General features: G+C 34.8%; 3 protein-coding genes across 6 annotated transcripts; all 3 read right to left on the bottom strand.

Moving 5' to 3' along the window:
* Window positions 1–9382: 9382 nt before the first annotated feature.
* Window positions 9383–81290, bottom strand: DNAAF4 (dynein axonemal assembly factor 4). Of its 4 annotated transcripts, none has more exons than XM_074234626.1 (9): window positions 81068–81289; window positions 80200–80347; window positions 73797–73930; window positions 52732–52972; window positions 28743–28888; window positions 27914–28023; window positions 16927–17080; window positions 13299–13404; window positions 9389–9911 (listed from the first exon to the last, which is right to left on the bottom strand). In XM_074234626.1, exons 1-9 carry the CDS (start codon window positions 81191–81193, stop codon window positions 9802–9804), a joined length of 1275 nt encoding a protein of 424 aa, XP_074090727.1. In that variant the 5' UTR covers window positions 81194–81289; the 3' UTR covers window positions 9389–9801. The 4 variants fall into 4 exon arrangements, with proteins under 4 accessions (XP_074090730.1, XP_074090727.1, XP_074090729.1 ...); XM_074234628.1 differs by lacking the exon at window positions 9389–9911 and adding an exon at window positions 11662–11719; XM_074234627.1 differs by lacking the exon at window positions 9389–9911 and adding an exon at window positions 11664–11722.
* A 14388-nt stretch (window positions 81291–95678) lies between these two features.
* Window positions 95679–119868, bottom strand: PYGO1 (pygopus family PHD finger 1). The gene is made up of 3 exons (XM_074234617.1): window positions 119725–119868; window positions 98203–98288; window positions 95679–97061 (listed from the first exon to the last, which is right to left on the bottom strand). The coding sequence occupies exons 1-3, from the start codon at window positions 119771–119773 to the stop codon at window positions 95937–95939; spliced, it is 1260 nt and encodes a 419-aa protein (XP_074090718.1). The 5' UTR covers window positions 119774–119868; the 3' UTR covers window positions 95679–95936.
* A 32231-nt stretch (window positions 119869–152099) lies between these two features.
* On the bottom strand, window positions 152100–286866 carry PRTG (protogenin). Its single transcript, XM_074234616.1, has 20 exons — window positions 286779–286866; window positions 284386–284688; window positions 226189–226333; window positions 225047–225180; window positions 224487–224624; window positions 224078–224236; window positions 223004–223163; window positions 219055–219302; window positions 216757–216921; window positions 211800–212105; window positions 209451–209639; window positions 178115–178210; window positions 177379–177565; window positions 174882–175009; window positions 172920–173090; window positions 165740–165922; window positions 163164–163284; window positions 160994–161159; window positions 158599–158703; window positions 152100–157965 (listed from the first exon to the last, which is right to left on the bottom strand). The coding sequence occupies exons 1-20, from the start codon at window positions 286864–286866 to the stop codon at window positions 157561–157563; spliced, it is 3597 nt and encodes a 1198-aa protein (XP_074090717.1). The 3' UTR covers window positions 152100–157560.
* Window positions 286867–288358: the final 1492 nt, after the last annotated feature.

Raw genomic sequence — 288358 nt, 5'->3', positions numbered from 1 at the left:
ATAGAAGAATATGAATAAACAGTTTTCAGAGGAAGAAATTAAAGCTATTAATAGCAATATGAAAAATGCTCCAAATCACTAATAATTAGAGAAATGAATATCAAAGTAATGGGCAGCTGGGTTGCACAATGGTTAGCAAGACTCACCATCTTCCCAAGTTCAAATTTGTCCTCAAACACTTAATATCTGTGTGACCCTGAGCAAGTCACCTAATCCTATTTGCCTCCATTTTCTTATCTAGAAAATGGACCCCAATATTTTGCCAAAAAACCCAAAACCCCAGTAACTCCAAATGGGGTCACAAAGAATCAAACATAACTGAAACAACAAAAATTAACACTTGTTTTGGCAAAGTTGAATAAAAAAAGGTAAAATGACAAATATTGGAAAAGCTGTGGAAAAACAAGCACTTTAATGTACTATTGGTAGAGCTGTGAATTGGTGCAGCCATTCTAAAAAGCAATTTGAATAGGATGGAGCAAAAGCAACTGGAAAAAATATTTAAGAAGTTTCTCCGATATACTTATAATAAAGAATGTTCTCCATCCCAAAGACAGAGCTAATGGTGTCTAAATACAGACTGAAGCAAGCTTTTTTTTTTTTCATTTTAAGTTTCTCTTTGTGTGTATGTGTGTGGAGGGGGGGGGATATGTTTACTTTTACAACGTGTCTATTGTAATAACTTTAAAAAATAAGAAGCAATTTGGAACTATGCCCCAAGAGTCATTAAACTCTACATGTATGCCCTTTTAACCCAATGCTAAGTACTACTGAACCTATAGCTCCCCAAGAGATCAAAGAAACAGAAAAGGACCCATACATATTCTGATAATATTTAAAGAAGTTCTTTTCATGTAGTAAAAAGCAGAAAACTAAGGGGGTATTGAGTAGTTGGAGAATGAATGAGCAAATTATAATTATATGAATAGAATAGATTATTATTGTGATCTAAGAAATGGTGAAGAGTTTCAGTGAAATCTGGGAAATTTATATGAGCTGATGCAGAATAAATTGATTAGAAGAGAGAGAATAATTTGTACAATAACAGCAATACTGTAAAAGCAAATAACTTTTTAAGCCTTAAGAATTCTTATCAAGCAGTGACCAGTTGTGAGTCTAGAGGACCACAGTGATGAAACATTCTTCCCACCTCTTGACAAAGGAGATGGACTCAAGAGTGAAGGGTGATAGATATACATACACACATAAACCCTCAGCCAATGCAATAACTAATAACTAATTTTACTTGATTATGCATATTTATCAACTTGTATTTTTATTGACAAAAATAAAATTTAAAAATCTAGTCAGTTGTCAAATCCCATCAAAACCTCCACAATATTTTTTCTCTCTCCTTGCATGCCTATCACTCTACTTCTGTATTTTATCAGTTCTCACCTGGACTAACTCCCCCCCACCTTCATATATGTGTCCAATTCCCTAATGCACAGTAAGTTAGCTTACTCTCTTGCTGTAAAACCCTCAGTGGCTCCCTGTTGCTTCACAGATAAAAATACAGGTCCTCAACAACCTGTCTTCAAACTACCATTCTGTTCCTGTTTCATATTACTCCCCAAAATCATGTACATCCCTATATTCCAGCCAAACAAGATTAGCTATTTTTTAATTTAATATATCTTCCACCTATGTCCATACATACATATTGTGCTCCAAGCCTAAAAATTAACTTTATCTTCCCCTTTCAGAATCCTTAATCTTCGTTTAAAATTTAGCTCAGGTGATCCTTGTAGATTGTAGCAGTCCCTAATCATCCCTCCCTGCACTCTTAGTGCTCTTTCTTTACCCCCTAAAATATTCCAGAAACACTCGATTCCCTCTTCCTTTTCAATCCTATCCTATGTTGATGTGTTCATGTTACATTACTTAATTAGGACATAATCTCTTTGGGAGCAGGAACTATTTTCATATTCTCCACTCAAAGTGCCTTAAATAAGGTAGAGACTTAATACTTATTGAGTAGAGTAGTCCTTTTTATCAGACTTTCTAGGAATAATATGATGTATTTATCTTTTAGAAAAAGAAAAGTATTTCTACTAAGAAGAAATTGCCTCCAGTGAAAGAACCAAAGCCTATCAGTCTTCCTCCCTGTATAAATCCAGGCAATCCTGTATTTTCCTGTATGTTGGATCCACCTGCCCTCCAAACGTCTACTACACTGTCAAAACCTCAGATGATCATATTTAAAACAACTTCAAAGGATTATGGTGAAATGACACCTGTAGCACCATTTCTTCCCTGTAACTTTTTCCCAAAGAATGATACATTTACAAATCACCTTAGACTGACAGGAATGTTTCAGAATCATTATCTGAACACTGTTCTTGACAGAGGCAAAGTCATTGACTTTCCAAATTTACAACACACCTTATGAAAGTGCTATTTGCATTTGTGGGGAAATTTTTGTTTTGGAAAAATGTTCACTTAGAATAAGAATTAAAAGTCATTCATGTAACAAAACTATTTGGAGCAAGTTGAAGATACTTAAAATGAGTAATCCAAGTGACTAAGGTAATGGCCTTCTTACCTGAATGACAGCTCTTTTAATGTATCTAACCCCATCCTGGTGGAAAATTATAAATAGCAGTTACCTCTTAAGGTAAACTATTCAGAATAGGTGAAGTAAATAAATATAATAAAAGAAATGAAATAGAATATATCCTCTAAGCTATTTCTTTTTACTTTGAATTTTACCTTCAAAAGAACTTCAAAGTGTTTTTGTTATCTCATTTGTATACAAAATATCCTTGGATAAGTTTCTCAAGTTAAAAAATGAAGTGGAAAAAGAATTTGCATGTATTCATTTTTTAACCTTTATTTAAAAAAGGAAAAATAGCAAACCAAACAAAAACTATAAGGTATTTGTATGTCAGTACTTGCATTTCTAAAAATACTTATGTTATTGTCTTTAATACCTAAAGAAAGAATTTTACATTAACATGTAATTATATAATTCTCAAGTAGTAACTTATGGGTAGATGAAAAAAAGTTACTAGGATGATAAACTTTTGAATGACCATAGGAAGAAATTCAGGGTAAGGGAGGAAGTATTCAGAATAGATGAGCACCTTTCAGGCAAAGTTTTAAAAGTTAAAGTACATAAGTACATAAGCCAAGAATAGAATTGTTGCAGAAAGAAAAATGAAAGCAAAATAGTTGAATTTGACGACCAGTTATATATAACTCACCAAACCAAATAGCATCCAAAAAGTATCTGGCTGAAATGTGTAAACTGTCATTATACACAGTCATTGTACCACATACCAAAACAACCTTGGATTGCCACTATGGTTTCCATTCTTAAAGATCTCACACAGTAACTATAAATTGGTAAGTCTCATTTCTAAGTGGTAGTAGATTTCTAGGTAGATAGTAGAAACTAAACTAATGCTACTATCCTGGTATAATAATATCTTCAAAATATTTGTATTTGATCCTCATAACTCTGTGAGGTAGGTAGAAGAAATGCTTTCATTTAGCAAATAGAAAAACTAAAGTATAAAGAGGTTATCCAAGGCAAATGTAGAAAGTGGAAGAACCAGGATTTAGGTAGGCTCTAAAAGGTCTATAAGATTATCAAGAAAAACCCCAAAGAAGATCTTCAATGTAAAGACAGACTGAAAAAGTAAGATTCTTTGCTTGTAAAGATGAAAGCCAAAAATTTAGCATTATAATCAAAGTCTCAAAATTATTTCTTCTATATAAGTAATATAGAAGAAATAAGTTCATATATACCTTAACTGTTGAAAATTTCGAACAATGATTTAACCCTTGAAGCTTTAGAGCTAGTTTTTAGATAAAAGTGCTTTAATACTTATAGCAAATATATCCCAAAAGGTAGAAATTGTTGTATTTAGATAATTTGGACAAATTACTGATGCATTTCCAGCATTTTGACACTGACAATATGGGAGGCCACCATCTCCTCCCACAAAATTACCACAATGGACAGACTGGGACATATACTTGCTAGCCTCCCTAATCTCTTTACCCGTCATAATATTGGATAGAATTCATGACTCATCTGACCTGAAAGATGGCATTTTCAGTAACTATCTTCCAAAACCTAGTTAGGTGTCACAGTGGACAAAACACTGGACCTGGAGTCAGGAGTCAGGAATATTGGAGTTCAGACTTTCTGGCTGTGTGACCCTGTCCACTTGACAATAGTACCTGCTTCCAAGGTGATTGAGGCTCAACTGAATTATTTTTGTAAAGCACCTTGTTTTTTTTCCCATAGTGTGTTACTTTTTGGGAGACAGAATAGGAAGAAGGTGGTCACCTAAAGGCTGGGAAGAATGAGAGATAAATTTGGATTTTTTTTTTAGACTTTTTTTCCAAGGCAAGGGGGTTAAGTGTCTTGCCCAAGGCCACACAGCTAGGTAATTATTAAGTGTCTGAGGTTGGATTTGAACCCAGGTACTCCTGACTCCAAAGCCGGTGCTCTATCCACTGCACCACCTAGCCATCCCTGAGAGATAAATTTGGGAGAGGGAGCTGGAGCTGTGTGAAATGTGTTAATGAAATAGATATAACTCTCCCTCTTCTCTTCCATCACATATCTATAAACTGTTTTCCGAAGTCTAAAGGCAAAAGATATAGCAAGATCTTATCCAAATTCAGAGTGATGAGGGCAGCTTCTTCCCAATGTTTCCATATTGAGGTTGTCTCTAGCAATAAAGTCACCAGTCTTGAACACTTGCCCATCTTTCTTTAATCTCAGTATTGGTTCCTTTAAACTAGCATCAGTCTCTATATCTTTCTAAAGGAAACTTCTACCACAAACACTGAAAAACAATATTTCTGAGAAAGGGTTAACTGCTAACTCTTTGCTTTTGCCCAAATTAGTCTTGCTGGCAGATTGAAATTTATCCAGTTTATCTATCTGTTGTAGATTAAGAGATTTCCAAATCCTCTCATGGATGCATTTCTATTCTAAATAAGGAGCTTTCTCAGGATCTAAAGGTATTCATTCTTTCATCATCAAATGTTACTGCTGTTTTTTTCCACTTTTCTTTTAGCTTTCTAAAGCCTTACAACTTTTAGAATGGCTTTCTCACTATTAGATACAAAACAAAAGTGTATATTTAAGAAATGTAATTTTAGAAGAACAAAGAGTACATGTAATGTTAAGATTAAGAAAAAATTTGTTGATCTTGTTGAAATCAGTATTTACTTCAATCAGAAGCAAGGTTTATTTGAAGTATGATTATTTAATATACCCAAATAAGTTCCAGAAATGCCTTAAAAGAAGAAAGAACATTTTCTCCAAGACCATGGAAAGCTTCAATGAGGATACTAAGGATAGATTAATAAATTATTTAGGTGTTACTTTTAGAATACTAGTAAGAGTATACTTGGGTATTTTACTTAAGACTGTATTTACATGTCTAGAATGTTGACCAGAAGGGTTTTCTCAGGATAAATATTTAACTCTAGTTAGTATCAAAAGATATGTGATTTTGTCATTTTGTCAGCTTCAAGACCCCAGTTAGAGACAGGCTTCTGACAAAAGCCAGAAGTACTGAAAAAGTACTCTCTTCTCTAGGCATATTTTCCTCCCTTAAAGCAGTTGCTTCCTCCCAGCTGTATTCCCAATAAATAAAATCTTAACTAGAAATTACCAGTTATTACTATTGTTTATAAAAACAAAACATTTTAAACAAAAGTAAATTCTACTCTCCTCTTCCCTCACTTCTCTTTTTTTTTTTAGATTTTTTTGCAAGGCAAATGGGGTTAAGTGGCTTGCCCAAGGCCACACGGCTAGGTAATTAATTATTAAGTGTCTGAGACCTGATTGAACCCAGGTACTCCTGACTCCAGGGCCGGTGCTTTATCTACTGTGCCACCTAGCCACCCCATTGCCTCACTTCTTAAACAAACAACAACAAAAGTCTTAGATTCAGGCTACAGAGTCAAAAGGAAAGGAAATAAAGGTTACCATTTTTGTCAGTTCTTTATAGGGGGAAGGAGGGAGAGGCAATTTCCACACCACATTTCTGTCCTAAGACACCTTCGAGGTGTCTTCATATGCCCAAGCAGTCTCCCTCCAAATCCCTTTGTGGCTCTAGTTCCATGTCTTTTCCTAGTTTTCCTTTCTCCAGCTTTAAGCTTCTGCTCCTCCCTGAGGGAGCTGGCTCTCCTTGAATTTGTCACTCTCCTTGGATCTGTCTTCAAATTCACTATTAAAAAATCACCCTGGGGGTGTCTAGGTGGCGCAGTGGATAGAGCACCAGTCCTGGAGTCAGGAGTACCTGAGTTCAAATTCGGGCTCAGACACTTGATAATTACCTAGCCGTGTGGCCTTGGGCAAGCCACTTAATCCCATTGCCTTGCAAAAAAAAAAAAAACCTTTAAAAAAAATCACCCTGATGTTCAATTTTGATCATTGTATAGCATGGAAATGATGTAAAGACTATCAGACTGCCTCCTGAGTGGGGGAGAGTTTAGGGAAGCAAGACTGGGAGGAAAAATTGTAAAATTCAAAAAAAATACGCTGAGGCATAGTTTATTATTCTTAATCCTCTAATACTGATTCCTTTTTGATTCACTCAGGGCACTAACTACACCTCAGGAAGAGATAAGAGAGTTCCCATTTTACAGTCAGTTTAGCAACTCTTACTGGCTTTTTTTTTTCCTGTGATTTGGTGAAAATTTTCAGGGACCACTACGTTGTGGGAATAAAGCGCTAATATATTTGCATTTATTTAAAAGTAGTGCTCTCACTTTGGAAACCTGAACTCCCTTTTTTTATTAGGTTGAGAGAAAGCATGACAAAGTATAATATTGGATTGACCTTGGAATTAGGAAAATGATTCAAATTCTGCCTGTGACAGAATACTGGCTAAATGACTGCTGACAAACAGGGCCTCAAGAAAATTTCTAATACTATAAATTATAGATGAATTCTCAACCTACATGGGTAGAAGTCTCTATACTAGGATTTCTATGGACAAATGAAATCACAAGACATAGACTAGAAAAAAATTTTTAGCTTTAGGATGTCAATTTGGAATTTTTAAATTGGTGACATTCAATTGGTGCTTTAAAATATTCACAGGACAGCTACAAAAGGATTCTCTTCCCTTTAAATTAGATATTTAAAAGTTAGTAATAATTAGGGAATCAATGTTTTTCATACCATCAATGAAATGAATTTCTCCTTACTATTTAATTATCAATACTTCAAACCAGGTGCACACATTTCTTTTCCAAGCTACAACACATTTATGAAACATGACAAGTACTGTTTACTTGGTTAATACCAAGTGGTATTTGGAACAAAGTGAATAATATAGGTGGCCTTATAAAAGACACAAAAAGTGGAGTTATAAAGGCTTCATGAAAATTAAAGAAGCTGCTTACCAAAAAGGGATTTTCAAGCACTCACAGAATACAATTATGAAATGTTTCATTGTCTGAGGATGTATTATGAAGTTCCTGAAGCACAAGTTTTTTATTGTCTGTATTTAGAAATCTGAGCAGTTTCCTGCATTATGGTATTCAAGGTTTGGGATTTTTTCCCCCATATTCTTCTGAGAGATTTAGGATCATAAATTATTTCTGTGTATCCTGTCTTCAAGGTCAGTCATTTTGGAATTTATATATTCTTTTAATACTTTTGTTCTATTTTGCCAGATATTTTTCCACTTCAGTATTTTTGTGTTCCAAATCTGTTAATCTCTTTTATTTCTTTAGTGATAATCTCAATCATGGATTTAATTTTTTTCTGAGCTGCCAAGTGATTTTTAAAAATTCTACCTTGAACACTCAAGGTTAGAGCTTTGGATGTTCAATGTAGAATTTAAAACCTTTCTCTTAATGGATTCTTTTTTTTATAAATAAGCATTGTAGTTTCTTGTTCTAGTCTTGTCTATAGTATTCTATAATTTATCAAGCATTGATTCACTTTGTTTTATAATACTTGTTGAGAGTTTAGATTCTCTTTGAGAATTTAATACTCATCCTTTTTTTTTTCATTCAGCCTTTTAAAAAATTCCCATCACTCATTTCTTGTCTCCATTGCCTTTGCTGGTGGGCACAACTCCAGTGCTGGGCTACAAAGTTGTCTCGGCTTCCAGTAAAGAAACTATCATTTTCCAACCTGGATCTTTGCTATATTAGTATCTTCTGGGGTAAAAAGACTGGCTCTATGTGGGTTTTTTGGACCCTTTTTTTCAACCTGGATACAGTTGCTTATGCTTGTAGCCTGCCCCATTGCTTCATTGGGTTGCCTCCTTTCCTTCTTCAGATTGGGAGTATGTTACTTTTATGGAATTAGGGTGTTCCAGGCATTCTTTTCAGTCTTGGATTTGCTCACCTAGTATTGGATCCCAGGCAAAAGGCAACTTTATTTTAGCTCCTTTTATTACTTCCTTCTCTGATTCAGCTACAAATGGTTAGGAGCAAGGAGTGTCCAACACTACTTCAGGAGGCAAGTGTGGAGCATGTAGAATCTACAGCAAGAAAGTCAAGAATTCCAAGATGAGCCCTATGAATTAGTTTATCCTCCTCTGAGCTCTTTAAAGTCTAGATTTCTCCCATGTTAAACATTTAACACTGTAAATGTTCTTTCTTTGTCCTGTGGATCTGAAATATAATTGTAATAAATAAATATTGATTCTACATGTGGAACATAATTCCCTTTTTCTGAGGGTTCCAGAGTTGGAAGAGTTTTGGAGAAAGTGTTGGCCATGGGGGCAGCTAGGTGGCACAGTGGATAGAGCACCAGCCCTGGAGTCAGGAGTACCTGAGTTCAAATCCAGCCTCAGACACTTAATTACCTAGCTGTGTAACTTTGGGCAAGTCGCTTAAACCCACTGACTTATAAAAAGTAAAAAAAAAAAAAAATAGTTCTGGCTATATGACCTAGACTTCATCCTATGATCCCTTTGAATGTGTCAAGTGGTTTAATGATAAATTTTAATTTTAATACAAAAAAATCTTAAAAAACACTCATGAATTGTGACAGCTGTCATATTGAAAAGATAAGTTTTGATAAAAATTTGTACACCACACAGAGGCATAATACATATTGATGCAATTTGATAGACAACACAATATTCTGACATCTCTCATATAATATGAAATCTTATCATTTCAATTCTCTTGAGCATGCCAGGCAGATTTCAGTGTTTTTGATCATTTTATTTTTACTTTTTCAGTGATATGAAGTATGGTTAGTTTTCTTGCTACCCTTGTCTAAAACTAGATCTATAGGCAAGTTTTGTTCAATCAGTTGCTTCTCCAGGTTGAGCCAACATAATTTGTCACAGTGATGATAAGAGAATATTAGGAAAAAGCTAAGGGATATTCTATGTATTAAGATAAATAAATTAAATTATATATATTACATGCAAAAATAACTGCTATATCTGACTCAATAACTCAATTTTATTGGTAAAACACAATTTAAATGAAAATATAAACTTTTTTAAAACAGATATCTCATCAAAATTAAATCAATACCTTAATATTAAACACCAAACACATATTTAGTCACTTGGGGAACCTCATACAATAAGGAAAAATGGTAAACTTATAATTTTAAAGTAAAGGGTTAAAATGTATTATTTTTTTCTTTGATTTATTTACTCAAAACTTGTTCAACTTGGATAGCTTGTTTCCTACAACATTATACTATTTTTGCCTTCTACAGAAATTGTAGAAACAATAAACATGAAGTTCTTTGACAGTATGAACTAGAATACAGAAAAAGGATATGAATGCCTTCACCTCTTGTTATCAACATAAGACACAATATCTAGCTGCTTTTGGTATTTATTATTGTTCAAATTCAGTTCCTTGGATTATATTCCGAATCTTCTCAGCATCATTTTGAACAATTTTGTTGGATGGGTCAATCTTAAGTGCCATTTCATAATCTTGTAAACCTGTATTCAATCAGCAAAGGACAACAAAATGTATATCTTATAGAATACAGAATATTATTTACACATATACACAAACATATATAACTTAAGAGTTCTCCAAAGAGAAATGACTAGAATACTGAAATATAAGTCTTTGCAGGCATTAATTCTTACCAGTTTTCTGCCTCTCTCATCTATTATTGAAATCTCTAGGAATTCTTGTATTTCATAATATTTCACCGATCTAGCACTCTTATTTTTAGCCAATACCAGACAGTTTTGATGATTGATGCTTTATAATTTTAGATCTAACTGGTATATATTACTTGGTATCTAAATTGTTTCTTTCTGGCTGCTTGCAGAATTTTTCTTTTATTTGATAGTTATGTAATTTGGCCACAATATTCCTTGGTGTTTTCATTTTGAGATCCCTTTTCAGAGGGTATCAATGTATTCTTTCAAAAACTATTTTTCCCCTCTAGTTCCATGATATTAGGGCAATTTTCCATCACTAAATCCTATAATATTGAGTCCAGGCTTTTTTTCTCCACAATGTTTTCAAGAAGCCCAATGATTCTTTTTGTTGTTTTTTGTTTTGCAAGGCAGTGGGGTTAAGTGGCTTGCCCAAGGCCACACAGCTAGGTAATTATTAAGTGTGTGAGGCCGGATTTTAACTCAGGTCCTCCTGACTCCAGGGCTGGTGCTTTATCCACTGCACCGCCTAGCCACCCCCAAGCCCAACGATTCTTAAGTTGTCTCTTCTGGATCTGTGCTCAAGGTCAGTGGTTTTGCCAGTAAGGTATTTTTACATTTTCTTCTATTTTTTTTCGATTTTTTGGTTTTGTTTAACAGATACTTGTTGTCTCATGAAGTCATTAGTTTCCACAGATCCCGATTTTTTTTAAGAGAAGAATTTTCTTCATTTACCTTTTGCAACTCCTTTTCCAATTGCTTAGTTTTATTTTTGAAAGAGTTTTCCATTTGCCAATTGTGATTTTGAGAGAATTATTTTCTTGTTGTGAGATGTTAATTTTCTCTTGCAAAATGTTAATTTTCTCTTGAGTTTTCTTCCCAGTTTTTCCAATTGATTTTTAAACTCTTTCCTGATTTCTTCAAGGAAGTCTTTCTGGGCTTGAGACCAATTCATATTCTCTTCAGAAGTTCTAGAACTCTCTAGGATCTTTGCTTTCAAGGTAGTTTTCTATGGATCCCCCCTTTCACTGCTTTTATTCATTTTTCCTAAGATCTTGTGTTGGAGGGGGCTGGTTCACAGACTTTTGTGTTGAAATTTCTAGAGGCTTTGCTCAGTGAGTTTAGTAACTCCCAAGTGGGCCAGAGAGTAGGGGAGGGGGTGCTGGTTGCTTCTTATGTGAGGAAGTATCTGTGTTTTTCACCTAACTTCTTTTTCTGGGTTTAGTTGAATCTCTGTTAATAGGCAGGATTCATATGAGTTCTGAGGGAAAAACAGGAGACCTTAGCACAGTGCCTGGCTTCTCTCTGCCATTTTGGTCAGAATTCCCCATTACATCTTTTTTTAAATTTTCCTCTTTAGTTTAAGGCATTGGGGTTAAGTAACTTGCCCAAGGTCACACAGCTAGGCAATTATTAAGTGTCTGAGACCGGATCTGAACTCAGATACTCCTGACACCAGGGCTGGTACTCTATCCAATGCATCACCTAGTTGCCCCCACCCCATTACCTCTTAACAGGACTAATGTAATATTGTCTTTTAATTTATTTTTTTATCTTTAGCCTCTCCCCTCTCAAACTTACCTTCTTGATACATGTCAAATTTCTGCTTAAAAACCTTCGATGGCTCTCTACTTACCCTACTAGAGAAAATTGAAATTGTTTAGGCTGGAATTTAATACCTTTGACTAATTAATTTTATTCTTTTAGTTTTTATTCTTCCCCATCCTACTTCCATACTTTCATGCAGGCCATCTTACATCCCTGCAATATACTTCCTCTTCATCTCAATCTATTGAAATCCTTTTCCTGCAGAACCTAGATAAAATCTCACCTTCTTCATGAAGTCTCTCCAAGTATATCTGTTGAAAGTGATCTCTACCATCCCCTTATCATAGTCTGCCATTTATGATACCTACTTGCATGTTGGATTCATTCCCTCTTTGCAATAAGATTATAAATTCTTTGAAAGCAAGGGCCAACTCCATTTTAATCTTAGTATTCTCAGAAATTACCATTGTCCTGTATATATTATATGCTTAATCAGTCTTTATTGAACAGATAAATTTCAACTGGATAACATGAAAGTAGGAAACGGTATGAGAGTAGGATTTGAATGACAGCATACCTGAGTTGGTAACCTCCAGGGGAGTAAGAACATATTAATAGTAACTTTTTTTAAAAAATCACTTCATAGTTTATAAAGTGCTTCTTTTACAACATCACTCTGAGGGATGCACTACAAATATAAGTTGAATGACTAAAGGTCACAGTAGAACTCAGATCTAAGTACAATCAAGTACTTTTTCCACTGTGTCACATCCCAACTAGGAAAAGGGCTACTGGATACTAGGATTATAGCTCTAGAACCAGAAGAGATTTGAGACGAGACTAATCTTGAGAACTGGAGGATACTAGTTCCCTTATTTTGGATCTGTAGAAATTGAGGTCAAGTAATTTTATGACTTACCCAAGGTCATATTGTAAATCATGTCTTTCTGAGACCAAGTTTTGATCACATTTCACTGAACCACACCACATCAAGGACGAAGGACATTCTCAAAGAGAAACTTTGTTTCTTGCATAATTTTGTCTTGGTTTGGCTATACCTGAGGCTGCTGGCCTTGAAGTCACAAAAATTTGGTTTCAAATCATACCTCTGATGGTTGGCTTTGTGACCATTTGCAAATTTCTGATCCTCAATTTACTTTTTGATAAAATGGGATACTAATACCTGTAGTTTCTTCCCTTAAAGAATTTTTATGAGACTCTTATTAGTGGAGTATATAAAGCATTTGTAAATCATAAAGTGCTATATAAACTGGTGTTTACCAGTTGTTATTACCTGAGTTTCTGTGAATTTATAACTTAATTGCTTCACAATGATTATATGTAGGATTAAATTGTAGATGTGATTGTCTCAAATCAAGCATTCCAAAAGCAGGAACCATGTGACAAATCAAAAAAGTGAAATTTTTCCATTGTAGAAAAATGCTAAACAACTATGGGTTATAGTCTATATTTTTATTATCTATATTTCTCTATAATTATTTTTGCTCACTTGGATTTGTTAAAAACCTAAGTAGAACAGAAATGTATTTGACTAAAAGTTGACAACTACAAAAAAGCAATTGAATGATCATGATTCTAAAATCAATGTGTACATAATTCAAGATTTACTTTGAGAATAAGACCAGCTCTATTAAATCAAATGCCTACCTTCTACATATAATTCTAGTTGGCAGAATGCCGTTCCACGCCGTACATGAGCTTTCATTCTTGCATTAGCATTGTCTACAACATGTGGTGTAAGTAATTCCAGGGCCTTAAGGGGGAAAAAAAAGTATTTATATATGTACACACACACACACACACACACACACACACACACACACACACAAAGAATTTAAGGACCAAGGAATTCCTATCTAAAATTGAACAAAATCCTGGTTATTCAAAACTAACTTCAAATTCTTATGCTGTCTTTGACCATATCATCTCCATTTATTCTGCTGGCAAACAAAAAAAAATTAACTTTGTTAAATAAATTAACAACCTCATTCTATAGCTAGGTTAAAATTACCTTTTATAATCTTTTGTGTTATTCTGTGCTGCTCAATTGATAGAATAAGTTCCATCACAGGATCATAGGACTTATAGTTCGAAGAAGCTACAGAAATCTTTAGTCCAACCCTTTATTTTGTAAATAAGGAAACTAAAGCTTGCAAAGAGAAATAATTTGGCCAATGTTAACACAGCTAAAAAAATGGTGGAGTTTGGATTTTTAATTCTTGTCATTAAACTCCAAATCAATTGTTATTTGAATCTTCAGTAGACTATATTAAAATCTGTGGGCTCTTACGAAGTTGCTTGGATTTGTTGATTTTCTAGTTTTTAAAAACAAATCATATTCAAAATGAAATATAATATTCAACTTATTAATCTTTTTTATTTTGTTAATGGTTGTTTTTGGGAAAAGATATCAATATCAAACTCTTTTACACAGTTCCTGCTTCTACAATTATTTGTTTGTTTGTTGGTTTTTAGGTTTTTGCAAGGCAAATGGGGTTAAGTGGCTTGCCTGAGGCCACACAGCTAGGTAGGCTAGGTAATTATTAAGTGTCTGAGACTGGATTTGAACCTAAGTACTCCTGACTCTAAGGCCAGTGTTTTATCCACTACGCCACCTAGCTGCCCTTGCTTCAACAATGTATTCTTTGACCTCATTATTTAGAATGTCATTTAAGTTTTTATCTTTTGCTTTTGTTCTATATATTTATTAGTTTCTGCTTTTATACATTTAATTTTCTATACCCTAACATTTTAGAATAGTTTTATTACAGTAACAAGTGGGGTTGAAAAATATGCATTAAATTCTTTAGTGATCCCATTTGACAGTCACTATAATTATTTTTAGCTCTAAATTCTCCAATAGTTTAATTCTACACTTTTTCATTCTCTTAGTTTTGTTTAATTCTAGAGAGGAACATTAAAGTTTCTGAGTGTTATTTACTATGCAATTGAATTAAATTTTAATTTAAGAATTTAGATGCTATGCCATTTGATACACATATATTCAGTCTATACTGAACATATATACATATATGTGTATGTATGTATGTATATATATATATGTATATATATTATCTATGGTTCCCTAAAAAATAATGTTGTTTTCCCTGTTTATTTGTCTTGAAATCAATAATTTTTATTTTTTTTCTTTTCTTGGTAGTTTGAGTGCACCTCTCAACTCCTAGGAAAAGTGCTTTTTTTTCAGTACATTATACTGTAAGATTTTTATCACCTGCAGGAATTAAAGCTAGGGTTGCCACCAAGAAAAGTTCCTTGTTCCATTCCACAGAAGGTTGGTACTCTCACCATGTCACTTCCTATTCAATTTACTTCTCAAATGAGATAAATCATTGGGATGGAAATCACTGGTTCCCTCATGTGATGTGATTCAAGAAGAATGAAATGGCAACTGGTTGTTCACCAAATTTTGTTAACTCAAGATACATTCTGAATGTTTTCCTTGTCTAAGAGTTCTATAAATGTTACCTAAACTCTTGGAGCAGAGAATCCTGTCACAGAGCATGGAAAAATTACATATAGTTATATCATGTTTAAATATTTTTCTCCCCAAGTTAAAAGACATTAATGGATTAATGTTAAATTTGTTTACAGTATCAGTATAAATATTCAACAAGGGTATATTTTGTTGCAGACTCACATTTCCATTCTGTAAGGTTTTTATTCCAGTATCTCAACTGGTTAATTTAAGAAGTCTAACTAGCAATGAAATGGTTGCTCTGAACATAGTCCCTGACGGACAGTAAGATATCTGACAGACTGTAACCAGAGAAAAGGAAAACTAATAATTTATCCTAGCAGTTTCTATTCTGTATACATCCTGTTGAACTCAGGAAAAATAGGAAAAGTGAATCACATTATTTCTATATGTAATTGTAATTTTCCAACAACTGATGCATAGATTGAGATAAAAATAATAAAGTTATTTATAGCTTCACATATTATACAGATGCATAAATACTGTGGAACTTTTGTCACTAATACATATGGTAAAAACTTGATGTTATCCTATGGTTAGTTGTAATACAATAATTTTAAATTAATAGTAATAAAAATTTACGATGTTGAAAATATGACTAAATCCATAATTATAATTTTAATGCTACATATATTGCTTATATTGTCATGTTTGAGTATTGCAAGGAGTTAGCTCCTAACCAAATGACTATGAGCTACTGGGTCATTTTCAGGTAACTCAGAGATGGAACATGAACCAATTTCTTTTGGAATATAGGCTAGCTCTTCTAGAAGTGAAATGAATATGGCTAGTAGATTTTCTTGTAGCCTGTTAGGAAGTAGCATACCCTTCCCCTAACAAAGAACCACTTCTCCCAGATGTGCCCCCCACGACAAAGAATATTATTCCACATGAATTGTTTTTAGCTGCTTTCCAGTGGCCAGATTGGATTAGGTGAATCCTAATAGTGGTGCAAATAAAATAATTTCTATTTTACATTAATTTCTCTAAAACTTCTTGTTGTTGTTCAGTCATTTCAGGTGTGCCCAACACTTTGTGACTCCATTTGGAGTTATGTTCTACAATTCGGCATCCCAAATAAGTTTGTAAAATTTACAAAAAATATGTCTTTTTATAATGAATGTTAAGTATCTAAAGTGCTTAATCTCTCTCTCTCTCTCTCTCTCTCTCTCTCTCTCTCTCTCTCTCTCTCTCTCTCTCTCCTCTGCTCTCTCTTACACACACACACACACACACACACACACACACACACACACACACACAAATGAAAGTATGTATAACAAAAATACATACTTTCAGCATTGTAGCAGAGGGGTGGCCTTTTAGTCCAGAAAACCCAGGCTAAACCTGGATTCATATCCCAGCTCTGTGATTCACTACCTGTGTAATCATAGCAAATACTTTCTTCTGTAAAATAAAAACTATTTATCCTTAAAATCTCTAAAAAATTTTATATATACTAGCTATTTGATCATGAGCAAATCACTTAACCTTTTAAAGCCCCCCAAATTCCCAAAGGCCATAAGTTACAGACATCACAGATCAGTACCAAAAATACATGTTACTTTTATATTTATGGCTTTCAGAGATCATCAAATTTTTAACAAGTGTGATGCCTCCAAAACACATCAGTTTGTGCTCTGTTTTTTAAATTATATTAATGAGTTCTAGCAAAGAAAATATCCTTAAAATCTCAATTATCAAAATTATCATAAATATAATTATTAAAAACTACAAATAAATAGAAAATTAACAACATAAACTATTAAAGGAATCTACCTTGGAAGAATCTTCGATTGTCTTGTGTAGGTTTTTAAGTTTGAGATGACAAGCAGCACGATTCAGATACAAGGACGGAATCTTATTGTTTAATCGAATTGCCAAGTTATAAGCATTAATGGCTGCCAGGTAGTTTTCTGTTCCAAATAATTTGCTAATGAAATGACAATTAAAAAGAACAAATCATTTAGATTAATTAGGAATACAAAGATAGTCATAATAAATATTTAATTTTAAGATGATCAATGCTCCTAAAATTTTCTTTAAATTTATATATATATATATATATATATATATATATATATATATATATGCAGGGTATTCCAAAAGCCCTATACATAGCTAGGATAAAATATGAATTGTAACAATTTATTGTACTGTCTTTAAAAGTATTAGAATGAGATATTTGTGAATACAATTCAAAATGAACATATGAATGATTGATATATGTAAAGAATTTTGCTAGTTAATGAAGAAATGAAAAGGAAAATATTTTGCCAAAGGTAAAAGTGCTATCTGAATGTATACCGTTAATAGTATTGATCAATGAGAATTTATTACAGACCCCATCCCATGAAATATATTATGTGTGCAATGCACTGATATCTTTCCAATATGTTTCAATAATGGAATGTAGCAAATACTGACCTTTTGATTCTAAATTTCCTCATTTGAAGAATGTAGTACCTTTCTCACAAGGTTATTGCAAGAACTTCACTGAAGGAGTGATTTCACAAATTTTTATTATACAACAATCTATGTCTTTAAACCTGAGTCAGCCTCTTACAAACCATTACAAGCGATTTGGGGAGATAAATAATCATTTGTTCTTAGTCTCACAGATGCTGGGAATTAGCTATTGGATCCCCTACATAGTACGTTTAAATGGGAACATGGTACCTTGTCTTGCTGAGAAATGACATTCTAAAGTTTAGATGTATATAGCATAGTGAGTTATTTTAGCTTTGGTAAACAATATAAGAAACTGAAACCAATTATATTGAAATTTAGCTAATAAAAATAATCAAGTTCATAGATCCTAAATCAAGAACCCTGGTCTTAACAAGGAAATAAGAAAATTCCATTAAGTTCTGATTCTGTATCTATAGGAATATTTCTGTGGAAGCAGACAGGTCTTCATGTATTTTAAGCTTGAAAACCAAAATGATTGTGATCTTCTGAATATGATGATTTAAAGACTGGTTTTGAGGTTTTTAAGGTTTCAGATTAGTTGTAAAAGGTGACAAGGATTTTTAAAATATAGCTGAATAAGAACTTAAATATTTGAATAACGTCCCTCCATAAAACATATTTAAAGATATTTGAGTACTATTCCCATCCTCCAACACCAGCACATAATGTGGGGATGCTAATTATATAACTATTGAGGGTTGAATAGATTAACATCAATTCATTTATATCTTCTGGCCTCTAAGGTTTCTTCTAACTCTAAATTATTTATGATCCTATGATTCTAATAATTTTTTTGCTATAATAAGCAGACAGTGCCACCTTAGAGACAACCTAAACTAGAACACAGGAAAACAAAGAGTTTATCTTAAAAATAGTTAGGTTCATAAGAAATATAAATATTTGGAACACAATCAAAATGTGAAACATATTGTCTATAACAGGTTTTCTTAACCTTTTTTCTCTCTCTGTCCATCTAGTAAAGCTGTAAACACCTTTTAAGAATAATTTTTAAGGGGTGGCTAGGTGGCACAGTGGATAAAGCACTGGCCCTGGAGTCAGGAGTACCTGGGTTCAAATCCCCCCTCAGACACTTAATCATTACCTAGCTGTGTGGCCTTGGGAAAGCCACTTAACCCCGTTTGCCTTGCAAAAAAAAAAAAAAAACCCTAAAAAAAAGAATAATTTTTATTTCTAAGGTACAACCTATTGGATTGCCTAATAGGACAAAAGGAGAAAAATGGCAAATGTTGGAAGGGATGTAGGAAAATTGAGACATTGATGCACTATGAAATGATATAACAATTCTGTTGAGCAATTTGAAACCATGTCTACCCTTTGACCTAGAGGTGCCACTGCTAGGTCTACATTCCAGAGGAGATGAAATCCCAGAAGAAAAGAATCTATATGTATAGGGATATGTATAGCAGTTCTCTTCTGGTGGTGGGGAACTGGAGATTGAGGGGCTGCCCAGTGGTTGAGGAATGGCTGCACAAACTGTGGCATGTGATTGAGATGAAATGCTATTCTGTTATGGGAAAGGATGAACAGGATACTCAGTAAAAAACTTACATAAATGCAATAGCAATTGTACCTTATACAAAGTAATAGCAAAATTGCAGGATGATCAAATGTGAATGACCTATCTTTTCTCAGGTGTTGTGACCCAAGAGAATTCTGAAGGACTTATGATAAAGAAGGCAGAGTTGAAGCAAACTTTATTTCCACTTTATTTTTCTTGAGGTTTCTCTTGTGTGTGTGTGTGTGGGGGGGGATGGTTATGTTTGCTTTTACAACATGACTTTTAGTGATGTTTAAAAAAAGAATAATTTTAAATATAAATAAAAATGCATAGGAACACAATTTCATTTTTAAAAAGTTCAAAGACCATAAATTAAGAGCCCTGGTCTCTATAAAGTATTTAAATGATTAATTTTGTGATATCCAGTGTCGTTTCTGTAATTGTTCATCTTGATAACTGATAAATTAGTTTGGAATGTATAACAAAAGGTATCTGGTATGGGATATCTAAATGAATGAGATCTGGACAATTAGAAAGATAAGAGAACAGATGAAGTTTAATTGATATAAAAGGTGAATATATTGAATCAATATCATATATAATAACTATAAACAATACGAATACCTGCTAATATTGATATAACCTAAAGATGACTTTATCCAGCTTTTATTGTAACTATTGGAATTTGCTGTATTAAAAAAAAACTATCCTCAGTCAGTAAATTTGGCTTGTTTATTGCTATGACCCTCTTTTAATCCTGGAAAAAATGTTTATGTTGACATTTTCCCCACGTAAGGGGGAAATGCCAAAAGACTTCCAACTAGAAGTTCTAAGTATATTCATATTTTTAAACAAGTTTCAGATGAATACAGATTGCTAAAAAGTTTGAGGGGACAGCCCTAATAGATTCTTGGCAAAAACTCCCTATTTCTTCATTTTAAATAAGAAAGCTTCCACTCCAGTTTCACCCAGTCCTTGGCTTTTGCAACCTTTGAAAATTTTGAGGTTATAATGCACAAATTGACTCTTCCAAAAGTCAATTTTACCCAGATCAAACAATATGCCAATGAAAATTCAGTCTATAACTCTGATTTAGACCTGAAAGAATAATTCAATATTACAATAATCCTTTGAGTATCACAAGAAACAATGGAATACCTTATGAGAATTTAATATCACTATGCATCTCTGAAGCCACTAGGATAAGGGTATAGAGGTTGTGTGAAGTCAGGTTTCTAGTCTTATTTTGCACTGCTAGCACTTAGTTATAACTGTACAGGATTATATATAGATAAAACACTGAAGAACTATGGGAAACTGTCTTTCCCTAGAAAACCTTCCCATCTATGTTATAATAATGGAAAGTTCCTACTCATAACCATATCCTATTAATATATTACTTATTCCCTACTATTCCCATAGTACTCTATTCTGTTCTACCCTTATTTATTTCTTCTTCTTTTCAAACCAGTGTGAAAGAGCATAAAATTAGGACTTCTACTTAACCCAGAGAAAAGATGGCTATGGCAGTCATTAGCATATTTATGGTATGGTTATTTCTTTTGTAGCTGCAAGATTAAAAAATATCTTACTAAATCAGGAAAATAAAAGATTATGCTATTAGAAATTAGAAAAGCATAAGATCAGATACTTCACAACTAAAACTAGTGAGAGAATGTTTAACTATATGATCAATCAGTCAATCAACCAACAAGCATTTATTATCTACTAAATGGCAGTCACTTAATATATACATAAGAATAATATATACATAAACATAAACAAATATACCCTACTCTCAAGCAATTAATGTATATAAGAAATCACAAAAGGTAAAACAAAATTTTGATAACTTGACTTTTAAAAGTTTCTGCATTAGCAAAATCAATGCATGGATAAGAAAAGAAGCTACTCAATGGAAAAATATCTTAGTAATAAATGTCTCTGATAAGGGCTTGAAAACCAAAATCTATAGGGATCAGATATAAACATATATTAAAACCAAAAGTCATTCTTCAACTGATAAGTTGCGACAGGATATGAAATACAAAAAAAAATACAACCAAGTACAACCAAATGAAAAATAATTGTGATGGGATCAACATCTACTCGGTTTGCTTCCACATCATGGGGTAGCCAAGAAGTTCCTTAAAAGGCAACAAAGCTTGAGTTCATTTAGCCAAGGGTATGGCAAGACTGGAGCTGTGCTTACTTGGTTTCCTGGTCACTAAGGCACCTAAGGTCCACCCACTCACATTGTACTGGTGCTTATCAGAGTAGGTGAATGACCATCACCATATCTTGCCCTGCTGAACAGACACATCTCTATGTGAAGATGAGAGGGACTTGCTATGGAAGCCAAGTGCAACTATGTCTTTATTGCATACTCTTGTTCTGTTATAGTTAAATAAGCTTCCTTTTGGTATCTGTTCAGTGCTCTATGAATTTCTTATTTCATCACAAAATTTAACATACTCACAGAATGATAGTGTCAAGTCTACCCCTAAGAATAAAAAGAAAATTACAAAGCAAAACAACCCTGAGCTTCTACCTCACATTAGCAAATTGCCAAAGATGATAAAAGGGTTAGAAATAGTAGAAATATTAGTAAAATAGTAGAAAGACACATACTCTAATGAAGTATTGGTAGAGCAATCTGGAAAGCAATTCAGAATTATGCTAGAAAAATTTAAAATATCCATACATTTTGACTCAAGAGGTCCATCTCTTGGCATATCCATCAAGGAGGGTAATAATGGAAAGAAAGATCCAATATATACCAAAATCATTACAGCAACACATTTTCTAGTATCAAAAAATTGAATGCAACAGTAGATGTTCATTATCTGAGGAATGGTTATTCAAATTATGGTTCATAATTGTAATAACATTGTCATGTCATAAAAAGTGATTAATATGAAGAATGCAGGGAGTCATGGGAAGACTTACTCCCAAGTGAAGCAAGCAGAACCAGGAAAACAATATAAATGAAAAGAACAATAACAAATAACATCATTGACCTTGTATAATTATAATGATCATGTGTAGTACTAAATAAAAGATATAAGAATAAACCATATTTCTTTTCAGAATGGAAGGCCTATGGATGTTGAAACTGAATATGCCCTCAGATTTAATTGGTGTGTTAGTTAATTTTCTAAACTGCTTTTTTTCATTCCTTTTTTGTTCTTTTTTTTATAATTAATGGTTCTCTGGGTAGGGATGGGATATAGGAAAAGGAATGATAAAGAAACAAAAATATAAATTTTAAAATATAATAAAATACCATGAACTCAATTAATTCTTCAACACTTATAGAAAGTGGTCATTTTCTAACTAGTGTAGGTACAAAGTTTTAAGTAACTCGTATGCTCAAGAATGGTGATATGTTATAAAGTCCATTAAAGGGAGATAGCAGATGAACATTTTGTTCATGAACTAACTCAGAGGATCCTGTAGTGATTCCAGAAACAATTTCACGCAGATTAAAACATCTAGAAAGATGTTTGCTTTAAACTTCTTTCTATGGCTCAAGATGAGTACTTCTATTTGCCAACCTTATAAAGTGAGAAAGTCTATTAAGGTTACAGAATACTTTAAACCCTTCATGGGGACATTTTGCAAATATAAAGTCTAATTTTAAGATGTCAAAATGTTCTTTTGAATGTTTACTAGTTGTATATATTCAGACTGGGTGGAAAATTTCTCACTATTAAAAAAATTGAATATTCTCAGTTATTAATAAGACTCTTGAAATAATTCATTCTTAGATTTGTTATTAGAAATCTTTGAAGCATTGTAGATGTAGAAAAATTTCATTGCACTGAATCTACTGTCTACTGGGTCAGTAGAATGATAGACATAGGCATGCATATATGTACATACATATATATAAGTATAATGTTTCTTAAAAATAAAATACTTGAAATTTGTGCTGAAATTAAATTCAAATAGCTAGTTATTATGCTTTTAGAATAAAAAAGTAAGAGGTTTAAAATCAATTTAAAAACTTCACTTAATGTACATGAAGTTTTAATGGACAAGCCCATTAGACTTCTCACATCAGTTCTATTCATTGTTCAGTCAACGGTTATGTCTGACTCTTCCTGACCCCATTTAGGATTTTCTTGACAAAGATACTTAAGGGGTTTGCCATTTTCTTTTCTATCTCCTGTTGATGAAGAACTAAGGCAAACAGGGTTAAGTGACTTGCTCAGAGTCACATAACTAGTGTCTGAAGCTGGATTTGAACTCAAGTCTTCCTGATTCCTGAGTGCCTGCACTCTATCCACTCTTGACATCACTTCTATGTTCACCTAATTTTCTGACCTGCAATTTGTTGATGATGTTGCTTTGAGTATTAAAAGGCACAACTGAAATGTGTCAAAGCTTTTGATACACAGATATAGGTTTCCTTGTCTAGAGACCAGAAGGAATCTTAATATCCCATGCAATTTAGTGAATGGATGCATACACCAAATGGAAATCCTCTCTGGACCTTCCCTGCCAGGGCCTACAAGTTCTACCCATCATTAATACTATTGTAAATTATCTAGGGTTTACAAATTACAAGAAGACATTAGCTCAAGTGGCAGCTAGGTGGCACAGAGGATAGAGCACTGGTCCTAGAGTCAAGAGAACCTGAGTTCAAAGCCAGCCTCAAAATAGTTGACATCTACTGTGTGGCTTTGGGCAAGTCACTTAACCCTGAATGCTTCAGGCAAAAAAAGAAGAAAAAAATAGAAAAAAAGACAACTTTAAAAAAGTAAAACAACCATCTCTGATTCACTGGAAAAAATTCAGCAAACTGATGATGATTCTAGTACTGACCAACAGCAAAAGTCCATCCGTTGGTGAGCCAACTACCCATTTTTGAGGAGTAATGACTCTCCAGAGTAAAGATGACATACCACAATTATTCTATTATGACATCAAGGCAACAAACAAGTTCTCTATCTGAACATAAATACAGTTGGTCATCTTTTGTTTATTTTTCATAGAACTGATTTTTGACTATCCTATTCTGGCTGAATGAATAATATAGAAAGGTTAGTATTTTCAGAATGTGACCCACATGCTACTTCAAGATATAAAATTATTATATCCTAATATGAGTATAATATCAAAAATTTAAATATCTCAAAATTCTGGGTTTGTTCTTAGGTTCCTTATAATTCACAAAGTAGTATCTCATAACAGCCACAGCCTTTACAAGTATAATGATTCACCACCAAGAGCCAGTATTGCTTATAATATTAGAAAAGACCTTCCTGGTCAAAAGCAGAGAATCTGATACTACCTTTTCTTTATGAACTGTCACTGCTGATGGCCTGCTGTTGTAAAAGGGGCTCTAAGAAAATTGACAAGGGCACTCCCAATGTGCCTTTATGTTATTACAAAAAAAATCAATCTTCTAGATTAAAATGAAGATAACCAAGGGGATTTACGATCTCAGTTTGGATCTTTGGGTCCACTATTATACATGGAGTCAATATTGATCATGCTATTCTTTGGAATTTGCATGCATATTACTATTAATTCAACATGTGGTATATGCAACTTATGATATACATATACAAGAGGATTTAACAGTTATATACACATATACACATATACACACATATACATAAATATATAGTTGGAAATAGAAAATATGAGGCATATGAAATCTCACATTAAAATTTAGACCTCATGATGCTGATTAGGCACACAGAAAGGAACTAGAGAATCAGTGAAATTAACTTCAAGTTAAATCCATGTCCCACTGTATGTTACATGATGATAATATTTGTCCTTTCTCAAAGAAAACCATGACATCAGGGAGGTAATACCATGACTTCTATAAGAGGGGTGCTGTTCCAAGTCACCAGCCTCACTTTCTCCTCCAGAGCCATCTGGATCCAGTGGTCAGATATGAATCAGGATGATTAGAGATGGCCCTCAATATGAGGCAGAGTTAAGTGACCTGCCAAAGATCACACAGCTAGTAAAGTGTCAAGTGTCTGAGGACGGATTAAAACTCTGGGCCTCCTGACTCCAAAACAAGTTCTCAATCCAAAGTACCACCTAGCTGCTATTATGTTACATACAGGGAAAGAGGGAGAAAGAGTGATAAACATGAATTAGAAGCCATTTGTTCTGAGAATGTAACAAGAAACTAAAGCTGTTTGCTTAGAAATCTGTAACTGTGAAGGTCAGTCTCAAATCCAGGGGTCCTTGAAACTACATGTTATGTCTGGTCTTGCTAAAAATACAAAAGGGTTGAGTATTACTTCCTTGGGGTAAAAAAATCCAAAAAACTCTTTAACTGCAACATTATATACCTAGACACTAAAACAGAAATTTCTCTTGAGAAGGTCTGGATCATGTCTATTACTCAGAGCTCTTTGACTACATGATTTAGAATAGTATCAAAATGTGTCATTGAAAAGAATCCACCAATCACCTCCTGAAAGAGATCCCAAAATGAAAACTTCCAGGAATATTGTAACCAAATTTTAGAACTCCCAAGGCAAGGAGAAAATATTACAAGGAGTCAGAAAGAAAATTCAAATATCATGGAGCTACAGTCAGGATACCACAAGATTTAGTAGCTTCTACATTAAGTGTTTGTAGGGCTTGGAATATGATATTCCTAAAGGCAAAAGCACTTGAACAACTGAGAATCAATTACACAGCAAAACTGAACATACTCTTTCAGGGGAAAAGATGGACATTCAATGAAAACAGGACTTTCAAATTATCCCGATAAAATGACGAGAGCTGAAGAGAAAGTTTGATTTTCAAGTACAGGACTCAGGAGAAACATAGAGGGGAAGGAGGGGAAGGACTAATTATGAAAGAGTTAATGAAGTTCTGGATTAAAATGAAGATAACTAAAGGGATTTAGTATCTCAGTTTGGATCTTTGGATCTTTTATAATGGAATCAATATTGATCATGCTATTCCTTGGAATTTTCATGCATATTAATATTAATTGAACATGTGGTCTATGCAACTTATGAAACAGGAATGGGAGGATGATACTGATAAATCATATGAACCTCATTAGGGAAGTTAGAAGGAGCATATAAAGACAAGATATAAGAGGGAGTTGAATTTGAAGTTATAGTTTATTTAAAAAGATGGAGTTAATGGAGAAGAAAGGAATGTATTGGAAGGAAAGGAAAGGGAGAGATATAATGGGGTAAGTTATTTCACATAAAGAGGCACGAAAAAACTTTTGCAATAGAGTGGAAGAGGGAAAAAGTGAGGGGGAGTGATGAACCTTACTCTCATTGGAAGTAGCTCAGAGAGGGAATAATATACACACTCAGCTGGATATAGAAATATATCTTATCCTAGAGGAAAACAGAAGAGGAAAGGGATAAGAAAAAGGGGACAGAGGAAGGGGGGGCAGAGTATAGGTGATAGAAGAGAGGGAAGATCATAGGAGAGGGTAGTTGGATGCAATTCACTTTTGTGGAGAACAGGGTAAAAGGAGAGAGAGAATAGAATAAATGGAAATGTGAGGGAATAAGATGGAGGAAAATACAATTAGCAATAGAAACTGAGAAAAAATACTAAAACAATTTCTCTGATAAAGACCTCATTTCTCAAACATAGAGAACTGAGTCAAATTTATAAAATTAAGAGCCATTCCCCAGTTGACAAATGATCATTTGATATAAACAGCTTTCAAATGAGATTATCAATGCAATCTTTATATATATATATATATATATAAATTTTTTATTTAAGGCAATGGGTTTCAGTGACTTACCCAAGGTCACACAGCTAGACAATTATCAAGTGTCTGAGGTCAAATTTGAACTATAGAGATAGAGCCGGTGCTCTATCCACTGCCACCTAGCTGCCCTAAATGTACATTTTTAAAAAATGTCCTACCTCACTACTGAAGGAGAAATGCATGAGAAACAATTCTGAGGTACTACCTTATACCCATTGTATTGGCTAATAGGACAGAAAAAGAAAAATGCTAAGTGTTGGAATGGATATAGGGAAATTGAGACATTGTTGCACTGATGGGGGAGTGGTGAAATGATTCAATGAACAATTTGGAACTCTGCCCCAAAGGCTATAAAACCATGCCTACCCTTTGACCTAGGTCTATATTCCAGAAGAGATGAATTACAGTATGAAAAGAATATATATGTGGGGAGCTGGAGACTGATGGGATGCCCAGCGATTGGGGAATGACTGAAAATTGGGATATGTGATTGAGGCAAAATACTGTTTTGTTATAGGAAATGATATACAGGATAGTCTCAGTTAAAAAAACTTACATAAGCAGATGCAATAGGAAATGTACCTTTTACAAAATAACAGCGAAATTGCAGGATGATCAGCTGTGAATGACTTACTTTTTCTCAACAATGCTGTGACCCAAGAGAACTCTGAAGGACTTATGATAAAGCATGCTATCCATCCCAAAGATAGAATTGATAATGTCTGAATACAGACTGAAGCATACTTTATTTTTTTCACTTTACTTTCTTGAGGTTTCTCTTTCTTTGTATGGGGGGGGTGGAACTTACCTTTACTTTTACAGCATGACTTTTGTAGTAAAGTTTCATGTGTATACATTTTTAACCTAGAGGAATAAGGGGGAGTGGGGTGGAGAAAGGGAGAAAATTTGGAACTCGAGGTTTTTGGAGGTAAATATTAAAACTTGTTTTTACATGTAGTCGAGGGAAAATATTTTAAAATAAACAAAAATTAAAATTACAGAGAGAGAGAGAGAGAGAGAGAGAGAGAGAGAGAGTTCAAACTTACTTTCCTTTGTCCTTCAACCATTCTGGATTCTTTTCCTCTTCTTTTAAGTCATGGAGTTCAGGAATATCTTCATTCATTACTCTGCGTGCCTCTGCCTGTTTATGTAACCACTGTAAGAAGAAATAAATCTTATGAGCAATACTCACATTTTAGCTTTGGTAGCAATTCCTTTCAGATTTTCCCTTGTCTTTCTGATAAATATTATCTGACAGTGATGATGTTAACATTTTATCCTTTTATCCTCCCAAAACTTTTTTACATATATTATTGAGACTTAGAAATGTTAACATAATTGAGTCTAGTTTTAAACTTTATTAAAAATCTAAAATTGTTCCTAATCAAATTACATAAATATCTACTTTAAAAACAAAATTTTTTTTAAATGTAAACCTTTCTGCTTGTATAATAACAGATCAGATATCTTAAATCAAGGGTTTTCTGAGAAAGTAAAATTATATTATTTCTGAGATGATAAAAAATTGAAATATTCATCATTAGCAACTTTAACCTACCTACCAAAAGTGATGACTACACAAAGGCTACACATAGTAAAATAAGTACTAAGCATAACCTAACCAATTTGCCTTTTCAAATAACATGAATTTAGTAGAGATAGAATATTATCTCACTAGCAATCTGTTGCCAAAAATCTACAAATTATATTTACTATAATTCTTAGCGATCATTAATAAATAGTAATTTCTTTGGGTTAGTGAAGACATAAGAAATTCAATACCAGTAGAGTTCTGATAAATTTTTGAAATAAGTTATTCATGAAACATTTTCTTTGATAGTAATGATCAACGCATATAATGACAGTTATCTCTACCTCTTCTTCTTCTGCTACTTGAGATTCTCTGAGAGCAGTTGGGAAAACTCGAGGTGTAAACTGGATTTTAATATTGCCAGTGGATCGAGGAGCAGGAACATAGTCATTTTTTAATGTTTCAGAAAATATAGCTTTTGTACTGTTTCCTTCAAGAAGAATATTAACAAATATGACATTTAAACTTTTTATTACATTTTATAATCAAACTGATAAACACAGTGTTTTGAAGATATTAAAGAGAAAGAATTCCCAATGTAACCAGCATAAATAAGTCCAGCATTCTTTATATTTTAGGAAATGTAATTGTGTATATCATACATATGTTTTCCAATCAAATCAACAACCATTTATTAAGCATCTATTCCAATTCAGAAACAGAGTTAATTACCTGGGATACTAAGACAAAAATGAGTCTTCTTATCTAATGCCTCGCTAATATCTTGTGTAATGTCTTCACATACTTGAAAACTTTTACTATGTCTCTTTTCTTTTTTTTGTTTTTGTAAGACAATGGGGTTAAATGATGCTAGATAATTATTTTGTGTCCTGAGCAGGATTTGAACTCAGGTCCTCCTAAATCCAGGGCTGGTACTCTATTGACTGGGCCACCTAGTTGCCCTGTCTCCTTTCATTTGGTTCTTAAGGCAAAATATCTGAATTCCTTTCCAGTGATCACCACATTGTACATATTTAAGCCATTCTTATTAAGGGCCTTCTTAAAATTTGGTACACAAAACTGAAAACACCACTTCAGATATAGTCTGACCAGGGCAGAGTCTGAGAGAAATTCCATTGTCCTCAACACCACAACTTCCTCAATGTAGCAAGAGAATAAATTAACTTTCTTGACTGCCAAAGCAAATAGGTCATTTTAAACTTGAAATAGATCTTTTGTTAAAATTATTTTTTTAGTCTGTACTTGAAAAACACAAACAGAATAGTATTATATATGAAATCTTGACTCTATAAAACGGCTTGCTTTTTTCAATTATTTAATAGTTTTAAAGCTCCTGTTCTGTTTCCCTCCAGTCTTCCTTATTTTCTATTTTTAAAAAATATTTTTTATAAATTCCTTAATGACCCTAGGTTGTTTTTTTTCTTCTGAATTACTATCAGGCCCAATCTCCTCCTCACACCCACTTCTTCAAAATTTAAAACAACAAAGAAAACATCCTTGTGACAAATAAGCAAATTTCTCCAGGTAAGTAGTGGAGCAGTCTAATAGAGCCTCTAGCTGGGAGTCAGAAGACCTGAACTTACATCTGGGCCCATTCAGTCACTGACTGTGTGACACTCTACCCTCAAGTAAGTCATGTAATCTTTGTCTCAATTTCTTCAAAGGTAAAATAAAAAAAAAAAATAGCACCTACCTCTCAGGGGTTGTAGCTGGTACCAAATGAGTTAAAGTTTGTAAAGCACTTAGCATAGAGCTTAGCATAAGACCAGCACTTAATAGATTGTTGTTTCCTTCTCTCCTTCAAGTAAAAATGTGATTTAACAGGTTTGATTTTTGTTGCTATTACTTCCATAGATGTGTTTGTATATAAATATAATCAAAAAGAGAGTTCCTGCTCTAAAGGGGTAAAAAGAGTCAGATAGGTGATGCTATGGAGAGAGGGCTGGGCTGGCCCTGGAGTCAAGAAAACCTGCCTCCAGTCTCAGGCTTCTCAAAGATACTCTTTAACATTTTCTATTTTCTTCTTCAGCTCATTTTCCTGAGGTTACATCACTTAAATTACAGCTAGGGGTATCTGAGACCAAATTTGAATTCAGGTCTTCTTGACTCCAGGTCCTGCACTCCCTCTTCTGTAGCACCTGGCTTCCCCTGGCACATTGTAGGTCCTTAATATTTGTTTCCTTTATTCTTTCCAGAGAGCCATGTCCAACAATACAGCTTCTACCTCTGTTTCCTTCTGTCTCTCAAGTCCATCATTTCTCTATCAGGAAGTGAAGACAGTCTTCTGGACATTTGGTTAGTCATTGTGATGCAGGGAGTTATGGAGATAGAAGTGATTAGAAACAAATTTTTATAGAAGAAAAAATATTGTCTGGGCCTGTCTGGCAACTTCCTGTTGTTCAAAGTGACTCCATTGTTAAATATGAATTTGTCAAGATGGGAGTGGCAGGGGCAGCTAGGTGATGTAGTGGATAAAGCACCGGCCCTGGAGTCAGGAGTACCTGGGTTCAAATCCAGTCTCAGACACTTAATAATTACCTAGCTGTGTGGCCTTGGGCAAGCCACTTAACCCCATTTGCCTTGCAAAAAAAAAAACTAAAATAAAAAGATGGGAGTGGCCTCAGCTCTTCCTCCTCCTCCAGCTTTTGGTCTCCAGTCTACCTGACTATACCCATTGATGGGTCAAGCTTGTGCTGACCTGACAATCATCTTCCACAGGAAATGATGTATCGGACTTAGAGGTCATGCAACTTGGGAAAGACCAGCATGTAGCTTGCCTATTGGAGAATGCCTGGAGACAGGTGGTAGACCTCTCCCCAAGTGCCACCCTTGTCCAACCCATTACAGAAGTGCATTTAAATCAAGAGAAGCCTCCTATATTCATCCTAACTTCACCCTGCAAGAATGGGGATCTCTCTCTCTTTCTCCCTAAGGAAGTGCCACATACTCCCAGATTAGGCCTGCTAGAGAATTATGGGTCTCTATACCATGTGGCCAGACTAAGCCAGTCTCTCCTTTCCCCCTCAATTAAGCTCAGCCAGGTCTCCTTTTTCCATTTCACTTTCTTTTCCCCTATACCAGGCCTGGTCCTTTACTATTTAATCTGTCCTCAAGCTATTAACTGATTCTCCAGAAGGAGAAAAGGTTTTAACATATCAATTTTGCAGGTATGTATAATAAATCCTGAGCAGTTTTAAAACTCCAGGGATATATGTGAATTCTTTCACCTTCAAGACCTTTTCATCTTAACTTGACGACACCAATCCCTGGAAAAATTTGTGTTTGATTAGACCTTAAATTAAATCTTAAATAAGATCTTAAAAGACCTTAAATCTTTTCAGTTTTTTTCTTTACAATGTTGAATTCATTATTTGAATTGTTCTCCTGGTTCTGTTCATTTCACTCAGCCTCCATTCATTCAAGTTTTTTCATATTTATCTGAATCCTTCCCTTTTGTCATTTTTTATTATGAAATACTATTCCATTATTTTCATATAACATATTTCTAGTCATTCCCAAATTGATGGGGCACTCTCTTATTTTCAAGTTTTCTGTAACAAATATGACAGGCATAAATCCTTTTGCACATAGATTATCTTTCCTCTCATTAAGGTTAAGCCTAGTAAAGATATCACTGGGTCAAAGGGTATATATACTTCTTAGTGACTTTGGGGACACAGTTTCAAGTTTAGTGACTTGGGGGATATAGAGTGTCTGGACTGTTTTATAGCTCCAACCACAATGTATTAGTAGATCTCTTCTTTTACATGCCCTTCATTTTTGTCATGTTTCTCAATCTAATGTTTATGACAGGGGACTCTAAGACTTTTATATACAATTCTTTTATTATATGTGATCTGGTGTATATTTTCATATTGTTGATAGTGAGCTTTCTTCTCCTGAGAACTATCTAGTCATATCCTTTGATCATTTATCTACTGGGGAATAGCTCTTGCTATTATTATATTTTAGAATTAGTTCCCTTTATATCTTTTAAAGTAGTCCTTTATCACAGAAATCTGCTGCAAAGATTTTTTCCCAGTTAACTGTTTCCCTTCTGATTTTACCTGCATTGATTTTGTTTGCGCAGAAATATTTAAATTAAGACAACTATTTTATGATCCCTCCTGAGTTTCCTGCTATATTTCATTTTCTCCTTCCACTTTCCTTTACTGGATCTTCATCCATACCCACTAACTCTGAGTTGAGTATCCTGTAGAGATCTGTCCTGGGTATTCTTTACTTTCTCTATACCAAGGGTTTGTAACCCAAATCTCATAGATCCCTTAGACATCTATGGATAGATTCCAGGTTATACATGAATTGTTTTATAAATTATTTTGATGAACTTAATTTTAATATGAATTTTCTTTGTAATTCTCTGTATTTTATATTATATACTTTAAAATATTATTCTGAGAATTGGTCCATAAGTTTCTCCAGACCCCTGAAGGAGTCGCTGATACAAGATTAAGAACTCATACTCAAAGGTGGAACCAAGATGGCAGATTAGTGACAATCACCCAACTGAAATCTCTTAATATTTCCCTCTAAACAACTTTAAAACAATGCCTCAAATGAAATTTTGGAGCAACAGAATCAAGAAAGTTGAGTTATTTTTTCTAGCCTAAGAAAATTTAAGAAGTAGACAAAAGAAGTGTAATATCAGGGTGAAGGTCAAGTGACAGTCTGTCTTAGTGTACAGAGGCTGTGGCTTTAGGAACTCTCAGATCAGAGAACCCTCAAAAGGAGTCAGACACTTCTTAGAAAGAGATTATACATGATCATTTCCTGTCCCTGGGTACAGCTGGTGCTGATTGGCAACTCTTGCCCATATGCAGTTTTGAGTGGCAGTTCCAGGATGCAGAGGAGTACTGGTGATTGGGTACAAGGAAGCAGGGAAGCTAGTTTGTAGTACCAAAGCATAAAAGAGCACTAGGGTCTGTAGCTGGAGGGGAGAAGGGAATCCCTCCTTGGTAAAGACCAGGGCATAGACCAGGAAAGTAGTGACCACATATCCCCCAAGATTACAACACTCTGTAGTACCAAAAATCTGTAGATTCCCAGAACTAGCTTTGAAAATAGCAGAATGAAGAAGTCTAAAGCTTTACCTAGTACCTCCCTATTCCCAGGTAAGTAAAGTCCAGCGTTAATATTAAATTCAAAGTCAAGAAACTGACTGGAAAAATGAACAAATAAGCAAAAGATGTTAATCATAAAAAGCTACTACAGTTGTAGGGAAGAAAATGTGAAAACAGCTATACTTCCCCCTCCCTCCCACCCCCCCAAAGGCTCAAAGAAAATGTTAATTGGATGCAAACCCACAAGAATTCCTGGAAGAGTTAAAGAGATGAGAGATGGAAGAAAAAGTGGAAAAGAATTGAGAGTGATACAAGAAAATTATATAGAGAAAATTAACAGCTTGCACAGCTATGTGATAAAGGGAATAGACTTCCAGGCCTGGAATCAGTAAGACTTCACTGAGTCGAAATCTTGTCACAGATAGCTTACTTTGTGACCCTAGGCAAATCACTTAATCCTGTTCACCTCAGTTCTTCATGTGTAAAATGAGCTGGATCAGCAACTGGCAAACCACTTGAGTATTTTTAAGAAGAAAATCCCAAATGGAATCACAAAGAGTCAGGCTGAATGTCTGAACAATAATAATGAAAGTACAAAAAATACTGAAGAAAATGGTTCCTTAAAAAACAGAGTTGGGAAGATGGCAACAAGAAGGGATCGAGTCTTAGGAGATCTCTGATAAAATTCATCAGCTAAGGACTCTAACTAAACTTTTGAGAGACAGAACCCACAAAGGGACCCAGGGAGGCAGTTCTCCTACTCAAGGTAACCTGGAAAAGAGCAGAAAGGCTCTGCTCCCCGGGGTAGGAGGGGGGGGGGGCGCCAGAACGAAAGAACTTCAGCCTCCCGGAGGCAGCCCCAGGATGCTGGGAGTCTCAGCTCACAGCAGCGGGGGAGTCTCCTGAGCTGCACCCCGAGGAGCACCGGGCAAAAAGTGGGGGAACAGCAGGGGACCTCTGCCAGAGCGAGCACGTGGAGCCCAGCCCTCAGAGCACACAGCAAGCAGCATGGTCTTTCCCCAACCCTGATCCAGGAAACAGAAGCAGGAGGAGAGAGTAAGCAGGAGCCCCCAGGGCATGAGCCCATTGAGCTGAGGGAGGGGAGTGAAGAGACACTGCAGAGCTCTGTCCTCTGCCCCTGAAAAGGACTCTGGGGCTCTGACCACATTCAGATCCTGATCGCAGTCTAGGCCCCCCCCAATAGAACAGCAGGGACCCCCCACCTCAGCCCTGTGGCAGAGGGAGGTGCTTATGGTCATTCACAGACCAGGAGGGAGGACAGAGCCTCACACACTGAGACCCTTGTGGGAGTGTCCCAAAAGCTCAGGAAGCACCCCCAAAACAGGCCCAGGCTGGGAAAATGAGCAAGCAAAGAAACAAAAGGAAGACTATTGAGAAATATTTTGCAAATGAGCCCAAGAAGGATCAAAATACTCAGTCTGAAGATGAGGAAGCACAAGCTCCTGCATCTAAAGACTCCAAGAAAAACAGAAATTGGGCTCAGGCTATGACAGAGCTCAAAAAAGACTTTGAAAATCAAATGAGGGAGTTAGAAGAAAAACTGGGAAAAGAAAGGAGAGAGATGCAGGAAAAACATGAAAATGAAGTCAGTAGCTTAGTCAAGGAAATCCAAAAAAATGCTGAAGAAAATAGCATGCTAAAAACCAGCTTAGGTCAAATGGATAAAACAGTTCAAAAAAAGTTATTGAGGAGAAGAATGCTTTAAAAAGCAAAATTGGCCAGATGGAAAAAGAGATAAGAAAACTCTCTGAGGAGAACAAATCCTTCAGACAAAGAATAGAATTCAGGGAGATTGATGAATTTAACAGAAATCAGGAATCAATACTTCAAAACAAAAAAAAATGAAAAATTAGAAGAAAATGTGAAATATCTCATTGAAAAAACAACTGATATGGAAAACAGACTTAGGAAAGATAATTTGAAAATTATTGGAATACCTCAAAGTCATGATCAGGAAAAGAGCCTTGACATCATTTTCAAAGAATTACTACAGGAAAATTGCCCTGATATTCTAGAAGCAGAGGGCAAAACAGAAATGGAGAGAATCCACTGATCCCCCAGAGAAAGAGATCCCAAAAAACCAACCCCTAGGAATATTATAGCCAAGTTCCAGAACTCCCAAGTCAAAGAGAAAGTATTACAAGCAGCCAGAAGGACACAGTTCAAATATCATGGAGCTGCAGTCAGGATCACACAGGACTTAGCAGCAGCTACATTGGAAGCTCGTAGGGCTTGGAATACAATATACTGGAAGGCAAAAGAGCTTAGAATACAGCCAAGGATGAATTACCCAGCAAGGCTGAATGTCCTCTTCCAGGGAAAAAGATGGACTTTCAATGAACCAGGGGAATTTCAAATGTTCCTTTTGGAATGGCCAGAGCTGAACAGAAGGTTTGATCTTCAGATACAGGACTCAGGTGAAGCATGGAGATTGGAGGAGAGGGGGGAAATATGAGGGACTTAATGAGGATGAACTGCATGTATTCCTGCCTAGAAAAATGACACTGATAATACTCATATGAACCTTCTCAGTTAATAGAGCAGGTAGAGAGAGCTTTTATAGTTGAAGCACAGGAGAAAGCTGAATTCGAAGATAAAATATGGTGTAAAAATGGAGTCAATAGGAAAAAAGGGAAGTGGAGTGGGAGAAAGAAAAAGGAGAGGGGGAATAGTTCAAGATATTTCACATAAGATTTTTTTTATTACAATGAGCTATTGCAATGATATGAAAGTGGGGAGGCAAGGGGGAATGAGGGAAGCTTTGCTCTCATCAGAGATGGCTAAGAGAGGAAACAGCATATATACTCAATGGGGTATAGACATCTGGAGTAAGGAGGAGCAGGGAGCAGGGGCAAGGGGTGGGGATGTGAATAAAGGAGGAGAGGATGGACTATGGGGAAGAGTGGCCAGATATAACACATTTTCTTTCTTACTTCTTGCAAAGGGCTGGGATTGGAAGGCCTGCCCAGGACCACAGGGCCAGGTGGATTCTGGGTCTAAGGGGTGGTATGGGGGCTCAGGGCCTCTTGGCCCCAGGACCAGGAATCTGTCTGCTGTGCCACTCAGCAACCCTACAGCAGAGTCAGAGTGAAAGGAGAGAGAAAATAAGAGTACATGGTAGCGGAGAAATAAGAAAGGAGGGAGTTGTGATCAGCAATGGCAATGGTGGAAAAATATGGAAATAACTTTTGTGATGGACTTATCATAAAGAATGAGATCCACCCATGACAGAGTTGTTGGTGTTGGAACAAAGACTCAAGCACATTTTTTGTTATTATTATTTGGGGGAGGGTGCAGGGCAAGTGGGGCTGGATGGCCTGCCTGGGGCCACATAACGGGGTGATCTTTGGGTGTCTGGGGCCAGATTTGGACCCAGGTGCTCCTGGCTCAAGGGCCAATGCTCTGTCTGCCACCCAGCCACCCCTACTATTATTACTATTTTATTTTATTTTGGGTCTTTTTTTTTCTTTCTTTTTTTTGGTTTTTGCAGGGCAGTGGGGATCGGGTGGCTTGCATGTCACACGGCTGGGTGATTGTTGGGTTTACGAGGCTGGATATAGACTCTGGTGCTCGTGGCTCCAGGGCTGGTGCCTCATCCATTGTGCCACCTGGCTATACCTATAATTATTACTATTACTATTATTTTTTTTATTTTAATTTTTTTCTCTCCCCTTTACTTTTTTCGCCCAAGCAAGTCTATCTATATTCATGGGGGAGGAGGGGTATTTTGTTTACTTGTAAACAAGAATATTTTATTAATGTAAAAAAATCTGTACAAAATTAGAAAAATAAATTTAAAAAAAGAGTTGGACTAATGATAAAAGAGGCACAGAAATTCACTGAAGCAAAGACCTTCTTTAAAAAGTAGAACTGGCTAAGAGGGGAAAAAAAGAGGTACAAAAAAGCTCACAAAGATAATTACTTAAAAATTAGAATTGATCAAATGGAAGCTAATGACTCTATGAGATACCAAGAAATAATAAAACAAAATAAAGAATTTAAAAAAAAAGAAAAAATGTGAAATAGCTCATTGGAAAAACAACTGATCTGGGGAATAAATCTGGAAGAGATAATTTAAATAGTATTGGACTACTTGAACTCAGGTCCTCCTGGACCCTCCTGGACCTGAGGGCTGGTGCTCTCCACTGTGCCACCTAGCTACCCCAGTTTGGGACTACTTGAAAAAAGATCCTAGACATAGTATTTCAAGAAATTATCAAGGAAAATTGCCCTGCTACCTTAGATCCAGAGATAAATAAATAAAAATTTAAAGAAAAATAAGGTAAAGTCACGATGGTGGTGAAAAAAGGCAGGAACTCGCCTGATCTCTCCCACGAATGCCTCCAAATATGTTTAAATAATAACTCAAAACAAATTTTAGAGCAACAGAACTTACAAGAAGATGGAATAAAACCATTTTCCAGCCTAACTTAGAAGATTGACAGGAAAGATCTGCACCAGGGGATATCTCCAAAACCTCAAAGAAAAGTATTAATTGGTCTCATGTTTTGGAAAAGTTCAAAAATATTTTAAAAATAAAATGAGAGAGGTAAAGGAAAAATTAGAAAGAAAACTAGAGTGATGCAAGAAAATTATGAAAAAAAATAAAGTTTCATAAAACTGGTAAGTCATATTGGTTGACTTCTATTAGAATTTTTCTATGAATTCAAAGTAACACCCATATTTCTACTTCTGTCATTCAAATATACTGTCTCTGATAAGCCATGAAAATATATGATGAAAATGTTTTCATGCTATTCTTCTAAGCCCAATTCATATGTTTAGCTTATCTAGTAGCAAACTTGGACAAAATGATTTAAGATTTCAAAAATCAAACTATTTTCTATTTCTGAATTTTGCCCTATAATTCTTTGTTAACAACATATGATGCAGGTCTTTAGCAATGACTCCAAAGACTTCATTAAATATACAATCAGATATGAATATGTAATCAGGTGGAGAGAAGAATTTTTTTCTTTCTTGGTCCCATTTCAGTACCTTGGCTTGTACAGAATCAGTGATGAGATGCTAGTTCATTTTAATATTCAACTTAAATTGAACCTAAGTCTCGTAATTCCTCCAGATCTGTGACTATATATATAATATCTTCCCCAAGGGTAGTTGGCATGACCCTACAGTGCATGCCATCTGAGCCACACTGCTAGAACCTTCTTGCTCTGTGATGTCCCACTTTTTTTCTTTTTTTAAAGAAATATTTTATTTTGAGTTTTACAATTTTCCCCCTGTTCTTGCTTCCCTCCCCCCCCCCCCACAGAAGGCAGTCTGCTAGTATTTACATTGTTTCCATGGTATACATTGATCTAAGTTGAATATGATGAGAGAGAAATTATATCCTTAAGGGAGAAACAAAGTATAAGAGATAACAAGATCAGACGATATCAGTTTTTTTTTCTAAATTAAAGGGAATAGTCCTTGAACTTTGTTCAAACTCCATGGTTCTTTATCTGGATACAGATGGTATTCTCCATTGCAGACAGCCTAAAATTGTCTCCCTGATTGTTGCACTGATAGAATGAGCAAGTCCATCAAGATTGATCATCACCCCCATGTTGCTGTTAGGGTTTACAGTGTTTTATGGTTCTGTTAATCTCTCTCAGCATCAGTTCATGCAAATCCCTCCAAGCTTCCCTGAATTCCCACCCCTCCTGGTTTCTAATAGAACAACAGTGTTCCATGACATACATATACCACAGTATGCTAAGCCATTCCCCAATTGAAGGATATTTACTTGATTTCCATTTCTTTGCCACCACAAACAGGGCTGCTATGAATATTTTTGTACAAATGATGTTTTTACCCCTTTTGATCATCTCTTCAGGGTATAGACCCTGAAATAGTATTGCTGGATCAAAGAGTATGCACATTTTTGTTGCCCTTTGGGCATAGTTCCAAATTACTCTCCAGAAATGTTGGATGAGTTCACAGCTCCACCAACAATGTAATTAATGTCCCAGATTTCCCACATCCCTTCCAACATTGATCATTGTCCTTTCTGGTCATATTGGTCAGTCTGAGAAGTGGGAGGTGGTACCTCAGAGATGATTTGATTTGCATTTCCCTAAGAAGTAATGATTTAGAGCAATTTTTCATATGACTATGGATCACTTTGATTTCCTCAACTGTAAATTGCTTTTGCATATCCTTTAACCATTTTTCAATTGGGGAATGACTTGTTATTTTGAAAATTTAACTCAGTTCTCTGTATATTTTAGAAATGAGTCCTTTGTCAGAAATAGCAGTTGTAAAAATTGTTTCCCAATTTAATACATTTCTTTTGATCTTACAGTGGTTTTGTCTGTGCAAAAGTTTTTTTTAATGTAATCAAAATTATCTAGTTTGTTTTTAATGATAACCATCTCTGCCTTGGTCATAAACTGCTTCTCTTTCCAGAGATCTGACAGGTAAACTATTCCTTGATCTTCTAGTTTGCTTATATTTTTTTTTACCCTAAATACTGTATCCATTTTGATCTTATCTTGGTATAGGGTGTGAGATATATAATCTAAGTTTCTTCCATAATAACTTCCAATTTTCCCAACAGTTTTTATTGAAGAGAGAGTTTTTATCCCAATAGCTTGACTCTTTGGGTTTATCAAACAGCAGACTACTATAATCATTTTGTGCAATAGCATTTTGTGCAATACCAGATAGTTTTGATGACTGATGCTTTATAATTTTAGATCTGGTAAGGCTAAACAATGTCCCATTTTTCTAGCAACTACAAAACTACATAGCACCTCCTCAAACATCCTTCATAGCTTCCCCTGCTATGGCTCTCCAGATGACCAGGCTGAGGCTGGACTCACACCCTACCAAAATTTGTACTTTTGAGAATGGATATGGCCAGGGGAATTAGGATGGAGGGAATGATTATACCATTACTGTAAAAAAAGATTTTTACAGCAAGTTTCTCTGATGAAAGACCTCATTTCTCAATTATATAGAAAATTGAATCAAATTTATAGAAATAAGAGCGATTCCTCAATTGACAAGTGGCCAGAACAAGCAATTATTGGACAAAATAATCAAAGCTAGCTGTAGTCATATAAAAATACTTTCAATAATTTATTGATTAGAGAAATGCAAATTAAATCAATTCTTCCCTACCACCACATAGTCATAAAATTGATTAATATGAAAGAAAAAGTAAATGATAAATGTTGGAAGGGATGTAGGAAAATTAAAACACTTATGCACTGTTGGTGAAGTTGTATACTGATTGAACCACATTTGAGAGAAATTTGGAACTAAACACAAAGGATTATAAAATTATACGTTCTCTTTGATCCAGCAATATCACATCACTACCAGGCTTATTTATTTCAAAGTGATAAAAATAAAGGGAAAAAGATCTAAATGTATAAAAATATTTATAGCAGCTCTTTTTAGTGGGGCAAAGAATTGGAAATTGAGAGGCTGTCCATCATTTGGGGAATGTTTGAACAAGTATAAGATTGTGATAAAACACTATTGTGCTTTAATAAATGAGCAAAGACTGATATGAACTGTTGCAAAGTGAAATGAGCAGAACCAGAACATTGTACACAATAGTAGCAATATTGTATGATAATCTACTATGAATAACAGCTATTCTCAGCAATACAATGATCTAAAACAATTCTGAAGAACTTATGATGAAAGGTGCTGTCCATCTCCAGAAAAAAAGAACTGATGGAACCTGAATAAAAATTAAAGATGCTTTTTTTCCTGGGGTCTTTTTCTGTGTTTTCTCTCACAGCATGACACATGGAAATGTGCTTTGCATGACTACACATGTATAACATGTCAATTGCTTGCCTTCTCAATGAGGAGGAGAGCGAAGGGAGGGAGAAAATTTGCAACTCAAAATGTTTAACAAGACTGTTTAAATTGTTTTTACATGTAATTGGGAAAAATAAAATATTAAATTAAAAATTATAAATAATGGTAATTTTAGGGGAAAAAGAAAAGAAATAACAATCACCTCCTAAAAGAGATCCTCAAATGAAAACTCTCAGGAATATTATAGTCAAACTTCAGAAGTCAAAAATCAGGTCAAAGAGAAAATATTGCAAGCAGCCAAAAGCAAACCATGCAAATGTCTTAGAGCTACAGTCAAGATCACATAGGAATTAGTGGCTTCCATGATAAAGGAGCTTGGAACATGATATTCCAGAAGACAAAGAAGCTAGGATAACAACCAAAAATCACCTACCCAAAAAAACCAAGCATAATCCTATGGTGCGGGAAGTGGAATGTATTTAATAAAACAAAGGACTTTCAAATATTTCTAATAAAGAACAGAGCTGAACAGAAAATCTGACATTCAAACAGAAGAGAACAGAGACATTCAAATATTCAAGAGAAACATAAGAAAGTAATCATGAAAGAATAATCATAAGAGATTCAATAAAACTAAACTGTTTAGATTCCTATATGGGAAGAAAAACTTTATCATTATTTGAGCAGTTAAAAGGAGTTTCTATAGGCAGGTGTTAGTAAACCATATTGGAATGATCTTCAAAAAAATTAAAGGTGTGAAAGAGGTGCGCTGGGGAAAAGGAGAAAGAGAATTTTCTGATATAAAAGAGGCACATAAGAGCTTTTACAATACAGAGGGGAATGGGAGTTGCCAGGCATGCTTGAACCTTGGAATTGATTTTTAAAAAGAAGAACATATACACATTCAGTTGGGTATAGAAATGTAACTAATCCAATAGGAAATAGGAGGAGAAGTGGATAAGAGAAAAAGGAGAGAATGAAAAGGGTAGAACAGATTAAGGGAGACAGCGGTTAGAAGCACAATAGATTTGAGGAATGACAGGATAAAAAGAAAGAGAAAGAAACAGAACAATGGAATGGAGAGAAATATAGTTGGTAATCATAACTGACTGTGAATGGGATGAGCTCACCCATAAAACAGAAGTAGATTTTAAAAAGGATTGAAATCAGAATCTAATAATAATTATTTACAACAGACACACTTGAAACAAAAAAATATACATAGAATTAAAATAAAGGACTGAGCAGACTTTGCTACCCTTGCATTGTTTTTTAAACTTTAGCTATCATGACCTTAGATAAAGTAAAAGCAAAAATAGACAAATAAAAGGGAAACTACATTTTGCTAAAAAGGTATCATAAACTATGAAGTAATATCAAAAAATTTCATAGCTCATTTCTCTGATAAAGATCTCATGTCTCAAATATATACTTGTTGAGTACATTACTTAGTTAAATTTATAAAAATAAAAGCCAAGTCCCATTCAATAAATTGTCAAGGGATATGAACAGGCAGTTTTCAAAAGAAAAAAATCAAAGCTTCAAAACTGGTATAAATCACCTCTGATTAGAAAACTATAAATTAAAGCAATTTTGAAGAACTATCTCACACTTATTAGAAATGACAGATGCTGAAGGAGAAAAATTGGTGTACTAATAAACTGTTGGTAAGAGTTGTGAAGTAATACAGTCATTCTGGAAAACAAAACATTCTACAAAACAGTCCAAAGGACTATGCATACTCCTTCACAAAGCAATATCATTGTTAGGACTGTATCCCAAAGAGATAAAAGGAAAAGGAAAAAAAAGGACTTAGGTGTGCAAAAATATTTGTAGCAGCTCTTTTGTGGTGGCAAAGAATTAGAAATTAAGGTGATACTCATCAATTGGGGAATTGCTGAATAAATTGTGGCTTACACAATAAAGGATGAAGGAGGTGGATCCAGAAAAACATGGCAAAACTAATATGAAATGATGCAAAGTGAAGTGAGAACTGGGAGATCATTGGGGATTAATAATAATAATATTGTAAAGATAATCAACTGGGAAAGACTTGGCTATTTTTTTAATATGTAAATTTATTAACAAGCAAAGATAGTTTTCTACATTTGTGTTTTGATAAGATTTTGATTTCCACAGTTTCCATCCCTCCCCTCCTGACAGCAAGCAATCTGATATAGACGGGGGGAAAAGGAAAGGAAAAACCCATGAAAGGGAAAATACCATTTAGCATAAAACAAAATTTTAAAATGGAAAATAGTAAGCTTTGGGCTGCATTCAGACTCCACAGTTCTTTCTATGATCATTGATGGGACTTTCCATTACCATTCCTTTAGAATTGTCTTTGATCATTGTACTGCTGAGGAGAGCTACTTCTCTCAAAGCTGATTATCACATAAGGTTGATGCTAATGTGTACAATGTACTCCTGGTTCTGCTCATTTCATTCAATGTCAGTTCATGTATATCTTTCCAGGCTTTTCTGAAATCCACCTGCTCAAGATTCTTCCAGAAAAATAATACTCCATCACATTCATGTATCACAAAATGTTCAATCATTCCCAGTTGATGGGTATCCCCTTAATTTCCGATTCTTTGCCACTAAAAAAAGAACTGCTATAAATATTTTTGTACATGTGGAAGATTTTGCTATTCTGATCAATACAATGATCCAACACAATTCCAAAGGACTCATGATGAAAAAATGCTTGTTACTTCTCCAGAAAGAGAAAAGGTTTTAATATGTTCACTTTGAAGGGTTCTATAATAAATCCTGAGCAGTTTTAAATCCCATGGCTTAATGTATGCGAATTCTTTCATTATTCAAAAGAAAACCTCTCAATCTTAAATTTGGTGACAGCCAACCCTGGCAACAAAATCTTTAGGATTCTCTACAAAAAGCAATAGTTTTACATTCTTTTTGTGTATCCCTTTAATATCTTTTCTTTTGTTAACAAATAATACTGGTAATAATGGCTATTTTTGCTTCATAATTGATCTTAATGAAAAGGCCTCTAGATTTTCTCCATTACATATAATGCTATCCTTTGGGGCGCTTTATATTTTTTTGGGGGGGAGGAATTTTAGCAAAGCATTTATTTGACAATAATAATATAATTATATTAACAAGCTTTCCTTATTATGCTAATAAACAAAAAGAAGAGGTTTGGGCTAGATGAAAATAGAATTAAGTGAATTAAGAATTGGTTGAATGACTAAAGCTAAAGAATAGCCATTAATGGATTAATGTTACTCTCTGGGTGGGGGAGTGGTCTCCAGTTAGCCCTTCATTTTAAATAGTATTTTCCATATTAAAAAGCAAAGATCAATTTTTGTTTTTAACAAAAATAGGTGCTATATTTTGTCAAAAGCCTTTTTTGTTTCCATTGATATAATCATATGATTTTTAAAATTCAATTTTGTCAAAATATTTTGGAGACCCTCTCTTTCCCAGAACTAAGGCCCAGCTAGCAAGCCATGGCCCTGAATTTGGCATAACAACAATTCTTTGCACTCTGGATGATCTCACCTCCTGGCAAAGTTTATTGCATTGACCAGCACCAGGTGTTCACTGAAGGATTTATGCCCACCGTTTCCCAAGGACCTGAAAGACAATGTGCTGAAGTCTAAAGTCATTCATGATTTCTTCTAACATGCTCACAATCCTTGTAACTGCTAAGGAAGCTGAACCAGGTACTGCATTCCTGTTCCCACTGGTTCTGTATCCCATGGTGAGACAATCAACTTGGAGGCTGTTCCCACAGAACCCAGTAACACCTGCATTGTCCATACATGAACGTGCCATGGGAACTGCAGCTCAAGACCTAAAAATGTCATGTTCTGACCTCTTTATGATTTGTATGTTTATAAACTCTGCCTTTCCCTCTTAGGAAGACTTCCACTTGCAAGCATTTTTTTCCTTGGTTTGAACTTGTTTGATCCCTGATTCTCTGTTATCTAGCCTGCTCTGTTCAGCTCCAGCTATTCACAGGTTAAAGGCCAGTTCTGTTCTGTTTGACATTATTTGTTTTTAATATGGTCAATTATGTTAAGTTTTCTTTATAGTGAAAGAACCCTGCATTCCATGCGAAAAGACACTCTGAGGGAGAAATAGAAGACAAGATGTAACAGGTCAGTCAATCAACATTTCAACTGTTACCTCTGGTGAACACGGGTTCCTTAGTGCTTGTACTAAGCAATTAAATATGCCAGAGTTCCCCTTCTTATAAGGAAATCAGGCAATGGAGTAGCACAGCTTGCTAATTAGGAGGACTTCTGATGCCCAGGGCTACATGACATACCAGTGATCCTTTTCAAAGTAAACTTTAGCTGAACTCCAATATGCCTGCAACTGCTGAAACCAGTCTTGACCAGCTCAGAGAAAAAAGCAAACATCTTTGTTTCTGATTTATCTAAAGAGCATATCTTCTCCAAGGACCCCCATTACTCCCTACTTCCTAATTTAGTGTGTTTCTCCCTTAAAGCTCAGGGACTTAGCCATTAAAACCTCAAATATATATCAATACCTCACCCTTTCCCACTCCTTTTTAAGTAGATGAGAATACCATCTCACTGTTCCAGCTTGCAAGCTGCTTCTTCTCAGAAAATAAATGAAGTTATAATCTTTGTAAACTGTGATCAGATTCTGGTTCATTCTGAAGAAGAGGAATTCTAGGCAGAGAGAGAAATATTGTAACTTTTTTCCCTTTTTGTATTAGAGATAAATATTGGAATCCAGACAAATATTAGAATATTTCTCTATATTGTTATAATTCTTTCTTTTCGTTATTGGCCTCATACTAACAAGATAAACCCCCATTAGCTAGGAATATACTTAACACTCCGCCCAATTTCCCTTCACCCCCCCCTGACTTCCATCCCTAAATGCCCGTCCTCCCTAATCCATCCTGGTTGCCATGGTAACCTCTTCTTTTCCTTTTTCCTTTGTTGCTTTCTTAAGGAACTCTAACCTTACATTGGAAATTTTATTCATGATACTTGTAATCATTTGCAGTAACATATGAAATCAAATTCATACTCTTATACTTCTCAGTCATAGAACTATATGAAATCATTCTGTTTTTAGGAATCTGTGGGGTCTTTTAAAAGCTCCCAGTCAACCTTCAGCTGGCTACAATTCCAGTACCCCTTTTTGGACCTGGGTTTCTTCCATGTTAGTAGTTCACAGTAGTTTTTATTTTCACACATCTCAAGAGACCATGTTGGAGACAACTAAGGACCTTCAACCCAAGAGCCCTAGAAATATCAGTGCCTTCCAGGCCCCATAGAAAATAAACCTTGTGAAGATGCTATCTGGCAACTGCTTGTAGGCTTTGCTTCCTCATATGCTACAGTGTTCAAAAACCTGAAAAAGATGCTTAGCAGCAAGTGGCATTATCAAATGGTTCACGCATCAGAAAGAGATATGATTTTATCAATGGAAATAAAGAAGACATATTTTACCAAATTCTCTATTATACCCTACATAAAATGAGTCTTTTCTATCTACTTGGTTGCTGAAACTTTGCATATGTGCCATATTCTTCACTGGAATGTGAGTTTCTTGAGAATAAAAACTGTTGAGGCAGCTAGGTGGCATAGTGGATAAAGCACTGGCCTTGGAGCCTGGGTTCAAATGCGGTCTCAGACACTTAATAATTACCTAGCTGTGTGGCCTTGGACAAGCCACTTAGCCCCATTTGCCTTGCAAAAAAAAAAAAACCTAAAAAAAAAAAAAGACATAAGGAGGGGCTAGAGAAGAGAAAGCAAGATAAAAGAACAGCCAAGCAGCCTTGGTTGGGCCAGTGTCAGAGAAAACTGAGATGGCCCTGAACTGGAAAATAAAAACTGTTGCCATTTTTTCCTTTTGTATGCCTGGTGCTTACGTCTATTCTTTGCACCTAGCAATAAATACTTTTGCCTTCATTTATTTATTCTTGGTAGAAATATAAACTGGCCTTAACATATATGCTTTTTAATATATTCTTGAAACCTCTTTCCTACTATTTTATTTAATATTTTTGCAGCAATATTCAGTAGGGATATTAGTTAAGAGTTTGCTTTCTCTCTCCCTGATGTTCAATATTTATTTTATAAAAGGAATTTGGCAAGATCCTCTTTTTTCCTATTTTTCAGTTTATATAAGAATTAATTTGTTTTTGAACATATGATAGAAATCACAAGTAAATCTATTTGGTCCTGAGCTATTTTTCTCTTTTGTGAATTTATTTATGTCAAAATATTTCTTTTTTTCAAGAACTAGCTTAAGTGATCAGTTTTCTATATTTCAATGTTTCTAACAGGAATCCACTAATAGTTTTTAATTATTCCCTCATTTCATCTAAGTATAGATGAACAATTTTTCTAAGATGCCTTGCCCAAGTGAGAAAAATATATAAATCCTTTCTGTTCCTTTTCAAAAGTTATCAGAGAGCTCTAAAATTTTATATAAATCCTTACTTTTTCTTGTTTATCTTTTTTCTTCGATTTGTTTAGATCTGAAAGGAATGCACTGAAGTTTACCAATATTATAGTTTAATTCTGTTTCTCTTTATAATTTGATTACTTTTCCCTTGAAGTATTTAGATGATATTCCATTAATATTGATATTAATTCATAGGCTATTAGGATCCTGGATTTGAAACTGATAGGAAGGGCAGCTAGGTGGTGCAGTGGATAGAGCACCAGCCCTGGAGTCAAGAGGACCTGAGTTCAAATCTGGCCCCAGACACTTAATAGTTACCTAGTTGTGTGACCTTGGGCAAGTCACTTACCCCCTTGCCTTACCCCCAAAAAAAGGCAAAAATAAAGTGATAGAGATAAAGACCAATCCAGTCCAACTCCATAATTTTACTTCTAAAGAAGCTGAGGTACAGAGCAAAGGATAAAAGTTGATCAGAGACACAATTGTTAGTAAGTTTGTGAGATCTAAACCTGATTCTTTCTGATTCCAAGTCCAATGATCTAGCCACAATATTTATACCTCTTAGCATCTATTTAACCATATACATAATTTAAGCATAATGTAACTTTCCTGTTTTATCCCTTTTAATCAAGTTTATTTTTACTGTCACCTTGATGAAGTCATAATTGCTTACTCCTTGGTTTTTTTTTTTTGAGTTCACTTAAAACATAAAAGATTTTGGTAGTACCTTTCAATATTCTTTTTTATTATGTGGATCTTGACTTCCCCATTACTATCAAAAGAAAAACTATTAACAAGTTTATTGAAACTTTTCCTATGCTCCCTCTTCTTAGGAAAATTCTTCTCTTCTTTTAAGGCTCAGCTCAGGTATCACACATCATTCAAGGAGCCTTCCTTTATCTCTTTAATCGAAGGCCTTCTATCTTTTTCCCATCTTGTACTTTGTCTAAATCTCTCCTTTGTTGTCATCATAACTCCCTATTTCATATTTACTTAGCTTTGTATATATCCATTCCTTCTAGTAGACCAAAAGCTTTTGGAACAAACTGTTCTTTTGTTTTTTAATTCCTAAAGTCTAATATACTTTGTGCATAGCAGATATACAATACATGCTCTTTATGTGAATAGAATTTAATAATTTATAGAAATTTCAAAGAAAAGTAATTAATATTTATCCAGGTCAGGTCAATTATTGTCAATAATACCTTCATATTCTTAAATTTTTTGATAGCTGTAAAAGTCAGAAGCAGTAAGGTAGCATAGTAGATAGAATTCTGAATCTGAAGACAAAGAAAATGAGTTCAAATGTGGCATAAAAATATTAATAAATAAAAAACAGGAGGATTTTGTGATCCTTTTTTCCATAGAAAAAGAAGGAACAACTTCTGGCATATATAGAAAGTGAAAGAAAAGGAAGTTTAAAAGACCTGTCTTCCTGTAACAGGGCACAAAAAACACAAAAATATCACCAGTCATGATGATAAATGTCTGAAAACTGAGATAATTTTGTTATGCTACTAATATATGATCACTTGTGGTAATACCCTTGAGGAAGAAATAACAATCTTTTAAAAAAAATCAGTGACCAAGATAGAACAGGGCATTGATTCAACAACAGAGCAGCAATGTATCAGAGAGGCTTTTTTAGTTGCAGAATTGAACTCTTATACTATAAGGTAATCAATCATCATTATGTAGTTCAGGCTACAGAAACATCTTTCACTGACAATGAATTCTCCAGTGTTTCTCTGAATAATCAATGTTACATTTTTATTTCTTCCCCCCCCAAAAAAAGCATTTGAACAGGCAATTAAAATATTTATTAATTACAGATTATATGTTTATTAATCACTATAAAAAAGTCTGTTTCAAGTGATATGAAAGGGAAGAAAGGTAAAATCAGCGCAGGGTCCCAGAGAATAGTCAAAGAGTTCTTTAAAATTCTAATGAGTTGGGTTATTATTTGTTATCATGGTACTAAGCCATATTCTGACTCTCAATTTGTGAAAGCAATAATAAAAACATGTGACATTTATGTAACACTTTTGACTAGGTAAAAAAGCTCATACTTTGCTTCATTTTTTTCTTACCTAGCCTAATGGCTGAATGGGTGTTGCCTCAAATTGAGACCTCTTAAAGACCTTGACTTAAAAAGGCCAAGATCTCCCACTACATTCTGGGCCATTTCCAGTTGTCTGGATCTGTCAGGACACTGAACCCAGAAGACTCCAAAGGAAAAAGTGAGGCTGGTGACTGCATGGCCTTCCCTCACTTAAATCTAATTTATTTGTATGTCATAGCATCGCATCCCTGATGTCGTGGTCCTCTTCAAGAATGAAGGACAAAATGAAGCCTCCTTCTAAGGGGCATTAGCAACTGAAGACGACCAGGAAAGGAGTCGTGTAGAAGGGAGCTATGGAGATGAGTGCAGAAGAAACCAGGGAGGTGAGAAGAAAGTGTATTCCAGGAAGGGGAAAAGTCAATACAAAAATACAGATATAGGAAACAAAGAAACAGCATGCAAGTCTGATTAGACCTTAAGAGTGTGGAAAGGAGAGTACTGTATAATAAGTTCTCAGTTATTATTATTAAAAGCCAGTACCACACTGTCCACAAAAACATACAAAATCTATGGGAAAGTAGGTTTAAGCTTAGAAAACACTTGCTGCAAGGGGTAACATACTTATATTAGGTATCTTATGGCTGGTTTTGGTTCCTTTTCTATTTGTGGGGTGCTTTAGAAGATGCCTTAAACATAGTTTATCTGCATCTGTCTGACCTTTATTCTCAATAAGATGCTGCTGATAACTAATAAGAAATTCTAGTAAGATATCAGTGGAAAATTAGGAAGTCCAAAATCTTTGCCATCATTTGAAGGTCACAGATACAACTCTAGTTAAAGTGGGTAGAGGAAAGAAATAGCCAAGACAGAACTTCTTACTCAGGTGTTCATTCTCACACTTGTTCTCACACATTCTGGGATGAATCTCTTCTCAATCTACTTGATAAATTTTTTTTTATTTGACCTCTGGGAGTGCCCAATTTTTCTTGGTTTTCCTATACTTCAAACTCAGCAATCTTCTTACCCAGGAAGAAGCCTCTGTCACTGTAGTCTTCTCCTGGAAGTTCATTCTCCATGTGGCATTGTAGAGTTCCTCTTGGGGCCTCTTATTGAGTAAATACCTAGGGCCAATCATTCTCACTTCATGCTCCTGATTCTTCGAGCATCTTCATCATGCCTTCCCCCCCCTTTCCTTTTCAGCTCCTTTTAAAATATAGTCTTCTTCCAGTAGAGACTTGTATCTTTCTTTTTGCCTATATTTGTGTCCTCAGTTATATATAGCACAAAGTCTGGTACAAAGCAAGTGATTAAATGCTGTTGATTATCTGAATAAAATTCTTTTGCAAGTACTCCAATGCAAAGGCTTTTTCCTACTTAGTGTAATGCCAATGAATTGATCAGGTATCTTATCACATGTTAAGAGGGGTGAGTTGAGCAAATCAATTCACCCTTACAACTGATGCTAAGGTACTGTTATTCTTGAGGCCTTTCAGTGCTCTCAATGGAGTGGTTTCCCATTTCCTTCTCTGGCTCATTTTACAGATGAGAAACTGAGGCAAACAGGGTTAAGTAACTTGCCCAGGTTCACACAGCTTATAAATGTCAGAGGTCAAATTAGAACTCAGATTCTTGACTCCAGGTCTGGTGTTCTATCCACTGTATCACCGAGCTGCCCTTTTATTCCAGGGTATTGTGTTTGAAAAACCACTTTTTCCACAACAAAATAATTAGGATGTATTCGTTCCTATATTTTAAAAGTTGATCTCATCATGTACTAAGGGAGTAGGGGGTGGAGAACAAACAGATTAGTGACCAGTTTTACATTGAAAAACATAAAACTATAGTATGCAAAAATTTAGCAGTGAAATTTCCTTAAAAGTAATGGTTAAACAACCATCTAGTCCTGCAGGTTTTGGGTCCCATGACTGCTTTCATCATAAAATAATATAAATGGAACTAAAACAAAGTTTAAAATTCCAAATTTGTGAAATTTAAACTCAATTGTTATGAAAAAATTTTTTCCAGCTATTGTTTAGATCCCAAACCTAAAGAAAAAAGAAATGTTAATGCCTAACACTTTAGCTTTACTTGTTTTCCTCTTAGTCTTGCATTTTTATGCAGAGTAATAAATTCTACATTTATAAACTTTATAGGATTAAATGTTTGCTAAGATCAACTTTATGTTTTGAAACCTAGTCAGGAAATATTTTTCATCTCTACTTGGAAAAGATTTCTATTTTTTAGGGAAAAAATACTCATGATTTTTTTCTGTAAATTTTCTGAGGCTTCATAGTATTATATGGAGTAAGGCTCTGATTAAGAAAAGAATGGGAAGGGGGGACACCTGGTTAATTCAAGTTAATAAACTGTTTCAACCCTGAATGAAAAAAAATTGCTTTGTTTTGTTTTAATATACATCTTCTTTAAGTACAATGAATTTTGAATAATCAAAGATTTTGTAGTACACCTAATGGTCACGGTTATAAAATTCACTTACAGACTATATAGGAAACCAGGCTGAATGTTCACCAGCCCCAGATCATATTTTATAATTTCTCCTAAAAATATACAAATGAATAAAAAACTGTGATCTATTTTGTAGTGTTTTGCTTTTTAAACTTCAAAATAGAATATACCCATGGGGGGACAATTTTTAGTTAAGTAAAGCTTCTGGATGGTTGCATCCAAGTTAATTTAAAATTTTATTCTATTAGGGAAGAATCTTAACATGGAAAGGAACAAAATCAAGTTTTAATTTTTTAATTAAAAAAAACAAAAAGAACTTTCAAAATATAAGATTCATAAAGAATATTGGCAAAAATAAATTTCCCCAAAAAAATCTATATTCTAATTTGATAATTATGAGAAACCCTCTCTTAATTCCACTAATTTTACCGAGAGAAACCACTTTTCCAGAAAATATTAAAAAGTAATCTACAGTACCTTTTGTAGCAGTCTTAGACTTCATATGTTTTATTTGGCTAATTGTCTTTTTATCTTTTGATTTCTCTCTCTCTTTTTCTATTTGTTCCTTTTGTTGACACATTTTTACTTCTCTTTGCAGCATTTCTTCTTCAGTAGTAGCATTTTTTTGCTGTTCCTTCCAAATTTCCAATTCCTTATTTGCTTTTTTCCTCTCATTTTCTTTTATATCTTCAATTTTTTTCCTCTCATTTTCTTCAATCTATAGGAATTGAAATTATAAGACTCTTAAAAACATATAAAGGACAACATTTCCTGGGAATGAAAGAAAAAAGAAAAGAAAGGATAAAAAAAGAAAGGATAGATATAGATATAGATATAATCATTCAGATCTCTCAAACTCTTGCCATCATAGATAAAGTATTTATAGGTTTCCAAAAAGCAAGCAATTCTTCCACCAACAATTATCCAAATCCTGGGCCTAAGACTTCAAGAACACTGGCCCAACTAGAAGGTAGATGTGTAAATTAATTTGGGGGAAAGAATTTCTTTTGTCTAACTGGAAAAGGTTTCAATTGGTGGGGTTCCAAAAATTTTTTCCTATAGAGTCAAATCTCAGGTATAAAATCAACACCTTGCACAATGGTTCATGTTCTCTGTGCCCCAAAATTTCCCCTCACTATACAGTTGTGCAAAATAGGTTGGAAAAGAACCATAGGTTTATAGAATCATAAAGTGGCAAAGGATTTTGGAGGCCTTCAAAATTGGTACAATTTAGTTCTTCCAATAGAGTGTACTCTTACTGATCAGTGGACATGTATCTCACATTTAGAATACTATTATAAATTGAGTAAATGTAATCTTGGTTAAATTATCTAAATACCATGTCATTCTTAGCACTCTGCCTCCTCCCAAGTCCAATTCTTGCCCCATCCCTTTTCTGCCCCATTGCCACTAAAGAAGCACAATGAAGTGAGGACTATTTTGTATTTTCCTTTATTTCATGAGTTACCATGACCTAAATTCCTTACTATTTGACTAGTCTATTAATAATGAATCACTACATACTTATTTAATTTGTTCCTCAGAAGAAGTCAGAACAATCCATTTTCCGGGACTATACTCAGTCTTTCCATCATTGTAGAATCTGCCAGAACTTGGGCTGTTATAGTTTTCAAGAAAACAAGGTTACCTCCATACAATAATTCATTAGAGTTGGACTTTGTAGAGGGAAAATAAAATCTCTATTAAGATAAAGTACAATAATTACTGGACTATAAAGAAGATAAATCAATTAAAAGTATGATAGAGAGGTAGAACATCTACATATTTTCGATGAGTTCAACTCTCTAGACCTAAATGAGCATGATATCCTAGGAAATTCAATGAACCGGCAGATGTTGTTTCTAAGTCAAATCAGTGACCTCTGAAATTTGGTAGAGAATAGAAAGGGTCCTATAGGACTAGAGAAAAGTAAATGTTATAATTTTTCAAATAAGGAAATTAAGAGAAGTTTGAAAATGATAAGTCAATGAACTTTACTTTTACTCATTTCATAATTGTAGAATTTAGGGATGGTAACTCCAAGAAAAGAAAGCAGTGTTCACAGAGAGCCAACACTGGACCCATTAAGAACAGGTCATATTAAACTGACTCTGTTCCCTTTTTTAACATGACTCTTTACTGATATAACAGAGGAATTGAGTAGCAAAGCATTTGACAGAATTTCTCATACTATTGTGATGGATAAGATGAAGTATTAGTTATATAGATACTGTATTCAAAACTGTTGAATAATCAACCCCCAAACTTTTTATTAAAGAAATGATGTCAACATGGTAGGAGGTATCTAATTTAGTATTCTAAAGGTTGTGCTTGACCTATATCTCTAGCTTATCCAATTTTCAAAAAATACAGAGCTAGGGAAGGAAACATGAATGACAGGTCCAAAATGATAGCTATATTGGATAAAATCCCCCAAAAAAGAAATTTAAGAAGGATTAATGAAGGGAAAATATTAAATATTAAATTTTTTAAAAAATTTAAACCAACACAAGATGAAAGACATGAGTTTAAATAGCAATTTTTATGAAAATAATCTAGGCTTTCAGGGATGACTTCAAGCTCAATATGAAAGATATCTGAAAGCCACAATCAGGAAAAGAGCCTAGACTTCATTTGTCAAGAAATAATGCAGCAAAATTGCCCTGAAATCCTAGAAGTAAGAGGTTAAAATAGAAATTGAGGGAATTCACCTCCTGAAAGAGATTCAAAAAGAAAAGCTTCCAGGAATATTATAGCCAAATTTCAAAACTCCCAAATCAAAGAGAAAATTCTAAAAGCTGCCAGAAACAAACATTTCAACTACAGAGGCTCCATAGTCAGGATTACACAGGGTCTGGCAGAATCTACATTAAGGGCTCATAGGGATTGGAATATGACATTCCAGAAAACAAAAGATCTTGGTTTACAACCAAGAAGCAACTATTCCCTTATTCAGGGGAAAAGATGGACTTTCAATGAAACAGGGGACTTTCAAACTTTCCTATTGAAACAACCAAAGCTGAACAAAAAGTCTGATCTCCCAAGTACAAGACTGTAGTGAACCATAGGGGTGTTGGATGACCTTACTAGCTGTATGACCTTGGGCAAGCCACTTAACGCTTATTGCCTCACATCCAGATCCATCTCTGGTTATTCTAATTCCTATCTGGACACTGGACTCAGAAGAGTCTGAAGGAGAAAATAAGCTGGTGACAGCACAGCAGACTTTCACTCAAATCCAATTCACGTGTTTGTATGGCATCACCGTCCTGACATCATGGTCTTCTTTGAAAATGGATAGAGCACCGGCCCTGGAGTCAGAAGGTCCTGAATTCAAATTTGACCTCAGACACTTAAAAATTACCTGTGTGACCTTGGACAAGTCATTTAACCCCACTGCTTTGCAAAACAAAACAAAACATGAAGAGACAAATATCATCACAGCAGAAAAGAAAGTTCTTGCCACCAAAGTCCTTGGTCTCATCAAATGATTGGACATCAGAAACTGATACTTTTATCAGTAGGTATGACATTAAAGAAGAAGCATTACTATCTGCTTTTCTACCTTTCCATCTCACTTTATTTCTTGTGTGTTACCTCACCCTCTCAAATGTTAGTTCCTTGAGAGCAGGATTGTCTGACTTGTCTGTTTATTCTTAGCATCTGTCCGCTGTTTTACACTTGGCTGAATAAGCCCGTAATAAAGGTCTTTTCATGTATTTGTTTATCAGAACAAAAATGTAAATGACATCACTGTCATGACATCACTGCCTTTGAGGGAGAAAGCCATTTGTAATAAAATTTTGACCAATCAAAAAAAAAAAGTCTAACAAGGTCATAGAAAATTTGAACAACTTTTAGGATTCATACTATTTTTTAGAATTTTATTTATTTAAGGCAGTGGAGTTAAGTGACTTGCCCAAGATCACATAACTAGGTAATTATCAAGTATCTGAGGTCATATTTGCACTCAGGTCCTCCTGACTCCAGGGAGTGCTCTATCCACTGCATCACCTAGCTGCCCTAGATTCATACCTTTTCTGCAAATCTCAGCAATCCTGAAAAGGTTTTCACGAAAGAGTACCTAGTTTAATACCATGTACAATTAACCATAGTTATCTAGTTACTGTGTTTCCAATTCTTTGATATCACAAGTGAAGTTATAATTATTTTAGTGTATGTGGGGGTCTTCCTTTTAGTCACTGACCTCTTTAAGTATGCTTAGCAATGGAATTTTGACTCAAAGGGTATAATCACTTTATTATGTGATTATTATGATTATGATTATGATGATTATGATGATCTAAATTGTTTTCCAGAATGGTTGTACCAATTTGCATGTTCATCAACAATGCATCTATGGAACATTTTTCTAAAAACCCTGACCTTTGCCAAGGTACCTCAAAGTTATTTTGATTTGCATTCTTCATTTTTAACTCAAGTCTTTCCATGTTTTTCTAAAATAAACTTGCTCTTCATTTCTTTTTTTTTTTTTTTGCAAGGAATTTGGGTTAAGTGGCTTGCTCAGGGCCACACAGCTAGGTAATTATTAAGTGTCTGAGTCTGGAATTGAACTCAGGTACTCCTGACTCCAGGGCCAGTGCTCTATCCACTGTGCCATCTAGCCGCCCCCTGCTCTTCATTTCTTAACAGAATGGTAGTAACCCATCACAATCATATACCATGACTTTTGGGGGCATTTCCCAACTGATAGGCAAATCCTCAATACCCAATATTTTGCCACCACAAATTGAGAGTCTATAAATATTTTTGAACATATAAGTTCTTTTCCTTTTTTCCATGATCATCATGGGAAACAGATCTAATGATGGTGTCACTGGGTCAAAGGATAAACAGTTTTTTAACTCTTTGGCATAATTCCAGATTATCCTCCAAAATGGTTGGTATTAATTCAGTTCTTCCAACAATGTATTAGTGGGTGTTGTGAGTGTGTTCAGGGAAGACTAGTATCGCTGATATGAGAGATGCCCCCCAACCAGGTGTCTGAGCACATTGCTCACCTCCTAGAAAAGATGCCCTAAAAACTGTCTGCTTACTCGACTCTGGCCTGATTATTGTGGTAGACAGGGATTCCAACCTACAGGTCAAAAACACAAAAAATTTACAAAAACTTCTGCTAAGATGATTCCACTCACCATCGATGCATGGAATATGCACACACTCATAAACACAAGATCCAATAGACCTGAAAGACAAATAGCTCTTGTTGCAAGAGAACTCAGTAGGTATCATATCCAAGCAGCAGCCTGAATGAAACAAGGCTGGCAAATGAAGGTCAGCTTACTGAAGTTGGAGCTGGACACACTGGAGTAGGCCTTGAAACTGGAATAGGTTTTGAAATCAAAACTAATCTAGTCAATAAGCTTGGATGCATACCAAAAATAGTGAATGACAGGCTTATGACAATGTGATTGTCCCTTGCAGGAAAATACCATACCATCATCAGTGCCTATGCTTCCATCTTGATGAACGCTGATGAAGTAAAAAAAAATTTTTTTATAAAGACCTGGAGACCCTCATCATAAATGTACCAAAAGAGGACAAATTTATAATTCTGTGTGACTTTAATGCCAGAGGAGGCTCAGACTACCAGATATAGCTGGGAGTCCTTGGGAGAAATGGAGTTGGAAACAACATCAACAATGGTCACCTACTACTGATGACTTGTGCATCTCTTGACTTTCTCAGCACAAACACTGTCTTCTGTTTACCTTAACACGATAAAACTTCCTGGATGCACTCTAACAACAAACATAGACATCTAATAAACTATGTGATTGTAAGAAGAAGAGGCATATCATCTGTGAGAGTGATGAAGGCAATATGTGTTGCAGAGTACAGGACTGTCCAAGCTGAATATTCACATTCAACAAAAGCTACAACTCCAAGACAAAATGACTACAGAAAGAATTAATATCAGCAACTGAACTACAGGGAAACAGAAAAGGAATGGGTCACAATCAGAGATTTGATGAATGGCACTGAATTTTCCCCTCTGGGTCAGAACACTCCCAAAAATCAATACTGGCTTTATGAAAATGATGGAGAAATAAAGAAATTGTTAAATGAAAAATTGAGAACTCCATAGAGTTTACCAGGAGGATAATTCATCCATCTAAGAGGGTAGCATTTAATACCTTCATAAGTAAAATACAAGTGAAGCTTAGAGAGATGCAGGATTATTGGTTCATTCTTCATTCATTCTTAAAGAATGAAGAAGAAATTCATATTTATGCTGATAGTAATAACCCAAAGTGCTTCTATGTTGCCCTGAAGGCTATCTATGGGCCAAAGACTTATGGTGCATCTCAAACTACTCATTGCTGATGGGGCCACATTATTAGTGATAAGGATGTGATCCTAGAGACCATCATTAATCAATGCTGAAATCATTGACTATTTATCTCAGTTTGAAGTTCCAACCGAAGAGGTGGTTTTGAATGCCATTACACTCCTCTCCTGTGGCAAAGGACCTGGTGTTAATTCTGTTCCAGTCGAGATTTACAATGTGAGGGATCCATTGCTCATATAAAACTTGACTGAAATTTTCTGGATTATATGACAAAAATATTATTCTTCTGAAGTTCAAAGACACCTCCATTGTCCATTTCTATAAAAGTAAAGGAAATTGTCCTGTGACAATCACAAGGAAATCTTTCATATTCATTGCTGACAGGATTCTTGCCAGAGCTGAAAGATGGTTATCCACCTGAGAGTCAGTTCAGAAAAGACTGACAAGATTTGATATAGTGTTTGCTGTCTGACAACTCCAGGAAAAATGCCAGGAGCAGAACAGAGGAACAGAAAAAAGATTTGTACACATTTATAGATCACCTTTGATATTGTCAGTCATAAGGGCTTATGGAAAATTATATCAAAATTTGGCTACCCAGAGAAGTTCATCAGCATTGTACATCAATTTCATGACAGCATGTTTGCCCAGATTCTGTAATGGATGATTCTCTAAATCTTTCCTGGTCACTAATGGAGTGAAACAAAGGTATTTCCTTGTTCTCATGCTTTTTAAGCATGATGCTTACAGCCATGTTATTTAATGCCTTCATTGAAGTTGAACATGGCATCAAGGTCAGTCACCAGCAATAATAGTAAATTCTTTAACTTGCCTAAGTTACAAGCCAAGACCAAAGTGGAAGGAGTGTTAGTGTATGATCTTCTGTTTACAGATGACTGTGAACTCAATGCAGCCTCTAAAGCCGAGATGCAACAAAGTATGAATTGGTTACCTGCTACTTGTGCTAATTTTGTCTTAACAATTAACACCAAGAAAACACAAGTGCTCCATCAACCAGCACCACACCATCCACATGTGGAACTGTAGATTACAACAAATGGAGAAATGTTGGATAATGTGGAAAAGTTCATTTATCTTGGCAGTGTACTTTCCAGGGAAGTATACATTGAAAATGAGGTTAATACTCACATTGTCAGAACTAGCTCAGGATTTGAGAAACTCCAACATAAAAATGTGGAGCAGAAGAGGTATTAGACTGACTAACAAACTGAAAGTCTACAAAACCATTATGCTCTGTAACAAGCACTTTGCTATATGCCTTTGAAAGCTGGATAGGCTACCAGTGCCATGCCAAGAAACTGAATTGCTTCCATTTGAATTGTCTTAGGAAGATTATGAAGATCAGCTGGCAGGAGAAGATACCAGCTACTGTGGTTTGCTGAACTAAATTGCCAAGCATTCAAACTACTGCTGAGAATGTAATTCATGTTGTTCTAAAGCCAAATGTATGCTTACCAAAAAGTCTGTTTTATGGAGAATTTACACAGGTGACCATGGTGATCATAAAAATGATACACGAACATTCTCAAGGTGTCTCTTAAGAACTTTGGAATTGATTGTGTGACAGGGTGACACTGGCACAGGACTGCTTAGAATAGCACAAACTCATTAGAGAAGGTGCTGTACTGTAGAAGAGAACTGAAGTAGCTCAACAGAAACACGAAAAGCACAAATTTAGAGAATCTATCCTAAATGTCCACATGTAATATTTGTGCCCAACCTATGGTCTGAGCTCATATTGGTCTGATCAGTCACAGTTGGACACACTGTAATTTGACTCTAACATAGAACAACCAACCATTGTCCCAATTTCCCATTTAACAGTTGTAATTTTTCCCTACAAGTGTGAGATGATATCTCACTAATTTCTAAATCTCACTAAATCTGTAATCAAGAGATTTAGAGCATTTTATATGAATATATATATATATATATATATATATATATATATTACTTTGATTTCTTCTTCCAAAAACTGCCTGTTCATATCCTTTGACCAGTTATCAATTGGAAAATGACTCATGTTCTTATAAATCTGATAGTTCTCAATATATTTCAGATATGTAACCTTTATCAGAGAAACTATTTAAAAAATTTTCCCCAATTTTCTGCTTTCTTTCTAATCTGGGCTGCATTGTTTTGTTTATACAGTCCTTTTTTAATTTAATAAAATCAAAAGTATTCATTTTCTTCTACTCTCACTCATTCTTTGCAAGATATCTTCCAAAGTTAGCAAGCTTCTCACAAATGCTAAATTTGATAGCTTCTTCTTAATCTTCATCCCTTTTTGCCCTCTGTAGCATTATATAGTACTAAACAACTTCTCCTCCTGGATATTCTTTATTTAGAATTCTGTGACATTTCTTTTGGTTCTTTTAATTGATACTCCTTTTCAATTTCATTTGATGAATCCATATTACCAATCTAATTGTAGATACACCTCAAGGCTGTTTTCTCTTCTATTTCTACAGCTCTCTTGCTTATAGATTAGTACCCAAGAATTTAATATTTCTATGCAGGTTAGTCCTAAATGTGTATATGATCACAATCTTTTTTCCCAATCCAATATCACCATTATCATTAATAATTTATTACATATTTTAAAATGAGTGTTCAACAGACACTTCAAATTCACTATGTCTAAAAGAGAAGTTATTATATTCTTCCCCCAAACCCATCCCCTTTCTGAACTTTCCTTTTTCTATAAGCACATCACCATACTTCTGTTAATACAAGTTTGCTCTCTCACTGACACTAGATAATCAACTGTTATCAATCTTGTTTCTACTTCTACAATGTTTCTCAGATCTGTCCCCTTCTCTACATACATATAACTTCGACTCAGTCCAGGGCCTCAACTCTTACCTGGAGTATTGCAATAGGCTCCTAAATGCTGCCCCTAACCACTGACCTTGTCATTCTCCACTCTAATCCTCCCAGATCTAATCTAAATCCCCCTCCTAATCTGATCTTCCATTCAGCAATCAAAGCAATTTTCCTAAAGCATAGGTATGGACATGCCACTCTCCTCAAAAAACTCTAATGGCTCCTCATCATCTCAAAAATTAATTATTTTGGGGCAGCTAAGTGGTACAATGGATAGAGTAGCTGGTCCTGGAGTCAGGAGGATATGAGTTCAAATCTGACCTCAGATGCACTAGCTGTGTGACCTTGGGCAAGTCACTTAACCCCATTGCCTTAAATAAATAAGAAATATTTTAAAAGAAAAAATCAATTATTTCTTGTGTTTGGGATTTAAAGTCCTTCACTAGGTCTAGTCTATGAAATCAGGTCTTGTTCATGATAATCATTTTTGGAAATAAAACAAAATTTCATGAAAATAATTGCATCTGAAATTTGTTTTAGAGAATGAGGGAGTAGAGAATTTCTGCTAAAAACTTAATTAGGCCAAGATGGGGGGAGAGAAGCTAAGAAACTCCCAGAGATTTTCCCAGTTTTCCTCTGGGAACAACTTTAAATGGAGTCTCTAAACAGACTCTAAAGCAAGAGAATCCCCTAATACACAGAGTAAAACAACTTTTCAGCTCAAGATCTCTTGGAAAGATGTGAGGTAAGGTCTGTCTTATTTGGGCAAAAGGGGAGTATAGCCCAACATAGGTGGGGAACAAGGAATCCAGTGGAAGGCTCAGTCACAGGGCAGATAAAAAACCAAGGCCCCTGGGTCCCTACTCAGCCTGCCAACATCCCTGGCATAGAAGGTATACTTTGAGCCCTGGAACATTGCTAGGTTAGATGACCCTAATGCAGGGAATAAGCCACCAGCACTTGAGGCCCCAGTGTGGAAAGCCAGTGACCAAATCCCTGGCCCCCACCCAGCACAAAGAGCTTGGGATTGTGCCCCCATTCCCCAGAAGCAGAGCTCAACTTTTAAAATGAGCAACAATATAAAAAAGAGCCCTAACCATAGAAAACCACTATGACAACTATCTCACCATCTCAGAAGAGGAAAGCATCAACAAAATGCCTACATGTTAAGCTTCCAAGGGGATTATGACTTGGTCTCAAATCCAAAAAAGTTCTCTTGGAAGAGCTCAAAAAGATTTTGAAAACCAAATAAGAGAGGAAGAAGAAAAATTGAGAGTCATGCAGGAGAATTATGAAAAAAAAGAAAAAGGAAGCACTAAAATTGACTGAAGCAAAAAATACTTTTAAAAGTCAAATTGGCCAAATGAAAAAGAAAACATTTCCTTTAGAAGGATATTTGGTTAAATGGAAAAGGTGATACAAAAGTTAACTTAAGAAAATAAGTCCTTAAAAATTAGAATTGGACAACTGGAAGTTAATAACTCTATAATACATCAATAATTCATCAAACAAAATAAAAAGACTAGAAAAATAAAAGAAAACAAAGTATCGCTTTGGAAAAATTACTGACTGAAAAATAGATCCAGGAGAGATAATTTACAAATTATTGCTTTCCTGAAAGTCATGATCAAAAAAAGTGCCTGAACAATATCTTTCAGGAAATGATCAAGGAAAAGTGCTCTAATATCCTAGAACAAGAGGAAAAAATAGTTCTTGAAAGAAATCACTGATTCACCTCCTGAAAGGGATCCCAAAATAAAAACACCAAAGAATATTGTGCCAAAATTTGAAAATTATCAGCTATAAGCAGCCAAAATTATCAGCTATAAGCAGCTAAAAAAGAAGTTCAAATAACAAGGATTCACAGCAAGGATTATACAGGCCTAAGCAACTTCAGTATTAAAGAGGGCCTGGAAAATGATATTTTTGGAGGGCAAAGGAGCTTGGATAATAACCAAGAATCAACTATCCTGCAAAATTCAGCCTATTCTTTAAGAGGGTGGCTTTTCAATGAAATAGAGGACTTTCAAATTTCCCTGATAAAAAGACCAGAACAGAACAGAAAATTTGTTCTTCAAATATAGGACTCAAGTGATGCATAAAAAGGTAAGTGAAAAGGAAAAAAAAAGTTAGTCAATAAGACTAAACTGTTTCTACATCACTACATAGGAAGATAATACTTGTAACTCTTGAGAACTGTATTTCTATCAGTACAGTTGAAAGGAGCACATTAAAAAAACAAGATATTTAAAAAAAGGATTATACTGGGAGAAAGGGGAGGCAAAGAAGGCAAATCACATCACATGAAGAAGTAAAAAGGACCTATTATAGTAGAACAAAATAAAAGAGGGTGTGAGCATTGAGTGAATCTTATGCTCAACAGATTTGGCTTAAAGAAGGAATAACATGGACTCCCTAATGGGTTTAGAAATTTACTCTGCCAAGATAGCAGAGTAAAGGCAGGAATTCCAACAAGCGCTCCTCCAGACCACTCCGAATACCTTTAAATAATGACACCAGCCAAATTCTAGAGAGGCAGAACTCACTAAAAGACAGTGAAACAATTTTCCATCCCAAGTCCACTTGGAAGATCCATGAGAAAAGTTGTTACACCCTGATTAGAAAGGGCCACACCAGATTGAACCAGCTCCAGTCATTCAAGGGCAGCCCCTTAGGATCTGAGTCCCTAGAGGGCGCCTGGGTCTGTGGAAGTGGTGGTGACTTCCAGACTTCTCAGTCCAGGGATTGTCAAGGACAATTGGGAAGGTCAGCAGGAAAACTTCATCATGTCAGGGTGAGAGTGGAGCCCAGGCAAGCACAGGCCTCATCACAGATCTTGTCCCCAGGGACCAAAAGCAAGCCTGGGGAGCCACCTGCAGCTGCATCCAGAGAGCTCAGATCACCCAAGCCCTTTGTTTAGGGTTGAGGAAGACTGTACCTCTCTACCTCTCCCTGAAGCAGGGAAATCCAGCTTGCAATCTGGGGTCACAGTCTCAGGAAAAGGAGCTTTCCTGCCACAACAAAGAAGGGACCCTCCTCATGGCTCCAGGGCTGAGGGGAGGGCTTGTGGTCATCCACAGACCAGAGTACAGGCCAGGAGAGCCATCGGAGCCTCTCATAAGACCTTGGAGGTCTCTGGGGGTATCCCTGAAAACAGCTGCAAAAGCCCTCAAAAGCTTGGGAGTGTGTCCTCCATCCTGGGAGCAGAGCCCACCTTAACATAGAGCTAAAATCAAGTAATAAGCTGAGGAAAGAGAAGAAAAAATATCAAATCATAGACAATTGCTTTGGTCCTATGGAAGATCAAAATGCACATTCAGAAGATAACAGGGTCAAAGCTTCTGTGTCCAAAGCCTCCAAGAAAAATATAAATTGATCTCAGATTATGGAAAAGATCAAAAAAAGATTTTAAACGTCAAATAAGTGAGATTGAGGAAAAATTTGGAAGAGAAATGAGAGCAATGTGGGAAAATTATGAAAACTAAGTCAGGAGTTTGGTGAAGGAATTACAAAAAATTACTGAAGACAATAACATTTTAAAAACCAGTTTGAGTCAAATGGAAAAAGCAGTGCAAAAAGCCAATGAGGAGAAGAAAGTCTTTAAAAAAAGCAGAATTGGCCAGATGGAAAAAGGAAATTCAAAAGTTCTCTATATTTCATAAAACATAGAATGGATCTAAGAGAAGCTTATGACTTTATGAGTAATCAAGAAACAATAAAACAAAACTAAAAAATGAAAAGCTAGAAGAAAATGTGAAATATCACATTGGAAAAACAAAATGACCTAGAAAACAGATGTAGAAGAAACAATTTAAAAATTATTGGGCTACCTGAAAGTCAAAAAAAAATCCTAGACTTCATTTTTTCAAAAAATCCTCCAGGAAAATTATCCTGATATCCTAGAAGCAGAAGGTAAAATAGAAATTGATCACTTCCTGAAAGAAATCACAAAATGAAAACTGCCATGAATATCATAGCCAAATTCCAAAACTCCCAAGTCAAAAGAGAAAATATTATAAGAACCAGAAACAAACAATTCTTTGGAGCTACTGTAAAGACAACACAAGATTTAGTAGCTTCTACATTAAGGGCTTGTAAGGCTTGGAATACGATATTCCTAAAGGCAAATGATCTTGGATTATAATTGAGAATCAGCTACTCAGAAAAACTGAACTTATTCTTTCAGAAGAAAAGAGGGACATTCAATGAAATAGGGGAATTTCAAACTTGCAATGGAGTGGAAGGGGGGGAAGATGAGGGGGAGTGAGTGAGCATTTACTCTCACTGGAAGTAGGTCAGAAAGGGAATAAAATACACATTCAATCTATCTTACCCTAGAGGAAAATAGGAGAGGAAAGGGATGGAAGAAAGGGGACAGGACTTCTGGAGCAAATGGGAAGTGCAGGTAACAGGAGAGAGGGAAGATCATGGGAGAGGATAGCCAAATACAAGTCACTTTTGAGAAGGGACAGGGCAAAAGAGAAAGAAAATAGAATAAATGGAGGTCTGTGGGGGGGAGGGTTATAGAATGGAAGAAAATACAGCAACTATGGGAAAAATATTGAAGTGATTTCTCTGATGACTTATGGTAAAGAAAGAGCTGATGAATATAGATTGAAACACACTTTTTTCTCACTTTACTTTTCTTGAGGCTTCACTTCCTTTGTGGGGGGAATTATGTCTACTTTTATAATATGACTATTATAGTAATGTGTTTCATGGCTATACATGGTTTAACCTACACCAAGTAACCTGATTTCTCAATGGGGGGAGTAGAGCGGGAGAGAGAGAATTTGAAACTCAAGGTTTTGGAAGTAAATATTGAAACTTGCTTTTGTATGTAACTGGAGTAAAAATTTAAAAATTAAAAATAAAGATATTTATCTTATCCTACAGCAGGAGAGGGGAACCTCCAGTCTGAGTAGACTATATTGGTCTGGTGTTACCAAGGCAACTGCAAGCAGGACTCAAAATTCAATAAATCTAGTACCTTTTTAGGGGTGGAATTAATCAAATATTTGACTAATTATCACCTTCAAATGATGTTATATTCAAATGGTTCTTGGAAGAAGAAAGTTTCCCCATGCCTGCCCTACAGGGAAGTAAAAGGGGAAAGGCAGAAAGGAGGGCAGATATAGAAGGGGAAAGAGGAAAGAAAATTGGGAGGAGTGATAGAAGGGAAGGCAGATTGAGGGAGTTGTTGGTCAAAAGCAAAATATTGGTGAGAAGAGATAAGGTGAATGGAAAGAAAAAATATAAATAGGGAAAAATAGGATGGAGGTGAAATACAGAGTTAGTAATCATAACTATGAATGAATGTGAAGGTGCTAAACTTTCCATAAAATGGAAGCAGACAGAAGAGTGGATAAAAAAAACAGAACTCTACAATATGTTGTTTACAAGAAGTACATTTGAAACACAGAGATACACACAGAGTAAAGGTAAAAGGCTTTAGCAAAATATATTAAGTTTTGACTGAAATAAAAAAAGCAGGAGAAGCAATCCTGATCAGACAAAGCAAAAGCACTACTGGCCTATATCCCAAAGAGATCACTGAAAAAAAGGAAAAAGATCCATATTTAAAAGAATATTCATAGCAGCTCTTTTTGTAGTGACAAAGAAATAGAAATTGAGGGGATGCCCTTCAATTGGGGAATGGCTGCGCTATTGTGGTATATGAATATAATGGAATATTACTACTGCTCTATAATAATGAGAAAACAGATTTCAGAAAAACCTGGACTTATATGTGCTGATCCTGCAGGAATTAAGCAGAACCAGAAGAACATTATATATCTTAAAAGCAAATTGTGTGATGATTAACCATGATGGATTTAGCTCTTCTCAGCCACACAATCAAAGACAATTCTAAAAGATCTGAGATAGAAAAATGCCATTCACATCCAGGGGGAAAAAATTGTGGAATCTGATCAAAACATCAAAACATACTATTTTCACCTTCTTAAATTTGTTTTTTACTTTTTTCCTTCTCATGGTTTTTAAGGGTTTCTTTCCTGATTATTCTTTCAGTGTGACTAATATGAAAATATGTGCAACATGATTATACATACATAATAGATTACTTACTATCCTAAGGAAGGAAGGCGAGGGAAAACTTCACAAAAATGAATGTTGAAAATAATCTTTACATATAATTGGAAAACAAATAATTTAAAAAAATAATAAAAACACTAAAAAGTACAAAAGAATTTAATTAGACCCTCCAAATAAATTCAACATATTCTGAGATAATCAGTCTCTCCAATGAATAAGTGAGCATAGGGTAATAGCATAAAATATGTTGGAAAACATGGTTCAGAAGAAATAATGAGAGAGATAAAAGACCAGTAAACCATATAAAAATTCAAGTCTATCTACCATTGATAGCTTTTTTCAAGAAGAATCAGGAGACAATAATGCAAGCCACTAAAAAGAAAACCACACACAAAAAATGAAATGGATTTACATTCTGACAAGAAATAAAAGATGGCTGATATAATGGTCATTTCCAAATCTACTCTCAGTGAACAATTCTACCATTGATTTATTAGAGGAAAAGACAAAATAAATAGCAAATTAGAGGAAACAATAAAAATGAGAAGACAAGATATACATATAAGATCACATCAATATGATCTAAAGAAACTACTGATGCCAAAAAAGTGGAGAAATAGATAACAGACATTACAAAAGGTATAATTTATGAGTAAGTTTAACCAAAATAAATTCTCATAACAAGGAAAACAAGAGGTTAAAAATTGTTGATATTGCTATATATATATATGTGTGTGTGTGTGTGTGTGTATGTATGTATATGCCATGTTTTCTCATTTTTATTGTTTATTTGCTATTGATTCTGTTCTTTGGTGTAAAAAGTCATAGACTGCTAAATCAAAAATGACTCCCATTTCAGTACATTTTTATCTTGTCAGAACATAATCCATTTCAGTTTTCATGATGTAACACTTAAAAGGGAGAGATAAGGCAGCCAAGGCAAATGCTAATGTAAAATACAACTCCTTGGTAAAATTTTACAAGGGAGGGGGTGGCTAGGTGGCGCAGTAGATAAAGCACTGGCCCTGGAGTCAGGAGTACCTGGGTTCAAATCCAGTCTCAGTCACCTAATAATTACCTAGCTGTGTGGCCTTGGGCAAGCCACTTAACCCCATTTGCCTTGCAAAAAGAAATCCTAAAAAAAAAATTTTACAAGGGAGATTATAGATATTAAGCAACAGCATCTCAAAATAGTAACAAGTGGAGAGACAAATTTACCAAAAAACTTAGTGAAAGACTCAAAACAATTATCCTGAGAATATTTAAGGATAAAATCAATAAAGTAAAAAGCAGAGTAAACACATAAAAAATCTGTAAAAATGACTATAAGAAATTATTTTCTTCATTATTAACTGTGAAACTATCATGTTTGAATTCAGTCTTCAATGAGAAAGAAAATAAAAGTGAATACCAGAAACTGAATACCAAGTATACACAGATTAGATCTATGTAGGAGGTGATAATGCATCAATAATGGTGATGATGCATCAATTTTTCAAGGTATCTGAAAAAATGAGCATATAAATTATTGAGGAAAAAGTTATTATTGAAAGAGAATATTAACTACAAGCTCTATGTCTACTTTCATATATATATATATATATATATATATATATATATATGATTATCTACAAATATGTTGAAAAGGAAAAAGCAAGCTTTTGCAGATGATACACTGCAAATTAGAATAACTATGGTGGGGGCGGCTAGGTGGCACAGCAGAAAGAGCACCGGCCCTGGAGTCAGGAGTACCTGAGTTCAAATATAGCCTCAGACACTTAATAATTACCTAGCTGTGTGGCCTTGGGCAAGCCACTTAACCCCATTTGCCTTGCAAAAAACCTATAAAAAATTTAAAAGATTTAAAAAAATTAAAAAAAAGAATAACTATGGTACAGATGGCATTGTCCCAAGATCTGTTTCCTTCACCCCTGCAGCTCCAGTACAGGTTAACTCCCTGCATCGTGGCTCTGTATCCTATCCCTCTCTTTTCCTCAGGTAAACCAATTCCTAATTATTGATTATTCCTAATTAGCAATCTTTTTAAAAGATGTAAAGAATATTCAATTCCACTGTGACCACTTTATTGATGGTTTTAAAAACTTTAATTCAGTATAGTGATACATAACATTTTTCTAAAAACTATCTCTAAAGTATTAAACTCATTTATAACTTCTGAAAAATTTAATAATAGATAACTTAGATTGATGAACTTCTGAGTATTAATATCAAGCAAGGCATACACTAAGGAGATGAATGCTCCTCAAATGTGTTTGCCATCATCATGGAGGTTGTACAGAACTGAGCCTGACTTGAAAAGGGGTTCTCTATAGACAGATTGTTTTATCAATTTGAAAATTTCAAATTTGAAAATTTTCAATTGAAATTTTATTTTATCTTATTTTTCCAATTATATGAATAGGGAGTTTTTAACATTCATCCATTTATAAATGTATGAATTCCACCACCCTCCCTTTCCTCTCCACTCCCCAAAGTAGTAAACAATTTGCTAAAAGTTATACATGTACAATTGTGTTTAACATATTTCCATGTTAGTCATGTTGTGAAAGAGGAATTGGAGCTAATTGGAAAGAAAAAAAACTATGAGAAGAAAGGAAAAACATAAGTTTTTAAAAAGTGAACATAGTATGCTTTGCTCTGTATTGAAACTCCATAGTTTTTTTTTCCTTTGGATATGGAGAGCACTGTCCGTAGCAGTTCTCTCAAAATTGTCCTTGATCTCTGAACTGTTGAGAGATGCTCTGTCCATCATAGTTAGAGATCCACTTTTTTGTAAATGAGATTATACAAACTATGTCTACCCAGAACACATTCAACTAAAAATATATCATGTATACATTTCCCCCCTAGAAAGCCAGTTGTTAAACTGCCTATTACTCAATTTCTTGGAATCTGGCTGAATGTCCTACAATTCCATTGAATCTGCTCGCTCAAAAGTTAACTAGAACACTTAGCTATAAATCTAATGAACTTTTTTTCCCCCTTCCTCTACTTGACCTCTCTGAAGCTTTTGACACCATCAACCATCCCTTCCTCCTGGATACTCTGTCTCCTTGGTTTTCATGACACTGCTCTCTTCTAGTTTTCTCATTAAATGTGCTTTTCTCAGTCTCATTTACTGGATTGTTTGGACTTTGCTAGATGTATAGTCTTCTAATTGTAAGTATCACCTAAGGCTCTCAGCTAGGTTCACTTCTCATCTTTCCCAGTCTATACTTTCTCTCAAGTATCAAATGTCTTTAGCAAAATAAAGTTCAGTTACTAAAAATGCTTAAAGGAACTGGATATTACACCTACATAGATCACTGTTGTCAAATCCTCTTTAAATCCTTGTGCAATTTTGCTGGTGTATAGGCTTGTGCCCTATATATAAATTTTAATTTGACATTAAATAATAAACCTAAGTAAAAAAAATTAGAATTCTCCTTGAAGTAGCATAGGATATTCCATAAATCATTTTCCTTTAGGGTTAAGTGTTTGATTATTTTTTAGAACAAAACTGAAGATGGATCTAATTACAGGCTAATTATTACATGGATAGTCAGGTCCCACAAACTTTTTTTTAATTTTTTTTTTTATTTTTTGCAAAGCAATGGGGTTAAGTGACTTGCCAAAAGTCATATGGCTAAATAATTATTAAGTGTCTGAAACCCAACTAGAACTCAGGTCCTCCTGACTCCAGGGTCAGTGCTATATCTACTGTGCCATCTAGCTGCCCCCGCCCACCAACTTTTACATTATAAGACTTTGAAAAAATTTTTAAAACTTTATCTTATAATGAATATTTAACAATAGACAGATGACAAAACCAAGCACAAAAACAAAACAATTGGTTGTTCAGAGTATAGAATCTTAGATTCAAAACAGCTGGAATTGCTAAAGTATTATAAACAACAATAATACAAAGGACTTGTTCTAGTTATAGAGATTTTGTTATGAGAAGGAAAAGTAGATTGGACCACTCTATCAACCTTTGGACTATTTCTAGCTTTTGTGTATCAACTTTTTAAGTGCAGTCTTAACTATGTCATTATTACAATATTTTTAGGCAAACTGCATTTTTATATCATATGACTTTTGTCAGATTCAACCTCAACGTGATAACTTCTGTCTTTATGTTTTTCCATCCTCTCTGAAAAGTAATTAAATGTTTCCAAGTCTACCCCAATATTGAAATATGTAGAAGCAGCCCTAATAGTATGCATAACTGTTTTAAAAATCTCTGATGATTACTCTTACAATTAACTGTGAATGAAAATGTAAAAAAATGCTGCTAAAAGCCTATTGTAAATTTAATTAAATGAAGATGGTTACTGACACTAACTGTCATCACTGCTCTATACACTGGTGGAAATGATTTAAAGGCCATCAAGACATTTCAATTAGGTCAGTAATGCTGTGTGACCTTGTTGTTGCTGACAGCATGGATCAATGCATTTTTCATTGAGGGCCCTGCAATAACTTAAAATCAAGCACATTTAATGTACTGTGTTAAAGGCTGAGGCTCAATTTTTCATATATATGCACACACATACATTCATATATATAGACACACATATACATAGGCAAACATGTGGGTACACACATATACATACATATAAATTACATGTGTTTGTATGCAAAAACTTCTGTTCCTTTTGAAAATTTTGGGGGGCAGCTAGGTAGTGCAGTGGATAGAGCTCCAGCCCTGGAGTAAGGAGACCCGAGTTTGAATCCAACCTCAGACACTCAATAATTGCCTGTGTGATCTTGGGCAAGGCACATTTAACCCCATTGCCTTAAATACATAAAAAAATTTAAAAGCCTCTAAGAAAATTTGGTGGTAGATTTACCACTCTGAGAAATTATGCTGTTATTGTCACATAGATAATGAAAGTGCTGCCAAATCATTTAAATATTTTCATGCTCTAAGAACCTGCCTAATCCAGAATGCCTAGAAGAGGAGTTTTCCAGAACACTAGATGACTGCAGTGGGAGATGTTCTCAGAAACCAGACAGCTACATGAGATATCTGAATTCTAAAATATAATGGAAGGATAAAATAGCCATGGGAGTGAGCTGTCTTTTCCTTTCACTTTTTCACCATGGTCCATTGTTCCATGTAGGGTCTGCTTTTGAAGGAGACCCCCCCCCAAACAACTGCTGTCAATAAGATGGTCACTTCAATGCTTCCCTTGGTCAGTGACTAATGTTGAATGAAACTTACCTTGCCTGGTCCCAGAGCTGGAAATGGTCTGAGGACAATAAAATCCAGAGCTTCCCATAACCTTCTCTGTGGACTTTCAAGTGTAATGCAAAACAACTTACATAGTAGCTTCTTCAAGCTCTGCCTTCCAGGAGACTCCCTCCCTATTACAATTAGCCCTGTCTTGCTCTGCCCTTCTTGGGCACTCCTGCCCCTAGGTGCTATATGGTGGGCCCAAATTGCAAGTCCCTTGCCTCAGCTGAAAGACTGTAGTTTGAACGGTTTGGCAGTTTTATTTCAGGTTGACAATATTCAAAAAATAGAATTCATCATCTTCCACTCTCAATCTACTCTTCTTCCAAATATCACCTTCCTCCCAAGTCACCTAGGTTCCTAACTGCAGTTATTCTTAAATAACTTTATTAAACTTTACTTCATTAAACTTTACACCTAATCACTTAACAAGTCCTATAGATCCTAACTATACATTTCTTAAAACCATTCCCTTCTCTCACATAAATTCAAGTCTTGTATCACTTCCCTCTCAGAGTATTTTAACAGTGTATCAAAATGGCTTTCCTACTTTCAGTATCTCCCCTTTCTTCAATCCCTTGTCCACATAGCTATCAAAATAGTATTCCTAAAGCACAGGTCAGACTAAGTTGTTCATGCTCAAAAACTTTTGGTGGCTCCAGATTTTATACTATTCATAGTATAAAATACAAACTCCTCAGGACAGCATTTGAGATTCTCTATCTGCCTCAAATCTATTTTTCTACATTTACTTTACATTCCAGTCAAACTGGTCTGCTATTCTTTGGTTCAAAAGTCTATCTCTTGCCATCCTCTATTATAATCTTCATTTCCACCCAATTTTTATCTTTAAGGCAAAATTCAGGTACCACTTCCTCTGTGAAGCTTTCCCTGATTATTTGTCACATTTTTAGTACTATTTCCTTCCTCAAATTACATTGTACTAATTTATTTGTATATTGTATATATGTGTTATTTAGTAAAGTGTTAAGTTCATTGTTGGGAAGAAGGATCTCATTTTTATATCTGTAGTCCCAGTGTCTTGCAGTTGCTTTTTATTAGGGATTCCTTCATTCATCTTTAACTTACCTCCATCATTATCCTCAAAGCATATCTTTCATCTTCTCGTTTTGTAACAGCTTTTGCTTCAGTCAGTTCTTTTGCTTTAGCTTGTGCTTGTAAAACAGATTCTTCTCTTATTCTTTGCATCATCTCTTTATCAACTGAAAGTTTAGAAATTTAATTAAAATAAAAACATGAATTTTACTTTTATTGTGAAAAATAGTATTCAATAATACAAATGTATTTTATTTATTATTTTGTAATTATACATAAACATATTTTGCATGTACATATATACTCATACATTTATATAAATAATAAACATTTATTAAATATACATTATGTGCCAGGTACAAATACAATTAAAAACAAAGTCCTAGCCTTCAAAGTGTTTATAATCAAATAAGGGAAGACAACACAAAAAAGGAAAGTGAAAAGGGATTGGGGGTAGGTGGGAAGGGAGCATGACAGAGCATTCTAGAGAAGTCTAAAATCAATGTGGGGCAGCTAGGTGGCACAGTGGATAGAGTACTAGCCTTGGAATCAGGAGGACTGGAGTTCAAATCTGCCCTTGGACACTTGACTCTCAATTGGCAGGTCACTTAATCCTGATTGCCAGGGCCATCTCCAGTCATGTCCGGCCATTGGACTCAGATGGCTCTGGACAAGAAAGTGAGGCAGGTGATTTAGCACAATATCTCCCTCACTCACAAACTCAGTTCATGTCATGACATCTTGTGGTCATGACATGTGCTTGTCATGACATCTATCGTGGTCTTCTTCGAAACAAAGGACAAACATTAAAATCACTGTTGCTTCTGGAAAAGGTTGAGAAAATTTGTGCTGAACCCCCTCCTTAAAATAATAATGAATATTGGAAACGTGTAGGAATGGTCCAAGATAGGAGGGAAAATAAGTAAATAGCAATCTGGAACCCAAAGGGATCAACAAAGAAAGATCTAACTTTTTCCTTAAGATCAATAGTATAACTTTTGGAAGCAAACATCAGAAAAATACAATTATAATTTATTCTATTCATTTGTCTTATTAGGAGGTTTTCTGAAAATTTCCTTTGGAATGTTACTTTGGAAATCCCACTGACCATGTAAATAACAAGAATAAGTTTGGGGGAAATATTATAATATATACAAAAATGTTTTAGAGAAAATTACAAAACCTCAGTTATTGACTTAAGAGATATAGCTCTCCAAAAATGTTTGGTTATATTGAGGTATGATTATGGTGCCTCCAGATTCACCCTTGGTGGCACCTGACACTAAAGTAAGTGGAGTGCCACTGTGCCTATGTTTACATGCACACAAATGTGTGTGTATATACATTATACACATATGTGTAGTTTCCTCATTCTCAGGAGTTTTTTAAATGTCATATTCTTCTTGGTTCCAGTTTTTGATGTAACAAGACCTAGATTTACATACAGAAGAAAGAGAGATTAGTATGGAAGACTCATGTGGAAGCAACAATCCAGTAAGGAAGAGCAGGATATGATGATGACTTGGCATTCAAATTTTGAGAACTAAGATTCTTTTTTACCTCTTCTCCTCCTCCTAGTTTTCTTGATTTCAAGTCACAGCTAAAACGTTCTGTAACCTGCAATAACTCTGCCTCCTTGATATTACCTCTAATTTATTCTTTATATAACAAGTTTGTGCATAGTTTTTTGGATATCTTTCTGATCCATTAAACTATGAGTTTCCTGAGAGAAAGGATTGTCTTTTGCTTTTCTTTGTATTCCCCAGTTCTTTGAAAAGTACCCAGCAGAGAAAAAGTATTCAATAAGTAATAAATTCTACTTGACTAAGACTAAGAAAACTTTTATCCTCCAAAGAGTAGAAGTCTGGTATAAAGGACAGAGGGTCAGCTTTGGAGTCAGGATGACCTGGTTTAAATCCTGTTTCTAACACAGCCAAAACCCTTAATTTCTTTCTACTTCAATTAACTCTCTAGGGCAGCAACAGTAACAATAGCAGTTAAAATTTATGTAGGGTTTTACAAATGTTATCTCATTTGAAAATGTATGTATGTATACATATAAACATGTCTGTGTATATATATATATATATATATATATATTCATATTTTGGAGTAATTTACAGGAGGTGTTGAGCTATTTGGGCATACTACTCATTAAGGTATAATTAGAGAAAAATAAAAAAATAGATGTTTCCCCAAAGATCTATTAAGGGGTCCTCTGAATTTGTTTCTTTGAGTTGCCATATTTTCCATAAACAACAGACTGGGAAGCCCTGAATGAGTCAAGGATTGTAAGGGACTATTGTGTGTGGGAGTACTATAAACTTTCATCACCTGGTGTCCTCGAGTACCAGAGCACTATTTTACTGGTTGATTGAAGAGTGCCACAGGAGTGGGAGTGGACCAGAGACTGGGAAGGATATTTAAGCATTTGTATTTGGTTTAATAAACGGAGATCTTGTAGTACTTTAAAGGCACTTAGTTTGTAATAAACTGGGAACTGTTTATGTAGCTGAGATCCTGTAGAAAATCAGACAATCCTATCCTTATAGTTTAGCAGTTACAAAGGGAAAAGAATTCCACTTTTGCCATTGCCTTTTGGGAGCTTTGTCCTTTTCCCAACCTTTCCCCCTCCCCTTTAGGTGGAGATTTTTGCTATCTCCTTCCTTTGTCTTGCTATTGTAAAAATAGAAATTCTATTTGGATTGTGGGTTCCACCTGCATATTCATTTCTCTTGTAATAAATCTACTCTTCACTAAATTTTGTGATTCTCTTAGTAATATTAATAATCCTACCAAAATATTGATAAGTGTGTGAAAGCAGCACAGGACCAACGCTAACCAAATTTTTGAGGCAAAAGTATGTATATTTAAGGAATACTCTTCCTTTTCTTTCTGGATCTCTTCCTTTCTTCCTCAACAGCATTCAGGAGTAAAAAGAGCACTGGAAAATATCTAGGTTTGAGTCTTAGTTGTGATTCTGGATAGAAGTTATTTCACCTCTAAGGAGACTTGACTTCCTAACTTTAAAACAGGGATGCTAATATCCTACTTATCACTGATTTTTATAAGAAAAAATTTTTAAATTTTGACATGATATATAAATGTTTATAACTATTATTATTGCTGGTATATTTCTCCAAGATTCTTCAGCAGTGCCCTCATATTTCCCATACTGGCACCAAATCAAAGTCTGTCCTCTCTTGGTAATGGCCCATATTTAAAAAAAAATGATTCTTTTTTTTTTTTTTTGCAAGGCAATGGGGTTAAGTGGTCTGCCCAAGGCCACACAGCTAGGTAATTATTAAGTGTCTGAGATTGGATTTGAATTCAGGTATTCCTGACTCCAGGGCCATTGCTCTATCCACTGTGCCACCTAGCCACCCCTTTTATTTTCTCTCCCTACAACCAAAACTCTCAATCCTTTAAGTGTTGTTCAGTTGTTTTCAGTCATGTTTGACTCTGCGACTCCATTTGGGATTTTCTTGGCAAAGATACTGGAATGGTTTGCCACTTCCTTCTTCAGTTCATTTTACAGATGAGGATTGTCTAGGTCATACAGCTAGTGTCTGAGGTCATATTTGAACTCAGGAAAATGAGTCTTCCTAACTCTAGGCCCAGTACTTTGCCACCTGGCTGCCCAATTCGTTTAGTACCCTGATCTTAATTATTAAGCTATTTGGACTACCACTGTAGTTCAATACAGAATCCTATTGTGACCTTCCTCAGCCTAACATATCTTGTTTTGGAAGCAAACATCAGAAAAACACTATTATAATTGTATTCTATTCATCTCTCTTATTAGGAGGTATTCTGTAATTTGATGTAATTTGCATTGGGGTTTCTTCTAATGATTTAAGAAGGTAAAATCATGCCCAGTTTTGATCTTATAGACAGAAGATATATCAATTTATACTCTAGAACTTTCCCCAAACACAAACAACCCCTTAGACTCTAAAACACAAACTAAAACATCTAAGAATTAATATCAACTTACATACAAGAATAAAGACATATCAAGAGCACCACTGGTATAGGAATTTTCTGGCTGGATCCTTGACTCCCAATTTTCTAAGCTTTAAATCTGCTGCTGAGGTAGGTTATACTTATTTGGTTCCCTCAAAACTAATCATTTGTACAGTCCCTTCTCTGAAAGTGACTTGAATAGCCATGTTCTTAATGAGTAGTGCTTGGAAATGGTGATCCTGAGTAGTGGAAGAGAATAGCTGTTCCCTCTGCACATATCCATACTAATTCTGCCCTCTCAGAAGCAGCTATTATAGAAATAGACCTCTTCTGCTTTTACCCATACAACCCTTACTCTTGCTCTCATTTTAGTAAACACTACTCCCTTGGTAACAATTCCCTCTACTCACTGCATTAAACAAGAGATTTCTTGACTATCTCCTGCTTGCTGCAGTTTTCTTCTCCTGGCTGTTTCCACAAGGATCAAAGAGAGCTGATAAATTCTTGCTAATAAACAAGTAATTTAATTTGTTTAACCATTCCCTCCCCTCCATTTACCCCCCATTAACACTTTCATTTCAAAAGAACATGTTTTATTAGTCTGAAGAACTGAAGCAAGGAGGATAGTATTTCATTTTGATAGACTAATAATATATTTTGAGGCAAGGGGGTCCCCCCAAAAAAGCCAAAATGATGAAAGACTGCCTATAGGTAAAGATAGCCCCAAAGAAAGACAAGTGGTTTTCTCAAGACTTTAAAAATTAGGACAGAATTTCTAAACCTCAATCTGTTAATCACTCATTCAACAAAGGGCCATGAGGTCTTTCCCTTAATTCAGGTCAGTTCCATTATAGGTGAAAAGATATATTTAGAAGTCTTTCTCAAGAGAGTCTTTTTAGGAAAGATATCTTAATCGATGATACAAACATCTTAGAAAATTCAAGTTGTGACAAAAACCACTGTCCATGTAGGTTCTTCATAAATGATACCGATTTTTTTTTTTAGCCTCTAGAGAAAGAAATAATCCTAATAGCATGAAAATTTGGACAATGGAGAAGACAGTTGGAAAATTATTCTTCTGATCTGAAAGATCATTATCACCTTTTAAATGACTTTGGATTAAGTCTGTAAATAACAAAATTTAAAAGGTAAACATTTTATAAGTTGACTTCTTAGAATTAAAAAATTTGAAAAACCACATAATATCATGCAGATAATCCTTTGTGGCAATTCTTACTTTGGACATACTGGTTACATGACATTAGTGGAAGTCACTTACCTCTTACTGCCCTAGGAAGCTATCTCTGCACCAAAAATTGCAGACAAGGCACTTAGTATTCTATTCTATGGGGGTGGGGAGGAAGTGCAGATATATGCTCATAGATAAAGAAATTCAAGATGTATACAAAATATAGTGAAACTAGAAGGAATGAAAAAAATTTTGGGGAAAAAACCTTTCATAGACAATCTCTCAGATAGGATGTGATTGAGTTGGGAATACTACTGTAGTGTAAGAAAAGATGAGCTGTTGGTTTAGAAAAACAGTACCACATTGAGAAAGACTTTATGAAAAAAAAGAATTTGTACTGTATTCTAAAGGCAATGGATCTAATCTAGTATCATGACTAAGAACCTAATGCTGATTCCAAGGAAAATTAGGTTTTTTTTGTTTGTTTGTTTTCTTAAATTTAAGGCAATGGGGTTAAGTGACTTGCCCAAGGTCACACAGCTAGGTAATTATTAAGAGTCTGAGACCAGATTTGAACTCAAGTCCTCCTGACTCCAGCTGCCCCAAAATTAGGTTTTTCTTTGCATTGTGCTGAACTAGGAAGATCTTTAAACACTTTACACCTTCAAAACACTATTGCTCTTCCCTGTACTGATTCCAGTCCTGAATCCTGGCTACTTTCCCAATGGGCCAGTTTTGAGTACAGTGATTATTTCTTCCCTCTGTTCAAGAAGGTGGCTTTTTAAAAAAATTCATAAAACTCTCTTGGTATTTCACTATGCTATCATACTTCCATCTCCATAAGTACTATTTTTAAGTCTTCCCTCTTCTTCTGATGCAAAGAAAAGGAAAAAAAACAAAACAGTCCCTGTTCTTAAAGAGCTCATAATCTAGTGAGAGAAATAGCAAACCCATGATTATGTACAAATAAGATCTATATTATATACAATAAATTGTTAGTACATGTATCTATATATGTGTGTGTGTGTATGAGAGAGATAGAATAGTCTCAGAATGCACTAATATTAAAGAGAAGTGATAAAAGTTTCTTTTTGAGGTCAGGATTTAGCTGAGATTTGAAGGAAGCATCTGGTGAAGTATTATAAGATTTAATACTTAATGGGAAACTAGGATTATACGCTTTCCTCCTCTATGGAAGTACTGTGGTTATTTCCTAGAGAAAGTAAGGAAATAAAATGGAAAAGAGTAAATGAGTGTCCATTCTTTTAATCAATGACTTACCATTTGCCAAAGAAAGGGCCTCCCACAATCCAATTTCTTTTTTAAACAATGTAAAAACAATGGCATCATTCCCAATTTTGGCTTTGCTGTTAATATCATCTATGGGAGCATATAGAAATGCTTCAAATAAAAATGGAGGATAGTGGACCTATCCAAAAGGGGGGAAAAAGAGATAAATTAATGTAAATATGTGGTTTAAAACTAATTTTTAAAAGGAAAAATTAACAAGGAAGGGGGGGATAAGGACTGTGATAAAAGATACCTAAAATGATCACAGGCTATAGATGTTTAAGAACAAAGGAGAGAGGGACACACAGCTAGGTAATGATTAATTTGAACCCAGTTCCTCCTGACTCCAGGGCCGGTGCTCTATCCACTGCACCACCCAGCCGCCCCTATATTAAGTATCTTAACCCGGGTCAGGTGGCCGGTTAGTGCCTGAGGCCGTTTGAATAGGGCTCCAGACTCTCTCTAGCCCTCTACCCACCGTGTGCCCCAGCACGACCCAAAGAGCCCTGGATTTCGTGTCAAGAAACTGAATTCAGATCTAGTTTTCCCACACGCGCCACCGGTGAGATCCCGAGCAGGTCACGTATCCTCTCTGGGCATCTGCAAAACGAAGGGAAGGGTTCTCTGGAGCTCTGGACCTGGGAACTTTGGGCAGGTTCTACTTATGCCTGCTTTTCTTTGAAAGCCTTTTAGTCGTGAATTCACTGCTATTTGGTTTCTGAGGTTGGAGGTTTGGGGCTTCTAAGGTATCTAAAAATAGGGACCTGAATCCCCACGTTGCGCGTGTGCGACCGAGGATGCCCGGCCGGCCAGGGAGGGCGAGCTGGCGCAGGAGCGGGCACCCGGGGCTCGAGCCCACCTTGAGGTAATTCTCCGTGCAGAAGATGTCGGCGTTCCGAGGCCGGACGCCTCGGAGTGGCAAAGAGAGGTACACGGCGGACTCGGTCTGTTGCCAGCTGTAGTCGCGCAGTGGCAGCGGCGGCATCTTCAGCTGCCGCCCTCCGGAGAAGGGCAGGGCACCGCGTTGCTAGCCGCGCTTCCCTCAGTTGCTAAGGAAGCCCGACCTTTCCCAAAGCTCTTCCGGAGCAAGTCGGGCCCGCCTCCTCCCCAGATCTCGCGTGAGTCCTGTCTGCCGCGTGAGGCTTAGCTAGCGCGGAGATCATTTTTTTTTTTTTAAGTTGAGAAGGCGCATTGCGCAGCCGCAATCTGTTTTAAATGGGGGTGGGGAGGACAGTCCACGTAATTGGCGAAAGTCTGGTCTGTGAGGCAACCTGCTCGCACTGCGGCTGCGCGGCTCTGGCCCACTGCGAGCCGCTACTTATTACTTGGAGCATCAGGGGGCTGAGGCGGAGCAGAAACCTCTGGGTCTGGCCAGACACGGAAGGTCTTAGGGACCAGCATTTTTCAGAATCATTGATAAATTCTCTAAAGCTCATTTTCCTCAAATGTAAAATGAAAAAAGCCTTAAGGTACTTTTTAGAGCTGTAGAACTGACCGGTTCTGAGGAGTCACGAGTCTAATGTTTCGAGCCTGGGAAATGTATCCCTGGAAGGTCTTCTGTTTACTGCAGTGGATAGCGCAGTAGCCCGGTGTCCCCAAGACCTGAACTCGAATACTAGCCGTGGGAGAAGCTGGGCAAGAAACTAAACTAATGTCTGCCCGGTTCCCATTCTGTAAAAAAATAAAATTCTGTAAAACAGATAAAGTAAGACGTGTGAAATACTGTGCAAACTGTGAAGCACTGTCAAAGATAGCTATTAATTGATGTCCGTGATCTCATTGTGGTCATCTCTTTCTTTGCAGGTGGCAGACCCTCATATTATCCTGTGCTACTCTATGTCCTTCCACAATTTTTCCATAGATGATCCAGGACTTCTAGATCTTTAAATATCCTCAGTATCAAACCCTGAATTCTTTTAAGAACTGTTTTCTTTATTCTTTCATAAAGCAAAAATTCTGCTTTATGTCTTCATGGCAACATGGAAGTGTGGCAGCAGAGCTTAGGAACTGGCTAGTTCTACCAACGCATCATTTTACCATCCCAGCAATAAATAGACTACCTGACAAGAGTACAGGGAGCCTGTGAAATTGAATTGGAAAAAAAAAATTACAACTCTTAACTACTATAAAACTGAAATTAAGCATTTTCTTCCAGTGTGGATGTAGGTAACAAATATTCTGAAAGGGGGTACATGACTTTCAGCAGACTGTCATAGGATCCATAACAAAAAAAATGTTAAGAATCCCTAATCTAGGTGATGAATTCTGTGGCTATGACAACCCATGTTCAATATACAATTTTAGTCCATTTACAAACATTAAGATATCTACTGCAAAGAAGACATCACCAAGGAAATATCAGCAATAGATAGAGAAGCAATGACACTGGAATTTCCAGCCAATCCTGGAGGATTTTGCATGAGGATCTGCTAATTGGTGAAAGAATGCTGACAGCGAACTGAAGGCCTGGCTTCATGGGGAATGGAGTAGATGTGACAGTCTAAGAGAGCAGAAAAAAATTTTTCTTTCTTCTTATCTGGGAGTAGTATCTTTAGGAAAATACCAAGGAGAAGAAAGAAGACATGAGGGGAAGCTAGCTCTTCAACATGTCTCTAATTTACACTTTGCATTTCTACAAATGGGGGAAATTCCCTTTGGATGAAATCAAGACCTCTTTCTGGGTTGAAAAGAGATATCTTGCTTCCAGAAGGAGAGTTTTATTTTTTTAGTATAAGCAAATCTGTAAAGCTTCTCTTTTTTGTTTTTTCTTAAATAACTTACTTGCTATTCACAATTTGTAATGATCATTTGTGTAATCGATATTTGACAGGAAAAAATCAAGCTGATAGATATAAGCTTGGGGTACTTGATGCCTCTTTCCCCTTAAGAGATAGGATCTAGAAAGCTAGAGATTTTCTATTCTTAACCAGTTGTGCCTATAAAACAGCAACATTTAGTGAGACATAGATATAATTCTACTCTGGTAACCATTCTTTCAAAGAACAGAGCAGCCAGCTTCATGGACCCTTCTACTGTACTCTTCAGGGTAAGAACTGCTGCCACTCTCAGAGATGTAGGCAAGATTCCAGGAATATCTTTTTATGCTTCTCAAATCATCTGGCTACATACTTAAGCTTCCAATAGGGACCTACATAACCTACATGAGGAGCACACACACCTTGCACTCTCTAGGTCATTAACATGAATACAAATTTGAGGAGATAAAAGGCAGAGATAGCCCAACAAAATACTAAAGAAAGCATGGTTGAGGAAAGACTATGTAAGGGATCAAGATAGAATTACAAAGCTGGAATAGATCTTAAAAGATCAACTGTCTCAATTGCCTAATCTCACCTATAGGAAACAGTATCAAAAGGTTTGACTTGCTCAAGTTCATGTAGGTTATAAATAGTGGAGCCAGGATTTCTTCACTACAGATTCAGCACTTTCCCCCCCTACCAGACATTGTTTCTCATATAGTGCACTACTATCTCTTCTCTGTAGTGATTCCCTGTAAGATTTTTTTTTTCCTTTAAAAACAGGTTGGTGGATTTCCACAGTAGACTCCAGTTCTTTTCAAATGTCTCCATCCTTACTCCAGATCAACAAGGCTTACAATTTCCCAATGTATTTTTAAAAAATTGTTAATAAATATTTCACTATTAAACTTTATCTTAAAAATAATTCTGGGAAGGCTAAATGGAAACAAAGGATTTTTAACAAGTGTAGATAATAATAGAGCCCATTCCAGACATGGAAGATGACTTGCATACTAAGAGGTGGGAGACAACAAGATGATATCATGAATAGTAGTCCAGTTTGGTAAGAACATAGAGGAACATATAAGGGGGAGTAATGTGAAAGAAGACTAGTAAGGAAGAGGGAAATTAAGTTGTGGAGAAGTTTAAAAGCTAGACTGCATTTTAAAATTTGTCTTACTGGCCAGATAATCTCTAAAATTTTTAGACCAGGTAAATAGACTATTCTTCCATTTGGTAATAAGAATGAAAGAATGGTGCCAAAGGACTAGGGCTAGATGAATAAGCCATTTTTTTTAAAGAAATAATGTAGCATCTTCATTGACTTAACAATTCTAGACAAAATTACAGATTGTGGGGGCAGCTAGGTGGTACAGTGGATAGAGGACTGGCCCTGGAGTCAGGAGAACCTGAATTCAAATTTGATCTCAGCTACTTAATAATTGCCTATCTGTATGACCTTGGGCAAGTCACTTAACCCCATTGCCTTAAATAAATAAAAAAAATTTAAAATTAAAGATTCATTATTAAAGAGATGATTTCTGGGGCAGCTAGGTGCGCAGTGGATAGAATACTGGCCTGGAAGTCAGGAGGACCTGAGTTCAAATCCAGCCTCATAGACTTAATAATTACCTAGCTGTATGGCCTTGGGCAAGCCACTTGACCCCATTGCCTTACAAAGACAAAATTAAAAAAAAAGATAATTTTTGAGAATTCACAAAGGAAAGTTGTGACTACAAAGAACAAGCATGATGTGATCAAGAACAAGTAAAGCAGACTAAGCTCATTTATGTTTTTGATAGAATTCCTTATCTAATATGTCAAGGACTTTGTGAAAAAAGAGTGTTCTCTCTCTCTCTCTCTCAGAGGCCCATAGTAGCTTGCTGGACACCAGGGAAGGAAAAAGGTCTTAAGTTTTCCCTAGGGAGTATTTTGTGTCCAGTGATGGGAATTCACACCACGGTTTGTGGATAACCGAGCCTGGTGAAGAGAGTAGCCCAGACCTGTTTGATCTAGCATAGCAGTAGAAATAAGGTTGCCAAGAAACTATACTGTATATAGAAATAATCTTGATTTGGAAAAATGTTTTGTATAAACCGCTTTAAGTTTATTCTCCCCAAGGAATGTGATAGTATAGGAGAGAGCATGTGGGGACACATTTGTATTTCTGTTCTTGCTACAACTTCTCAGTTAATTTTCCTTTGTCATGGCTAATTGATGTTAATTGGTTAATTGGTTAAATGATACTTAAGTACTAATATTTGGTAATTAGTATTGGGTAGTATAAACTAGAGTGGGGGAATTAAGCTGAGAGTATTAGGAGAGGCACACAACCCTTTAGGGTACCTAAAACTTTGACAGCATGATATAGTCAACTATGCTTTTAGACTCAACCTGTTAGTGTGCATATGGGTTGGGAAAATAAGTCATGTTAAAGATAATGAAGTGGTGAATCGATGACTTTATCCAAAATAGATCATAGCATACTAAGCTCATTTTCTTTTTTGATAGAGTTTCTACAATACTGGATATCAAGCAAATACCATAGACAACGTTTAGCTACATTTTTGCAAAACATTTGAAAAATATCTTATTCTATTCTTAAACCAAGAATAGAGAAATATAGGATAGGTAGTATAATTTGATAGTTTAAAAATGATTGACTGCTCAAACCCAGAGAGCAGGAGGGGATAATTTCAATTTGAAGATCACTTAATGAAATGCCCCAGTAATTTTATTTTTCCTAACATGCTTACCGATGACTTGGATAAAAGTATAAATAGTGTATTTATCACATTTTGCAGTTATCACAAAAAGTAGGAGGCACTGGCAATATACAAGTTGACAATCAGCTTATAAAAATATCTGAAACACAGAAGTGAGTCTAATAAAATGAAATTTAATAGGAATAAAAGTAAATTCTTACATTTTTGCCTAAAATATCAACTTCACTCTTACATTTGTGACTAAAATATGAGCTTCACAAGAAAAATATGAGGGCAGCATGCCTAGACGGCAATTCATCTGAACAAGAATCTAGGTTTTGGTTGACTGCAACCTCAGTGTGAGTGACATAGAACTCAATGTGTGACATAGCATCCAGTATGTTTAATGTAATGTTGGGCTGTATTGAGAGGAAGAGTATTCAGGACTGAAGAAAGCAATAATCCACAATACTGTACCTTGAACAAACCACATCTGAGTAATCTGGGAGCCCTGAACAGAAAGGTTAGAAGATTTGAAGTAAGTTAGGAAATCAGAGAGGAATTAAAAAGATTGTTATTACAACACTAAGGACTCAGTTAACTCATTTAGATAACAAATTATAGATAAATTACTCTTCTCTCTAGGCTTTTATGACACAATCCTCTCCTCATTCTATTTGACTAGTTCTTCTAAATCTTCTTTGCTGTACCATCTTCATCCAAGCCACATCTGTTAACAACGGGTATCTCTAAGAGCTCTGTTCCTATGGGACTTCTATTCTCCATCTGTACTATTTCATATGACGATCTAATCAGCTCCCATGGATTCTACTATCATCTCTATGCTGATCTCTCTCAAATCTACTTGTTCAGTCCTAATCTACTGATTTCCGATTTCATATTTTCACCGTTTTACTATTCATTTCAAACTGCATGTCCCATTGATATCTTAAACTCAATTTGCTCAAAATTGAATTATCTTCCCCCACCAACACTCTCCTATTTCTAACTTCCCTGTTACTACCTAGTGAACTACCACCTCCCAGTCCCCCAAGCTCCCAACTTAAAGCTTATCAGTTTTATGTGTATACCATCTCTTACATACAACTCTTCTCTCCTATGAAATTGCCATAATCCCTAGAGAAGGCTCTTAGTGACCTGTGATTTTATTACCAAGTATAAATTGCCACTAAGTTAATACTACCAATTATTTCATTTTATTCTGTACTGTAAATGTAGTGATGCCTTTCATATTTTCTTTTTCTCTTTACCGGATGCACATTGCTGTAAGCTCCCACAAAGCAAGGTCTAGTTCTCAACTGAACTTTGTTAACTTTCCCAGAGTAGTACTTTTTTTTTTAGGTTTTTGCAAGACAATGGGGTTAAGTGACTTGCCCAAGGCCACATAAGCTAGGTAATTATTGTCTGAGGCTGGATTTGAACTCAGGTACTTCTGACTCCAGAGCTGGTGCTCTATCCACTGCGCCACCTAGCTGCCCAGAGAGTATAGTCCACAGTGGCTTCTTTATACCAAATGATTATTAAATTTAATTTGAACCAAATTAAACTCAAATATTAACAGTTCTTGATCCAATCTAATTTAATAAATCTTTAATTAACATTGATCTCTTTTTATTGAATTTTTATAATTATTCAATTGTTCTGATTGTTGAAATATGTAAATCAGGTTTCCACAAATTATTATGAGATCATCAATTCTTGAGGTTACAGTAACACAGATCCCAGCTTTGTTTTGAATCAGACGCTTTCCTAAAAGTTTATTTCTAAGCCTGCTGTTTCAAATGAGAAATACGTTTTCCATTAAAATGTTATGTTAAGGGCAGCTAGGTAGCCTAGTGGATAAAGCACCGGCCTTGGGAGTCAGGAGTACCTGGGTTCAAATCCGGTCTCAGACACTTAATAATTACCTAGCTGTGTGGCCTTGGGCAAGCCACTTAACCCCATTTGCCTTGCTAAAAAAAAAATGTTATGTTATGTAAATAAATGGTCTCAGATAAATTCCTAGACTAGTGGGCATGCCATAACACATGTGGACTATGTTGCTAAAAACACTTTCAATGATTGATAACTTTATATTAAAACCTTTTCTATGAGAAAATATATCAGAAATTCCAATCAGAAATACATAGTGTCTGTACATGGAGTGTTATGCTGGTGTAGTTACTGCCATTTTCTTGGACACTTGTTAACTTAATACAAATTCAAGAGAAGGCACTTGGGGGAAACATTCTTTAGGGTACAATGAATTGAGGATTTTGACAACTATCTGCCTCTACCCATTCTTACCACAGTTGACTGTAAGCACTTTGCTTGTATCCTCAGCACTAAGCGTGGTTCATAATAAGTTCTTTAATAAATGCTTGTTGACTTGTCTTTAAATTGTCTGTGATACATGATGCACATGGTCTCTGATGTAGCTTCTTTCTGACTTTCTTCTAAGCAAAGTATTCTTAAATCAAACCTATTTTTTCCTCTTCACAGCACAGTCAAAACACATAGCAGACACTGAGATATTTATAGATTAACTGTTTTTTTCCTAGGTGTTTGTAGATCAATGATTCACCTCTTCCAACAACAAAAATGTGATGTGAGAGCCCAGGGTAATTTAATATCGAAATTACAGAAATTACCATGATAACCTGTCCCTAAAAACTTCCAATAGCTGTAGAAACTAAAACTTGAAGTATTTCAAACATGAACATTTTGCATGGATAATTTATATAGATGAAAAACATGTATAGCATAATTAGGCAATAATTTACCATTTAAGGTACCCTTAAAGAATGTTAGTTTGATGCCCTTGAACCATCATTGGGAATCCCTTGGATAGGAAAGATTGCCTTAGACATTGTTTCTCATCTATATTAATATAATTAAATATTATATAAGACATTGATATATTTTAAGATAAAACAAGTATAAATGTATTCTCAATTTCAATAGCCTCAGGTGAAGAATTCAGAGAAATATGAGAAGACTAGTACTGCTACAGAGTGAAGTAAGCAAAACTAGAAATCAATTTATATGGCATCTACAGAAATGTAAGGGAAAATAATATAGAAAGACTTCAAAACTTTAAGGTCTGATGGAGGTTTGCTCCAAGTCCAACATGAGGCATATGTTTCAGGCATGTTCAAAACATGCTTAGTTCAATTCTTCGTTGAGGATGAGGAATAGGGGGAGGGGAAGATTGGGAAGAAAAGTGATATTTTCCATAAAAAGATAATCAGAAAAACTTTTAAAGACATTTCTATTCATGTTTATATATCTGGGCTTTGAATTCCTTTAATCTTATTTTCCCATTTGTATTAATACTCTTGACATTCTCTCTGCACCTTTTAGCCCTGTCCAGATTTACCTGCAAAATTCCTTGTTTTATAAATTCTTTATACATTCAACAAACCATTCCTCAAAAACATTCCATAGCCTATGATCAAGGACATTTTTATAAACCCAATTTTCACATGAAGCTTCAATAACTCATAGTTCATAGCACTTCAAGGTTTACCAAGTGTTGTTTTCACAATATCTCTATGAGCTAAGTATAAGTAGTAAGTTTATCCTCAAAAGAACTATATTATTCTTTTTATCAAAGAGGCTCTCATGTTTTTTTTTTGGGGGGTTGTAAAGGAACCCTTATCCATTATGTTTCCTGCACCAGCAATAGAGTTCTATTTAATGTAGAAAATTCAAATTAAGCCATAATAAAGGAACTCAAAGGCTCAATCATAAAATCTGAAATCCACAGTTCTACAAAAGTTTCACAGATCCAGAAAAGGAAATGCCTGTTCCAAAGCACTGGTCTCCTTAACAAGATATGCTAATGAATTCTGGGGCCATAGTCCTATATACTGCTTACCTGTACCACTATACGAACAAAGATGCTTATTGTTTACTTGCCATAAGACAAGGTCTGATACTTAAATAAACAGGCATTTTCTCTTTAAAAATTAGCTTTATTTAAAAGAATTTACTGCAAAATAACAATATAGGAAAACTTACAATACATATTGGTCAAGAAAGCCTGCCATACATAGTTTCTACTAATAGTAGATGTATTTTTGATAAACAAACACTCCTCTTACTATGCACACATGACATCTGGCATAATCTTTGAAATGAAAGGCCAACAAAAACTCATATTATGAACTGTCTGGATGGCAGTAACTGTAACTTTTCTTACTACTTTTCTATTTGCCACTAAGGCCACAGTAATGTAAAAAAAGCAAAAAATAAGGTGGAAGACAATAAATTATATTCCTTCAGAAGGTCTTATATTTAAGAATGGTGTGTAAGGGGAGAAGAGAAAGGGATAAGACAATTTAAAATTAACTATACAGTGTAGAAAATTTTAAAGTTAAAATAAAATTGGCTTGTCATTATCTAATTAGTATAAGGAAATTGAGAATATTTAGCTTAACTGTCAGAAGCACTTAATATGAATACTTACCATTTAATCAGTGAGCCAATTATATTTCCTTGAAGACAGTATCCTATGTACTGTACAAATAAAAAAACCTAAACCATTCTGAGCAAACAATTCAAGTCATATCATTGTCTTTTCTCATTTTAATTTTTCTGTTTCTTGAGTTAGCAATTCATGAATCATTTAATAATAAACACTTCTTTAAACTCGTACAATCATAAAATTGAATGAAAAGTGAGAATCAGGTTCAAACACAAATATGCTAAAGTACCAGGCAAAAGCAAAGTGCTAAAATTTATCCTAAATATAAATTTTTACACAAAATCAGACCCATAAAGAACACTGTGCATTCAAATCTAAAGTCATGTGCCTAATCAACATAATCAGTCCAAAGTCTGCTAAGAGACTGATGGGTTATTTTTTTTTCCCATATCAAGAATTAAAATCAATTTCTCTTTAATCAATTTGATCATTAATACATGATCAGATGACTAAAAAGACCAGGTCACTGTGTAACTGATACATGTCTGCAGCATATAAATTGTGTCAAAATGAACACAGATTATTAACACAATAAAACACTACTAAGTCAGAAGTTGAAATAAAAAACATGAAAATTAAAACATTTTAAAGAAGTGCAATTTCTATTCTGTTCAAAAGATACATGTTCTTATTTGAATTAGATCAGGTATTGTATAGTAGAGGGACCGATCAAATGATAATGCTTTCTAATATCCTTCCTCATCTATATATTATTTATGTATAAAATAAATAATATGTTTTCAAAGAGCTTAAAAACAAACTTGCTCTTATGATTAACATTATTCTTATAATTTCACGTGAGTTTTCTCGAAAACACCTTCATTTAGAATACAAAAATCCAATTCAGTGCTTTTTTGTTCAAGTTAATGAAGTTTTTATATTATCCTAATGTTTTTTTATTTTAAAAGTTGGTTATTGGGGCGGCTAAGTGGCATAGTGGATAAAGCACAGGCCTTGGAGTCAGGAGTACCTGGGTTCAAATCTGGTCTCAGACACTTAATAATTACCTAGCTATGTGGTCTTGGGCAAGCCACTTAACCCCATCTGCCTTGCAAAAAACCTAAAAAAAAAAAAGTTGTAAAAAAATGTTGGTTATTATTACCTGGAGAGGGGGAAAGGGAAGGGGATGATGGTGGAAATTGGTATAAGAAAGGCATACTTAAAGTATAAATTTTGATGTATTTGAAAGAATACTATTTAATTTCATTTTTTAAAATATAAAGAATTTATTCTAATCCACAAAAGTCTTGTGAAATAATTAGATGACTAAGACTATGTCAAAAATATATTTTAGTCAATTGATGATCACACAGCATAGGATTAAAAACCTGAAGTGTCAATATGAAATTTAAAATAGCATATTAACATTAGTAACCACATTATATAATCTTGCTATATACCATATTTTCTAGCTAATCATTTATTATTAAATTATGCCTGTAAGATTTAATCAAATTTCCTTCCAAGAAGTATTTATTCCACTATGAATATCATGAATTGCTAACATTAAATTTATCCTTCTCTCCCAGTTCAAGGACACCAGGCCAGTCACCAATCCTTAAACAGTGATGTTTCACATACTTCATAGAGTAGCTTAAAACACACCATCATATGAAATAATTAGTATTACATAGTAATTTTCTTTGTCATAAGAATAAATGTTGGACAAAGTCTGGAAACTTTTTTTTTCCAATTTGAATTACAGTAATTTTGCCACAGACCACAGCACTAATGCATGTGTTAATTCAGACATGCTCTAATTTATAATCAGAACAAAACTCAAAAAAATTAGTTTCAAAAATACATGTCACCAATGTGGAACACACTCAGATTTGTATAAAAGTACTGAACTAATATCCCAAAAAGAGGTATATGTAAACAGTACATAAGGAAGGAATAGTTTTAATATGAAACAGTCATTTAAGTCACATACATCATGATAAGAAGCAGGACTTTCTTTTATAAAAGATAACATTTTGACTAGCAGGCAACATCATCTATATAACATGAAAAGTACTGGTAAGTGAAGATGAAGTCCTTTAAATATAACTACATATAGTGTTACTAACAAAAATGAGAAAAAAAAGAGATATACCATTTTTGTAAAACTTCAAAATTAGAGTCCTCAACTTTTGAAATCTTTATGAATGACCTTTACATCAAAAGAGCTTATTCAATCCCCTCCCCTCTACCTTTTGAGAAAGGATCCTCTGTCCAAAAAGTCCCCTCCACATCCAGTAGAAGGAACCATTTATCTATCACTGGACAATCAGATAAGTAAAGCATGCCATTCAGATGACCAGATAATATTGGGTAGGGTTGGAGTACAAGTATAATATAAAGTTGTGAAAAACCTTAGAAATGTAAAAGATCTGTGGGTTTAGAAGAGTGGAAAGAGAAGTTTTAAAAAGCAAGAATAGAGAGAAAAACTAAACCTAGGTTTATCTATTTCCAAACTATCTAACCACCTGCATAATTTTATTTTTCCATTTTAGTCTATAACAGTCTTTGAGATCTCACCAATTAGAAGAAATTCATTTGGATTAACATTCTATACTTTTAGGAGGGTCTTGTTAGCTATTAGCCATTGACACTTTGACACATTAATTAAATGAACCATAGTCATTGATGATCAATTTCTAAAACCAATATGTTGAGTAGGGGGAATGGGGGCAGGGAGAAGAGAGAAGAGGGAGGAAGAGGTCAGTGCTAAGACTGGGGGAAGAGCTCAACAGGTATGTATATGACCAAGATGTCAGCGTCTTGAAATAGTTTTGGGCTCAGCAACCAGTTTGTTTTCTTCCTAACATCTAGTTGAAACAGTTATACTACAGAAATAGGAGTTTTGAATAGATGAGAGATTAGTAATAGAGAATTTTGGGGGAGGGAAGGGCTGAGATATAATGCTATGGGTGAGTATTTAGGGCAGTATGAGGGAACCTGAGGATGCACAGAGAGGGGTAAATGGGTGTGATGGGAATGCAGAAATAAAAATATGAAGGCAGTAAAAGACAAAACTTTATTTACTTAAAATTTCTAACTGAGGCTGACTCTGTACTAGGAAAAAGGTAAGAAGAACCTTGTCTTCCTCTTTCTAATATCCTTCTTCTTCTATAGGCCATGGAGCTCAAACTTAAAGACTCAGAGCTCAGGTCGCACTGAAATTCAGCTAGGATATGAATTAATTAATTAGGCTTTTATGGGTTAACCTAAATATTGTTTCTATGATAAAATGTGTCTTGAATTCCAAACAACTTAGAATTTTTTAAAAACTATACCCCATTTGTAACTTGAGGGACTTTCCCTAGCCTTTAAATTAAAAAAAAAAAACAACTAAAGTTGTATAGATTTATTCATGCCTTTATACACTAGCAAAAAGAAATCCAAAGCCTCTTCAAGCTGCCTTCAAAAAAATCATTGCTTATATATTATTTCAATATTAATTATACAATAGCTAACATAGTGAAGGGTAAAATATATATCAGCCCCTTTAATGTATGCAAGCCAGACAAGTTTAAAATATTATTAGATTAAAACATTATTGATACTTCTTTCACAAGGTTAAAGGACACTGTAAGGAGGTCATTCTATTAGGCAGTACTGGAGGCCTTAAAAAAAATACTGGATTTCTTTATATACTATTTTGTTGTCTATGCAGAATAATCACTAGCCAAGAAAATGTTCAGTTTTATTTACACAGGTATTCTAATTTTGACAATAACTCTTTAGAAATGCTTTTAAATATCAAACAACTTAAGGTAAAAATCAGGACAGATCTAATTCTAAGCACTCTAACTGATAAGCACAATTTATTTTCCTGTACAAACTAAGCTAATTCTATACTAGTGAATCTGCAACATTTATATAACCAGCATAATAGGAACTCTCCAGTGATATATCAAGACAAAACACCTCATGAAAAGTTCTGATAGAGGAATTGCCACTTTGAAAATTTCCATTAAAAACACAGCCATTCTGAAAGGCCTCCTGACATTTTAGCCAGGTGGAACACTGACAAGACTTTCAAGCCTGGAAAAATTCTTAAAATTTTTTCTTGTGACAAAAGAAGCCTTTCAAGAATGCAAAGAGGACTGCAACCAAAGAAAGAACTGGGATGCTGGAGAATTAATATACCTTTGTGCAAGTCCTTTCATTACAAATTCAAATACTTCCAGGGCAGTCTACTACTGTCTTAATAAGATCATATCCATATGTTTAATTAATTCAACTTCCTTTTGGTCAAACTGTGTCAATCAGTATTTGGCAATAGCTTGTTTTCCCCAAGAACAGCTGACTGAGTATTAAGTATAGGAACACTCTTAAAGTACCACTAAACTAAACATACACTTTCAGCTATTAATATACAATTCAGATATAGTAAATATATTATTGGAATGAAGTACATGTGGTTTTCATTTCAATATTTACAAGATAATATTTACTAATGTTGCAAGCCTAAATATTTGAATGAAAACCCTCTTGATTGCAAGTTCCTAACTTCTATTTGAAAATGGAACATGAGAGAAGAATATTACAAACCAAATATCTTTAAATTTGCTTGGGAAAGGCAAATTTATTTCACTTTCATAGAAATAGCTGGCTGCATATTATAAAAAGTAGTATAATTCTTCTAAGTAGAGAGCTAAAGGAAATGCAGGATCAGTTTAAGCCCAGAATACAACTCAAGTACTATTGTGTAGAATGTTAAGAGGACTCCTGAGAACAAACACTGAAATGCTCTATTCACAGTATCTATCCAGCTCTGTACATTATACACAAAAACAGAAATTATGATCTCATTCTAAGAACAGGAATACAGCATTCAATGAAGCATTTTTTAAAATCTTCACACAAAATCAAAAGAAATTGTAGTTGACTAAAATGATTGCTTAAAAGTTTACAGCAATTACATATTTCCAACAAAAATATAATGTAGACAAGCTAGGAATTTTACACATTTACTGACTATCAAGTGGCAGGAAGAAAGAAAAAAACAGATTATATAGTGTAACCTGCTTTATTAGGTGCTAATTTTCACAAAATGCTATCTACCCAGGTTTGGGGTTCATCTATTTTTAAATTTCATAATAATGTGTAGATATAGTATTTACCACAGCTTTTGAAGATTTTTCAATATTTACCTCTAACTAAAGTGAAATAGAAAAAAATCTGACCAGAATTGAGTTCCTACTATGTATGTGTACAGCATCTTTCTACTTACAACATACATACATACATACATACATAGGAATTGACAAGGAATATTTGCAAATTGAAGGTAACTAAAATTGAGATAGATGGAAAAAAATCTGATATTGTTCTCTTAAAAAATTTATAAAACCTTAGTATTTGCCATTTATGTTTCACTTACACATAAAATATTCTTAAAACAAACTAAATGGACCCTTAGAAAAGGGGATACTAAGCTCAGTGTTTCATATGATGCTTTCAAAGTTCAGCACTTTGGTATAGTTTATTAATTAAAAATATACATTTGGATTTGTTAATTCTGGTTTGTTTTTTGTTGTTTTGGTTTTTTATTTTAGTTACAACCTATAAATGACCAATCTAAATTTTAGCTGATTGTTTTGAAGATTAAAGAGGCTTTTATATTTCTGATTAACACAAGAACAAATAAGCAAATACTGTACAAAATTTACAACAGTACTGAAACTAAATAGGGTAAAAACTAAAGGATAAATAACTAGTTTGGTTTTGTTTCTGCAAGGTGAAACTTTAAGATCCTATGTACTAAGGATAAAAAAAAACTACTGATTACCCATCAGAGCCTACTGCAGGTGGCCCAAAGGTTTCTCGAGTGCGCATTAACTGGACGTCTTTTTCAGCCATACAGGTATCACAGCCCCACACTGCGGAGGCTTCTGCAGTCAGGAGGCCATAAGCAGTCTCTGTCATCCCGGTACAGATACGGTGGAACCATTTCTGGCATGAGGCCTCACATAAGATGGCATCCTGATCATCATTCACTTCATTTGTACAAATGCCACAAGGATATACTGGGTCTGAAGATGAATGGCCATGACGACTTGGGAGGAGAGTGGCTTTGTTGCTCTTCTCAGAATTACACCCATCGGCTGTAACTCTGGATTGACGGGGCTTATTCTGAGTTCCATTTGCATGGCTGCTGTTTGCATTATCAGTGCTGTTGGAACGGTTGCTTTCTTGATTTACTGTATTGTTTCGACTAACATTTTTCAAGTCAATGTTACCCTGGTTTACAGTTTCATCCATATTGAGATGAGGAGGATGGGCAGCAGAATTCTGATTAGAGCTTTTAGCTGCTCCTTGACTAAAGTCCTGTTTTTGTGGAGGTGCTTTTGTTTGGCCAAAAGTGTTTGGTGGAGGGATAAATGAATGATTTGATTCTAATTGGGAGGTAAAATTTGGATTATTTCCAGGGACAAAATTAGATGCCAAGTCTGGATTGGATACTTGGCTGGCATTCTGTGGAGGAATCTGATTGAAGTTTTCAGCAGGATTTTGTCTAAAATGTTGATTAGACATATTAACATTCTGACTTAGTGGACTATTATATGCTGGATTTCCAAAACCTGAATTATCATGTGGCCCAAAGTTGAAAGCATGAGGTCGATTAAAACCAATGCCTAAAGGATTTTGAGGAAATGGGTGTGGCTGGTTCCTAAGTGAGTAAGGACCACAGTATGGGGATGACATTCTTGGGGGTACATGAGGTGGCATTCTGAATGAGCCGTAGCCTCCAAATCCAGGGTAACCAGGGCTAAGATATGGATTTGATGAAGGTAGAGGCTTGTAGGAAATGGTATTATAGTTGTCATCAAATGGATTAGCTGCTACTAGATGGTCAGCATTTGGATTCGGTGGTGGGGCATATTCAGACAGTGGAGGAAAAGAAGGCCCCTGAAATGAGAATGAAAAGTAAAATATATATTGTGAACAAAAGACTCTAAGGTAAATTATCCTTTTATCACAGCATCAAATGGCATCTCTTTCTAGTCAGTATTTTTATAATTATATTACAGGGATTAAAATCCCTTCCCTTTTAAAGTGTAATTTTGCATTTCATAACTGTATTTCATATCTATTTTTCCTTTTAAAATATCCAACAAGAAAAAGGTAATAAATTTAAATCAATCTTCATGTTAACTTTATAGCTGTATATATAATTTTCATAAGAGGTCATATAAATTACATTTACTGTTTTACTTAGAAATTTAGGAAATAGTTCACTTAAAATGCAAAATATTTTAAATACAAAAACCGGTTATGTGAATAACCAGAAAATGACAGGATTAGTAGTAGATACAAAATATTTTCTTAGTTTCATTTCAGAAAGGAGTTGCTTAAACAAGGCAATTCAGGGATAGAATCAGTGATTAAATCAGTCACACTGAAAGTTTCATAATTAATAGTGGTTTCAGGAAAAAAATGTATCTCTACGCATCCCGAATTATCACCAGACTTCTATTACAAAAGAATGCTTCAATCTAAAGGGAATAAAATGACATGGAAATCAAGTCTTCAATTATATATCTTCAACAGCATGTTATATAAGCAAAGGATGCCTATTCTATTACTTGGTACATTTTTTGTTTTTTCCCCCACAATACCCATTTATTATAATAGGATACTTGAAAATTACTCCTAATGAAACGTTCCCCATACACATTTTAAAGAATTATTTTAGCTGAACTATAGATATTATTAGGATCATGTTAGACATTTTCAAATTTGAAAAGATTTTCACTACTAAGCAAAGTCTTATTTAATATGTGACATGGGATTTTTCAATGATTTCCAAGGCTTCCTGTCCTCCTGTCTTTATTTCTTTTTATCTAAATTTATATCTGTAGGACACAAAAATAATCCTATGAAAAGTGAAAAATGTAGTCAAGAAAAAAATCATGATAGGATCTGAGAACTGCTGGAAATATTTAAGCACATCTCATTTTCTTTCTAATTGAAAATCCAATCGAACTTGATAAAAAAAAAAGAGTGGGGGCAGGGGATGAGAGTAAAATTTTTTAAAATTGAAATTTACCTGAGTATTTGTTTTCCGCTTTTTCTTATCTGGGCTTCCAAGTTGTACACCTGGTCCTCCTAACCCATCCAGTCCACTGTCACCACCTATAAAGTTTTAATACAAATAAATTTTCCATTTATAAGAGGATCTACTTATTCTAGTAATACCAAAGAAAATCTATTACAAGTATCACTAGCAAGAAAATCTATTACAAGTATCACTATTACAATTATTCTAGCAAGATGAAATCAGCATAGGAAGCAGAACTTAACTTTTGTTATCTTTATATAAAAAGTTCACTTGCTTTACATCAGAATATTCTCAAATTTGATCACATTAACATGAAAAAAACTAATTAAAGTTTCTATGCTTTTTTCCAAGTTTTTTTTTTAAAGAGAATTACTCTAGTTCTATCTACCACAAAATTGTTACCAAGATGAATTTGAATATTTATCAATTCTGGCTTCATCTGGTCTCACTACTCTATGTAAATTTCACTGTAAACTATACTCAAACCATAATCACAAAAACTGAAACTTCTGATTCAAAGTAAGCCTTATGCTTCAGTTCACATATTATGTACTCATTTTCTAAACCTTATCATTGTGATATTGCTATTTTCTCTTCCATCCCTGATTCTAATGGGCAGTTTTTCCTGGAACTCATTTTGGGGAGGATTCCAGACCAGCCATCTTTCATTATTTGTACTTTACCACTTGGCTGCCTTCCCCTTTCATTGTTGGGGCCTCATTTTGAGTTCTTCCCAGCTTTTCTACTTTGGACAAGGGCCCAAATCAGTCATTCCTCATTCTCTGAGCTATGTAGGTAATACTACTCCCTCTTTTCACATCCCTTTTTAATGTGTTGTCTTCTCCCATTAGATTATAAATTCTTTGTAGACAGAAACCATCTTTATTTTTACTTGTATTTGTATAACCAGCAGTTAGCACATAAGTACTTAACAAATATTTATTGACTCACTGAAGCCAGTGAATGTTCATATCTGTAAATAAAGAGTTCCACAGAGATATGGCAGGCTTCCCCTATGAACATAATCTGCATAGTAAGATGATACACTATTAATAAGACTGTTAATAGACACAAAGTGGAAAAACAGCTACAAGTTCTATTGCACAAAGGCAGCTCATTGCAGTACAGTGTCTAGGAGACTGAATGAAATCACCAAGCAGGAGTTCTTAATGTTTCTTGTATCCTAGACTCCTTTGTCTGCTGAGCCTTTCTCAGAATAATGCTTTTAAACAATTAAAGGGAATGCTAAATTTCAGTTAAATGCTGATAAAAACAAAGATGAACTTTTTTCCCATGCTAATTCTCATTTCGGACTACTTGAAATCTATCAAGCTCAGGTTAAGAATTCCCTGCATTAAAATTACAAAGAACAAGGTTGTTGTAAAAGGAGAGATATGAGAAAGACACTTTCACCTCACCCCTTTGCAGAGATATGAGGTCCACATGTGTTTGCATGGCCCATATTTTCAGACTTTTCCAATATTTTTCCCCCTTTTTATTTTTTAAGAATCATATTTGTCATATGAGGTGGCTCTCTGGGAGGGAGAAAGGTAAGGTTACTAGGGAAAGCTACAGTGATGTAAAAAAAGATATAAAAAATCATATTAAAATAAAAAAAAACACTTCCACCAATCCTGATGACTATTTTGCCAATAACATAATAAAGAGAAAACTTGGTCAAGTATGGGTTCTGCTAAATGATCTTTGGGGGTCCTTCACAGGACCCCCTTTGTCTTTTCTCCAGTCACAGAGTACATTAGGGAAAAACCTGAAGATGTACCTGATACTTTTTTACTCAGTTTCATCAGGTTATCCTAAGTAATCTAGACCACTGTATTTTTTATTCAGATATATCTTTTTTATTTACAAAGGGAATTTCACTTATGTTATTTAGCCCTATATAAAATCCTACTCTACTACATCATAGTATAGTGGGATCCTGGCTTCTCAAAGGTTATGTCAGAGGAACAGAAGTGTGGCAAGTTCCACCATGACGAAAAGACTTCAAATGAAGTCCTAGCAATAGACTATATCGACTTTCTAAGAAGTAGCCTAATTGATCAATCAATTCATCTACTGAAAAGCATTATTAAGTACCTACTATATTTTAGACACTGTGCTAACTGTGGAGAAACTCGGCATCAACTGATTGACTACTGAGTCTTGAATTTTTTCACCATGGCAACTCACAAAACAAAATTAAAAACGACCCTCATTCTACTCCAGTGAGAGAGAGAGAGAGAGTGGCAGAAAAAGGGATAGAGGATTCTACAAATGACACTTATTGACATAATTAAAGGAGGAACTAAGTCATATCAACCTGGACAAGCAAAGACTATATATAAAAAGACACCAGAAAACACAAAGAAGGGGCAGATGAATGGAAAGATTCTTCATGGAGAGGTTAGTGGTAGCATAATAGTAGTAGGAACAGTTAACATTTATATGTTACTTTAAATGCTTTTTTCATTAGTATTAATTTTTGTCAAATATAGAAAGAGTTCTCTTTTTTTGGTGAGACAATGGAATTAAGTGACTTGCCCAAGGTCATATAACTAGTAATTATCAAGTGTCTGAGGTCATATTTGAATTCAGGTTCTGTTGACTTCAGGGTTGGTATACCACCCAGCTGCTCCTTAGAAAGAGTTCTTAAATGTAAAAACACATGTATAAGTCAGTCTCTACTTTTCAGACTATCAGTTTGTTCAACCATACGGTGTATTCTTAAAATCACAGATAAATACACTTCAATATAAAATCATAAAAATATTTCATCCAATTTACACATATATATACATTATTGCTAACTGTAGCATCAGATGATACTCTATCAGATAACTGAAAAAAAAATGGAAAAAACCCAAACATGCACAAGGAAATTTTTTGAAAAATGTGTATGTTAATGTTATAATACTTTTCACATTGGGAAGTTGAAAAAAAGACAAATAAATGCTCTGGACAGGGAGATAATACATTATAAAGAGGGCTATATTTCAAGTTAGAGGACATGGGGTTTAATCCTGCCTTTGCTACTTATAAACTGTATGTCCTTAGGTAAGTTATATTACTTCTCCCATTTCTGTTTCCTCATATGTAAAATGAGGTGGGGAGTATTTGACTGGATCACTTCTAGTCATTTTCAGTTCTAAATTTGTAATCTTATGAAAACTCTTTTGTGGCTGCTTTTTTTTCCCCACCAAGAAAATTCTTCTTGCTAACTGTAAGGAACAAAAGGGAGAGGATAATATACTCCCTTAATGGCCACTGTTTAGCATCCTAAATTTAGTACTTAATTATTATAATTAGGCACATATTAAAACTTTGACATTTAGGATCTTTTCTTGTAACTTATAAATGACATAAGCTGGTTGTGAGCAAAATTATCTTAAATCCATTTGGGGAACAGTTACATGAATAACAAATCCTATTCAGTAGAGTCTACCAACTTTTTCTAAAGAATTAATCTCTGAGTCCTCAATTTAGAAAACATCTGGGATTCCTCTCCATGCTGAAACCAGTGAGGGATGTCTTAAGGGTTTCTGATCATTATGGCTTAGACACAGCAAAACCTTCCAGGCATTTCTTCCAGTTTCTGGAAATGAGATCCAGGTAGTTGTCTAGTTTTAATTCCTTCTACTACCCACCCCCACCATGTCAGAATGCAGGGGTAGGAAAGGTAGTTCAAACCAAAGCCAGAATGTATGATGTATGTACACCTTGACATGCGCCACAAACACGTTTCATTTGTTTCTAGAACTGAAATATTTATTAAGTATCTATCTACTAAGGCACTGTAGCAGGTGCTTAATCCTAGCAGGAGGTAGGAGTTTTGATATTAGGAGAGAATAAAAAAATAGGTTGCTAGGACAATGGTTGTTGCCTCCTTTTTTGTTTATAATGTAATCTCTGCTTATTTCCCAGGTTCCCCTTGCCTCCTAAAGTGAATCCTTTAAAGTAGAATATACTTAGGAATGGGAGAAAAACAGTGTCGGTACTACATAAGTGAGGCAGAACATTTCTCCATATAATTCTATTATAGTTAATCTGTTCAACCCTAACCCTAAAAAACATAATAACTACATTCATTTGAATTTCACTTTTCAACCTTCACCTACTAAGTGGAAATTCCCTGTTACTTATTCATTTATAAACACAATATAACAATTTAGTTACTAACCATCTAACTATAAACTAAGATGAAGTCAATTGCAAAAAAGATCTACCTACTGATTAATAACTGTCATTTGTTCTCAAAGAAGGCCATGACATCAGGGAAGTGATTTCATGGCATGAATGTGAATTGGATTTGAGTGAGGGGGTGTTGTGCTATGTGCTACCAGCTCACTTTGTCCTCCAGTCATCTGGTCCATGGCCAGGTATGGATCAGTATGATTGAAGATGGCCCTGGATGCAGTGGGAGACCTTGGTCTTTTAAAGACAGGTCCTTCCCAGGTCACAGTTTGACTGAGACACTGCCCATCCAGTGACTGAGGTTAGGTAATACAAGACATGAGGGAAAGAGGCCAAGAAGGACCACTTGTCCCCACCAAAAATAAATAAATAAATCAACCTGACAGTTAAGATCCTTAGGATTTCTGGTCAAAACAGAAACAATGGCTATTTACTAAACTCTGAACCAATCTGGGCCTAAACAATGACCAAGAGAGCTTAGCCTGAGACCCATTGTAGGTCAATCAAGGAGAACCAAGAAAGGTTACCAAAAGATGAAGCTTAAAGATGGAAAAGAACAGGTTTAAAATTTGTCAAAAGCAGCCTGTAACACTGCACTGTCATTTATTGCTGGGCAGACTGGTTGACCAATGAGAAGCTGGAGTACTCTCTACAACAACCTGCTACTGAAAACCTATTATTTACTGCTCTCTATTAAAACCTGCTGCTAAGGATAAGGAGGAGAGAAAATATACTCTATTCTCTAAGCTATATGATACTTTTCTATATCACCACTTGTTATTGCTGAGAGAAGAAGAATCCTACACTTCCTACAAAGGAACTTAGTTGGATCTGTTTTTGCCAGCTTTAGGCTAAAGATCAATGCCTTTTCTGAAAAGAGCAAAACACTACTTCAGCTGAAAGACATTAGTTTAAACCTAAAGCTGAAAATAGCCTGGAAGCAGAGGACAAGCTTAGCAGATAATAGTCCAGTTATGATGTCCTGCCCAGTGAGGAATTAGTGAAGGACATGAGCTCAGCAGTGTATAAATTTGTTCAATATAGAAGCTACATTCATCAAAGAACTTTTAAGGACAGTTCTTAAGACAGCACGTGGGCAAGGAAATCTAGTTCTAGAGCTGCAGGAGCCAGGCCACATAGGTTCCCTATGTGGGTCCTTTACTGCCTTTGGTCTCTAGTTGTGCCCTTCTGGCACACTATGTACTTTGTTGAAAGAGTATAAACAAGGTTGATGGGTGAAATATTATGTAAATAGTTTGTGTTTACTCTGCATTTCCTTTTTTTAAAAAAAACTTATTTATTTATTTATTTAAGGTAATGGGATTAAGTGACATGTCCAAGGGCACACAGCTAGGTAATTATTAAGTGTCTGAGGCCACATTTGAACTCAGGTCCCCTGACTCCAGGGCCAGTGCTCTATCCACTGTGCCAATTAGCTTCCCCTACTTTGCATTTCCAATAGTTTGGTTAAGATTATTTGTGGCTGATTTCTTGATGGGAAATATACTGGGGGGGAGGTTAATTTAGTTACATTATTGTTGAAATAGTTGCTCAAGAGAAAGAGTTAAGAGAGGTATTATGACTCCCGCTCAGGGTAACTACCCCAACCCAAAGAGCTTGGAGAGATTTAAGGCTAATTGATCTAGATGCCCAAGAAAACAAACAAAAATAGTCTCATCAATTGATAAATGGCCAAAGATAGGAAGAGATAGCTTTCAGTCAAAGAAATCAAAGGTATCTATAACCCCAAAATGTTCTAAATCACTATTGATTAGAGAAATGCAAATTAAAACAACTTTGAGGTGTCACTGAAATACCTAAATAGATTGTCTAATGACAGAAAAGGAAAATGATCAATGTTGGAGGGGACTTGGGAAAACCAGGTCACTAACGGACTGTTGAAGGAGTTGTGAAATGATCCAACCAATCTGGAGAGCAATTTGGAACTATGTCCAAAGGACCATAAAACAGTGCATAACTTTTAATCAGCAATATTATTGCTGGTTCTGTACTACAAAGACATCATAAAAAATAAAAAAGGATCTATATGTACAAAAATATTTATAGCAGTTCTTTTTATAGTGGCAAAGAATAGGAAATGGAGGGGATGCCCATCAAAGAGAGAATAGCTGAACAAGCTGTGGTATATGAATGTGTATATAAAGAGAATGTAACAATTTAGTTACTAACCATCAAACCACAAACTAAGATGAAGTCAGTTGTAGAAAAGATCTATCTACTGATTTATTTTTCTGTCCTTTGTTCTCAAAGAAGACCATGACATCAGGGAAGTGATCTCATGGCATTCCTGTGAATTGGATTTGAGTGAGTGGGGGTTGTGCTATATGCTATGTGCTACCAGCTCACTCTGTCCTCCAGTCATCTGGGTCCATGGTCAGGTATGGATCAGTATGATTGGAAATGGCCTTGGATGCAGTGGGAGACCTTGTGCTATAAGGAAAAAATGAGCAGAAAGATTTCAGGAAAACCTAGAAAGACTTGTAAGAACCAATGCAAAGTGAAGTGAGGAGAATCAGGAGAACTGTGAACCACACTGTATATACTAGCAGCAATATTGTGTGAGGTTAACTATGACTGATTTAGGTCTTTTTAGCAATACAATGATCCAAGACAATTTCCAAAATCTCATGATGGAAAATTTTATCCACATCCAGAGAAAAACTTATGTGCAAATTGAAGCATACTATTTTTATTTTTTTCTGTTTTTTCTTTTGTTTCGTTTATTCTCTCACAATATGAGTAATATGGAAATATGTTTTAATGATTGCACATATATAACCTATATAAAATTGCTTATCTTCTTGGGGGGGGGGGGAAGATAGGAAGGAATGGAGACAATTTGAAATCCAAAATTTTATTTTAAAAATGAAGGTTAAAAATTGTCTTAAATGTAATTAGAAAAAATAAAATACTAGAAATTTAAAATAAAGAAATAGATTTTTGTGGTAGCAAATGGGCTTGGGATCATTCAAAGCACAATGCAGTCCCAAAGGTCACCTAGCCCCAGTTCTTTTAATTCCAAATTAATCCAAAGATTCATCTGATATAATTATTCAAGAGGCTTATATGTTGAAGGATCAAGTAGATGGATTGTCCAACCTAGTTACGTCATAATTTCAATGATTTTTGTATTCACTTTGTTTTTTTCCAATTATATTATAGATGGAATAATCTCTTTCACAATATTGAGATTTCATTGAAAAGACTATGTTAAATGTTGCCATAAATACAATGTTGCTTGTGAATGAGCATTGGATAACTTTAGGCATTAAAACGAAATATTTTTTACAGAATCATTGGTTCCTGCAAGTATATATGCATGTATGTATGTATGACTGTAGAAGCTACAGAGTCCATCAAATTCCTCCTATTCCATTTAAGCTAACTAGCAAGCCACTATGCTTTGCTACCTTTATCAAGTGAGAACAAATCTCAGTTGAATCAATTAGAGGTGTAAACTATGTGTTAACAAGGCTAGGACATGCCCAATTCAATCCAGGCATTTCAACTAGGAGCAACAGGAAGTATGTTAAGAATTGGTTGAAGGACTTGGTCATGCCCTTTGGGGCTTGTATAAAACTGGAAACTAGTTTGGAACTGAGGATTCAAGAGTCTAGTAGCTTAATAGTAGCAATTTCAGATCCCAGAATCACTTGGTGGATAAAGAGAGAACATTTTGCTCTCCACTCCAGTTTTCTCTCCCAAACACTTTGGCCATTAGTACCAGGTACAACATAAAGAGGCAAAGACAGAGTAGGAAGACTGGGTAAAAAATGAGGAAAGGCTCTATAAGGAGTTCAACAGAAAAGTTATAGCATGCCTAAGGAGAGAAAAGGACTATCAACAAACAAACTATGGGTTAACTTTTGTCTCATATTCTGTCATATTTCTTTCCAGAATTGAGTCCACATTCCCCTGATTTCTGGTATATATTTTTAGAAGAGTGTGTCATAAATTTTTCGGGAGGGATTTTTAAAAAATCAAGTATTCTTAGTATACTACAATATGACCTTAGTATAAAATACCCACATTCTAAATTAAATCTGGCCTTAACATCCGTAAAATCAAGAGAGAGGAAAATAAACCAGTAAAGGCCAATGAGCTACATCAATAGTTTTGATTGGAGGACTCTTTTATAATCTTAAAAACTATGAAAGATTCCAAAGAGTTTTTGTTTATATGGATTTTATCTGCTGATAATTGCCAAATAAGCAATTAAACATAAAATTTAAAAAATTATAATTCAATTAAAATAGTAATGAAGATATTAAATGCTAACATAAATACTCCATTGTGTGAAAATAAAATGTTTTCCAAAACAAAAAAAAACATAGTGAGAACAATGGCATTGTTAACATATTTTGGCAAATTTCTTTAATATCCAATGTTATAGAATATTGGATTGTCATATCTGCTTTTATAGTCACTCTGTTAATATATTGTTTTATTTGAAGTAAATGAAGAAAAACCTAGCCATACATAGTAGCTAGAAAAAAGAATATTATTTTAATAGGCAAATAATGTTTTAATACTATTGTGAAAATTTTTTTAAACCTGTAGGGGTCCCATGGTCACACTTTGAAAACTGATGAGCTAAATTGCATTAGAAAACTACCACCAATTCCTGAATACTTCTAGAACTATGAGGTGGAATATATCAGCTATAGAGACAGAAACTCTATTGCTAGTGGGGATTGGAGAAATAATTCTCCGTCTCTGTCTCTGTCTCTGTCTCTGTGTCTCTCTCTCACACACACACACACACACACACACACACTTGACTCACTCAGATATTTGTGTTAATACACACACATTATATATATATATATATGTATATATACATATATACATATTTAACAGCTTACTTGATATTAATAATTTAGTAGCAGATCAATGAAAAAAGTTCTCTGCCATTTATGCCTGCTTGTCAGGGAACCTTACATAATTTATATCTACTCATGAGGAAATTCTCACCTCAGTAAGGTCTTTAAGGCTAAATTTTGTTCTACCTAGTCATATGTTTTCTTAAAATCAGCAACACAGAGTGGGGATCTTATTTTTGCTCTCTCAAATGTATGATTCTAAAAATGTGGTTGACTTTAGAAAAAAAGTCTACAAAATTCTTCCTGTGTCCTTTTCAGGTTTTCATTAAAGGTGCCCTCCATATGAATTCCCTTCATAAAGTTTTTTTTTAAGAGATAAGAAAGCAAATACATGGGTTTGGATGTTTCTAATTTTTCTGAAGCTTTTGTGGAGAGGACTCAATGAACCAGCATTTATGATTTTTTTTCAATGGGGTTAAGTGACTTGCCCAAAGTCACACAGCTAGACAATTATTACATGACTAAGACTGAATTTGAACTCAGGTCCACCTGACTCCTGGGCTGGTGCTCTATCCACTATGCCAACTAGATGCCCTATCCTTCACTCTTTTTTTTTTGTTAAGGAACTCAGGTCCTCCTGACTCCAGGGCTGGTGCTCTATCCACTTTGCCACCTACCTGCCACCCCCCCACCCCCCTGTCCTTCATTCTTGAAGAAGACCATGACATCAAGGAAGTGATGCCATGACAAAAACTTTAATTATATTTGAGTGAGGGGGTGCTGTATTAAGTCACCAGCCTCACTTTCCCCTCCAGAGATATCTGAGTCCAGTGCTGAGATAGGATTCAGAGGCAACCAGGGTTAAGTTCCTTGCCCAAGGTCATACAGCTAGTAAGTGTCAGAAACTGGATTCAAACTACTGTCCTCTTGATTCCAAGGCCAGTGCTTTATCTACTGCACCATCTAGCTGCCCTAATGATAAGAACAGATCACTATAAAAGTCAAGTTAACAAGCATTTATTAAGAGTGCCCACAGATTTCTTGCATTTCACATCTATTTGTAATTCTCATAATTTTATCCATAAATACTTTGGGGGGGAATATCTCACTTTCAAGCTAGTTCTCTAAAGGTCTGTTGTTTCCTTAACTCATTTTTACTGTTTTGTGAATACTTTTCTTAACCTTTTTTCATCTTTCTCAGTGGTGTTTTACAAATGAATTTGTATTCTAAATTTGTATTCCATTTGGTAAAGAGAAGCTAAAGTGGTCTCTAGACTTTTTTTGTCCTCTAGAGTGATTATTTGGTGCTAAACTTCTTTAAGAAACAACAATGGGTGGCAGCTAAGTGGCGATAGTGGATAGAACCCCAGCCCTGGAGTCAAGAGGACCTGAGCTCAAATGAGACCTTAAGCACTAGATACTTCCTAGCTATGTGATTTTGGGCAAGTCACCTAATCCCAGTTGCCTTGCCAAAAAAAAGAAAAGAAATAAAAAAACAACAACAATGGACAGTTAATGTCTTCATTTTTATCCATTTCTGATTTTCATATAGGAAACAAGAACCTTTTGAAATAAAGTTTGTTGGATTTTCTTTAATACCAAGTAGTCTTCTCAACTTTATTTTTTTCTACCTTAATGTTTATTTTGAACAAATTTAAAGTCAAAGTATATCCAATCTTTTTTTTAATGACAGGAGGGCCTTTAGTACATAGGAAGGATATGAAGGATTTATGGAAATACCTGTGAACTGCATGGCATGTAAAAGGAGGTAAGATTTATATAACTAACAGTTCAATTGAAGTATTTAACTATGACTTTAACCTTTGCTCTGAACAGCACATAAAATAGCTGACTACACAAAGACAGTTAATTTTGGAATTCCTGCTATCTCTGGTCTATTAAAAGACTGAGTTAAGATTCTCATCTTATTCATTGCCACTGCTTGAATTTTGGTATTTCTACTTGATTCCCTTGGCTTTGGATAAGTCACTTAATCTCTTCAATCTCTGTTTCTTCATTTATAAAAATAAGGTAGTTGAACCAGATGGTTCCTCTAGCTGGATCTTCCAGCTTCTTGGAAAATAAGTATAATAATCATGTGATACAAAATCTTAGCTCCAGCAATAACAAGTTTTGGGGAAGGGGGGGGGGGGAGCAATGGATCATCCAATTAACTTAGAGGCAGTTTTCTGTTGTTAACAGAAAAGAAATTTTATTTCCCTCGATCCAAATGTAGTATCCTAGGCTGTACCTCTCTCTCTCTGGTTCTCCCTGACAGGCACCTCAGTTATGATATGGCTTCTGTTCTCTCATTGAGAGAGTAGTGATTCAGTTATAGGTCTCCTCTTCTCTACTGCCCTCTCTCTCTGTCATTTGGCCAGACTCAGCAACCATTCCTTCCCTCCTCTTGTTTTTTACATTATGTCTTATTCCAAGAGAAGTCAAGGAAATCTATTGATTTTTAATTATTTTAATTTAACTAATTAAATAAAAATTCAATCATTTAGCCCATCATATGTTCATGACTATATGTCTGAAGTTTCAGAGTATTTGCTAACAATTACAGTTTCAATTTAAAGAAGTCATTTATGATAGATTTAAATATTTTATTGAGTTGGAAATGTCCTGAAACCCATTTACCTGCAAGTTTTTCTTAAGTGTCCCTTTCTGCATTAAGGAATTCTCAGAAGAAACTATTAAGTTCTACCTCTTTTAAAGGAGATGCAGTCAGGCTAAGCCTTGACTCAAGATCCCAAGAGTTGTTGACTAGGAAGGGGTATTATTTGAAGCCCCAAATCCCTTCCTAGAATATGTTCATAATAGATAGCTGAGAATGTGGTAATAGTATCCACAGCAATTACATTTCTTATTCTGTTGTTTGGTACTTGTCACTGGTAACTAAGGCTTTTGCCCCAGGTAGGAGACTGAGGGTTGGAGGGTAGAAGTAACTTTTTTTTTTCCTCTTCAGTGTCATACTGCTTTCCTCAGTGCTCTAGAGACTGACACTCCTGTAATTTTCAGTATTCTACTTTCTTATGCCACCCCCTAAATTTAAAAAAAAAAAAGATAGACACTGGAAGAAGGGAAAGGAGTAAGGGCAAGTACTATCAGTTACACTGCTTTCCCCAGGACCTACCCACATTTCCAAAATTGAATTTGTTCCCTGTTTTAGAATTCCTTGGTATTGCTTGACTTACCACATCCACCCCTTTGGGACTTTCTATTTAAGAGTTTCTGAAGAGACTAAAAGCCTCTCCTTCCTGAACTCTGAATAATATTTTCCAACTTTAGTTTTCACTATTGGGTCCCTATGTGCCTATTTACACTTAAGTTACAATTATCATATTTACAAAGTCACAAATAATTAAACTTAATTTGGAGGATCTTGCTAAATTCTTCATATACCTTCTCTACTGCTTCATCCTTCACAGTAGATATTGGTGCATAAACTTACTTTACCTTAATTTTGAGACTTCCAAGGCATGAAAAGGGCTAACCTTTAAGGTTTACAGTCTTTACATACTTTGTTGTACCTGGTCCTCACAATAATCCCCAGGAGAAGGTAGTTTAAAGTAATGTGACCCCTATTTTACAAATGAGAAAATTGAGGGCCTGTGGGTTTGAGAGATTTATCCAAACTCACTTGAGTAGCAAGAGTTGAAGTGCTGCATTCTGTTCACTGCACCATGCTGGCTCTACAACTATATATATATATATATATATATATCTATCTAACTTGAAGTATTTCTTTTTATCTTGGGCTGTAACAAGAAATCATTCTTACAGATTCCTGTATCTACCTCTTCTAGTAAGTCATTCTTTCATTTGACTGAGAGCTGTCCTTTTAGCTGCAAGTTCTTTAATTGTATGTTTTTATTTTATAGTAAGAATGTCTGTATTGACATATTCCTTCAGAGATATGTTACCTTGATGGTCACTCAACTGAGCTCACATATTCAAAATACCAACAGTTTTACTAAGTAGCTTATAACTTTTGGATTCCATATCCTTTCCTATTACCTGTCACTCTCCCATCATTGCAGTTTAAGTAGAAGGGGACTGTATGCAGTGTTATGTATTTCATGAATTGTCATGGCTAAAAGAAATTCATCATACGTTGGTCAACCTTCAGATTCTGGAAAGCAGACACATGGTTTGCTGTTTAGTCCATAGTGAAAATATTTCTACCTCTGCAGGATCTAACAGATTGTAATTACATTCCGTATTACTTTGTTGTATCCAGGGCCACTTAGGAATTGAATACTGTGCTCAGCTGGGTTAAAAATCAATATTTATTCAACATCCAAAGACTGTGTAGCATTGTACTTGATACTATAGAAGTGTAGAAGATAGGACATGGACAATATGGTAAGAACAATATACAATATAATATAATACATATAATTATATACTATATGTATAATGTTGTATATAGTATAATTATATCAATAATTAATAATATAGTTAATATAATTCAGTATTACACTTTAATGATTATTAATATATTGACAAATATATAATATATACAATCATATATTATATATATTACATGTAATATGTAAATGTCCATGAAAGTACTCCTGTATATTATATAGATTTTATAAACAAAGAAAAGAATGGGTTATCTCTCACTTGAGATCTTTAAGCAAAAGCTGTTATGTTAAATTATAATTCCAAATATAATAATAATTCCAAATATCCAATGTCTTGTTTAAGAATAGCACCAATCCTCCCAGTGTCTTGCACTTCCTACTCCCTCACTTCCCCACATCCAATCAGTGATATTAGTTGCCTAGTCCCATTGATTATTCCCCTACAAAAAGCTCTTATATTTGACCCTCTCCTTTACACACAATTCAGTCACTAGTTTTTTGTTTTCTGGCTCTTATTACTCTCTCCAATTATATTAGTCTCTTTACCAGTTTCTTTCCCTCTAAATAAATACTAAATAAATACTGGGCTTTTTTTTCATGATGAGCATAGGATGAGAATAGTAAAGAAATCTAGTTCCTTATCTCAGTTTATCCAATGATTCATTCAAATGAAACAAATCATTTGTTTTTTGTGTTCTCATACAAAACACAACTTAACAACAGAAAATTTTATCATGGGCTTGTTTTGTGAATTAACTTGTGAACATAACACATTATGGAAACTATTCTGCCTTAGCATTCGAAGCCCTCCACCATCTGATCCAGCTGTACTTTCAAGCTTTATATCATAATAATTCCTTTCATGCATTTTATGTGTCAGCCATACTGGACTAAGCCCCCATACATGATCCACACTTCCTACTCGATGTGCCTTCACAGAAATAGTTTTCTATCTCCATTTCTCCCTATCTTTGCCTTTTAATTTCTATGTATCCTTCAGAGTCCAACTCAAAAGCCAGTCTCTCCAGGAAACCTTCCTTGATCGCCCTATCTGGTTTGAACTTATCATTTAGGAACCTCACCATATCACTGTTACTGTTTTATGTACTTATCATGTGTTGCCTAGTAAGATGATTACTTAATAGACTATAAGCACCATGAAAGCAGGATTCTGTAAACTTTGTATTTCTCTCAATCCCTAGCAATGTGCTGTGCACATATATAATAATAAGTACCTAATAAATATGGAAATGAATTAAACTGAACTGAATACAAGAAAAGTATCTGGTAAAATGCCTTTATAATTTAGCAGCTGCCATTCTTTTTACAAAATATAAGTAAAAGACAGTGTCTTCCATTTTTAGTTCATTGTATACACTAAATGAATATTAAATAAAGAGGCACTCCCAGTTTCTGATTTCAGATTCTGAATATTTATGGCTCCTGCTGCCAATCCACCTCTTTCCCCAAGTAATGATTATTTTTATTGAGCCCCATGGGATATAAAACTACTTAAAAAGGTGAAGAAGGGGCATGGTGAGGGTGCACATCTGCAACACATAATAAATACTTCAATTAACAACATTCCCCAGGGAATGAAATTACTTTATAACAGTGGTTAAGAAAAAAAAATTTAAATCTTCATAATTCATGTAAAAACAGAGCTTCAGTGAGTCACAAAAATACTTCCAGACACAGCTTCTATTTATCCTCTCACATAGCCGAATGTACATAGAGCTGCTCATCAGAATTGTTAAATTTGACATCTTCTGTAACTATGGGGAAAAAGTTTATGCTAAGATGCAATATGGTATAATGGATAGAGAACCAGCCTTATAATCAGAAAGACTAGCCCCTACCACAAGTCAACTTTACAATCTTGGGCAAGTCACTTATTTCTCAGTGCTCTAGGAAACTATCTAAACACTATAAATTATAGATAAGTTGTCAGTTTGATTATGGATAAAACAAAAAAACTTCGATATCTCTAGCTGCCTCTTCCCTTTATCCCCTAAAGGTGATAAGCATCCCACCCATTATTAGCTACTCTATAATCTCTTGTTCTTACCGACTAGGAAAATCAGAAAGGTTGAGATATCAGTCATTCACATCTATTGTACTGAATTGAATTATCACTTAGTGTCCATGAATTTATTAAAGCACTACTTCAAAACCATTTCAGATTTTTGATTTCTAAATGTGAATTCAAAGGATTTATTTCCTACTAAAGAAACTTCAGGTATCATATCTTTGCTTTGGGGAGACAGTAGGGGCAGGGCAGCCCCCGAAACCACAGTTCTTATGCTTTCTCCCTCCTTCTTGCTTCCCTAGGATAACCAAAGGTAAAGGAGGGAAGGTTGAAGGCCTATGTCCAAGTACCTGCTGAGAGATTTTTATATTTAATTTCTTTATGTTATCACTTATCACTGAATTTCTCTAGGATCTGAAGCCTCCCTAGCTGTAGCATGAAAAAACCCTTCCTTCTATAGTTTTCTCAATGCCCTTTCCTTCTCTCTGTCCTTAAATCAATCCAAAACCCATTCCTCTTTCTCTCCCCCCCCCCCCCAATTGCAGATTTAATTGTCTGGCACATTGAATATTATTTTAATAAGCATTTAGGTGAATTTTTAAACCATAAAATATTTTAATCATTCTCAAAGGGCAGGTCTCTTCCTTGCCAAGGCTACTTCCTATTGTATCCTTGATTCTATACCTTCCTGTTTCAAAGGCAGTATGATATAGAGTTCAGGGAGCTTTTTGGCTCTAGGATAAAGGAATCCAAGTAAAACCACTTAATATATATGTGATTTTGGTCAAGACATTTAATCTGAGTCTCAGTTTTTTCACCAGTTACAACAATGAGGTTTGACTTGATTTCTATATCCATGACGTATATTTCAAAAGTCTGATTTCTTTGACCATTCTTTCTTTGATCTTCAAATTCTATTGATCTATGAGTTTCTTTCCACTCCTGAAATATTCTTAGAACCCACCATTCTTTACAAAAACAATTCTCCCCTTGAAGTTGTAGCCCCTCAAATTATATTTCTTCTCTTTTACTGCTAAACTCCTAAAAAGAAAGGTTTTCACTATCTACTTCTACTTCCTAACAATCCATTTATTTCTTGACCCCTTGCAATCTGACCTCCAATCTCGAACACTACTGAAATTGCAATCTTAAGATTGTTAGTGATCTCTTACGTACTGAATCCCATGACCTTTTCTCAGTCTGCTGACCATCTCCTTCTTCAACTTTTACAGATCTACTTTCTCCTGTTTTACTTTCTATCTATTCTTACTTTCTTAGCCAGATCAACATCCTCTTCCCACATCTGAAACATGGGTGCCCCATCCTAGATCACCTCCTCTTCTCTCATAATAATCCCATCTATATGCAGCTGATTGTCAAATTTATATACATATACATACACACACACATATATACATATATATATATATATAAAATCATCTATAATAATCTCTCTGCTGAAGTCTAGTCCCATATTTCAAGCTGTCTGCTGAATATCTCTAACTAAATGTCCTGTTGGCATCTCCGATTTAGCATGAATTGATCATCCCCCTCAAATTCACTTTTCCAAATATCCAATGTCTTGTTTAAGAATAGCACCAATCCCCCCAGTGTCTTGCACTTCCTACTCCCTCACTTCCCCACATGCAATCAGTGATATTAGTTGCCTAGTCCCATTGATTATTCCCCTACAAAAAGCTCTTATATTTGACCCTCTCCTTTACACACAATTCAATCACTAGTTTTTTTGTTTTCTGGCTCTTATTACTCTCTCCAATTATATTAGTCTCTTTACCGGTTTCTTTCCCTCTAAGCTCTGTTCCCCCCCCCCAACTATCTTACATACTGTTAGAACAAAATAATCTTCCTAAAGTATTGATTAGTCTGATCATGTTACTCCCAAGCTAAAAACCCTTAAATGGCTCCCAAGGGCAGACAGCACAAAATATAAATTCCTTAACATGACCCTGCATAATCTTGCTATGATATACCTTACCAGATTTATTTCACAATATCCTTTCATGCATTTAGATTTAGCCAAATTGAAATACTGATTGCCTGAAAGACATCCCTCTCTCTATATATATTCATATAAGCTTTCCTCCATCCTTGGTAGGCACTCCTTCCTTACTTTTTCCTTGTAGAATCCTTAGATTCCTTCAAAGCTCAGTTAAAGGATCAACTGAGGTTTTCTGTATATATCTTACAATTATTATCCTTCTTTCCCACAAAATTACTTTGTGTACATATTTATTTACTGATCTTGGTTCTTGTTATATCCCTGTAATTGAGCTTCTTGAAGGTATTTTTTACCTGTGCAGGTGCTTAATAAATATTTGTTGAATCTTCCTTTTAAGACTAAGCTCAGGGGCAGCTAGGTGGAGCAGTGGATAAAGTACCAGCCCTGGAGTCAGGAGTACCTGGGTTCAAATCCGGTCTCAGACACTTAATAATTACCTAGCTGTGTGGCCTTGGGTAAGCCACTTAACCCCATTTGCCTTGCATAAACCTAAAAAACAAAAACAAAAACAAAACTAAGCTCAGATGTCATCTCTTACCTAAAACTTTCCTGACTCATCCAACTTAAAATTTCTCTTTTAAAATTTCCTGGAGCAGCTGATCTGCAGCTCTCCTTTAGTCAAACTGTTTTCTACTCTGTACTGTACTTATCTATGTATATATTTTATTTCCAAGTCAGATATAACCTTTTTTGAGGAGAAGAGCTATGTCACTTTTGAAAAAATCTTTTTATTCTCAACACCTACCAGTTCCTGGCATATGACAGCTATTTAAATAAATGCCTGGTATTTCTACTTGTGATACTGAAAACTGAAGAAAAAAGATTTGAATGAAGAGTCAAGAGACCTGGGTCTTAATTCCAACTCTCTCCTGTTACCATCTAGTTAAATTTGTGTGGTTTTTGGCAAAGTGTTTTTTTCTTTAAGTCTCAGTTTTCTTGTATGGATTTGAAAGGATGGGATATGGGGCAACAAAGAGGGCTTCAAGAAAGAGTCTAAATAATGGATCTCACTGTGACCTAGGGCAAGCTACTAAACCTCTAAGTAGCCCCAGGCAACTCTTTTAAATTACCAAAAGATATAGATCAATTTGATATTGTTGAGGTAGAAGGTTCCCATGAAAAGTCACTGGAAGATCTTTTTAGTTGATAGAATTATTACTGTAGTTACTTCTTGAGAGACTAAGTGGAGTAGAAGTAAGGAATTCAGAGCAGGCAACTAGGCCCTTTATCAAAAATAGTTCCTACATCTATTCTACCAATTAGAAATTCAATTAGGTAAACAACTTTCTCTTTTCAAATGCAAGCTTTTCCTAGAGTTAAATCTCCTTCACAACTCTGTATAAATTACTGAGGAACTAGGCTCAACCTCAGGGTTGAGCCATAGAGAAATTCTCAAACTGAAAGGCAGACTTAAGTGGATGGGAAAGCAGGACAAACAGAAGGCTCAGAAACCAGACTGGGGGATCAGACACTGACATTCTTCAGTCTGTCCTAGTGTTCTGGCAATACTTAGGTGCTATTGCCAAAGAATTCATCCTGCAGTGATATCCACAGAATCACTGAAAATTGGGATGATTTATGAGACCAGTCTAGTTGTAAAAGCTTCTAAGCTCCCTCATTCATTCCCTAATTCATTCTGATAAACCCCTAATCAATCCCAGATCTTGCCATTTTGGGAGGATGTAAAGGTTGGGTAATGCCCTTCTGTCATTTACCTCTTTATTATCAATACAGTAGATTATTAAATATTCAAGAGATAACCCTATTTTGGAACCTCTAGAATGAATGCATCAACAGATGACAGTCAAATGTAAGATACTTTATAATGCTAAGTACCAAAATAGCAAAGTTCTGCAGAATTCTGTTACAAAATTTCCCCTAAAATATTTTCATGCCTTTAACAACTCTCATATCAGCAAACCAACTGATACAAAATTGTTAGAATTTCATACACTGACTTTAGAAAAATTCATTTTCTTTTATTCTCATTGAGCAAAGGGTATCCTTAAGCCCACACAAGAATGTATTACAAGGCACTGCCAACTAAAGATAAACAGCCTAAACAAAAATGTACATACAACCACATCCCTTAGGCAAGGTTAAAACACAGTTAATTTTACTCAGATTAATACTTAGTGACATAACTTCAATGATTGAGGTCAAATGAATAAAACTGATAGCCTGCTCCCACCCCCCATAGACCAATTTGTAATAGCAAATGTGGCAAAATATCAAGGGAATTATTGTACCTAAGAAAATCTCCTTAGGGGCTCTTGGCAAGTCATAAACACCAGCATAAAGAAAGACAAGATGGCAAATATCCACCAATGAATAACTGAACAACAATTAAATTTCTCAGATGACATTTAAAAAAGCATAGAATCAGCTTTGGTAAGTTCTCTCTGGGCCCTCAGTTTCCTCCTCTGTAAAATGAGGTAGTTGGTCTAGATCAGAGGTATCAAACCCCTTAAAGCCACATGCAGCCTGAACCTGATAAAAACATAATTGGGAAATGTTTAAGAAAGTCTGTTCTATACATTAGACTTTCCTTTCACAATACATTCTCAAATGTTAAATGAAATTTATTTTCTGCTTTATATTTTTCCTTTCTAATGATTTTTTATTTTGTTCTGATTCTTCTTTCACAATATAACTAATATGAAAATATGATTAATAGTTGTACATGTATAATCTATATCAGATTCCCAGTTATTATCAAAGGGGGAAGGGATGGAGGGAGAAAAATGTGGAACTTAATATCTTACAAAAAATTAATGTTGAAAGCTCTATTTGCATGTAGTTGGAAAAATAAATAAATTACAAAAATGTTTAATAAGCTATTTTCAACCTAGATGCTTCTGGGTACTCCTGGGTGGGTTTTTTCCTCTTGGGTATCCCATAGCCACTGTGTCACAGATCTCTACAAACATCACACAGACAAATAAAAGGATGTAAAGACTGACCTCTAGGTCGCTTTTTTCCCCCAAGCATTTACTACTTACTAATTCATAAAGAATTTTGAGACTGTTGGATGAATATCTTTTCCAGAACACTTTTTTCCCTGGAACTTTATGTGACAAAACCTTTAAGTCTGGCTAAAAGCTCCACATTCTGCAAGAAGCATTTCCAGGTACTTCTTAAACCTTAAAGCCTTCCCTCTCAGATTATCTCCAAGTTATCCTACATATGTCCTAAATATATCTATACATGTAAACAGAGGCATATAATCCATGTTAGTAGAACATTCCTTCTTGATTTTTGGAAGGAGAAAAAAACCAAACATCCTAAATACATCTGTTTGTATGTGTATTTCTCTATTTGTCTATCTACCCTGTGTGCCCCGATCTTCCTCATTTAGACTGTAAGCCCCTTGAAAGCAGGGTCTGATTTTTAGATTTCATTGTAGGCGCTCGCTGACTTGACTTGCTAATAAAGCCCCCAAACTAGAAAGAGATGTAACTACATCTCCCTACATACGAAGTGACTGTGGATCTTTGCTAATCCATTTTAGCAGAGTATTTGTTCCTTCTTGATTGTCTCAAATAGTGAGACAACAGGGGAGGAAAAAAAAAACCCAAACGCATCTTAAAGGGGCTTTCATTGTTTCCAAGTAAAAAACGAAGCAAAACTTGATGAATAAAAGGCACTGAATCGTACGGTGAACGCTGTAGGACAGCTGCCTGCTAAATTTTTAATAGGAACTCTAGCAGAGCGCTTTATGCTTTGCAAAGCTCGGTGCACAAGATCCCTCTCACTGGGTCTGTAAATCCTTCCCCGTGAAGAAAAAGAAGTTTCTGGTTCCTGGCGGTTAATGGTGAAGGGCCTGCAAGCCTGTGCCCGAAGGGAGCCGGGCGGGCAAACTAACTTTTGGGGCTGCCCCGGCGGGGAGCGGGCAGGGGGCGGGCCGGCGCGGCCGGGGGAGGGCTCCGCAGCGGCCCCGCGCCCCACGGGCCGGGCGCCGCAGGTAGGCCCCGCGCGGCGCCCCGGCACGCCTCCCCGGCCCGGCCCCGAGCCGCCGGCCCCCGCTGCCCCGCGCTGCCCTCCCCGAGTTACCTCGAACTCTCTTCAGCGCAATGGGGTCCTTCTCCTGTTCTGCTGACATTACAGACTGCAAAGCATGACTCGCCCCGAGGCAGCGGGAATCGCGTCTCTTTGATGCCGCCGCCGCCGCCGCCGGGCCCGGGAGCGGCCAAGGGCGCGGGGGACGCGGGCCTGACTTTGGAAAGTTTGGCAGGGGCGCGGGGCCTAGGCCCGGCCGGGCCCGCGGGGGGTCGGCGCGGAGGAGCGCGGCCTGGGGCCGCCGGCATGTGCGGGGGCCGAGCCCCCCGGAGCCGCGGGAGCCGCCGACAGCGGGAGGCGGCGGGGCCGGGGCCGGGGCGGCTCTCCCACACTCGCGCGCACACGCGCGCACACGCGCGCACGGCGCCCTCCGAGGGCCGCCCGCTCCCGCACACAAAAGCCGCCCGCTCCGGGCCCGGCCCCGCGGCTGCCCCGCGCCGGGAGGGGCTGCAGGGCCTGGGGGCCCCGCGCCCTCGTCCCTCGGCTCGCCGCCGCTCCCGCGCTCAGCGCCGCCCAGCCCCCGCCGCACCGCCGCCGCCGGGCGCGCGCTCCGCCGCCTCCTCGGCCCACTGCGCCGGGGGAGGCCGCACACGCGCTCGCACGCACGCTCCCCGGCGCCCTGCCCCCGCCCCCCGGGCCGGGCACGGTGCGGGCCGAGCGGCCGCCTCCGCCCGCGGGCCCGGGCCCGCCGCGTGCCGACCCGCCCTGGGGGGCCGCGGCCAACTTGGGAGGGCCCGGCCCTGGAGGGGCCTGGGTGAACGGCAGGGGGCTCGGGCTGCCGCCGCGTGTCCCCTCCCTGCACGCCCCCAGCCCCACCTCTGCGCCCCTGCACCTTCCGCGCACCTCGCGCTCACCGGAGCGGGGCTTCGTGAGTTGAAGATACTCCTCTCAGGAAAGCTTGCTTGTTGGTAATCATCACCAAAATCACTTTTTCAGCGCCCGGGTTTTTATCTACATAATCTCGCCAGTCTCTCACACACCCAGTGAAGGCCAAATAATTCCCTACTCTAGCCCCGACCTCCTTTTCCAGCCTCGTTTTGCACTATTCTTTTATATTACTAGCCAGTGCCTTCCCCTCCTTTGCTTAAGAAATTCTGCCTCCCGGATGCCTTCCCTTCCTTCAGCCCCACAAATCATCTCATCCTCAGAGGCACAGCTCAAATGCCTCTTTCCTTAGGACGCCTTCCCCGGCCCTTCCAGCTGGAAGAATCTGCGTGCGAGTCTCAGAAGCCCTGGAACCCTTTGTACCACTCTTGGAAGTACAGGATTAATATACTTGTGTCATAGAGTATTTGTTTCATCCTTTCAGGAATGACAAACTCAGGGCAAAGCACTTTTGTCTTTTTTTTCTGTATCTTTCTCAATGTCTTACATCCCATAGTAGGCAGTGAATTAATAAAGGTTGAAAATACAAATTTAATCGGTGATTAAAAAAAGATATTTTGATTATTTACAGATTGGTTTGACTTTTAGGTTCTGTTATCTTGATATTCTTTATGTGCTGGTCTGAATGAAGGACAGTTACCTAAGAAGCTATCAAGAGTTAGGAACCGACCGATTAAATTTGTAATATGATGGACATTCTGTTCTTTCAAAGGCCCAGGAAAAGTTGTCACTTTTTTTTTAAGGTTTTTGCAAAGCAAATGGGGTTAAGTGGCTTGTCCAAGGCCACACAGCTAAGTAATTATTAAGTGTCTGAAGCCTGATTTGAACTCAGGTACTCCTGACTCCAAGGCCAGTGCTCTATCCATTGTACCACCTAACCACCCCAAGTTGTCACTTCTTTAAAAATTTTGGTAAATCTAGGGGGAAGTGGGATTTTTCAGGAATAGTGAGATGCATTGGAAGTTAGATAGTTTTAAGAGCCAAATCACTGGAAATACTTTATATGATAACACATCTTAGGAGATGGATGGGACAATAGAATGATTGGATAGTGAGATGGAGAGGGGAGCAAAGTAGAAAATGAAGAAAGACGAAAAAATAAAGTAGGTCAGGGGAAGGTCTTAGAGGAATCAGGTAATGACCTTGAGTTTTTGATAATAGATGACAACAGGATTTGAAAAGTTAAATTACAAAACCACAAAATCATAATCAGAAGGGAACTCAGAGTCTACCTGGCCCAACTCCAGTACTAATTTATATTTAACAATATTCTCAGCATGGCATCATCTACTTGAAGACTTCCAGCTATAGAGAACTTACTGACTACTGAAGCAGCACATTGTGCTTCTGGACCACTTTAACTATTAGGAAGTTTTTCTTAATAGTCTGTCAAAATTTGCATCTATACCTTTAGCACTGCTACCAGTTTAAGCCAGCAGTATAAGTCTAATAATTCTTTTTCACATGATAGTCATTCACACATGTGAAGACAGCTAGTAATCATATCTTCTCTAAGTGTTCTCTTCAATTCTGAGGTCCCACACCATCTTGGTACCCCTTCTCTGAATGTATTTTAGGTGGCACAGTGGATAGAGCATGGGAGTTCAAATCCCATGGGATTTGGGAGAACAGGAGTTCAAATCCAGTCTCAGACACTGCAAATCACTTAATCCTGATTGCCTTGCACCCAGGGGCCATCTCCAGTCATCCTGATTCATATCTGGCCACTAAATCCAGATGGCTCTGGAGGTGATTTAGCAACCCTCACTTAAATCCACTTCATGTGCTTGTCATTACCTGATATCATGACCTTCTTTGAGAATGAAGGACCATCATCATCATCATCATCATCATCATCATCTTGTTAATGCCTCTCTAAAATGTGATGCCTAGAAATAGACACAATATTATGAGTATGTTCTGACTAAAGCTGAATACAAAACAATCATTTCTCGCCATCTAAACATTATGCTTTTATTAATGCCAACCATAGTTGTAATTATGTTATTTCAGTTGTTTCTGCCTCTTCCTGACCCCATTTGGGGTTTTCATGGCAAAGATACTGGAATTGTTTGCCATTTCCTTTTCCAGCTCCTTACACAAATGAAGAAACTGAGGCAAACAGCATTAAGTGACTTGTTCAGGGTCACACAGTAAGTGACTAAGTCTAGTTTTGAACTCAGGTCTTCTTGACTCCAAGGCCCAATGCCCTACCCTCTTAGTTCACTTAGTGACCCAGTTCACAGTTTCTTTTGACAACCACAGCTTACTAGCTAACATATTAAGATTTTCATTCACTAAAATCCTTTATACCTTCAATTAAGTTTTTTTTTCAGTTCCACAAAGATTTCTTACGTTCCAACCATGTAAAAGAAACTATCCTAAAAGAGAAAAATGAAATAGTCATTCCTTGCTTTAATGAGCTTATGTTATGGATAAAATAAATACACAAATCAAGTTGAAGAAAAATTTTTTGGCAGGGAGAAACAGTAACCTGGGGAGAAGTCAAGGAATGCTTTATAGAAAAGTTGTCAACTGAGTAAATCCTTGAAAGAAAAGGATTGTGAGACACGGAGATAAGGGGAAAAGTGCATTATAGGTAGGAGAATGGTTTGTGCAAATGCACAGAGGTGATAAATGGAGATAAAAGTATTGAGCACTGCTAGTAGAATAGTTTACCTAGAAAATAGATGGGTGTTAGCATGCAACAGGGCTAGGAAGCTAAATGGGAGTCATTGTGGAGAACTTTAAATGTCATGCCAAATTATACTCTTAGAAATAATGAAGGGGATAGTTTCAAAGAAACCTGGGAAGATTTATATGAACTTGGGCAGAATGAAGTGAACAGGACCAAGAGAGCAATTAATACAATAACAACATTGTAAAGACAAACAACTTTGAAAGTCTTAGAAATTCTGATCAACAATAACTGATCATAAGAGGAGGTGAAAGACTCAGGATATACAGATCAAGACATAATTTTTTTGAATATGGCTATGCAGCAATTCATTCTACTTGAATTATGCATATGGGTTATGAGTGCTTTCTTTTTTTCCCCAATGGTAAGGGAAAATGAAGGAAAGAAGAAAGATTTTAATTAATTTAAAAAAGGAAAAATTTTTTAAATTTCATGCCAAGGATTGAATATTAAATCCTATGAAAAAATAGGGAGACACTGGGGGAGGGGGTTAAGCAGAAGAGAGATATAGCTCTATGCCTAGAAAGAAATTTTGGTAGTTATGTAAAGCATAGATTGTATAGGAAGAGACTAAATACAGAGAAATCAATTAAAACCTTATTACCATAGTTCAGTTAGTCGATACTCTGAGTCCATTACCTTCGTTAGGTGACAGTCAACCATATTTCCAGAGGACCAATGATAAAGTATGCTACTTGATTACTGATAAAAAGGCTAAATATGCAGAATAAGACATAATTTTATTACATGGCACTATGAGAGTTTGTTTTGTTTAACTGTGGTTATTTGTTTAAAGTTTTGTTTTTCTTTTGTAATGAGGCAAAAAGTAAAGAAATGCTTGCAAATTTTTTAAACATTTATTAAATTGAATGTTTTCATTTTCTTCATTTTATATCTGTTCACATAAGTCTATTAATTCTCTGAATCATTCAGATTTCTTGTGGTAGAGTTATATACTATGCTGGAAACTTAAAATATGAAGATAAAGATGAAACAAGCAGTTTACATTCAGTTGAGGTGGGGGGATATAACATACGAAGAAGTAAATACAAAGTACATAAAAAGTATTTTTAAAAGAGAGAGCCTGTAACTGGGTAGATCAGGAAATGCCTCATATAAGGATATGGCATCTAAACTGTACTACATGGGATTCTAGGGATTCTCTGATGTGGGAGAAATGAGAGAATTCATTCCAGACATTGGGAACCCACTTGTACAAAGGCATAGAAAGATGAGCTAGCAGGCCATTTTGATTAGAATGGAGATGGCTGGAAAGGCAATAGTGTGAAATTAAGTTGGAAAGACAGATGGAAACCAGATTGTGAAGGAATTTAGATGGCAGACTAAAGACTCTGCCTTTTATCCTAGGGGCAGTGGTGGACCAATGAAGATTTGTAAGCAATAGGATAAAATGTCTGAGCTGTGTGGAGACTGGGTTGAAAAGCAGAGAAACCAATTAGAAAACTATTCTTCTTGTCATTTTTCAGTAGTACTGACTCTTTGTGATCCCATTTGGAGTTTTTTTGGCAAAGATACAGCAGTGGTTTGCCATTTCCTTCCCCAGCTCGTTTTATAGATTAGGAAACAGAGGCAAACAGAATTAAATGACTTACTCAGAATCACACAATTAGTTCAGATTTAAATTCAGTTTTACCTGACTCTAGGACCAGTGCTCTATCCACTGTGCCACTTAGGTGAACTATGATGGATGCTGTGGAAAGATTTGATGTTATAAAGACTTGGTAAATGATTGATTCTATCAGTAAGGGGGAGAAAGAGCCAAAGAAGACTCAAAGATTGTGAATCTATATGACTAGAAGAGTAATAAGATTCTCAATAACAATTCTATAGGGAAGTTTGGAGAAGGAATTGTTTTTCAGGATACATGAGTTCCATTTTAGATATGTTGAGTTTAAAAAGTCTATGACATAACCAGGTAGAAATGACCATTGGATAGGTAATAATTCATCTGAAAATGTACCTAGGATTAGATTGATAGATTGGAAGTCAATTACATAAGAAATTATAACTAAACCCAAGGAAGCTGATCAAATAATCAAGGATTAATATATATATATATATATATATATATATATATATATATATATATATATATGTAGAGAGATGAAAGTTCAATACTGAACCCCAAATGATAAAATGACAACACTTAGGTTTCCAAAGCACTTTTCTGGGGCGGCTAGGTGGCATAGTGGATAAAGCACCGGCCTTGGAGTCAGGAGTACCTGGGTTCAAATCCGGTCTCAGACACTTAATAATTACCTAGCTGTGTGGCCTTGGGCAAGCCACTTAACCCCATTTACCTTGCAAAAACCTAAAAATCAAAAAACAAAACAAAAACAAAGCACTTTGCAAATATTATCTCATTTGATTCTAGCAGCAACTTTGGAAAGTAGGTGCTTTTATTATCCCCATTTTAACAAATGAGGGAACTGAGCCAGACAGAGGTAAAGTTATTTGTCCAGGTTCTCAAAGCTGAGAATGAATTTGAACTCAGGTCTTGCTTCTTTCCATTGCATCACCAAGGTGCCCTACAGATTTGGTAGAAGGAGAATAAGAATGAATTGACAAGAAATTAGGAAAAAGGGGGAAAAAGAAATGTCACAGAAGACAAGAAAAGAGTTAGGATCCAAGAAGAAGGTGTGACTAATAGTATTTAAAACTTCAGAGAGATAAAAGAGAATAGGGAAAGAGAAAAAGCCTTTGACTTGTAGCAGATGAGAACTCTGACAACTCTGGAAATAAGCATTTCATTTAGTGGTAGTGTCACAGTCAGATTGCAAGGGATTGAGAAGTGAGTGAGAACTAAAGAAAAGATGTCAACAATATAAATGACTCTCCATAGGATTTTGAGTTCAAAAAGGAGAGCATATAGGATGTTATTTTGAGAGCATGGCAAGATTAAAGAAGATTTTTTTTTAAGGATTGGGTACACTTGAAATATGTTTGTAGGTGACAGGGAAAACAGTATTGGGAGAGGAGAGAGAAAGAGAAAGATTATCAAGGGAGCAAGCTTCTGAAGGCAGTGGAAGGAGGTAACATCCAGGTCATGACTGGAGGGTTAGATTTGGCAAAGAGGAATACACTACTGTGGAAAAATGTGGAGAAGTGGAAAAAAGGAGGTGAGTCATGATGAAGGGTTTTGAGATGTAGCAAGGAAAGAAGAGGGGGCTCATGGAAGATGGTCACTTTTTTCTCAATAAAAAAAAGTGAAGTTAGAGCTCTACTGAAAGGAGAGAGTATAAGTTGTCTGAGGAAAGAGAAGATTTGGAAATAGATATATGAGAAAATATGATTGTCACTTAGGGAAGAATAAAAGGACTACTATGCAGTAGTGAGAGCCTAGTTTAGATTAGGTAACAAGCTTGTAATGAACCTAGGCTGGGTTGCATTACTTTTTTCAGGAGCAGCATGTGAGTATAAATATAGAAAATGGACAGTGGAAGGAGGAAGTTAAGCTAGAGTTGGGGTCTAGCAAGACCTATCTGATGATGGGGCAAAGGGTTGTACTGTCAACTAAAATGAGAAAAATGCAACCAGAGAATGAGAAAAGGAGAAAACAGACATGGGTAAAGCAACTGGATGTATGATCCTGAATGAAAGGTTTGGGTTGTTAGGGGTGAGGCAGAAAGAATGATCTTCTGATAGGACAAATGAATTTTAGAGTTATGGAGCATGGAGTATTTATGGGTGTTGATCAGATCAAAGTTATGACCATTCTCAAATGTGGCTGAGGAGTTAAGATGGAGATCAAGTTGATAAACTGGTTTGAGATGTATTTGAATCCTGACTCTACTATCTATGATAGTCTATATTTGTCTCAGCTTCCTCACCTTTAAAATGGAGATGATCACCAGGAATCTAGTCTTCTACTGAGACAAGGGGAGTTCTTGGAATTCAGTAGTATCTTGGGAAGAAAAGAGTTAAACATATTGCTGCCCCCTCAAAAAAAAAATTCTGGAGGAACAGCAAGGGATTAAGACCATGAGAGCTAAACAAAAGACTTGGATCTGCCTAGCACTATGCTGAGCACTTTACAGATATGATCTTACTTGATCTATAACTGAGAGCTATTCAGACAGTGAAGTTTGATAAGGAAGGAGTTGCCAGTCTACCCACCCTAAGTATATTTCTTTTCCAGGAATTCCAAGACCTCAGGGCAGCACCATATTGAGTGATATCTTGCTTAAAGAATCTTTGAGGGGGGGCGGAGCCAAGATAGCCACAAGACAGCAACATTTCTTAGGCGCTCTCTCATAAAACTCATAAGCTAAGGACTCTAACTAAACTTTCGAGAGACAGAACCCACAAAGGGACCCAGTGAGGCAGTTCTCCTACTCAAGGTAAACTGGAAAAGAGCAGAAAGGCTCTGCTCCCCGGGGTTGGAGGGGTGCCCGCCAGAGGGGTGGCCCTCCCAAGCGAAAGAACTTCAGCCTCTGGAAGGCAGCCCCAGGGCACTGGGAGCCATGGCTCACAGCAGTGGGGGAGTTTCCTGAGCTATGCCCTGGGGAACACTGGGCTCAAATTGGGGGAACAGCGGGGAACCTCTGCCAGAGGAAGCATGTCAAGCCCAGCCCTCAGGGCACAAAGCAAGTGGTCCTTTGGCAGCCTAGATCCAGGAAAAGAAGCAGGCTGAGCTCATAAGCAGGGGCCCCCAGGGCATGAGCCTATTGAACCTAGGTAGGGGAGTGAAGAGAGAGAGACTGCAGAGCTCTGTCCTCTGCCTCTGAAACAGGACTCTGGGGTTCTGACCACATTCAGATCCTGATTGCAGTCTAGGGCCCCCAATAGAAGAGGAGGGCCCCCCCCCCACCTCGGCCCGTGGCAGAGGGAGGTGCTTATGGTCATTCACAGACCAGGAGGGAGGACAGAGCCTCACACACTGAGACCCTTGTGGGAGTGTCCCAAAAGCTCAGGAAGCACCACATAACCAGGCTCAGGCTGGGAAAATGAGCAAGCAGAGAAACAAGAGGAAGGCCATTGAGAAATATTTTGCATATGAGCCCAATAAGGATCAAAATACTCAGTCTGAAGATGAGGAAGCACAAGCTCCTGCATCTAAAGACACCAAGAAAAACAGAAATTGGGCTCAGGTTATGACAGCTCAAAAATGACTTTGAAAATCAAATGAGGGAGTTAGAAGAAAAACTGGGAAAAGAAAGGAGAGAGATGCAGGAAAAACATGAAAATGAAGTCAACAGCCTAGTCAAGGAAATCCAAAAAAATGCTGAAGAAAATAGCATGCTAAAAACCAGCTTAGGTCAAATGGATAAAACAGTTCAAAAAGTTATTGAGGAGAAGAATGCTTTAAAAAGCAAAATTGGCCAGATGGAAAAAGAGATAAGAAAACTCTCTGAGGAGAACAAATCCTTCAGACAAAGAATGGAACTCAGGGAGATTGATGAATTTACGAGAAACCAGGATTCATTACTTCAAAACCAAAAAAAAAAAATGAAAAATTAGAAGAAAATGTGAAATATCTCATTGAAAAAATAATTGATATGGAAAACAGACTTAGGAAAGATAATTTAAAAATTATTGGAATACCTCAAAGTCATGATCAGGAAAAGAGCCTTGGCATCATTTTCAAAAAATTACTACAGGAAAATTGCCCTGATATTCTAGAAGCAGAGGGCAAAATAGAAATGCAGAGAATCCACCGATCCCCCCGAGAAAGAGATCCCAAAAAACCAACCCCTAGGAATATTATAGCCAAGTTACAGAACTCCCAAGTCAAAGAGAAAATACTACAATCAGCCAGAAGGACACAGTTCAAATATCGTGTAGCTGCAGTCAGGATCACACAGGACTTAGCAGCAACTACATTGGAAACTCATAGGGCTTGGAATATAATATACCAGAAGGCAAAAGAGCTTAGAATGCAGCCAAGAATGAACTACCCAGCAAGGCTGAATGTCCTCTTCCAGGGGAAAAAAGATGGACTTTCAATGAAGCAGGGGAATTCCAAATGTTCCTTTTGGAATGGCCAGAACTGAACAGAAGGTTTAATCTTCAAATACAGGACTCAGATGAAGCATGGAGATTGGAAGAAGGGGGGAAAATATGAGGGACTTAATGATGAACTGCATGTATTCCTGCATAGAAAAATGATACTGATAATACTCATATGAACCTTCTCAGTTAATAGAGCAAGTAGAGGGAGCTTTTATAGTTGAAGCACAGGAGAAAGCTGAATTTGAAGATAAAATATGATGTAAAAATGGAGTCAATAGAAAAAAAGGGAAATGTGATGGGAGAAAGAAAAAGGAGAGGGGGAATAGGCCAAGGTATCTCACATAATAAGTTTTTTCTTTATTACAATGAGCTATTGCAATGATATGGAAGCAAGGAAGGCAAGGGGGAATAAGGGAATCTTCGCTCTCATCAGAGGTGGCTAGGAGAGGAAACAGCATATATACTCAATGGGGTATAGGCATCTGGAGTAAGAAGAAAAGGGGGGGACGGGGGAAAGGGAGAGATGTGACTGATGGAGGAGAGGATGGACCATGGTGGGAGAGTGGTCAGATATAACACATTTTCCTTTTTACTTCTAGCAAGGGGCTGGGATTGGATGGCCTGTCTGGGATTATAGGGCCAGGTGGATGCTGGGCCTAAGGGGTGGTGGGGGGCTCGGGGCCTCTTGACCCCAGGACCAGGGATCTGTCTGCTGTGTCACTCAGCGACCCTACAGCAGAGTCAGAGTGAAAGGAGAGAGAAAATATAGTACATGGTAGTGGAGAAATAAGAAAGGAGGGAGTTGCGATCAGCAATGGCAACAGTGGAAAAATATGGAAGTAACTTTTGCAATAGACTTACCATAAAGAATGTGATCCACCCGCGACAGAGTTGTTGGTCTTGGAACAAAGACTGAAGCACATTTTTTATTATTATTATTATTATTTGAGGGGGTTCAGGGCAAATGGGGCTGGGTGGCCTGCCTGGAGCCGCATAGCAGGGTGATCTTTGGGTGTCTGAGGCTGGTTTCGGACCCCTGTGCTCCTGGCTCAAGGGCCAATGATCTGTCCACCACCCAGCTACCCCTACTATTATTACTATTTTATTTTATTTTGGGTCTTTTTTTTTCCTTTTTTTGGTTTTTGCAGGGCATTGGGGTTGGGGTGGCTTGTATGTCACACGGCTGGGTGATTGTTGGGTGTATGGGGCCGGATATGGGCTTGGGTGCTCCTGGCTCCAGGGCTGGGGCTCCGTCCATTGCGCCTCCTGGCCATACCTAAATTATTACTATTATTTTTTTAATTTTAATTTTTTTCTCTCCCCATTACTTTATCGCTCAAGCAAGTCTATATTTTGTGGGGGGAGGGGGTATTCTGTTTACTCTTAAACAAGAATATTTTATTAATGTATAAAAAAACATCATTTGTACAAAAAGAGAATAATAAATATAAAAAAAATAAAGAATCTTTGAGATAAAAGTGGGACACCCTGGGATAGCCTATAGATCTAATAATTCTGAGTTTATTTTCCCTCCTGGAGAGGTTGTCTCTGGAAGCCTATATCACTCTTTTGGGGAAAATGCAAAGCTCACTGGAATGTTTGGAAACTGTTTCTCTAGTAAGACTAGTGATTTTCCCTTCTGAGTGAATTTCAAAACCACAGAGTAGTGCTATAATTCTGCATAGAATTTTGGAGCAAGGTGGGACTCATCACAGACAGAAGAAAATTGTATTATTTATGGATTACTGAGAGTCTTTTATATCTTCTCATTATTTTTTGTACAGTAAATTGAAGTTGTTCTATATCCAATATGTATTGTGTTCATGGGAGTTTTTAGGGGAGGTGAGACCATTTTACCTAGATCTATGAAGATTTAGATATAAACTAGAGTCAAACAATATTTGAAAGATTTTTTCAGAAGAAGATTTATAGGACTGACTCTAAGACTGAATTCAGTATTAGGAAGTCCAGAGACTGGGGTGCTAAAAGTAAGGGTTTTGGGATTAAAGAGCAGTTTGGGATCATTGAGAATACTGAGTTGTTTTCTTAATGCAATTCTGCCTCCTCTCTAGACAATTATAGATCAAGCTATTTGTCCACTATAGTCCTTATCTAAGATATGTGTGTATACAAATGTGTGTATTATATATTATATAATCATTATATTTATCACAATTATATATTATAATTATATAAGTGTCAATTATATATACTTTTATTACATGTGATTATCTAAACAATAGTCATTTTTTATTCATTAGGTTTTTTCTGTAGGGATTGTTAGATTGATATTTTTTGAATAGTTATGGATCTCATTGAGGAAGCCCTCTAGTATTCTGAGGCTTGCAACTATTAACATAATGTCATTGACAAATTAGGAAATCTGGAAGATCTCTTCAACTATAGGGAATCTCTCTTCCAGACATATTTTACAACTGTGGCAAACACCTTTGGTGAACATGTCTACCTCTTTTGTGCCCCATTTGAGAGAGACAATTATTTAAATGATTGTATTTATCAATGACCCTTGTATTATCTTAATATAAAAGTCAATCCATGACCACTTATTTAAGGAGATAAACATCTGTTTTTAAGAACAACTCTGGCCCATTTCCCAGAAATTTCTAGTTGGAAAAAATAAAGACAGATGATTTAAAATAAGCTATCAAGTGGGTTCTTTGAATTCTGTTAACATATTCAGGAAATTTCCAGGACAAGATGCTAATATGTTAGTACAATTCTTATGGATCTTTGTATTTCACAGGAATTAAAAATCTCTATTTTCTGTATTACTGTAAATACACAATGTGGCTAAAGAAATTAAACTATGATTTATTGTTAGGGGAAAGTGGGAGGAAAGATATCAGCCTTTATAATTTGCATTGAGCAGAAGAGGTTAAAAATAATTTCTACACCACCATTTTAGTTAGCTCCCTTTCTGTTAGAGAAAGTACGTATTTTCTCCAATTGGGGGCTGGGTATGAAAAAAAAGAATTAAGATGGATTTTTGGCAAATATTAGAGCTGAACTGAGAGGCCCAGAGGAGACAGTTTGGAAGAGTAAAGTTAAAAAAGGAGTTCAAAGAACATGTCATATTAAACTGAAAAATCTGCTTCCTTCTAGGAACAGCCTTTATGAAGGGAAGAACATTTTAGCCTGTGACTGGAAGAGCCTGTGGCTGATGGAGTTCCTAAGACACTGGCTGAAGGAGTGTGATGACATCATCCAAAGATAATGGTAGCTCAGCAGAACTGGAAGTATAACTTATCCCCTTCAGGTATGTACCCTGGCCACATGTGTTCTCCACATGTTTATGCCTCATATATGATACCTATATATGTTCACTCTTCTCATTAAAGATGTATATATTTGTGGGAGAATAAGTTCCGGGTTTATGGGGCAAATGTTCTGTTTGCTACTCTAATTAGTATGCTATTTTATTAAATGCCTTTGATTTTTTAACAGGGGGGACCTCTGGCTGAGTAGTAAAAATGAACATATTGGCCAGGGCTTGTAAACTAATTCTGATGCACAAAGTACCTGGAACCTGGGACAGCTTACAAGGAGGTGGGGGAGAGGGGGTGGGGGTGGGGTTCTGTGCCAATGCAATTAATATACCAAAAGAAGTCAAATTTCTTTTATGATAATTGAAAGAAATTTGATTTTTTTTCAGAATAAAATGTTGCCAGAATAAGCAGACTGTAGCACTGTGGGTGCTTGAGAAATCTTTCAGATACAGCAAGATGTATGTGTATTTGTGAATGAAACACAGTTGGATTGGGGCACCTAGGAAACAGTCAAAACATAGCTGTTAGAACAGCACAATGAAAACATGAAGCAATCAGCTTTTTAGGAAACCTTCCTAAAATAAAGCCTATGTTTCCATTTCAGTCCCTTTTAGGAAGGGCCAAGAAGTCTTTTTTTTCTGGTAACGTATGTGAGAGAGACAGAGACTGAGTAAGACAGAGAGATGGAGGAGGCGGAAACAGAGACAGACACAGAAACAGAACCGGGGGGAATGTGAGTTTGTGTGTGTGTGTGTGTGTGTGTGTGTGTGTGTGTGTGTGTGTGTGTGTGTGTGTGTGTTTAAATCAGGGACTTAAGAAAAAGCAAGGCAAGTGATTAAATATCTAGTTTTTAAACCTTATTGTATCTATAAATGTAAAGGAGCAGCTAGTTGATTCAATAGAGTCAGGAAGACACTAGCTGTTGACCTTGGGTAAGTCACTTAATACTCTGAGTCTCAGTTTCCTCATCTGTAAAATGAAGTGGAGAAAGAAATGGCAGACCACTCCAGAATTTTTATCAAGAAAATCTCAGAGCATCATGAAGAGTCAGACACAACTGAAATGACTGAACAGGAACAAATTATGCATGTACATACATATGTGCAATACAATTTGTGGGTTTAAGAGTAGGTGACCATTAGTGGTAAGACCCGAATAGGTATTAGGAATCTCTGCCTAAAAATTTTCAGCCCTACCACTTATCATAATTAAAGTTTCTTTCTTTTTTATATTAAAATCCCAAGGGGGGTCAGAAGAAGTGAGTCCATGACACCCTGAAGACCTCATTAAAGAACTTTAGATTTGACTGACACAGGACCACTGTCAGTGAGGATGCTGCACTCTATGAGGAAGGCAGAACTGAAGCAGCTCAAAGGAAACATGACTTACATAAGTTTAAACACCCCAGGTATTCCCCTGGACTATTTGTGCCCAACCTGAGATGGAGCATTCCGAGCTTGTATTGGTCCGATCAGCCCCAGTCAGACACACTGTAATTTTTCTCAAACATAGTGATGCCATTTTGTTCTTCTTTGATAATAAAGGACAAAAACCAATCAAAATCCCATTAGTCTTTAAGAATCAGTGACAATATAAATACCCTTGAAATAATCATAAACTAACACTTTAGCTGGGTCGAGTTGACAGGCATTTCAGTCATAATCTGTTTTTATTGTGTTTGATATTTTTTGGAATGTTGAAGCATAGGAAGAAAGGGAAGAGTACAGTTAAAAGAGAGAGAGCAGACAGATAAGGCTTGTGCAATGTATTTATTTATTTGCATAAAAACAATTGCAAAATTAGAAGAAAAAAGAAAGAGGAATGGGAGAGAGAGAAAAAACTATAATGTTGTACTGAACAAAGTACTGAACAAAGTGCTGATCTTTGAAATAGGAAGAATGTGATTCAAATCCAGTCTCAAATACAGTTCTGTGACCTTGGACAAATCCCTCTGCATGCCTCAGGCAGCACCCTAGTATGTAACTAGATAGTAGTAGGGGCAGAAGGGGGATTTGCATATTTGTAAATGTTTATATATATATATATATATATATATATATACATATATGTGTATATATGTGTATGTGTGTGTGTGTGTGTGTGTGTTATATGAGAGAGTTGGAATCCTGCCTCAAATCCTAGTTAGTTATGTCACCTAGACAAATCAACCCCTCTCAGTCTCCCATTTCTTTATCTATATAATCAATCAACAAGCATTTATTTTTTTAGTTTAAATATTTTATTTTATAGTTTTTACCAATTTTTTGCAAGGTTTTGAGTTTTACAATTTTTCTCCTTCCCTTCCCCTGATAGAAAGTGATCTGATATAAGCTCTATATTTATAACCATGCTAAACAGATTGATATGGAACATTTAGTAAGTATTTATTAAGCATCTCCTAAATGCTAGGCATACAAATGCAAAGGACAAACGAACCCTATTCTCAAGGGGATTTGTATTCTATCACGGATACATATATGTGTATGTGTATGTATGTATGCATGTATCACACAATAAAAATACACAATGTGGTTTTTGTCCTTGTCAAAGACCAAAGTGATATCATTATGTTTGAGAGAAATCAGACCAATATAATTCAGAATGCTCTGACAGAGATCCAGCACAAATAGTCCATGTGAACATTTGGGGTACTTACTCTAAATTTACATATGTCATGTTTCCTTTGAGCTGCTTCAATTCTGCCTTTCTCATAGAGCTCAGCACCCTCACTAATGAGGGCACACCATGCTGGGCAGTTCTGTGCCAGTGTCTCCCATGCTGTACAATTAATTCTAAAGTTCTTAGAGAGACCTATAGGGTGTCTAGGTATTGCTTCTTCTGACCCCTTGTGAGCATTTGCCCTGTGTGAGTTCTCCATAAAATAGTTTTTTTGGGCAAGCATATGCATTCTAATAATGTATCCAGCCCATCATAGTTGCACTCTCTGTAGTAATGTTAGAATGCTAGGCAATTTAGTTGGAGAAAGGACCTCAGTGTCAGGTATCTTTTTCTTCTAGGAGATCTTCAGAATCTTCCTAAGACAGTTTAAATGGAAGTGATTCAGTTTCCTGACATGGCACTGATAGACTGTCTAGGTTTCACAGGCATATAGCAATAATGTCAGCATAACGACTTTGTAGAGCTTCAGTTTGGTAGTCAGTCTAATACCTTTTCTCTCTTACACTTTCTTCTGGAGTCTCCCAAATACTGAGCTAGCTCTGGCAATGTGAGTGTCACCTTCAATGTCAATGTGTACCTCCCTGGAAAGGACACTGCTAAGGTAAGTGAACTTGTCCACAGTACTCAAAACTTCTCCATTTGCTGCAATTGATGGTTCCACATATGGATGGTGTATGCTGACTGATGGAGCACCTGTGTTTTCTTGGTATTAATTATTAGACCAAAATTAGCACAATCAATCCATACCTTGTTGCTTCTCAGCTTCAGAGGCTGCATTGAGTGCACAATCATCTGCAAACAGATCATTCCTCCAATGCTCCTCCCCTTTGATTTTGGCTTGTAACCTTTTTAAGTTGAATAATTTACCATCAGTGCAGTAGCTGATCTTGATGCCATGTTCATCCTTAGTGAAAGCATTTGATAACATGACTGAAAATGTCATGCTAAAAGGGACACATCCTTGTTTCACTTCATTGATGATTGGGAAATCTTGTGACCATTGTCCACTATCCAGAACCTGGGCAAACACACCATCATGGAATTGACTTATAATACTGATGAGGACAAACAAATTTTGACATAGTTTTCCATAAACCTTCACAACCAATGGTATCAAAGGTCTTGGTCAGAGCTACAAATCTTGTACATGGACCTCTGTTCTGCTCCTGGCATTTTTTTTCTGGAGCTGTTAGGCAGCAAACACCATATCAACTGTTCCTTGACCCTTTTTGAAGTCACACTGGCCCTCAGGAGGTGACCATCTTCCAGATGAAGGTGATCAGCCTATTGAGAAGGACTCTGGCAAGATTATTTCCAGCAATGCCTAAAAGAGAAACACCCATATGATTGTCACAGGACAATCTATTCCCTTTACCTTTATAGAGATAGATGATGAATTCTTGGGGAATAGCCTCTTCAATGTCATATAACTTAGAAAATTTCATTCAATTTTTGGATGAGCAAGTCTCAGCTGGAATAGAATCAGCTCCAGGTGCAATGTCACTTGAAAGGAGTCAAATGGAATTAAAGACTTCTTCTTTAGTTAGAACTTCAACTGGGGCCAAATTCACTTCAACTTGAGGTAAACAGTCAATGACTTCTGCATTGATCGATGATATTCTGTTAAGAACACTATAGATGTATTCAGTTCATCCCTCTAGAATTGTGTCCCTCTCTTTAATCAATGTTGCTCCATCAGCATTGGGTAGATGAGATGCACCATAGGTCTTTGACCCATAAATAGCCTTCAGGGCATCATAAAAGGACTTTAGATTTTTACGATTTGCATAGAACTGAATTTCATCTGCCTTCTTACTGAGCCAAAAGTCCTGTAGCTCTCTAGGCTTCATTGTACATTACTTTTAATGGAATTGATGCAGCTTTCTTAGAAATGGATGAACAATCCTGCTGGTAAAAACTTTGTGGTGCTCTCATTTTTCATTCAGCAGCTTTTATATTTCCCCCATTTTCATCAAACAAGTCTTGTTGTTTGCAAGTATTCTGACCCAAATGAGCAAATGCAGTGCTGTACATCAACTCACTGAAAGCTGCCCATTCTTTCTTCTACATTGTTACCAACTGTGTGTTGGCTCAGTTTTCCCTCTTAATTTAACACACTCTAATTAGACACACTCTAATCTCTTGACATTAATCCTTCTGGTATACATTTTACCTTGGGACCCCTGCTTTGTCTGAATGTGAATATTTGTCTTGGAGAGGATGAGTCTGTGATCAGTCCAGCACTCTGTACCACATATTACATTTGTCACTCTCACATCCTGTCTCTTCTCCTTACAATCACATAGTCTATTAGTCATCAATGTTTGCTGTGAGGGTGCATCCAGGAAATTTTATTTCATTTAGGTAAATGGAAGACAATGTTTGTGATGAGAAGGTCATGAGATGCACAAGTCTTCATAGTAGGTGACCACAGCCGTTACTGTTTCCAACTCCATTCCTTCCAAGGACTCCCTACTCTAGCCTACTCTAGCATTAAAGTCACCCATTTTTTGCTACATCTATGATAAGGTTCTCCAGGTCTTCATAAAATTTTTTTTGACTTCATTATAGTTCATTGATGTGGGAGCACAGAGCACTATGGTGATGTGGTGTGATGTGGTATTTTCCTGCAAATGGCGATCTCATCGTCATGAGTTTGTTGTTCACTCCTTTTGGTAGGCATTCAAGCTTGTTGATTAGATTAGTTTTTAATTGCCAAATCTACCCCAGCTTCATTGCGCTCCCCCTCAATGTGCTCACCCCAGAAAAACACATATCCAGCTTTGACTTCAGTAATCTGACCTTCATTTGCTAGCCTTGTTTCACTCAGACTATTTGGACATAATAACTGCTGAGTTCTCTTGAAACAAGAGCAGTCCATCTTTCATGACTATTGGCTCTTGGGTTGTCTGTGAGTGTGCACAGAATCCAGGCTCTGATGGTGAGTGGAATCTTCTCTGAGAAAGTTTTTGTACATTTTTGTGTGTGTTTAGACTGCAGGGTAGGATCCTTTCCTATCACAGTAATCAGGCCAGGGATGGGTAAGAAATTTTTGGGGTACCTTTAGTCCCTTCCTCACATCAGGAGATCACCCAGAAGGCTGCCAAATCCCATGAATGCTTTCAGTGAGGAAAAGAGCTTATGGCTTGGGTCACCTGTATTCAGGGTTGTGGCTACAGCTCCATGTTTATCTGCACCTGCTGCTTTATCATTTGTCTATTGTCACAGGAGTTGGAGATAGGAATGGTAAAGTGATATATTTTGATTCATTCGTAAATTGCATTTAAGTGAGGCAGAGTTGAACAAATGTCTCATTCTCTCTTCCAAAGTCTTCATGATCCAGTGGCAAGACAGAGACTTCAACTGGAAATGTATTAAGATGCAGTGGATAACCTTGGAATTTTTGATGTGCAACCAAGCTCTAAGTGTTCTACTGTTCATGGTTCAGCTGCCTTCATGGCCATTAGGAAAAAGTGTTCTCATCCATTAATTTCACCAGGGGAAGACTTCACATGAGATATCCTTACCAACTCAAAGATGAGTTTGAGACTATCTTGGTTACTCTAAGCCTGGTTTAGCCCACCTGCCTAAACAGTTTACCAGAATGTGGTCACTGGGCATGCTACAGCTTTTTGAAGACACAGATAACAGTTACGTGACTCAAGTAGACAGTAAAGGTGGAAAGCAGTCCTGAAAAGTCTCACACCAGAGTATTAGCCTTCCTTGAACACACCCTATTATAGATTAAATCTAAGATAGTTAAATACAAAGTTAGGGAGGGATGGCACTATTTCTTGTGGGGAGACCAGGAAATATTTCATGTCAGAGGTAATACTTAATCTGCGGAATAGCAGGATTCTATGAGGTGAGAGGTAAGAGAGTACATTCCAGGCATGGATATGGAAGATGGAATGCAATATTTGAAGATCAGCAAGAAGGTTGGTTTAGTTAAATCACAGATTGTAGAAAGAGGAATGAAACTGGAAAGATAGAGCAAGGTTATAAGGAATTCTAAAAACTAGAAGAATTATGTTTTTTTACCCTTGAGATAAGATGTAGCCACTGAAGTTTACTCAATCGAGGAGTAGGAAAGTCAGATTTATGCTTTAGGGGAATCTCTTTGGCAGTACTGTGTGGAGGATGGATCAGATTGCAGAAAGATGGTGAGGATGGAAGATCAACTGGAATACCATTGCAATAGTCTAGACAAAATATGAGGGCCCAAGCTAAGGTGTTGGCTATGTGAATAGAGAGATGGATTGGGTTGCTAGGGATGTTATGCAGTTAGAAATAACAAGATAGAGCAACTAATCTATATATGTGTTGAAGGAGAGTAGAATGTTGAGGTTGTATTCCTGGGATACTAGAAGAACAGTTGTGCTTTCAACAGGAACAAGGAAGTTTGAAAGAAGAGTCAGTTTGGGAGAAAAGATTGTGGCATGTTTGAGATGTTTACAGAATATCTAGTTTGAAATGTCCAACAGACATTGATGAAGCATGACTGAAACTCAAGAGAGAGAGACTGGGATTGAGTCAGCTGCATAAAGATGATAATTAAATGAGATGTTTAAAATGGAGATAATAATAGTAGGTCTCTCACAGTATTGTTGTGAGTATCATCTGTATATATGAAGTACTGCTTTACTGGTTTTATTGTTTGTTCTTTGTTGGGGGGGGGGTGATGCCATGACAAGTTTGAATTGGATTACAGTGAGGAAATATTGTGCTAAGTCACCAGCCTTACTTTCTCATCCAGAGGTTTCTGGGTCCAGTGACTAGATGTGGATCAGTACTACTACTACTACTACTACTACTACTACTACTACTACTACCAGTACCACTACTACCACCACCACCACTACTATTACCATTATTTTATACAACATTTATCTGGCAAGTTTAACAAATGGGTCTGAATAACCATTTTTATAAACAGAATAATTATATTTACTATGAATAAAGCAATATACATAATTTATTTGGCATCATTAGGAAAGGAAATATTTCGTTAAAGTGAATAAAATAATAGAAGCTTGCCCCCTTTAAAACTAAACTGTCTTATTTTAACTTTTCAATGAAAATTGTTCATATTCTTCTTCTGTTTTCTTAAACACAGCTTTCAGTTTGGAGTAACTCATATATACTCATATAACTCAGTTATATCAATTATATCAATTATTCTGATATTATTACTCAGAATTTTAAGATGTTTGCTTTTAGCAGGCACAGACTCATCCTCCTTTCATCTAGCTTTGCCATATATTGATATCAAGTGCTAATGCTGTCCTAGAGTTTCTTCCAGCTGTTTCTTATAACTCTATAACCCTTCCCCTTTCTGCTCTGCATAGTTTTCCACCCTAGTCTCTTAAAATGTATATGTTTGATTACAATATTACTACAATGTATATATATATATATACATATACATATATACACACAGATTTAAAGTTTATATGTGTATACATACTTTAGAAAAGATTTTGTTGGGAATACTTGGACAAGAGTCAAACTGGATGGGCAGGCAAGGATGGGTTGTGAGCAGCATCATTGAAGGGAATATATCCATCAATGAGATCACTATGGAGTATAAAAGTTAATAACAGCAACAATTACAGCATTTATATGATGCTTTAAGATTCACAAAGTACTTTACAAATATTTCATTTTATTCTCACAACAGGAAGGAAGAAAATACTATTATTATCTCCATTTTCCAGATGAGGACACAGACACAGAAGTTTAAGAGACTTGCCTGAGGTTACAGAGCTAGGAAATATCTGAAACTCAAGTCTTCTGACACTAGTGTCCAGTCCTATATAGCATAAAAAATGTAGTTGACAAAATATGGTGTTTATTACTATAATAAGCTAGAGATCCAGTGATCATAAATTTCATCTTTTATAATAACATCAGTTCTATGGGAAAATCATATTTTATAAACATAAGTGATATTCATGAGATAGTATCTTACAGAGGTATTATATGAGATCTTTTTTGAACCTCAATTCTGGATATATCCTAACTGTGGGCACACTCAGTGATAGAAGTACTTGTTAGGGTCAGTTCTGACTCAGACTAGCAAGGTGATGGTTCAGATTGAGAATGTGCAGATCATCCTATGGTTAACAAAAAGAGAGCTGTTTATCTCTAACCCAGAAAGGATATTCAATAAAGATACTCAAACACTTAGCTTGCATAGACAACCCTCTCCTCATTCTCCCCCTTCCAGCCCCAGCTCTCATGAAAACATGTTTGGTCAACAAGGCAGGGTGTTTGTTTTGAGGAAATTGCTAAGCCTAAAAGACTTTGATGTCATAAGGGTAGTTTATGCAACCAGGAAACCACTATTGTCCAAAGGCTACCAATAAGCTGCTAAATGAACTGACTTTTGAATTTGGGATAGCTTTATAGCCTTTAAAGGGGAAAAAACCCTACAAAACTAGACACAAGATAGGGAGAGAACTCTGAAAGTTATCCTTTCACAATATTATAGATATTGTGAAGAAATTGAGACTCCAAGAAATTAAATGATTTAGCTAGGGATGAAATTTGAACCCACATCTCCCCCCAACTTAAGTCAAAGGTTTTTCACTGCTACTCTGAATATAGAGTTTTTTCTCTACATGAGAGTTTTGATATAACATGGGTCAACATAAGAAGGTAAATGGGAATTTTTGAGTTTTATAGAAACTGTAGATTATAAACAAAGGTCAGCAGGCTACATGTAAAAAACTTAGAATATCAGAAATGCACAAAATGTATGTATAGTATTGTATAATAACATATTTTATCTTTTAATACCATAATAATTCAGCCTTCTTCTCTGGTACGAAGGGAGGGCCAAAATATTTTATTTGGATTTTCCAGATTAAGAGGATGTAGAAGGGATAACTACACTAAATTACTGCTTATAAATTCTACTCTGTTATGCATACATTTGATTATTGTTTGATTGTTATACATGCATTCAATTGCTGCCTAATTCCACTCTGTTATATTGATTGCTACTTATATGTTATACATAATTACTGCTTAATATATATATGCATTTATATATATGTACATATATACACACAGACCTTTGATTACTGTTTGGAAATATAAGCAGTAATCAAAGGTATGTATAACATAGAGTATATATTTCTGGAACTTATTTGTGATCTAGAGAACACAAAAAACAGGGTATCCTCTGAATTACTGAATGAGGAATGTGAACCAGGAACCCAATTCAGCCCTAACTGGAAGTAAATGATTGAAGGGGGGAGGCAATGCTTAGTGGAGGCTTGGATCCATACCAGTCAAATAGATTTTGACCAGTTCATAACTGTGATAGTTTCTTAGTATCTTTTAAAAATTTATTTCTAGTTTAATTCCTGTATTACAGATACCTGAAGTTGCAAGAAGAATATTAACATACTCATTTTAAACCAATTTCAACAATAAAAACATAATAAAATACACAGCATTAAATACCTCCACTGTTATACTCACATGCCTTGTCATGTTATAGAGATGACCCTGGGTTCTCAAAGATTATGTCAGCAGGCAGCTTCTGATAGACTGAAAAAGTTTCAAGTATTATCGTTGCAGCCTAGCTAAAAATGATTCATCATTAAATAATTGCTTACTTGATAATGAATTGTTTAACTATCATAACTGACAGAACACTCCTTATTACATATTCCTTGATTTTGTTCAATCTTCTCCCTCTTCTATAGTGACAATGGTAGAATATCAGTAAAGGAGGTAGATGATGCTAACATAGGCTTCAGATCATCTATATACTTTAATTTGATGGTTGCTTCTCTAAATCAGAGATTTCTAAAAATGGTTCTCTTGTTCCAGGAATGTGTAATCACCCAATTAAAAGGTAGCAATTGTGAGTTTTCTTCCATCCCTTTCAATACTCCCTTACTCTGCAGTCTCTCTAAGAAGAACTCTCCTGTGGTTCCCTCCCTACCCCTACCCCCCATATCCCTAGGGTAGTTGTAATTTAACCCGATACTAATGATACTAACACCTGGAGCAGCTGTGCTTACAAAATTCCCATTTCAGTCCTCTAAGGCATTGACTGTATGTTTAGCAACCCCCTCCCCCACCACCTCCCAAACTCCAACTCTCACTTTTCATTTGTTGGTAGAAAAGAGTAAATAGCATAGGATGAGCAAACATAGAGAAGGTATGATTACACTAATTTTTTTCTTCCCAAACCCTCAACTTTTCCAAACTTTTTAGAAAAATGATTATTAATAACAAATAATTTGAGGAAATGCAGAATTTCCCCCTTTTTTCTAAAATCTTGATATCAAAATCTGGCTCTTGAACATTCCTGATAATGAGATTGGACTAACCCATAACAGTTTTATTCAGACCCATGTGGGAAAACCATTGTACTCTATTCAGATTTGGGTGGAAATAAATTCTTTGAGTAGATTACCCAAAACTGGGAGTAACTTAAAAGTAAATGACTGGGTAGTTAGGTAGCACAGTGGATAGAGCACTAGCCCTGGAGTCAGGAGGAGTTCAAATCCAGACTCAGACATTTAATAATTACCTAGCTGTGTGGCCTTGGGCAAGCCACTTAACCCCACTCACTTGTAAAAACCTTAAAAAAAAAAAGTAAATGACTATAATCAAAATTTATTTGAATAGATTTAGCCCCTCCTAGTAATATTCATTCTCTCATTAAACATTAACCAATCAGAGTTTATATGCCCAATGGAAGAGGGGTGGTCCCAAGCCACCCCTCTTCCATTGGGCATATAAACTGTGAACCCACAACAATGACTATCTGTAGTCTAAGAAAGTAGAAAAAGCCTATGAAGAACTCAATAAGATTCTTATACTAAAGGCGACTTGCACAAAAAAGGTGGGGAAAAGGTGAAAAATGAGAAAGACCAAACCACATGGAAGCCTCAGGCTGTTACATCATGAAAACTTGCTTTGAGGAAAAAAAAATTATATTCTTTTCCTCCCTATTGCCAAAGAGAGAAATTCCCTTTTTTTGGTGACCAAAAAAAAAAAAAAAAAAGGTGAGCTACATTAGGTACTGGTGCTGAGATGCTGATAGAAATAAAATGAAAGGGGGGCGGCTAGGTGGCGCAGTGGATAGAGTACCAGCCCTGGAGTCAGGGGTTCCTGAGTTCAAATCCGGCCTCAGACATGTAATAATTACCTAGCTGTGTGGCCTTGGGCAAGCCACTTAACTCCAGTTGCCTTGAAAAAAAAGAGATAAAGTAAAGGAATCAATGTTAGACTATCATAATCAAGAAAGTAGCATCTTGGACAAAATATTGGCAGATATTTATGGAACTTCTATCTCTTTTGTAAGAGAGAAGTGACCATTTTTAATCTGAGAAGTCTGGGTGGTTTGTCATATTTCTAGGTTTCCCATGACACTTCAAAATAAGCTAGCCTCTGAAGGGAAGAAAAGGCACAGTGAAAATAATATGCTAGCTTAGTAATTGAGTGATGCTATCAGTACCTCAACTCACTCATGAGCTTTCACTGGTAGCTATAGTAAAAAGTCAGAAGTAATAACAATAAGAAAAATATATGGTATATAATTTTTTAAAATTTGAATATTTAAACAACTAACTGATAATAAAAATGGGGAATGAATGGATCATATAAATGATATCTACTCAGAGAATAATAATTTTATATCAATATAAATCAATTGCCATGTCAAAACTAAAAGAATTCAGACTGACTTTGCCAAGTTAGGAAGAACTGGTGGATAAAAATATAACTGGTATAAGATGTACATTTATTTGTAAAATCTTATGAAAAAAATGATAGATGATTTTTAGAAGTATTATTTTAAAATGCAAGAATCAGCAGAGATTAAAATAAGTTTAAAGGAAATTTGACAAAGGACTGACCAAGAAAAGCATTTAAATATGAGCAGAGAAGGGGGACAACAGAAAAGACTTATAAAGATTATTATTATAATTTTATTTTACAATCTCCTATTTTCTCCTTACTACTGCTATTTTAAAACTCAACTCTTCCCTTCTGGAGACTTTCTATGTCATCCCAGCTACTTGAATCTTTCCCTCTAAAGTTAAATTCATTCTACTCTGTATGTATTATGTGTCTACCCATTTATTTCTCTATTGTTTTCCCTATTAAAAAACTTTAAGAACAGGGATCATTAGTGTTTGTGTGTATGTGTATGTGTGTTTGTATGTGTGCGCAGGTGTCTGTGTGTGCATATCTGTGTTTTCCCTTTCTATATATCACTAACATTTAGCATAGGGTCAGCACAGAAGAAATACTTCTGAATGTTTCCTGATTGATTCAAGGACAGCAGAGCTACTTTACATGAATGAAAAATGTCAAGGACAGAACTTGTACATTAGTAAGTGTATCTGGGATAAATGGACAATGAGATGGGGTCAAATTTGAATCACAGATAGCTGAATTTCTCTTGGAAAATTGAAAATCATTAATGACGCACAAGATTATCACTAATAAAAGTCCATATTTTTATTGCCAAAGTTCCACTGGTGTTGCTGTGTAGCAGCAAGCTATGGATGACTACAATCTCTGAAGAACTGAAAAATAAATATTATGTGGAAAATAATTGATGAAAAAACTGCAAAATGTAATCAATGAGGATCTTTAGAAGCTGGTTAATAGGCATTTTATTAAGTACCAATATCTGTGCCAGGCACTTTGATAAGTGCTAGGGATGAAACAATGGGCAAATACAGTCCCTGCCCTCAAGGAGCTCACATTATAATGGGAATAACAAAATTCAAAATAACTGCATACAAATAGGATTTATACAGGATATATTGTAGTTAATATCAAAGAGAAGGCACTAAAATTTAGTGGACCAAGAGGGGCTTTTTATAGAAGGCAGAACTTTGAATGTGACTTGAAGGAAGTTAAGGAAACTAGGAGATGGAGATAAGAAGGGAAAGCATTCCAGGCTAGGGGACAGCCAGTAAAAATCCAGGCACAAGATAGTCTTGTTTGAAAAATAGTGAGGCCAAATATGATCAGAAAGGATAATGATCATTGTTGGAAGGGTTGTGGGAAATCTGGGACACTGTTACATTGTTGGTGGAGCTGTGAACTCATCAAAACCTTTCTGGAGAGAAATTTGAAACTACGCTCAAAGGGCAACAGAAATGTGCATACCCTTTGATCCAGCAATACCACTACTGGGTCTATATCCTGAAGAGATGATGAAAAAGTGTAAAAACATCACTTGTACAAAAATATTCACAGCAGCCCTGTTTGTGGTGGCAAAGAATTAGAAATTAAGTAAATGTCCTTCAATAGGGGGCTTAGCAAACTGTGGTATATGTATGTCATGGAACACTATTTTTCTATTAGAAACCAGGAAGGATGGGAATTCGGGGAAGCCTGGAGGGATTTGCATGAACTGATGCTGTGTGAGATGAGCAGAACAAGAAAAATACTGTACACCCTAGCAGCAACATGGGGGTGATGATCAACCTTGATGGACTTGCTCTCAGGGACAATTTGGGGCTGTCTGCAATGGAGAATAGCATTTGTATCCAGAGAAGCAACTGTGGAGTTTGAATAAAGATCAAGGACTATTACCTTAAATTTAGGGGGAAAAACCTGATATCTTATTGTCTGATCTTGCTATCTCTTATACTTTATGTTTCTTCCTTAAGGAAATGATTTCTCTCTCATCACATTCAATTTAGATCAATGTATACAATGGAAACAATGTAAAGACTGACAAATTGCCTTCTGTGGGGGGTGGGGGAGGGAAGTAAGATCAGGGGAAAATTGTAAAACTCAAAATAAATAAAATCTTTCATAAAGAAAAAAATAAAAATAGTGAATCCAGAATCACTGAATTGTAGAATATATGGGGGAAAAACCTTAAGAAGATTCACTAAATAGGCATGAGGAGGCAAGTTGTGAAGTTAAGAACTCTAGGATTTTTATGGCTGATGCTGGTGGCAACAGAAATTGTTGAAGTTTATCAAGTGGGAATGGGAGGGGGTAACTTGGAGAGACTTGTGCTTTAAGAAGATCATTTTGATAGCTGAGTGAAGGACAGATTGGAGTGGGAGAGATTTGGTGTAAATTTGGTGTAAGGAACAAGGCTATTTTAATTTAGGTATGAGATGATGGGGGCTTATATCAGGGAAACAAAATGGGGGGGATCTGCAAGAAATGTTACAAAGGTAGAATTGATAGGATTTGACAACTGTTTGGATATGGTGAGGTTAGACAGTGAAAAATTGAGAATAATACTATATTGCAAGTCTTGGTACCTGAAAGAATGCTGTGATCTCAATAGAAGAAGAAAATGGTTGCTTTATTGTTTTTGGAAGAGATAGATACTGAGTTGAGTTTTGGATGTGATTTTGGAGGTGTGAGATTGGAGGTCAAGAAGAGAGGCTAGGGCTGAATAAATAGATTTGAGAATCTCATTTGCATATATGCATTCATGGAAACTAATGAGATTACCAAATGAAAGATTATATATAAAGAAAAGGACTCAGAAAAAAAGCCTTGGGGAAAACTCTGATTAACAGGCCTAGTCTAGATGAAGATTCAATAAAGGAGACTGAGAAGCAGTGATTGGATAGTTAGGGAGAAAACCAGGAGAGAGCAATGTTGTAAACTAAAGAGAAGAGACTATCAAGAAGAGCCTTTATTTATAAAGGCTGTATAGAGGTCCAGGAGGAAGAGGATTGAGGAAAGGCTCTTAGATTTGGTCATTGAGAAATCAGGTAACTATGAAGAGAGCAATTTCATCAAAATAATCAAACTTGAAGTCCTGTTGTAGTTAAGAAAAATTAGAAGAAAGGAAATGGAGACACTGATTTTAGGCAACCTTCTCAAAGAGCTTCAACCCTAAAAGGGAAGAGAAAGATAGGATAAATGGATCAAGTGAGAATTTCTTTAGGATGAATGAGATGAAGGAAGTGGGGAAAGCAGTCAATAGACAGGGAGTAATTAGCAAGAAAGGAGATGATAGAGGGAGAAATCTGCTGGAGAAAACAGGATCACTTTGCTTAAGAAGAGGGTTTAGCCTTGGCAGGGAGAAAGTCCACCTCTTCATGTGAGCCAGAGGTGAAGGAGGAGATAATGGTGGAAGGCATTGTGACATATCAAAGAGGAGGAGAGAAGAAGGAACATTTGACAAATGAATTTTTTAAATGAAAAATGAGATAAGGTTTTCAACTGAGAATGAGGTAGAGAACCTACAGGAAATTTGAGTAGAGATGGAAAAATTTGGAAAAGCTGCTATGATGAGTAGAACAGTGAATCAATTAGGGAGCTACACAAAGACTGCTTTTCAATAATGCAGGTCCAGTTGAAATTACTTTAACAGTAATTGTATGCTTTTCTCTAGCTTCCTTCTTCTGAAGTATACATGAGCAGGAATGAAGGCAATGAATTGGTGAAAGTAATCCAAAGCTTGGGGTTTGGCAGGGCAAGAGGGATGATAAGAAAAAGGGCAAGGGACTTGAGAGAAGTTGAACTGGTGGCACAATGGAGAGTACCGGCTCTGGGATCAGGAGAACTTAGAGTTCAAATCCAATCTCAGACACTTAATAATTACCTAGCAGAGTGACCTTGGGCAAGCCACTTAACCCCATTGCCTTGCAAAATCCAAAGCAAAATGGATAGGGAAGAGTATAACCATTATAGAGGAAATAACCTGGGGAAAAAAATTAGGGAGTAGAGGGATTGTAGGTCACAGTAAGGACAAATTTGGAACAAAGTTAGGATTTGTAAGACGGGGGAAAGTTGATAAAAGATTATGATTTGATAAAGGAATTCCAGAGTTCATGAACATGGAAGTTCAATACTGAGTATCAAGAGTATGACTATTTCTGTGAGTAAATAGCAGCTTTAATAGGGCATGGGAAATCAATAAAGAGATGAACTGGGAAGTGAGAGTGTTTGATAGAGTTGCAATATCTATGTTAAAGTCCACTACTATGAGGGTAGTAGTTGTGAAAGAGAGATTGTGAGTCAGACTTTGAGGAAAGAAGGTGAATGTGTTGAAGGTTAGTAGATAAGAGCTATCAGAATCTTGATCAGGTGACAAATATGGATTAAATGATGCTCAGCAGATAGGTTACTAAGTGATGGAAGTAAAGGGAGAGTCGAAGTGGCAATGGGGAGCAAGGAGTATACTGACTCTGCCATCATCACAAGTGAGTTGAGTATGAATCAAAGTATAGTTAGTGTTGGAAAAAGGAGACTGATATTATCTCATCAGAGTGTTGGAAAAGGTGACTGATTATCTCATCAGGAAAGAGCCAAGTCTCATTAAGCCCAAGAAAATGGAAGGACTGAGAAAGGACAAGTGTTACAATGAAGCAAGTTTATTACTATGCAGTAGGCCTTCCAGAGAATATAGTGTAGTATGGGTAGATCTAAGTTCAAGTTGAGGAGGATGGGAACAAGGGGACAGACAATGGGGGTTAGGGAAAGGAGGGATTATTGGTATGGAGAAGGGTGACCATCCTTCACTCCTTCTTACCCCTTCCTCAGGTTTTTAGCTCCCATTAGAACGTAAGCTTCCTGAGAGCAGGGACCACCTTTCTTTTTTGTTAATTTTACTGCTCAATACGCAGAAAGTATTTATTAAATTCTTGTTGTTGACCTGAAGATTCAGAAGTATTTGAGGATCTTCTAGCACCTCAGGACTATCATTACAATCAATGATTATCATTGTATTGTAGATACATGTGAATGCTAGTGTTAATAGAATTCTAGATGATAAAATGTTGCTTTTGATAGCATTCAAATAGTGTGAGTAGAATTTCCAATAATTGTTAAAGTGGACTCAACTTTGTCTTAATCTGTAAGGCAAGAGAGCTCCTTTATGACATTTTTCTTCTTTTAAAGAAAATTTTGAAGCATTCGATTTTTTTTATATCATATCACAATTAGTTTGGAAATTATCTGCTTCTACTCCCAGTCTCAGACCTGAGCCCTCCCTTGCAGCAAAGAAAAACAGTTAAGCAAAAGCACCCGATTTAGTGATCATTTGTGACAACATATACATTTTGTTTCCAGTGGGTTCCCACCTGGATTAAGAATAGATTTGGTAGGACAAGCTTTTAACTTTTGATACACTTTTACCCTTTAGCGTCTGAGCAAATATTCAAACTACCAAGAATCTAAAGCCATTCATTATGTCATATGAAAGCAAATTTGAGACTCTATAAATTAGATCTGTCTCTTTTTCCTATTGGTACACTCCAGAACCTTCTCTTTCTAGCAGTTAGGTCACTTCCCCTTGAAAATGAAAAAAGAACCTTCATACTCCCCAAAAAGAAAAATGAAAAAAGAAAAGGATGGTACTTTTTACTAAGGAAAACTTTTATTAAAACTGTGCAATCAATCAATATTTAGACAGCAGTTTCATAAACATTTTGGCATTTAAACTTCTATTCATTTTTGGCATGACCTTTGGGATAGCATATAAACAATCCTGGGGAAGGGGGAAAAACACTAGGTAACATATACTATAATGCTAGAAATAAGAAAACAAACTGACATCATAACAAAATTATTTTTTAAAAATTCATGAAAAAGGTACATTCAATATCAAGGCAAACATTGGCTTTCCTCATGCAATGGAGTTCACAGAGTTGATCCCCTGAGTCAAATATAAAATTAAAATAATTCAGCTCTATTCTCCATTTGCAAGTCTGCTAATGTTGCCCTTATATAAGAAAATGGTATATGGAGTGAAAGGATCCAGAACACCCACAATATGAGATACATAACTGGCTCCTCCACTTTCAGTTCATTCACATCTCTGAAGAAAAAAATAGAAAAATGCAAAATATTTTATAAAAAAACAACAATGCATACCCATCTATTCTAATGATGGGCTGAGGCAATGTGTGTTTATTCAGTCTTTGTAAATCTTTAAAGTAGGCTCAAATGACCAGTTACAATTTCAGTTAGAAATAAAATTAATGTCCAAAATTTTTTGAGTATCAGATTCTTTAAAGGGAAGAATTTTGATAAGAAGTTAGATGGATGGAAATGTAATTTTCTAGAAAAAACAAAGCTCTGTGTGATATAAAAAACTTTTACGTAGTTTCTGAATGCAGTTTACAGTTTACTCTTAATTTATTCACATGTGGATTATCCAGGCAATTTTAAATCCAAGATTGTACTCTCTCTGGTACTTCCCCCCCCACACACCAAAATCACTTATTTGGTTTTTGTTTAGGGTATACTAATATCTTAATTTTGGCCAAAATAAAGGATGAGGTAAACTTATTGTGAAAAGAGAAGAAAATATATATCACTTTATCCTATAACTTAATAAAATGATTTTGGAGATATCGTTCCTTTTATTTGGACAGTTCTTTAACTTTTCAAAGAATTTATACTTTATTTATATTTAAAACAACTCTCAGAAGTTCATTCAATGAAAGCTATACTTTAAAAATCTGATTCAGGAAGGTATGGAAAAAAAATTTCTTATTTTTTACTGCAAGATAAAAATAGCATCAGTTAAATGGCTGAGTTAACCCACCAACCTAAACTGAGCTATACTTTCTAAGGTTGTCTACATAATGCTAAGTAAAGAGAGATTCATGTTTAATATTGTTCAACTGGAACAGAGCAGAACAATTTTTTTTTTTAACATTAGGCTGTAGGCTACTTAGGATAGCAAAAGAAAATAAAACTATTAGGTCAATAGTAGTTTTGTAAGAAAGAGCATTAGGTTCGTATGTTCTAGGTTTGTAGCCACATTATTATCTCTGACATGAAATATTTCCTGGTCTCCCCACAAGAAATAGCGCCCTCCCTCCCTCCCTAACTTTGTATTTAACTATCTTAGATTTAATCTATAATAGGGTGTGTTCAAGGAAGACTAATACTCTGGTGTGAGACTTTTCAGGACTGCTCTCCACCTTTGAATTAAAATTATACAGTGTTAGAACTAAAAAGGATTGACTCAACATCATTTTGCAGAAGAGGAAACTGAATTGCCAAAGAACATAAAATGAGTTAGTAAATGAACTAATCCTAAAACCCACACTTCCTGAATACTGGTCTAGTGCTGTTCTCTTTCCACTACTCTTGGCCCTGCAGGTAACAGCTTCATTATAGTGCAGGAGGTAACCTGGTACCATTTTGGATAATGTCTTACTTGTGCTAATCAAAAAAAAAACCCCACCAGATCTGGGTTTTGTTTTAGGTTTTGATATTTGGGATAATTCAAGAGCAAACAGTAGTACCAAAGCTTCTCTTAAAGCTAAATACATATGTTGGGGAACAACAGAACACCTGTTTTAAGTAAGACTAGATAGATATACCTTGAAATAAAATTTTCATTCATAGTAAAAGAATTTAAGAAAAAAGTAGAAAGGAAGTCATATTAAATACAATATAAATAGCTTCCAAAATACTGTTAAAATTAATAAAGACAGGAAAATATTTTTTAAACTTTCTGTTAAATGGGAATTTAAAAAATTCTTTTAAAAGCATGTTGGAAAATTAAAGGTTAATTACAAATGTATGAAATATTTTTGAGAAACAATTGATTATGAACATCTTATGAAATATAAAGCATTTTATGGTCTCTCATCATGAATAAACTAAATGAATTTGCAACCCCTTTGGTTGGCTTTGTACTGCTTTTTTGAGCTATATAGGATTATAGGAGTATGGGAATTTAATGGAAAAAAGAAATGGTTATGTTAATATAAGACTTTCCTATTGCTCTTAAATACTGGAAAATACATGAGTTGCCTGGCAAAAGACCAAAGACTGAAAACACACATTGTATTAGCCCCTCCATTCATATTTTTTAAAGCATATTTTAAAATGAGTTCAAAGAGATTACAATGGAATTCCACCTTTTTGTTCATCTTCTAAGTATGTTGAGCAAAATCTACAATGACAATTTATGGTGTATTCTGATCTCCAGAACCCTTATTCTGTGATTACAGTCAACAGAAATTGCCACATCACTTGTGACTATTAAGACAATTTAATCAGAGGTCCACATAATAAATGCAGGATAAATGTCTGCAAAGTAAATGTGTATTGTAGTTGGCATTGTAAAAAAAAAGTCAAAAAAGCTTAATTTATTAACACTATAGGATTCAAAATTTAATTAAATAAAAGTTATGACAAATGGATAAATTCAGCCTTTGCCAAAGGGCCCAACAACTGAGATGTGTTTGTTTGCTTTTTGCATGAATGATTTCTTGCACTAAATTAAAATATTCTACACTATATTTTTTTGTGAACTTCAATAGTTATCAAAATGTGTCTACATTACAGCACTGACAAGGTAGAGTGCTTATAGGGTTGGCAACTGCTGAGTATACTGCTCAATCTATTTCTGGTGCAAAGTGCAACTAGTCTTGTAATATTTTTCCTAGTACTTGCAACACCCTGAGCTGAAACAAAAGTAAGTTTAATTCATAATGCTGATGATATAAATTCATTTACTTCACATCCCAAATTCAATTTATTCAGTCATTTAAAACACTCTAAGTGTATTTTACCATAAGCTGACCCAGAATCTACAAGACCAACTGGACACTAAAGAGTCTTTGCTTTATAAAAAACAATTTCCCATAGAAATCTTTTAATTAATAACCTTTTTACTGCATTTACAATGATTTAAATAATGAAAATTTGATTTATAAATAATTTTTCAGTAGCATATATTGCAGAAAGTGAAATCTACCAGTTTTGTGATCACATCTGTTCATTTAGTTATGTCCCTAAAAATTTACATGGAGGCCCTTGAGTCCAACATCATTACTTACAGAAAGTTTAAACCTTTTGGATTAAAATTGAAGATAATTTCTAAGTTAATTCAGAGGGTTGCCTTAATGATCTGAAACTGAATGCAATCTCATTAAATTTCAAGTGGGATTTCATGACCAGACTATTAGAGAAGTATTACTCTGCATTTGGTTATTTGTTTTTTAAAAAGAAACCCTATGGTTGAATCAGAAGATACAATGGAAAGTACCTATTCCTGACTTCTGTATGTGGAGTAAGCTCTGGAGAGACATAATTGCTTAACATAAAAATAAGAGAAGGGTTTAAATTTAAACTAAATTTGCCTATATGCTGAGGTAACTTTAAATATCTTTGGTTTTTCTTTATTTGCTGATAAAAAGTACTAGAATAAAAACATTTAATAGCCCTGTTGCAATATTGCTTTTAATTATGTAAACTTTGATATCTTTAGCTACTAATGCTAAATATCCTTTTTATCAATCACTAAATATTATTTCAAATCTGCTCATCTTTAATTTGTCTTAGGCTAACCTATATAATTTACTGATCTTTGGTATGAAAATACTGATGAGCAACATCTACTTGTACATTTGGCATAAAAACGAGATGCATGTATTAGTACTTACAGCAAACAACTCTTTGGGGAAGAACACAGTTACCCGTTGCATATTAGCCCCTTTGGAGTAAAAAACTGTGAAGTGACACTGCTCTGAAAGAGAGCAAAAAACTTCACCTTTTGGTAACAAATTCATACTTAGATTTAGCATGTTTTAGCTAAGTAGAAAGTCATCTTTACTGTACACTAAAAATTTTGCCTGATGAGACATATGTGTGTGTCTATCTTTAGTGAAAAAATTTTTTTCCCTCCAACAAGTAGATTCAGCAATTTAAAAATATTTACTCTAATACTGCATTGTTGGAAAACTACTTGCTGAAGAAAAAGATTACACTTGACATTCTTTGGAACTATCTGCTGGTAAAATGCTCTGGTAACAATAAGGTAGTTAAAATTATAGCAGTCTTTACTAATCTATTTAATCAACTACAATCATATAAGCCCTATTATTTTGGGTTAGTAACTACTTTTATAATAAAAATTTATTCAGCGCTTCAAACCTAGAGATGTTTTTGGCTAATTCGTTTTTTTTTTTTAAAATAATTCAACTTTCTTCTCCCTTCTACAGAAATTCTTTGGTAACAGGATTATTATTATTATTATTATTATTATCATCATTATCTTCATCATCATCATTATTAATATAAAGCTGACCTAACAACAATAAGTAAAACAAAAAAAGGTACTAGTACACAATAAGCAAAGAGTTAACAGTCTAAAGATCTGAATCAACTATGGACTGGTTTATCAAAAAACAAACAAACAAAATACTTTTCCTTCAAGACTCTGGATTACTTAGGCTTTTAAAACCAGTTCCAAGTCAAACCTCTCCTAGATGCATGTTTCATAATAATGATGGGCTATTTTTTAGCTTTTTAAAATAAAAAGCTTTTGAATTTTTGTTTGCTTTTTGATAATGTTTATAAAAAATTAAGAAGGTCTAGTATTCCATAATTCTAGACACTGATTAATTTGGCCCTATATACTGCTATTTAAAAAAAAAGCAAAAAACACCATACCCTGTCAGTTTGCCCACATTTTCATGAGGCAGCTCAAAAGCAACATAATGTTCCCTGAGTACAGGAAAAAAAATAACACTAGAATAACTTTAAAAGGAGGTAGTATAAAACAGGAGCTATAAAAGGCAGAAGCAGCATTCTCTCTTACATCAGATTGTTCACCTAAAGCTCTGCTTTTTCATTTCTTCATGAAGCCCACATTTTAAATGGTCTCTTAATAGAAGCTTTGAATTTGAGCTGAGAGCAGTTATCTTTCAAAACCACTTAAAACGGGTCTGTTTCTAAGTGTGCTCACGTTGGCACACAACTCTCTATATAATCCAAAATATATGTTCATATTATTGTTTGGGAATGATAGGATAAGGATGAGGGTCCTCTATCTGTTTAGAGGTCTCCAGTTCATTTTAAAATCCTACCCAACAATGACCCTATTTATTCAAGGAAGGTTTTAATGAGGTTCAAATATAAAATACTTCTTAAAATAAGGCCCTAGAAATTACTTTCTAGAAAATTTTTATATCTTTAAAGGACTGGGGAACCATTTCAAGACCATGTCATTTAAAAAAAAATCCCCTTACACTTCCTGGTGGTGTTCAGAACTAGACAGGTGTTCAATAAATACTTAAGACCCAATACTCTCTATAATGCTCTATTAGACTGAATGCCTATTTAAAATCAGCATGAGGATAAAAAATTCCCTCCCTGAAGTTAACTTCCATAAACAGAACTGATATTGAAAGAAGAAATAGTACTGATTACTCTTAAATAATTCAATAAGGAATGGATAGAACTCTGAATACTTGTAACCTTTGATAAATCTTAAATAAGCATTTTGGAGAGCTATTGTTCTTTACAATAAAAAGTATCCATAAAATTCAGTATATACTTAAGGCAACTTTATGTGCTCCTGTCCTAAGCAACTTTATGAAAATTGACAAGGCATAAGGCAAAGAATTTCATAATAAATAATGGAAGGCACTATTACTGTGATGTTCTAATAGCTCATTTTACTGTCTATTGGTGTTTATCCTGATCCTTTCGAAAGATTCTTCATCCATTCAAAATCAAGCCAGGATTAGGAAGCAACCTACAAATTTAAAGAATTCATTCTCAAAAATGAGTTCTACAGTTAACACAAGGAGAATGATGAATGTGGAATATTTTCAAGGTCAGGCTGTAGACAGTGTAGCCTTTTGAACAACTGTCATCATTGAGGGCATACTGAAAAGGCACAGCTCTAGGAGGGTTATTTGGGTATATTCAGGCTTTAAAGGCAAACTCTAAATGCCTTCAAAGATGTAATTTGCTAATGTAATTACAAAGTTATTCTGTTATTTCAATATAGAGGTACATTTTTCTTTTGCCAGTGATTAAAAATGGTCCCATTCCCCCCCAACCCCGATTAAATGGTTCATCACTTCTCTCAGTCAGAGGTACTGAATTATCTCAACAATGTAATTATTATAATTTGTTAAAAAGTCAGAGCTTCAGATAAACATTCTAACTCTTCCACCTATCACTCCTTTGATCAAACACATTACACATACAGCAATTTAAAAAAAAATGCTAGTAGGAAGTATCATTGGTTACATAGCTGAAATCAACTATAACACAAATGAGGTCAATCGGTTGTTTTCAGTGTTCACCATTTGGCAAACTGAGGTAGATAGTCAGCAAAGGGGCTTAAAAAGTCTTCTTTGCTCCAGTGATATATTTTAAGCTCTAGTCAGATATCTTGACCTTTCACATTTCTAACAATAAAACATTCAAAATAAGTCAGTTTGAAAATAAAACAAAAAAACATTCAACAAAAATTACCAAAAACACCCAGTAAGACATCAGGACTTTCACAACATGCTTTGGCTTCCTGTTCATTGTCCTTCGAACAGACATATATACTGTGAGAATGTCTGGCTTGGCTATCTATACTGGAAATTCATTTTTTTCAAAGCCCAGCATTGCAGACTGTAATTGTAAAGATGAGGTAGAAGTCTGCTCAGCAACCAATGGCAATGAAGGATCTTCACATTTATTCATGGCAGGATCTCCACCTGAATCACTGCCTAAGAAGGAATTGGAGGTAGGGGGTGTGGTACTTATAACTGAAGACAGATGTAGCTCATCATTAGACTCATGGGAGAATCTTCCAGAATCTCCTGTCTCATGGCTTCCTTCACTATTAGCTGAATGCTCTGTGTCAGCTGTAATCCCAAAGGGAACTTGGAAACTGGTTGGCTGGCCTGGAGAATTGGGGGAATCTTCATCACTTATTAATACAGTAGTACCTGGCTGATAAAAGCAGACTGTCTGAACAAACCTTCTTTGAGGCTGTAAAGAAAAAACAAAACAAAACACAGAAATGATAATAAAGCACATAAGTAAAATCTCAAGTACTAATAAGTGTAAATGATAATGAGTTTGTTTTCATGTGCTCTACAAAAAAAGCATTTTTTAAATATAAACAAGACATTGAATCATTTTAGTCATGTCTAACTATTCATGACCTCATTTGGGTTTTTTTTAAGGAAAAAATACTGGAGTAGTTTGCCATTTACTTCTCCAGCTCATTTTACAGATGAGGAAACTTGAAGCAAACTGGATTAAGTGACTTGTTCAAGGTCACACAGCTATTCTGTGTCTGAGACTGGATTTGAACTCAGATCTTCCTAACTCCAGGCAATCTAAACACTGTGCCAACTAGGTGCTCTTATAATAGAATTTCCTAAATATTTTCATTTTTGAAACAGTTCATTTTTATAGGCAGAGAAAGAACTTTTAGCAAACTTTCCTTTGTGCAGCTCTAATTAATGTCAGATCTATAATCAATAGCATCATAAATAAGATTTTAATAAGGAGCTTAAAAATTAATACACAGGTCTTTCTTTTATTTCTTTCCCCCTTTTATAAAAACTACTTCATATAGAGTAGAGTACTTTCAGGTTTGAATTTACATTCAGTTACCTGCTCAATTTTCACCTTTTTAGAGTCTTGGAAAAAAAGCCATTTCTTCTTAGGGTTATTTTTTGTTACAGGACCATAGCTATTAATAATTAGGTCAGTTCCACCCTAAAATGAAAATGAAAATTTAAAATTTTTAAACTTCAAAAACTTCTGCATATTACATTTGTGGTCAAAAGAAAATAATAGAACAAACAAGAAATAAAATACATTATATTGTTTCTTTGACTTTAGTAGCAACATGGGATATTAATAAGGTTATACCTAGACTGACCAATGACAATATAGCATGATACATATTTTGTGGTGTATATTATTTTATTTTAGATTTATCAAATAAATTTAATTTGCTATTCTAATTTCAATGCATGTTTTCTAAAGATGCAATGTGGTTATACATGGTCTTAACATGGGCTTAAAGCCAAACTGGGTTTATAGTTATTCTACTATTATACAATCCATTTGTGTTCTCTAATCAGCACTGTTGTAAGTTCGACTGAAGTAATAACCTACTGATTTTCTCTCACTTCTTTTTTTTTCTTTTTCTTTTATTATTTTTTTTTGCAAGGCAAATGGGGTTAAGTGGCTTGCCCAAGGCCACACAGCTAGGTAATTATTAAGTGTCTGAGACCAGATTTGAACCCAGGTACTCCTGACTCCAAGGCTGGTGCTTTATCTACTATGCCACCTAGCCGCCCCTTTTTTCTTTTTAAAAAATATTTATTTTCACTACAATAGTCTTGTTGTAAAAGTAAACATACCGCCCCCAACAAAGAGAGCAAAACCTCAAGAAAAATAAAGTGAGAGAAAAAGAAAAAAATATACTTCACACTGTGTTCGGATACCATCAGTTCTGTCTCTCAGATGGATCGCATTCTTTAGTATAAATCCATCAGAAAAGTGGTGCATACTATATTTCTATGATTCTGTGCATAAATAGTCAAGTATACTTTAATGGATTTATGATTCATCTCTATGGGTATTCTTACCAATAGAACAGATTATAATCCATCCATGCTTTCTTAGCTTTTCTCATTCCAATATATGTCTTTAAGTAAATCTACCTAACAAAATATAGGCTTTCCTCTAATTCTTTTAATATTAATTCTGTAATGTTCTTAATGTATCTGTCACTCTTTCTAAATGACTAAGTCACCTATTCTAGTCATGATAACGGCTCAGGGTCACATCTCCTATGAAGACTACTATGTCTCTGTCCATTGCACTTTGGGTTATTTATAGTTCTGAATGTTCCAAGGTTATGGTGGTCCATTATTCTGAGCAGCTGAATTACTGGTAGAGTAATGATGCTTAAAACTTTTGCTATTTTGTTGTTCAGTAGTTTCAGACATGTCCAACCCTTTTTAACCCCATTTAAGGTTTTCTTGGCAAAGATTCTGGAATATGAACATTTTTTTTAAGGTTTTGTTTTTTTGTTTTTTGTTTTTGCAAGGCGATGGGGTTAAGTGGCTTGCCCAAGGCCACATAGCTAGGTAATTATTAAGTGTCTCAGTCTGGATTTGAACTCAGGGACTCCTGACTCCAGGGCTCTATACAATGTGCCACCGAGCCACCCCCTGGAATGTGAACTTTTAATTCTGAACCTATACCACTGAAAGTTATTACAACTGTGTATACTTTTTGATCCAGTGATATCACTATTAGGTCTATCATCCAAAAAGACCAAAGTAAAAAGGAAAGGGTACTATATTACAAAAATATTGTAGCAGTTTTTCTTGTAGTGGCTTTAGAAGTGGAACTAAGGGAGCACCTATCAATTAGGGAATGACTGAACACATTATAGAATATGGATATAATAGAATATTAATGTTGGAAAAAATGAAAATGGGAATGTTTTCAGAGAAACCTGGGTAGACTTCTATGAACCGATGGTGAGTGAAGAAAACCAGGGGAACAATGACTATAATAACAACATTGTAAAGACAAACAACTTTCAAAAAATTAAGAATGCTGGTAAAAGAAATAAAAAAATGCTAAAAGACTAATGATGAAACATATTATCTGTCTCTTGAGAGAGGGAGGTTATAGATTCAGGGTACATAATGAGATGCATTTTTTTTGGACATAGTTAAAAACATGACTTTGTTTTTTCTTTATAGGTAGGAGAGGAGGGAGAAAAAATGTGGTTTTAGCCGAAAAAAAAATTCAAATTTAGAAAATAAATGAAAAAGATGAATTTCTAAAGCAGTGTACATTTGAGGATCATTCAAAGTCCTTCACGATTTCTCAACTGTGACTCAGACCAATCACCTCTTTATTCCTTTGGGAAACAAAAACTATTTTGCTTATGGGTTAACTTATTGATAAATATATTACACAGGGCAGAAAAATGCATTTATGTAACTGTAATACACTATTGCTTCTAAGCTCAGAGTACCTTTGCATCAATGAAGCTATTTTGTGCTATCATTGGTAATAAGGATTCTTCATTTTCTACAATTCCTTCCAGGTTCTTCCTCATCTCATTCCCATTGGCCAATGAAGTACTGGCTCGAGATAATTGCTCAGTTCCTGATTGTGAAATTTTGGAAGTAGATGTTTTCCTAAAATTTTTTTTAAATTGAAAAAAAATTATCACATATAATAAATATGTAAAAAGACCAAATTTATACAAATATATTGTGTGAAGAATACATTCTTTAACATTTTTTTCCTCTGGTGTGTACAGATATTACCATAACTGTCAGTCTCAAGAGTATGAGATTTTACCTTCATCACAAAATGCTTTATTTTGAGGAACCTACTATAATTCTTCCATTGATTTCTATACATGTAAAACCTTTTCCCTTAATAATTAAGCATTAATTCTCTAAGATTTATGAAGTGCTTCAGTTGTTAAGTATTATTTATTTTCCGTTTGGGTATAAGCAATTATTTTCTTATCATTTGCTAAAGATTTCTGAGATAACTTTTAGCTTGTTATGCAATTGAAACAGTTTTACTCTTTCATATTTTAACTGTAGTGATGAGTAATAACAGTACAGATGATGAAAAAGACTTTGACATAGGAAATGTGAAGAGATTTAGTAATTCATTAGATCATTAATCATTAGATTATTCATTTAATCTAAAATCATGGACTTAAAACATTTCTTTTAAAAAAGCATTAAAATTACAAAATGAGACATTAAAATTGAACTATTTTATCTAAAAGTGACATAATTTTTTATCAGTATTACATGTTTATACAGTAAATTCTAGATGATCAGCAAAGAAGGGTAACAGAAGCATGAAATTTAAAAATCTTAGATGTTTGTTTTTGATTTTTAAAAAGTAGATTTAACTAAATAATGATATCTCTTCTAGACTAATATTAAAATTAAAAATACATTCTCTGAGTGTAAATCAATTAAGGATAATAAATGAAGGTTATGAATGAATGGCTAAAAGAACTAAAATGTAAAACCTTTGGTCTAAAGAAAAGATAATTTTTATAAGTATAAAAACTGATTGTATATTATCTACATAAAAATTTAGACTATATCCTTGGGTTGGACTGATAATATTTCAAAAAAGACGTAAAAACATCTCATTCTTGTAAAAAGGATATTTGTATGTTAAAATTATTTTTTTACCTCTTTACTAAACAGGAAATTTTTTGCTGCCTCCACCCCAAACTATTCCTTATACTTGTTATAGCTTATCACAGGAAATTTGGAGACTGCCATCTGCATTTAATTGTTGTAGAAATCAACACTGGATTTTGAACTCACCAAAAAGTTTTCTAATTCCCCTTTGAGTTTTAGGAAGAAACAAGTTACAACTTAAGTAGTTATCAACTTTTCCATCTCCATTTTAAGACATATTTAACTGTTTAAACTAGAATGGCATGAATGATGACAACCTGGCTCAAGACTGCTTAGGATCCACTGTTCAAGCAGCTACAAATCAATGCTGGTTTGAAATGGTAACACCAAAATTGCCCAGTTTTTCTCTGTAAAATTCTATTCATCTCATATTCTGTTACAAAAATCTCCAAATAGTTCTTTTTAATTACAGATCAAGACAAGTTATTTTTATATCAGCTTCCTCAAAAGAAGTAAACTATTTATATTACTCTGGTTACTTGTAGTCATAAAAATTTATTAGTTCTTCCTGAACAATGAATCATTTAGGCATTTGAAATGGGTACCTGAATATGCAGAAATCCAAGAAGTTTTCATTAATAATCAAGTGCCTCATATTTAGTGCATTATATAGAAATAGCCCGAGTGTTCTAGAAGTTCATTTAAAACACTAAAGAAACCAAGATATTTCCTTGAATATTTCAATAGAGTAGCAGTTTGTTTTTACAAAGTAATCAACTTAATGATGACAAAATAATGTCACACGATTTATTTGTTAGAATGTGTAATTAATTCTAAAGAATCCCATTAAAGTACAAAAACATAGATGAGAGTTTTATTTGGAAAAATACTAGCTCTGCCCCACAATTTTACAAAAAACCTCTCTATACCATAGCTTTTATTAATGTAGTTTGCTTTGTGGTTTATAGTTATTAGTACTTTCTTTTAAAACATCCAAGATCTCTGTCAATGAAAACATACCTGACTTTGCTTCGATAGATCAAAATGAGGATACAGATAAGTATGCAAGTCAGTGCTATGCAAACACCAACAACAATGCCAGTCATCGACTTCTGGTCCAATTGATAATAACTGGAATAAGCTGTGGTGAGGGGGGGAAACAGTGTATTTATTTCAAAGATTATATCATAAAAACAAATGTTACATTTCAAAGAATTCTTAATTATTTAGTTTTATCTTGTTTCACTTCTTCCTAAGGAAGAATATTGAATATTTTCCATAGAGAATGGCATTGCATGCCTATAATCTCTCATATCAGGAAGGCTGAGGCTGGTAGATTTCTTTATCTTGGAAAGTTTAAAGTTATAGTGGGGTAATCAGGTATACTTAGCTAAGTCTGTTTATGTGCATATACACACACTCACATATATATATTATATATATGTATATATTATATATACATATATATACACTAGCTAACATATAATTAAATGTAAGAAAGAAATGAAGGAACAAAGGAAAGCAGAATAGTTTCAGATAGAAAATGTATATAATATTATTTTTTTTTACAACCAAGAAAGTCCATTAGCTAGTTTTATTTCATTTTGGGTTTTTTTGGGTTTTTTTTTTTTAGTTCTTAGGGTTTTTTTTTTTGCAAGGCAATGAGGTTAAGTGGCTTGCCCAAGGCCACACAGCCAGGTAATTGTTAAGTGTCTGAGGCTGGATTTGAACCCAGGTACTCCTGACTCCAGGGCCGGTGCTCTATCCACTGCGCCACCTAGCTGCCCCTAGTTAGTTTTATTTCAATGTGTACAAAATAGTGATATTTCCAGATACATGGAAGGATTACATTCTAGTTAAGTCAGCTGAGAAGCAAACTCTCCTAGACTGTAGGTAGTCTCTACATTATATCTGTAGTTAACAGATTATTTTTATGATTTAGAGACAGGGACTGGACCTATTATTGCAATTCCTAGATAAGAAAGGTGTTGGCACCTTCTCTGCAGTATAGTCTTAGAGAGTTATCTAAAACCCTCAAAGCTTAGGCAACTTGTCATCAAGAGGCATCAAGCCAATATGGGTTCCTTGCTCTAAGGTCAACTCTCTGGCCACTATGCCATATAGAAATTTAACATTAAATAACCTTCATTCTCATCTTGTGGTTGCACTATGGCCACTCTCTGGTTTTGACTTTTGCTATCACCTTTACCTCTGTTCCTGCTGTATCTAGTACTGAATGCCTGTTTTCATGACAACCCACATTGTGTTGTAGCCTTCTACCCCCTCACTGCCTCCTCCTTGGTAATGCTAGTACTTTGGCAGGCTACAGATTCATGCTGGTCTGAAGCTTTCAAGAGGACCTGTCCCACTGTTAAATAGCTTCTGTGGGAGGAAATCAGTAAACATTTTCTTTCACACTTTCTATGGAAAAAGAAAGCAGCGCCCTTCTTAGCCTAAGTGTAGCTAATGCTCAGTTCCAGGCAAGAGAACAGAGAAGTTGCCTACCATTTATTCTTGAATATAGTTCATGAAAGTATGTCAGAGAAGAGAGGTATTTTAAGTCCAGTAACTTCAGATAGCACTAAAGTGGCTTCCTTAAATAGTGACAACACAGAAGGCAAACAACAGTACCAAGCATTGAACAGTGGCATTAACAAAATTAGTTAACTGGTATTAACTAGTGCCAGTATTAGAAGAGTTATGCTAATGAGGTAGAGAGAAGGTAGATGTAAGACAGCCTTAACTAACTAGAGAATTTACTGAAAAAAATTATTTAAGGCAATGGGGTTAAGTGACTTGCCCAAGGGTCACACAGGTAATAAGTATCTGAGACAGGATTTGAACTCAGGTCCTGTGCTCTATCCACTGTACCACCTAACTGCCCCAGCATTTACTTTTAACTTTATGTTAGCTTGGAATTCTACATATTGGGTTTATTTATGGTTTCAAGCTCTGCACATAATCACATAGACACTGTTAGTGGGCACTTTTGGTACATGCTGGGGTACTTTCTCTACTTATACATAGATGTGTTCAATTTATAGTCAACATGGAGGAAGACTCTATCTCCTCTTTTTCCATAAATAACAGACAACTTTGTGGAAGATGTAAAATAGGCAAAATAATTCTGATTGTAGAATATGATTTTTCTCAGTAGAAGAGTTAGATTCCTGAGGCCATGTATAAATTGTGTGGGTGGCAAAAATGTAAGAGAGAAATGATTTCCCCATCTAGATGATTGTTGAATCATTCTGCTGATTATGGCTTTTGTTACAGATTTGTTCCCTCAGCAATTGGTACTACCAGTTTCTGTACAAGATATTAAGTCATTGTTAACTCTGCCAAAGGACCAAAAAGAATAGCTAGAGAATTAGAGGCAAGTAGATCCAATTGCAGATTCAAATATGGGAAGGTACAAAGAGAAAACCAGAAGAAAGTAATAAAAGAAATGAAGTAGGTGACCTTTGGTGGAAGGTTTAGAAGTAAAGAATAACAAGTATTGAGATAGCTACCTATTTGAGGGATTAAAAATAAGACTAAAGAGACTTTTCTTCTCTCCCTAAGACTGGAGAAAAAAATACATCATCTCTACAGACCTTTGGCATCAGCAGAATCTGAATGTTTTGGCCTTTGATTTGATTCAGAAGTTTCCTTTGGAAGAACTGCAAGCTCTACTGAATTCGAGAAGGGTCCCTCTCCCACTTCATTGGAAGCAGCTATCTTCACAATGTAGACGTTTCCCGCCACCAGATTTTCTAGCAAAGCCATGGTTATTGCTCCTACAAATACATACATTCTTGTTAGCACAAGAGAATTCTCTTGATGACATCTCCCATTTATTTAATACTTTACAAAATACTTTTCATACATTCTATTTGATCCTTTTAACAAAGCCTATATGAAAGGTAGTTCAAGCACTATTATTTCTGTTTTATAGATGAGTAAAACTGAAAACCTCAGCAATATTAACTGATTTGTCTGAAGTCACTTAGCTAAGTGGCAGACCGGGAAATTCAAAAAGATCTTAGGAGTACAATCCCCAAATACCATTCCTTAAATAGAATTCTAAAAAACCAATCAAGTATTTATTAAGCATCTACTATGTGCCAAGAATTGTGATGGTAGATAAAATGCAAAGAAATAATTTCTACTCACAAGGAACTTATATTCTAATGAGGGTAAGAGGATGAGCACAACAAACACATAAATAAAATATATAAAATAAATATAAAGGAAGTAAACAAATTCAAATAAATACAAAGTGGTTAAATATAATTGTAAGGGAAGGATCTTTAGCAGTTTTGGAAGATCAGAAAAGGCTTCCTGTTGAAAACTGTATTTATACTGTGAAGGAATAGGGAGATTGTTTGAAGCAGAGATGAAGAGCAAGTGTATTTCAGCAGTGGTGGAAGGCCAGTACAAAGACATGGAGGAAGAAGATGGAACATCATGTGTGAGAAACAGAAAGTCAGTTTGCAGATTTCAGAAAAGAAGCAATAACTAAAGATTTTTTGGGTCCAGGCTATGAAGGGTTTAAAATCCAATCACACAAATTTATATTTTATCCTGGAGTTAAAATTGAGTAAGGAATATATTTGGTCACTTAAGAAAAAACACTTTAATGGAGAGTGGCCTAGAGTAGGGAAAAAACTTGAAGCAGGGAGACCAATTTGATCACTTCAATAATCTAGGTGAGAGGTGGTGACAAGGGTCTCAATTAAAGTGGTAGCTATGTGAGTAGGCAAAAGGAGTTTATTTCTTTTGTTTTGGTTTTTGCAAAGGTCAAGTGACTTGCCCAAAGTCACACAGCTAGATATTATTAAGCGTCTGAAGCTGGATTTGAAATCAGGTCTTCCTGACTCCAGGACCAGTGCTCTATCCACTAAACCACCTAGCTGCCCCCCCCCCAAAGTTCATTTTAAGAGCTATTGTGGAGGTAGAAATTGCAAGATTTGGCAGTTATTGTAAGACTAATATCCTAATTATTTCTCATTTTGCAAGTTCATTTTTCCTTAAAAATTATTAAAACTTTTTTTTTATATCTGGTTAGCTTAGGGGAAGAAGGGCTCACACTGTTGACATATCTCATCATCGTCTGAATATAAAATAGCCATGAGGAGGTCCAAGGATGCTCTAATACATGACTGGTAGATCATGATGAGTAATACAAGCAAGGGAGTTGTGGTCAACTTAATCAGCTCAAAGAGCCATCAGTGCTTATCCTTGTTTAATGCTCTTCATTTGCAATTGCTAATAAATTCCTTTTATGGGGGTGGCTAGGTTGCACAGTGGATAAGGCACCAGCCTTGGAGTTAGGAGTACCTGAGTTCAAATCTGGCCTCAGACACTTAATAATTACCTAGCTGTGTGGCCTTGGGCAAGTCACTTAACCCCACTGCCTTCAAAAAAATCTAAAAAACAAAAAACAAATCCTGTTGAAACCTAATCAACTAGGAGCCTGACTGGAGTTAGAACAGTCTACAACAGCAATTATCCTAGCTAGATAATTTAGTGAGGGACAATGAGAAGTCAAGGATAATGCTAAGGTTATGAACCTGTGAAACTGGAAGAATAGCTGTGACTTAAACACAGATAGGGAATTTTAAAACAGGGGAGGGTTGTGATCAAAGATAACCAGATCCTTATTTTAATTTGAGAGGACTCCATTCAGTTTGGAATACCAACAGAGAAATGGTAATGTAAGATTGAAACTCAAAAAGAAATGAAAGAATGAATAATATTTGCTTTCTAATAAATGGATTTCCAAGTTTCCTATGTGAACAACATAGATGTGAGAAAATGAGGAATTAATATGCATCTTTAAATATTTGATGAACCTTGACATGAAATGTCTATTTGAAGCTCTACAATGATTTGTTGTGGTTTAGCCAGATATGTCTTGAAGTTTTTTTGGCAAAGATAATGAACTGGTTTGTTATTTCCTTCTCCAGTTCATTTTTATACATGGGGAAAAAGAGGCAAACAGGGTCACATTTGACTTGCTCAGAGTCACATAACTAAGCGTCTGAGGTCACATTTGAACTCACATCTTCCTGAGTCCCCATCATGTACCAAACTGCCCAATTATAATGTTAACATTATATTGAACTTTTTTTTAAGAAAAAAAAATAAGGAACCCAAATTATGAGAATTCCTGAAGGAAAGAATTCTAAGTAAGAATTTTTCCTAACTGCACCTGTGGATAAACCACACAAGTTTGCCATGACTCTGGGATACCCTGACAATAGTTCCAATGAGTCTATAACCAAGAACTTTATATCAGATGAACTATTGTTCCCTGTTGTTTCTGTAATGGGAAGTCAGCTAGACCTAATGCACACAGCACCACTTCAGATCATGGGGTATGAGACAACTAAACTAGAATGGCAATATCAGGACTTGCCTAGAGGATGTTTTGGTGATCTTAGGTTTCAACTTGACCTTAAAAGCATGTGATCTACTTTAGAGTACAACTGTTGGATAAACACACAGAACCCTATATTTAGAATTTACTTAGGCAAATAGAATAAGAAACAAAAAAAGATACTTCCTGACATACTACATTCAGCTGGTATAAGGAAGGCTTCAAGCTATTCACCTTTTTAAAATTTTATTTGATGTTTAAATTTAATTTTTATTTTTAATTTGACAAATAAAGAAACAACTAAATTGAATTACTATTGTTTTGAAATTCTTTTTTTTTTACAGAAAACCAAATATGTTTAATTCTGAAAACAGTGGCTTAGAAAATTTCAAAATAGCTTTATTTTCTTTCCAAATAAGTCTCATTTTGAAACAGTGAGGTTATTTGATACTTCCATTTTAAGCATTATTTTATCATTTTCATGATCAGCAAATATGTAAAAGAAAAGGCTGTTTTTTTAATAGACAAAACAAAATCTACCTCAAAAACTCTAGCTCTTTTATAAACAAATGATTAAAAAAAACTTCAAAAAATAAACAAAATTAGAAGCAAAACATGAGGACTTTGTGACCAAAGCAGTCATAGATTTCATTCAGCAACATTATTAAAAGGCAAAAGTTCATATTGCAGAATTAGAGATTCTTTCCTAATGGTGTCTTTCAGATGAGCTGAATCATTCAAGAGCCCAAGCTCTTTGGGCTGATTTACTGCCCACCAGATGTAGAAAGTCTGTAACCTCTGATCTACTTGGAGATCAAAAAGGGGGTGAAAATCATTCTTCAAACTGCACAGTCAGTAATTAACCATCACATTATTGCCTGACATTTTATCAAGTCACCATTTTAGACAATAACATCATAGAAACTTAATAAACAGTTTTTAAATCATTGGAACTCATGTAATAATTTGCTTCTTTTTAATATTAAAATTTGAACTGGTAAGGGAACATTTTAAATGTTTACATCTAAGAACAATAAAAGTCGGTGTGTGTGTGTGTGTGTGTGTGTGTGTGTGTGAGAGAGAGAGAGAGAGAGAGAGACAGAGAGATTAAAAGAGAGATTAACAGAGAGAATCAGATAGTCAAACAGAAAGAAACTTTAATATCAGGCAGATTAACAGAGATAAAGGACAACCTATTCTGGTAGTAGAGTTGGAGGAAGGGTATTGGTGCCAATGACAATGATACCAAGTTTTTAGATTTGTGTCTAATTTTTCATGACCCCTTTGGGGTTTTCTTGGCAAAGATACTGAAGTGATTTGCCATTTTCTTCTCTAGTTCATTTTACAGATGAAGTAACAGGGAAATATGGTCAAATGACTTGCCCAGGATCACATGGATAATAAGTTTATGAGGTCAGATTTGAACTCAGGAAGATAAGTCTTCTTGACTCCAGGTCCAGCACTCTATTGTACTACCTTGCTGCCCCAATAACACTCAGACAACCCTAGAAGACATATTGAGCATATGAGAGAATTCAGGAAGTCAAAATCATACAGTTACCCTAGTTATAAAAAGGACATGATTTAAAGATGACTCCTTTTCTTTCCAAATATTTATATCACAACCCTTGTGCCTTGTCAGGAGGAGAGACTAAAGAAAATGGGAGCTATATAGGAAATTTTGTCTAGAGGAAATAAGATTCAGACAGCTATGAGTCTCTTTTAAAAAAAATTTTATTGATAGCTTTTATTTTATAGGCATTTTAAAATATACTTCTTTTATTCCACCAAATAAATTATTTTTCTTGTGTTGGTTTATTTTGTCTGTTTTTTAAAATATTACTAATATGGAAATATATGATTATACACATATAACCTATAACAAGCTGCTTGCTATCTTACAGAAGGGGAAGGGAGAGAGGAAGAAAAAGAATTTATAACTCAAAATTAAAAAATAAATATTAAAAATTAGTTTTTACATGTAATTGGGAAAAATAAGTCTAAATTAAAAAGATGTTCTAATCAAATTAAATGGAATGAAGTTATTTTCTCCCACTAGATGGTGCTCTAACATTTCTTGAAAAAGACAAGACCAAGAATTGAGACTAAGCAAAATGTAATTTCATTAAAAAATTCTAGATGCAAAGTGATTAAAAGCAACAAAATAACAACAAAAACAAAAACAACCCCCCCAAAACCCCCCAAAGTCTGCCCATATACTTAAGATTCTTCATTTTTTAAACACAACACTTTGGTTACAGCTCAAATGCCTTGAAGCAATTTAAGTCACATATAAAAAGACCCCAAATTGACTCATTCCACAAAGCCCAAAACATTGTTCAGGCAACTGTTCTTATATGGAAGACCTCAAATATCAGGTGTCTGGTTTAGGTTTGTATGCTGTATTGTGGTGTGATAAACTGATTTTCAATATAAAGGGTGTGTGTGTGGTTTGATGTGATAAGCCTAGGAAGAAAGTCATTTTGTGATAAAGATTAGTAATGAACTTACCAATCCTGATATCAGCAGATATACCAGTAGCTGTAATCAATATGTCTATTCTTCCTGAAATATTAAATTTAGGCTCATATCTACTTAGACCAGATGACTTCTTTTTTTTTGTTATTTTTTAGATGACTTCTTTAAATGTCATTATTACTTTCCCAGGAAAACAAGTACTATGAAAGGGAAGAGGCAAGGGAATAAGCATTTATAGGGTCTATCATGATCCAAACCTGCACGGTGCTAAGTAAGCACTTTTTGCAAAAATTGTCTCATTTGTTCCTTGCAACAACTGCTATTATTCAAGTAAGGCACTGCTATTATTCATGTTTCACAGATGAGGACACTAAGGTAATCAGAGGTTAAGCGACTTGACCAAGGTCTTCCTTGCAGACCTAGCATACACCACCTCTTCCAAAAATCACCATTGAATTTTGAGTCCCCAAACATCATCTTAGCTCTCTCAGGGGGTTTTCTGATATTCTGAAATAATTGTTTGATAATAAACCAGCAGATTGAATTTTCCAAGGCTGTCTTATCAACAGCTGATTTTGAACAATATATTTATAGTTTCCAAAATTATTCCTATTTGAATATTCAAGAACCAAGACTGTTTTCTTTGTCAAAGTCATTTGAATCAAGGTTATAGTAATTGGGCTTATTAATAAATATGGATATTTAAGAATTTGGAATCCTTTAGACAACTCAATTAATACTAAGTCTTAATTCTTTAGTAAAAATTAATGCAAAAGGTTTTTAAGTGCTCAGGATGGCTTAATGGATAGAGTGCTAATGAGCCTGAATATCACCTTATTAGTTAGGTGATCACTGGGGAGTTACTTCCTCTTCCTGGGTTTATTTCCTCTTATGCATAAATGAGGTTATTATAAAAATGCTTGTAATTCTCACCTCAAAGTTGGTTGTATGGCTCAAAAGAAAGAATGCATTTAAAGTGTTTTGCAAACTTTAAAGCACTACATGTCAGTTATTATTTTCAAAACATTCAGCAGAAAATATTTATTGTGATAATTAATGTGAATTAATGAAAAGGCTAAGTTAAAAATTATTTCTAAAGAAATAAAATCCTATAAGTTTCTATTAGTTTCAAGAATAAAAATAATGAGGTAGTCTAAAAGAAGGCAGAAAGGTATTATGAAATTGGGATTTGGGAGAATTGAATTCTTGTCCCAACTTTGCCATTAAAGTGTTGGCAAATCACTTAAATGTTTGGAGTTCCTTCTAGATCTAAAATCCTTTGATAAAGTGTTTACCTAATTAGAATCTCTGTTTTAATAAATAGATATGAGTAGATAAATATTAATTAGCTTATGCTACTACTGCAGATGGCTTTTTGTCTAGTTTTTACTAATAAGTTATCCTATATTATATTTATAATATCCTATTGATCGACTATCCCAGGTTATGTCTCCTCTTGTCTGGGAACTATATCTCTTCTTCTTAGTGCCTTCTCTGGAACTCTCTATATTCGGCCTAATCTTAGCTAGAAACTTCTTGGACTTTGACCTTGGGGCTGGAAACAAATAAGACAACTAGGTTAGATGCCCCCATCTCTTTATAGTTGATCTTTTTTTTTTTGCAAGGCAGTGGGGTCAAGCAACTTGCCCATGCTTACACAGTTAGGCAATCACCAAGTGTCTGAGGCCTGGATGTGAACTCAGGTCCTCCAGACTCCATCCTCTCTGCCACCTAGCTGCCCCTTTATATTTGATCTTTAAGATGTAATTATTCCAAGTTGAGTCTTATGAAGATCAAAATTACATGAGCTATGGTTCCAGAAGATCTAGAATATTGTAATTTCCTCTTTCTTGGATGACCTGAAGAACACTGAGATGGATTGATTAACTGCTAACTTTTTTTTTCCAGTTCTTGACAATCATGATCACATTTACCTTCCCGGTGTAGAACTTGCCATTCTCCAGCAATCCAAGCCTTCCTAGAAGCATACAGGATGGTGTAACGAGTCACAACTGTTGCAGGACCATCAGGGGGTTTCCAAGAAACCAAAGCAGTGTCATCCTCTATCAAAGTCACCTTCACTCCAACTGGTGGGCCTGTTGGCGCTATCCACAGACAAAAACATACAATATTATTTGGGGGAAATGGTTCATTAGTATTTAAATTATCTTAGCTGATACACTTAGGAGAAAAATTAAGCATCTGGAAATAACTATAAAAGGCTCAAAATAAAATCTTAAGAAATTATTAGGTATATTTCATTTCACACATGTCTTTTAAAGACCTAAATCAAAGCATGAAAACTTCTGAACAGAAGAGAGTGACTCTCAACACTGCCTTAGAGTGAGTGCAAGAGTGGATAACAAAATACAAGGGGAAAAAACTCAGAAAAAAAATTCTAGTATTATAAACTTGCAAAAGTCAGCAAAGGGGCAGGAGACAATAGGACATGGTGGTTAGAAAATTAGCTTCTGTGGGGACAACCTAATACTTCTGATATATACTGGTTGATCCTGGACAACTTATCTCAAGAACCTCCAAAAGTTTAAAAAAAGTTAAAAAAAAAGAATCAAATGAACTGTTCTATCAGAAGATTGTGATCTCTAAAAAATGTTTTTTGCTTCTTGTTCACTGAAAGGGTAACTATATAGTATGACAATGGAGCCTTTGTTCTCCCCCAGTGCAGGTATCTATAAAGATTATATCCAAATGTATTATAAATATTTAATATTCTACTTGGTATTGCTATACCTGAAGTCTGCATATGGTCTCTATTTTATAAAAGATAGTTAGTTCTCATTTATTTATAACTAGCTTTAAGCACAGAGTATTAGATAAATTCAAATGTATTTACCATATAAATGCTTTTGTGTTATCTTGCAATTACTTAAGATATCTGATTAGTAAATTAATTGATTGTTCCTATGTTGATACTTCTGATTTAATTTACCAGAACACAAATTTCTATAAACTACTGGCTTGTGAAAATGGTATATATATATTAGACCTCAAAAATGATAAACTAATTGTTTACTCTGTTCAGAAAGTTAATTATTTTTGTGCTTTTAAAAAGGCCCTTTAATATTTTACATGATTATATAATTTACTAAATTAAGTCTTTTTTCTAAGATGAATAATATATTTTCTTATATTAGCCTGAAAGTACAAAGTTAGTCTACAAGTACAAAAAGAAACCAACTTTGAGACCAAAAAATATTTCATCATATTCTAGGGGAGATTTGAATAGAGGGCGATCCGTTTTACTATAAATATATTGAGGCATGAAGTTTTAAATGACCACAGTTTAACTGATCATAAGTTAACAGTATAACAACTGCTTAAGATGGCATTATTATAATATGCACATATAGTACTGATGTGTCAGTATAATAAACAAAATGATAAAAATCACAGTGAGCTATATAATTCTAGTATTGCTTAATGACTAAATATGGCAAAGGGGCAGAAAACCCAAAATGAGTATCAGGGACAAATTAAAGATGACAGGACAAATTAAAGATGATAAAACAAGCAACATATGTTGCTTGAATTTCATATTTTAAGACAGAGGTTTATAAAAATGAATTCAGTTTGATATTTAAGATGTCCCAAGACTATACAAATAAACTTTTTCCCTTTCTTTTGTAGTGGGAGGTGTGGATAAAAGGGAAGTTATTTCCAACACTTTTGGTATGATACAGACATGAAGTCTAAAATGTGAACAATAACCTCAAAAACCATTTGGAAGAGAAATGTATTACCTTTACTAAATTCTAAAATTTTCTATCAGTCTAAATACAATCTGATGGTAGCAACTATGAAAGTACCTGCTTCAAAATAGTTACTTTCTAAACTGTCAATTTTCACAACATAAATACAAGGTGACATTCCTTTACCTTCTGGTAGTGTCGAATGGTAAACTACAGGGCTCCAGGGACTGGAGAGCTGATCCACATGCAAACGAACAGCAAATTCATATTTGGTATTTGGTTCTAAGCTTTGAACCAACATATGAGTTTCTGATCTATGTTAATAAACAATAGACTTGTTAATAATGATACCTCATGATTCAGACTTTAGCATTTCAAATCAATACAAAGGAAACATTACTTCTATTCATTCTCATTCATATTATTTTTATAGTGAGTTCTGTTAGAATGAAATAAATCTACATGAATTTATATGACAATAAACCCGAGGATTTGCTGTTAGAGACAATCAACAATATAACCAATCCACACAAAAAGGGGACTACTGTATCACAAATTCAGTTGCACTGATGGCCAAATCATGTTTCCTATGTACATAGAACAGTGTCTCACATCAAAGCAATCCTATAATAAGGAATACATCTTCTTTCCCTCACACTAATATTAAAATACTTTTGGGGGAAATTTTCACATTAAAGATATTAAGTTCTTAAATTAAAAAGCTTTTGCACCATTGTAACTAAGATCAAAAGAAATGTAGTAAACTAGGAAATAATCTTTACAACTAGTATTTCTGACAAAGGATTCATTTCTAAAATATACAGAGAACTGAGTCAAATTTCTTTTAAAAAAAAAAAGCCATTCCCAAATTGACAAATGGTCAAAGGATATGCAAAGGTAATTTATAGATAAGGAGATCAAAGCAATCTAGTCATAAGAAAAATTGCTCTAAATCATTACTTATTAGAGAAACGCAAATTAAAGCTTCTCTGAGGTACACCTCACACCTCACAGACTGGCCAATATGACCAGAAAGGACAATGATCATTGTTGGAAGGGTTGTGGGAAATATGGGACACTAATATATTGTTGGTGGAGCTGTGAATTCATCCAACCTTTCTGGAGAGCAGTCTGGAACTATGCCCAAAGGGCAACAAAAATGGGCATATTTTTTGACCCAGAAATACCACTACTGGGCCTATACCCTGAAGAGATGATGAAAAAGTCTAAAAACATCACTGCTAGGGGTGGCTAGGTGGCGCAGTGGATAAAGCACTGGCCCTGGAGTCAGGAGTACCTGGGTTCAAATCCGGTCTCAGACACTTAATAACTGCCTAGCTGTGTGGCCTTGGGCAAGCCACTTAACCCCATTGCCTTGAAAAAAAAAACATCACTGGTACAAAAATATTCATAGCAGCCCTGTTTGTGGTGGCAAAGAATTGGAAATCAAGCAAATGTCCTTCAGTTGGGGAATGGTTTAGCAAACTGTGGTATATGTATGTCATGGAACACTATTGTTCTATTACAGACCAGGAGGGATGGGAATTCAGGGAAGCCTGGAGGGATTTGCATGAACTGATGCTGAGTGAGATGAGCAGAACCAGAAAAACACTGTGTACCCTAACAGCAACATGGGGGTGATGATCAACCTTGAAGGACTCACTCATTCCATCAGTGCAACAATCAGGGACAATTTGGGGCTGTCTGCAAAGGACAGTGCCATCTGTATCCAGATAAAGAACCATGGAGTTTGAACAAAGTCCAAGGACTATTTCCTTTAATTTAGGAAAAAAAAAACCTGATATCTTATTGTCTGATCTTGTTATCTCTTATACTTTATATTTCTTCCTTAAGGATATGGTTTCTCTCCCATCACATTCAATTTGGATCAATGCATATCATGGAAATAATGGAAAGACTGTCAAATTGCCTTCTGTGGGGGGCGGGGTGAGGGGAGGGAAGTAAGATTAGGGGAAAAATTGTAAAACCCAAAATAAATAAAATCTTTAAAAAGAAAAAAAAGAATGAAGGACAAACAACAACAACAACAAAAAGATATTAAGTTCAAGTACTAAAAAATAATCACAGCATCTTGGCTAGTAATATATAATCTAGTGGATCTAACAATGATTTACATATTTTAAACTTGTCAAGTAATAACAAAAATCCCCTTATTGGGGATTTGCATTATTTGCATTTAATAATTTCCTTATTCTGAAATCAGTTCTTCAATATTTTCTTAGTTCTAATTCAACTCTTCCATTTATGGGAAAACTAACAGCTATATTAAATCTACCATTCTTGAGTTGAATGATTTAGGAACATTAAAAGAAATATTGCATCCTACAATCAGAGTTCTTTCCTACTGCTTTTTAATGCTAATGCAGTGAATCCTTCTTTTTGAGATTACTTTCCATTTGCACTACATGTGTGTGAATATACACATTTTCCCCATTTAGTATATTCCCCATTAGAATCCTTGAGAAAAAGGACTCTGCTTTTGCCTTTTTTTGTTGTTGAACATACAGCACAGTGCCCAATCCACTGTAAGCACAATGCTTAATGACTAAATATGACAAGGGGGCTGAAAACCCAAATGAATATTAGGGACAAATTAAAGATGATAGAACAAGTATGTGAAAATGGGAAAGGAAAGAATAGACTATGAATAGAAGCTACATACGTTTGGAGATACTGAACCAAAGAAGCATTCTGAAGGCCCACAGGGTTACAGCGGATGGTGTAATTAATTATCTGTGCAGAGGTAAAGGCAGGCCTCCCCCAGTGCAGGTAGACAGAAGATGAGGTATTAGCTTTTGCATAAAGATGATGGGGTGGTGGTGGTGGAGGAACCAGACGATCACGAACAGCTATTTTAAAACAAGACAATACTGCATTGCGGGCAAGCAAAAATTCAGTTAAAACTACAGCAAAATCATAACACCACCACCTCTTGAAAACAGTTTTGTACAGAAGTACATAATGCACAGATACTATCATTTTAAAACATCAACTACTCTTCTGTTAGCCTGATAAAGTAGGAAATATCATGACTTAGAGTTGAAAATAAAAATTGTTATTAATGAAGTATATATTGAAAGGCTTCACTGAAGTCACTCTGAGAGTCTATAAACAGTAAATAGATTCATGACTAAGAACTACACATTCTTTTTGTCTAAAATGCACAATGATTTTTATGAGAAAATTAGTTTTAGAATTAAATATATTAGTAGACAATCAGGAGGTAAACCATTCCATGTAGTAGTAAAAAATAAATACCAAGAGGGTAAACAGATCATTAAAAGGTTATTTAATTGTCAAAGGTTCCTAAAATTATCTCTTTTCTTTAGGGAAAAAAAACAAGTGTAGTCCGTATGTAAAAGCTTTGCAAAATTATTTCATGGAAATTTAGTACTTACAAACACATCCTGGGGTACTGACTGTTTGGTCTGCTTGATAACCATCTTCCATATTGTTATATGCCAGCAACCTCACATGATATTTTCTTCTTGGATCTAAAGAGAAAAGAACAGATATAAGAGCAAATTTCAGAGTTACAAGGTTATTGCAAGAGATTTCTGGGATTTTGATTTAAAGGAACTTTTGGGGAACTCAGACAAAATATTTTTTGGTATTAGATAAAAACTTTTCCCCAAGTGTGATATTCCTTCTTCTTTTTTGGTAGTATATATTCATTCAACTATGTGCCTCTTTCTCTTTGGTAAGCTGTCATTACTCAGCTGTTATTTAAAAAAATTCAGTTTAAACTTAAACACTTAAAAATCATTTCCATAAATACATACAGAACACAAAAAGAAATCTATATGAAAACATGAATATGTTTCAAAATGCTTGTTTGAAATACATACATATGTATATGCATACACATATATATGAAACAAGCTGTTATTTTTCAAATCTGTCCTAATTATGTTTTCTTCTGATCTTCCCTCCATTCTCTTCTGTGAATATTTTAGTGTTTCAATGGTCTCCCCTTTTTTGTGGTATCATTTGCTAATCCAACCCACAAACAAGAGAAAGAAAATAAGCATGATTAACTAAAATGAATCCACATACTGTAACCATGACCAAAAAATGTCGGTCTCATTCAGTAAGGTGCCCATCAGCTCTCTCTGAGGAAGTAGGTAACATGTTTTATCATAGTTCCTCTGGAGACATAGTTGTTCCATTTTTCTGACCAAAGTTCAGGGTTGTTGTCCTTATAAATTGTTCTCTTGATTTTGCTTATTTTATTATGCTAATTCATACTATAAAATAAAGGATTCTCTGAAATCATCTCTTTTGACATTGTACAGATAATCTTCCACTACTTTAACTTACCACGATCAGCTCAAATACTCCCCAACTGTCTAAGAGGCAATATCATGCACCCTCTTAGATTCTAATTCTTTTCTTTTCTTTTCCTTTGTTAATCCCCACCCCCACCCCACACCCTTCTGGATTTTGAAGTTTATCTTGCTTAATGACTATTGGAGTCTTTCTAGACTTGCTTGACCCTCTAGCTCTAACAGATACAAATGATTTTTTCATTTATGATTTCTTGAAATATCAGGTCAAGGTTGTTTTTTGAATCATAATTTACAGGGAATGAGTGATTCTTAAATTAGATTTTAATCTATCATATATTTTTATATTTAAGCTTTTGATGTTTTAATATTTCTTGCTCTCTTGGAAATCTAGGTTTCTGCTTGGGATTTCTTTATTTGAGTAAAGTTTACCATTTTCCTCTTTAAGCTAATCAATCTTATTTCAATTCTTTCTTCAGTAAAGAATTTCTTGCTTCTTTTCTCCTATGTATCTATGTAGTCCTTGTAGAAAATATGTATTTTTTTCTTTCTAGTCGCTAATTTTAGTTATGGAATTGGATTTGCAGGAATTTTTTATACTAAATCGTAGAACTAAGGCAAAAATATACATAATGACTATAAAGTAAATGTAAACCACCACATACAAAAACAAAAAACAAAAGCCCAATCAAAGGCAATTCTAGCAATATTATAAAGATCAAACAAGACCCGAATGAAAAGAGAACACCCCCAGCTCAGAAGTTTCATAGATGTTATATATTACACATATTTTCAGACTTTTTCAATATCTTGATAAGTTACACTGCGTTTTCTCTTCTTTTTATTTCCTTTTTTGTCTTTAAAAATACTACTTGCTATGTGGGACAGGTCTCTGGGAAGGGGATGGGGAAGCATATGAGAATATAGGATGATGTAAAATACAGAAGATATCAATAAAAAAGATAGCTAAAAGAGAAAGACTAAGTTTCTCAAGAACAAGGAATGCGTTTTTGCTTGTTTTTACATTCAAAGTGTTTAGCAGTACAAGGCAGAAAAATAAATGTTTTCTCTAATCTTTAAAAAAAAACATTCTTTCTAACCCCAAGGTAAGACTAGGTTATCTATTAAGATGATAGCTATATTTAGGGCAGTTGCATGGCACAGTCCTTGGAGCTCTGGCCTTGCAGTCAGAAGGATTCGAGTTTGAATCTAGCCTCAGACACTTGACTCTTACCAACTGCGTGACCCTCAGCAGGTCACTTAATCCTGGCTGTCTCACATCCAGGGCTATCTAAAGTCATCCTGATTAATATTTTGGCCGCTGTACCCAGATGGCCCTGGAGGAGAAAGTGAGACTGGTGACTTAGCACAGCACCCGCTCACGTGAATTCAATTCATGTGCTTGTCATGGCATTTACTCCCTTGATGTCATGGTATTCTTCAAGAACAAAGATAAACATCATTATCACATTTATGGTAATGACTGATTATTAACTCCTTCTGCAGGCCTACATTAGTTCTTCTAATATAAAAGCTAATTTCTGTATAAAAGTGTTAGAAAGAATTTCAAAAATATTTTCAAAAAATAATTTCAAATTTTTATTATTTGTTGAAATGTTTGCTATATTTCAAAGGATAAAATTATACAAAGGATGAATAGTGAAAATAATTTCAAAATATGTACATTTTAAAATCTAATTACAAGATAACTTCTAAGAGAAAAATATACAATCCAGAAATACTTTATTTCTCTTATTTATTAACATACAATAGCATTTGACATAAATTTATTTAAAAGTTTTTGGGAAAAGAAGTAATGTTCAAATATAACTAATTTCTAAAATGTCTCCGAACATATTGAGAAAAAAATCTTAAATGAGAAAAAATAATTTTGGAATATTAAGAGAAATACATAAAAACTTCAAAGAGATAGTCTTTTTCAGGTTATAATGTTTCTGTAGCTTCTTGTTAAACTTGAAATCCTATGTTTCTATACACAAACCATAGAAGATTTTGACAAAGTACTCTTTAAAAGTTTAGGACTAAAGACTTAGGTAGCTAAATGGCTCAGTGGTCAGAGTGCTAAGCCTAAAGTCGGAAAGACTCATCTTCCTGAGTTCAAATTTAATCTCAGATACAAGTCACTTAACCTTATTTGCCTCAGTTCCTGATATAGAGATCTGGAGAAGGAAATGGCAAACCAAGTCAGTGTCTTTGCCAAGAAAACCCCAAATGGCATTGTGAGGAGTCTGAAACTCAACAAGGCCTGATAAATTTGCTTTCACTTATTTACAATGAATGGGGAAAGAAAATTTTGTGGTAAATTGCATATTTGGTTTTCAGCCCAAAGTAAGTAAAGGGGGTTTAAGAACATCTATCCTGCTCTTCAGGTCCTTAGGGAGAATAAAACTCTCTCTTGAAGGGTTTCAAAATGAAACCAGTTAGAAGGATCCAAAAAGGAAAAAAATAACCTTGACCTGTGTCAGGAGGGTGGAAGAAGGAAGAATATATAACACAAATAGGAAAAGTGAGAAGTAATAAAATCGTAAAGCTAAATACAAGTCATGAAGACAGGTCATACCCAATGAAGAGAAAAAGAAACTTTAATCCAAGGAACCTTTGTTTAACATTCCTTGTTTCTACAAGGAAAACATAAAGAGCCATTAATAGAATAAAATCTCTGTAAATTTTAAAGTACTAAAGAAATGAGAATTATTTTTGTTGTTCTTGAGTCTTTCAACTGTGTCCAATTCTTCATAATCATATTATGGGAGTTTTCTTAACAAAGATACTGGAGTGTTTTGCCATTTCCACCTCCAATTCATTTTACCAATGAAAAAACAAAAACAAACATTAGGTGACCTGCCCAGGGTCACACAGATCATCAATGTGTGAGGATAAATTTGAACTGAAGACAATGAATCATTTTGATTTCAGGCCAAATGTGATATTCACTATGCCCCATAAGTTATTATTACCATTATTTTAAAATATATTGCATAATTGGCTAATTGATTATATATCTCTACATATACACACTTTCATATATATATGCATACTGAAATTTAATATTACTTTAATACATTAAATAGTTATTTAATTAACCTTTCAAGAACCCCAGAAAAAATTTTCAGTAAAATAAGTCTGCTCTATCATACTTTTGAGGCAATATCATAGAAAACGTGGAATGAAAACCTAATAAACTTTCCCCCATTAGTTTTCCTTCAGTGATTTCCGCTTTTGCCACTAGATGGTGATCATGTAAAGTTCTTTAATGTGTACTTTTATAGCTGTCCATCCTCTCAGCCTGGTCTGAGTAATTGGATCACTATGTTTGTAAGAAGTATCTGTTAATTAAAAGTCAATAAGCTCTGAATGTTAGTTTCTAGTATAGAGTAAATTGCCTCTGTGACAAATTGACCCAGAGAATTTTTTTTAGCTTGCTTCCTAGAAGAGGAAGAAATATTTTAGGACCTTAGTAAAAAACTATAAATTATAGTATAGTTTTAAATGAAATAACAATAAAGGAAAAATAGCATTTTCAGACCTGCCAACAATGATTTCTTAATTTTGCTCCAGAAACATGATCTAATACTATTTTAGAAAATTCTACATTTTCACACATTATTTTGCAAGGTAAAGATTAAGAGTACCTTTAATCCTAAGACCCTGTTTTTGCCCCCAAAACACTGCAAGATGATCTACTATTTTGGTATCACTACTAAACTGATGAGTTTCAACCTAGAAATTTTTATACTTCTTACTATTAATACCAAAAGTTTAGTATCTTAGTAAAAGTATAATAGGAAATAACTGCTACAAAGTACTTAGTTATTGCTATAATTTATAGCAATATTAACATATTGTTATTCTTTCAGTTGCTCCATGTTTATGAGTCTCCAAAGACCTTGAAAAGAACCAGACCAGAGACAACAGGTCAAGATTAGATAAAATTAAGAATCTCAGATCAGAACCATGGGGAAAAAAAATTACCTCCTTCCCAAAGCAATGCTTCTATCTCCAGCATCAGCAACCTTTTAATTCAAGACTGATAAAAAAAAAATAAAGTGTTCCCTTTGCAAACTTGTTTCAAAATTCCTTAGTGGTGGTGCATGTAGCTCTGAAAGTAGATTGGAAATGAAATAATTTTATGACAATTGGCTACCGCTTTCATTCAATGTATATAGACAGAACTATTTCTAGGGAAAAGTACTGCCCTTTAATATGGCGAATGCCTCTATACATTTGGAACAACTAAACAGTATTGCAAATAATTTTTTTTAATCACAATAACTATCCTTATTTAAAAATTGCTACCATTATAAATGGCCATTTAAATAGCCAGAAAACGAATACAGATTTTCACAAATACACAAAAACTATAAGGACTGTTTTAAAGACTAAAGTGATTTAAGGTTCTATATGTTATGATTTTTAAAATTATAAATCTAAAAATATGACTAAAGTAAGAATAATCTAAAATAAATGTGAAGGGGGTTAAAGAAATGAAGATAATAAGTTTGAAGAGTATAAGACTTAGAGTCTGACCAAATGTCCACCTTTAATATAATCTTTTGTGCTTTTGGGTTTTATTTAACCTACAGATCTATTGTTTGATGCAGTCTGGCTGTAGAGCTCACTGGTCTGCTTTCCAGGGTGACTGCACTGCCCCCGAGCTTGTCTCTTCAAACAATAAACTCCATATAATTATTCAGACAAGAGGCCGAGCTGCTGTGACATCTGGGTCATGGCCTTTGACATAGAATCTGGGGCTAGTCAGGATCTGCTCTAAGCAACAGAAGTTGAGAGGAATAGCTAAGGGATATGGGTGGGAAAAGAAAAGCTGGGTGAAATACTATTCTTTAAAATATCATATATAAGTACAGTTACATAAATTGAGCAAACTAATCTTTTCAATTACCCAAATTGGGCTGTTTGCATGTTCTATATCTCGGGAGAATATAAACTCTCCGAAGGCAGGAATCCATAATTCTTTTGGGGGGCTTTATTTTAGCATCTAAAACAAAGTCTTGCTCAAAGTAGACATTTAATGAATGCTTGTTGAGTTGAAATCTAATTGCTAGTTCACATCAAACTTAAATGAGTTTGGGGAAAGTTGGTTCTCCCAAAGTCTGTCTATGAGAGGATATTATAACAAAAAAATGCAATCAAAAAATTGTATTCGCAATAATTCAAATGCTTCAGAAATACTTGCTAACCCCAGAATTTAGTTGCATTTTTAAAATATTAAGCCTTAGACAAAAGTTTAACTGTACTTAAGATACTAGATAAAAATATCTTTCCTAGGATTACTAAAAATATTCATTACTCTCAATTTGAAATTTTAAAGATCCAAAGCAAGAATATTTTTATAAATATTAATTCTATGATTCTACTTAATTCCATCATATTCTATGATAATATTTAATGTTAACTTAGCATGAGTCTATCCTACCAAGCAATTATCTGTAAGGTTATATGATTTCTAATGTTTCTTAATTATTATCCTAAATCTAAAAATATTCACCTTCTAATACAAACATCCATTCTCATAAGGGAACTAAAAAGAAACATTACTTGTATGTGACAGTTTGATATTTAGAAGGGCTTCCTTTTAAATTCCTCAATTTTCAAAATATAAAAAAAAAACAGTAAAAAAAATGTAAAAAAAAATTCAAAGACCTTAGCAACATACAGCAGCAACTCTTGAGAACTTTTAAAATCACACAGTAATCCATAGATTTTTTATTATGTTCTTTCATTTTCAGATATTCATGGGGACTTAATGCTTTTTTCCCTTTGAAGAATAACTTTAAAATTACTTCAGAATACCCAAATGCTCTATGTTTCAGGATGAAATTTTTTTAACTGAACTTACTAAATGTGCTTTATATTATGACCAAATTCCTAAAGGCTGATTTGAAAGTGATATGGGGTCTCTGATGAACACTTGAAATATCTTTTTAAGCTCTTCTTTTCTTGTGGGAGAGCTTTTCTTTTGTTGCTGCCCAGTAGAAGGAACATACCTCATTGGTCCTGCTTTGTAAGATGAGAGCACTTCCATTAAGTCCACCATTCACAATACAATCAGTTTAATGGAATTATGCAAAGGAGCTTTTAAGGTAGGGGAAGGATGAGAGAGTAAACCCAAAACAGCAGCACCTTATTGACATAATTTATTACAGTTATAATCTAATAATATTTGTAGAGTCCATGACTGTAATAATTTACTGAATAACTGCAGCAATTGTTTAAAATTGATGACTAAAAAAATTAAATGACTGTATCTGAAATAATTATAAAACTATAGATTGTCTTATAGGAATTAGTAGTAGGAAGTCAAGGCCTGTATCATAAATTCCACAAATAAATTAGATTCTAAATTATTACAATGAAAAAAATCTAAACTTATATAATATTGTTTATCTTCCCTTTAGGAGAGACATTTAACCTTAAAAAATGTGAAAGTATAATATTCACATTATGTTACTATATGTTAATTAAACAATGCTTTAAGTAGCTATCCTGTTCTGTCAAAACATATATTGACTGTCTGACATATATCATCAACTCGCAAACAATATTTTTACAAACTAACAGAGAGGACCTATTCATGACAACAAAACTTCCCCTGAAGCTATCAAATAAATTTTCTTTTAGGATTAACACTTCTCTGTTGGACTGTTATGGACTCTCCATGCCATTTTGACCCTTTTGTAAAGCAAAATGAAAATACCATCTATCATCTCCTGTAGCACAGAGACTTTGTTGTAGGTTCACAGTTTCATTGCAAAAACATCTGTGGTTTGATGACCCTCATCCCAATCCCAAAAGTCTGCTGTTATAGGCATGCATTCAAGAAAGGAGGAGTAACAGCAGGTAGACTGGATTTCGTCTCAAGTACCAGACAAATATAAACTCACTTGACTATCTGTTGAATTTGTATTAATAATAAAGTAAAAACATTTGTGTTTGGAATATTTATAATATCCTTAAAGCTCAAGCATTTGATATATTTGTTTAAATATTGTAAATAATGTTTTCAACAACAGATTTAAATACCAGCAAATAATATAATTTTTATGACCAAAATTTTATTTTGATTTACAGAATAGACCAATGTAAATTAAATTTATATTATTAATTTTGTACTATTACAGCCTATTCAAATTCTTGAAGTCTGACTTCTATGTAAATCATGCATACATTTCTGGAAGACATTAAAGGTTTATTTGAAATACATTGCAGAAGACCTCAGCATATAACCTGTATAAAGACAAACTAATTATGAGTTCTAATACAAGTAAATTATTAAAAAGTTAATATTAAAATTAGAAATTCTTTTATAATAAGCAATATTATTTTCAATATAAATTTGTTTTAGAAAAACACTTTAAACCTATTAAAAAACCAGGTACTTTATTGTTAATGTGACAATTCAGACTTGGTAATATTTTTCTACACCTGAAGTCTACTGTACCTGTTCAAGGTGAACCAGTTAATGACTTTTAGGTACTGGTAGAAAAAGAAATGGTTAGAACAAATGATTTGCACAATTACTAAAGAACATTCTTAAAAATTCTTAAAAATCATTTTGTCTACCCTGTTACTAATATTTCTGGAATGATTTAATTTTAACCATCTGCAACTAGCATAAACCTCTCATAAGGGTACTACTTCCCAAATTAAATAATTCAATTATTTGTATTGTGCCAAGTAAAAGCCACTGCTTTTGTATATGTGCATTATAGTATTAACACTAAACACAGCTTCAGAAATCAGAAATGACTTAAATTAAATCACTTTTTTTGGGGGGGGGGGATAACATTTCAAATTCATTCCCTTCCCAATACTGACAATGTTTTCTAAGCAAAAAAAATTTGCTTCAAAGTATTTATATCTTTTTCTAAAGTGTTATTTATTAATCTCAGTGACACAGAAAGAAAAAGAAAAATATTGTTGGGTTTTTGGGTTCCTTATAAGAATGCTAGAAAGCTGTTGCTCTGTTGATAAACAGTGCAGTTGCTGCTTTTTGAAAGTTTAGACCACTGGGGTCATAAGTGGCAGAGGGAGCATTATAGGTTTTTGAAAGCCAAACCCACTGTATGGAAATAGCTATACCACACACAGAGCCAGGGTCAGACAAATATGATTTTAAATGGATTGTGAAATTAAAAAAAATTATAAAGAAAATTAAATTTTCTTTCTATGGAAAATATTTAGGAAAAAGGGGATAGTTTTCAATAGTGTACTCAATCCTGAAAATCTCTAAAGACTTAAACTATCCTGTGGGTTAGAACCTAAAGTCACATCTGCTATGACTTTTTTTCTGAGACCACGAAGGTCATTTTATGAAAAGAATGGGAATGTATGTTACCAACAAACAAAGGAAAACATACAAAAATGGTTGAGTCAGGCAATCCAGATGGGGAAAGGTGAAAGTTCAGAAAAGTAAGTTGATTGTATTCACTCTAATATTGCTAGTGCCTTTATCTGAGAACTTATAATTTCTTAAATAAATACACAAATTCTACATGCCTTCTTTCTATCCCTCCCATTTTCCCTAACAAAATTACACTATAGTATTATTCAATTATAAGTTAAGAAGTGGTTCTAAGTAATGTCAGACATTTATACCTAGACCTAAAACATTTAAAAAATTATCTAACTCAATTCCTTATTTGAGAGATGTTGGATCTGACTACCAGAGATGTTATATTATTTTTTCTTTGCCAAACGAGATAGAATTCAATTACTCTGAATTTTTGTAGATGTAATGCTTCTTTTAGGCTATTAATCTATATACCATATCATTTATAGAATTACCTACTAACCTCTTGAGTTCAGATCAATTTATTCCCTTAACTTACTCAGAAAACTGAATTGGCTGTACTTACAAGGATTTAAAAAATGATATGCATATATTTATTCAAAATAGGTTTTTAATGTCTCATCCCGCTAATTACTAGTCAAGTAATTTTTAAGTTTTTTTGCAATACCTTGGGGAGTTAAAGCAGCCAAGATGTCTCTGACAAGTCACCTGAAGCATTTAATCCAGTTGTTACAATTAACCAGGAAAAATGACATACTTTGGTTAATTCAAGAAGCCAAAAAGTGAAGGCATATATAGAACATTTTTGTGATTAGGAGTATTAGTTTTTCAACATATCATGTTCTATGTCAGAAAGAAATTTAAAAACAAAAAGAACAATGTGGATAGTTATGTTAGGTGAGAATATTCAAAGAGTCTGCCAGCCTAAATCAGAGAATAAAGTTAGGTAGTACAGACAAGGAACTTGAGTGGTGTTAATCCAATTTTGGTAGAAACAGTTTTCTGACTATAATAAGTGGAAGTTCAGTCCTATTTTGTGAATTTCTCTCTAATAATTTACCAGATCTTCTAGCACCAACTTTTCTATAAGAAATAAACAATTAAAGAAGTTCAATGACTTTTATAGCCACTAGGGTGACCACTACTACACTGGGAAAATATTAATGATTATTAATAATAGGGCAGATACTGCTGCTGGCTTGAGGTAATTAATTTTAAGGTATATCCTGGAATCATCCTAAAGTCCTATTACAATATCTTTTATAAAATTATAAAAGAGTTCTCAATGATTTTCAGAACCTTTGAAAATAAACATATTATTTAAATATTCCAAGTTTACATCTAGAAGTCAAATAGCTGCATCTATCTGAAGATTGAAAATGACATTCTGGTTATTATATGCCCTGATAATATACACTAAAATGTATTTGCCTTAGGATGGTGCTCCTTTGTTATAAAGAGATCAATTATGGTGGCACTCAAACAACTTGTTATATTTGTAAAAAAAAAAAAAAACTATTTTCTAAGTGCTGTCTTGGTGTCTGTTACAATTTTTATTCAGTTGTGTCTAATTCTTTAAGACCATATTTGGAGTTTTTTGGCAAACATAGAGTAGTTCGCCATTTCTCCAGTTCATTTTACAGATGAGAAAACTGAGGCAGAGAGGGTTATTAAGTAACTTGTCCAGGTCACATAGCTAGTTTCTGAACTCAGGATTCCTGACTCCAGGTCTAGAAATATATCCACTGGGCCACCTAGCTGATGAAGCATGGCTTCAGTCCTAGAATACTAGGATTATAAAATAGTTATTTGTAATACATAGTACGGGTAATCCTTTTCTATATAACATATAGTTTAGGGAATGTTAAAGATTCCATGGACCAGGTTCAAAGCTTCAGGCTTACATTAAGAGGTTTTCTGTCTCTTTGCTGTTTGTTACTCTTACTGGGGTATGGTCTGGGAAAAGTTAGTATACTCACAATGTAACCAATGACTAGTTTCCCTAAATGAGAATAATAGAGTTTCAAGTTACAAATTCTCAAGGTACCAAATGCCTGTCATGTAAAGGGCAATTTTTATTTCCTTCTACATAATAAAAAAGACATAAAGGACTCAAAAGAAACCCAAAACAGACACAGTAAAAATAATATCCTCAAATCAGCGGCCCTGATTATTGTGCCAGATCGCAGAATTATGATGGGGCTCCCAAATCTCGTCTAAGAAGTACCTTCTCAGGGACAGTGCAAAAATGTCCTATCTACAAGTAGGATACGCAATGTCCTCTTGGGTGGTCTCCATGGCTCAAGTCTCTTCCCACTCCAATTTCTGTCCTACCACTCAGTAAGTTGCCAAAGTTATTTTCCTAACACACACACATATACACACTCCCTCCAATAAGTAATATCCACGGCCTTCATAACACCTCCAAGAATGAATAAAATTTTCCATTCACAATATGGCCTTTCCTAATCTTTTTAGTTTTATATTTTTTCCCTGATATGTCTTCTACAATCCAGCAATGTTGGTCTTCTTGTTGCTCCTTCTTTTGACTCCATGACTTTTCATTACTTGAAATGGGAATGCTCTTCCTTCTCAACTCTACTTCCTTCGAGACAGCTTAAATTCCATCCTCTAAAGAAAGCCTCTCCTAGTCCTTCTTATTGCTAATACTTTCCCCCTTTGTGATTACGTTCATCTACTCTTGAGGTTCATGAGTTGAAGTCTAGGAACTTAAAAAAATTATAACTATTTCAGTGTAATTGTTTTCCTTTGTAATTCTTTGCATTTCATTTTTTTTCAAAAATGAAAATTGAAAATTTAAAAAAATGAAATTTAAAAGCATAAAAAAATTATGCTCCCTCTCTCATTCTTCAACATAAATATTCTGTGCTGCACCCTGGCTTGTCTAATTGAAATCTAAAAGATAGCAATAAATGATGAATAAATAAGTAAGTATGCATTTAAAAATCATGGAAGGACATCTCCAACAAGAGTCCATTTTCCCAAGTTTCAATCTGTCAATCATCTTGAGTCCTTTAGGTTTCCTCAGTAATGTGTCAATGGGCATGCCAATACTTCATGAGATGTTACCCCTGAGCTAACTCCAAATTCCTCTATCATTGAGTTGACTGAATTATTTGTATAATTAACAAGAACTTCCCAGATCAATCATCCTTTACCCCTGTTACTTTGATTCTTTCCTTTAGAGCAAGATAATTATATTTATATATGCTTACATAGATCTAATATGTCAGAAATATTAACAGATGGAAACAAACATAAAGTGAAATATGACTATTTGATTTTTCCAAGATTTTGTAAACATTCTAATTCTATTTTTACTTTAATTTTTAAAAGTATTTAACTTTTTCTAAATACATTAAAATTTTTTAACATTCATTTAAAAAAAAAATTTCAGTTCCAAATTTTCTCCCTCCTCTTTACCTTTCCCCCTCATGGAGACAGCAAGCAATATAGGTTATTCAGGAACATTCTCATAATTGACTGAATTTTGCAGTTATAATATAACATTTTTTTTGGGGGGGGGAACAAAGTTCCTTCTCTTGATTGAATGAGTAAACACTCTGAGATTTGATGAAATAAGGATTTAAGAAAGAATCAAACAGAGAGAATATGTTGCATAATGCACAGCAGACTAAAAATATTTCAATACTTTTCATTTCATGAACTGAAAAAATATCTATATTCCAAAAGTAAATGGTTATGCCCATCTAATTATTTTTCATTAATCTAATAATAGCTAACTGACATATACCTAAAATATATAAACACAGAATTAATGTTGACTTGCTTTGAAGAAAAAAAGGTTTTACAAGGGAGTTAAATTTGTAATAAGGAAAGACAGGGCAAAGAGAAAATATTCCATGTTTGCTAAAATGGACAAAATTCACCCAAAAGTTAAAAAATACATTAGGAAACATTTAATAATATAAAAGTAAGAAAAAAGTTGTTTCCCCTCTCTTCAATCTACACAGATAAGCCAAACAACTAAGACTGAAGAAGTATATTACAACCAAAAACATACTTGCTTAGCATCAAATACAGTACTTCTTTAAGTATTGAGGCATTAATTTTTCCATGTTACATATCAGAATTACAGTGATTAAATGCTGAATAAAAAATATTTCCCCAACAATTCTGTAAAACCTAGGAAGGCAGGGAAAACCTCCAGCTCTAGCAAGTAATGCTTAACTACTTGAGTAATTATCAAATATTTGCTAAATGAATAAAACCACTAAATTTTAGCAAAATCCATCATCTATTTAGCACCAAATTAAAATTTTATATTAGAAGTTTAAAAATGAAGTTTAAAAATAAAACTAGGAAAAAAATCTTTAATTGTTAACTGTTCCTACACAGCAAATGCTTTCTTCTTGCCTACCCTGAAATCTCTTTCATGTGCTAATGATGGCATTTTCAAGACTCTTTTCCCTTTGACTTAGTTAGACCTTTAAAGGACCTCACACATCTAAAGGCTCTTCACATTCACTACAAACTTCCAGAGTGGTCTGTGGGGATGACATGTAGTATGATTAATGGAGAATGTTGATTTAATTTCCTACACTAGGACTTCTCCCTTTTCTAAGGAGATACTGTTTTCGATGCATGCCTCAAGTATTTTACCGTCCTAATAAACCTTTACAAAATAGGGTAATGAAGTGTTTGGTTTAAGAATTAGTCCTTCACATTAAGAAAAAATATCAGTTAAAAGTTTTATTCTAAAAAAACTACAAAACATTAAATTATGAAAAAAGTTGCCTCAACCTTTGACCAGTTAAAAAATGAGCCTTATTTGTCTCCATTTTTAAGACTTTCTGTTAACAAGTGAAATAGAGATAAAGGAAAAAATCTATACTCCAAATGCTTATTAGTGGTTAAACTATTTTCATACATTTCAAGAGATATGCACATAGAAGCAAAGTTAGAATAATATATTTGAAGATATTATCTACTAAAATATGAAAATTGATTGTAAATTCTGTCCTACTAGAGATACATTAAGAAGTGATAAACAGATGTGAGAAATACCCATCAAATTTTATTTTTAATTCATAGAATTGTATAAACAAAGGAAATGTGTTATTGAAGAAATACAGCCTAATAAATTAAAATATTCTTATATAATTTTCACATTTTAAATCTTCAGATATTGGGTTTTTTTTAAATTTCTGCAACAAAAGTATGTTTTGTTATCCCCCTGACCTTTAGATTTTCAATCCATCACAAGAGTTGTTTCTTGAAATGTTGCTTTGCCAAAAGAAAAACTACATAGATATTTTAACTGGGGGGGGGGGTCATATTGGCAGTGGTGAGAATTGAGGAGGTTTTGTGAGAGTCTGTTTTTCAAAGACTATCCTTAGGTTTGATTCAAATTGCTCTTTTTTCAAATAGAAAGAAGTTAATTGTAAACATGGCACAATTAGCATTTTCTTTTTCATTTTATGGACTGGTAAAAATGCATTGTCACTTAAAATAATGAAATTTTCTTCTCCTCCTTATTCCTCTAACCAACACAGGGGGTCTTACTTTATTTAAGGCCCTTTTAAGTTAGGCAAATGAAGTGAGGTTATATAAGTACTGTAAATCTTTACTCAGTGCCAAAGGTCAAAGGGTTATCTGTGCTCTGCAGTTTTAGGGGAGATAGATTTTCTTTACTCTTTTTAACAAGAAAACAAACTTCAGTATCTGAGTTACAGCAAAAGTCCAGACTAATTTCAGAAAGAAAAAGAAAGTTAAAGTTTTCTATGGCTAAAAAATGGTTTTCCCCAGGCAAATGTTACTTGTGGTTTTATAGAAAGAAAAGAAAGTTGCAAAACTTATGCCCCCAACACCTCAACCCCCTCCCCCTTATTGTCTGGCAAAAGAGTGAATTTATTGCACAGATGCTAAAGTAGTAAAAGCAACTTCAAACCTCCTGAAAGCACAAATGCACATATTTCAGTCTATTGAAGGGACTTTTATTTACTTAATCATTTTTTAAAAGAATAGCTGTTGTTCACAAATAAAAACATGACTCAACAATAAGCCATATTTTCATAAAGCCTCAAATGTTTTAGAACCTATGAAATACAATTACTTGATTTTTTGTTTAAAATTGAAATTTAAAATACACTGTATGTCTAAAACAAAATTCCTCAAAATATGAAGATTTTGAAACTATAAAATGATATACATTAAATTCTTTACAACTCTTATATACTCTATAAATATTTCTGCTTACAATAGGCCTTTAAAAACTTCAGAATGCAACAAACTATCAGTTAAATTGGGAGAAGAATAAAAAGGTAGGGTAGGGGGTAACCTGTCCCCACTATTTACCTTTCTGTATGCACTATATGCTGTAAGAGTATCTCTTGGATACAACAGGCAAGGAAGATGTACTTACTTAGAATATTAAATATATTTGCAACTGTGCAATTAATATGTTGGAGCAAGTCAGTTTTTCAATCTATAATATAGAACTATGATTAATCAGGGTACATCTCTGATTTGTGGGATTCAGTTTCCGTAATATTGAACTATATCAAGTAACACTCAGGAAGTCAAAAATCTTTAATTCAAGATTCATAGGTTGAAATCATATTATCCTGAAATTTCAATAAACGCATTTTAAATAACTGATTTTATATCTGGAAGGGTTTGTTGTGAGTCTTATTTGGTCTGCCCTCTCATCTTTCAGATGAAATACTGAGTCCAGAGAGATTGTGACTTGCTCAAGATCACAAGAACCAAAAATAGAACCTAGGATCCCTAACCAACCAATTCATTCACTGCTTGCTCCAATATTCTATGCTCGTTTCCTGTTGATAAAACTGAAATGACTAGTCCATTTTACTGAATTATTTAATCAGCATTACACCTAAGGTCTGATGTTAAGTACTTTAAAAGTTCAAGAATGTAGAACATCTCCAGGTATTTGTCTAGGAATGCAAATTGATACCTTTCTGCTATGCTGTAGCAAAATCTGTGTCATTACCGCTTATTCCTTCTCCTTACTGCCTATTTCACATTCTTCTGACCCATCAGAAACTTTTCTATTTTTAAAATCAAGAAGTTTAAATAAAATGATTTTTTCCAAATAAAGTAGTATTAGTTTTGTCTCAGTCTGGGCAAATGTTCAGTTCTATGAGCTCTAAATTCCACCAACTCTGGAATGAGAGAACTTGGGTTTAAATCTTGCCTCTTATAGTGTGCAACTTTGGGCAAATCATTTTGTCTTCTCTTGGCCTTGGTTTCTTCACCTATAAAATGAGGAGCTGAACTAAATGATCTCTGAAGAGCCTACAAATTCTAGTTCTATGATGCTAAGAGTCTAACCTATAAAAAAACCATATAGATCTATGTAACTTTAGAAGATGCTAAAATGAAAGAGTAATGTATATAATTATACTCTAATTTATGTCCTTCCCCAAAGGTTTTCCTTCACCTTTGTATTGTTCCAGATACATCTTACCTAAGCAAACTTTCCAAAAGGTACAGTAGAAAATCAGAGGAGTTCACAAAATGTTAGGTTTAGAAGGGACAACGTAGATTATTTTCCTTATTTTATAGATGAGAACACTGATAGTTTCTAAAACTTTTACCAGATATCTTCACCCAGAATAGCACTGTGATAGAACTAAAACCAGCACATTCCCAACAATATGAATTAGCCCTGCCTGCCTCCTTTCCTTGATTAAGATTGAAAGGATATAAATCAGTCCCCAGGACCTGATTTGACTGTTTTCCTGAGGCAGCTTCTTGGTCACCTAAAAAAATCCCACTCCCATGGAGTCCAGCCCCCTCTAACGTGGTAGATTTCTGCAGGCCAGGTGAATCACACCCTATACCATACCCTTTGTGATGACCAGATGTGTTTCCATTTGGTGATGAGGGGGGCGAGTCCAAAGGAGCTAAGTATCACTCTATCCTTGTTGCACATCCTTATTGTGTTAGGATAAATAAAATAAACATCCTTTTGTTAATTGTTCAATGATTTGTGGAGGGCCTCATTCTATCCCATCATGAAATCTGGGAATGCTGACAGTAGAGTCTTGTCCAACAAATAGGCTAATGGAAATAGGTTGCACTTCAATTATGCTAATTAGAGTCTATGAATATTTATTAAACATTTTGTATCATGTGCTTACAGAGGCAGCTAGATAACTCAATAGATAGTGCAATCAGACTGAAATGAGGAAGACCCAAGTTCAAACTCAGCTTCAAACACTTACAAGTTAGGTGACCCTGAGCAAGTCACTTAATCTGCCTCAATTTCTTATCTGGGAAATGAGTTGGAAAAGGAAATGAAGATATCTTTACCAAAATGAAAACTGCCATTCATGGGATCACAAAGAGTCTGACATGACTGAACAAAACAACAAAAATTATGCTTGGGATACAAAGAGAGAGGTATGAGACAGACCCTGCTTTAAGTCCTACATACTATATGCACTATGACCTTTCTTCAGTTAAGTTCTTTGGGCCTCCAACTGGCCTTAAGAGGATTATAGTATACCTGGGGATATGAGAAGAGACATATAACTGGGACTCAAGGAAGAATTAGTTAAGAGCACATTTATAGTCAATAATAATGACAATCAGTGTCTATAATTGCATTTTAAAGTTTGTAATGTCTTTTAAATGTGTTATCTCATTTGGGCCTCCCAACAATCCTCTGTGATTATCCCATTTTATTCCATAAAGAAACTGAGGCAGAGAGAGGTTAAGTGACTTGCCTAGAGTCACAGTTATAGTATAGCAGAATTCAAACTCAAGTCTTTCTAAATCTAACACTTTATTCACTATCCTTACTACTCAGCTGACCTAACTTAATACTATGAAAGCTCAGAGGAAGGAGAGATCATTCTAAATCCCATTCAGTGACCATTTAAAGAGTCACCACATAGAAATTTGCTAGGTGCTGGAGATAGAGACAAAAAGTCAAATTAGTCTTTCCCCTTAAGAAAATTAAATTCTATTAGAATAAAGCAACACATATAGACATGCATATTTTTGTTGGGGGTAGTGGTGGTGGTGGGGAGGATTAGGCAATAGCATTAGGTAACTTGCCCAAGGTCCCACAAGCTAGACAATTAAGTGTATGTCGCTGAATTAGAACTCAGATCCTCCTGACTCTAGGGCCAGTGCTCTATTTACTGTACCACCTAGCTGCATCCACTGCAGATACACATATTTTAAGGGTAATTTGAGAAAGAAGGATCAGAGAAAGTATCTTATAGGAGATAACAAGTGAACTATAGTTTGAGGGAAGCTAGGGTTACCAAAAGGGAGAGAGAAGGTGGGAGAGAACTCCAAGTATATAACAGAGGGGAAGAAATAAGAAGTCAAAGTAGGAAAGATAGGTTGGAAGTAGATTGCAAAAGTCTTTAAATAACAAACATAAAGGATTCTATTCAATTCAAAAAGTATTAGGGAGTAGTGGCATGGTCTGGCCTACTCTATATGAATATCAAACTGGCATTTATGAAAATGAATGGGCAGCCATGTGGTACAGTGGAGAGAGCACTGGCCTTAGAGTCAGGAGGACAGGAGTTTGAAACCAACTGACACATACTAGCTGTACTATCTTGGACAAGTCACTTAACCCTGATGGCCTCACATCCAGGGCCATCTCTAGTCATCCTGATTCATATCTAGCCACTGAACTCAGATGGCTCTGGAGGAGAAAGTGAGGCTTAGCACAGCACTCCCTTCACTCAAATCCAATACATGTCTTTGCCATGGCATCACCTCCCTGATGTTATGGGTTTTTTTGAAAATGAAGGACAAACATTATCATCATCATCATCATAAACAGGAACAACTGGAGGAGGGAAAAGACTGGAAGAAAAAAGACATGCTAGAAAGCTACTGCAATACTATTAGCAAGAGGTGATTTAGGCTATGTGAGTGGAAAGAAGGAGACTTATGAGATATGTTATAGAGGTAGACTCGAATGGACTTGTCAGCACGTGACAATGAAGGGGAAAGAATGACAATGAAATTATGAACCTGGAAAATTAGGGAAATGAGTAGATTTTTGAAAAAAGAAAATAATTATGTTTTGGACATGTTGAGTTTGATATATATTATATAATAAATTAAATATGAAATGTATATTAGGTAATGGGTTAAGCAGTACTGGAGTTTAGTAGTGGCTAGGACTGAATATATACATTTAGAAGAAATCAGGATAGAAATAGCAGAAACTGTGGGTGCTGATGAGGTCATTAATCAATCAATCTATAGATACTGACTGTCTGGTATGGGTCTATAGCACTATGCTATGTGGTAGGGAAACAGAGGCTAAAACAATCCCCATTCCTAATGAGCTTACATTTTTGTGGGAGAGTCACTGAGTATATAAACAAAAATATATAGATACATATACATATATACATATATTTATATATTTTAAATACCTGCTGCATGGATGCACAGAAAATCAATAAACTTTGATATGGAAAAGTAAAATAAAATCATTTATAGAAAAAAATCCAATCTATACTTACAGGATAATATTCTATTATAGAAATGCACAAGAAATTCAGATTTAAGAATTCAAATGTCCACCTTCTAAAAAGTCAAGCTAAAAACAATTGCATTTAGTATCTTTGAATTGCATCAAAGAACTGAATTTTTATAATTTGTGTTCACTTGTCCAAAGGAATAGAGCATAGTGGATGAATGACTTAAATTCATTAAAGAATGAATTGTAATCTCACTATGGTTTAGTTTGAAAATGGATTAAACATTGTTGGAGAGAGTCATTTAAAGATAATTAATGGAGCATTACATTTTTAAAAATCTATTTGTTTTAGTTTGTATTCATACTTTGCTAGTCATTTTCCGGGCTACACAGTAGGTGGCTTTCAAAACAACTCCTTTAAAGAAAACTCTAACTTTAGTTAAATGAACCCTATTTTGAGGCCTTTTCTGAAAGGAAAGAATGAAGGAATGCAATCATAAAGATTCACTGTTGGACAATGTCTGCTAATAGTAAAAAACATATTTAAGCACAGGAAGAAGTGAATATAGAGGCAAAAAAAATGTGTGGTATGTATCCAAAGATCTTGCCCTGTAGTAAATGCAAAAACGGAATTTTACACAGGTCTCAGAAAATAGTTGGTTGAAAAATGAATGCATAGTAATCTAACATAAACAAATGTCATTGTAAAACAGATGGTCTTTAAGATAAAATAATACAATCTAGTCATTAAACATAATGTCTCCTCTATTGAAATTCAATTCCAAATAATTTTATAACAAAAGAATATGAAATTCCCTTCCAAAGATAAGGATATATGGAATACAGGTCTTCCTTTTTAAGGGATATTTGCTTTTCTAATAACATGAACTTCCACTTAGATTTGAGTTTACTCTTAAATAAGAAGGAACTCACCTAAAGTCAATCTGCAGAAAGATGTTAAGATATACATTAGAAACTCAGGCAACTAAGTTGGTAGGAAGATAAGTACACTGGATCTGGAGTCAGGAAGGCCTGAGTTCAAATCCAATCTCAAATACTATTAACTGTGTGACCCAAGTCACTTAACCTTTCTTTCAGTTTCTACATCTGCAAAATGGTGATAATAATATCCCCTACCTCCCAGAGTTGAGGTGAAGATTAAATGAGATATTATATATGTAAAGTGCTTTCCAAATTTTAAAAGTGCTATATAATTGCTAGTTATTATTACTTTTGCTGTTTTTATTAATTACCACGGGACAAAATATAGTAGAAGTATATTCTGCATTGGCCATCCCAAGATCTCCCATAGCTGCTTCAATTATGAGATATTTCCAGAACTTTGGATGTCTCAGAGAATTATTATGAGGTTCCCTTCATAAGAGAGGGATATATGGAGTACAAGTCTTCCTTTTTAAGAGATATTTGCTATCCTTTTAACATGAATCATATGCATTATAAAATTGGCAAATTATTTCCTAAAATGTTCTCAGTTCTTATCAAGACAAGTACTCCACTGGGGTTCACAAGGTATTTCCACCAATAAAAAGAACTTAATTCACTAAAGTTCTTCCTATGGTTAAAAGAAAGACTAAATAAGATCCTTTGGATACCTCTGTCTTACCAATTCTCTACGTCAAATGAGCATGTATGAGTTCTACAATAGGTGTGAAGTCTTGAATACTTTTTGGTGAGTATATCGCCTAATAGTGAGAAGTGTCTTTAGGAATCTGACATAATTTTACCATTCTTTCTATAAATAACCTAAAATTCCCTTTAAATATTAAAAATAAAAACGGACTGCTGAACAATTAACAAGAAAATCTCAAAATTATTTGACATGCCTCTTAAGAAACATCCTAATGATTTACAGTATTTTGACCTTTTAACACATACAACTATATTTAATAAAGCAGTCAAAGCTCTTTGAAATAGCAACAATTATAAAGAGTTTATTGACTCTGTCATTAATCATATATCAGAATCCATTTTACATTAGAGGGTTTGAAAACTCTCTACAAGACAAGAAATGATTCTGGATGTTATTAGTTATACTTATTCAACAAAATTATATTATTAATAATATATTTTAATAATAAAGATATTTTTAATGATCACATATTTAAAGAACACTAAGTTGACCCATTAGTGTACAAAAAAGTGAAGGCAGTTCACAGTCTGGTGGTCACTTACCATTCTTATTTTTTTTTTCTTTTTCTTCATACTGGTCCCTTTTATGAAATTATGTTCTAGCCCAACTAGAAAGTCAGGCTATTTTCTGACTGAGACCCCCCTCACTTCCCCCCGTTGCACTCTCATGTCTTACTCCTCCCACCCTCATCTCAACTTTTACAAATTTTTCTCAGCCCTTCAAAGCTCAGCCAGACATCATTTCCTTTGTGAAGACTTCTCCCTCTCCTCAGGTGCTAATTAGTGCTTTTATTCTTTAATTTTCCCTGTGTTAAACTTATTTGTAAACCTGATGCATACATCCAGTAGAATGTACAATTCTTAAGGAAATCAACTGTTTTGTCTTTAGAGACCAGGGCCTTGCACAGTGAAGCCATTTAATAATTTTTATTTAAATGCTAATGACTGAAACTTTAAACTATATTTATGTTTTAAATTGTCAAAGTAAATCAAAACAGGAACATCAACATGTTTCTCATAGTTTTTAAGGAGTGTACTATGTTATAATTATCTTTCTTAAACACTAATAGTTCTAAAGGTTATAATGCTAGATAAAAGCCTTGATAGGGCTAAGAGTTAGTAATAAATAAAATCACTTTCATTGATAAAAAATAAAAACTGACACATATTATGCTTTATCATTTACAAAGTGCTAACACTATTTTATTTGATCTTTACAACAATTTTATGAGGAAAGTCATATAGTAGTAGTGCTATCATCATTGTACAGATGTCTTGTCCAAGGTCATATATAAAGGTACTAAATAGAAGAGTATTTTGAAGCTATCAGGTCAATAAAGAATTCTTAACCTGAAGTCCATGGACTCCACCTAGCCCCTATCTACAAGGAGTTGTAGATATATTTCAGGAGGCCTGTATTTACATTTTTTACTTCATTGATCTCTTTCTGAGATTTAACATTTCTCTCAGTTATGAAGGTAAGCAACAAAACATTATTCTGAGAAGGGGTTCACAAGCTTCTTACCATCAAAGGGATTCATAATAAAAAAAAAAATCCTGAAAATGACCTACCTGGAAAGTCATTGTCTAGTCTCCGATCAAAGACCTCCAATGAGGGGGTTGCCAGAACCAACCATAGTTAAAAGGTTTTCTCTTAACATCAAGCCTAATTTGCCTTTTTGCAATTTTAGCCCATTGCCTACTACTTATGTCTTCTGGAGTTAAAGAGAATCGCCCAAGTCCCTCATCCATGTGCCAATCCTTGAAAAATTTGAAATTGGCTTCATTGACCCCTGATTATTCTCTTTTCCAAGCTGACCCTCCCTAAGTCAGCTGGTGTGGAATCAAGAGTCCTTTGTAATCCAACTTTCAATATCTTAAATTATGATACCCATAACTGAACATAATGTTTCAGAAATGTAACACAACCCAAGACTTCATTATTATTATAACTTTTGGGCTGCCATGTCACACAGCTGACTCCTACAGAAGGGGAAGGAGAAGGGGAAGGTGCTATTTATAAAACAGCCATTAGGTGCTGGACACTGTGCAAAGCTCTTTTTCTCTTTTAAACCAAAATTATTTCATTTGATACTCTCAACCATGTGAGGGAGGTGCTATTTATTATGTTCATATTACAGGTGATAAAAATGAGGCAAACTATGGGGTTAAATACTTTCTGGGGATCACCCAGCTAGTAAATGTTCAGGTTACATGTGGACTCAGGTCTACATGACTCCAGTTACAGGACTCTACACTGCCTCTCTGCCACCAGCTGCCTTTTCTATTGTGTTCAACTCAGTAAAACTCTCTAGAGTTGGGGCAGCTAGGTGGCACAGTGGATAGAGCACCAGCCCTGGAGTCAGGAGTACCTGAGTTCAAATCTGGTCTCAGACACTTAATAATTACCTAGCTGTGTGGCTTGGGCAAGCCACTTAACCCCATTTTCCTTGCAAAAATCCTAAAAAAAAAAACTCCCTAGCATTTTACTAGAGTAAAACTCAAACAAAATATACTTCAGTCTCCAGCCACTGTCCAAATGGGCTACTTCTGTAGACATGGGCATTACCACCACCAACCCAGGCCAAATCAGCAAAATGCCCAGAAAGAAAGATAGGAGGAGTGAAGTGCCAGGTGGGCCACCTCAATCACAGCTCATTACTTTGAGAAGAATGCAGGTAACCTAGTGTTTTTTGCCCAAGAATCTTGCAAACAGTACCATCCCCCAAGTCACTTCTGGCCTGACCCTTACAGCAATGGTCCAAGTGAGCAGCTCCTGCAGAGACACAAACTAGCAGTTGCTTCTCAGACCACCAGTCCTGCTTCCAGCCCAGCCCCCACAACCATCACTCGGAGAAGCAACCCTGTGGAGAAATGACCTGGCCACTTCCTCTGGAGCAGTTACCTACAGCTACACAAGATCTGAAAAAGAGTTCTTACCACCAAGGTGTTTGGTACTAACAAAGAGTTCAGAATCAAAAATGAATTTAGCTTAATCAATGAAAATGGCATGAAGTAAGCCCTTTTGTTTCAAACTAAGGATCAAATTAAGGGTGTTTCCATTACCCTGTTCCTGAACCTCCATATAGTAGTTTTATCTTCCCTTTAGGAGGCTACAACTCTTTGAAAGTTGTGACTGTCTTATTTTCTTATTTGTATATTCAGAGCTTAGCATATTGTTTTGTACATGATAAATTCTTTTTCATTCATTCATCATTTATATTAAATTTGTAAAATTAAATTTTTGACCTAAGTTTAAGACTTTTAAGATTGGTAAATTGAATTTGCTTGTATTGAGACAACTTAGTGCTCTAGGCTTGTTCTAGGATCTTTTCTGATCCTGATAGTTAACTAGTGTATGGAATTATCCCTTTTATTCCATTTGTGGCATCTAACAATTTTTATTGCCTTGATTGCACTGATAAAATAACATTAAAATATAGAAAGTCAAATACAGAGATTGTGAAGAGACAGAGTTAATATTCAAACCTCTGACTCTTTCAACCATGCCACACAGTTGCTCCTGAATAATGGGTGCAAAAATATTCAAATAACTGAATATCTAAAGAAACAGGTATTCTGAACAGCTAACTGAATTTCCTGTTTATGTCCAAGTTAACCAGAAAACCTTTTCTTGTTTTAATACCATCCCCAGTATAATAAAAATATCTATTTAGCAAGGCCTGGTCTCATATATTTCTTCATCTCGCACAAAAGTATTATGATTATCTGACACCCAGAAGATTTTTAATAAATATTTCATGAATGGAAATTTGCAAATCAGTTGACTTTCTTACTGGAAATCTAGATATGCTTGCATTAATAAAGATGATAGAATATAAGATACCTGATTACTAGATATTTTGTTACCTAAGGAAGAAATATGATTGGAAAAAAGGGATATATATTCAGGACATCAGAGAAGAGGGTTGTAGTAAATTTAAAAGTTATTTTCAGATTTTCATTCAAATGTTTTGGTCAAACTGAATTTGTACATTTTAAGCAGGTATATTTAGGGATTTTTTGCAGTCAGTAAAAACTGGTTTATAAGAGTCGATTTTCATTGTGAGCATTTGCACTTCGGAAATCAGCTAACACTACCAGTCAGAGCTTGACTTATTGTTTTGTTGTCAAGAAAGGGATTGGAAAAGTACTAATATAAATTAAACTTAAAGGGGTGTCCAAAAGTACATTTTTAAAATAATATAGAGTTGGTTGTTTAAAATTTACCAACACATCCCTGTTAGTATTCCACTTCAAATTTCATTTATTAAATAATTAAAATCATTTTCTGTTAAGAATCCTTTATAATAAATAGAGGGTTCTACTTTTAATATAATTAAAGCACAGTGAAAACAAATATTCAACATTCAATACACAAACAGGTTTTTTTTTTTTTAAATCTCTGGTCACATTATTCTGTTTAACAGAGGGCAACTGCCAGATGCTATGACTAAAAATGGTCACGGATAGTCAGTAGTCCAGTTAAAACAGTACAATGCTTCTCTCATATATTCTTAAAATTTTTAGTAGGTTATATGCTGCAGATAGGAAAACCCCAACAATTAACAATGGTCAAGGGGCCGTTTGACTTATTTAAGTCCTCAAGTCAATTTGGCTAAAATTAAACTCTGCCTGAAAATAAAGTTAATTTCTTTACATGCATTAAAAAAAGATATGTTTTATACTATAATTTTCAGGAAAGACTAAATCTTTAAATAGGAAGAAATATATCCATATGACTTCATAATAAGCATAATTCTACTTCTCATTTTTATTGTTGTTCAGTTGTTTCTGTTCTAAATCATTGTGATTCCATTTGGAGTTTTACTTTCAAAGATACTAGACTGGTTTACTATTTCCTTCTCCAGCTCATTTTACAGATGAGCAAACTAAGGCAAACAGGGTTAAAAGACTTGTTCAGGGTCATATAGTTAGTAAGTGTCTGGGGTTGCATTTAAAATTATGTCTTTCTGACTCTAGGTCCAGCACTATCTACTGCTCCACCAAACTGTCCAAGAAGACTTATTTGGTGCTTTAAAATCTATATTTATTTTAGTTTTTTTTTTTTCAAGGCAAATGGGGTTAAGTGAGTATTGCAGGCACTGGGGAGAGCCAGCACAAAGGCATAGAGATAGAGCAGCAGGTGTGCAGAACTGCAAGTAGACCAGATGACTAGATCACAGAATGAAGAAGGGAATATGTAAAAAAATTGAAAAGATGGGAAGAGCCAGGTTAGGAAGAGATTTAAATGAAAAGAAGCATTCATACTTGGTCCTAGAAATAACAGGAATCATTGCAGTTTGTTGTGGGTAACATACTTAGAAACCTTCACTTTAGGGGTGGCTAGGTGGTGCAGTGGATAGAGCACCAGCCCTGGAGTCAGGAGGACCTGAGTTCAAATGCGACTTAAGACAATTAATAATTACCTAGCTGTGTGGCCTTGGGCAAGCCACTTAACCCCATTGCCTTGCCCCCCCAAAAAACAAACAAACAAAAAAAAGAAACCTTCACTTTAGTAAGATCCCTTTGGCCAAGATTGGAGGAGGGATTGGACTGGAGAGATTTTTGAGATCAGGAGACTAAATAAAAGGGGTTGCAATAGCCCAAGTAAGAGGTGATGAGGTTCTGATATAAATGGGTGGTTCTGTGAAGAGAGGAGAACATATGCAACATATGTGGTAGGCAGAAATAGTAAGATTTGGCAATTGATTGACTAGATAGAAATGAATAAGAGTGAAGAGTCAAAGATGAAACTAAGGTTGCAATCCTGGAAAACAGGAAGAATGATAATGTGCTTGACAGTAATATTCTTGGAAGTTTTTTGTCTTAATTTAGTTTTTGACTGCCATATTACACTACTGATTCTTATTGAGCTTGCATTCTACTAAAACCCTTAATGATTTTCAGACAAACTGTTTTTGTATTCATGCCTCACTCCCTTCTCTTATACTTGGGACAATTTTTTTGTTGGTTTGTTTTTGTTCCCAAGTGTAAAACGTATAGTACAGTAGAAAGCATTTACACTAGTAACATTTGAACTGTGGTTCAAATACCAGTTCTTACATGTTTTTTTACCCATGAGACTTGGGCAAAACCCAACTTCTGGACCTCTTTCTTCAATTATAAAATAGCAGACTTTTGAAATATTTTTCAGTCTTAAGTCTATGATGTATCCTCACTGAATTTCAACTCATTAGATCCTATCCAATATCCTAGACTGTTGGAGTCTTTTTGGATCATGACCTACATCCTGGTGTGGGCTATCCTGTAGAGCTTTGTGTCAAATGCAAATATGAAGAGCATGCTATCTATGTCTTTGTTCAAATTACTGATAAAAATCTTAAACAGTTGAAGTTCAGCTATTGATCCCTGGGGCACTCTACCTTAGATTATCTTGACAAGCTTAGATACAACCATTAATAACAGCTCTTTGAGTTTTACCCAATTCCAATTCAGCTAATTGTACCATAGTCTAGCTCACACCCCTCCATTTTTTCATAAGAACAGGAGATAATGTATCAAATATTTTGCAAAACAGATAAATTATATATCATTCCCTTGATCTACATACTTAATAACCTTCTAACATGCAGGCTTCACTTTTTTATTTATCCTCTATTATTTTTCCTTGTTTCTAAATTCTGCACATAACTTTTTTTTTTTTTAGGTTTTTGCAAGGCAAATGGTGTTAAGTGGCTTGCCCGAGGCTGAGACCGGATTTGAACCCAGGTAGTCCTGACTCCAAGGCTGGTGCTTTATCCACTATGCCACCTAGCTACCCCTGCACATAACTTTTAAAAAGTTAAGTTGTACACGAAATTCTTTGTGCATCAGAATTTCAATCTTGAAGGCTCTATATATTCCACTTGGTCTCCTCTTGAAAGTTACATCAATAAGGTTCCTACCTCTCAGACCTTAACAACTGCATCCCAAATTCTAGGGCACATATCAGATTATGTCCAATTTTCATCTTTTCTATCATAGCGTTTAGGAGAAAATGCTTCTCCCCAAGAATCAAATCACTTCTACCCCAGCAACCATTTTTTTCTTTGTTAATGATAATTAGATTCAGATGGAAAGTTCCCATTGGGAAGGTTCTTTCACTATTTTTAAAAAGCTGAAATTATTAGAGTATGTCAAATAAATTGTTAGTGTCTTTACTTGGACCAAGTATCTGTATAATTAAATTCTCTATCAAGATGCTATCGCTTTTCTGTCCTGGACTTGTTTATGATTATCTCCTGAAATCTGATTCTTCCTTATACATGACTTGTACTATGTGTAAATATCAAAATTTTTTTCCTCTACTTATCTTTATTGAAATACTTTATATTATGCTGCCTCCCTTTGGTTACTAGATTTCCTTGTATAACTGCTTAATACACAATGTTACTCTATTCTAATTCCCTTTTACCTTTTTTGTTTCCTTTGAATAAGATATATCCACCCAGGACCCAATAATGGGTTTCATCCCAAGTCACATTGTATTAAATTGTTCAGTTCACAATGTTTGCAGCCTGTTTCTATCCTTCATAGGTAGATGCCATGGATTTTACTGTTGGCTCTCTTTAATTTTGCTTCTTGTAAACTCCTAGGTGTTGTAATTGATGATTTTCCTTTTTTAACTATCATTCAAATCTTCCAGCTCACTTTGTCTTTGAAATTCTATAGGATTTCTGTTCTATTGCAGTTTGTTAATGGGATTTTTTTGTGTTTGTTTTAGTTTCACAAATATTAGTTTTGCCTTCTCAGAAAGATGATAACCTCATTAAAGGCAACTTACATTTATTTCTTTTAAGCTATTAATTATTTAGAAAAATCAGTTCTAAGAAGAAACAGATAAAAAATATGGTGACAGACTAGGCAGATAGAAGTCAGAATGCATAAAGTGATAATGGAGAGTAAGCTACAATGATTCCTCTAATAACTAGGAAAAGAAGTAGTGTTGATAACAAGTGAGAATAATGTATTAATTAGCTATATACACAGTTCCAAAGGTCCTTGTATGTCAGGAAGTTATGACATGACTTGATACCTCATAGTGAATTCCTAAATTAATGAAAATTAATGAAATCATTATTTCTTGATAAAGAAATAATTAGAATATATCTTCTCAGGCAGCTATATTTTTTTGCAAGGCAATAGGGTGAAGTGACTTGCCCAAGGTCACACAGCTAGGTAATTATTTAGTGTCTGAGGCCAGATTTGAACTCAGGTTGCCCTGACTCCAGGGCTGGTGCTCTATCCACTGTGCCACCTAGCCACCCCAGGCAGCTATTTTTGAACTATATTTTAAAAATCATTCATATTCTTCTATATTCCCATTCAGAATATAAAAATATTTATATAGAATTTTCAATAGTTCACTGTTATATTTCCATTTTTTGTTTATCTGTTAGATCTATTCATTTCTGAAAGAGGTATTTCAAGGGAAGTTTCCTATAATTATTCTTATTAACTATGTTTTACTACAATTCAGTTAATTTTTCCTTTAGAATTTAGATGCTATACCATCTGTTGCATTTGTGTAATTTTGATGTTTATTCTAAGCTAATGTAGTTTTCCTTTTTCTTTTTTGATATTATGAATTTTAATTTTTCCTTTGTCTGATACCATGATTAAACTCCTACTTTGAAAAAAATTGCCTGATACAAGATAAATTTTGTTTCAGACTCTCATATAAGTCAGCTTTACTTTTATTTATTTTTTAGGCTTTTGCAAGGCAAATGGGGTTAAATGGCTTGCCCAAGGTCACACAGCTAGGTAATTATTAAATGTCTGAGGCCAGATTTGAACGCAGGTACATTCTGACTCCAGGGCTGGTACTCTATCCACTGTGCCACCTAGCCACCCCTCAGCTTTGCTTTTAGCTGTTTTTCTTACATACAAAATATAGTTGGTTGTATTTTTCTTATCCAGTCTTGTCATTCTCTTTCATTTTAACAGACTGTATGCTTTAGCTAATTTAAAGTTATGATGTCTAGTCTTACATTTTCCTTTCCTTATTTCTTGTGTGTTTGTTTTTATCTCCCTCTTCATTTAAGTCAGTACTTTCCCCCCAGCAATTAGGTTTTTTCATATTACTTTGACACTGGTGTGTTCACAAAGGGTTGTCTTTCATCTTTCTTAAATTTACCTACTTTATAAAAAGTTCTTGAATTTACTTAAGCTATTCATTTCTTTCTTTATATTTATTTGTCCTTTTTTCTGTTATTTTTCTGCACAGATCAGTCATTCAAAATTCCACTCCCCACAACTTCTTTCTTTATAAACCTTCTTCTACAGTGTTTTCCAAGAAGATTTCCTTTGCTTTGTCATCCTTATATCTGCTCTTCCCTTCTAATCTATACTGATTTTTTTTCTAGCTAGTCATTCTGATCTTCTGGTACACTAATTCCTTCTTTATTTTTTCATTATCTGTCATACAGTTAAAACATGTGATATTCCAAGTTTTTTGTATTCTACAACATTTTATAAATTAATGTCTTTGAAGTTCTTGAAGAGTATAGACTCTCCTTTTCATGTTTGATGTACCTTGTTCTTAAAAATATCTATTTAAGAGGGAAATAATGGGTTGCATGGTAGAAGACAGTTTTTGTCCCAAATTGTGAGGGTCACCTTTCTGCTTTTACCATGATCCACCTCTATCCCTACGACCATGTTTCCTCTGTAATATAGGTACTAGTTGCTTGGGTTGCTTTTAAACAAAAAATTTCCTGATCATCTTCAAGTCAACTGATGTTTCTATCCTGCATCTTTGTTTCATAACTAGGATTAATTTAATGCTTGCAGAGATACAAAAAACTGAAATTTTGAAAAACTTACAACAGAGCAAAAATCTGATTTGAAAGTAATACAGTGGTTTAGAAAAACAAAACAAAACATTTTCAGTTCTTCTCTCGTTTGTAACTATATCCACTTCTCCTGTCTTAACTGCAATTTCTTTGTTCTACTTAGCCAGGAAAAAAGAAAGAATGAAGTTATATACTCACCTAATCCACTAATAGTATGAAGAAGATCACTAGCACCCAAAAGAATTGGTCCATTCTCCTGCTGCCCTTCCTCTTTGTAGTATAACTTGTAACCTTGAACAGTTGCTGTGTCCTCAGGATCTTGCTGCCACCTCACTGTAATGGTGGTACAATTCAGAGGCTCCAAACGTAACTCTGGAGATTTTGGGGCTGGAGATTTAAAAACAAAAACAACATGTAAAAAGTATTAACCAGGTAAGAAAAATTTAGTATCTATAACAATATTGAGTTTCAGGCTGCATTTACAGAGACAGAATCAAGCATGAAGGGAGCACATTGATAATGTTGCGGTAATTGAAGGAGATTTTAGAGTTTCTTTCTCAGTGATAGATCTAACAAATAAAAAAAAAAAAAAGCATTACATTTAACAAACTGATGGAAAATCTAGGGCCCAAAAATAAATTTCACCATCAGAATAGTAACACTGAAGAAAATAAATGGTTTTTAAGCATCATTATCCACCCAGCCCCCAAAAGAGTTGCCTAATAGTTATTACCAACAAAGAGTTGATGACACCATGTCTGGAGTGTGGTGTTCACTTCTGAGAATCTCATTTTAGGAATAATAATGATAAGCTAGAAGGGTCCAAAATAGGGCAGCTATTGATGGTGAAGAGCCTCAAAAATCAATCAAATAAAACTAAATTGAAAGAGTTTGACATGTTTAATTTACAAAAGCTGAGAATTCCTATTTTTCAGTAATTAAAGGTCTAGCACACAGAAGAGAGAGATTAAATTTATTCTGCTTCTCTCCCCTCAGCAAGACCAAAGAATGGAAAGTTATAGAAAGCTCTATTCAGGTTTAGAGGGAAAACAAAACAAAACAAATCAAAACTCCCATTCTTAATAATTAGAGTTCTCTAACAGTGAAATTGGTTATCTCCGGAGTAATAGGAGAAGTTATCTGACTTCATTTCAGAAGACATTGGAGAATATTTATCCAAATGAGAAATAATAATTATTAAGCATTTAGCTCAGTGTCTGGTCTAAACCAAGCACTTAATAATCACTTGTTCCCTCCTTCCCTCTAAACCTAATGTTCTTTGTATCAGACTGATCAGATTTGAAAACAAAACAAAACAAAACAAAACAAAACAAAACAAAACAAAACCAAAAAACCAAAAACCAAACCTCATCTTCACCATAAAAAGTCTTTAATTTGTAATTAGTGATAATTAATCGAGACTGAAGACTCATGTTTGTACCATATAAGAAGAAAGATTTTCTATACAAATTAATAGTGTAAACAAGATGGATGTAAAGCAGTTTTTTTAAGCAAACCAAAGGTTTCTATGCAAAAGATTCTAATTATAAATAGACTTCTTTTCTCTTGCAAATTCTCCTATGGGGGGACTAATGATTTATAAGAGGGTAAGGGTTTTTTTTTGTACTTTGTGTAACAAATTCTTGAACTTTTTTTAACCAGTCTTTATTCTCTATAATTCATTATTTACTATTAGTGTCAGTCTTAAAAGAAATAAATTTCTGCTTCACCCATTCTCTCCCAGACAATAGCCATTCACTAGACATTGAGGGCACTACTCTGACACTTGGTTTTCCCAATGCAGTCAAAATTTATAGTAACATGGTGAAATGTTTCTGAGAATTTCTGTATTTTTGAAGTCAATACTAGGGCAATGAAATAGGCATGGATGTTGCTTTATGTGCTTGCTACTACCTAGGAAAAAATGAGTTTTGTTTTCTAAAAGGTTAACAAATAGTCAAATGCACAACAGAAGACACAGGCTTCAAGCTCTGGGGAACTTAGATTTCTAAGAAAAGGGGCTATTTTGAAGAGAGAAAATGTTAAAAGAATGAAGGACAAAAAATCCACCAAAGCTTTTAAAAGAGTGAAAGAATCAAATATAGAAAGGTGTGGAAAAAATAAAAAAATGAAAGAAATGGATAGGAAAGAAGAAAGAAAAGAGAACAGTAACATGGAAACCAAAATGCTGTAGAGATGAATTAATTCTACATTTTAGACATCTGCTCTAACAGACAAAGGAAGCAAAATTCAATGATACAAAAAAAGAGAAATTTTCAAATTTCAAGTATAAAACCATTAGGTTCAAAATTCGTGGTTGAAAAAAGCCTCTAGGGGCGGCTAGGTGGTGCAGTGGATAGAGCACCAGTCTTGTCAAGGCAGGAGTATCTGAGTTCAAACTTAGCCTCAGACACTTAATAATTACCTAGCCATGTGGCCTTGGGCAAGCCACTTAACCCCATTGCCTTGAGAAAAAAATCCTCTACTTCAGGAAATGAAATTTAAAAAGATTCCACCTGATCCCAAAAGGTGTTTAAGAAAGTTTACCTTTCACACTTGTAGCTTTTGGTGTTCTATGGGAAGTCCATACTGATGCCTCTCCCAAACCCACTCTTGTTGCAGCAGTAATTCTAACCAGGTAGACACTATCAGGCTTCAGACCCTCCAAGAGGTATTCATGAATGGTTCCTGGAAGTTCCAAAACATGGACAGAGTTCTCTGTACTGATTCGAAAGGACACCCGATAAAGTACAACTTGACCTCGCCGATATTTCGCTGGGATTGGTAGCCAAGAGATGAGAATATCAGTGGGACTTCGACTTGTCAAACTAATTTCAGGAGGTCTTAAAGGAACTGAAAATATAAGAAAATGGAGGCATCAATTTGGAATCAAATGTTACTGATTAGTCATTAAATTCTCTTTATTCTACAGGAAAAAGCAACAGAATTATGATGAGTGCATAATGAAGAGAGAGAATTACTGCTAATAAAGTTTACTAATAAACTAATACTTCTTTAATATTCCTCAATTGGTGGAGATTCTTTCTATAACAAAGCAGATTGTAGACTTTTGTGTTAGACCATGGAAACAAATGAAATTATTTTATCTCTTCCATAAGATTTTTATGTTGGAGATGTTTGAGAGGTCACGAGGATACAAGAAAAAAAGCTCTCCCATCTTGTTGATCACCTGACTGTTTACAGCTATGACTCTATAAATCTTTTTTTCCCCTCAATGCTACAGAAAACCAAAAGGCATAGCTTGCTCTGACTAATCATGTAATGTGATAGTGCTCTCTGTCTTGCAAAAGAATTCACCTAAAGCACTGAGGAACAGAAGGACCTAGGGCAGGAAACGTGTTTGTTGCTCCACTATATCTAAGGGAAGAAGGACTAGCTGTGGCTAGTAATAATAGTAGTCGTAAAATATTTGAAGAGTCAAAGTACTGAATTTACAGAGGAATGATGGGGGTGGGGCAATTGTAAATTCAGAAAGAGTGATAATAATCATAGAGAATGATATAGCTAACTGGTAATATGGGGGCCAAATTGCAAGATGTTGAGAAGTTAATGGGAGATAAGGAAGTGGAGCAGAAAAAAATAATTTTTTATAGAATTACTGTTGAAAAAGGAAAGAAAAGTATAGGATAATAGTTTTAGGGGATCCACAAGATGAGGAGAAGTAATAAAAAAGGCAAGCTCTCAAAGAAAACAGGAAGCAATAGTCCAGGGTCAAAAACTGAGAGAATCTGGCAAGGAGATTTTTCCAGCTTGGTAAAATCTCTGAAGTTTATGCTCTACTGGTATAGTCTCTGAGAAACCAGGTCACCTACATGCACTTATAATAAAAGCAATTAAGATTATGAGTTGACATGCATAATATAAAAAATAAGAAACATTAAGAGGGAAATTTGGCTAAGACTGAGAGTATAATTTAATAAAAAGTGGGAACTGAGAATAGACAAGTAGAGTAGAGCAAGCTGATTTGAAGGTAAGAGTAAGGAATCTGTGTTTGCTCTAAAGGAAATAAATCTCAAAAGAAATAAAGATAATTTTTTTTTAGGTTTTTGCAAGGCAAATGGGGTTAAGTGGCCCGCCCAAGGCCACACAGTCATGCAATTACTAAGCCTCCGAGGATCTGAACTCAGGTAATCCTGACTCCAGGGCTGGTGCTCCATCCACTGCGCCACCTAGCCACCTTGGAAATAAAGATCATTAATGATTTTTTTTTCAGTTAAGAAAGGTTTTAGGGAGAACAAAAAACGAGGGAATAAAAGTATTTTAAGATGAATTCAATTCCTTTCGATCTAGTACATGGTGGAAAAGGTAAGGTGTAACCATCCAAAAAGGAAGCGCCTCTCAAAAGAGATCTAACAAAGTGAGAGAATAGACCTAATGAACAGAGGAAAACAGAGTTCTTAGATGCAGAAATTTCTTTTTCTAATGCTTAAAGGATAGTAGATGATAAAGTTATGAAGCAAAAGCATTTTTACATTACCATATAAACTTAGCAAATTTGTCTTTCATTTGTTTTTAATTAAATGAACAATATTAGCCCAATATAATCAATAGATTAGATCTGATTTTTGGAGCTACATATCCAGTCCTAACTTCTTTCCTTATCTCTAGTCTTGTATCACCAACTGGTGATTGGATAGTTCAAGTTAAATGTCTTGTAGACATCTCAAAATCAACCTATTTGTAACAAGACTCATTATTTTTCACTCCAGAGCTTTTTTCTTCCTAGCTTCCCTATTCCAAGAGCATCAATATCTACTCCAGACTCACAATTTTCCTGTCATCTTCACTTCATTTTCTCTCACTCCCTTATCTATATCCAATATATTGCCATATCCTGTTGAGTTTTGTCTTTGTAACATTTTTTTATATGTGCACACTTCTCTCTACTGCTACTACCTGCTGTACACCCACATTAACCAACACCTGAATTATTGAAATGACCTTCTGGTTGGACTTCCTGTCTCAATCCTCTTCCTACTCCAGTTCATCCTCACCTCAAATGACTATTTTTTATTCTGAAAATTCAGATCTGACCTCAAACCACCTTATTCAATAAATTTCAGGTTTTCCCTCTCACCTCCAGAATCAAATATACAAACTTCTCTTTGTTATGCAAAGTTTTCACAATCTGACACCATCCTGCCTTTTCCAGTCTTCTTAAAATATTACTTCCCTTCCCACTCAAGTATTATGTAGTCTAGAAACACTGATCTCCTTGCTGTTCTGCAAACCAGCCACTCTCATTTTCTGGTTCTGGGCTTTTTTTCTCTGATTGTTCCCCAAGACTGGAATGTTCTCCATCTCTACCTCCTGACTTCCCTGACTTCCTTTAAGTCTCAGGAAAAAATGGATCCCACTTTCTTCAGGAGGCCTTTTCTGATCTCCCTTAATGTTAGCTCTTTTTCTTTGTGATCATCTCCAATTTATCTTGTATATCCTGGCTGAACACAACTGCTTTTCATATTCTCTCTTTCAGTCAGACTATGATTTCCTTGAGAACAGGGAATGGTTTTTGTTTTTTGCTTTTTGCCTTTTTTTGTATTCCAAACACTTAGCCAATTTTTGGCATATAACAAGCATCTAATAAATGCTTATTGGCTTATTTACTGATCAGAGGCTCCATATTGCCTGTAGAACCAAATGTAAAATCCTATATTTGGCTTTAAGTCTCATTACAACCTGACCTGATCTTTTCCTAGCTTTCCGATCCTCTTATACCTTACTCCCCTTCAAATAACTTTGGTTCAGCAATACTGGCTTTCTTGTTGCTTCTCACATATGACAAACACTCCATCATGCTATTTTATTCCTTTTCAGTGTCTGTCCCCTATGACTGGAATGATTTCTCTGGTTTCTTCAAGTTTTATCTCAAATCCAATCTTCTATCAGAGGCTTTTCAGTACTCAACACATTCGTAGAATCTTACCTCTGAAAGTACCTCCTATTCACTATGTATATATATATATATATATATATATATATATATATATATATATACATATATATGTAGATATATTATATATAACTTAAACATACATCATTGTTTATATATTATCTTTCCCATTAATATGTGAGAACATTTAGTTTTAGTTTTCTTTAGTATTTATCATATCATTAGCATTTATCACAGTACCTGGCATATTCTAATAAATCTTGTTGAATTGACCACTGATTTGGCTAGAAGAGACAAAGAGTGAAAAATGTTCTCATGGTTCTCTTCACTTGACTCCATATTAATTTACAGAAATATTCACTTTATTTGTAGCTTATGTTGCAATAATAATATTCCATTACACTTATATAGCATGATTTGTTTGGTTATCCCCTAAATTATAGGTGCCTATTTTGTTTCCAGTTCTTTACTACAAGAAAAAGTACTGCTACAGATATTTTTTTTGTACATGTGGATCATCTCTTTCTGAGATCTTTTCAAAATATGTGTCTAGGTGCTATCAATAGGTCCAAGAATATGCACAGTTTAATGACTGGGGAAATTCCAAATTATTTTTAGAATGACTTGATCAATTCACAGCTCTACTGTTTAACCATCTTCCCTCTGAGCCTCTACTAATTGTAATTTTCCTTTTTTATTATATCTGCTCATCTGATTAAAGAAAAACCTGAGAGCTGTTTCAATTCACAATTTTTTCATAGTTCATGGCTTGAAGCGTTTTTTTAAAATGTTTATGGTTAACTTTCAATATTTCATTTTAAAACTGTCTTTTCAAATCCCTGAACCATTTATTTATTGGGAAATGACTCTTTTTCTTATAATTATATATATGTATACATATATATATATATTTGCATCAGCTTCTCTATATTATGGATAAAGAATGTTCATTAGAAAAATCTGCTGCAAATTTTTTTTACTTTTTTCCTCTAATTCTGACTGTGTTACTTTTTCCTATGCAAAAAGACATTTCTATAATAATTTTGTTTCTCTACATCCTCATCAACCCAGAATTTCTTGAATTTAACTCACCAAAATTCCAAAATTCTATAATTTGTCTCAACATTATGTCAGGTACTTCAAAGGTCCTTTTAAAAAAGATCTTGTATAAATTTAAGATCACACTCTAATATTTCTAAGCTACATTTAATATAATTTAACTCATTCTCTCTTTTCAATGACTTAAGCATCATATTTAGAATTTCAACTAAATGTTGCAATGCTAAGTAAACAACTACAAGGCAGTCTTATAATTTTAATGATAAAATTTATTTTAATTTATTATAAAATTTTAATTTATAATTATAAATTTAATTATAAAATTTTCAGTTATTAATAATTATTTTCTACAAATAAAACAAAATTTAAATTACCTTCTAGTAGACTTCACTAATTTTAAGTTAAAATCATACCTGAAATCAGTTTATTTTTATTACTATATTATTTTAAAAATTCAGAACTTAAGCTTAAAGGATGATAACAATACTTAACAACTTTAACAAAATACTTTAACAAAACAGGATTACTTACCATCTTCAAGTGTATTCTGAGTCACATGATCAGACATCTGGCTGGCTCCCATTGGCATATAAGCCACAATATAAAAAGTATAATTGCTGGCTGGCTCTAAGTCATCAATAATATAATGGGTTGTATCATTTCCAATGACGATTTGATACTCTTCATTATTTAAACCTGAATTAAAATAATAATAATCACTATATAAAATGACATATATTCAAAATGTAATGAAAATTACCCAGGTCTATCATGTAAAAAGTATTCATTCTAATCTTTAATACCCTACATGATATCTAACATTCCCCTAAAAAATTGGAAATGGAAAATAAACAACTTCCTGAAAGAAAGTGTCTTGACACAAATTACCATAGTTAGAAATTTTGCTGAATAAGATTATACTGAAAACAATTAATCTTACCTAAACCTTACTCAATATTGAGTCAAGACACATAGTAGACAACATACAGTAATACAACACAAAACTCTACAAAATCTTGTCATTCAAAGCAATTTTAATTCTATTTACTTAAAGTCAATGTGTATTTTTTAAAATTTAATTACAAAGGATTTATATTGACCACAGAGGATGGGATATAATTAATATATTTTAAAACAAACAAACAAAAAGTTACCTAGCAAAAGATCTCATTTTGCTCCTAGAAACTGTATTAATCAAACTGGCATGAGTTTTTACTTTCTTCTATACTGAAAGCAAAAGAACTGGCACAAAACATGATTTTAAAAATGTTTTGTCCTGTAATGATTCTCTTTTGAGGAGGAAAAAAAATTCTTATCAATTCTTATTAAAATATGCATGGCAAATTATAGAGAAGAGTTTGTCTTTGTTGGATTTTAATTCCTATAGACTGAACCTGTAAAGTGGAACAAGTGTACTGAAAGCTACTATACTTCCTTAACAATTCATAGCAAATGCATGTCAACTTAATCAAAACTTTCTAAAGGCGGCAGCTCCTGCTCTGCACAACTGAATTTATAAACAAAACAGAAGGCAAATTCCACTATTAAGTTTTCCCACATTTCTGAATTAACTTGATAGCATTTTAATTAGACAAGATTATGGGCATTTCACAACAGACTAGTTAATAGCTTGTTAATTAGGAATCCCATAGTACGATTTCTGACCTGTCAAACAAGGTTCTTGAGTTCAAATTAAAGAGCCTTTTTCTGTCCATGAATAGACTAGTAGGCCTCATGGGGAGGTTCTAATCAAACAGCTATAATAGAAAACAAGAGCAGCCTTCCACCGAAATCAGTATTTCTTTTGTGCCTTTTCTAAATCACTAACAAGGGAATTAACATACTCCAACATGCTCCCTCATCAAACCTTCATTCTTTCTTGCTACCATGACCTCTAATTTAAATGTAAAATATTCCTCTTTAAAATATAAAAAAAAACACCTGTTAGTTTCTTCAGACAACATTATTACAACACTATTCTTCTGAAATAGCTTAAGTTGTTTTCAGTTTACATTTCATAAATGCTGGCTAGATGTGCAATTAAAACTGTGACTGTATTTAACTACTGCATGTTATATACCACCATTAAAGAAATCTCTAGGCTTTTAAAAAGCTTTCATTTTTGTCTTTTTTTGCATTTCTTTGAGAGTAAAATTTAATCTAAATAATAAGATCTAAAAGCATTGAACAGAAATTTCAAGATGAACTCAATTTCAAAAAATTTAAAAAATAAATTCAACAAATCACTTTCACTTTCATCTAACTTAAGAAATATCACTTCACATAATTTTAAAAGGCATATGAGAATTAAAAGCATACAAACATGGGAGAATGATATAGATGCGAGTATATAATATATATATATATGTAAAATAACCTTAGTATCAATTGTTATAAAAACAACTATCTTTACATTAAAGCTTACTTTACAGTAAAGTTATATTCTATGTATCAAAATACCTTAATCTCTGCATTACTATTAATTAAGGAGTTCATATCTCTGTACATATGAAACCTTTAAGTTCTTTAGCTTGGAATTCTTACTAAATGAAATAATTTAGACTAGGCTTCAAGAATTCACATGCTCTGAACATAGTAAAATCTAGAACAATGCTAAAAGAAAAATTTAAGGGTTTTTGGGGAGGAGGATATTGCTTGTTTTAAAATTTTGTGTAAAAAGTTAGGCTGAACAATTTTAAAAAGAGATAAACTGAATTTCACCAAAAAAGCATTACTTCAGGATTATGTACAAATATGTAAATAATTTACTGAGAAGCAAATCCTTTATAATTTGTAGAATTTAAAGACAAAATTTTAAATAGCACTCACCTTCAGCTTTCATATAATGTACTGAATAAGCAATAACTTTGTCAGAATTGTAAAGTGGTCTCTCCCAAGCCAAAAGGATGGCTGAACTTGACATAGTTTCAGCATGAACATTACAAGGAGCACCAGGTCTATCTTCTGACATCACTACAGTCAGTCTGGCTCTGGACAAAATAGATCCTTGGCTATTCTCAGCCATACACTGGTAAATAGCATCATCCTCAGGAATAATCTGATTAATGACCAGTTTGCTGAGGGAAGAAAAAATATTTTGTTCAAGTTACCTTCATATCCAAAAGTAATATGACAAGTGAGTTTCAACTATTATTGATCTTCTTGTACTAAAAACAAATTCTGAATGTTTTAAAATTAATTGCCAATAAATGCCTAAATTAGCTATAAGGGAATATTATATTCAATGTTAAGATAGCAAAGTTTATCATGATGTACATGGGTGATGTGGAACACTCATTCAATTCCAATTAAATCCTTCACATTTAGCAGAAAGTTATTGGCAAGTCTGGCCCCATCACTGTTCTTGCTGACCAGCACTACTACTACAGGAGGCAGTTAGGTGGTTCAGTGGATAGAGGTCAAATCTGGTCCCAGACACTCATGAGCTATATGACACTAGACAAATCATTTAACTTCTGTTTGCTTTAATCCACTGAAGGAAAAAAATGACTGAATACTCCATTACCTTTGCCAAGAAAACACCATGTTGATGTTCAATCATTCAATTTTGTCTGACTCTTCAAGGCCCCGTGAACCCATAGCATGCCAGGCCCTTCTAGTCTCCTACTTCTTGAAATCTGTTCAAGTTCATGTTCATAGTTTCCATGATATTATCTATCCATCTCATCCTCTACTGTCCCCTTTTCCTATTGCCTTAAATCTTTCCCAAAATCAGGGTTTTTTTCCCAAAGAGTCTCATCTCATTTTATCAAAGTGATGTCAAATGGGTTCACGCGCTGGACATGATTGAACGACGATTAAACATGATATTTCTTGTTTTTACTAATTAGTAAAAGAGGTATAAGAATATTTTATTTAGCATAACAATCATACTGATAAAGTTATTTACATTAACATGCTTGTAAAATTCCCAGCAAATTTTAAAGTTAGGAGGGAAATTGGATATTGTTTAGTCTAAGCCTTCTTTTACAGCTGAAAAAATTGAAGCCAAAAAAGGGTGGATCAATTTTCAAAAGTCATGTTTCTGGCTAGTGGCAGAGTGTGAGCTAGAACCCCAGTCTATTAATTACTTAATCCAATGTCGTCTCTGTTATATAATTCTGCCTCTTTGATGTGTATAATTAATAAGAGCAAAAGGATGACCATTGACAATTAAAGGCACATTCCCCTCTATTTCCCTTCACCCTCTCCCACAAGGGGTACTATGGAAAAATTTAACATCACTAGTGACATCCTCTCCTATGCCTCTCCCAACTTTTCCCCTCCCCAAAGTTATTTGACTTCTCACAGGGTTTGGATGAGATTCAAGAACTTAATTTCTTCTAATGAGATAGAAGATGACCAGTCTAGCTATCTACTTTAAACACTGACTTTCGTCATGCCATACAGTCTCTAATCTGCTTGTGTTACCTGCTTATATTACCTAAATATCTTTGGGACATGCCATCCAACCTACCACAGCACGTTAGGGCTTATGAGACATTCCATCTGTCTTGCAGCTGAATTTTCTTTTATGCGTAGTCTTACCCAGTTAAAGTATAAGCTCCATGAGAAAGGGGGCTGTGACAATTTTAAAAACTGTATATTTTTTTTATTAAAGATTTTATTTATTTTGAGTTTTGAGTTTTACAATTTTTCTCCTAAATCTTATTCCCCCCCCCCCCCACAAAAGGCAATTTGTCAGTCTTTACATTGTTTCCATGGTATACATTGATCCAAATTGAGTGTGATGAGAGAGAAATCATATCCTTAAGGAAGAAACATAAAGTATAAGAGATAACAAGATCAGACAATAAGATATCAGGTTTTTTTCCTAAATTTAAAGTAATAGTCCTTGGTCTTTGTTCAAGCTCCACAGTTCTTTCTCTGGATACAGATGGTATTCTCCATTGAAGATAACCCAAAATTGTCCCTGATTGTTGCCCTGATGGAATGAGCGAGTCCATCAAGATTGATCATTGCCCCCATGTTGCTGTTGGGGTGTACAGTGTTCTTCTGGTTCTGCTCATCTCACTCAGCATCAGTTCATGCAAATCCCTCCAGGCTTCTCTGAATTCCCATCCCTCCTGGTTTCTAACAGAACAATAGTGGTTCCTTGACATACATATACCACAGTTTGCTAAGCCATTCCCAATTGAAGGACATTTACATAATTTCCAATTCTTTGCCACCAAACAGGGCTGCTATGAATATTTTTGTACAAGTGATGTTTTTACCCTTTTTCATCATCTCTTCAGGGTATACACCCAGTAGTGGTATTGCTGGGTCAAAGGGTATGCACATTTTTGTTGCCCTTTGGACATAGTTCCAAATTGCTCTCCAGAAAGGTTCACAGATCCACCAATAATGTAACAGTGTCCCAGATTTCCCACAACCCTTCCAACAATGATTATTATCCTTTCTGGTCATATTGGCCAGTCTGAGAGGTGTGAGGTGGTACTTCATAGAAGCTTTAATTTGCACTTCTCTAATAAGTAATGATTTTCAGCAATTTTTCATATGACTACAGATTGCTTTGATCTCCTCATCTGCAAATTGCCTTTGCATATCCTTTGACCATTTGTCACTGGGGAATGGCTTTTTTTAAAAATATGATTCAGTTCTCTGTGTATTTTAGAAATGAGTCTTTTGTCCAGAAATATTAGTTGTAAAGATTGTTTCCCAGTTTACTACATTTCTTTTGATCTTGATTACAGTGGTTTTGTCTGTGCAAAAGCTTTTTAATTTAATGTAATCAAAATCATTTAGTTTGTTTTCAGTGATGTTCTCCATCATTTCCTTAATCGTAAACTGCTTCCCTTTCCATAGATCTGACAGGTAAACTAGTCCTTGATCTTCTAATTTGCTTATAGTATTTTTTTTTATGTCTAAATCCTGTATCCACATTTGGATGTTATCTTGGTATAAAAAAAAACTGTATATTTTCAACATATGGTTCAGAGTAGATGATTAACAGCTTTTTTCATTTAGTTGACAATGCAAATGAATTCACAGGATTTTGATCAATCAATAGCCATCAGGGATTTTACAAGGTTCTGGGGCTATATAGAAACAAAATGAAAACATTGTCTGCATTCAAGAAGCTTAGCTTATATTCTTTCAGCAGAAAGAAGATTTTAAAAGGACAAAGCAAACAGAATAAATAAAAAGTTAAAAAAAGGCAATTTCAGTAGCAGCGAATGCAGGAGCAGTTGGGGAATTCAAAAAAGGGCCTCATGGAGGAGGATACTTAAGTGAGCTTTGAAGAAAGGCAAGAATTGATTGTAAGAAGAGGAGATGAAGGAGGAACTATATTCTAGGCATGGGGAATGCATGGTCAAACATGCATTTTGCGAATATCAGTTTGTCAGTGTGTGAAAATAAGAGAAGATGAGGGGAGGGGAGGTTAGGAGAGAAACTGGAAGCAAAGTGACCAATTAGGGGGCTGTCCAGAGACAGAGATTAAAGACCCAAATAAGGGTGTTGTGTAGTGTAAGTAAAGAGGAAAAGAATGAATTCAAGAACTGTGGAGATGAAAATTAGAAGGCTTAGCAACAAATGGATATTTATTTGGAGATGAGAAAGGCTGAGGAATTAAGGACACCTGAAATGTTTTCTGTAAAAATGCCAATGAATGTTGGATTTTATCAAGCTAAATGTTTCACTTCAAAATCATTTTTAAGGGTATTGTATCTCATTTAAACATAAAACATCATTTTCTTATCTATAATTATGGGTTTAAAATTATGAGTATAAAAAACATAACAGCATATCTCACCTGTTATACATTTTTATTCTTCCATTTGAATGAATCTTTCTTCCATTTTTCAGCCATGACATTTTAGGTGAAGGAATTCCCTCTGCCTGACAAACAAAGCGGGCAGTACCAGCTCGGGGTCTTGTTAAACTTTCTGGCCATTCCACAAATGAAGGAGGAGCTATTTGAAAAAGTTTAAAAAAACAAAATCTAAAATATGTTTCAGATCTCAAATGAAGGGATTCATAGAAAGGCTAGTTATTAATTCAGATTTTCCCTACACCACCTAAGATAGGATTCCTTGCCAACTAATAACTTTTTATCTTCCTAAAGAGAGTTATGTATATTTATAAAACACTGAACCAAGTTCTCATGCCCATCATCTTTTTATAGCAATATTTATTTATATATTTACTTTTAACAGAAACTCCCTAAATAATTATACACATAGACACTAGATATCCATACATGTTATAGATATGTTATACACACATACCCACACATAGGATATGTGTGTAAGTTATAGGCATGATATAGGTACATTTAATATATAGGTACATATATAAGTGAACAGATATATGTTCAACTATAAATCTGCATATACATATATAGATAATACAATAACTCAAAGGAATGTTAGAGCTAGAAAGAATCATAGGCATTATCTTCCCAGTTTTAGATAATAAAACTGAGGTTAAGAAAAATTCAGTTTGCAAGATCATCAAGATATAATAAATACCTATTTCCTTCTGATTCTCTACACCATCATGTTTCAGCCAAACCACCACACCTACCTCTTCAATTCAGTTTGGATGAAAGGGCACATATTTTAGAAATTGGAAGAAAGGGAGACGAAATCAAAAAAGTGGGTTGGCAGTGAGAAAAAAATAACTGGTTAATGTGGTCAACAAGGAGTTCATGGAAAGAGTTGGATTTTAATGTATTCTATACATAAGCTTAGAATAAAAAAAATCACTTAAATAATACATAAAAACCAGACTACATAACTTAATTGAAAATGAACTGTCAGGTAAAAAAGTAAAAAAGCAGTTGGGAAATTTAATTTTTTTGATTGGAAGGGAAAACCAAACTTACCTAGTACAGTTAGAGTTGCCATGGCAACAGTGAAGTTCCTTGTACCTGGGGTAGTGGCCCGACAAATATATATTCCAGCATGCTGCAGCTTAACATCAGATATCATGAGATTACCATTTCCAAGTACTCGAGTATTAAATACATCAATAGACTTGTGATCTATTTCAAAGAAAATGATCCAATTACCATGATTTAAGATCTGTTCTAAGATTACAACTATGGAGTAGGTCACTAAAATGGTATAAAACAGAATGACATGCAGCACATTTCCCCTGTTTTAGAAACATATAAAATTTTACAAAGAAAAAATCCTATAGGAGTTAACTACCAAATGGCAACATAATTATATAATAATAAACATTTAATTTGTTATATAAAAATGAATAAAAATGGTTTAGGGCAAACCTACCAAGACGGCTCCAAGAAATGATTGGTTTAGGATTTCCTGTAGCCATACATTCCAAAATAACAGTCTGATGCAGAGAAGTTGTTATATTCTGTGGACCTGCTATAATAGTTGGTTTGTGGAAGGAGTCAGATTCCTTGGCTTTGAAAATAAAATTAAATGGATATGATTAAAAATGAAATAATCCATGAAATGCAATATAAAATAGCAAAAATTGAAAAAACCAAGTCTACTGGAAAATTCATCATTCAATTCTGACTATATTCTAATTCACTTAATAGTGCTACTCTTTTTGAGAACCTATAAAGTGAAAATAAAAAAAAGTATATATGTTAAGAACCTATAAAGCAAGTATTTAATTTTTCTTAAAGATGCTACCATCTTTTGTAAACAGGTCATCCTATAATAAGATGATCTGAATGATAACTGAGGCTACCTCTTTAAAATTCAAAATTGATGTTATTGCAAAGATATTTCAATGGTTTACAAATTTAGAAGGCAACATTTCTTGAGAGAAAAAAAGCTAAGAAATGCCCAAAAAAGAGAAGTATTCATCTTGTTACCTGGTAGAACAGTTACAGTAGCCTCTAAGCTTTTGCGTCTATTTGCTATCGTTGTAGCAACACAGCGATAGTTCCCAGCATCCTTTTGAGCAACACCATAGATTTGCAATACTCCTGATGGCAGAGCTGTTATCCTATTATAAAAGCAAAAAGACAATGTAATCATTTTTATAAGCTTCTGCTTCTCCCTTTAGATATGCTTTCTAAGAAGGGATATATTATGATTACCTCTTTTTTCTTTTTAAAAAAATGTTTCTTCTGTTTTGTTTTTTATTTTTAAATTTTCTTTATTGTTACTACTTTCCAAAAAACTGTATAAAATATATTTGATGCCTTCAAAACACTGTTGATTCCACAGTTTTATTTTGAGTCAAAAGGGAAAGGGATTTTTATAATATGTAGCTGTGAAAATAATTTCTGCATTTTCCAATAATGTGTAAATGAAAACTGAAAATTAACCAAACAGTTTCACAAAGTGAAGCTCAGCATTCAAAACAAAGTGAAGCTCAGCATTAAAAATTGCAGTTAACTGTTGGTCCATACATTACCTGAATGAACTCTAATTTCTAGCCTTCCATCTGCTAATATCCACTAGGAAATTCCCAAATAGAGAAGCCAACCCTCTTCCTACTCCAGAAAAAGTTTCTGAGCTAGTCACATTCCATTAATTAAAGTGCTTAAAACAGCCTTTGGCACCTTGACAAGACCTTCTTATAATACAGGGGAAGAGATTGTAACAATGGTTTTTGTAAGGTGAGATGATGTGAGATATAGGCCCACAGAATCTTGTAAGCTAATAACCATAAAAGTGATTGGACTACTTTCTAGAATCCTGGGCTGAAAACCTTCTCCTACAAGCATGTGAATAGATAGGAGGAAAGGATATCTTTAGAAAGACAAATTCTTCCATTTCATCTCCAAGCACAAAACTAGATACTAGTTCCAATAACCTCAATAGTCACTTTTAACACATATGATATAGTGGATTTTAGTTTCTATGCTAAAACATGAAGCTCATTCTAACTGTTCAATAAACAGATTTATACTTTAATTATCTTTTACTTGTGTATCTCTAATAACTTTTTTCAAAAGGTCTATTTTTAATTAATACAGTGCCGATGACAAAGAAAAAAGTCTATTACCTGTCCATAATCAATGGTAAACTTGTTCGATTTAATTCCCAAGTTATAATAGCAGGCGGGTGTGAAGTAATTTTACAGGCAAGTCTTGCAACCCCACCTTCTTGGACTTCAATTGAAATTGGCTGAATTTCAAATGTGGAGATGGCTAAAACACAAAGTTTGAAAAGGTAAGAATGATAACGAAAAAAAAGACTTGAAAACAATAGGTAATAAAAATTTAAATATCAAATTTGTATTCCTATCAAAATAAACAAAGGCATAAAGATAATTTTATGGGGAATTTTGCCAAACCATGTCATGTGGTCACGCTCCTATTTAGAGTAATTCTGAGTCATTTTTCCAAAACTTACAAACATGAGAATTGACAGGAAAGATTCTGAAATAATATAGGATGGAATCAAAATATATATATATATATACACAAAAATGCTACTGTGAAAAAGAAAATCAATAATTTAGGGAGAGTTTATCTTCATTTTCAGAAAAATTAGTTTAACATTCAAAAATAAGAATATTTGGATAGTACGGAAAGGAGTTAGACTCAATACAGGGAGAACAATAACAATGCTATTAAAAGTCTACACTATAAATTAGTGGATCATTTTCACTTGGGAGTAAAATATTTAGGGGAGGTACTATGAGGAAGAACCATCTGAGTTAGGATTTTAAGGAAGGAAAAACCTTCAGCAAAGGAAAAATGGGGAAGAAGTCCATTGTTGGCAAGGACAATTTCTTCTGTTTTTACAGTACCTTCATTTTCATACAAACATACACACACACACACACACACACACACACACACACACACATATACTTTCCATATACATATGTATATGTATGTAAACCATCACTTGTAATAAAGGATAAAAAGGATAGAAAAACATTTCAGAAAAACAATAAACATATCACCTAAGTCTTTCTCTCTCCCCTTCCTCCTTCCTTTTTTCATATTACTTCCTCTCTTCCCATCTTTCCTCTCTCTTTTCCCTAGCACACAAAAATTTTAAGAAGTCTGATTCATGAAAACTCCACACATAACAGGGGTTCAATAAATACTTGGTAATTTAAGAACACTGGATAATAACAAATTAATTTTAGATCTTCAGGAAGTAGTTTTGTCACCTGTAAAACAGGGATAAAAATTACTGTTTTATCTGCTTCAATAAGATTATTGTAAAGATCAAAAGAGATAATGACTATAGAGTATTTTGTAAATTATAGAGCACAACATATTTCATATAAATATATATTTATATAAATGTCAGCTCCTCTTTTACAACTTTATACCCATTAGTTCTCACAAAGCAATCACTTTCTTAAGAATTCATAATACACATACAATAGGTGATAAATATAGTTTGACTGGACAAATATGTTTCACCTTACATTGTTAACTGGTTTGAAAAAAATTTATCAGACAGTATGATGGGGTCACAATTAGTCCATAAGAACAATGTTATAGGGACAGTTAGGTGGCACAGTAGAAAGAGCACAGGCCCTGGACTCAGAGGACCTAAGTTCAAATCCTATCTCAGGCAAATAACAATTGTTGTGTGACCTTGGGCAAGTCACTTAACCCCACTGCCTTGCAAAAAAAAAAACTTAAAAAAAGAACAATGTTATAGATGAGACCAGTTCAAAAATGGTATAAGAGGAGCAAAGAGACAGCTTCCTCAGAAATCACATGAAAAGAGGGCAGAGCCAAGATGGCAGTGTGAAGGCAGCATTTCCCAGAAACTCCTTCCCCCCCAAAACTCCAAAAGCCATCAAATTATGACTCTAGCCAAAATTATAAGGGGCAGAACCCACAGAAAGACTGAGTGATACATTTTCCCAGTCAAAGATAACTTAGAAGTTTGGCGGAAAAGGTGTGTTTCACCAGGACCAGGGGTTGGAAAAAAGCTCCCACCACAGTCAAGCCAAGTCCAGCCTGGAGACCACTGGGAACAGCTTGAAGGGGAGGTGAGAGAACTCTGCTGCACCAGAAGTGTGAAGTAAGGAGCACCAGCCTCAGAGTAGCCCTGTGGTAAGAATATGCAGCAGGAATTGGGGAAACCAGCCTGTACCTCCAGAGCACAGCCCACAGATGGTAAGGGGGTCAGGAGAGACTGCCGAAATCTCTCTACTCTCCCTGGGGCAGGACTCTGCTGTTTGCCCACACTCAGATGTAGGTTGCAGTTTGACCTTCCCTACTAAGATACCAGGGACCCTCCTCACAGCTCCAGGGCAGAGGGGAGTGCCTGTGGTCATCTACATACCAAAGCACATACAAGAGAACATAAGACCTTGGAGGAATAAAGATCCCAATGGGGTGTTCCAACCCCCCCCAAAGCGGGTGTCCCAATAATACTCAAAAACTCAGGAAGCACCCCAAAACCAGATACAGGCTGAGGAAATGAATAAACAGTAAGAAAAAAAGGAACTGGTCCATTAACAATTACTTTGTCTATAATCCCATGGAGGATCAAAATACTCAATCTGAAGATGAGAAAGTACAAGCTTCTGCATCTAAAGACTCCCAAGAAATATAGAAGTTGGGCTCAGGCGATGACAGAGCTCAAAAAAGATTTTGAAAATCAAGTAAGGGAGAAAGAAGAAAAAATGGGAAAAGAAATGAGAGAGATGTAGGAAAAACATGAAAAATAAGTCAGCAGCTTAGTCAAGGAGATCCAAAAAAAATGATGAAGAAAATATTATGTCTAAAACCAGCATAGGTCAAATGGATAAAACAGTTCAAAAAGTTATTGAGGAGAAGAATGCCTTAAAAAGCAGAATTAGCCAGATGGAAAATGAGATAAGAAAGCCTCTGAGGAAAACAAATCCTTCAGATGTGGAATGGCACTAAAGGAAGCTGTTGACTTTATGACAAGTCAAGATACAATACTTCAACACCAAAAGAATGAAAAATTAGAAGAAAATGTGAAAATCTCATTGAAAAAACAACTGATGGGGGCAGCTAGGTGGCGCAGTGGATAAAGCACTGGCCCTGGAGTCAGGAGTACCTGGGTTCAAATCCAGTCTCAGACACGTAATAATTACCTAGCTGTGTGGTCTTGGGCAAGCCACTTAACCCCATTTGCCTTGCAAAAAAACAAAAACTAAAACTAAAACTAAAAACCTGAAAAAACAACTGATCTAGAATACAGATTCAGAAAAGATCATTTAAAAATTACTGGGTTACCTGAAAGTCATGATCAGAGCCTTGACATCATTTTTAAAAAATTCCTACAAGAAAATTACCCTGATATCCTAGAAGCAAAGGGCAAAATAGAAAATGAGAATCCACCAATCTCCCCTGGAAAGACATCAAAAAAAAAAACAAAAACAAACCCAACTGCCAGGAATATCATAGCCTAGTTCCAGAACTCCCAAGTCAAAGAAAAAATATTACAAACAACCAGAAGGAAACAGTTCAAATATTGTGGAATTGCAGTTGGGATCACAGGACTTAGCAGCAACCACATTAAGGGCTTGTAGGGCTTGGAATATAATACTCTGGAAGGCAAAAGTGCTTGGAATGCAACCAAGAATCAACTAACCAGCAAAACTGAACATCCTCTTCTTCCAGGGGAAAAGATGGATTTTCAATGAAACAGGGGAATTTCAAATGTTACTGTTGAAATGACCAGAGCTGAACAGAAAGTTTGACTTTCAAATACGGGACTCAGGTGAAGCAGAGAGAGTGGAGGAGAAGAGTAAAATATGAGTGACTTAATGATGATGAACTGTATGTATTCCTGCATAGAAAAATGATACTGATAATACTCATATGAAGCTTCTCATTTAATAGAACAGGTAGAAGGAGCTTGTGTAGATGAAGCACAAGAGAGAGCTGAATTTGAAGATATAATATATTGTAAAAAATGGAGTCAATGGCTAATAGGGAAATGCACTGGGAGTAAGAGAAAGGAAAGATGGAATAGGCTAAGATATTTCATATAAAATATATATATTTTTTGCAATGAGCTGTTGCAATGATATCGAAGGGGGAAGGTGAGGGAACCTTCACTCTCATCAGAAATGGCTGAGAGAGGAAACAGCATACACAATCAATAGGGTATAGACATCTAGAACTAAAAGGGGGGAAGGGGGGATGTGGGTGATAAGAGGAGAGGGCAGATCATAATCAGATATAACACATTTTCTTTTTTTACTTCTTGCAAGGGGCTGGAATTGGGACCACAGGGCTGGGTGGTTGCTGGGTCTTAGGGGTGGTATGTGGGTTTGGGGCCTCTTGGCCCCAGGGCCATTCATCAGTCCGCTGTGCCACTCAGCTACCCTACAGCACATTTTAGAAGAGGAACAGAGTGAAAGGAGAGAGAAAATATAATGTATAGTAGTGGGGAGGAATGGATGGAGGGAATTACAATCAGCAACAACAGTGGAAAAATATGGAGGTAACTTTTTTGATGGACTTGTCATAAAGAATGTGAACCACTCGAGACAGAGCTGATAGTATCAGAACACAGACAGAAATACATTTTTTCTCTTTCCTTTACTTTATTTCTCATGAGGGTCTATATATTTTGGTGGGAAGGGGTATTATGTTTACTCTTAAACAAGAATATTTTAGTAATATATTAAAAAAGATCATCGGAACAAAAATATTCATAGCAGCTCTGTTTGTGGTGGCAAAGAATTGGAAATTAAGTAAATGTCCTTCAATTGGGGAATGATTTAACAAAATGTGGTATATGTATGTGGTGGAACACTCTTGTTCTATTAGAAGCCTGGAGGGATGGGAATTCAGAGAAGCCCAGAAAAGATTTGCATGGACTGATGCTGAGCAAGATGAGCAGAACCAGAGGAACATTGTACACCCTAGCAGCAACATGGAGGTGATGACCACCCTTGATGGACTTGTTCATTCCATTAGTGTAACAATCAGGTACAATACTTTATTTTTCTTCCTTCTCTCTCACTACATTCAACTTAGATCAATGTATACCATGGAAACAATGTAAAGAATAACAGACTTCCTTCTGTGGGGGGTGGAGGAAGGAAGCAAGATTGGGGGGAAATTGTAAAAAATTCAAAATATGAAAAAAGAAATCCCATAAAAACAACAAGAATAAACATCAAAGAAAAGAATCAGTTAAAAACGAAGAAAATAATAAACAACCACAATAATTAACAAAACTCATGAAATATCAACTACAGCCAGTTCCATATTAAGAAATCTGAGAATCAATAAGACACAGGTGATTGTCTACTGAAATATAAAATTCCCAAGTCAACAAAAAAAGAAGTATGCAACTTTAAGATAGACTGATGAAGTGATCTATGAAAAAATGTTAAATGAGACAAACTATTAATAACTATCTTGTAAGAAGGTAGTGAACCAAGACCAATTCACAAGAGACTTCTAATTCTACCAAACTTGTTAACAATCAATTCCTTCATCATTTAGACTACCATAAAACAGAACTACTGGTAAACCACCTCATTTTTCCCACAGGGTAAATATAGTTTTGAAACCTAAAGAAAGATAAAATTAAGAAAAGTATAGTATCATTTATTAAGATTGGAATCAATTGTTTTTCATTTAGCATTCACCTCGCAGTTGTGCCTGTGACTTTGTGGACTTCACCATCTTGATTCTATTGTTTTCTTATCCTGCCTTCTTTTGTTGCCTTCTCCAATTGATGAATTCCTTCCAGGGTCTTCATTTCCAGGGATGAGTCTAAGCTGGTTATGTTTCATTTCCTTCTCAGCTCTGCTTCTGATTCTACAGAATGGACCACCTAGACCCAGAATTGCTATGTCCTTCTCCCCTATCAGCTCCCTTTTGTTATTTCCCCCCCTTCCAAATGGGCAGAAATTGTCTATTTGCTTCTATTCAATTCCCAAGGCTTGGTGGGTATCTGGAAAAGAGTAAGCACCTAATAAATACTTGCTGCCTGCAGAAAACTTCCCCTACCTGAATGAAACCCAAGACATAGTCGATAAGTCCTAGGGAGTTTCTAAGAAGCAAAGAGATATTAAGTGACTTGCTCAGTCATTGGACTAATAAGTGTCATAATAGTGATTCAAGTCTAAGAGTCTTGGACTCCAACCTTGACAATAACATATGCAATCTTGCCATGCTGTCTTTGTAATTATTGATGATGCTTATAATTAACTCAATCACTCTGGCACAGTGGAGGCTCTGGATCATCAGTGAATATCAAGAGCTTTATGAGGTTGCATGGCATAGTGGATAGAATACTAATCTTATAGTTAAAGAGACCTGCCTCAGACACTTGCTGGTTATTGCTTAAACCTCTCATGAAATTGTTTTAAAGGTTAAATGAGATACTTTTAAACCTTGAAATATTTACACATGTAAAGTAGTATTACTTAAATTATAATCAAGTAGAATTTATAAGTGGAAGATGAGCATCATTTAATAACAGGAAACTAATCCAAATAATAAATCATATCAACAGGAGAAAAATAGAGCATATTATCATTATTATATCATTAAGATACAGAGGAAGTCTTTGACAGGACTTTGGGGAAAAATATAAAATTCACATCAGCTATATCATGATTTATAAAATCCACTAAAAAACTACAGCAAGTATTTTCTTCCACATAAGAATTTTTCAAAAAAGTTATCAAAAAACCTGTGGGAAATTGTAAAGGGGAACACCAGCAAAGCCACTTCCAGTAAAGGCAAATATAACTATCTATGTACAATAGATAAATGGAACCTTTAAGGCTGTATCCTAGGGCAGCAAAAACAGAGCATCCCACAGAAAAGGTTGGAAAGCCTTAGAATAATCAGGAAACCCTAGGGTGGGGACCTTGGTAGCCTAAAGTAACAGTAGCAATGACAGTGATACATGGTAGCATTCATGTCCCAGGGGCAGTGAATAATATTCTGCATTTCAAAGATTCAGGGAAATCTAATCTTCTAGAGTGAGGGTCAGTAAAGGAACTCAGTTTTAAACAAGGAACACTCAACCACCTTAACCAAAAGTTTAGGAAAGAGGTGTAGCGTGGCCCTGGCACAAAGTTCCAGTCCAATTCAAATTGGAGAATTGAGAATATTTTTTTAATTGACTAATCTAAAAAAATTATCCTAGATCTAGAGATTCTACAAAAAGAATTAAAGAGTAATAACTGCAACCACTGCAAAATGATACTCAAAGAAAAATACACAGGTACATAAAGAATGACAAGAAACCCAAGGCCTTTTGAGTCTCAGTCTATTGGTATGGGATACTATCCTCACTGGAAGAGATCAATACCCTATGTCTGAATGAATGGTGGGGTGCAATTGGCCACAGTGGGAAAGAAAGGAGCTCCAGTTTCTCTAAGTGCCTTCACTATCTTCATTCTCTTCTGGAACTTGAATCTCTTCTAGTCTCTTTGAGTCTCATCAGTCACTTTGGTTGCTTCTGGCTTCCATATTCAGGAGAGAAGATGCATGATGCCAACCTCCACTTCAGGATGTGGAAGGGAGAATACAATTCTAGGACAAAAGTGACATAGGGAGGATGTGGGAATTCCTTTTACATCCCTATTCCAGTTGCCTAATTCTATAGTCTTAGGGGGAATTTTCCCAAGATATGAGATTCTTTTTCTTAATTAAACTGAGTTATTTTACCCCCATTGGGAGAGCTCCTTCCCTCTATATTTTCTGGTATATGTTCTCTTATGTACACCTCAGATTTCTGTCAAACAACAGATAAATGAGTTTCTTTGCTACTCTTCATGTGTGTTCATTGATGGAAAAGGATTTTAAAACTGGGGTTCTGCGTCCCTATTAATAACAGCAATCAGAATTTTAGTTTGAACCTGAAAACTACATTCTCTAGACTAATAATATTAAGGTAATAGAGAGAAATTATTTGGACTGTAACCTTTCTACCTGAGGAGGGTAGGGTGACCAAGCTTCTGGCTTTAATCTCCTGCTTCTCTTTTTGGCATGAATGTTTCCCTTGGAGGAGAACAGAGATGTCTCTTCTGCTTTCCTTTCAGCTGTACCATGATACACTCAGGCTACATGTGATAAGAGAAATCTGCCTAGCAGGAAACCAAATGAATCAAGGAATTACAAAGCATAGAACCATAATAAAGAAAAGCAAATCTGAGGATCTCAGTAATACAAATATCAGAGAGGCAGTACAACAGAACTGTGAGGAATTAAAGAAATGTGAGGAAACCAAGAGTCATGACTAAGAGGGGCAAATCAGCAGACTTGGCTTTATTGGTACTAGAAAAATGAGTATGGCTAGGAAACATTCACCCTGAAAAGCAACCCAGACCAAACCCTTTAATGGTACTGGGGGGGTCTTATAGACTCTACCATTTCTAAAGAAAGAGAGGACTTCATCAAAGGGAGAATTGCTTGATTACCTCTAGAAAAAGAAGAAATGTTTTCTTTACAGTCCAAAAGAGTTCACATAGGAAATCATTTTGCATTTTTGTCAAGTTCATTTAAATCTCTCCTATATTCAATTCAATAAACATTTATTAAGGATGTAGTAAGTGACAGTACTTACAGCATAAGTAAAGGGGGTGCCAGTTAAGGAAAAGAAAGATTAGACCTTCCCCTCAAGGAACCTAGAATCTAATGAGATAAGAAAATACACCAAAGAAGGAAGGAAGGAACACCTGAAGGTACACAGTGTGGGGGCATCTTGTTCTGTGGAACTAAAACTAGGAAAAGTGGTTTGTGCTAAAAAGACCCAATTCCTGCCATTTTTAAAGGAAGGCTTTGGGAGGAGTTTGGTATTGAGCCCAATGACTCTCCAGTCAAAGGACAGAGAAAACTGAGAAATTTGATGTCAATCAAGGCATGAGTTAGTAATATGGTGATGAGATTAGAAGAGTTGACTTAGTCCTGTAAGGAACATCTTGTTTCTAAGAGTTGAAACAAGGCAGAGCAGCGGATACTCAATGTGTAGCAATGTAATTAAGTGTAAAAAAAAGTCACAAAATGACATTCCTAGGGCTTTTATAGATAGCAACATATGTCAGAAAGATTTGGAGAAAGATTCCCACTTCCTACCCCCCCCATAAAAAGGATATCTAGGTCCATCAACTCAGGTCCTGAGACCCAACTAACATGGATTATCCAAGCAAACACAATGGAACTGTATATTCACTGAATTAGTCCATTAGTATTCACAGGTACTGAAGAGAAATGATAAACTATACTTACAAACATATAGGAAGACGAGTACAGGCTAGACAAATCAGAAAAATTGTACAACACTTTCAATAAGCCTAGTCTACTCCATGATATAAACCAGAAGTTATTGCTCAGTAGTGTCCTCCTTTTCGTGATTCTTTTTGAAGTTTTCTTGACAAAGGTATGGAACTAGTGTACCATTTTCTTCTCTAGTCCATTTTACAGATAAGAAGACTGAGGCAAAGGGAGGGTCACATAGCTAGTGTCTGAGGCTGGATTTGAAACCAGGTCTAGCACTCTATCCACTGTGTCACCCATCCTGAAATCTACATAATATTAAAAGACCTAGAAGAAAGTTTCAGTGCATTGTGTGGGTCTATTTAATATGATTTATGGGAAAATTTGGATAAGAATCACACTGAAGAGGAAGGTATGGATGGACTAGGATCTGCCCTAGGTAAGTAGTAACATACAGTGAGTTCATGAATAAATTCAAATATAAGTTCCTTAGGGTGCTAAAGGACCCTGAATCTGAAGCTCAAATTCAAAGAAATAGACAGAATAGTTTCAGGCAAGCTCTGAAAGGGATATGAAAGGAATGCTCTTTTACAAACTGGTATTTCTTCGTCTGCTCTGTGAATTATCATCTATCTGTAAAGAAGATGACATAGCAGCATACAGTGTGACAGGGGAATTACAAACTAGAAACTAGATAGAATGAAAAAGGAATGAGAGATGTACCTGACAAAAAGACTTCAAAGGCAACAATAAAATGTTACCTAATTATATCAAGAACAGTGACTATTTTTTTTCCTTCTTTTTATTCCCATTGCTTAGCACAGTGCCCTAGCACACAGTTGACAAATTCTTGTTGATTGACTTTCTGACTAGAGATTCAGCAAGGTAACTTTCAAATATGAATATTATATGAAATGCACAATCAAACTGAGGCAAAAAAGATTTAGGATATGTTTTGTTCCAGTTGTGTGTTCATGTATTTTCTCTCTCTCTCTCTCTCTCTCTCTCTCTCTCTCTCTCTCTCTCTAACATGGAAAACATTAAGGAGTGTTTCACTTCAAAATGTCATTTGAAATGGAAAAGAAATTTTAAGAAATTGATGCCATGGAGATAATTCATGTTTTATGTCATTTTTATCAAATAATGTAATGAGTAAATAGATATTAATGTGATCAGAATGGAAGTTACTAAATTCTTATGGGACTTCAACCTCAGTGACATTGTTCAGTCTTACTTCATTCCAAAGTAATTCTGACCCCAACAAAGTCTAAAAATGCTTCACTCAGACTACTTTAACATAGGTTTCTTTTCAAGTCTTACTGATGTTCTTAAAAACTGCTGCAATTTCCCAATACAATTCTACCTCTAATAGAACCCTCCCCTCCTTTAAATAAAGAGCTAAGTTAAACAAAACAAGCCAACATACTGACCATGCCTAATGGTCTTAATGCCTCATTTCATACCTGTGGTCCACTCTGCCTTACTGAAAGAAAAGAGATAAGTGTCACCTTAGCCTTCTTTATTATAGCTTTAAGTGAAGATATCCTTTTGTATACAATCCCAAAAGCATAAATTACAAGGGAAGGTTATTTTTCCCTTTTCAAAGCTTCAAAATCTTTTTATTTCACACTTTGAAACTTGAAGGAGAAAAGCTTAACTTATTCTTACCTCTCTCTGATCTTGATTAAAAATAGAAACTTGAGATATGGAATAATTAAATTAAGCAAGATTAAGGCAAAGTCATCTTGTAAATTAATGGCAAAATTATTCATTCAATCATGTCACTGATTCACTAGGTCATACTATTTATATATGCATCTTGCTTTCAAAAGAATGCTTGATACAAATGGTCTATTCTCAGAAAAATGGCACAGATAATATAGACTCACAATCTCTCCTTTTATCCTAGTCTCCAAATTCTGCTAAACCCAAATTTGTAAAGTGGGCACATGCATTATGAAAATCAGTTAATTAGTTAATCTTGAGACTGATTTTTCCATTTAAATTTATATTTGTCAGTCTCTTGAAGGTAAAATGCAAATTTTATCAAAATAACAATCCATATAGAATGGAGGAAATAACAATAACAGATCCATATAGAATGGAGGAAATAAACTTCAGAAAATATATAATTACCTGGTAATTAAACTCAGGATTTTTTATTGAAAAAACAACTCATATTTATTCATAAAAATCCAAACCTTAACCAAAGCATATAGAAAAGAATGTAGCTATGAAATAAATTCTTTCATTTAATATGTCAATTTTTAAAGTTTTTGTGGCATCCACTTCTTTTGTTATTGGTTTAATTTAATTAACAAAGATTTTGCTTTGCTAATGACAATCATTTTTGTAATAGTCAATTTTATATTTCAATTAAGAACTAATCTGTAAACCAATATCTGTCATTGTCAAATGTTTTCACTTAAATTCAGCAATATTTCTGTCTTCATGTAAATTTCTTTCCTAACACTGATTTTATTTCTTCTAGTAAACTGTGATTTTACAAGCCTATTGCTGTCTTGTGAAACCTGACCTCTTTGTAACTTGCTTCTTTTCCCCCATGGCCAGTGCTAATATAAACCAAGAACTCAAGAAGAAGTCATTAAAGCAGTGCTATTAAGAGGCCAGAGCTCCATAAAATGAGCAAAAAACAAAGTATCCAGAAACGGTCACTGTTCTCAAAAACAACCTTGCAAATGCAATAAACATAAGTGCCTTTTTTATTTGAGACTTCCTCTTTTCCCTTGTCTACTTGATCAGTTTAGGTCAAAGATTTATAATCAACACAAGTGGAATAATAATATTATGATTATTAAATCTTTGTATGTAATGATGCATTGCTATTTTATTCTAAGTATTATGTAAAAGCTCAAATTTACACAATTGATAGTTATATGGCAATTTAAGGTTTGAAGAATGTTTTCTCACTACACAGTGAGGTAGGATTAATATCTAACATAATATTAACAACTTTATATTATATTAATAATAAATTGCTAAAAATAAAACATTTAGAATGTAATTTAAAATTTTTAATGTATGTATTTATTTTCGAATTCTACAATTTCCCCCCGAATCTTGCTTCCCTTCCCCACCACTCACAGAAGGCAGGCTGATAGTCTTTATATTGTTTCCATGTAGAGTGTAATTTTTTGTCTTTCTAATGTAAAACCTACACTGCTATACACATTACAAGATAATAAAATAGATCAAGAATGAAGATTTATTGCATATTATTCAAATCACTTAACAGTCTTACAAGTAATGAAATCATGAGTAACCTTTTTATTTATCTATTTATTTAAGGCAATAGGATTAAGTGACTTGCCCACACAGCTAGACAATTAAGTGTCTGAGGTCTAATTTGAACTCAGGTCCTCTGGACTCCAGGACCAGTGCTCTATCCACTGCACCACCTAGCTGCTCTCTATTAACTTTTTTTAAAAAGAAATCGACACGTATATTACAAAATTGAAGAGACTATATCTAGTAAATCATACCATCATGTTGATGACATACTTATACCAAAGGGCTGTAACAACAGTTTAAATAGAATGCTTAGATTCTACCAGTGGCCTTCTGTTTTACAAAATAAACCTCCAAGCCAATCCCAGAAGGGAAAAGAATAAAGCAGGAAATGGAGCTTGTCAGCAGATAGCCTGTTCCCAACTCAGTCACTCACTTGAAGACTTACAGTCACCCTCCAGAAATCTTTGGGAAAAAGTCAAAAACTTAGCTCCTGCAGAAAAAGAGATTTCTTATAAAAAAGCTATCTGAAATGATGTAAAATATCAATAAATACATTATAATTCAATAATAAGTATTATGATGAAATTCATTTTTATATCAGTCTTTCAACAAGCACATTAGCTTCAGTGTTTGACAATCAAAACAGTTTAAGCCTAATCAAAATTTCTTCAACCTGTCAAACTCAATCCACTTTCACACTATAAATTTTAATGATAGCTTATATACATAAGAAAACATGGACTATTTCAGAGAAATGTTCATTTCACTGTTTAATTAAAGAATCCGAAGGCAAAAAATAAGCAATTTTCAAAACATTTTTACAGAATTTGATGAAACTTTAATTATATTCTAAAAAGCAGTAAAAAGTTGTAGAAGATCATCATTTGTTGTTAGAAAGGATCAGGTACTAGGATTATAGTTAATGGAAGAGACCAGGTCCTCATGGTTAATGGCTTGTGTCCCTAAGTGGATTACTCAACTTAGTTTTTCTCAACTTAACAAAAGGGACAACACATTTATACTATATAATACACAGGTTCATTTTTCAAAGTGTTTTATAAACTTTTAAGTAGTATCCAAGGTATTATTATTCTCACAAAAATGTTCATTTTGATAACAATCTATCTCAAAACAACCTATCAAAGAAGATATTAACAATGTTATTGATGTGAAATGAGGATGTTGTACACATAGTACATGCACAAAAGTTACCTATTCATTATTAACTCACCTCTCAATTTAACTCTGCAATGTATGGACTACCTTGTTTTACTGTAATACAATCTGAAAATGTTGTGCTGTATATTCAATTTTCCAAAATGAAATATTAAGAATATTTTGAAATAATTGGAAACCAAAGGCAAGGAAGGGAACCAATGATTTATCTAAATAAGTAATTTCAACTAAATAAACATTTTCATATATGTTCACATCAACCATTAATTAATGGCTGAATTTTGCTCAATTTTTACTTAAAGTCTAGCAAAATACATTAGTATTGTCATATTTGTAATTGAGAAATACATTTTTATCTATACATACTAGCATAAGCACAACCACACAGAAATAAGGACATTTCTAACTAGTCAGAACAAATTTCCTTGAAAATTGTAACTGTTTAAATAGCAGCTAATGATTCATGATACAAGAAATATTAAAACAGTCAAAAAAGAAAACAGAAGAAAAAATAATTGAACTAGAAAACAATTCAGATAGATTATGTAAAAATTATTGGACTATCTGAAAATCATGACCAAAAAGAGCCTAGACATCATAATTCAAGAAATCAAAAAAAAAAAAAAAAAACGTTTTCTAGAATTCCTAGAACCAGAGGGCAGAGTAGAAAAACATTTCCTGAAAGAAATCATAATAAAAACTCACATGAACATTAGGAAAATCCAGAGGTTCTAAATCAAATAAAAATTATTGCAAGTGTGTAGATAAAAAGAAAAAAAACTGAAACCAATAGTCAGAATCACATACAATGTTAACAAATATTACTGTAAAGAATCTGAGAAATTGAAATATGATATTACATCATACAAAGGATTTAGGCTTAAAATCAAGAAGAATTTTCCAAGAAAAACTGAGAATATCTTATAGGACAAAAAATTTCCCAACATTTCTGATAAAAGGTCAAAACTACATAGAAATTTCTAAATACAAACTGGAATCAAGAGAAACATAAAAAAGTAAACATTGAGCAAATAATCAAAAGGGATCCAACAATGATAAAATGTTTATATCCTACTATGGGGAGCTCATACAAGTTATTTCCTCAGAATTCTTATCATCAGGAGTGATAGAGGAAGTCTAACTGGACTTGAAGATTTGGGAATCACAGGCTGAAGAACAAATCACAGAAACAATCAATATAATGACACCAATGAAAAAATATTCCAAAATTTGTGAGATGCATACAAAGTAGTTCTTAGGAGAAATTTTACATTTCTAAACATTTTCAATCAATTAAAAAGAAAGAAAGAATAATAAACTTGATATGTATCTTTAAACAATCAAACAACTTTAAAAACCAATAAATTTAAAACTTCCAATTAAATAGCAAAATGGAAATCTCAAAAATCAAAGAGATTAATAAAATTTAGAGCAAGAAAAAATTTAATTAGTAAATTAAACCAGGAGCTTTTTTAGAGGAAAAAATAAAAGATAACTCATTAAGCCTAATTTGATTTTTAAATAGAAAACTAAATTATCCATTTCAAAAATTAAAAAGTTGATTTATAGCCAATGAAGAATGAAAGAAATTATTAGGAACTATTTCACACAATTATATGCCAACATGTACAAAAATATAATTGTTGACATTAACAAAACAAGAAATAAAACTTAACTGAATCTTAGAAAAATAAATTTAATAATCCATAAATTAACTCCTAAAGGGAAAAAAACACATAATTAGATGGATTTGCAAATAAAAGAATAATTAATCTATATTAAACAAATTAAAAAAGAGAAAAGGAGACCAAAATAATTTCTTTTATGATACTAATATGGTCTTGACCTTCAAAACAAGAATAGTTACAAATAGAGCAATATTTAGTAAATATTGAGGCAAACATTTTAAATAGTACTTTAGCAAGATAATCATAGTAACATATTATAAAGAGTATTCACTACATGCAGATAGAATTTACATCAGAATCAGGGGACTGGTTCTACATTAGGAAACCTATATAAAAAATAAATCATATTAATAAGAACAAACTCACATGATTACATCGAGCAATAGATACAGAAAAGGCTTCTGACAAGAAGTTATACTCATTCCTGCTTTAAAAAACACTAGAAAACACAGAAATAAATAGATTTTTTTCTTAATATGTTAAGCAGTATCTATTCCCCAATCAAGAACCAGCATAATCTGTAATGGTGACAAACTAAAGGCCTTTCCAATAAGATCTGGGATAAAGCAGAATGCCTATTAACCCCAGTACTATGCAAAATTGTGCTAAAATGGTGTATAGCTTTTGATACAATAATACCATCACTAGGTCTGTATCCCAAAAAGATCATTAAAAAACAGGAAAGGATCCTCTTTTTGTGTTGACAAAGAATTAGAAATTGAGGAGGTGCTGCTCTTCACTGAAGGAATGGCTAAACAGGCTGTGGTATACGACATAATGGAATACTATTGCACTATAAAAAATAATGAGCAGGCAAATTTCAGAAAAACCTGGCCAGACTTACACAAACTGATGCTGAGTAGAGTGAGCAGAAGCAGGAGAACAATGTCTACAGTAACAGTAACATTGTGTGATGACCAAGAATGATAGACTTCTCTCTTCTCAGTAATAAAATGATCCAAAACAGTTCCAAAAGACTCATGATGGAAAATCCAGAGAAAAACTATGGCGTTCAAATGCAGATCAAAGCATACTATTTTCACTTGTTTTTTGTTTTTTCTTTCTTGTGATTTTTCCCTTTTATCTGAATTTTTTTAAAAAATCATCAATTAATTTATTTTTCTAATTATATGAAAAGTTAATTTTCAATATTCATTTTTGTAAAGTTTTCTTCCTTCTGCCCTTCCCTCTCACCCCTAGTTTAGGAAGTAATCTGATACCGGTTAAGCATATACAATCATGTTATCCAAATTTCCATTTTAGTCATGCTGTGAAAGAAGAATCAAAACAAAAAGGAAAAGCAAAACACAAATTTAAAAAAGTGAAAATAGTATACTTTTATCTGCCTTGTTCAGAATTTTTTTTCACAACATGACTAATGGTGAAATATATTTAACATGATTGTATATGTATAACCAATATGAGATTGTTTGCTGTCTTGAGGAAAGGAGTGAGGAAGAGAGGGAGGGAGAAAAATTTGGAACTCAAAATCTTACAGCAATGAATTTTGAAAACTGTGTTTACATGTACTTGAAAAAATACTATTATGTGAAAACATAAAAATAAAAATTTGGAAAAAATATGTTATTGGAAAAAGAGATTAGTCAACAATGCAGTAACAAAAGATTACCACTAGATAACTTGAATATTACAGTAGTGTTGATTAAATATGAGAATTACGGCTAACATGTATATGGCAAGTTAAATTTTAGAAATCATTTCATAAATATTACCTATCAAGAAATAAGAATTTAGTAAGTTCTCAATCTGTACTAGTCATTGTGATGGGTGTTAGGAATAACAAGACAAAAATTGAAAAGTCCCTGATTTCAAGCAACTCACGTTTTATTGAGGGTAACAACATGTACATAAATAAATATAAAAATAGGGAAAGAAGGAGGATGACAGAGGAGAGAAAGCATTCATCTGAGCTCTCACCTCCTTCCTCTTCAAACAACTTTAACCTCACACAATTCTAAAAAAACTTGTGATGGAAAATACATCCATATCCACAGAAGGAACTGTGGAATTTAAATGAAGATCAAAGCTTCTACCTTCAATTTTTAAAAGCTGCCCTATGCATTATGTCTTTTTTCTCTCTCTCTCTCTCTCGCTCTCATGTTTTTTCCTATTTGATTTGATTCTTCTTTACATGTATAACCCATATTAAATAGCTTTCTGTCAAGGGAGGGAGGAAGAAAAATGTAATACTCAAAATCTTGCAAAAAATCATCACTGCATGTACCACTGCATGTAGTTGGAAAAATACATAAAATATTAAAAACAAACATACCTTCAATAGAATTTTGGGGTGACAGAGCCAACAGAAAACCAGTGTGAGATATTTACCTGCCCAAGTCAAAATAGGAAGTCAAAAAGAGACATCTGTGAGGGAGGAGTCTGGTCTGGATCCCACATAGATGAAACCCTAGTGGTAGGATTAGGTGGTGGTGAGAGAATAAGCAACAGCTTCAGTGACTTTCAAACCAGAGATGATAAGGGGACCTGATAATTAGTCAGAAGACACTAGAAAATACCCTTATTCTAGCAGTGGATGGAGAACCAGACACTTTTTGAAAACTCCATTGCCTATACCCATTTAGTTCAGGGGTATAGAGAAGTGTTTTCAGTCAAGTGGTGGTGAAAGCCTTGAAAGACAGTATAACTTCTGGCTTCAAGGGATCAGGGACCCTGAGTTTCCAGTCCCAATGAAGGAGAGACCAGGAGGAACAGTTATGATTGCAATCCTAAAGAATCAGAAGTCCTTCCTAGGTAAGTATAGCATGCATATAGAGAAAGCAGTGACATCTCTCCACAAAAAGTACCCCAAACTTCCAAACCCACAGAACTAGCTCTGAAAAGAGCAGTATGAAAAAGTCTGAAGCTTGAAACTACCCTCCTCCCCTCCCCTACACTAGGAACACAGCCCAACCTTGACATAAAGTTCCAAATCACAAAACAGGGTGTAAAAAAGAACAAACAATAGCAACAAAGCTATTATGGTGAACAGGGAACAGGGAAGAGCAAGACACAAACTCAGAACAAATAAAATCAAAACAGTTACAAGTGAATCCTCAAATAAAAATGTGAATTGGAAATGTGCCCAATCCTGGAAGAACTCAAAAATTATTATCAAAATCACATAAGAATGGTAGAAAAAATTAGGTAAAGAAATGAAAGCAAAGGATGATAACTGTAGAAAACTAATTAATATCCTGTAAAAGAAGCACAAGTACAGAAGAAAGTAACCCTTTTAAAAAAGAAATGGTCAAATGTAAAAAGATGTATAAAAATTCAATGATGATACTAACTTCTTAACAAGCAAAATTGGCCAAATGGAAAAAGAAGTAAAAAAAAGCACACTGAAGAAAAATAAACCCTTAAAAATTGGAATTGGGAGAATAGTAGCTAATGACCCTTACAAGTCACCAAAAAACAAGAAAACAAAGTGAAAAGAATGAAAAAGAAATACAGGAAAATTTGAATTTTCTCAATGGAAAAACAACAGATATAGAAAATAGATTAAGGGGAGATAATTTAAGAATTATCAATTACCTGAGAGTTGTAACCAAAGTCAGAGCCTAGAAATAATATTTAAAGAAATTATTGAGGAAAACTGATTTAATATCTGAGAATAAGAGGGCAAAATAGAAATTAAAAGAATGAATCAATTACTGCCTAAAAGAGGTTCCCAAAATGAAAACTCTCTGGAATATATATGGCCAAATTCCAGAGCTCCCAGTTTGAAGATAAAATATTTCAGTCTGAAAGAAATAATTCAAATACTGTATAGTCACAGTCAAAAATCATACAAGATTTAGCAGCTATCATATTAATGGAGCAGAAAGCTTGAAATATGATATGCCAGAAAGCAAAGAACTGAGATTACAATCAAGAAGAACCTATCTAGCAAAATTAAGTAGACTCTGTTAAGTGAAAAATGGATATTGATTAAAATAAAGGACTTTCATGCACTCCTGATGAAATGTCCAGAGCTGAATAGAAATTTTTAACTTTCAAACACAAGACTCAGGAAAAACATACAAAGACATACATCAAAGAGAAAATTTAAGGGATTCAGTAAGAATAAACTATCTACCTTTCCATATGGGAAGATGATACATGTATTTTCTAAGAACTTTATCATTATTAGGATAATTAGGAAGATTCTACATGGGAATTCCCTTTTTCCCAGATTTTTTTAAAATGCTTATATCAATAAAGGGATAAAGAGTCAATCAGTAAACTGGGAATGCAACTAAAGCTAAAGAAAAAATGAAAAATCCCCTATCAAATACTAAAATAGGAATTCTGAAACTTAAAAGAGAGATTAATAAAAGTGAAAGTAAGAAAACCCTGAACTAATAAAGAAAACTAGGGTCTGATGTTAAGGAAAAAATAAATAAACTATTGCATAATTTGTGCAATAAAAAAAAATCAAATTCCTGGTCTCAAAAATGAAAATGGATGAATGTACCACCAATTAAGATGGAATGAAAGCAGGAGTTACTTTGTTCAAATATATATTGTAAAACTGACAATGTAAGTAAAATAGATGAATATTTACAGGAAATATAAACCCTTCAGATTAACAGGGAGGAAATAAAATACTTAAATGAAAAAAAAGAAATTTAGCAAACTGTAAATGAACTCTCCAAGAAAAAATTCTCAGGACCAGATGAATTTACAAGTAAATTCTACCAAACACTTAAGTAACAATTAATCTCAATACTATATAAACTATTTGAAAAAGTAGCTAAAGAATCCTACCAAATTTCTTTAATGGCACAAATATCAATTTGATACATACATCAGGAAGAAAAAAAAACAGAGAAAGAAAACTATAGACCAATTTCCTTAATGAATTCAATGAAAAAAAAATTTTAAATAAATACTAGCAAGAATATTACAGCAATATATCAGAGCGACTACAGTCTATAAATATATATAGACTATAATCTATAAATCTTACTATATATATATAAATATAGACTATAGTCTATAAATCTTACTATAGTACTATACTATACTATATAGTACTATACTATAACTATACATATAGTACTTACTATAGCAAGATTTATAGCAGGAATGGTTTAATATTAAGAAAGTTATCAGTATAATTGATCATATTAACAATAACAGCATGAATGATTTGATTCTATCAAGAGATACAGAAAAAGTCTTTGACAAAATGCAATATCTACTCCTATTCAAAACAGTAGAAAGCACAGGAATCAATGAAGCTTTCCTTAAAATGCTAAGCAGCACAGATCTAAAAACCAAGAACAAATATTATCTGTAATGGGGATAAACCTGAAACTTTCCCAGTAAGATCAGGGTGTAAAAGCAAAGATGTCCATTATCATCACAATTATTCAGTATTGTACTATAAATGCTATCTATAGAAACAAGACAAGAAAAAGCAATGTAAGGAATAAAAGAGACAATGAGGACATAAAACTATCATTCTTTGCAGATGATATGATGATATACTTAGAGAACCATAAAGAATCAACTAAAAACTAGTTGAAACAATTCATCAACTTCAGCAAAGTTGCAGGATATAAAATAAACCCATATAAATCATTAGCATTTCTATATGTTACCAACAAAACCCTGCATCAAGACACAGAGAAATTCCATTTAAAATACCTTAGGCAACATAAAATACTAGGGAGTGTACCTGCCAAAATAAACCCAAGGATTGTGTAAACACAATTACAAAACACTTTTCCCACAAATAAAGACATCTAAATTACAGAATTATTAATTCCTCATGAATAGGTTGAGTTCATATAATAAAAATTACATTTCTACCTGAATAAATTACTTATTCAGTGCCACACCGAAACTACCAAAAATTATTTTATAGATCTAGAACAAAATAATAAAAATTCATCCAAAAGAGGAAAAGGTCAAGAATATCAAGGGAATTATTGAAAAACCTAATGAAAGGGAAGATGTTCTAGTGTACCATATCTAACACTATATTATAAAGTAGCAGTCATCAAAACTATCTGGAACTGGATTAAAAAAATGAAGTGGTAGATCAGAGGAATAGATTAAATATGCAAGACACAACAGTAAATGATTATAGAAATCTACTGTTTGATTAAAAAACACTACAGATTCTGGGATAAGAACTCAGTATTTGACAAAAATTTCTGGAAAAACTGGAAAATGATATGACAGAAATTAGGCACAGACCAAGAAACATCTGACAACATGTGCCAAAATATAGGTAAAATGTATAAATCATTTACATATAAAAGGATGATATCATAAATAGGAAGAACCAGAGGGATACTGTACATAGTAACAACAATATTGTAAGGATGATCAATTGTAAAAGACTTCACTGCTCTGATCAAGACAATGATCCAAGATAATTCCAAAAGACCCATGATGAAAAATGTTATCCACTTTCAAAGAGAGAAAAGATGAATTCTGAATGATTGAAACACACGTTTTTACTTTCTTATTTTTATTGGGGGTTTTTGCTTTCTTTCATAGCATGGCTATTATGGAAATATGTTTTGCATAGTTTTACTTGTATAATTGATATCAAATTGCCTATGTTCTCAAGGAAGCAGAGGGAGACTGTGGAACTGAAAATTTTAAAAATATAATTGTTAAAATGTATATGTAATTGAGAAGCATTTAACAAAATAAAAAATATACGAAACATTTATAAAATAAAGACAGGAATTTTGGAGAGGGAAAGAACTGAGAAGGTAGAGGAGAGGAAATCAGGAAAGCCTTCTTATAAAAGATGTTTGGGTTGAAGTAAACAAGGGATCCCAAGACTCAGATGTGAAGGGTGAGTACATTCCAGATACAGAAATAATGGAATAGGGCAGGTGCAGAAGTAGCCAGAAGTAAAACTAAGACATACCCTACCACTCCAAATATACTTCTAGGAAAACACTGTAGATCATGTTCTGATCAGGAAATCAAAGCAAAAAAAATCACAGTGAATCATTTTGTCAACCCAGATTGTGATAGGGAAAGAGACTAAGAAGTCTGTGTACACTAGAGAAAGGTCTAACTGTGAAATGCCACTCATTCTTGCACAAGTAGAGTCTGTTAATGAGGCCAAAAAGGTATCAGTTCCAGCACAAAGGTGCCTGACCTTATGCAGGATGTGGTAATCTATATCAACTATCCAGCTCCAGGCAACAGATTCAATGTAGATTGAACAGGAGAGCTATGTATAGAGAATGATATTTCAAGGTAAGGAGCAGTCATGGGCCCTACCTAGACTATGCATTGAGTAAGGAGCAATTCAGAAACAACATCAAGCTATGTATTCCTGATCCCAAGGAATGGAGTTGGGAGGTTTCATTTCCAACCATCAGCTCCATCTGAAGACTATAGCAAAATAATCAGAAGAAACCCTTAACTAAAGGGAGTATACATTATAGCACTGTGAATCTGCAGAGATTTCTAGCTAGCTAATAATAATTGGGTCCAGCAGCAGATTACTGGGACTCCAACCAAAAGCAAACCTACAGGTGTGCTGCTCAGACACTGACACAGGTTCAGAGTAAACAGAACAGTGATCATATTTTGTCTAGGATCATATCACTTTGGAGGGAGTGCTGAAAGTTTGTAGCTTCTCAATCTGAATTGTCCCTGAAATCCTAGAATAACACAATTCTCAATCCTTCAAGAAAGTAGCAGAGTCTAGAATCTAAAAGGAAACAAGCTCAGCCCAGACATTTTCCCTATAAATGGAAATGAGATGGCTCTAACATAAAGTACTAAGAAGCTGATTGGAAGAAAGAACAAATAAAGACCATAAAAAGCTATTAGACTAACAGGAACACTCAAGCCACAAACTTTGAGAGAATTACATCTATAAGCAAAGCCTCATAGAAAAATACAATGTATTTGGTGTTAGTAGTTACCTAGAAAATCTTCTTGTTTGGGATTTCTCTATATCATTTTCTCCCATCGGTTAGAATGAGCAGAAATAACTTATTTTATACAATGATCACCATGATTTCTTTTCAAGGATCATTCAAAAGCACAATAACTACAGTGAGAATTAGAAATTGTAGGGAAAAAATCTTTGTATTAAATATTTCTCTACTAATCACCTCACTTTTAAAATTCATAAAGAATCAACATAAATCAACATAAAATATACATGATTAATAACCAACTGAAAAAAGTTCAAAATAAGCAAAAAAGAAATGTAAATAAAAACCATTCTGAAGTATTTTACATTCATCAAATTGACAAAAGATGGTATTGACATTTAGTACTGGTGGACTGATCTTACTGTTTTGGAAAGCAATATGGTATTATAAAAGAAAAATTTATAAAAATCATCCACACACTTTGAGCTAGAAGTCCTCCTACTAATTTTGGGACCTTCAGAGAGATTTTAGACAGAAAGTTAAGAGCTATCTATTAAAAAAAATGAAAGCAGCTAGCTGGTGCAATGAATAAAGCACCAGCCCTAGAGTCAGAAGGACCTGAGTTCAAATCCAGCCTCAGATACTTAATAATTGCTTAGCTGTATGACCTTAGGCAAGTTACTTAACCCCACTGCCTCGTAAAACCCCCAAAATAATAATAAAATAGTAGCATTATTTAAAATAATTAAAACTCAATTAGGGAGTGTTTCTACAAGTCAACATATATAGATAATAGAAAAGTGTGAGGTAAACAAATATAAAAAGTTATATGAAAAATGCAAATTAATATAACCAGAATCAGAACAATATCACACTAACACTGACCAAATAAAAGGAATATAAACGAGAATGTATAATAGCACAAAAAGACATGATAAGGATGGAAAGGGGATTATACTTTATGCAATGAAATGTATCAATTTCAATATAAGTAGTTGCTTAGAAAAGTTATTGGTTGTATTGATATTCAATGTTAATCTTTTAGTAAAACAAATTAAAAATTATAATGGACACCCTTTCACATGCACTAAGATGGAATTCTACTTGACCCATAGCTTATCCTATGAGACTATATCTTTGCTACTGATCATTTAAGGGGGTAAGGGCAATAGCATGCAACAACATTCAACAGTCAGAGCCACTGTAAAACAATTATGAAGAGAAAGGAAACTGTGATATAGTAAAAGAATAAACGGTATATCTTAGAAGCATATTAGAAGATAATAGTTGCAAAACAAGGGAAATGACGCCCCTTGAAGGAAAATATTAAGAAGGCTCTGAAATTTGAAATTCAAAAACACATAGTGAGTCTTTACTGTAGAATTTCTTAACTAATGGCTTGTAGAAGGCTTTTTAAACATCTGTAAACTAGTTTTTAAAAATATTTTGATAACTATATTTTACTCTGGTTCCTTTTGTAATCTTATTTTATTCAATTAAAACATTATGAGAAGGGGTTCATAGGCTTCACCTAACTGCCAAAGGGGTCTATAACATAAAAAGATTAATAACCCCTGTTTTACTAGAAGTTGAAAGAAATAAAATTATCACCAGTATTTCAGATTCAGAAAACCAACTAATGTTAACTTTTAGCTTATTTTATAACTATTTCTGAATCTATAGTTTTCTAAAATCAGACTAGATATGGCACTGCCACAATCTACAGAAGATGATTAGTTTTGGAACAAAAATTGATCTCCTCACTTTTAAAAAATCTCTCCAATTGAGATTTTCTTCTCATATAACCTATCATCCAGACAAGTGTGTAGCCACAAAATACTAATAGTAATACTTTATCAAGTAACTCTTCTGAGTCCATGTTGGAACCCCCCCCCCCCAAAAAAATGTGACATGGAGGGACGAAGGAAATAGTACAGAAAAAAATCTAAAAACTACACACATAGTTCAAAGTAGTCCAACTTGTGTGATTCTTACAAATATGTGGAGAAGAGAAAAATGTATTGCTTTGTCTTTTGCTAGGATTGCTTCCCCTTCAGCAATTTTCCAAGTGACTGTCTCATACTGCTGCTGCCTAATCCTAGAGATGCTTTTCTTATGTCTTGTCATTCTATCATGAATTAGTTCTGCTTAAAAACTCAACTGTGCAGGAAGAATATTACATGTGACACTTTGTTGCATTAAGGAAAACAGATTTATCAAGACAATGTCCAAAGAAAGAATAGGACTTTCCAACAAATGCATCACTTTAGTACTATGCCAATTCAAGATAACCTAAAGTGAAAAAAAAATTACAAAATCTTAATTGATTTTACTATAAAAGTATTTTACTTTTCTGGAATCTTGAATTGAGAAAATTCAACATACAATCCTAACATAACATTAAAGCATATGCATGTGTCCTAGTATTACATGTTTATAAAGCTTGTCACCCCACCAAATTGAAAATTTTTTTTTGTTATATATACCATATTTCTCAAGTACATCATATACAATTAATAAGCATCTGATGGGTAACTTAAAAGCCATGCCATAAGACCTTGTCATAGACCCTATCATAAAGAGATCTTGATGAAATACGTAATTCAAATGTTGGGAACTTTTTACCCATGTATATTTTCTTAAAACATTGAGCATGTAAAGGGTCAAATTTAATAAATTAGTTTTGAATATAAAATATACTAGATTGACTTATCGCAGGACCAAGTATCAATAAGCAATGATCAGTGAGTAATATCATAAAAGAAAATTATTTAATAGATATAAATAATACTAAGTGGTTATTCATAGTAATATAAATGAACCCTGCTAACAATTATATTTTTAGATCAGGCTATACCTAACGCTATATAGAAGACACCTAACACTAAAATACAATAAATGAGGGTTTTATACTGATCTTTCTTTGAGACTACCCCACATCCCATTTGGAAAACATATCCTAACATTTATTAAGTGACTGTTGTGTACACATCATGCTGTCAGGGTCTGTAGGAGATGGATAAATAGTAAAGTTTAAAAATGACAGAATTCTTATTCTATCTGTCTCCTAAAACCCTATTCCCAGAAGTTGAAATGTAGTTGGAGATGAGCTGCTATAGTATTTTGCAGTCCTGAGAATGGATAGGAATGGATTAGTTATAAGGTTTCAAGGCATTTTCCTACATATGTCTAGCAACTCATAATTTCCACTAAAGCATCTCTTTCTGCCACTTTCTGAGTTGCTTGTAGCCAGTAGACATAGTTCTTAAATGTAGGAAGGACAAAAAGAGGCTCTTCTCAGCCACTCTGGTAATGTACTGTCTTTGGGGCAAAGACATTTATTTGTATAAATAGCCACCAAACCTTAAATGTTGACTCTAATAAGAGATAATTACACTACCTCCCCTCTTTTTTTTCCTTTAGAAATTAGTTTTCTAGTCACTGGACCCAGATGGCTCTAAAGAAGAGAGTGAGGCTGGTGCCTTTGCACAGATCTTGCTCACTTAAACCCAATTCACCCGCAAGTCATGACATCATCTTCCTGATGTCAGGATCCCATTTGAGAACCAAGGACAACCATTCAGATTCTTACATAGACAGATGCTAATCTTAGTATATTTCAGTCAATGAATAAACAAAAGGATGAGACTGAATTATAACGAAAAAATAAAACCACAAAATATTCCCCAATAATATTCTCATTATGAAACCCATCCTTTGACATGAAAAGTTTGCTAGTGCTGATAATAGTGTAAACCAAAGGTGTTGTTACCTGCAACATTCCTTGCTGGAACTAGAATAAAATGTAACTGAGAAATATTTAATAAAAATGCAACAAAACATATATAATATTACATTTTAAAATGAAGTCAATATGGAGTCAGCCGGGATCCTTAAGTATGGCGTAGTGGCCACAATTTCCATTTGAGTTTGATACCCTTGTTTTCTTCCCCCCATTAGACTAATTTCTCCAGAAATCTCAAAAAGTCTTGTGTCAACTAATCACTTAGTGATGATTCCTAAATCTCAGCCTCCTATCCAGACCATTTTGTTCACCTTCTCTCTAAGATTACCCTTCCAACTATAGGCAAGGTTCTTTTATCAACACCCAATCTACAGCATTTGAAAAACTTAAATAACCTCATTCTTAAATAATCACCACTCTCTAATTTTCTCATCATTACCTTCCCAGATTCACAATGTGAGTTTTTTCAAGTATCCTGAGTCTTTCTGTTCCCTTACATAAAATCTATCAAGTCCTACCGATACTTCTTAGATCAGCTCTTTTCTATCAATTGTTACTGGTGTTCAAGATGTGATTATCTATGCCTGATCTATTACTATGCTCTTGGCTACTGGCTTTGCCTCCAAATTTTCTTCCTCCAAAACATCTCTTCCAAAGCAAAACAAAATTAGTAATCTTCCACAAACAATATTCAGTCACTCAAAAAGCCTACAGTAGTTTATGATCAAGCATAAGAGCCCTTTAACTTTCTTCCTCATTCTGCTCTCTACCCTCTTCCCATCATCTTTGATTCATTCAGTGAACATTAAATATTAATCATTAATCATATTTCTCATTTCATATTATTTAAGGATGAAGGCAAGAACAGAAACATCTTGGGGAAAACTGCACTAAAACCCAATAAGCACAAGAAAAATTTGGGGGTTTTTCTTTTCATTTTTTTTTTGTTTATTGTGGCAAACAGAAGTTTTGTTAAAAAAAAAGCTAGAACTGCTGCTTGAGATGGATGGGATCATGATAATGATGAAGATAGTGTTGGTTGATTCACTGTCTGATTAATAATAATAAGGGAAATCAAAGAAGATCTTACTTCTAGCAAGGTAAACTGAGTAAAATTTACAGTGATCCACATAGTGTGATGTTTTTATTTCTGTCCTGGCCAAACAACTTAATTGTAATAAAAATACAAGTTGGTTTATTTACAACTAGAAGATAAGACAAAAAAGGACCAGAATCTCCATTAACTTCCCACCATCAGGGGGTGGTGGTCTATCCACTGCTCTACCTAGTTGCCCCCATTTAACTGCTCTTGATGAATTCAAGGTACCAGCCCTAGAGGAAGTATATACTGAGGTACTGATAATCTGGTAAATGACATTACTGAACCTGTGTCAATTATCTTTAAAATACTGTAGAGGGGGCATATAGGTAGCACAGTGAATAGAGCATGTAGAGTTCATGTAGTCAGGGGGACCTGAGTACAAATGTGGCCTCAGACACTTAGCTGTGTGACCTTGGGCAAGTCACTTAACTCTATTGCCTTGCAAAAAAGAGAGTCTATAGAGAATTGAAATGTTTCCTGAAAGAAATAGAAAAGAATAAATACTCTCCTATTGAAAAAAGTGAAGCAAGTAGAGTAAGCAAACAGGCCACTGAGCTTGACTTCTATTCCTGTCAAAATTTTTGAACATCTCATTTTCTTTTCTGACTTGACTAGAAGAAAATAGGAATGCTAGAGAAAATAGTAGCATACAATTAGATTTCACTAAATCATTGACAAAGTCTCTCATACTATCCTTGTAGACAAAATAATTATACAGTTAGATGTACTCAAGACTGAATAACAAGTCTAAAATGTAGTCATTAATGGGGTAATATCAAAGTCTTTTGTAGTATACCCTAAGGATCTGTCCACAACCCTGTGCTGTTCAACATTTTTATCAATATCTTGGATGACATTATTAAAAGTATGTTTATTAAATCTACAGATGATACAAAGCTGTAAAGGAAAGTTAACAGTTGACAGAATCAGACTCCAAAATGATCCTGACAGGCAAGAACAATGTTGTTTTAAGAAGAAGGACTTTAACAGGGATAATTGTAAAATTCCATACATGGATTGAGAAAAAAAAGTCAATCTTACACTCACAGGATCGTTAAACAACAGTTCCTGTCAAAGAGATCTGGGAGTTTTAATGAGTGGCAAGATCACAGAGAAGAGTTGCCAAGGATAGGAAGGTCTGGTGGGTTCTGCTTGTAGGAATTTCCAAATCAATAAAATCACAGATCCATTTGAGGAACACAAATCTTCCTAACGATTCAAGGGTGTCCAAAAACACAATTTTCTGCTTGTGAGGTGATTGAGTTCCCAAATCCTGGGAATGTTGAAGCTTTTGATCAAATACAGAACGGCCTTACGACATACCTTCTAATTCTAAGATTCTAACACTTGCTAGAATTCCTAGGTCTGAACAAACAAACCTATTTATAACACAGACACACAAAATTATGGAGTCATAAAATTTCAGAGATGAATGAGAACCTTTTAGATCTTCTATTCTGATATTTTTCCATTTTTTCCTATGAGGAACCTGAACACTTGATAGAAAAAGAATCACACAGCTAATTAGTGGCTGAACCAGAATTAGAATCTGGATCTCAACTTCTCTTCCTCCTATCTTCAACATATGCCAGTTGTTTTGTTCAGGTTGTCTTTCCTAAATTCCATGACTGGGATATTATAAGGTCTATCCTGATGCACCTAAGAGACTTAATTTTACAACACTCAAAGAATGGAAAACAAATAGCTATCAACAGTTTTCTTATTGTTAGGGAAGCATTGCTGACTTCACAGAACATATAATTCTTTTTTTTTTGTTTTTAGATTTTTCAAGGCAATGGGATTAAGTGGCTTGCCAAAGGCCACATGGCTAGGTAATTATTAAGTGTCTGAGGCCGAATTTGAACTCAGGTACTCCTGACTCCAAGGCCAGTGCTCTATCCACTGCGCCACCTAGCCGCCCCAGAACATACAATTCTTTTTTTTTTATTTTTTAGGTTTTTGCAAGGCAAATGGGGTTAAGCGGCTTGCCCAAGGCCACACAGCTAGGTAATTATTAAGTGTCTGAGACCAGATTTGAACCCAGGTACTCCTGACTCCAAGGCCGGTGCTTTATCCACTAAGCCACCTTAGCTGCCCAGAACATATAATTCTTAATGCTCCCAAATACTACCAAATTATGACAGTCAGGCAAACTGTAGTCATCTTGATACCGAAAACTGAAAATATTGAAATTATATTAAGAATATTTACATATTCTCCCCAGTAGCCTCCCTCTTCCAGTTTCCTCAATCAAGTCAGGATTTTACCAAACATTATTGTTTTTGTCAGATTATAAGCTTCATGAGAGTGAGGACTATTTTCTTCTTTTATATTGTATTGCCAGAACCTACTATAGAGCTTCTACATAAAGATACCAAATAAATGGGTTTTTTTTTCCATTCTTGGACGCCCTTTCTTTCTCACTTCCATCTCTGGAATTACTTAGTTTCTTAAAAGAATCAGCTCAGATGTCACTTCTGACAGAAAGTCTTTCCTGATTGTTATACCCTCCCCACCTCAACAGTTATTAATGCCCTTCCCTCCCAGTCAAATTGTTTTATATTTACGTATCTCTGTACACACAATATCTCCCCCTACCTCCAGTAAAATGTGAAATGTGAATGCTCTGAGGGACAGGATTATGTTACTTTTATGTTTGTGTGCCCAGTCCCTAGAATGGGGCCTTGAATATAGGATGCACTTAATAAGTTTGTAGAATTGAATTCAATTTTTCATGGAATGCAATGGAAAAAATACTGTCTCTATATTCAAAGGATCTTGGATCAATTCCTGCCTCGAACATTATGTGATCTTAGGTAAATGATTTTTATCCCTCTGGGTCTCAATGTCTCTATCTGAAAAATAAAGAGTTGTACAGAATGGCTTCTTAAACACATTCTAACTCTAAATTTATGATCCTATGGCCATAAAAGATTCTCAATGACTCCTTTGACCCCCTTTCATAATCCAGTTGTCCTTCCCTTTAATTATCTAGTTACTAACATTCTAGTAGACCCCAAACATCTATGAATTGAGTAAAAAACATCAATTCCTTTGATCAAAGGAAACTTTTCTAATTAATTACCTGATGAAAACACCTGGGTCAAAAATACTAGCCTTTTTGTTTACAATCAACTTAATGACATAACGGAAGTATTTACTAGATGCTAAGAGATACTTCACACTTTTCTGGACTAGAGTAACATTTATAAAGACCCTGAAAATGGATTTACAGGGACAAGTAGGTAAGCTTTGAAATGCCTGAGGGTGAATATGCAGGTGCCAGAGTTTTTTTTAGTCCAGTCTCTGAGAATAAAATCATATAAGTAGTTTTAATAACATTCCCCTCTCATACAGAGAATTTACATGGGGCAAATGCAAGGGGGAAGTAAATAAATTACTAACATTTCAATGAGTAAAGGGAACAAATATTCATCTTTTCTGTACTCTAAGGCACAAAAAAAACCCAGAGTAAGCTACAATTATTATTGGAAACTAAGTAGGTATTTTTTTAAAAAAATTCTTTTACAGAAGGTTAAGGGGGCTCTTTTGTTGTTTTTGTTATTAGAATGCCTTCTAGTGCAGGGGGACACTTTAAAATTTAGTTTAAGTATATGACAAACATGATACTTGGCAGAGTAGTGAGTAAGCCAATTTGGAAGATTCCATTAAGTATAAAACAACTTATTTTCAATCCTCAACCTGGATTTATGTCTCCTAGAAATGCATTTATTAAGATGGGACCTGAGGTGTCTTTGGTTACTTGAACTTTCAGTGTTCAGTTGTTATTCAGTCATTTCAGTTTTGTCAGACTTTTCATAACGCCATTTTTGAGGTTTTCATGACAAAGATACTAGAGTGGTTTGCCATTTCCTTCTCTAGTTAATTTTATAGACAAAGGAGACTGAGGCAAATAGGGTTAAGTGATTTGCCCAGGGTCACACAATTAGAAAATGTCTGATGTCAGATTTGTTTCAGGAAGATAAGACTACCTGACTAGACTTCCTGGCTATCCACTGTGCCACCTAGCTGTCCCTTAAAGCTCTAGGTAATTTTCAATGACCATGACTTGTATAAAATGTGCCAATCTGTCTTAGTAGACAGAATTTCTTTAACTGGGAATTGTCTGTACAAATGAAGTCACAGGTTAAGTCATCGCTTTCACGAACACTGACACATGTCAGTCGATTAAAAGTGCCAATAGAAAAAACATAAACACATAAACACCCCCCACACACACACACACAAACACACATATCTTGGTAGTCCTTTGTTTTCAAAGAGGACCAATGACTTGCTCATGAATTGGACTTAAATGAGACAGAGTTGCACAAAATTCTGAGTCTTCTTCCAGAGTAACCAAAGTTCAGTGGCAAGGCAAAAGTCAAGGTTGTCAATGGCCCACGATGCAGTGGATGGATATACTCCATGTCTTTGTTATGCTCCACATAACAAGACACTATACATATATGTTACCTATATGTTTGTAAAATTTTACCTTATTAAATCAAGTAGATAAAAATTATTTTAACTATTGTGACTAACTTTTTCTTTAGGTTCTTATATAGTCATTAATTATATTATTATGAGATGTTCCTATTGAGTTAGGAATCTTAGGAAAAAAGACTATCTGCTTAAATATGTGAAAACATTTTGTTGTTGACAAATTGATACAAATGTTTCTTCTTTTAAAGTTCACTTGCTATTAGGACCCACATATTTAAGAATGCTACAGTCTTTCAGAAATGTATCCCTGCCTAAAAAGGATCTGGTACTAATGCTACTATAGTTGGCTGTATTTCAAAATCACATTTTTTCTGTAAGAAAAATATTAAATCACATCAGCCTCGTGAATTAAGTTATTTTGCTTTAAATCAAGTCTCTATTTGGAGAGTGACATTCCCTCAATTTTGAACTACTCCCTCTAGAAAGCTACTGAATAGTTTAATGAATCCAATAAAGTATGGGAGAATTATTTTCTTTCTCTAAAGGGACACATCTGGCTATTTCTCTGCCTAGTCTTAAAATGAATGCCCTTTCCACCTATTTAAGTCATTGAGTTTGTCAGGTAGGTTCTCTAAATTATTATGTAGCTTTTTCCTCAGAAAACTATAACAGAATTTTTGGACCAAAGCCAGTTTGAAATCCATCATAATGTGTTCAATAAGCCAAATCAAAACAATACATAGTTTATAAGAGTGCACTAAAAGAAACTTGTAGCTCATATTTCATCTGCTGTAAAATGTCAGAGAGGAAGGTTAACTGGTGGGATCTGCCTTTTTAATGCCTATTACTTCCACTGGAGAGAGTTAAACAGAAAGATTCTTTCACAATTTATAATGAATGCCATGGAAGAGGTATGATGGCTAAAGAAACTTGACACAGCTAAAAAGACGAATGTCAAAAGAATGAAGCTCACTTTTTTTGCTTCAGAAAAAAAAACACAGGAATGAACAATTTAATACGTTAGATCCTTTTTTCCCTAAATGATCTAGAAAATGACAAAATTTTCTAGCTTGAAAATATCTAAGTAACATTTCAAAAGGATTTCAATACTGATATTATTTAAAATTTGTCTATATTTGACTCAGTTTTAAAGCTTGAAAAATTTTTGTTAATTCATAAAACAAGCTATTAGTATTATTAGTAATATAAGTATTAGTAAGACAGCATTCTAACATAGTCAATGAAGTAACATAGTCAAGTTCATTGCAAGTATTAAAGAATAAAGAGGCATTAAAAACTTTTCCATTTGGGTTTAACATGTCTATCACAGGATAAGGTCCTTTTGTTATAATAATCCTGAATTTTAGATACTCAGATGGTACTTAAATCACAGAATGGTAATTACCTTGGCATATAAGACACACAAACCTTTTCAAGCTACTAGAACCATATTTTCCATTTTTTTCCATTCTAACACCTACCCTTCATTTCTCTAACTTTACCAGTTACATTGTGAGAGTTAAGAAAAGAAACCCAAGAAAAGTGGTTTCTGTTAGTTTTTATCTTTTAAAGTTGATCCTATATTAGACTTGCCCTAAATTGTAAAAAACTGACACAAAAATCTCACAATCGCAAGAGAACTAGTTGCATGATGCTTCACTCTTTCATCAACTACCCTGTCACTCTAACTCAGCTGCTCTAGGTCAAAAGTGCCACCTGGCAGCTAAGGGAAGTGACCTAAAGTTTGTTTACTTATTTTTTTCACCTCCTTTCTTTCAGAGGATTCATGCTTATACTCTATTCCCCACTTTCCTCTGTCCATCATGACTCATAGCTCAGTTAATTCATGTTATGCCACAATTCTTATTCTGTTTCAGTCTAGGGAACCTAAAGTAAATTCAGGATTTGCTCTTGAATGGATCTTAGTTGTTTTGTGAATCCTAATTTTGTGTGTGTGTCTTGATTTCATTGTTTATTCCCCACATATTGGTCTAAAGAGGGCATTCACTCCAAGAAAGGTAGTACAACTTTTCTTATAAAAAATTTTAAGTAATTCAGGTGTTTTCTGATTCAAACCTAATTAAAAAGTCCAGGGTACTCCTTGGAGCCGGGCATAATTCAAAACCAAGTCTCTTGACAAATCAACACATTCTTTCCACTATAGCCCATTGCTTCTTTAAGAAAGTCTAGAATATTTTAATAGTTCTGAGTCTCAGCAAGTCTGGGGTTTCTAGTAAATGACCAGGAATGGTGAAAACAATAAAAAATGAAGGTCAACAATACCACTACTGGGTCTATACCCTGAAGAGATGATGAAAGAGGGTAAAAACATATCACCTGAACAAAAATATTCATAGCAGCCCTGTTTGTGGTGGCAAAAATTTACATGTCCTTCAATTGGGGGAATGGCTTAACAAACTGTGGTATATGTATGTCATGGAACACTACTGTTCTATTAGAAATCAGGAGGGATGGGAATTCAGGGAAGCCAGAAGGGATTTGCATGAACTGATGCTGAATGAGATGAGCAGAACCATAAAAACATTGTTCCCCCATAACAGCAACATGGGGGTGATGATCAACCTTGATGGACTTGGTCATTCCATCAGTGCAAAAATCAGGGACAATTTGGAGCTATCTGCAATGAAGAATACCATTTGTATCCAGAGAAAGAATTGTGGAGTTTGAACAAAGACCAAGGACTACTATCTTTAATTTAGAATAAAAACACCTGATATCTTCTTATGTAATCTTGCTATCTCTTATATTTTATTTTTCTTCCTTAAGGATATGATTTCTCTCTCATCACATTCAATTTGGATCAAGTATATACTATGGAAACAATGTAAAGACTGGCAAATTGCCTTCTTGGGGGGGGGAAGTAAGATTAGGGGAAAAATTGTAAAACTCAAAATAAATAAAATCTTTAAAAAAGGTCAGTTTTACAGAGCAATATGACAACTAGAGGAACAGTATCATATTAACCAATGGTTATAAACATATTCTCATTTCTCCATTTGGGCAATATCAGAGATGCATTTTGTTTAAAATCTCATTGCCAGCATTTACACAGCTGACTGTAATCTAACATTATATTAAAGAGAACTGCTAAATGATATTTTTGACATATGATACTGAGCCATATAATGTGAAATACTATTTAAAAAGACCACAAAATAATAAGTTTATTTTATTGTATTCTAGTTGACTGGTAGTCCACATAGAATACCTATAGTGCTTTTCTTTTTTCTTTTTTAGGTTTTTTTGCAAGGCAAATGGGGTTAAGTGGCTTGCCCAAGGCCACACAGCTAGCTAATCTTTAAGTGTCTGAGACCGGATTTGAACCCAGGTACTCCTGACTCCAGAGCCAGTGCTTTATCCACTGTGCCACCTAGCCGCCCCAATAGTACTTTTCTTATAAGAATATTTGAACCAATTCCCCAGGGACGTCAGATAACAAGATTTATTATACACAGTTCTTAGTCAAATTCCATTAAAATTCATGGCATGTTCCAAACTAGGACTATATGGTATATTATCATAATGTTTGAAATTCTACCATTGCTGTTAAGTCCTAAAGTTTCTAAGATGTCTTTATTAATCTATTCAATTTTTATTGTGTACAAAATCCATAACGTGATGAACAAATGAAATGAAGTCATACAATATAAGCCCTAATCCAATTGTCTTAGAAGGAAAAAAATGTGGAGCAGGGCAATGTCATTTTGGATCATTACTGGTCTGATGTATATAAGAATTTATCTTAGCTATGAATCCTATATACTGATAAAAATACAATTCTCTCTTCAAGGGTGAAAGACAAATGGAGCAATGCAAGAAAGCTCTGATCCCAAAGTAATTTCTTCAATCAAATAATTGCATCTTTTCCCTTTTAATAAAAATAGATAACTCTATAGAGAACCTTGTTATCTTTTGACAAGTCTCTGACATAAAAGTGCAGATATAGATGGCTAATGAAATGACCATTAGCTATGAGACTAAAGATCAAGATACCAAGAAAAAAATACCCACTCAGAACTCACTGATCATTGGTTAGAGAAAGAAAAATACCCTTAGCCTAATTAAAGCTTTAGTTTGGTGATACTGGGGTCAGTTTTGTGTGCCAATAAAAGGTTTTCCAGAAATAAGAATTTCTTATCAGTCTTGACCAAAGCAGTCATTCAATTTGCTTTTTATAAGCATCATAATAGCTAATTGAAGAGCAATGGATTTCAAGTTATAATTGTTGACCCAATTTTATCAGTAAGACAGCCCAAATAACAAGCTTATTTGATTATTTCAATAATTCTGCCTTCAAAATTGAATTAACTTTGGAAACAGTCTGATGGGATTATTCTTGAATCAACATAAAACAATTTGGTGTCACACAACACAGATGTTACTTCAAGTCACTAAAATATTTTTTTTCTGCAAAAACTTTTGCAAACCCAAATTCTTTTTAATACTCAAGAACAAGCAAAAGGCTAAGACATTTAAAAATAAAAAGGAATTCCATGGCAAATTACCTGTTAATAAAATCTTTTTTTATTACATATGGGAAAACATTAAGGGGATTTATTTGACCAAATAAGAAGTATCTTTAAAAATAATCATTTGTTGACTATAGTAATCTACTGTTTGATAACCAAAAAAGTGAAAAAGACCCAAATATACAAAAATATTTATAGCAGTTCTTTTTGTAGTGGTAAAGAATTGGAAATTGAAAGGTTGCCCATCAACTAGGGAATGGTTGAACAATGTGTCATATATGAATGTGATGGAATATTATTGTTCTGTAAGAAATCATGAGCAGGTGAATTTCAGAAAAACTGGAAAGACTAACATGAATTGATGCTGAGTCAAGTGAGCAGAAGAATATTTTACACAAGCAACACTGTATGGTAAGCAACTATGATTATACTTAGCTCTTCTCAGCAGTACAATGATCAAAGACAATTCCAAAAACTTGTGATAAAAATTACCATCCAGTCAGGGAAAGAGCTACAGAGTTTGAGTGCGAACCAAAGCATATCATTTTCACTTTTTAAATTTTATTTTATGGGGTTTTTTCCTTCTCATATCCCCCCCACTTTTGTTCTGATTCTTCTTTTGCAATATGTGTAATATGGGAATATGTTTAACATGACAGTACCTGTTTAACCTATATCAGATTACTCACTGCCAAGGGGTGAAGGGGGAGGAAGGGAGGGAGGGAGAAAAATATGAAAATCAAAATATTACAAAAAGTGACTGTTGAAAACTATTTTTTACATGTAATTGGAAAAAATATTTAAAAATCCAAAAAATACTCATTTGTTAAAACAGAATAAGTACAATTTTAGACATCATTCTTTCTTAGACATATTCTTTTTCCTTCTAAGACAACTGGATTAGGGCTTATATTGTATGATTTCATTTCATTTGTTCATCACATTATGGTTTTTGTACACAATAAAAATTGAATAGATTAATAAAGACATCTTAGAAAATTTAGGACTTAACAGCAATGGTAGAATTTCAAACATTATGATAATATACCATATAGTCCTACTTTGGAACATGCCAGGAACTTTAATGGAGTGTGACTAAGAACTGTGGATAATAAATCTTGTTATCTGATGTCCCTGGGGAATTGGTTCAAATATTCTTATAAGAAAGCACTATAGGCATTCTATGTGGACTACCAGTCAACCAGAATACAATAAAATAAACTTATTATTTTATGGTCTTTTAAAATAGTATTTTACATTATATGGCTCAGTATCATATGTCAAAAATATCATTTAGCAGTTCTCTTTAATATAATGTTAGATTACAGTTAGCTGTGTAAATGCTGGCAATGAGATTTTAAACAGAATGCATCTCTGATATTGCCCAAATGGAAAAGTGAGAATATGTTTATAACCATTGGTTAATATGATACTGTTCCTCTAGTTGTCATATTGCTCTGTAAAACTGACCTTTTTTAAAGATTTTATTTATTTTGAGTTTTACAATTTGTCCCCAGTGAGTGTAATATGGGAATACACTTTGGTATGGGAAAGAACCCAGGTCTGTTCAAGATTGTTTTAAAACTCTAGACATTCAGACTCCAAATTAAAAAAAAAAATTCTAGAGCTTTTAAGATTCATCTCCAAATGAAAACCCTTAAGCAATCAATAAATATTCATTAAGAAATGTGCCAAGCATAAGAGGTAAGTCAAGCAACAACAGTTCTTGGTCATTATGAAATTTAAATTTGGGGCAGCTAGGTGGCACAAGGAATAGAGCACTTGCCCTGGAGTCAGGAGGATCTGAGTTCAAATCTTGCCTCAGACACTTAATAACCTAGCTGTGTGACCTTGGGCAAGTCATTTAATCCCATTGCCTTGCAAAAATAAAAAATAATAAAAAAGAAATTTAAATTATAATGGAAGTCCAAACAAAAGGAACCTAAGGAATAGTCAGATAAATAGGAGGAGAACAAGAATAGTGTTCCAAAAATCTAGAAAGAGAACATCAAGGAAAAAAGAAGGATCTATATTGTCAAAAACTGAGCCAGTTCAAGGAGAAGAATTAAGAAAAGGCCATTGGATTTGGTGATTAAGAAAATTACTGGAAATGAAAGAAAGAAGTTTTTGTAGAATGAGATTAGAAATCGGATTTTAGGAGAGAAAAAGGAGACGTGGAGGCGTCTGTTGTAATACTTGGGGGGCAGCTAGGTGGCCCAGTGGACAGAGCACTGGCCCTGGAGTCAGGAGAACCCAAGTTCAAATTCAGCCTCAGACACTTAATAACTGCCTTAGCTGTGTGACCCTTGGCAAGTCTCTTAACCCCATTGCCTTAAATTAAAAAAAAAAGCCTACTCAGGAAATTTATCCATAAAGAGATGATGGTAATGGGAATAGATGGATTGAGGGGTTTGGAGGGGGATGGGACAGCCACAATAATTGTGTAGACTAAGTAGAGAAGAAGCCAGTAGACAACTCCCTCAATATAGAGAGATCTAACATAAAAGAATGAAGATGACAGATGAAGAAATCTGTTGGAGGAGATGGGATGGAATCTTTTTATGCAGCTTCATAGGTTTGCCTTGGCAAGAGGAGACTGAACAAATATAATAAAATTACAATGTCAACTAATTTATTTTCAACTTACTTATTCAGTAGATATTAATTAAACTATGAAAGGATTACTTTACCAAGATAGAAAAAATATAATTCATTTGGAAGAATAAAAAGTGAAGATGCTCAAAGTCAATAATGGGGAAAAGCAGGAATGAAGGGGGCCTTATAGTACCAGATATCAAACTACACCAAAAACTGTAATTTATTTAATAAAATCACTTTTTACTGATTAAAAGAAGAAAGGTTTACCAGTGAAACAGTTTAAGTATATAGTTCACAGAAGCAATTTAATCATATAATCTAATGTCTAATAAATCCCAAAACACCAGTTACTGTGTTAAGGACAAATATGTCTGGGAAAACTATAAAGCAGTAAGACAGAAATTAGGTTTAGACTAAGACTGCACAGCACATACTAAGAGAAGCACCAAATATCTATCTACATGGCTTAGTTAGAAAAGTTAGAGGTATAAAGAATAAAAAAACATTACAAATCTGTGGAAAGAAGAGTTTATGACTAGAAAGCAAGGAAGATTAAAGGTAATTTTGATTACATAAAACTAAAAAAAATTGTTATACAAATAAAATCAATAAAATTAAAATGTTAAGTAATCTGGAAGAAAAATCTTTGCAAGTTTCTTTAATAAAAGTTTCAGCTCTAAGCTAAATGAGGAACTGATTCAAATTTAAAGTAGCATAAATTAATCCCTGATAAATGTTCCAAGTAATATGAAAAGGCAGTTTTCAATAGAAGAAACCTAATGTTAATAACAATTTGAAAAAATGCTTTAAAATGCTTTAAATCCCTAACAAAGAAATGTAAATTAAAACATCTCTGAGGTTCTATGTTACTAAACAACAGACTGATAAAAAATAAACCAAAAAAGGAAAAGGAAAAATGTTAGAGGGATTACAGGAAATCATCCACAATAAAGTACTACTGATGAAGTTATGAACTGATTGAACCATTTTGGAAAACAATTTGGAACTCACCTTTTGACCCAGAGATTCCACTATCAGGTCTATATCACCAAAAGATCAAAGAAAGAAGAAAAGGACCCATATGTAACTGAGATCATAAAGTAAATATCAAAAACAAAAACATTATTGATAGTAGATACCCTTTGATAGTAGATAAACTCAGGAAAACCTGAATTCAAGTTCTAACTCTGTCACAAACTTGCTGATGGAGAGTTATATAACTTCTCAGTGACAAAGGCAATTCTCTAGGATTATACATTGCAGAACATTTTTCCAATCTGAAAAGTAATGGGTGTTTCCTATATCAATGAAATTGCAGTTGATCAAAAAACTAAGACAAAACAAAGTCCCAATGAATATAATCTATTCATATTTAGTTTGGGATAAATATTTTCAATATTTCAACTACAGCTAAAGATACTACTGAAATTTCACATAAAATAGGAGAAAATCAGCACACAAATTATACATTTATCCATTTCCTATTCAAAACTGCTAAAATTTAATGAAGCAAAATGTTAAACTACAGTGAGAAGCTATTTGTGCAAAATGCTCTAAAATAGAAAGAAAGGAAAGTTTCCTCCTGTTAATTTATAAAACTCTTTTCCAATGATGCATGTCTCTCTACTGAATCTACATATGAGAGAAAATGCAAAAGACCTTAATGTGCTTTTCTGGGATTTACCATCTGAAAGCTCTTATTCTTCCACAAAAAAGAAAGTTATGACCTTTGACATGGTGCTTTGGTGCTAAAAGATCTGCTCATAAATGTATGCCAGTAACAAAACAGAAATCAATAAATTAATTTAATTCAGTGAACTCTTATGTATTGAGACACAATGTTTTAAAGAGCCAAATGCTCTTCCATTAAAGAATGAGTAATGTAGGTTTCTTAGGGGAAAAAAATAATTGCACCTTTGTTTCATATATTTAAAAATATACTTTTACCATCAAATATGAAATCATTAGTTCAACATTTTATGTTTTTTAAAATTTTGGGAATTATATTAACAAAAATCCTTAATTCAATGTTGCCATTTAATTTACTTCTTGAAAGCATATATACAACAGCAACATTCTATATACAGGAATTGAATCAGCCTCTTCAAATTGCTTTCTAAGAGTAATATTAAATCTTAAAAGTCTACAATTTGTTTTTTTAATTCAATTTTAGACTTGAGTTGTGGTAGACATCCTACTACATTTGAATAATGAGGAAACAAACAGGATTTCTTGCCTAACGTGACTGGGTAGAATTTGGATAATTTGCCAGAGTTTAGAAATAATCAATGAGAAATAGCCTATGAATTATGTACTATTCTCTTAAACACTAATAAACCATATTTATGGTTATTTATCTCACAATAAAAATAAAAGTCTAATCCTTTTACTTTAGTAACTGTCTAATTCTCTTTACTTTGGCCAAAATAACTGTAAAACTGGAACTTTTAAAAATTCTTGGGAAGCATCAATATATAGAATATCACAGTTTTAATAAATGAAATGATATACAATGTAAACAATGTCAAGACTTACAAACTATCTTCTGTGGAGGATGGGAAGCAAGATTAGGGGAAAACTAAATAAAATCTTTCACAAAATTTAAAAAAAAATAAATAATGATAGGAATTACAAACCAAAAACAAACAAATAAATGAAATGAAATGAAATGAAATGAAATGAAATGATAAATTTCTCCAAATGGGTTTGGGTGTGGAACATTGCATATTATGTCAGAATTTTCCCCATGTCTTGGTTAGTTTTGCTGAACTATTTTTTTCTTTTTTGTTCTTTGTTAAAAGGAATGGTTCTCTAGGAGATATGAAATGTAGGTAAAGTAAAAACAAAAGGTACTGATAAAAATTTATTTAAAAAAAACTGTAGGGGTGGCTAGGTGGCGCAGTGGATAGAGCATTAGCCTTGGAGTCAGGAGTACCTGAGTTCAAATGTGACCTCAGACACTTAATAATTACCTAACCATGTGGCCTTGGGCAAGCCACTTAATCCCATTGCCTTGGAAAATCTAAAAAAAAAAAAACCTGCATAAGACATGTCCAAAGATCAAATTGATTAATAATTTAAGCATCTAATTTAAAATAATATTCAGACACCATTCTATTTTTTCTTTTTTAAAGAATTCTATTTTCTAATTCCACCACACATTTCCCTCAACTAAATAAATAATTCCATTGTACAGTAAGTTTTATGTTAAAAAAGTATGTCATTTTCCTCAAAATTACGAATATTTATTAGAGAGTAAAATGAATCAAGTACACTCCTCCAACATCATTTATATATATATATATATATATATATATATATATATACATATATATATATATATATGTATATGTTGAATAGCTAAATGTTTAACTTTGTCCTAGGCACAGTAGAGTATAAAGAGGGCACAAAAAGATTCCTGAGCATAAGGAATTTAAAATCTAATTAAAAAGACCAGATAAGAAGAAATCATTAGTCAGTAAACCATATATGTGAATTGTTTATCAAATGTAACTATAAAAGAAGTAAATTAGAGGATAAAAACATATTTATGTATGCTCCAGTGGTCAGGGAACTTCATAAGGGAGGAAAAAATTAAGACTAGAAGGAAGGGAAAAGGAAATAAAAAGATAAAGAATATTCTAGGACATAAAAACACAATTTTAAAAATTGATAAAAACTTATAATAGTCTCTTCCTATGAAAGCAAAGTAAAAAAAGTAAAAATGTTTCTTCTACATGTCTCATAAATTAGTTAAGCTGCTTCATTATCCAAATAGTCAAATTTAAATAAAAAAAAACAACTTGTTGGAATTTTGAAAACAAAAATATCTTGACAAATTCTCCTCAAAGCACAACTAATTTAAGAAATAAGTTATGCATCATGATCAAAAAGTATATACATCTTGTGAGTATCATAAAGATGAACTGAGTGTTATTTGCTTTAGCATATGGGTCCCCTCAAAGACTATACCAGTGGAGTACAAATTCCTTCAATGATTGAAAGATTTTGTATACACACTATCATCAAACAACTAGCCTAAGTTCTAAAAGATAGAAGTTTGGCCACTAAGTGAAAATTATATATAACAAAAATGCAGAAAAGGCAATTTGCTAAGAGGAGGTTTCTCCATGCATAAGGTGAGAGAGCAGTCAAACCAAAGAATTCAAGGCTCTTTTAAAGAACTGAAGTATTAGAAATCAGCTGTAAGTTTAAAAGGATTCTCACAAGCACTTGTCTAAAGAACCGAATTTTGAGATCCATTCACATAATCATATCTCCAACAGCTCCCTGTTACCTCTAGCATTAAATAGAAATCCTTCTGTTAAGACTTTTAAAGTGCTTCATAGCATTGCCTTCTCCTACCTTTCCCAGTAGTCTTACACTTTATTCTCCTCTACCTACTTTACATCCAGTAACTGAACTCCTCCATGATCTTCATTCCATTTCTTTACTCTTACATTTTTACCAGCTGCTCCTCATTTTTGGAATTCTCTCCATCCTCCCCATTTGCCTCCTGCTTTTTATCAAGTCTACACTAAAATCTAACTTTCCTGGTCCTCCTTAATGATTATTGTCTTCTCTCTGAGATTATCTTCAATTAATCCTATCTTGTATGTGGGACAGGTAGCTGGCAAAGGCAATAGAGTACTGGGCCTGATTTCAGGAAGATTCATCTCCTAAGTTCAAATCCAGTCTCAGACATTAGCTCAGACATTTACCCTCAACAAGTCACTTCACCCTGTTTGCCTCAGTTTCCTCATCTGTAAAATGAGCTGGAGAAGGAAATGGCAAATCACTCTAGTAACTTTGCCCAGAAAATCCCAATTGTTATCATGGAGAGTCTGATTGAAATGACTGCACAAAAGAAAAATATAGTTTTTAGTATGCCATCTTCCCCTCCTCCCATGAGTTCCATGAGGGCAGGGATTGTTTTTTTGCCTTTATTTGTATCCCCCCCAGTGCCAGGTATATATTAATACTCAATAAATGCTTGACTTGACTTGACAATATTAATGAAATCAGTGATTAACTTTGAGATCTAACTATTAAATATTAGAGGTATTTGTGAGCTAAATCTGTCTAATGAAAAAAATCTTACTATTTTTTAAAACAATTTAGGGGTAAGACTTGTCCAAAATTTCTGCTCTTTCTACAGTTACCAAAAGTAACAATTGCCAAATTTGATGTCCTTCTTGATCTTTCTGTTGCATTTGATACTGATAATTCCCTATTCCTCTAGGATACTCTCTCCTCTCTGGTTTTCATGGAACTATGCCTTTCTCGTCCTCCTCACTACCTCTCCAACTTCTCCCTCAATCTCCTTTAACTGAATCATCACCTTTATTATGCCCCCTACTTTTAGGTAATTCTCAGGATTCTGTTCTGGGTTTTCTTTTCCCTTTATACTTTGGGGAACTCATCACTGCCTTGATTCTGGATCATCATCTATATTTAGATGATTCACAGAATCATACATCTAGCCCCAGTCTCTCTCTGAAGCTTCAATTAGGCATCATCAACAATGTTTTGGACATTTCAAACTGGATGTACCAGAAATATCTTAAATTCAGCATGTCCACAACAAAATTCCAGATTTCATCTCCAAATCCTTCCTCCATCAAACTTTTACATTTCTGTCAAAGAAACCATGATGCTTCCAGACTTCTAGGTCCATAACCTCAGGATTATTCTTGACTCCTCACTCTCTCTCATTCCATATATCCAGTTACCAAATCTTGCTGTTATTACTTCCACATCTCTCACCTTTTGCAATGACTTCCTAATAAGTTTTTCCCTTTTTCAATCCGTTTCCACACATATGACTCAGTAATCTGAAGATCTCACATTCAATAAAGTCCAGTAGTTTCCTAGTGCTTCTAAGATAAAATGTGGACTTTTCACATTTTTGATATCTAAAGTCATTTACAAACTGACTCCATTATACATTACTCTATTCAGCTTCTGCATATACCATATTTCATTCAAATATTATAGACATATAATTATATATTACATATTACATAGTTTACATTATATATACATATATACATATGATTTTTCTATTACTCTCCCCACTCATTCCTATATTCCATGATCCAGTCAAAACCCTAGTTCTCTCATCTTTAGACCTTTGCAATGGTCATTTCCATTCCATCTTCCTTACTTCATACAGTTCCTTCAAAGATTCAAATCAAGCACTTTCTTCTATTATAAAGTCTTTCCAAATTGTCTCTAACTGCTAATATCATCCCTCCTCAATCACCTTGTATTTATCTTATACATAATGCATATGTACAAGTATATGTATGTATGTGTGTATGTTGTCTCCTCCAATTGAAATATATATTGATATATCATATACAAATAAATATAATGTGTTTTCTCCAATCAAATTATACATATACATATATATGTATATAATATATGGTGTTTCCTCCAATTGAAACACACACACACACACACACACACACACACACACACACTAAAATATATGGTCTTTCCTCCAATCATATCCTTAACAAATGCTTATTAACCAGAAATGATAAAAGTAGAAATAAATGTATCAGCAATAAAAAAAATTCACCCATAGCTTTCCTTTACTTACTGTACCAAAAAAAGAGGAAACCATTCTCTTTGATTGATTTTTTTCATTTTATCACCTCATCTATCCTTTAGTTTTTTCAGAAAGATATCTAGATAAATTTTAATGTTAAAAGGGTTAGAGAAATGACTTCAGTGTCAGAAAATAATGAGTTTTATCCCTGCCTCCAACACATAGTAGTTGTGTTACTATAGGGCAAGTCAATCTCCTAGCACCTCCATGAAACTTTATTATTATAAAATATAGATCACAAGTCTAGATGAAAAGCAATCCTCTTTGCCCTAAAATTCTGGAGGAAAATATGTAACAGAGAGATGAACTTGGTATCAAAAAGTTCTGGGTTCATCTTCTACACTTCTCTATATCTATAAAAGGAAGCACCATTCTTCTGGTTACCCAGGTTCAGAATCTCTGTCATTCTTGACCTCTTGTTGTCCCTTACTCCAGATGTATAATCACTTGACAAGCCTCTAGTTTCTATCCATACAACATCTCTTCAATTTGTCCCTTTCTCCATCCTCACACCAACTACCATTTAGTTCAGCCCTAATGACTACTAGACTAGTCAATATTCTCCCTCAATGGTCACCAATTCATCCTCCACATGGTTGCCAAAGAGGGCTTCCTAAATCATTGATCTGAACATGTTACTCAATAAATGCTGCTAACTCCCTTATTGTCTCTAAAATCAAATATGAACTTGTCTGTGTGGCATTTAAAGTCCTTCACAAACTAGTTTTAGTCTAATTATATATTACTTCTCTTCAAGCACTCTGTCATTCAGCTAAAATAGTCATCTTGCTGTGCCTCAAACATAATGATCATATAAAAGGATGGGTCTTATCACTAATGATAAGGGAAAAACATATTAAGGAGATTATGTTCTATCTCAAAACCATCAGATTGTCAAAGATGACCAAAAATTAAAGAAAAACAACAATTGTTGGAGGGATTCCATGAAAACAAGCACAACAAATCATTGCTGCTAAAGCTGTGAATTAATTCAAGCATCTGAAAGTCATTGGGAAATATCCTCCCCATCTATCATTATTAGACAGATATTCCAAAAAAATTTTTGAAAAAAGAGGAAAAGGACTCAAAATTACAAAATCATTTAAAGTAGCTCTTTTTTCTAGTGAGAAAGAACTAAAAACTAAGGAATGCCTATCTATTGAGACAAGAGACTCAAAGTACATAATGATGCAAATTTTTTTGGACACAGAAAATGAGGAAATTTAATTTGCTTCATTATGCATATGGTATTTTATAAGGGCATTGCTTTTTCCCTTTTTAATGGTATGTAGTGAGAGAGAAAGCAGATTTAAGTTAAGTGAAAAAAACAAAATTTAATTTTAAAAAAGGAATGATGAGTTGATCATCTATGATGGCTGCAGGTCCTCTCAGCAGTTCAGAGAGCTAGGACAACCCTAGGGGACCTGTCCTGTTATGGACAATGCCATCCACCTCCGGATGAAAAAAAGAGCAAGAAAACCCACAAAATCTGAATGAACATTATGTTCACTTTTAAAAAAAAATTTTCCCTTTTTTCCTTCCTATCCCATTGCCTTTTTTCTTTCCCCTTAGTTCTAATTCCTCGTACACAAAATGACTAATGTGTAAGCATGTTAAACACAAATGTACATATACAATGTTCACTATACTGTTCACCACTCAAGGGAAGGGATTGGGAAGGGAGAGTAAAAGAAAATTGAGTAACTTATAAATATGCAAGAGGATGAATGTTGAAAATCTTTCTTAACATGTAACTGGAAAATAAAATATCAATTAAAAAAACCAAACAACCAAATGGAGTGATGATCCAGAGAATCTTGGAAAAACTTCTATGAACCAACACAGAATCAGGAAAACAACTTTAAGAAATTGTAAATTCTGATCAAACAATGACCAACTAAGGCCCCAGAGCAATAATGGTGAAGAATACTTTCCATGTATTTACAGAGAGATGATATGCTGGAGGTACAGGATGAGACGTGTTTCTGGATAGGGTCAAATTGTGGATTTCTTCTGCTTTCTTGTACTGATTTGTTACAAGGAAGGACTTCCTGATAACATTGACCCAAAAAAGAAAATGAAGGTAAAATCTTATGATAAAAATAAGATTTATTGATAAATGAATGAATGAATGAATGAATAAATAAATAAATCCCAAAGGGAAGAAAGGGCATTGCTTTTTTTCCTTTTTTAATGGTGAGCAGTAGTCAGATAAAAATTCTTGTAGTCAGATGAAAATTAAAATAGACATAAGTTACCTATCTATGAAACTGAACATATGAAACTAAATTTTCAGTCATAACTCTCCCAAACCACTTGGGAAAGGACTTTTTTCTTCTTTTTCTGAGGTTAAACCTTGAAAATAAGTGATTAATGATGTGCATAAGTGATTAACTGTGAATACAAGCATATATAAATTTGGTTGGGAACAACAATTAAAAACTAGAATTAAACATTTAGACTGTTGGGGGAAGAGGGTAGGGTAGAGAAGAGTGCTGATCAAGATCAAATCCCTGATCTGCCAATTATTAACAAGATTTGGTGCAAGTCATTTCTCACTTCTCTGGCCTGAGTTTCATCATTTGTAAAATTATGGGAAAGAGATGTACCTAAAGTCCTCCTAGGGTACCTTAGATTGCCTCTTAGACAACTGGGAAATGACTTGAACAAAAGTGTAGTATATAAAATGTAAGGGAATATTATTATACTATCAGAAATGACCAAAGAGACAATTTCAGAGAATCCTGGGAAATATGAATCAAGACTAAAGAAAGTGAGCAGAGCCAGGGAAACATTTTGTACATGGAAACACCATTATAAAATTTTTTTTTAAAGACTTAGAATTTTGATTTAAAAAAACCATAGCTATGTCTACAGAATAGTAGTGTTAAATTTCAAATAGAAACATAAAGTACACATAAGTATTGGTGCAGGTCACATATTGATTTAGAAAACCACATCTGTTTATACATTGCTTTGTTACTAATAGTAATTAACACATTAAAATCAGATAGGTACTGCATTTTAATTTAGTTCAAACAGCACTTGGAAATGTCAAGTATTTGACACCTCTGCTCTATAAGACCTATGAGGAGATAGAGGTGCTGGATCCAAGTTATAGAATTACATGCACACACAGACACACTGACACAGACACAGACACATACACACACAAACACACACACACACACACAAACACATACACCTCCAATGGTAGGAGAAATGGGAAGAAGAGGAAATCAATTTTCATTCAATGACAACATTTAATTTAAAAATTGATTAAGATTTATATTATCTTCAAAGCTATAAATAGCTTCATATCATAAAGTACAGAAAGTTAAATGAATCCTATCAGAAAAAGAATAAATCATAGATATTATGTAATGCATAGGTTATAGTGTAATTTATACTAGTGAATTAACTGAAAAAATTGTTGATATAATCTGCCTAACCATTTATTCAGAGCAACACTACAATTTTATACAATCTGTATCTGTATGTCAAAACACAAATGATATTCTAAAATATTCAGATGCACTGGTTTCATGAATAACTGGAGTTCAAAAGTGAAGAAAACTAACTTAAAAGCTTATATTTTCCCCAGGATATAAATATAAAAGCAAAGACAGTTGTTCCTCCTCAAAGAGCATATGTTCTATGGAGGGAGAAATGACAAACATAGAGGAATAGTGGACATGGAGAAATTCTGGTTTGGAAAGTTAGGGGAATGAGAAATGAGACTATGCAGGAGTAGACTGATACATTCCCATCCAGGAGTAAAATTGATTTGATGATAGAACCAAGCTACAGCAAATGGAGAGGGGAAAGGGTCTATATGCTCTAAGAACCACAAGGCTCCTGGTCGTGCTATGGACTTAACAGTTAGTGAACAGGTAGAGAAGTGAAATACTAATGGCATTTTCCAAAAATAGAGATCCAGAAGATATCCAGAGGTGGCAAGCTATTAGTAGACACTCTCCCTTCATGATGGTGGATTATGAAGCCTTGGGGTACTAACACAGTACATAAACCACCTCCTCCCACCCTACTCCTGACCTGTGCACCTCAAAGGATAATAGTGAAGTATTTTCTGGAGGATAGAATTCCTGGAGAAGTTGAAATCCTTCTCCAATAATTCAGGATATTTATCTGTTCTTTTTAGTAGTTTTAGAGACTAAGCCAAATTGAGTAAAGAAAGGTTTTAACTAAAGCTGAGCACCAGTTATTGTATTATTTATGTTTTTGTTAACCTTGCCACTACAAATGCTTAAGCTATAAAGAAACAAATCTCTAGAAAAGTAAAACCTATCTAAAGTCAAAAGAAAAACATTTTAAATTCGCATCTCCTGGTTAGATAAGAATTCTATCAAAAAAATGCATCTGAGTACTGAGGTTTAAAAACAATATTAAAAAGTTAGGTATTATTCAGATGAACTTATTGTTTTTATAATGGAAAGGGCTGATCCTTTATCTTGTACAACATGTGTTTCAAACAGAGCATCAATTTTACTTAAGTACCGGAGATGTTAATGTGAGTAATTCAGCACAAATATTTTTTGACTTTCTTCTATAACATCATTATCAACCAATTTTAATGAGCTTCTACTCCATACAAAGACAACTGTGATCTATTCTTCTCCTAAAAGAATAAACTGCCTGAAGAGTATATAAAATACTCAAGGCTCATTCAAATCCCAGTAGACTTTCTAAATTTTTTTTTTCTGAATTTAAAGGCATTATGGTATAATGCAATGGTTCCTAACCTTTTTTGTCTTAGACCTCTTTGGCAATCCAATGAAATCTGTAACTCTCTTTTCAGAATGCTTTAAAATGCTTTACTAGCTGTGACTGAAGGCAAGTCACTCTTGCTCTGAGACTTGATAGTTTTGTCATTTGTAAAATGGAAATAAAAATAAAAGCATGAAGCTTAAAGAATTACTGTGATAATAAAAGAAGATAATGTATTCAAGGCATTTTGCAAATCTTAAAATGATATATATATATATATATTGCAAAGGGAAATTAGTATTCATTTTAATGCACATGAAATATATCTGTATATTTCATGTGCATTAAAATGAATACTAATTTCCCTTTGCAATAGCCCCTCCAGGGGAGGAAGGGAGAGAGATGTTGAGAGTAAGAAAAACTTTGACAAGCATTGAGATAGACAATCAGATTCCTGTAGGTGAAAACTGATACTCTCTAGTGACTACAAAAAGAATAAGTAGAATAATTACCCTGAGTTTATCAGGGTCCTGATAAACCTTTTAGGCAGACATCCTGTAAAAACCAAATGTCACTTTAAAACAAATCTGTTAGGCATCTATGTAAGGCATCAACTAAAAAATGTCAGAAGAAAATAACTTCAAAATGAAGGAAGAGGAAAAAGAGAAAAAGGTGGAGTAAATACATTTATATAGCACTTCAAGTTTTGAAAAAAAATTCATCAAAAAAATGAATCTTCTTCAAATCCTATAAAGTGTCAAGCCTTAAAAAGCTTCACTGCTTTTTCCTCTGTAACAATCCTGTTTTTAAAACCAAATACTTTTATTCTCTCCCACCAATAAATGGCACATTTGTCATTCAGTAATTTCAGTCCTATCCAATTCTTTGTGACCCTATTTAGGGTTGTCAAGGAAAAATACCGATACCAGACTGATTTGTCATCCTTCTCCAGCATATTTTACAGAAGAAGAAATTGAATCAGAGTTAAGTGACTTGCCCAGGGTCATACAGCCAAGTTAAGTGTTGAAGGCTGAATTTCAATTCAGATCTTCCTGACTCCAGACCTGACATTATCAAATGCCAAAAACACATTTACAAATACAATGAATTTACTTAAAGGGCACTGCAAGTAAGTACAAGAACTATACAATCTTTAACATCTAATATATCATCTAATAATCAATGACAATTTTAATAATACAACAAAGCCCTGTCTATTTTTGGTATAAGGAACTTCTCTTTCTTAAAACTTCTAAAAGATAATATAATAATCTATACTGGATGTAAGTCAGGAAAGGCCTGATTTTGAATTCTGCCTCTGACATTAGCTTTATGACCTTAATTTCCTCATCTGTAAAATGGGTCTAAAAATATCTTCATATTCCCCAGTAGGATTCAAATTATAATAATCTAAAGTTCTGAGCAAATCATAAAATGCTACATAAATAGGATTAATTATTTTAGTCACAAAGCATTGGTTAGTTTTCATTCTTTTTTTCTCGATTTTCTAGTTCCAAACTACATTTGAAAATCAATTCCTCAACTTGCTTTGATGAAATTTATAATTTTCAATTAGTTTCAATTTTATTTCCATATTTCCAGATACATTTTTTAAAAGCCACTAAAGAATGAATTTCTACTTCTCCCTTACTAATTTGAGCAGCACCCACAAATTGTTATGTATGTTACTTTTTACACTTTATTATATGATACAGCTATTGGAAAATCATCAATTCATCTCAATAAAAAATCATTATAATTTAAATGAAATATATATCCATTTTTAAAATGACTACCCCTTGCTTCAGTTTTTTTTTTTCTGCAAGGCAATGGGGTTCAGTGGCTTGCCCAAGGCCACATGACTAGGTAATTATTAAGTGTCTGAGGCTGTATTTGAACTCAGGTACTCCTGACTCCAAGGCCAGTGCTCTATCCACTGCACCACCTAGCCGCCCAGTTTTTTTTAATTTAAAATATAACACAAATCTCCTCACTCCCTTGCTGTTACATTTACAAAAATAGAATCACAAAAGTTTTCCACCCAAGAGAATATAACTTAAAAAAAAAAGCAACCAAGAAAAGCAAAAGCCTCTTTGTATTCTTCCTCTATCACAGGACTTCAATTTCCACCTTTATGGAAAGGAAATAATCAATTAGCTTCCTGACCAATCACTACCTTATAGTCAGGACAATCTCTCTCTCACATCCTTTTTTTCCCCCTCTAATTTCATATCAACCCAACTTTGTTCAAAAGTGTCCCTTTTTTTCCTTTGTTCTCATTTTTCAAGGAACATTATTTTAATCATTTCAATAATGAAACTGCAAAAATATAATTTAGCAAATGTTTCTCTACTATATTTAAAAAATTTTGGGGAAATTAAAAGTTGAACCCTCACTTACATATGATACTTGAAAACAAATATCATATTGCCGGAAACATCAGCACTGATTTAACTTCATAATAAACCATTTAATCCTTGCCTCTTTTCTTTAACATTTTACTCTACATGTTGCCTCACAAAGATCACTGCTGGAAAAGGCCCTCTCACAACTTTCCCTACCCCCCTTTCTGTTTTAGTTAAATAAAAATTATAAAACTACTATCAAAGAAAAGTTGTGGATTTTTTTTAATTTAGCTAAATGTTACTTTAACCCTATAGTTTCCTTTAAAAAAGCAATCCATTAGAAAATGTAAGTTGACCAAATTCTTTTGTGCATGGATGAACAACAGGAAAGCAAAGCCTTGGGGCCTTGGGGAGGAACCTTGTCCCAAAAGACCAGCTCTGATGTGCTCATGAGATAAGGCTCCATAGTGACACTTAAGGAAAGGCCTGTTCACATTTGAATTTCTGCATTCCACAAGAACAATTCATGGCAATCACTAACTTTGCAGAAGAGCTACATGAAAGCTTTGGCCAATGAATGAGGGTCATCTGCTCTTTATCACAAGGGTAAACCTCATCCTGGCCAGTTTCTAACCTTTTAACCCTGTGAATTCCTAATTTACACATGAATAATGGAATTCTTGCCTAGAGTGCAACTTTCAGCTTCCAGTTCCTAAGTTTAGAAACCAAGACCTGCTCTTCTTGTGTATTTAAAACCTTAAACTACTGCACAGATTAAAGTTTTAGGTTTCCAAATGCTGCATTATTACACTTCTAAGGCAAAAGATAAGCTTTCTGGTGAAAGCTTTGACCAAGCAGAAAAAAAGCACATACTTGAATGCTGTTGATATCAGTAACTACAGTAGAATTTGCTTTTTTCTTTAAAAAAGAATGCCCACTTTATGCCTATTCTCTCCCTGTTTAATATGTATAGCTTCTTTATCCAGGCAAGATAAAGTCATTAGGTCTACAGCAACTGACATTGCTTCTAACTAGGATACCAAGACAACTCTGTTCAATCAAAATGGTTAGTTCAAAATTATATCTTAATTTTATGACATTTACACATCACACGTCATATCTTAAATCTATAATCTTGTATAAATATGCAGATAATTTAGCTATTAGTTAAGTAACTTCAAAATTAAAACGGTGGTTTTTAATATTAAAGAAAATATTCAATATTTTTAAAAAACAATGATCTGGTTTTATCTTAAGTAACTACCATTTATACTTAAAGACAAAATAATACTTTGTATAACTTCCACCAGAAGTTCTTAAAATATTTACAACTTAATACAGTCATAATGCAATGGCTTCAAAAAAAATTTAATTAGATTGAAAATGGTTGAATTTTCTAATTTCACAAAAATGAATAGTGGTAGGGGTGGCTAGGTGATGCAGTAGATAGAGAACCAGCCCTGGAGTCAGGAGTACCTGAGTTCAAATCCAGCTGCAGATACTTAATAATTACCTAGCTGTGTGGCCTTGGGCAAGCCACCTAGCCCCATTTGCCTTGCAAAAACCTAAAAAATAAAAAATAAAAAATAAATTACCTAGCTGTGTGGCCTTGGGCAAGCCACTTAACCCCACTGCCTTGCAAAAAAAAAAAAAAAAAAACTAAAAAAAAATGAATAGTGGCATGATAAAATACCAAATTTCCTATTTTGGAAATTAAAACAATTCACATTTTTAGAACTCAGAGAAGTTTTCATTATTTCATTAGACAAGAGAACTGAAGTTCCCAAAAGGATGCTCCAGCCAGTCACCAGCAATTAAGTATCTTAAATTGAATTTGAACCCAGGTTTAACACTCTTTCCACTACACAAGGTTAACACTCTTAAGATTCCCATCAGAAATCGAATGCTGTAATTTTGTTACACCTCTTACAGTTATTGTCATTCTAGATTAGATATCTCTATTGGAAGTAAAATTTCAACTTTGTTTCAAGCAACACCAAGATTCCATTAGATTTTTCTGAAAGTTCTTTGAATTTGTGGTCATGGTAAACAAGTTTGTTTAATCTGGAAACAATTCAAAAACAGGAAAACTTCCTTCAACATCATAAAAAAGATTGGAGTGGTTTTGGAAAGAAATTGTAGAAAGCTCTCTCTCTCTCCCTCAATACTAGGGACTGGAGTTGTGATTTCATTGATAAAGAGAAAAAAATGGAGAAAGTTCTCTGCTAATTCAGGTCTGACCTCTGTGATTTATATTCTTAAAGAGTTGACCGAAGGACTGACTGCCTTGCTCTTAGACCACACTGCCTCTGAATAGAATCTAAGAAATGGGGGGGGGGGCAGTTAGATGGCTCATTAGATAGAGTACCTGGCCTGGAGTCAGAAAGACTCAGCTTGCTAAATTCAATTATGTCCTTAGACTTACTAGCTGTGTGATCCTGGGCAAGTCACTTTACCCTGTTAGCCTCAGTTTCCTCATCTGTAAAATGATGGAGCAAGAAATGGCAAACCACTCCAGTATCTTTGTCAAGAAAACCCCAGTGGAATTATGAAGAGTCAGACATGACTGAACAACAACAAAAGCATTAGGATACTATCCTGAAAATGACAGCATTTGGGTTCAGGAAAATCTATATTTAGATCTTATCACTATCACTTATTAGCTTTTGACTCTTGAAGCAAATAACTTCTCTGGTCTTAGTTTATTCATTTCATAGCTCTATAAAATAAAGATAACAAGTAGCAGTTATCTCATATAGATTGGTGTGAGAATCAAATGTGATATTATATGTAAAGGACTTCACAAGTCATTTAAGTACAATATAAATGAGTTACTATTACTAACTGTTAAAAAAATAAACCAAGCTAACCAGGATTTCCAAACAATTAGAGAAAAATGTATTAAAAAGAAATCTTCCTATTCTATTTTATTCTTTTTTATAGGATATGAAATTAGAAACCTGAATTCAAGTTTTTTAAGAAATAAATGCAATCCCTAATTTATGACTTCTTTCTAGGCTACTAAAGCATCTATAACTGCTTTAGTAGCCTAGAAAGAAGTGTCATAAATTTCACTGACAGGAAATCCTAGATAAGGAATCCTCACCAAAGCAACCTGGCATCTTCTCTCCCATTCATAATCTTGGGGTCTATGAGCTTGTTTTATTAAAACATTTTTATACTTGCAATCAATACTATTACTTTCTTTATAATACCATGCAGTCTATTTTGCATATTTAAAAATATTATTATTCTGAGAATAATTTATAGACTTCACCAGACAGCCAAAGGTGCCCAAGACATTAATAAAAGTTAAAATTATAAGTCTTAGGGAATTGCCTTGACTCTAGTAATTGTTCTTGGCCCTTAAGAATGAGAGGTTAACTTGATGGACTCGCTCATTCTATCAGTTCAACAATCAGGGACAATTTGGGGCTGTCTGCAATGGAGAATACCATCTGTATCCAGAAAAAGAACTGTGGAGTTTGAACAAAGACCAAGGACTATTACCTTTAATTTAGAAAAAATCACTGATATCTTATTGTCTGATCTTGCTATCTCTTATACTTTATGTTTCTTCCTTAAGGATATGATTGCTCTCTCATCACACTCAATTTGGATCAATGTATACCATGGAAACAATGTAAAGACTGACAAATTGCCTTCTGTGGGGGGTGGGGGGAGGGAAGTAAGATTAGGGGGAAAACTGAAAAACTCAAAATAAATAAAATCTTTAAAAAAAATTTTAAAAATTAAAAAAAAAGAATGAAAGGTTAAGTGGCTTTTCCAGGGTCATGAAGGAAGTATGTGTCAGAGGTTATACCTGGCTTGTCCACTAGAATTCTGCCTCTCTGAATTTACTGTATTAACGTCTCTATAAATAATACTATATAACTAATATAAGGAAGATAAAGTTTAACAATGGAACTTTGTAATGGCTACAGTTATAGCCATTAGCTTTACAAAATTCCAACTTCAGAGAACTAGAATTGGATAATTGCCATGGAAAATCTATGTCATAGTAACATATTCCTGCCACTCATATTACAAGTATTGAATTTTCTTATGAAGGGATGCTGCCCTTTAAATAGCCAAACCAGATTACAAAGACTGCATGTTTAATACCTTTTTAAGAAAATGTGAGAACTTTTAAAAGCTTTGAATTGTATGCTATTATGAAGAAATGCTATTGTGACTCACTTCAAGACCTGAGTACTCAGATCTAGAAAGGCCTCAGTGAGTTTCTTAAAGAATCTCATATTCAAGTTTTAGATTATAACTTTACATATTTATTGTAGGCATGTAGAACAGTAAAACTAAAGTTACAAATGATGGATAAGATACAGTAAACAGAAAGAAAATTTAGGATGCAAACATTATGACAATTGAAAAATAAATGAGTCAATCTAGTTTCTATACCACTTGATATAATATAGAGATGACTATAATCTCTTTCCCTCCCAGAAGGAAAATAACAACAATGCTACTGATCCTCTCTTTAGAATAAGAAGCATCAAGGAGTGATCCATAGGTAGATATCACAAAGAATCATTGGGGCAAAGAAAAGAAGAACAGAGGAAAATGCAAAATTTTTTTCACCTGTAAAGATCACTTACAAAAACAGAAGTATAGGGGATTTTACTTGTGAATAGAAAAGCTTAATCATAAATTCCTAACTGAAGAGCTTCCAGATCAACTTTTGTCAGGCTGACCAAACTTCTCAATTATTCAAAAACATTCTGAAGGCTGGAAGCCCTGGGTAATTCATTTACCAAACAAATTCCACAGGCCCATCTTAGTAATAACCACAAATAGGATCAAACCTAATTTGGCATGTATTTTCAACTACTCATTTTTATCTCCAAACAGAATGAAGTTGAAATTTTCTTTTATGTTTGGTTGGCATTTTCTTTTTGTCTTCAAAATCATCACTTAAAAAGACAAGTTATTTTCAGAATTTTATCACATTGATGCATGCAAAAACAAAGATAAAACACTTACTTGCTAAAGTGAGATGAGCTTTTTGACTCAAAATGGCCCCAAATTTATTCAGAGCCAAACACTGGTAAAATCCTTCATCAGATGCTTCTCCTCGTTTGCCTTCTACTTCACTGATGTATAAAGAGCCATTAGTTAAAGCATGGATCCGTTTATTTTCAGAAACTTTGGCTCCATTTTTTAGCCATGTGATCTTAATAGGAAGTTCTCCATGTGCCTGGCAATCCAAAACCAATGGATCCTTTCTTGTGACAGTAACATCCTGTGGCTCTTTTATAAAAAATAGTTCACTAAAGCACTGAACTCCTGAAAGAAAAAAAAAAGGAAATGTAACAGGAATTATAGGTATAAAATCAATGACATCTATGAAACTATAAAGGATAAAAAATAATTAAAAATTAATAAATCATTTTTTACTTTGTCATGGTCAGATACACAGATTCATCAACATTCTGCATAAGACTGCAGTTTGAAATGGTTGATGATTCTACTTAAAGAATAAGCAAGAGATAATTAAGTTAGGTTTTTTTCATATTCTGCCCATATTCATTAACTTAAGTAAAATGGTAAAAACTTTAGTTCTCACACAAACCTATTCTACCTCTCTTGCTTGCATCAGGAAAACCACTGAGCACAAGCTGTTTGCTTCTTTTACAAGCTTGTCAAAAAAGATCTTGAACAGGGTAAGTTGTAAAAGTCTAATTTTACAAGAAATCATTAGCAAAACTCTGACTCTGTGAACAAGTAAGTTTATTTCCTTATCCCTTGAAGTATTTTGGGGCCTTTTCTGCACCTATTCCTTTGGAAAGAAATTTTATCTTTTATGACATTACAAGTTTAGATTTTAATATCAGTTTTTTTTTAAATCAACTTCCTCTCTTCTGCAAAGGGAAACTATTGACAAATTGCTGAGTCCAAGTTAGGACAAATAATGGACTTTCAAAGTAGACAACTTCTGTTTCTAAGGGATAAGATTCAAGAAACCTTTATTTCAACTTTTTTCAAACTGCTAACTGGGTTTTTTTTTTAAGCGTAACTAATTGGTCTTTATAATGTAATGGGTATAGGAGATTACTCAACCAATAAACATTTTATCAAATGGGGAAAGATTTTATCCTTAAAAAAGATACTGCTATGGCATCCACCCATCAGAATTAAGAATGTGACATCTAACTAAATTGCTATAACTTCCTTCATTTAACCCTGATCCTTCAGAATTCCTTGGTTTTTGAGTTTAGACTTTGGGAATTTTTTTTAAAAATCTTTTTCTACTCCAATCTCTGCAAAATGTTATTTACAGATAGTCTTAGACTCATGATCACATTGGAAAAAAATCCCCACTATTGATTTCTTAGTTTCTCATCAATGCAATTCTTCTGAAACCTTAAATGCAAGACAAGATCATAAGCAAGGGACCCCTACTTTTCTTAATGGATTACAACTATATCTTTGAGAGTCCTAATAATCTGTGTTTTGCAGATGACTCCGGAAAGTTTTGGTTCTACTGTACCCAATCACACAAATGACTTGTTTTTTCCTTAAAAAAAATAATAAAACCAAAATTTAACAAGCTGATTCTTCCCCGTTTTCATCCCTCCCTTCCTTCCCCATCCCTGGAAGCTTATCACAGGAACAAGCAGGAAACACTCTCCAGCCAAGTTAAGGCGCACGCTACCTCTCCCTTTTAAAATACCATTCCCTACAAACACCGAAGGAATAAAACTGATTTAGACATACTACAAATGTCTGAGAAGGTAGCTAGCACTGCAACCCCCGCCTTTTCCCGTATCCCCACGCCCAGTGGGAACTGGCAAAAGAAAACTCCTTCTGCCCTCTCCACCTCCTCCGCAGTTTCCCGGGCTGAGCCAAGGTGGGTGAGGAGGCGAGGGGTCCCAGGTGTGCCTCTCCCTCTCCCCCTCAGGTTTGGGGAGCCGCCTGTGCGGAGCCTCGCGGGGCGCCCCCTAGGCAGCACCCAAGCCACCACGGAAACAATATAAATAAAGCCACGTGCGGCCGTCGCGGCCGCCCAGGCGAGGGGAGTCCGGCGCGCGGGCCAAGGAGGCGGGGAGAGGGGCCGGAGCCGGGACAATGGGCGAGGGACGGAAGGGGAGGGGGCGCGAGTGGTCAGCAGCCCCTGCAGCGCGGCCACCGCGGCTTCTGGGAGGGGCCACGAGGATCGCCCCGCCGGCACCGGCTACCTCGACAACTTTTGCCCCTCTTACCTTTGCAAGGACTCCAGACTTTGGTGCGGGGGGGAGTGCCAGTCGGGGATCCCCGGGCCCACCCTCAGGGGCTGCTGCTCCCAAACACATCCAGACCCCTCTCCCCCGCCTCACGTGCCCTCCTCAGGGCCCCGCATCCTCCCCTCCATCCCCTCCAAAAAATAAGGCACCCACCTGGGCCGGAGACCAGGAGCACCAAGACGGCCCGGAGCAGCATCTGCGGCGGCCGCAGCCCGGCCGGAGGTCTCGGAGGAAGCGCCATTCAGCGGGGCTCCCCCAGCATGTTCCCCTCGAGCCTGTCCCGCCTCCCCCGGTCCACCTGGAGGGCCGGGGCCGGCGTGGGCACCGGGCTGCCCGGGCTTCCTGCCGCGGACTCGCGGCGGCGGGGCCCCCAAGTGCCGGGGCCGGAGCCGGGGAGGCTGGCCGGGGCCGGGACCGGGGCCGGAGCCGGGACCGGAGCCGGAGCCGGAGCCGGAGCCGGGGAGGCTGGCCGGGACCGGAGCCGGAGCCGGGGAGGCTGGCCGGGACCGGAGCCGGAGCCGGGGAGGCTGGCCGGGGCCGGAGCCGGAGCCGGGGAGGCTGGCCGGGGCCGGAGCCGGAGCCGGAGCCGGAGCCGGGGAGGCTGGCCGGGGCCGGGACCGGGGCCGGGGCCGGGGCCGGGGCCGGAGCCGGGGGAGGCTGGCCGGAGCCGGGGCCGGGGCCGGAGCCGGGGCCGGGCTGGGGCGAGACTGTGGCCAGGGGAGCCGGCCCCGGCGCAGCGAGCCACGCTCTACAGGAGGAGCGAACTGGGCGCCCGGCCAGGGGCGGGGGGAGGGGGCGGCGGCGCCGGGGCGGAGGCAGGACGGACCGGAGCGGCTCCCTCCCTCCCTCCCGGTGTCCGCCGCCGCCGCTAGCCGCGCACTACTTTGTGCTTCTGGTCTCTGGTGACCGGCGGGCAGGATGACCGGCCAGGCGGAAGGAGACGCTGGGAGGAACGGAGGGACGGCCAAATGGGGGGAGGGGAGGGTCGCGGCAGGGGGCGGGGGTGGTCTTGGCTGGACAATGCACCTGGGGGTCAGGCGGCCGGGCGAAGTGTCTCTGCCCCGCGGCCCGCCCCTTCTGCTTCCACCGCGGCTCTGGGGGCAGGGCCACAAAGACCCTGCTCTCTCTCCCGGGGGGTGGGGGCCGAGTGAGCAGAAAGGAGAAAGGGGCCCCATCTCTGGTCAGCTCGCTCTGGAGGTCGAAGAGGGGGCGGAGGGGGCGGAGGGGCTCGGAGGAAGGAGGCCTGGTGATGAAAGATGTGGTGAGGCCGGAGACTTCTCTCCCCCCAGCTCCCCGGTCCATCCTAATGGTCCTTCCCCCTCCTCCTTCCCGTCTCCCCACACCCTGGAGCCGAGTGGAGGGAAATCTGAGTCGGAATGAGAAAGAGTGACCGCTCTCCACCTCAGGGATTGGTCAGCTGTGCTGGACTCAGCTTCGCACAGGGAGACCCCAAGGCCAGATATGGGAGAGCCCTTCGACCTGAACGTCTCCCGATCCAAAAAACGGTTTTGCGTTGCCTTTTTTTTTTTGTTCGATAAATTGGTAGAGTTCTCTTATTTGAAATACTTTCACACCAATGTTCTGGTATTGTACATAAAATTTTAGACTTGATTTGGACCTGTGCAGATTCCCCATACCTAGCTCCTGAAGCTACCTTATTACCGCTGAGAAAAGGATGGAAATTCAGTCCAATTCAACAATCGGTTATTAAGTATGAGAACATACAAATAAAA

This window comes from Macrotis lagotis, chromosome 4 (genome assembly GCF_037893015.1).
Source record: "Macrotis lagotis isolate mMagLag1 chromosome 4, bilby.v1.9.chrom.fasta, whole genome shotgun sequence".
In the NCBI taxonomy this organism is placed as follows: domain Eukaryota; kingdom Metazoa; phylum Chordata; class Mammalia; order Peramelemorphia; family Peramelidae; genus Macrotis; species Macrotis lagotis.
The sequence above is the reverse complement of the archived record's forward strand: the minus strand, read 5'-3'. Positions and strand labels throughout refer to the sequence as shown.

What these genes read in the sequence shown, in the direction of transcription:
- PYGO1 (XM_074234617.1), bottom strand. Translation starts at nt 119,773, where the DNA reads ATGTCAGCAGAACAGGAGAAGGACCCCATTGCGCTGAAGAGAGTTCGA. An exon ending in TGCGCTGAAGAGAGTTCGAG is followed by an intron (nt 98,289 to 119,724) that starts GTAACTCGGGGA and finishes AAAACTTTATAG; the next exon opens with GTGGTGACAGTGGACTGGAT. An exon ending in AGCGGAAAACAAATACTCAG is followed by an intron (nt 97,062 to 98,202) that starts GTAAATTTCAAT and finishes TTCTCATTTCAG; the next exon opens with GGGCCTTCTTTTCCTCCACT.
- PRTG (XM_074234616.1), bottom strand. Translation starts at nt 286,866, where the DNA reads ATGGCGCTTCCTCCGAGACCTCCGGCCGGGCTGCGGCCGCCGCAGATG. An exon ending in TACTGTAACTGTTCTACCAG is followed by an intron (nt 224,625 to 225,046) that starts GTAACAAGATGA and finishes TTATTTTCAAAG; the next exon opens with CCAAGGAATCTGACTCCTTC. An exon ending in ATCTATCGAAGCAAAGTCAG is followed by an intron (nt 161,160 to 163,163) that starts GTATGTTTTCAT and finishes AAAAAATTTTAG; the next exon opens with GAAAACATCTACTTCCAAAA.
- DNAAF4 (XM_074234626.1), bottom strand. Translation starts at nt 81,193, where the DNA reads ATGCCGCCGCTGCCACTGCGCGACTACAGCTGGCAACAGACCGAGTCC. An exon ending in CAATCGAAGATTCTTCCAAG is followed by an intron (nt 13,405 to 16,926) that starts GTAGATTCCTTT and finishes TTCCCCCTTAAG; the next exon opens with GCCCTGGAATTACTTACACC. An exon ending in ACTAGAATTATATGTAGAAG is followed by an intron (nt 9,912 to 13,298) that starts GTAGGCATTTGA and finishes GATTGAATACAG; the next exon opens with GTTTACAAGATTATGAAATG.